Source organism: Cololabis saira, chromosome 24 (genome assembly GCF_033807715.1).
Source record: "Cololabis saira isolate AMF1-May2022 chromosome 24, fColSai1.1, whole genome shotgun sequence".
Taxonomy (NCBI): Eukaryota; Metazoa; Chordata; class Actinopteri; order Beloniformes; family Belonidae; genus Cololabis; species Cololabis saira.
In genome coordinates, this window is record NC_084610.1 from 4,600,339 (window position 1) to 4,844,687 (window position 244,349).

The 244,349-nt window shown below is 43.3% G+C and overlaps 2 protein-coding genes across 6 annotated transcripts; both read right to left on the reverse strand.

The window, feature by feature from the left end:
- Positions 1-19,572: 19,572 nt before the first annotated feature.
- LOC133425009 (ly6/PLAUR domain-containing protein 1-like) lies at positions 19,573-33,874 on the reverse strand. Its single transcript, XM_061715647.1, has 3 exons — positions 33,642-33,874; positions 29,390-29,524; positions 19,573-22,659 (listed from the first exon to the last, which is right to left on the reverse strand). Exons 1-3 carry the CDS (start codon positions 33,688-33,690, stop codon positions 22,436-22,438), a joined length of 408 nt encoding a protein of 135 aa, XP_061571631.1. The 5' UTR covers positions 33,691-33,874; the 3' UTR covers positions 19,573-22,435.
- Positions 33,875-38,576: 4,702 nt separating this feature from the next.
- On the reverse strand, positions 38,577-242,628 carry LOC133425368 (nck-associated protein 5-like). 5 transcript variants are annotated; one of them, XM_061716190.1, is made up of 20 exons: positions 242,489-242,628; positions 216,308-216,410; positions 157,552-157,625; positions 124,227-124,290; positions 109,633-109,766; positions 90,222-90,312; positions 85,393-85,566; positions 80,223-80,291; positions 77,447-77,485; positions 77,211-77,330; positions 71,466-71,570; positions 69,383-69,571; positions 64,968-68,482; positions 62,768-62,873; positions 61,633-61,720; positions 54,779-55,093; positions 53,183-53,304; positions 52,781-52,895; positions 51,770-51,927; positions 38,577-40,213 (listed from the first exon to the last, which is right to left on the reverse strand). In XM_061716190.1, the coding sequence occupies exons 1-20, from the start codon at positions 242,605-242,607 to the stop codon at positions 39,914-39,916; spliced, it is 6,000 nt and encodes a 1,999-aa protein (XP_061572174.1). In that variant the 5' UTR covers positions 242,608-242,628; the 3' UTR covers positions 38,577-39,913. The 5 variants fall into 5 exon arrangements, with proteins under 5 accessions (XP_061572174.1, XP_061572177.1, XP_061572175.1 ...); XM_061716193.1 differs by lacking the exons at positions 216,308-216,410; positions 242,489-242,628 and adding an exon at positions 208,309-208,436; XM_061716191.1 differs by lacking the exons at positions 216,308-216,410; positions 242,489-242,628 and adding an exon at positions 198,241-198,346.
- Between the last annotated feature and the right edge of the window lie 1,721 nt (positions 242,629-244,349).

A 244,349-nucleotide genomic window follows, 5' to 3' on the forward strand; every position in this document is an offset into this window, starting at 1 on the left:
TTTCTTTTGTCACCCATTCCTAAAGAACCATACTTGTCCAGTCTTCTTGTAAATGTCCTGCTAAGGCTTGGTGGGGTCATTCACTGCTGATGATCATTTCATTAATGCCAATAATAAGCAGCATCTAGCAGCAACTTAGTCTCTTAGATCCTATTAAAGGGGGCACTTAGTATTGCTCATATGATTTGTTAAGATGAGAAGAGGGGTTCATTGTTTCATTGAGGGGTTTCAATGCCAAAGGTGATTCAGTCTTATGTTTGTCTCACCGAGAGAAAACCAACTCAAGGACCTGAGACAGTTGGCCCTCATCACTCACAAAGGACTGTATCCGGCAGGAGGGTTACCCCTTATGAGCCTGGTCCTGCTCAACGTTTCTACCCTCCTAAAGGGGAGTTTTTCTTGCCACTGTTTATGTAATAATTGCTCGGGGGATTATGTTCTGGGTCTCTGGAAAGCGCCTAGAGACAACTTTTGTTGTATTAGACGCTATATAAATAAAATTGAATTGAAAAATTGAATATCCACTGCAACGGAGCTGGCAGTGAAGCCCCCGGCTCCCATGTTTCTTATAAAAACAGTCCCCATGTTAAGCTCCTTGGTGGAAAATCTCTGAAGCCACAAGACACATAGAGGAGGTGACTTTCATTATTTCGTCTCGGTGGAACAGAGCAACATCTGTGATTCAGACACAAGAATTTGTCTAATGGAAAGACAGTTTATGCTTTCAACAAGAGAAAACAAATCATTAAAGTGAAGAGAAGAAAGACAATAAATTCAATTTAATGCAGGAAAAGAACATTTGGTTGTTTGTGTCATTTATAGCAGGAAGGTCTGGAAGCTGCCTTGAACACGTCCTAGTCAGCTTGTCACCACAAGTTATTCTAGCCTGGCTCACCACATCCTCCCTGTGATGATGCTAATGTTACCTCACACTCAGTACTGAAGTTGAGGGGGGATGAGGGGGGATGGCATCCCCCCCTGAAATAAAAACGGTCAACATCACCCCCCCTGTAAAACTGACATCCCCCCTTTCCATCCCTTATGTCATTTCATCAGTGAATGTGGTTTTACTGCTATTTCAACATTTAGAGTCATCACCAGAAAAATAACACCAGAAAAATAACTTATTTGACAATTTTCACCTGTTTCAAGTAAAGTTTCACTTGAAATAAGTAGGAAAATCTGCCAGTGGGACAAGATTTATCTTCTTATTACAAGCAAAAAAATCTTGTTCCACTGGCAGATTTTTCTAATTATTTCAAGTGAAAATCTACTTGAAACAGATGAAAATTGTTGTTTTTTCCAGTGATGAGTCTTGTTTTAAATGTAATGAGATTTTTTTTACTAAAATGAGACATTTTAACTAGAAATAAGACAAATATTCTTAAGATTTTGAGTTTTTGCAGTGATCCATGTTACTTATCCTGTGAAGGACAGAGTCATATTGATAAGTTCAGAAAAGTGTTTTTTATTGTTGTGTTCTGATGTATTTGATGTAAGCCCAGTGGATATTTAAAGCTTACAGAAGGCTGCATTTAACTGCTGCTATGTCATTCCTGCAGTATTTCTGCAGGTGTTTTGGTCACTGCTATTATTTGTAATATATTATATTATTTGTAATCAGATTTTAGCTGCGTTTGCATGTTCTCCCCGTGCTTGTGTGGGTTCCCTCCGACTACTCCGACTTCCTCCCACAGTCCAAAAACATGCATAATAGGTTAATTGACGATTGTAAATTGCTCGTAGATGTTAGTGTGAGTATGTCTGATTATCTGTCTCTATTGGCGCTTTTATACTAGTACCTACTCAGCGCGACTCGACTCGTCTCGCCTCGTCACACCTCCACTCACCTTGTCCTCGTTTGTTTCTAGACACAGATGAGAAGTAGGAGGTTGGAGTGAAGCTGCTGTGACGTATTTGATTGTGTGATCTAAACGGAGAAGACACTAAAGATGTAGAACCTGGAGGAGATGATAGATGTGCTGCTGGGTCTGTGACTTGTTTTCGATATCAAGTTAAAAAATGAGAGAGAGAAGCTTCAAGCGGCAACGCTTTTTTTTATTTCTTTGTCTCGGCGCTGCTGAAAAGTCAGCTGGAGCCGTGAGCAGCTATGAAGTGACAGAGCTCCTGGTAGATCTGGTCCTTCCTTATCGCCCGTGTTGTGGAATTTATCAAACCAGTTCAGAAGTCCGCTTTGTGGTTTTTTTATGAGGTTTTATTGAGCCGGCGGTGAGCACCTCTACACAGGCCAGAGGTCTGGTAGAAATGCTGACCTCGAGTGACGTTGTAATCAGATTTTTATACAAGAAGTTTCAGGAATACACAAATCAGGACGAGAGACAAAAAGTAATTTACAGTCGGATGTGAATCGGGCCAAATGTCATTATCAGACATTTGGCATGGCTGACACAGACCTCCAAATCACCCCATGGGGTGCTCTCTTGATTCCTGTCTGTTTGAACCAACTTCCAGGTGTCGGGATCTGCCCGGGGGGTAGGAAGTTGAGTAGCAAGTTGGAGCTTCCTCAAAAGGTCTTGAGTCCAGTTCAAAGCCCTGCAGGAGGTAGGACTGGGGCGACCTCCCCCTGCAGGGGGCCAAGCTGTCAAAATTCTTCATCAATTCACAATTTTTTTTTTTTTTTTTTTTCTTTTTGTTGAATTACAGTGGAGTAGTGATACATATTTTGCAAGTGAACCTTAAACATGTGATCAGAAGTCAAATAACAACAAGCCAACAAAACAAATTCAAATATCAAGTAACCAACGTGTCCTAACTGTTCTTTAAAGCAATCAAAAAACTAGTTGCGACAGTTGTATGTAACGTTTTAGCAATATCTTTCAAGTGATGCGTTATTTCTTGGACTGTGGCATTGCGGGTATAAATGTACAACATTCAGTTTTAATGACAGCACAAGTTCCCCCTTGAGAAGCTAATAAATCCATCATCCCTAAAGCAGTCATTTCTTGTGAGAGCATAGGCATGTCTTTTGCAGTGGTGTTGGCTAATCTTCAACTGCATGGGATAAATATCTTATCTGTTCCAAAGCTGCCATGACTCCGTAATTTAGAACGAGGGCACCAAAAAATCTTGTCCATGGTGTTTGTGTGTGTGTGTACAATTCTCTTCTAACAATGTGAACGATTCTCATGGCTGGTACCGCATGGCCCAGACCACATATTCCAGACCAACCGTTTGGAAGATATTCACAAGCCTTCACGCCACAAATCCAGTAAACATCCTTTGGTAGAGGTATGGAACAGCGATTAACCATTGTAGCAAGGTAGCTATAATAGTGGATTTTGGCTGGTTTTAGGCTTAACAAGCGGTTCTTCAGAAGGAGAGCATGTGGAGTCACAGTTTGGCCTGTGCTGCTCCTTTGCTCCCCTGCTCCCCTGCTCCCCTGCTCCCCTGCTCCTCTGCAGAGGTCCCAGGTGCTGGAGCTCAGCTACTTCTGGGCAGGAAGAAGAAGGAATCGGCTGGTTTTCGCTGCATGGTCGAGGAGTTGTGTTCTTGCAGTGGGATGCGTGGAACCAGGTTAGACGCCCCTCACACTTGACGGCGGTGTTGGTGGTGAGCAGGACGTGTTGAGGTTTAGACCAGCGAGGTTTCAGGGCGTTTTTCCGTCAGAACTCCCTGACACAGACCCAGTTGCCGGGTTGGAGGTTATGGCACGGTTTGTGACTAGGAGGAGACTGGACAGCTTTTACTTGTCTGTGGATTGACTGGACAGCAAAAGTTTAGAGTACAACAGAATGATATCATGGATTCATCCATGGCATGGAAGTCCATCTTCTTCATATATACAGAACTGAATTGCTTGGTATGGTCATAGGTCTACCCATAATCCTTTCATGAAGCGTGAGTTTTGTGCTTCCTAATGGGTGTTAACAGGTGTCAACATTGTCCATTTAAGTCCAGTTTAAAATTCTCTGCACATACAAAAACATTTTCATACATGAACATTTTCATACAAGAATAATTTCATATCCCTCACATAATGTCTATTTGCAGAGCTTCAAAAAAAAGTCACGGTGGGGGGAAGTGTTGATAATGTTTGCAATATTTTTATAGGATGCAAATCTTGGAGCTTATCAGTCTTTCAACACTATCTGACACATTCCCCCTTTTTCTCATCTGTGATTGCTAACTGTGATCAGCTATGCGACATGCATGCTATTTACGCGTAAAAGGATGTGGGTTTCACAACGCGGCCGTCGTTGCTGACCCACAAATTATTTACATTTTTTACAACCATGGGAATGCTACAATCCGTTTTTTCTTCACCTCAGTAGTCTTCTTGTAGGAGAGCTACATCATTAGGAGAAACCAGGTCGTTAGCGGGTATAGAAGGGCAAAGTTTTACATAGACAGGTAAGCCAAATTTGGCAGTTTCTTTTGCTGCATGGTCAGCTGAAGCATTGCCTAGTGAAAACAGGGTTGGACTGGGTGTGGGCTTCACATTTAACAAAGCAATAGATGAAGGTAGTTGACAGGCTTGTAACAGTTCACCAATCAATTAACCACATTTATCTCCGAGGATGAGATAAATGCTCGGTTCGCCCACAATATATAAAATCTATAAAATACAATATACACAACCAAAAGCATATCTGGAATCTGTATAGATTGTAACAGTTTTACCTTTTGATCAGTATATAGTTTCATCTACTTAGGTGGAGCTGGAGGAGGAGGGCGCTTTCAACAATTAAGAATTATCACAAATTGTATAACCTGCGTATGGTATTCCATTTTTATAAGCAGAGCCGTCAGTGAGGAAAACAGGAAAAGTCAGGACGAGTGTTAAAGACAGAGGTGTCAAAAGTATTCTCATTCATTACTCAGGTAGAAGTATAGATATTAGAGTTCAAAAATACTCCTGTAGAAGTTGAAGTATCAACTCAAAATTTATTTATTTTTATTTTTCTCAAGTAAAAGTATAAAGTACTGGTTTCAAAAGTACTTAAAGTATAAAAGTAAAAGTAATATAAGCGGGGAAAAACCATTAAGGCTAAAAGCCATTGAAAATGAATGCATCTTAGTATAATGCAAATATATTAAAGAACCATATATGTGCATTATTGAGCATTAACATGTGTTTCAGAGACCAGACACGTACAAACCAAATGTGTTTATACTTCTCATCCAACCACAACCAAATCCACTCTATCCGGATGGCACAATTTAACTGGATAGTTTTTTTTTTTTTTTTTAAAAAGCCGAAATGAAATAGAGTAAGGCTGTTTTTAAAACGTAAGGAGTAAAAAGTAAAGATAATTGCGTGAAAATGTAAGGAGTAAAAGTAAAAACCGTCTGAAAAATAATTACTCCAGTGAAGCATACACAACCAAAAGTTCTACTTAAGTAAGGTAATGAGGTATTTGTACTTCGTTACTTGACACCTCTAGTTAGAGATTAGTTATACATGCATTGAGAGACGTTATAGTAGGCCACAGACAGATTTCCATGCACTTACATGATGAATTTTACCATAGGCAGGATAAGATTATGTAAATTGGGATGTTCTGATTTGGCTCACCCCAATGGGAGCCGATCATTGGCTGTTTCCTCTGCGCCTCCTCTCAGTGCTCAACCTGTGTAGGAAACACTTTTGAAAAAGACATTAGTATTTTCATACATTTCAGATTCTTGTTTTTGTTATCCAGGCCTACCCTTTGTGGAGGGCAATTAGCAAATATATATTTTGCATGTACCCTGGAGGGAATCCATCAATCTGATCTCGTGACAGACCACAATTCTCTTTTGCTGTCAAAATTGTTTTAGCATAAAGTTCCCTGGGATTATCAATTTTCCCTTTGAACTGTTAAGGCAATAAATACTGTGAAAAAAGGTCTGAGCTTGCTCTGGTGTGATTTTGGCAACAGCTGTGGGATTAAAAGGGAATTCTACAAGCATCAAGTACTTTGCGCATCAAGTACTTTACTTTTCAAATCATGTGGCAAAGTTAGTTTAACCGCTGTTTCCTCTAGCCATTTTGTTTATTAATTTAAAATCTCTTACCATTATTTGGCTCCAAATTTTGTAGGCAACAGATCTTGGATTTTTGTAAAATCCAGTCGTCATCAGAAGTGTCATCGTCATTTGATTCTTTAATCAGTTTCATCGGATAAAGGTTTTGATTTTATCATTTAACTGGTTCTCTAATTTCTTTTTCGTCTGCGTTGTGTTTTTAAATCCTTCTAGCCATCAGCTTTTTATTTTGATCAGTAAGCGAAGCTATTTGAGATTCTGCATTACGGCGTCTACCTTCATCCCTCCAAAAATCTGAGGGAGTTTGAAGTGCTTTTTAGTTATTTTAACAATATTTAATACTAACTGAGTAACAAACAAAACTAACAAATAAAACTATCGGTACCGTGATTACCATACATGTATTTAAAGAACTGAAAAACTTCACTTGACAGAGCATACAAATCATTCCTGTTGGTGCAAGAAGAGCAAGTCGATTCTTGCAGAAATGAAATATACCTCATTTTGGGAGAGCGTGTCATCCCGACTTATAAAATAAAACAGTTTCTCTACATACATTATGTCTATTTCTCACAAATATATCAGTGTTCCAACACTTACGGACCCCACGTCCTGCATATGCATAAGAATAGTCCCCCTGGACTATCTTTTTATTGGTACCAGACCAACCATGGCGCTCTTGGCCATTTCTCTCTTTAATGTTACCTGAGATATTAAACCTTTTTTAGAAGAGCGAGTCAGATTCTTAAGGCAGGAGAAGCAGAACATTCTCACAACACAATCAAATTCAAGTGTTATGAAATTGCCAGCGTTCCTAAAAACATCTCTACAATAACGTTCCCAATAACACAAAATAATAAAATAACCTTCACAACCACACAGCGGACTTACCTAAAATCTCAGGATGACGTCAACCATTCTCCGGCACTCCAATTCACAGACTTTCGACAACAACTCAGCAACAATAATTTGGGATTTTGTAAGTGGATCCCTTAACCTCTAAAATTTTAGATAGAGTCGCTGATTGCGCCGTTGTTCTGGAACAGGAGTTTCCATCGAAGGTCTATTGTCATCCGGGTCACGGCGCCAAATTGTTGTGGAATTTATCAAACCAGTTCAGAAGTCCGCTTTGTGGTTTTTTTTATGAGGTTTTATTGAGCCGGCGGTGAGCACCTCTACACAGGCCAGAGGTCTGGTAGAAATGCTGACCTCGAGTGACGTTGTAATCAGATTTTTATACAAGAAGTTTCAGGAATACACAAATCAGGACGAGAGACAAAAAGTAATTTACAGTCGGATGTGAATCGGGCCAAATGTCATTATCAGACATTTGGCATGGCTGACACAGACCTCCAAATCACCCCATGGGGTGCTCTCTTGATTCCTGTCTGTTTGAACCAACTTCCAGGTGTCGGGATCTGCCCGGGGGGTAGGAAGTTGAGTAGCAAGTTGGAGCTTCCTCAAAAGGTCTTGAGTCCAGTTCAAAGCCCTGCAGGAGGTAGGACTGGGGCGACCTCCCCCTGCAGGGGGCCAAGCTGTCAAAATTCTTCATCACCCGTCTAGATGCCTTTTTAATTCTCTCCTCAGCACCAGGTTTATGAACATCTGCACCTCAGAGGTGGATCACCAAACAGACTTTTGCGCTGCCATTGCTTGTTGAATAAAATGAGGAAGTCGTGAGTCGCTCTCGCACTGATATCCCGCTTCCTGATTCAAACGTCTGATGGCCCCCTGACCAATCGGTGGCCTGTAGTGTGATGATGTCAGATCCAGGGCCGACTCAGCACGCTCAGAACCTCGGAAGAATAGATACAGAAAAAGTATCTACTCGGCACGCCTACACCCGCCTCCACCCGTGGTGTAAAAGCGCAAAACGGGGGTGTAGCGAGTCGCGCTGAGTAGGTACTAGTGTAAAAGCGCCATATATGTGGCCCTGTGATGGACTGGTGACCTGTCCAAGTGAACCCCTGCGTCACCTATCATGAGCTGGGATAGGCTCCAGCAGACCCCGTGACCCTGCAAAGGATCAAGCGGGTATAGATAATGGATGGAGGGATGGATTTTAGCTGCTCTTACCTGTGGGGGAGGAAGGGACAAATGGTTGTGCCAAATAAATGAAAAAAAACGAACAAAACCAAACTACGGAAGCGTATTGCATTCACTTGAGAAAAAAAAAAATCTGCTCTGTTTTTCTGAATTACCGAGATAATTATCTCAGAATTCTGAGAAAAGTTTGAATGCAAAAAAAAATCTGCCCTGTTTTTCTAAATGAACAGATACCTCACAACTTGCAAGAAGCTGTCCTGTTCCTGTCCAGTTTAATCCAGTTTTATTTTGCTTTTGGTTTGAAACATTGGGAGATACTCTTGTCTTTAAGTTATATACATGGTATTGTTATTAGTTTGTCGACTTTGCGCCTCAGGCACGTCAGGACTTTGCGGTTGTTCAGACGGAAAGCCCATTCTGATCTGCTGGACATTATCTCGTTAATTCAGAACTACAGAGCAGATTTTTTTTAAATTAAAATTTGATCTTGTTAATTCAGAAAAACAGCAGATTTTTTTAAATTAAAATTTGATCTTGTTAATTCAGAAAAACAGAGCAGATTTTTTTAATTAAAATTTTACCTCATTAATTCAGAAAAACAGAGCAGATTTTTAAAATTAAAATTTTACCTCGTTAATTCAGAAAAACAGAGCAGTTTTTTTTTTTTCTCAAGTAAATGCAATACGCTTCCGTACCAAACTACCCACTAACTACTTATGGACAAATCAAATAACAAGTGAGCTGCGTTTAATGTTGCAGCTGTAACCCATCAAGGTCATCAGAGGACCTGCAGCACTTCCCAATTAGCTCCAACAATAAACACCTGAGGAAGAAGTGCACAGAGCTTTTGGAGAAACATATCTGTGATCTTAAATGATTTTCTCTGCATTCGTTTCAGAGGAGCGACCGGTTGTCCTGCACGTCTCTGTTTTGACCACCAGAGGGCGCCGTCGCCCTCATCTCTCACCAGGACCGAGACTCCAGAGCCGGCTCCTTGTGGCTCTCCTTTCTCTGCACGCTACAGCTATAAAATATAATTTCTGAGGTTAAACAATCACGACAACAATGAACCCCCCCCCTCCCCCAAGCATCAATTGATCTTTAGTACAGCCTGTTCTTGCTGTTAAAACCTGGTGCTTGTTAAAGCTCCACAACACTCCAGCTTCATTTATTTATTTTTGCTATTTCTGCTGCTGCAAAAACCTCACTCGTGTTTACTTCTCTTTATCCCCCCTCAGCAGAAGCGAGATTTATGTTTCAGCACTAAAGTGGATTGGACTTGGGGCCTGATCTCTGAAAGTGTATTCATGAAGTGATTGTGTTTGTAGCGAGCCATCGTGATAGTTGGGTTTTGATTCATGAGGGAACAACTAATGGAAATAAACGATATGATGCCCTGAAGTGGACCGGCTCTAACCAATCTGAATATGTCCCCTGTGTGTAGCTGGACTGGAGGTAATTGACTCTCTGGAGTTTATTTTGATGTTGCTGGCCCCTGTTAGTCTGGAAATCTGCACCTCAAGACCGTCCCCACCCTCTCACCCTCTCACCCACCCCCCCTCATTTCCTAGGCCCTTATCCTGCACAGTAAACAAAGCGGCTCCTCATCAGCTGAAGTATGACTGTTTGCGTGCACGTCATTAGAGCCAGAGGAGGGCCTTATTATTTTTAATAATCTCCTGTTTCTGCAGCTTCTTAACCCCGGGAGGGATGTGCTCGGCTCTCCCCCGCTGTGATCGGTAGTCCCGACTCCCCCGCACACTTAATGATGCTCAGTCGTAAAAGCACGCCCCCCACGCCGCCGGACCCTCTCCTTGCGACTCAAATGAAGTTTAATTACCTTTTAACGCTGTTATTTAATAGCAGGGTGTCCGTGACATGTCTCACACAACCTGATCTCACAAAAATCCGTGAAATGCCCACGACCTCTCACCACTATTTTCCGTGGTACCAACACGGAAACTGGTAAAATTACGTGTGGGCACCACGGATATTGTACCATGCAAAGTCAATGGGATCCGTGGTCGTGATATATGGATTATGACATTATTATTATTTATATATTATTCTTTGTTATAGTGGCTAAATTATGCGTTTTTGTCGCGCAAGGTACGGTTTTTTACTGTCAGTTTGTAAAAACATGTTTTTAACGCTGTTTTAGCAGTGTTTTAATGAGGTTTTAATCTGAGCACCACGGATATAGTACTATGCAAAGTCAATGGGGGCGTGGTCGTGATATATACACGAATTATGACATTATTATTATTTATATATTATTCTTTGTTATAGTGGCTAAATTATGCGTTTTTGGCGCGCAACGTACTGTTTTTTAATGTCAGTTTGTAAAAGCCCGTTTTTAACGCTGTTTTAGCAGTGTTTTAATGAGGTTTTAATCTGAGCACCACGGATATAGTACTATGCAAAGTCAATGGGGGCGTGGTCGTGATATATACACGAATTATGACATTATTATTATTTATATATTATTCTTTGTTATAGTGGCTAAATTATGCGTTTTTGTCGCGCAACGTACTGTTTTTTAATGTCAGTTTGTAAAAGCCCGTTTTTAACGCTGTTTTAGCAGTGTTTTAATGAGGTTTTAATCTGACCACCACGGATATAGTACTATGCAAAGTCAATGGGGGCGTGGTCGTGATATATACACGAATTATGACATTATTATTATTTATATATTATTCTTTGTTATAGTGGCTAAATTATGCGTTTTTGTCGCGCAACGTACTGTTTTTTAATGTCAGTTTGTAAAAGCCCGTTTTTAACGCTGTTTTAGCAGTGTTTTAATGAGGTTTTAATCTGAGCACCACGGATATAGTACTATGCAAAGTCAATGGGGGCGTGGTCGTGATATATACACGAATTATGACATTATTATTATTTATATATTATTCTTTGTTATAGTGGCTAAATTATGCGTTTTTGTCGCGCAACGTACTGTTTTTTAATGTCAGTTTGTAAAAGCCCCTTTTTAACGCTGTTTTAGCAGTGTTTTTATGAGGTTTTAATCTGACCACCACGGATATAGTACTATGCAAAGTCAATGGGGGCGTGGTCGTGATATATACACGAATTATGACATTATTATTATTTATATATTATTCTTTGTTATAGTGGCTAAATTATGCGTTTTTGTCGCGCAACGTACTGTTTTTTAATGTCAGTTTGTAAAAGCCCGTTTTTAACGCTGTTTTAGCAGTGTTTTTATGAGGTTTTAATCTGACCACCACGGATATAGTACTATGCAAAGTCAATGGGGGCGTGGTCGTGATATATACACGAATTATGACATTATTATTATTTATATATTATTCTTTGTTATAGTGGCTAAATTATGCGTTTTTGTCGCGCAACGTACTGTTTTTTAATGTCAGTTTGTAAAAGCCCGTTTTTAACGCTGTTTTAGCAGTGTTTTTATGAGGTTTTAATCTGACCAGCACGGATATAGTAGCCTACTATGCAAAGCAACCTGATCTCACAAAAGTCTGGGAAATGCCCACGACCTATTTCCGTGGTACCAACACGGAAAGTGGTATAATTCCGTGTGACCACCACGATATAGTACTATGCAAAGTCAATGGGATCCATGGTCGTGATATACACACGGATAATGCCCACGACCTATTTTCCGTGGTACCAACACGGAAAGTGCTATAATTCCGTGTGACCAACACGGATATAGTACTGTGCAAAGTCAATGGGATCCGTGGTCGTGATATATACACGTTTTTTGACATTATTATTATTTATATATTATTCTTTGTTAAAGTGGCTAAATTATGCGTTTTTGTTGCGCAAGGTACGGTTTTTTACTGTCAGTTTGTAAAAACATGTTTTTAACGCTGTTTTAGCAGTGTTTTAATGAGGTTTTAATCTGACCACCACGGATATAGTACTATGCAAAGTCAATGGGAGGCGTGGTCGTGATATATACACGTTTTATGACATTATTATTATTTATATATTATTCTTTGTTATAGTGGCTAAATTATGCGTTTTTGGCGCGCAAGGTACGGTTTTTACTGCCAGTTTGTAAAAACATGTTTTTAACGCTGTTTTAAGAAGAGACAGGCGATATTTAAAGTTTCTCCCATTTCGTCAACCACAGGGGATTCCCTGGGCGTCCCCTCTACGTCATAGAGTGACGAGGGGGGATCCTGATCACGTGACGGATCCCCCCGAATAATAATGATAATGCTAATGATAATAGTAATAATAATAATAATAATAATAATAATAATAATAATAATAATAATAATAATAAGAAGAAGAAGAAGAAGAAGAAGAAGAAGAAGAAGAAGAAGAAGAAGAAGAAGAAGAAGAAGAAGAAGAAGAAGAAGAAGAATGATAATAATAATAAGAATGATGATAATAATAATGATAATGATACTAATAATAATAATAACAATGATGATAATAATAATAATAATAATAATAATAATAATAATAATAATAATAATAATAATAATAATAATAATGCAGAAATTAATTAATTATTTATATTAATCATAATATTAATATTTAGTATAATAATAAATACACCTGTAGCACAAACCAGTGTTTATAGCAAACATTCAGAGACATTATCAGACAATGATTAATGACGCAACACAGTCTCACTCCGGAGGCATGTGCTTGTGCTCTTACAACGCCATATTAAAACAAATTATAAACCACATTAACACTTCATAAAAACAAAGATCGAGGGATGAGGTCTGAAAGATCTGTTTTGAAACGTGGCTTAATACGTTACGCCACTGAACGCAACCCTTCCTGTCGCCGAGATAGGCAGCAGGACAAAACGTTAAAATAGCACTAATAAATGCATATATTGATCTTGTCCATCACATACATCTACTCACGATATAAATATACATTTTATGGTCACACTTTGTCTGTTGAAAAATGAGCGGATATATTATTTCGGAACCCTAATGTCAACATCTGTTATGAGATTCTGTTATAGTGGGAGGCCCCGCCCCCTCCGGTGTTGTCATGGTAACGTTTTGCCCCGACTGTTAAACAGGAAGTGCTGTACAGCTGATGTCTCGAACGTTAACCGTTGAACGTTAATTAAAGCAGAGACGTTCAATAAACTGTATAGCGTATCTTTGATTAAAGTACTGCTGAAGTGATAGAAACGCTCCATGTCTCCTCTCCATTTATTGAACACAAACAACATCTTAACCCTAAACCGGAAGGAGGTTACCAGAACTTTTGAACTTTTTTTAAAAACATTTTTTAAGATGTGTTTGCATAACTTAAACACACAGAAATGTATTAGCACTATGATATATTATACATTTGATCATCCTTGATCATCCAGGATCATCCTGTCAGACTGGGGAAGCGGTTAAAGGGTCTCTAAATAGCCATGTTAAGTTAATGGGAAAATTTCAAAAGGTGAAACAATCAGTATTTAAAGGGGAAAATAAACTCAGAACTGGTCCAAATTGAATAGTATGACTGTGTATAATACTATCATCGATATCTTAAAGAAATCTGGCCACAAAATACTCGTTAAAAGATTTTGACTGATTGTTTCCAGCTCAGCCCCTTAAATAGGTCTCTGAATATACAAGTCAAACATCCATGATCTGTACCAACAAGAAAATCAAACTTTGTCGTAGGACAACAGTGAAGACATCGTTGGAAAGGTCTTAACCTCAGGAGCAACATATGTCAATATGAGATTTGTGGGCAATTCCTGCTCCCCAGGTGTGCCCTTTGAACCTTGTACCTGTGACACTTTTGAAGGCCTATAATTCAACAACAAAATATGCTAGAGACATGGGGTCAACAGTTTTGGAAAGCTCTGCACCTCTACTATCATGCCCGACAGTAGTCCAATAGGGGGCGCCACTGAATAGGGTCAAAACCTATAAAAAACATGATTTCACCCTCTTACCAATACAAAAGTCAAAATCAGACCGAACAGGCGTGCTTCCCACCCTTAAAAACATATAATAAGCTTGCAAAGTTCGTGATCACAGTTTTATATAAGCGCTAATTCATTGGAACTACAAAAGCTATGATGTAGCACAATGCTGTGTATTGTAACTTGGCGCAAATTGTAGTTCTGTAACCTCTTCCGGTTTAGGGTTAAGATGTTGACATTAGGGTTCCGAAATAATATATCCGCTCATTTTTCAACAGACAAAGTGTGACCATAAAATGTATATTTATATCGTGAGTAGATGTATGTGATGGAAAAGATCAATATATGCATTTATTAGTGCTATTTTAACGTTTTGTCCTGCTGCCTATCTCGGCGACAGGAAGGGTTGCGTTCAGTGGCGTAACGTATTAAACAACGTTTCAAGACCTCATCCCTCGATCTTTGTTTCTATGAAGTGTTAATGTGGTTTATAATTTGTTTTAATATGGCGTTGTAAGAGCACAAGCTGTTAAAAATAAGGGCAGTAGAATACAGCAGGTAAGTATTTAATTTAGGAGTGTCATCAAACCACACTTTTAAATTGAAGTACTGCTCTGATCGTCACATATAGACGGGATTACATTGGAAGTGTCATACAATTTGGTGTATTCTATTTGTGTCTGAAAATTTCTCGCTAGAAATGTCATCAAACCATCTTTTAAATTGAAGTATATGCATTTTTAAAAAAAAAAGAGGAATGGGGAAGCCGCTCGCGGTGATCACCTGCTCCGAGCGTCAAATCTAGCCGCAGACGGGATTACATTGCAGCCAATAGGAGCCTATTTGCGCCTCCGGAGTGAGACTGTGTTGCGTCATTAATCATTGTCTGATAATGTCTCTGAATGTTTGCTATAAACACTGGTTTGTGCTACAGGTGTATTTATTATTATACTAAATATTAATATTATGATTAATATAAATAATTAATTAATTTCGGCATTATTATTATTATTATTATTATTATTATTATCATCATTGTTATTATTATTATTAGTATCATTATCATTATTATTATCATCATTCTTATTATTATTATCATTCTTCTTCTTCTTCTTCTTCTTCTTCTTCTTCTTCTTATTATTATTATTATTATTATTATTATTATTATTATTATTATTATTATTATTATTATTATCATCATTGTTATTATTATTATTAGTATCATTATCATTATTATTATCATCATTCTTATTATTATTATCATTCTTCTTCTTCTTCTTCTTCTTCTTCTTCTTCTTCTTCTTCTTCTTCTTCTTCTTCTTCTTCTTCTTCTTCTTCTTCTTCTTCTTCTTCTTCTTCTTCTTCTTCTTCTTCTTCTTCTTCTTCTTCTTCTTCTTCTTATTATTATTATTATTATTATTATTATTATTAATATTACTATTATCATTAGCATTATCATTATTATTCGGGGGGATCCGTCACGTGATCAGGATCCCCCCTCGTCACTCTATGACGTAGAGGGGACGCCCAGGGAATCCCCTGTGGTTGACGAAATGGGAGAAACTTTAAATATCGCCTGTCTCTTCTTAAAACAGCGTTAAAAACATGTTTTTACAAACTGGCAGTAAAAACCGTACCTTGCGCGCCAAAAACGCATAATTTAGCCACTATAACAAAGAATAATATATAAATAATAATAATGTCATAAAACGTGTATATATCACGACCACGCCTCCCATTGACTTTGCATAGTACTATATCCGTGGTGGTCAGATTAAAACCTCATTAAAACACTGCTAAAACAGCGTTAAAAACATGTTTTTACAAACTGACAGTAAAAAACCGTACCTTGCGCAACAAAAACGCATAATTTAGCCACTTTAACAAAGAATAATATATAAATAATAATAATGTCAAAAAACGTGTATATATCACGACCACGGATCCCATTGACTTTGCACAGTACTATATCCGTGTTGGTCACACGGAATTATAGCACTTTCCGTGTTGGTACCACGGAAAATAGGTCGTGGGCATTATCCGTGTGTATATCACGACCATGGATCCCATTGACTTTGCATAGTACTATATCGTGGTGGTCACACGGAATTATACCACTTTCCGTGTTGGTACCACGGAAATAGGTCGTGGGCATTTCCCAGACTTTTGTGAGATCAGGTTGCTTTGCATAGTAGGCTACTATATCCGTGCTGGTCAGATTAAAACCTCATAAAAACACTGCTAAAACAGCGTTAAAAACGGGCTTTTACAAACTGACATTAAAAAACAGTACGTTGCGCGACAAAAACGCATAATTTAGCCACTATAACAAAGAATAATATATAAATAATAATAATGTCATAATTCGTGTATATATCACGACCACGCCCCCATTGACTTTGCATAGTACTATATCCGTGGTGGTCAGATTAAAACCTCATAAAAACACTGCTAAAACAGCGTTAAAAACGGGCTTTTACAAACTGACATTAAAAAACAGTACGTTGCGCGACAAAAACGCATAATTTAGCCACTATAACAAAGAATAATATATAAATAATAATAATGTCATAATTCGTGTATATATCACGACCACGCCCCCATTGACTTTGCATAGTACTATATCCGTGGTGGTCAGATTAAAACCTCATAAAAACACTGCTAAAACAGCGTTAAAAACGGGCTTTTACAAACTGACATTAAAAAACAGTACGTTGCGCGACAAAAACGCATAATTTAGCCACTATAACAAAGAATAATATATAAATAATAATAATGTCATAATTCGTGTATATATCACGACCACGCCCCCATTGACTTTGCATAGTACTATATCCGTGGTGGTCAGATTAAAACCTCATTAAAACACTGCTAAAACAGCGTTAAAAACGGGCTTTTACAAACTGACATTAAAAAACAGTACGTTGCGCGACAAAAACGCATAATTTAGCCACTATAACAAAGAATAATATATAAATAATAATAATGTCATAATTCGTGTATATATCACGACCACGCCCCCATTGACTTTGCATAGTACTATATCCGTGGTGCTCAGATTAAAACCTCATTAAAACACTGCTAAAACAGCGTTAAAAACGGGCTTTTACAAACTGACATTAAAAAACAGTACGTTGCGCGCCAAAAACGCATAATTTAGCCACTATAACAAAGAATAATATATAAATAATAATAATGTCATAATTCGTGTATATATCACGACCACGCCCCCATTGACTTTGCATAGTACTATATCCGTGGTGCTCAGATTAAAACCTCATTAAAACACTGCTAAAACAGCATTAAAAACATGTTTTTACAAACTGACAGTAAAAAACCGTACCTTGCGCGACAAAAACGCATAATTTAGCCACTATAACAAAGAATAATATATAAATAATAATAATGTCATAATCCGTGTATATATCACGACCACGGATCCCATTGACTTTGCATGGTACAATATCCGTGGTGCCCACACGTAATTTTACCAGTTTCCGTGTTGGTACCACGGAAAATAGTGGTGAGAGGTCGTGGGCATTTCACGGATTTTTGTGAGATCAGGTTGGTCTCACAAGCTGGATGATGGTGTCCAATGCGGAATGGTGGCGTCATGTCAGTAACTGCATTGTTGGGGATGCAATTACTTGGAGACACTTGTGATGTCTGGACTGTGGGAAGTATATGCAGATGAGGAGCAGGCGTGGGGCTGAGGGGCATTTAGCTGCTCCGCATGGGAGGAAATCACGAGCAGAGAGGGAAATCATTGTTTCCGTCGTCGCCCACCGGTATTTCTCCAGTCCAGGTCCAGGTGTTTCCCTGCTCCAACACGTGATGCGAATCAGTCGACCAGTAAAAGACCTGAGCAGACCTTGGTTGTCTGTCCACTGGGATTAGGCCTGTTGGAGCAGGGAAACATCTAAGACACAAAAGATCACTTTCAATGTCACTTATCTTCTCTGTGTTTGGAAAGGATCCACCTGGATGAGGCTTTTGTAAGGAATACATTTATTTTAGCCTTTTCAGGAGTTGCAGAGAACTGGGAGATAGATTGAAAAGGCCCATTTGTGTGTTATGGCCTGGCTCACACTCTTACACAGGCAAAGCCTGCATGGTATGGAGGTATCACCCATGTCTTTAGCTCTTAATCACCTGAAGTAGTTCCCTTATCTCAAGCAAACAGCGACGGAGAGGAGACAGCCAAGAGTGGTTACTGTAGTACAAGACCAATGCCACAATGTTTGGGGTGAAAGAGGACGAAGAGAGCTGAGTGATAGGGACCAATCAAGGCTGCAACGAAGGGACGGCTAAGTCTAAACCACGGTTCCTCCCCACCAATTCAGATAATTATCCTGTAATCATTAATCTCATATTTGCATTTTTGTCAGTAGAAAACTATGATGCATATTCTGTTGGTTGTCTGCTGAACAGAAAAGGTCTGTGTGTAAGTTTACTTTGAATCTCCAATAAGAAAAACTTCAATCGATATAAGTTGTTTGTCTTTATTTCTAACTAAGTTTCTTCTTTCTCATATCAACGAGCAGGTTTAAAATACCTAACACAGAGGTCGGCGACCCAAAATGTTGAAAGAGCCGTATTGGACTAAAAACACAAAAAACAAATATGTCTGGAGCCGCAAAAAATGAAGTCTTGTATAAGCCTTAGAATGAAGGCAACACATGCTGCATGTTTCTATATTAGTTATAACTGGGGGAAGATGTTTTTTTTTCATTTCGAACTTCGAGAAAAAAGTCGAAATTTCGAGAAAAAAGTCGAAATGTCGAGAAAAAAGTCGAAATGTCGAGATTAAGAAGGAAAGGAAAAAGGAAGAAAAAAAGAGAAAAAATGGGAAAAAAAAGAAAAAAAGAAAAAAAAGGAGAAAAAAAGAGGAAGAAAAGAAGAAAAAAAAGGAAAAAAAAAAGGTGAAACATTTTTTAAAAAGCTCCAGGGAGCCACTAGGGCGTGGGTTGCCGATCCCTGACCTAACACCTTCAATGTAGTCAGGTTCGGTTGACAGCCATGTGTAGGTCATGTGATGCTCATGGAAACAAAACCGTCAATGGGATATGGGTCCTCGTGTTTCACATGTGAAAAACACATGGACAAGCTGCCACAAAGTTTATCTGTGGTTCTTACTAACTTCTGAAGTCCTTTGCACCTGAGGTCTTAATAACATTCCAGTGACATGTTTTGGTGATAACACCACAGAGATACTTACAGGTCCATTTCCAACCACGTCTTCACAGCTCCGATCACATGGGCTGGATTTAGGGGGTGGAGTCACCAACTTACTACAAATGCAGTAAAATGGGTAGAAATAAAGATGAGACGGTCGGATAATTCTCTGATCTGGGTCTGTGATGTCACAAGTCCCTCAACCACTCGTGAAATGTGATCATTTTAGACGGAGGAGGTCCCAAATACAGGATTTTGTTTTTGATTTAGAAGTTAGTTAAACACCTAAATATTTGCTCAAATCTTGGAAAAGATACATTTTTAGTACCGTAGAAAAGTAGGAGAGAAAAGTAAAGACAAGAAGTTTCAAGTTTCCCGTGTGAGTTTCAAAGAGAATAGTTTTACAGGAAGGCCTTTTGGAATAACTAAAATCAGAGCTCAGATTTCTGCAACATTTATTTACATCACGTCAGCAGAATACAGCGTTACTCTTCACAGAGGACCATTCAGAGGAAATAAATAAAAAAAAGGAGAAAAACCACCTTGAACATTGCTCAGATCTCATGAATAAAATACTGTGAAACAATGTCACCGGTGGATTATTCTTCTGCCCTAAAACCAGTCATGTGCAGCTTTGAAATACAACGTGAGAATGTGAGCACTGTTTTTTTTGGTCCACAGCACAGTCACTATTAATATTTACCAACAATACTGTACAAGCTGAGAGATGAACCTAAAGCGAGCAGAAAAAGGGGGAATATAAATATGAAAGTTTGTAAGCACATCAGACTGCTCAGATTTCTTCTTGCAGCGATCTGGACTGACTTTTAATCTTGAGATCGTTCTTCATAGTGCACCAAGTTACATAAACGTTATCATTTAGTGCCCTTTAGTCCAAAAACAGTTCAATATCTCATTTCACAAAGTAATATGAACTCTCATTAATGTCACTAATAAGCTTTTTATTCTGGGACAATCATTTCAATTTTATGGATGAGGGTGAAAGAAAAAGATAAATCTATTGGGTCTTTCAAAACCATTTCAGCATCCTTCATATCCCCTGCAGTTAAATGACAATCGATTCAGTGTGGCAGTGGATAATATGCGTAAAAGTGACAGAATGATGTGCAGCAAGCTGCCTCAAAAACCTCAAAATTCAGTTTTATAGCCCGGGTTAGAACATCCAGAAACTTTTAACGTTTAAAATACAACGTGATCCATGCAACGACGGCAGGAAGCGCTGTAAGAACCCACGGCGCTTTCATGTCATGAATGACTTAAAAGAACACAAGCGAAAGCGTCAAGAATGTTCACAAACACCCCACTTGACAAAAAGCAAAGGATATTAAGCGAAAAGTCAGCTGCTCCTGCGAGAAAAACATTTGTTGATTCAGCTTTGCTTACATCAGTAGTTTCCTTGAACGTCCGTCCTTCAAGGATCCTGATACAAAGATACGTGATATTAATGCTTCTTACAGCCAAACATGAGACCGACACCCTGATACGACTGTGAGGTTCGGACCTGTTTGTCTTCATCGTTGGTCGTGCAAGTCCTACAAAAGATATGCAACGTGTCTGTGATTCGCAATACTCACATGAATGCTAGCAGCGGCAGCGCGCCTCCGACGTTTATAGTGATAAATATGCACGCAGAAACAGCTGGCATGCATATTAATCACCACAAACGGCTGACATATGTTACGAGAGGCCTAAAAATGTCAAATTTGAAGTCAGAACAACGTTAATCTCTCATGAAAACATCTTAACACTATATTCTATTACACATCAATTAGGTTATAACTTTTTCTTTTAATATTTTCTCCTCTGCTGTTACTTGTTCTAGTGGATGTGAAATGCATTGTGGGATATTTTGCCATTTAAAGTCTTCACGGGTCTAAACTGGAGGTATCGGCCATAAACGTCTGGGGATTTCAACCACACTTGACTTTAGATTTCACTGGTACTTCGGCTGTGACGGACGACGTTTCACAAGCGCACTTATCTAGCTACGCTAGCTCTGTTAGCCACAAGCTGGTGGGCTCCGACTCTCGGTCCGATCAGGGCACTGGTGTCGGAGAAGCCAAGGACCAGAAGTAGAGAGAAACAAGATCCTGGCCTGTTCCGGCTACACCAGGGGCCGGCTAGCTCTGGCTAGCGGACAGCAGGAGAGCAGGAGAGCCTTCACGCCCGGACTCTTCCATGCCAACGCAGACCTGTCGCAGGGGCCTGTTAGCAGCATTAACACAACCAGCCATAACAGCCTTTATATGAAAGTGATGATACATTTTTGGTCTCACGTCAAGCTTGCGGGATATGCTAAGCGCTAAGTAGCTAAAGTGACGACAGCTAACAGCTACCGCCCCTAATTATCCATCTATTTGATTTCTGCTCTAAAGTTGGACATTTTAACATGGAGGTCAGTGAGCCGGTGTTGGAGCCGCCCCCTGGTGGTCGTCCCAGGCACTTCTGCAAAGGTTACGACACGGTGCGGGTGTAATGTTTTTAACTGAAACGAGAGTTTTCTGCCAATTCCTGTCAGGTTCTGTGAGCTTTAGTGCGCCAAGCTAGTTTCCAGCTCGCTTCATTTTGTGTCAGCTGCTTTTGTAAAGCTAATTTAGCTTCCTGGTCGTTTCTGATTGCGGCTTTTCCGAGTTTGTGTTCAGTGCTTTTGCCCACTTTGACCACAGCATGGCAGAAAAAAGAATATCAGGGCTCATTACAGCTTTCAGGTGTTACTATGTTGGGTTTCATCTGTAGTCTTTGTTTGTTCAGTAGACTGGGTGATTATACCGGTAAACAGATCCACATGCAGCAGTATCTTTGGGCGGGGCTTTGGTAACGGGTATTTTTAACGATGCTGGACCAAAATCTGAACTGTAGGGGGCCCCCAGAGCAAAAAAAGGAACAAAACAAAACAAAACAAAACAGCAACGCTCCTCCGTGGTGCTGCTTTACACATCTGAAGTCCATCAACTTTGTTTTTCTAAATAATATACTTCCCCCATCTCTTCAGGTTTTCACCATATTCAGCCACGGCGCCATTCGTTATATGGCTGCCTTGCCTGAGGCCTGAAATCAGTACACTCCAATCAGATTTACTCATTTGCACATATTTGTTTTGCACAGGTCCTAAATCATGTTGAATGGGTGTTAAAATGCTATAAAGCTTAAAATCTAAGGTTTCATTGAGATGTATGATTTCTCTCGGATCAAAAGCTTGTGAATAACATACTAGTTTGCCTGTTGGAGTAGATTAGAGGACAGTCCCATCAAATACAGGAGACTAACTGAGAATGTGAGCATAACTGTACAGCTGTGAAGTGGCGGGAGCGTCTACGCCAGCGGGAGGAGCAGCAGGGCCAGCGGGAGGAGGAGCCGAGGCCGGCTCGGCGCTGCCGCCGACGGGAAGGGCCGCTTCCTCTTGGGGCCGTTGCAGAGCGGCGTGTTGCAGCAGGTGATGCACACCGAGTTCAGCCTGCCGGTGCAGAACTGCTGGTAGCCGGAGGAGGCGATGAGGCACGCCCCGGAGGACGCGCAGGACTTCCGATAATGGATCCCTGCAGGACAGGCAGAAATAACAGAGCAGCCTGATTTCAAAGACACAGAAAGCTGGATTATTGGAGCGCTTACTCAGCGCTGAGATGGACATTTGCAAAACATAACCTCAGCCCCATCAGTTTCTCTGCTGTAATTAGATTTCTAAGATTGAACATGTTGCCTTTAAGAGTCCTTTGTTTTGCCCCGCTGCAGCATTTTATTGCGCTGTTTGAGTTATGGAACATTGATTTTCAGTCTGCTCTTATTAACTGATATTTGTCAGTGTGTTTCTTTATGTAATTTGTATAAAAAGCGGGGATTTCTTATTGCACCCCAGAGCTGCTCTCTTAAGTAATGTTTCTCCATATTGGTTCTATTTGTTATGTGTTTCTACGGTATGTTTTATCTTATATGTGCTGTCCTTATTGCATTTTTTATCTTGTGTTTTCTTTTTTCTGTAAATTAAATTTCCTTTTAGTGAGCAAAAGGAAAAGTTTTGATTAGATCAAATTCACATAAATTCAATCCCTGGCAGCAGAAGCTTCCTTTATCTCGTAGCATGCATAGCCGAGGATTTGTCCTGCTGCCCAGCCTTTGTGCGGTCGTGGTGAGAGCACACATTTATAAAGAAAAGCATTGGAACTCTTTCGTGCACAAGCATGAAATTACCATCTGTAGCGTGGCTGCTCTGCTTGGCTGTTTCTCTCAAGGACGCCACGGAGAGCTGCCGTTCCAGCACCGAACCTCTAAATATCCAATCACAAGGGTGCTTGTCAAACACCGAGCCACCTGCTTTCCCATCTCCTTCAGAACATCAAGGTAACGTTGTCACCCTGCCACGCGCTACACTCCAAGCGGCTGGAGGAGGCTTGACTGTCATCGTTTTAAATGTACATGGGCTTCAGATGAGGCGTAATAAGGTTCTTGACGGGGTTGGGAGTGTGCACAAGTGTCGGTTTATGACCCGCTTTGTCTCGTGTGAAGGGACCAGACACTCTTGAAATGGCATTACATGGTGGGAGATTATTAGTTATCAAAGACCCATCAAGGAGCTCTTCTTCAGGTCCAAATCTGTCTCAGTTCCATTTGAAGGAACATTTTATTGTCATGATTCTCCTGGAAGCGTTGGATTCCTGATACTGCGTATCTCTTTACCTCATTACGTCCCACATCAACAGCGATGAAGGTGCAGCGGTACAGGGAATCAAGACAACTCCAGGTAGTAATGAGAGAGGAAAAGAGCAGGAAAAACAAATGTCACATCCCACCAGGAGTGTTTCAGAGCTGGAGAACTTCAGAGCGCTGCTTGGGTTTGAACACATTATGTTGCCCCGAACATTGTTTCCGGATCACGTGATCATCACATGGTAAAAACAGACTTTACCAGGAACAGGAACTAATCCAGCCAAGCAACCTTCCAGGTCGGCCAGGAATCCTCCAAGATTTACCAACTGCATCGTCCGCTCCCAGTCAAATCCCTTCACCTGGACCTCGGCCAGGACGGAGCCCCAACAGTCTGGGGAGTGGGGACACCCCCAACTAGCTAAGCGTCAGCTAGTCCAGTGTCCCGGTGGAGATCGGTACTCGTTGTTAATGTTGTTTCAGCAGCAGTATCAGAGATGAGGACGGCTCTATAGATTTGATCAAAATCAGTGTACAGCTATAGAGGGTAGCATCACAGCAAGTGATAACTGCCAGTCATTGGCTGAGCCGACTGTCAATCAATCATATTAGAACGGTAACGACAACCCGTGGCTCTTAAGCGCCGCCCTGGTGGCTCCTGGAGCTTTTTCAAAAATGTTTTACCTTTTTTTTTCCTTTTTTTCTTTCTTCTTTTTTCCCTTCCTTTTTCCTTTCCTTTTTAATCTCGACATTTCAACTTTTTTCTCAAAATTTTGACTTTTTTTTTTTTCGAAATTTCGACTTTTTTCTCGATATTTCGTCTTTTTTCTCGAGATTTTGGCTTTTTTCTCAACATTTCGACTTTTTTCTTGAGATTGTACTTCAACATTAATCTCGACATTTTGACTTTTTTCTCGACATTTCTACTTTTTTTTTCGAAGTGCATAATGAAAAAAAAAATCTTCCCTCAGTTATAACTAATATAGAAACATGCAGCATGTGTTGCCTTCATTCTAAGGCTTCCAAGACTTTTCATTTTCTGCGGCTCCAGACATATTTGTTTTTTTGGTCCAATATGGCTCTTTCAACATTTTGGGTTGCCGACCCCTGTATTAGAAATACATTCAATGCTTTATATAAACTCTCCTAGCGTGGTATAAAAAAATCCATCTCCCTCAAAGTTGTCATGGGTGTGAAATCAAAGGATTGAGACTAAAACGATTCTTTGAACCAGCGTCTAAAAGTGTTTATTTCTGCTCTAAAGTTGGACATTTAAACACGGTCAGCGGGGGTTGACTGGGTTTCGGAGCCTCTATCCAGAAGCTTGATGGTCGTTCCCTCTAGCGGGAACACCTTCATGGGCGAGGACGGCCAAACAAATGTCACTTTTATGTCACTATATACTCCAGCTGGTGACGTTAGAAGAACAAAGACTCTCCTCCACCTCCAGCTACATTAGTAAAAGGAAAAAGAAACAAAAAAGGTGGCCTTGAACAGATCATGGCACTTTGAAATTTGAATTTATAGGCGATGGTGTCTGGGGGGTAGTACTCGTAAAGGGATAAAAAACACTTTATAGCATATCTACACCACCAACCTTTTATCTGGCTGAGCAAGTTTTGGAGCTATTGTGACTCGTCTGCATCACAATGTAAATTTCCATGCAGCCCTATCTTCCTCCTGCAGCCTGTGAGCAGTATTCATGGGTGAAGTGATAGAGACATGCAGCAGGTCCTGGCATCAATAACAGGCTGCAGCAGCTAGAACTTTGGTGCTGGACTGATAATGAACCGGCAGTCATTTAAAGTGGATATTTCTCACTTTTCTCCCCAATATTCTGAAAACGTCACACAATAATCTCTCTGTTATTTACTGAAAATTGCCTCCGTTATCAGCTGTTCACCATGTGGGAGTGTCGTAACAAAGACTCCAGAAATAATGATTCTTAATGATTAAAACAGTTTTAAAACATCGGTCATAGATGCTAAAATGGTTTTTGTGGACTAACACGTTGAGAAAATACTTCAAGACCGTGATAGGAAGTCATTAAGGGCTTTTGTTTGGTTGAACACAACCTAATCCAACAAAACGCTGTCAAGTAATGCTGGGATCATGCTGACATGACTTAGTTAGATAACAAGCCAGTTAACCAAATGTGCTTATAAAAACCACAAAAAGAAACTTTTGTTTTGCTTTACATGTTTAATTTTGTTTTGTTTTGTTGGTTTAGTCCAGGGGTCGGCAACCCAAAATGTTGAAAGAGCCATATTGGACCAAAAACACAAAACTAATATGTCTGGAGCCACAAAAAATGAAAAGTCTTGTATAAGCCTTAGAATGAAGAAGCACATGCTGCATGTTTCTATATTAGTTAGAACTGGGGGAAGATTTTTTTTTCATTATGCACTTCGAAAAAAGAGTTAATGTTGAGAAAAAAGTTGAAATTTCAAGATTAATGTTGAAGTACAATCTTGAGAAAAAAGTTAAAATTTCGTGAAAAAAGTCGAAATGTCGAGAAAAAAATCGAAATGTCACGATTAAAAAGGAAAGAAAAAAGGAAGAAAAAAAGGAAAAAAGAAGAAAAAAAGGAAAAATAGAAAAAAGAAGAAGAAAAAAAGGAAATAAAAGGTCAAAAATTTTTGAAAAAGCTCCAGGAGCCACTAGGGCGGCGCTAAAGAGCCGCATGCAGCTCTAGGGCCGCGGGTTGCTGATACCTGTGCTAGCACTTTTAAAAGAGTTTCGGGGTCACTGAACGAGACATCTACGAGTGAATATGCATGAATTTGAAGGAAGATATTTGAGCTGAAACAATCCCAGGTCTTGTTCGTTGTTAAGTGTAAACTTTCAGTATGGACCACAATGATGAGAAAGGAAACAGATTTAAGTTTCAAAGGAATATGTGTTTACAGAAATACCACATTTAATGTGGCCTTGGCGGCAGCAGAACTGCGTCCAAACACATTCCTATTTAAACCTTCTGACAAAAAACGAATTCTCCTTCTGTGATTCTGTCTGCAGGAGACGTAGCACTAAGTTAGGGAACTTTTGTCATCTTTGTCTGATCACTGTTTCCCTGTTAAAAGTTTATACGAGACGTCGTCAACAGATGATGATAAAACTGCCTTCAATCACTGCAGGAGGAGGACCGGCTTGAATATTTAGGACAAAATAGAGTGTGACATCAGGGGACGAAGACTCCTAATCAAACAGTTTATCATAAACCTTTTATACACACTCATAATGACTTTAGTCCGTCTCTAGGGACTCTAACTACTGTTCACGTTTGTGTCTTGAAACAGCAATTTATTCTGAATTAGCTCCAAACTGTTTTGATTTATGTTGTTTAGGTCCCTAACATCCGTTCCCATTCCTCACCATCCAGTAATAGACGTTGGGTTGGTTTAACTCCAGAACGTTTCTTCCTTTAGCGATAAACCCAAGTGCTGACACAGCACCTGTGCATTCGGGTGCTTTTTATGTGGATATTTTCTGCGTTTTATGGCTAAACCTGCATGTTTGTCAGCGCGTGTGCAGCGTTTGTTAGCCAGCAGCATCAAAGAGCATCTCCACTTCCACAGAGAGGCTCGTTTGTCAAAGACGGGCTCTGACAAACGAGCGGGATGAGGCTGTCCAGAGATAATGCTGGCTGGAAGGGGGTTTGTTCATTTATTTGTTTTAATGCAGCCTTATTTATACAGGTTTATGAAAAAAAACCCGGCTGGATATGTCTGTGAGGTCTGGATTTTTGTTGCACATCAATAGACGGGTCCAGGTCTTTGAAGTCAAGCAAAGAAAGAGCAGAAAGGGATAACAATGCCTACCGCGACGCACATCACAGGAGGCTGCTCGGCCCGTTCGGGGGATCAGTCGCTGCAACGGGAGGATTAAAAAGCCATTTGAAGAAAAAGGAAGCGATAGCTGGAGTCGTTAAGGAATGTTTTTGTTGTGGTTTTCTTTAAAAAGTCAAAGGTGTGAACGTCACCGCCAATTAAACGGGCTTTTAAGAAGACGCTGGCGTGCGGGTCGGGGTCGGGGCCCGAGCACAAGCCACCGCTCGTCTCCGGTGGGATGTCAAATAAATAAATAAAGTGGATTAAATTAAAACTGTGAGGTTGTGCACCCTCCGGGAGCTTGCTCGTGTTTCCAGGTGGCTCCTTTTCTTCTGAAGATAAAACAGGAACTTTAATTGAAAAGCCAGTGCTGCTTCGCCACACACACGTTTGCTTTTCTCAGCTCTAATTATCCTCATGGAGCAGTAACACCTGAGAGTCCACACCGCCACCAACCACACACACTCGCACCTCTGACACTTTACAACGTCATCTATTGCTGCTAAAAACCTGATGACTTCTCAAGGAATCTACAGTCCTTTACCTTCATGGATTAACCCTTGTGCTGTCTTTGGGTCAAGGAAGGAGGAAGGGAGGAAGGAAGGAAGGAAGGAAGGAAGGAAGGAAGGAAGGAAGGAAGGAAGGAAGGAAGGAAGAAAGGAAAGAAGGAAGGAAAGAAAGAAGGAAGAATGAAAAGAAGGAAAGAAAGAAGTAAGGAAGGAAGGAAGTAAGGAAGGAAGGAAGGAAGGAAGGAAGGAAGGAAGGAAGGAAAGAAGGAAGAATGAAAAGAAGGAAAAAGAAGTAAGGAAGGAAGGAAGGAAGGAAGGAAGGAAGGAAGGAAGGAAGGAAGGAAGAAAGAAAGGAAGGAAGGAAGGAAGGAAGGGAGAAAGGAAGGAAGGAAAGAAGGAAAGAAGGAAGAATAAAAAGAAGGAAGGAAGGAAGGGAGAAAAGGAAGGAAGAAAGGAAGGAAAGAAAGAAGGAAGAATGAAAAGAAGGAAGGAAGGAAGGAAGGAAGGAAGGAAGGAAGGAAGGAAGGAAGGAAGGAAGGAAAGAGGAAGGGAATAAGGAAGGAGAGAGCAGGAGGAAAGAAGGAAGGAAGGAAGGAAGGAAGGAAGGAAGGAAGGAAGGAAGAATGAAAAGAAGGAAAGAAGGAAGGAAGGAAGGACGGAAGGAAGGAAGGAAGGAAGGAAGGAAAGAGGAAGGGAATAAGGAAGGAGAGAGCAGGAGGAAAGAAGGAAGGAAGGAAGGAAGGAAGGAAGGAAGGAAGGAAGGGAGAAAGGAAGGAAGGAAAGAAGGAAGAATGAAAAGAAGGAAAAAGAAGTAAGGAAGGAAGGAAGGAAGGAAGGAAGGAAGGAAGTAAGAAAGAAAGAAAGGAAGGAAGGGAGAAAGGAAGGAAGGAAAGAAGGAAGAATAAAAAGAAGGAAGGAAGGAAGGGAGAAAAGGAAGGAAGAAAGGAAGGAAAGAAAGAAGGAAGAATGAAAAGAAGGAAGGAAGGAAGGAAGGAAGGAAGAATGAAAAGAAGGAAAGAAGGAAGGAAGGAAGGACGGAAGGAAGGAAGGAAGGAAGGAAGGAAGGAAGGAAGGAAGGAAAGAGGAAGGGAATAAGGAAGGAGAGAGCAGGAGGAAAGAAGGAAGGAAGGAAGGAAGGGAGAAAACAATGAAAGAAGGGAAGGAAGGGAGAAAAGAGGAAGGGAGAAGGAAGGAGAGAGCAGGAGGAAGGAAGGATAGGAGAATGAGGTGATTTTGACCCGAACACAGTACCAGGGTTAAAGCGTCCCCAGCAGCCTCCCCTCCCTTACCGTCAGGTTTGACCAGCACCTCCTTCTGGCACATGTCCTGCACGTTGACCGTGCAGTTGACGATGAACTCCGGCGTCGAGCAGTCATTGTGCTTCATCTCCTCACACTGGTAGCACTGGATCTGAAGGGCGTTTCCTGTCCCAGACGAGGAGAAAAGGAAAGATATTCAGGCTTAACGCTCGTCCCCATCCCTGCCCAGATCAGCAATTCAGTGAAAGGTCCAATATGTTGGAGTGTTTTGGAAAGTAGGATTACAGTTTGATAGATCTTCCATTGATGTTTCTTTAATTTCATTATATTTCATTTAACACGGAATGCTCCAGCTTGAAAGGAAATGGTTATCCAACATCATGAATGAGGCATCAGTATTAATTGGAGCCTTGAAGCATCTTTTCAAACTATTTCAACAGAATCTTTTTGTAAAGTTGGTTAAAATGCCCACAAATGTCTGACAGTAATACCTGAGACAAACTAATAACCCAATCCCCTGTGTGTCTTTCCCCAAAGGACCAGGGTTGGTCCCGTAAATGACTCTGTAACAGCCATTTGCTCATCAAACCGTCACTGCCTGGCTGTGCTTAGAGTTCAGTATGACGCGTGCAAATACGAGCCTTTCCAATGTTCCAATGTTTCCAATATCATTTTATTGTTCAACCAGGTATTGCCACTTGTCACCTTTGTAAACATAAAATAAACGAACATAAATATCCACCTGCTATTTCTTGTTGTCCCATTCGCCCGAACACACGGTCAAAAAACCTTTTGCCTCCACACAGCCACCTGTGTGTGATTACACCTTGATTAAATAGGCCGTGCTAATTGATGGTATGACTGCTCCCCCTAGTGGACGGAAGGCTACCAAAAACACAAGATAAACACATTTGGTACAATAACACAAATGGCTCTTACAGACTCCTTTAAGGGTCGGGCCTGCTCCGATGTGAATATGGAACGGTGGGACCCGGGTGGGATTGGTTGATTACGTTATGTGAGTGCAACCTACCAAGGGGAGTTCACCCCCCAACAAAACAGGAAACAGCTGATCAGAGTAACAACAGCAAGACGTGAAAGTGCAACTGCAAAGTGAGAAACTGGTGAAACAAAGTCCGCGAGCTCTTCAGCCTCAGAGCTGAGAACGCCATGACAGAATATTACAGGAACCAAGATGGTCCATCCTTGCAGCAACCACGACTGAAATGGTGGAGGTGGAGCAGGTAACCCGCTGGTAACTGCTGGTAATCTGCTCCACCTCCTGCAGCCAGCGCTGCGTCTGCCAGGTCTTCTGATGTCGGTGAGGCCGACCGGACCAGTCCAACAAAAACCCCCTCTGAAAATCCTTCTGCATGCCCGTAAGTTAGGTCATGTTACGCTGCGGCAGCCGACAACGAATTCTCCTCCCTCCCCCCAACTCAGCTTCAGCCAGCATCACCCCCTGCATTTACGCCGCCCAGTACGCGGTAAACACTAACTCTTTACGCAGGCAAAGACTTGTGGTCTCACTTTCAGAGAAAACATCCAATAGGAGTCAAAAAGCTGCCGCTCCAAAAGTTGCCATGGTTACTAACCAGTATATCACAGCTTCCTCTACAAGGACGGGATTCAGCACCAGAGCTGAAGCACAGCAGAGAGGGAGGGGCCTGTTTCTTCTCAAGGTGACAACATTTTTTGATTAAAAAAACAACAAAAAAGACAAAGCTTTGCAGCCTCTTCGATTGTTTTTTAATGTTCTGCTAAATTGAAGTAAGCCAGACCTCCAGGATCCAGTCAGGACGTCCATGTGGGTTTAAAGGAAACTACTTGGGTCCAGAGTTGGCTTGGACTTGAAATGGGTAAAATAACATCAGTCCTACACGGTTTCAGCATTTTGGCCCTAAATGTGCAGCACATGTGGGCTAAATATAAGGGGCCTATTTGGGATACAAGTGGGCTGAATCTGCATAAGATAAGAAATTGTGTTGGTCCCATATCGGGGTCATGGGCTTAATACAGAGCCATGGTGATTCCCACAAAACACCACAAATCCCACCAAGAAGCTGTGGAGGAACCGGCTTCAGACCCATAACACTCACTTTTAACCCATATGGAAATTCTGACTTGGTGGATTTTATTAGCTTGGTTATGCTCCGTTTATGCATTTATTAACATATAATATCATTTGTATCAAAAAGTAAGAAAAAAAAACAAGCCAATCATAAAAAAATAAATAAATTGGTCAACATCAATGTTTAATAAAGCATCTTTTTCACTAATTTAGTTTGTTGCCTGCTGAAACGTGACTCATAAATAGTATTAAAAAATAACAAAATATTTTATTCAGTGTTTGAATTAATTTTCAGAAGATCTGAGTATCAATGACTCCCGACTGAAGTCTGTTTTCTTCTCACTGCCTTGGACACGGTTCTTTCCTCTGCAGATCATTCAGTAAATCACAAAGGTCCTCATATTTCCTATAGTCGCATGTTTCATAAGTCAGATTTCTTTCTTAGCTCTCTTTTGAAGAAAAAAAGAGAAGAAGAAAGTATATTTTCTTCTTTGTGGACTAGAGTCAAAGGTTTTTCTCTGAGGGCACAGAGGCGTCGTCAATAAGCATTCACACTCCAGCACATTTCTCATCTTCCCCGTTGTGACTTCTGCAAGTAAAAAGACGGGGTCAGGGTCTTCCCACTTTACCAAGCACATCATCTCCAGTTTTTCTGCAGTTTTTATTGTCAATCTCATGGCTTTTAGCATACCGGTTATAAACTCATGCATGCTGTTGAGAATAAGGCGCGTGAAAGCACTGAGAAGCTCTTTTAAATTCACTGTTAACCCGTGGATTTTATAGGTGATAAAACTCCATTTACAATCCGAACAGGCGGCTGACTGAATGACCCCCGAGCCGCTCGTCCCCAGAGGTGCTTAGAGAGAAGAGAAAATAAAACTCTTGTCACATAGATAACTCTCAGAGCTCCGAGTGGCTTTTTGCACATTTCTTTCAACGCTGCCTGGAGACATCATTGTGATGTCCAATATGTATGGGCTTACAGAAAGGGCAAGATATCAGCTCAAAGCCAAAGGAAACCTACAATGCAATGGCTCATGGGAGCCATTATACTGCAGAAGTGGTTAAGTGGCATTGAAATGAGATGGTTTCATTACAACAGCAGCAGAGACACTCAAGTCCTGCAGAGACACCTGCCTTTTCTTCTCCCCTCTCAAGCTGACAGACATCACCCGTGTCCTAATTAAAACTGCAACAATCATCGATCTGAAGTACAAGACAGCACTATCAAGCAAAGCGAATAAAATAGGTCTGCATGGATCACACACACACATCCGCCCTAATTAATCTCAGCCAAACGAGCGCCTTTAAAAACCTCCATCCATCACCTGGGGAGGATTTCAGGAGAGCCAAAAAAAAACAAAAAACAGTAAAAACCTCTCCTGGCTGGAGCTCAGCTCATCAGTCCTCGGAAATGTCCCTACATTTATTTTATAGGCTAGAAAGAAAACCTGTTCTGCATCAGGTGCACAATCACCTGAAGCTCTCGTCCTCCGTTTGATGTTGCAGGGACGCTCTCTACTTCTATTTAGAAATGCATCAACAATCGTCAGTGCAACCTTTAGGGGAATCTTTTTCCTCCATCTATCCATCATCTCCTTCTCTGGGGTTACGGGGATCTGCTGGAGCCTGTCCCAGATCTCTCAACAGTTGAGTTGTCTAGGCTAAGCTGTGAAAAAGTAAAAATCAATTTAATCGTTGAAGGGATCCTACTTTAAATAAAAGAAAAGGGAAAAAAGGGTCCAAAAAGGAGGGATTGGTGCCCAATTTTTCCATCAATTGCACAGGCAAGAAGAAAAATGTTCATTTAAGGAAAAGGAGAATTAACAGGGACGCTAAAATACCTTTTCTCCCATTTTTATGCTCTTTTATGACATGAATCAGGGTTTTTATCCCCGTCCGCCCTTAATGAGCTGACAGAGCAGCACACCGCACACCCAGCACCAGACGCAACATCACGGCTCATCCCTGCTCTTTCCCCCTGGCAGGATATGTGTTGTGATATATTTGATTTGCGCAGAAAGAGTTACCAAAGCAGAAAAATGTTTTATTTCCCGCGGAAATAAAGTTTTATTCAGTCATGGAACAGTGCGCCGTGATAAAGTGTTCCCATCGTGTCATTCACAGCCGCTATAAACGTCTGAATTGCTCCTTTATTAATGTAATCCTCAACACGTCCCTGTTGCGCACATAAAGCCCGGCTGCACCTACCTGCGTCCAGAAACACTCCCAATAAAGTCGCAAAGACGAGCAGACGCATCCTCTCCCAAATGACGCTCGGAGGAGAAACATCAGACCCGGCACGAGAAATAAATAAATACAATTAAATAGAATCAAAACTAATAGGAAAAAGGGGAACTTGTTGAGAAGACGGGGATCGGGAGGAGAGCGGAGCGGCTCGGAGGAAACCAGGACGCGGATCCGCGCATCTCCCGCTGCTGCTGGAGACGGGGCTGCGCGCAAAGTGCGCGCGTCGCCGCGGCTGGAGACGGAGACCTGAGAACCACGTGACCGGAGCCGCGGCCGGAGAACCACGTGACCGGAGCGGATCAACCAAACCAGACCATTCCGCTTTATGCCTTTCATGACTAGTACAGAAGAGTATCAGGGCCAGGCAGCGAAAGAAAAAATAATATTGGAGAGGAGGAAGATTTTTTTTTCATTATGCACTTCGAGAAAAAAGTCGAAATGTTGAGAAAAAAGTCAAAATTTCGTGAATAAAGTTGAAATGTTGAGAATAAAGGCGACATTTCGACTTTTTTCTCGAAATTGTATTTCAACATTAATCTCGATATTTCGACTTTTTTCTCGACATTTTTCTCGAAACTGTATTTCAACATTAATCTCGACATTTCTACTTTTTTCTCGAAACTGTATTTCAACATTAATCTCGATATTTCGACTTTTTTCTCGAAGTGCACAATAAAAAAAAATCTTCCCCTCTCAAATATTTTTTCTCCTGCATGGCTCTAATACTCTTCCGTATGACTAGTGACTGTTTTCATAAGCACGTCTGTGATTAAAAAAAACCAAGGTAGGTATTGAAAGAAAGAAAGAAAGAAAAAAAGAAAGAAAGAAAGAAAGAAAGAAAGAAAGAAAGAAAGAAAGAAAGAAAGAAAGAAAGAAAGAAAGAAAGAAAGAAAGAAAGAAAGAAAGAAAGAAAGAAAGAAATTACAACACTTAAACACATTATTGCTACATTATTGATGCACTTTAGGAGGAAAACACTAAATTTAAGAGTAAAGTTAAAACAAAATAAAAACCTTGGCTCACTAACATACATTTTTCTAGGGCTGAGATAAATATATGATAGATGGCAGTTTATCGTCTTATCTATGACAACTCAAGAATAAAGACACTCGAGATATGATTATTGAAAAGATAAAACTGAAGTTGAGTTAGCTAAATAAATTGAATTATAGGCTACACATTTTGGCGAGACGAGCTATATTGTACATAAAAGCGTTACATCTTATCTCTTACACTATTATAGGTAACATATGTTGCTAGAGTTGACATGAATGTTATAGTTATTACACTTTAAGAAAAGGGCAATAAAATAAAGCACAAAGAAAAGGGCAATAAATCTCATCTCATCACCTGTTTCTGCTCCAGCCCACCTGTTAGCCCCGCCCCCTCATCAGGCCCCGCCCCCTCATCAGCCTCCCCCCCACACCTGTGACAGGGGGGTTTTACCTGCCAGTGTTTATGTTACGTTTATGTAATAATTGCTCAGGGGTTTATGTTCTGGCTCTCTGGAAACCTAGAGATGTTAAATACTGCAGTTAATAATAAAGATTATCGACTGATATTCCCTCCCGTAACACAAATGTCTTCTTTTTTTTTTTACGTGGCAATGCATCATCTTTTATGATTCATTTGCAACCAGGCTAGGCTATAAAAAAATGAAAATAATAAAATTCTGGTTTCATAAATTTTTAAATTGGCAGAAGTACAATAGTTTTTGAGTTTATTAAGACAAAACTGAACATTTTCTGGATTTACACAGACTTTCCCACAAATCTGTTAGAATACACCAATTAATTCTGACTTAATATATATTAATTTGCAAAATAAACAAAAAACAATAGTCATGTGACAGAGATAATTAACTGTCACAGAGAAGTACCTGTATGGCAAGCCATTGGGAACGTAAAATATCAGCAATACTCAGCTTGTTTTCCTTTTAATCAGACACATGGCCTAACTGAACTTAACACAAAAAGTTTGGTAGATAATTTCTTTATTTGAAAGATGCATCTTGGCAGTAATCTTATACTGTTGGAAAGCCTGTTTATTTCCCTTTTAAAGGGTAACCCATTTGTAAGAAACCTGCATTAGTGGGATGAGCAGCAGAGCTGAGGATGTGGGTTGCATCCATAAAAGAATAGCCAAATCTTTTCTGTCAATGCCAAACAGCTGATTTTGCTGCTACTGACTCTTGTTTGAAGCTTCTGGTTTTGCAGATTTGCAGTCAAGGCTTCCAGGACGATGTGGCCGACGGCTCTCGGCCCAGACGTCATGTCTGCCATGACTGCCCTTCACCGTCAGCAGTACTCGAGTTGTAAAAAAAAAATCAGGTGGCATGGTGGATTTTATCATATGGGGACAGATAATTTGTGCTGATTACAAATAATATAATATATTACAAATAATAGCAGTGACCAAAACACCTGCAGAAATACTGCAGGAATGACATAGCAGCAGTTAAATGCAGCCTTCTGTAAGCTTTAAATATCCACTGGGCTTACATCAAATACATCAAAACACAACAATAAAAAACACTTTTCTGAACTTATCAATATGTCCTTCACAGGATAAGTAAAATGGATCACTGCAAAAACTCAAAATCTTAACAAGTATATTTGTCTTATTTCTAGTTAAAATGTCTCATTTTAGTAAAAAAAATCTCATTACACTTAAAACAAGACTCATCTCTGGAAAAAATAACAATTTTCACCTGTTTCAAGTAGTTTTTCACTTAAAATAAGTAGAAAAATCTGCCAGTGGAACAAGATTATTTTTGCTTATAATAGGAAGATAAATCTTGTCCCACTGGCAGATTTTCTACTTATTTCAAGTGAAAATTTACTTGAAACAGGTGAAAATTGTCAAATAAGTTATTTTTCTGGTGATGACTCTAAATGTTGAAATAGCAGTAAAACCACATTCATTGATGAAATGACATAAGGGATGGAAAGGGGGGATGGCAGTTTTATTTTTATTTCAGGAGGGATGCCATCCCCCCTCAACTCCAGTACTGACCGCCAGGCCTGTTCACACCGGTGTCGGCAGCACGTGCACTGAAACCTCAACTATCATGTGTTCGGTTCTTCCACATGATAATGAATCCACTATTTGTTAAATGCATAAATTGTTAAATTGCCACTATGTGTTGTTTCTTCAAACTTCAATCATCAAATCCACCAAACACGAGTCAAAGTTGTTTGGCATTGGCAGAGATTTGGCAATGTTTTTATGGATGCAACCCACACTCTCAGCTCTGCTGCTGATCCCACTAATGGATGCTCCTAACAAGTGTGCTACCTTTTAAAAGGGAAACAAACAGGCTTTCCAACGGTGTGAGATTTACTGCCAAGAAGCATTGTGATAAGTAGTAATGTACCAAACACAAATGCTGGTACTTTTTGTGCCAGGTTTGTTTACTTACATGTGCATAATCACTGGCTATAATTACCGTCTAGATCAGGAGGTGGAACTGTATTTTGTATTCATGACCCTCAGGGCAGCTTTCAGGGTCATGAAATGTTATTCCTAACTAGTTAAGGCTCTTGAGGTTGAACGTGTGTTTTTTCTTTTTATAAATGAACCTAGAAAAGCTCGTTTATGCTGTTGATGCTTTGTCACTGGATCCGAGAAGAAAAGCACGCAGTCTTCAGCTCAGCTTGAAATAGGAAATAATTTCTCATATTTATTTTGGAAATAGTTACACAAAATATAGCATTAAAGTAGTGTAACAGACAAAATTGCACAGTAATATTAATAATAATAATAATAATAATAATAATTAATAATAATAATAATAACCAAATAACACTGCTGGTAACCATTTCTCTTTACAAAGTAACCAGGAACATTTAAGGAAAAAGGTGAAGCATGTCAATCACACTACAGTCCGACAGTACAAAACGTGGGTATAAATACTGGACGTCTAGAAAAATACACAAGTCCTCTTTTAATACAATATTAACAGTTTCATAGAAAACTTGAAACACACAGTCGGCTCTGTTGATTAGCACCAGCTGGTCAAAATCCAGAGAGAAATTTGGCATAAATCCATGTAAAGTTCAAATATGTGTTCAAAATAAAATGATAAATCGTTTTTAGCATCAGCTCTTATTGATCAAAATAAAGATTTTCTTTAGAAACAGAAACCCCTTAAAGAAATCCACAAGAAAAGATCCATGCGATGTCCAAGAACAGTAGACTTACAACCTTGGTTGAATGATTGGCAAACAATTTACATCTTTATTCTTTTTTTTCTTTCTTATTTGCATATATCAATCACCAATGCCCATTCTGATATTAACTTATAGCCATTTTTATATACAACGTAATATACAGCGAGGAGAAGAAGACTGAGGTTGGGAGAGGTCAGGCTTGCCGCGATGCTACATGACACTGAAAGCGCTACTGTTGGGATTCGGAGACTTTTAACAGGAGATCAATAAAAGCGAAAGACAACAGAGGGCTATTTGAATGTGTCAAACGCTGCCGACAGCTAGGCTTAATTCTTACAATCTTAATGAGTCCAGTACGTTCCCTGAGCTACCAACAATGAGAAGGGGTGTCTTCAAGCCAAACTGTTGGTTGTTTGTTGTACCTGCATGTCATTTGGACACATAAAAAAAAAAAAAAAGTTTAAAAAGTTAGATTTTTTCTCCATACCAAGTAGGCAAATCCATCCCCAGGAAAACAACCGGATATGGATCTGCCTGACGTCACGGCAAACCAAGAAGCATTTACAAATAAATACACGGTAATCATGTTGCTGGACCCCCCCCCCCCCAAATATTATCGATTTCAGACTCGTCAGCTTGATAAAACTGAGAAATCTGGCTTTTTTCTCTTTTTAAAGAGCTGGCAGATGCGAAGGGGATTATTTTAAGCCGAGCCAAGTCGTTGTCCAAACCCTAACGAACTAGATCTTATTCCTAAACCTAACCATGCACATAAGGAAACCTGTCATGTGACTGAACGTTGGCCGTCCCGCTGCTCCCCTAACGTTTCTTTTAGGTCCAAATAGTCGCACAAATAAAACAGGTGTGCCAAAAAACTAATTTCACAACGGTTCAGGAGAGAAGCAGAGAAACCAGGTATTACTACTATGGGTATCACACGTAGCAGCGATAAATTATCCAACCATTTGGGCTTAAATGGAAGTTTTTTGCGAATGGGAACGCCGTCTACTGCACGGGTCCGCCCTGCGACGCCTCTGAACAATCATTCACTTTACACTCCTCACAAACTTTATACAGTATTCGTTACAGTGCAATGATAAGTACCCCAGCATGGGGCGATGATAACCAAACATGTCAAAGAAAAGAATCAAAAACAACAAGAAAAGAGAAGGTGTGTATTGCTGTTAAGTTGAACCGCACCCAGAGTCCAGCTACTAAAGTCCTGGTTGGGGCTGAGGTTTTATCCTTGCATCTCCAGTTTCACTAAGTGCTTCGTGTTGTACGTAGAGAGTTAAAGGTTGTAGGATTAAAAAGTGTTCAAAGTAATTTCTTTTTCCGGAGTTGCTCCAGCAGACGAGTTCAGACGAGGAGGCTGCAGTGGGGATTTCTTTTCCCTATCTCTGTTTGTTTTTACCTCAGACACCACGGTTAGCCCGGCCAAGCAGCGGATTATTTTCTTTTCAATACAACAGAAATGTCTCTGGTTCCTCTGGAGCTGATATTGATTTCCGAGTGGGCCGCACTTACGGGCAGTAACAACCTCCGAGGTGTTATTACTTCTGCAGCCATCCAGGTCGCGTTGAGTTGTGGCTCCTGTAAGAGTCGTGGAATACAGCCGGTACGTTCTGTACCGATGCAAATGGTCGAGAACGGAGTGATACCAGATCCATTTCATAAGAGGGACTGTTTTTTCTGGTCGTTTCCAAGACCAACATATTATTTTCTTTGTTTTTCTTATTCTTATTTGCTGCTCGACTTTAATGGGCATTAATTTTTGGCACCCAAAGGGACTTCATTAGGTTTAAGCACCAGATTTGCTCGTTTAGGATTAGGCGGCTTGGTGTTTACTGCAGTCATGTTTAGAGGATACCTCCTGATGAAATTTCCAAGATATTAAATTTATCTAAGGTTTGTTATGGTCGGAGAAATGCGAATCTTCCCAAAAATTCCCCTTGTGGGTCAACTGAACCCTTCGACATCCAACCCAAAAAAAATGAGAACAGCCAGGAACTCAAGAAGTCCGAAGCGTCAGAAAAACGTGAGGTTGAGCCTCATGTTTTGTCAGACGTCGTTGGAGCCCTGACTGGTGCAGGAGGAGAAACTGTCGTAGAGTGAGTCGCTGAGGGAGCCGGCGGGGTCGGCCCCGGGCCTGCTAACGAACCCGGAGGAGGACGAGGGCTCTTCCAGCTTGCAGCAGTTGTCCTCGCTCCTCCCTCGGTCGGACTCGCGGCCTCGGTGCCCACTCAAGCTCTTGTCCGGACACAGGCTGCCCTGATTCAGCTGGTTCAGGGACTCCAGAGACATGTCCAGGGAGGCCGGCTGGCCGGGACTGACGGGAATCTTCTCCAGGGGAATCTCCGTCTGCAGAGGAAAGAAAGAAGCTCAGATCAACACGTGTTCATTTATCATCATCAACAATGACTCTGCAGCATTATGACCTACGCCCAGTACTAACAAAATGTAGTAAAGTAGTAAAATAATCAGGGGGGATGGTGGATTTGATCATATGGGGACAGATAATTTGTGCTGATTACAAATAATATAATATATTACAAATAATAGCAGTGACCAAAACACCTGCAGAAATACTGCAGGAATGACATAGCAGCAGTTAAATGCAGCCTTCTGTAAGCTTTAAATATCCACTGGGCTTACATCAAATACATCAAAACACAACAATAAAAAACACTTTTCTGAACTTATCAATATGACTCTGTCCTTCACAGGATAAGTAACATGGATCACTGCAAAAACTCAAAATCTTAACAAGAATATTTGTCTTATTTCTAGTTAAAATGTCTCATTTCAGTAAAACAAATCTCATTACACTTAAAACAAGACTCATCACTGGAAAAAACAACAATTTTCACCTGTTTCAAGTAAATTTTCACTTGAAATAAGTAGAAAAATCTGCCAGTGGAACAAGATTTCTTTGCTTGTAATAAGAAGATAAATCTTGTTCCACTGGCAGATTTTCCTACTTATTTCAAGCGAAAATTTACTTGAAACAGGTGAAAATTGTCAAATAAGTTATTTTTCTGGTGTTATTTTTCTGGTGATGACTCTAAATGTTGAAATAGCAGTAAAACCACATTCATTGATGAAATGACATAAGGGATGGAAAGGGGGGATGGCAGTTTTACAGGGGGGATGATTTGGACCGTTTTTATTTCAGGGGGGGACGCCGTCCCCCCTCATCCCCCCTCATCCACCCTCAACTCCAGTACTGCCTACGCCAAATATTAACTTCCCTGTAAACAGACGCCCATCACTGGAGAGTAGCGTCTGCTGCTCACAAAGCAAGCGGAGATCAAACTCTCATCGTGGGCTTGTCTTCCAAAGCAATAAGCCGCACGGCCCTTTGCAGCATGACAGTAATCTATATTGAGGTTTTGATCAAAGACCAAATGTATATCTTGGGTGTTGGCTGGCACGCATCTCTGAGCATCTGGGCTCCCCGAGTCTCCCCACCACCGTAACTGGTGTGTAACGTCTTATTTACTTGATCAACCTTGCCCGGCGTGTAGATCAGCACACGCGGATGTGGCGCTCTGGGGAAATGTCATGCTTGAAGGAAACCTGCTGTCCACACCGCTTCAATTAGCGGGAGCAGTTTCATCTTGAGGGCGTTATCGATTAGTGCGACTGTGTGTGCTCGGAGTCGTGAGTGTCCACAAAGCGTTATTGTGGCTCTTATCGCCATACGGCCATCAAATCTGAGCATCGTGGGCTCTCAAGGGCACGCTGCCTCAGGCAGCGCAGCGGTGATTCCACTGGCAACAAACGTGGACAAACTCCAGCCAACCGCCGTCCGTTTCTAAACAGAGGTAAACAAAACACACCTAGAAATACTACTTATTTTATGATGTGCCACTTGTGCATGTCTCAAACGGAACATTAACAAGCTTGTTGCTGCGGCATTGGGCATGACTTCTCCTGAGAGACCGTAGCAATATTTTTGATAGTAAGTGCTTGTTTTTGTTTGCAAAGCGAGCCTGTGAGAGATCACAGCGGAGGAAAGGATATTTGTGCAGAGGTGAGGGCAGCGTGGATGAGCTGCGGGGGATAGAACCCTCCAGGGAAGCCCCAGCCCGGACCGGGCAGCATTCAGCTGCAGCAGGTGCACGGGTCACGTTGTTTCAACCTCCCTCGTGTGGTTAATAGATGTTGTCGGCGCCGTTTCATCGTAAGCCGGCCATCTTCGGATGTGATCGCAAGGTTCTGCACACTGAGCTCAGGACGGACGTTTTTCAGATCCAGATTTCAGCTAGCTCAGTCCACGCATTCTTCACGTTTGTTTTACTTCACTCCCGCCGTAATAAAAGAGAAATATCTTTGCCAGCGAGGGAAATGGTTAAAGCAGTCCTTATTTAATTAACTCCAGAGGGGGGGATGACTGATTTGATTATATTTCTGTAAACTGAGGATTTTATTCAGATTTAACTGCTTGGATATCTTGCCAGCTGTGTGACGTTACTTCCTTGTACCAGGGAAATGCCTTCGCCTTTGAACAAAGACGCCAGAGGAAAGTGTCGCCACTGAATATCGATTGTCATATCATCATCATAAAAAACACAAGGAAAACCAGAACATCTCTAGCTATGAAGCCACATAAAGGTAAATAATCTAGGTTCAGATTTAATCTGTCGTTTTGGCTGAGGCATCTGAAACGGGGACCGGCAAAAGTCAAAAATGGTATGGCTGTCACTCAAACGAATAAAACACACTAACAAAGCATAACATGGTAGCTTTATGTAATTTTACTCAACAAGCTACATGACATTTTAAGGAAAAACTGATCAAAATGGACTCGTTTTTTGAGACAGTCCCCAGTGGTCGGTGATTGAACGGTTTCATTTTCTGTTTCTGCATCCGGAGCAGCTCTGAAAAGTGGATGTTTCCTCCTTGATCCCAACAAAGTTAAACCTCAGGTACGTGGAGGTTAAAGGATGGATGAAGAATGTTGATCTAAACCTGACGAAGCATCACCAGATGCTTCCTGACAAGTCGTGTTCAAGCAGCTTGAGGTTTTTCCATCTAACTGGTGCGTTTGTGGCCACAGCGAGCAGAAACAACGGGGTGTGTTGTAACAGCTAGTTTCCCCCCACCGGCCTCATAAACGCACTCGTCTGCCCGTCCCGGTGAAAACTGTTCTGTGATTAGGGGCTGGGATGGAACCAGCGGGAGGCTGAAGCCAGGGGCGGTCCAGACTTATTGGTACCGCACAATCAGAGCAGGATAGCCAGAGGATATCCAGCGGAGAAAAACACACGTTGTGCCCTTTACTTAATATGGCATCCAGCATGCCACCAAAGTACACACAATTGTACTTTATTGCAGCTTCTTTTGGGGAAAATCTGTCTTCTTAACCCTTGTACTGTGTTTGGGTCTTCTAATTCTCCTGTTCCTTCTTTCATCCTGCTCTCTCCTTCCTTCTTTTTTCCCTTCCTTCCCTCTTTCATCCCTTCCTTATTTTCTCCATTCCTTCCTTCTTTCCTTTCTCCCCTCGTACATTCTTTCCTTCTTTTCTCCCTTCCTTCCTTCTTTCATCCCTTCCTTCCTTCTTTTCTCCCTTCCTTCCTTCTTTTCTCTCTTCCTTCCTTCTTTTCTCCCTTCCTTCCTTCTTTCCTTTCTCCCCTCGTACATTCTTTCCTTCTTTTCTCCCTTCCTTCCTTCTTTCATCCCTTCCTTCCTTCTTTTCTCCCTTCCTTCCTTCTTTTCTCCCTTCCTTCCTTCTTTCCTTTCTCCCCTCATACATTCTTTCCTTCTTTCCTCCCTTCCTTCCTTCTTTCCTCCCTTCCTTCCTTCTTTTCTCTCTTCCTTCCTTCCTTCTTTCCTCCCTTCCTTCCTTCTTTTCTCTCTTCCTTCCTTCTTTTCTCTCTTCCTTCCTTCTTTTCTCCCTTCCTTCCTTCTTTTCTCTCTTCCTTCCTTCTTTTCTCTCTTCCTTCCTTCTTTTCTCCCTTCCTTCCTTCTTTTCTCCCTTCCTTCCTTCTTTCCTTTCTCCCCTCATACATTCTTTCCTTCTTTCCTCCCTTCCTTCCTTCTTTTCTCTCTTCCTTCCTTCTTTCCTCCCTTCTTTTCTCTCTTCCTTCCTTCCTTCTTTTCTCCCTTCCTTCCTTCTTTTCTCTCTTCCTTCCTTCTTTTCTCCCTTCCTTCCTTCTTTTCTCTCTTCCTTCCTTCTTTTCTCCCTTCCTTCCTTCTTTTCTCCCTTCCTTCCTTCTTTTCTCTCTTCCTTCCTTCTTTTCTCTCTTCCTTCCTTCCTTCCTTTCTCTCTTCCTTCCTTCTTTTCTCCCTTCCTTCCTTCTTTTCTCCCTTCCTTCCTTCTTTTCTCCCTTCCTTCCTTCTTTTCTCTCTTCCTTCCTTCTTTTCTCCCTTCCTTCCTTCTTTTCTCTCTTCCTTCCTTCTTTTCTCCCTTCCTTCCTTCTTTTCTCCCTTCCTTCCTTCTTTTCTCCCTTCCTTCCTTCTTTTCTCCCTTCCTTCCTTCTTTTCTCTCTTCCTTCCTTCTTTTCTCTCTTCCTTCCTTCTTTTCTCCCTTCCTTCCTTCTTTTCTCTCTTCCTTCCTTCTTTTCTCCCTTCCTTCCTTCTTTTCTCTCTTCCTTCCTTCTTTTCTCCCTTCCTTCCTTCTTTGCTCTCTTCCTTCCTTCCCTTCCTTCCTTCCTTCCTTCCTTCCTTCCTTCCTTCCTTCCTTCCTTCCTTCCTTCCTTCCTTTCTTCCTTCCTTCCTTCTTTCTTCCCTTCCTCCTTCCTTGACCCGAAGACAGCACAAGGGTTAAACGAGGGAACCAGTGAAACTGGTGTCAGTGGGAAAAAGAGCAAAAGTTGTTGAGTTTTTCCCTCTCTCACTCAAGTTCCCCAAGACTTATTTCAGTCTCTGAATTATAAATAAAAGCAGACTTGATTTAGCGGGGACAGTCACGGCAGATCCGACTCGCATCACAGGTTGTCACAGGTGTGGAGGACGAGCCCAAGCGTCGGCACAGGTGTTGCATGCCGATTAGCTTTCCTGGGTCTCCTTCAACACCCACACGCTGCCGTTTGCAGCCGCTTCTACTTTGGTGTCGTATCAAAATAGCCGGAAAGTGTTTTTGGGAAAGAACAGAGCATGACGAAATGTGCTGGTGTCTTTTTTAGAGGAGCGGTGTGACGGCGAGGAACCGTTTCAAGGTCCTGACTTTGTCAGCCGGCGGGAGGAAACGGGGACGCGATCAGGGTTTGATTTCAGAGGAGCACGATTCATCAGCAGGTCGACGCTTTTGATCTCTGCGGCACCTGTGGGTGCAGCCAGGGCGGCTGGAAACGCGTTAGCTCATGCTGCGGGCATGAGTCTCAGTGAGAAGCCCCCCCCCATCTCCAAAACACGGGAGGCCAAATCCGCAATTGGTTGTGCATCAAATGTCAGTAATGGGATCTCTAAACTTGAACCCAGCACACTTGTTCTTGTCAGACACTGAGTGAGAAGTGTTTTTTTGTAACAGACAGACATGTCTGCCCCCCCCCCCCCCCCCCCCTGCTGGGAGGTGTTTTCCTTCTTTACCTTGATGTTTCTGCACAGATGAAGGGCTTTAAACTTGTAACAGTTAAGGTTTCTTAAGAAATCAAACAGCCTTTTTTCTCCCATTCCCTGTTGATATTTTACTCTGCAGACTCACTCAATCAGCAGTAACGTCTCTGCTCTTCATCTAACGAGATGCTGGAAGCAAAATATGACCTAGCAAGACTTCTGAGAAGGATTATGAGATTCATTAGCTTTTGAATCATTTTGTAAAACCTTTGCAGCTCCAACACATTTCAAAGATCTTCATTTGGACTGGAGTTGGAGGAGGGGTCCATGAACCACCAACAAATCCTAACATTGTGGTCGTGGAACATACGGAGCCATCATAGATGCAAATGTAGCGTTCATGTAGTCACCTGACCTCATTCTTGAGCATCTGCACCCCTAATGAGACCACATGACCTTGATAAATTGTCCTAAATTCCAACCTTTATGCTCCGTCTGCACAGTGAAACGGTGTTCTTGCTTGGGGGTTCCCCGTCATGTGGGAGGGGAAAATGGGGCAGGAGATCAACGGTCAGATCGGTGCAGTGTCCGCAGCGATGTGGACTCACCGGTGGTTATCTGTGCGCTACGGTGGCCGACAAGGGCCAAACGCACTGCAACGGCCTAATGCGTCTCAGTTAAGGAGAACGGCTTCAAGTACAGAAACGATTCAAATTCACAAACTCAAAACGAGGTACAAAAAGAGGAACGTGGTGCAAATGAAAAAACGTGCTGCAAAAAACAAAGACAAATGCAGCATCATCAAACACTCTGCAAATAGAGAAACCATGCAAAGCACAAAACGATATAAAACAAGAAACCATCTTCAAAAGAAAAACCGCTTCATAACCGGTCACTACAACTGGAAGTGCTCCAAACCTGCAGGGGGCGCTGCTGACTGAACCACAGTGTTTACATCCATGGTTTAAACATACAGCGGGAACGGTAATGTGATATAATGTGGTTTATATCACTGTACAACGCTGTACATTACGAGACGTTTCTTTAATATATTTTAACGTTACAGTCAGCTGTTCGGTCACGTTTTTTCATTTGCACCACGTTTCTCTTTTTGTACCTCGTTTTGAGTTTGTGAATTTGAATCGTTTCTGTACTTGAAGCCGTTTTCCTTAACTGAGACGCATTAGGCCGTTGCAGTGTGTTTGGCCCTGGTCGGCCACCGTAGTGCGCAGTGACCAAAATAACAAGATTGTGGATCCAAGTGGCTGAAATGAGATTCCTTTAAAGCGTTGCTGGACATGGAGATGAGATGAGTTGAGAGGTTGCACTATTAGGGATGGACCAGGAGCAGACTTTGTTTAGGAATCATTTCCAGTTAGGGCAGAGGTCCTGGAGAGATTACATGACCTGGGAATCCCTTGGTATCCTCAGGAAGGGCTGAGTCTCTTCTCTTAAACTGTTGCCATGACACAAACTCTGATAAGGAGAAGCCTGTGGACACACGGATGGTTAACTGCTTTCCTCCACGGTTTTAATAATGTCTCGGACCATAATTTGACCCTCCTAAAACAGAGTTGCTTCTTTTCCAGGGTGACAGGGTTAATGACATGAGCAGCTCCTCGTTGGATCATTTACGGTTTGAAAGAAAACTCCCCAGCTCTCCGGGAGCAGACAGAGCGTTGGTGGACGGACGACGTCTCCTGTATCTACAGAAGCTGCGTTTCGTCAACGCGTGGGCGTGTCTAATGAGTGTTTCGCTTCGGCCGCCATCACATTTGGAGGAAGAAGTGAAAAACTAATTTTCCATCGCTGCTGAAGGAGTTTCCTGCCTGAAACCTCCACCGCTAGAAACAACATTCACTCGTGGTCGACGGGTCCTGAATTGCATTGCAATGAAGACAGAAGTGAAGGAGGTTTATTGTCTCATTGTGTGTGTTCTCTGCATTTCATCACAGAGGTGATGGCGGGCCAACGCGAGGAAGAGCGATGGCTGCTTCGCTTTCCATTTTGGAGTCCCGGACAGTGATGGAAAGGCAGCAGATATCCCCGCTGCTGCTATTTGTTTGTGCACAAATCTAGTTATTGTTATCTAGTTGCCATATTTCAAACTGAATCACACTCCACGTCAAATGAAAAGTTCCCTTTCGCTTCAGCACACAATCATCGCTCAGCGTTACAAGCTGTTCACATCTCAAGACGATGCTGCGCATCCCAATTCAGGGTGTAAAGGCCACATAAACGTCAGGAAAGTCCCTCAACACCTTTCCCAAGGTTCAAGTTTTATTTCCCTGCGTCAATATCTCTTTGGGACGAGTTAGTTTGAGGAGGAAATTAAGACAAATGGAAGGACAAATGTGTTTTGAGCAAAAGGAGCGAGACGTGGGCGGAGGAGGCAGACGGAGAGAGTCGTACAGGTGGAACAAAAATAGAGAGAAGTGAGACGAGGGAAGGCACGTGGGAGACAGAGACACCGGGAGGAAGGAGAAGGGGGCGGGGGCCGCCGTTAGCAGGGCTGTCAGGTGCTGTCAGGATGATGAATGGGAGGCCAGCGCGGGCTGTGAGGGCTCTGATGGGAGCCGCTGAGCTTTACATCACTCTCCTGAGCGTTTGTGAAAGGTTATTAAAGGCGCTTAAATCACCGCGCCGTGACACGGGCCGGCGAGCAGCCACCAAACTTCCCCAAAACTAAAGCCAATGACGGCGTCTCCGGAGTCAAAAGCCGCGGAGCCGCAACAAAGGGACGGCGGCGGCGCAGGTACGGGCGTGTGCAGCCGGGGATGAGGGGGTGATGACACTCGGATAGATTGTCTTTTTCACAAGAATAATGTAGGGTAAATGGGTTCAGCAGCAGTCATCCATCATGACGGCCGGTTCCCAGCTCTGGAAGAAGGTTATTGTCACAATAACACCGGCGTTAACCCAGCAGGGGTGCTAACACAAACCCAGCACGTCCAGACTTTTATCTTTAGGGTGGAAAACTTTTTACAATAATTTGAATAAAAAAATTCTCATCATGTAACGTGAGAAGTAGGGATGGGAATCGAGAACCGGTTCCCAGTGTTTCAATTCCTTGGAATCGTTTGCCTTTTTCGCAAACGATTCCCTTATCGATTCCAGTGGGCCCGAATGACGTCACCAAGCACGTTGCACAACGTGCAGGAAAACACGGGGACAAAGCGGCATAAACGCTCGAAAGTTTGGTTACATTTTACCAAAAAGGATGACAACAGGGCGACGTAAGCTCTGCGTCGATTTAACGCAGAACCATAATTCATGCTTTAGAAGAGCTGTCGGACACGGTCACCGCTAGATTCTCCTTTCATCAAGGCAGGGAAGAGAATCAGGCCAGAATAGATGAATGTCACCAAGCAGTGAAGTTTGTGGTGTTGAACATGTTACTGGACATTCTTGTGTAATTGCCACAAAATAATTTGTTGTATTTAGTTCATTTCTACAGAAGAATATTTATTTTATATTATTTTATATTAAATACATATTTTATATTACAAATAATTTTGTGGGGACCCCTTGGCACACTGAGGAGCCTGAGGCTGGGGGCGTCTTAAGACCTCATTATATTTTTTTGTTCAAAGATATAAAACAAAGTTGATACTAAAATTGTTTGTTCTCCTTTTTTCCAAATGAGAATCGATAAAGAATCGAATCGTTAAGCAGAATCGAAAATGGAATCGGAATCGGAAAAATCTTATCAATTCCCATCCCTAGTGAGAAGTTGAGGCGGGGGCGGGTTGAAGTGCCGACGCTCCACCAGCTGATTTGTATCTGCAGAAGTTTTTTTCCGTGCATTTTCCATCCAGCGCGTCCAATTAAAAGACGGGCGGGTCGAGGACGAGACAAACGCAGCAGCTTGTTGTATTGTGTCTCTTACATCTCGGCTAATGAAGTTGTGCTTGCTGCTTGGTCGCACAGCGTGGCGGTTAACTTCCCGTTCGACGCTCTGCCTTTCTGCTGGGATCAAAAGAAAAATCCCTCTCTCAGGCCCTTACAGCTGAAGTGGCTTCTCTCTGAACTTCTGCTTTGTTAAATGGAGACTCAGCCCCGTGAAATAATACTTGAATGAAATTCAGTTCCTGCTTCAGATGGCAGAGCCGTCACACCGACCCTGCAGCTCCTGCAGCCGGCTGTCACTCGTACAGTCAATAACGCAGACTATTTATTCATGAAATCACCACACACGCTATTATTTATTGTTAAAATGTTTGGCACAAGCTGAGGAGGCTCAGAGGAACCGGGAGCATTTTAATAAAGATGATTATAATGATCTGGTTTTATGATGTGGCACCTTGAAATACCCAAAGTTGACACTCAAAGTCTCGGTGAACCGGGGCGCTTTGAGATATTTTAGGATAAAATAAGGATATGTTAACAAAAAAATCATTGAGATAATACATTTAATTGGGACAAAAGGTAAAAATACACAATCAAAAAACGTCTGAGATTAAAGTAATTTACAAAAAACTAAATTATGATAAATACAGGACTGTCTCAGAAAATTTGAATATTGTGATAAAGTTCTTTATTTTCTGTAATGCAATTAAAAAAACAAAAATGTCATACATTCTGGATTCATTACAAATCAACTGAAATATTGCAAGCCTTTTATTATTTTAATATTGCTGATTATGGCTTACAGTTTAAGATTAAGATTCCCAGAATATTCTAATGTTTTGAGATAGGATATTTGAGTTTTCTTAAGTTGTAAGCCATGATCAGCAATATTAAAATAATAAAAGGCTTGCAATATTTCAGTTGATTTGTAATGAATCCAGAATGTATGACATTTTTGTTTTGTAATTGCATTACAGAAAATCACAATATTCTAATTTTCTGAGACAGTCCTGTAGAAGAATATGATCAAATAAAATGTGAGACTTTGTTTTTATATATATTTATCTTATTATAAAAAGGACCTCAAACTCTCAAAAAGACAAAAATAAAATATTTGTGGGACAAAATATACATTTAATAAGAAAAGATTGTGAGTGTTAAGCGCACCGGGTCCCCCTACAGGCGTGGAGGTTCCACTGCTCTACGAAGCTGAGACTGATGGGTGATTTATGCCTTAAACAGGACGGGCCCGCCCGGCAGGATTGTATTTTCTTCTGTACTTCTTTGTCATTTCCAAGCTGATAGAGACAAAGATTGCTGTAATGTCGGTATGCTACTTAACTGAACATTCATCATCTATTTCATTTTCTCCATTGTTGCAGCTGAAGCTCATGAAGGCGATAAATAACAGAACTCTCGCCTCTTTCAGCCGATGGTGAAGATGGGAGACTGGACCACACTTCCTGAAAGTGATGAAATATTCCTCCAGATGAAACGCACGGGGGCGGGTCCGGTCAGAGAGGTGATGCAGATCACTTCGGTTTGCAAGAATCGACCGATCAGACGATTATGATGATACTCCCACTGCCCTTTCATGCTCCATCACACACGGAGTTCTGAATAAGTGATCCACAGACACGCGACCAATAGTTCAGGCTGATGGTGTGACATCATAAAGAGGACAGCAGAGGTCAACGCCAGACTACAATTCAGATGTTTTCCCGCTGTCCCTCATACAGCATCGATTTTTAAAGTAGTGTGGAGTCAGTGCTTTTTCTTCCTGAATATGGATTTTTGCGTCAGGGTTGTTGTCGGGGCGGCAGCGGTGCGAGCGAGCCGAGCGCGGCCGTCCCTAAGAGCCGGCCCGTGCCGGCTGGAGGCCATTTCACGCTCGCTGATCCTCATTTGTCATTCAGCTGCGTTAAATACTGGTAGGCAAATACCCTCCGCTGACGCGAGGGGCCGAGGCGATCGAAAGCAATTAGGTGGCTTTTCTTTCTGCGAAAATCTGCAAACAATTCCAGGAGCAGCAAGGAGAAGCCGAGGCGTGCAGACAAAGTCGGCGGCGGGGAAGACGGCCTGAGAGGATCGGCTCACGCCTCAAGAACACTTTCAGAGGCAGAGCTGACTTTGAAAGCGGACGGGCCTCGCTCTGATCGGTCGACTTGCAGACACAAAGGAATGGTGAAAACTCAATTTCTCCATGGCTCTGGTGCAAAGATAAAGCTGCACAACACCCACACCTGGAATGTTACTGATTTCAAGCCCCTCCGCTGGGCTCCAGTCAATGAGAACATCGATTTATCCCAAAACAATCAACTCACGACTCTTCAGGTTCCCGCCACAAACGGGATGCAACAGATCAGTGGCATCAGTCAAAGGATTCCCACTGGGCTCACGTGTAAAAGGTTTATAGAGCGTAAAATAAAAAGAAAGCTGCTTCACGGGTGTCATAAGAGGAAATAACAACCAGTAAAGTGTTTGATAGGAATCAACAGTGAACCTGTAAAGCAGCCTTTAATGAGGCGAAGCAATGAGCTGAGGATAATGAGGCGTTTGAGTACTCACGCTGAGCCTGTCTCCCGCCCTGCCGTCCAGGGACGCCTCTTTGTGCAGCAGGTTGTACTGGGAAATCCTCCGGAAATCCACGTCCTGCTGGTAGAAGTCCATGATGGACAAGGACTTCTCCACGCTTCTTCTCGTCAGGGTGTCATCATTCTGCTCCGCTGTGGGCGGAGGAGGCATCTTTAGCCAAAGACAACACAAAAATTAAAGCTGCAAGCAGCGATGAACGGGCCCTCACACCCTTGTGAAAGTTCAGGCTGCAGTGGAAGCTTGTATGACTTGCATGTAGATTTTTCAGACCTGGACATTTAGCGGATGAAACCACCCATGACTCTCTATATAGAACCATTCAAAAGTTATGGCAGAAAGTAGGAACTATCAAATATGGACCAATCAGATGAAGGGGGGGCGCGCTTTTTGGCGTCTATCATCGCCGTGGTAACGCTTTTGACTGAGAAAAGCTAACCCTAACCCTAATGCGCATCGTCGCAGGATCGAGACGCACACTTTGATGTATAACACACCTGGGTGCACGTTACGGTTCGGGCTCTAAAGCGGCTGAAGAAATGGCATAAATTGCGCCAAAATTACGCAATTAATTCAAAATGGCCGACGTCCTGTTTGGTTTCGGTCATGGAGCCAAGAGACTTTTCTTTAAGTTGCGACATGATACAGGTGTGTACCGATTTTCGTGCATGTACGTCAAACCGTATTGTGGGGCTTGAGGCACAAAGTTTTCTAGGGGGCGCTGTTGAGCCATTAGGCCACGCCCATTAATGCAAACCATTAAATTTCAAATTTTTCGCCAGGCCTGGCTTGCGTGCAAAATTTGGTGACTTTTGGTGCACGTTTAGGGGGAAAAAAGGCCCTCATTTCGTCAGAAGAAGAAAAATAAGGATAAGGAGGAAAAGGAAAAGGAAAATTCCTACAGATACAATAGGGCCTTCGCACTGTAAATGCTCGGGCCCTAATAAAGGTATTTCCTAAGTGAGTGGGAGACAGAAATCGTCCTACCGGAGTCGGTTCTCTTGGTTCTCCGTGGCGAGGCCGAAGTGCTGCCGGTTCCGTCGGGTTCGGTCTCGGTGTCGCTGCTGCTGCCCGGGTACGTGCAGACACGCAAGGCCCTTTCCTGTTGACGGACGAGGAGTCAAGTCATATAAATGATCCAAAAAATACTATTTAGCAACTGTTAAAGACAGAATTAAGGCCGATTTTCATTTGAATATAAAATAGAAAACTGATTTTTGGTGCAATATTTCATATTTCAGGCTTTAAAGGGTTAAGAGACATTGGAAATGGAAGCAAACTGCACAATTGGCACAAATCTCAAGTTCCTTCAACTGTCTGAGACCTACTGAAGTCCATTTTGGGTCATTTCACACAGATCTTTGAGTGACGTCACGCGGAGAGACTTACACTAGTTGTATCCAGCTCCGTGGACTTCAGCTTCCTCTCTGCCTCTCTGTCTCTGTCCTCGGTGGAACCTGACGTGCTGCTGCGCTGGGCACCAAAGCTCAACCTCTTTGTCCTGATTGCATCTGCGAAATGAGTCGGGAGGTGGACAGCAGTTAGAGGACGGCCATCAGACAGCTTCATCTACGATAAAAGAAGGTTCAAACAGATGATGGAGGTGCACGGGATGCTCTCGGGCCTCTCCAAATCAACCCCTGCCTCTGCTGTGGCGGGGAAATAGATGGAGCCTAATGTCCTGCAGGCACAGATCCGAGTGTGATTGCTCATCCTGCTGTGTTATTCTGGCTTTAATCAGCCATCTGATTGCCTGCTACCCAGCACCGCTCTCCTGCGCATCAGCGCCAGGTCGAGGCGCAGGGTGCTTTTATGATCTACAGCCGTGCCGACATGCTTATCTAATTCCATTTGTCGGTTTTCCTCGGGGCAGGCGGGCGTACACGCTCCTGCGCTCTCAGTTGAGTATCAAGTGTCAGTGTTGATGCATTAGTGTCTGAATTAGCTGAGCAAACAGGGTTCTTTGTTTAATCAGGGTTTAATAAACCAAACGACTTCCTCCTGTCTGTCCGTCGGTAGGCCCTGAGCACTCCGGAGGGAAATGTGTCAACATAAAGTTCAGCAAACATTCAATACTTCACTTTGCTCCTGAAAGGTAGACAAACCGTCCGAGGCTCAAGGCTTAACTGGAACCATCCAACAGACTTTTTCATTCATTTTCCCCATCTGCAGAGGTGGGTAGTAACGAGTTACATTTACTCCGTTATATTTACTTGAGTAAGTTTTGGGAAATGTTGTACTTTTAGGAGTAGTTTTGAATCCCTATACTTTTTACTTTTACTTGAGTAGATTTGTGAAGAAGAAACTGTTTCTCTTACTCCGCTACATTAGGCTACGTTGAGCTGTTACTTTTCTTTTATCCCTTTTATCCACGTACGCGTCAATCTCATGACATCACTGGGTGATTATTTGGGAAAAATGTTTTTTTTTTGCATGTTTTGTCACATTTACACAGACTCAAACACACACAGAGTTTATAAGAGTTCATGGGCTTGTTCTAGTTCTGCCTGGTTAAAAAAGAAAAGTACAAAGGCTTGAAATGTTGTGCTACTTGTGCTTAATTTATTTTTTTATTCTGCTATTTTATTTATTTTATTATTTATTAAAGCACTTGAATTTACTTTAAGCTTATTTTAATTTAAGCTATTTTTTATTTTTTATTAATTTTAATTAATTTTATTATTTTATTGATTTAATTTGCCTGAAGATGATTATTTTGTACTTTTGTCTGTTTGAATGGTTGTGTTAAAAAAATAAATCAGACGTTACTCAACAGTTACAACAGTTACAAGTACTTTTTTACTTTTACTCAAGTAATTATTTGGATGACTACTTTTTACTTCTTCTTGAGTCATATTATTCTGAAGTAACAGTACTTTTACTTGAGTACAATTTTTGGCTCCTCTACCCAGCTCTGCCCCTCTGCCCTTGAATGGTAATTAAAGCAAACACAACAGATCTTAGTTCTGGCGAGTGCAGACTAACCTGAGGAAGCCCGTTGGGGCAGGCGGCTCTGGGAGTCCTGGGGGCTTCTGCCAGAGGTCACGGCGGGGTCGGACCGGGAGTGGCCCAGGCCGGCGGCGGGGGCGTGCAGGCGGGGTTTGGGGAGGGAAGGCACTTTCACAGTGGGCTGCGAGGGGTCGGGGCGTGGACAGGGAGCCCCCTCGGAGCAGCCGGCGGTCACCGCACCGGGGCTGGATTCAGATTTGGGGATGTGGCGACCGCTGGCCCGCGAGACGGAGTCGGGGAGGGGGAAGGTGCCGATGCCGCTGTCCAGGGTTCTCATCTGACAGCTGGAACCTAGGCCGCGGGGGGGAAGGGGAGAGGAGTGTGACACGTGGAAGGCAACAACCAAGGAAAAAGAGAGGAGGGCTCGGATTCACATGCAACGGAAAGGGTTGTGAGTGAATAGGGAGTCTGCAGGTTCAGTCGGAGAAGAGAGAAAATGAAGCATCAGTGAACAACTGATGGAAACCCTAAAGTCCTGCAAAGGTTAAATTCTGCTCTTTTGAACCTTTTAATAAGGAAAATAAATTATGAACACAGTGCTATGATTTATTTAACAAAAATACAATGAAAAAAAAATGTGGGCAATACCAAGTACCCCGTTATTGCTTCCATAGGACTTAAGAGGGTAAGTTGTTCATCTAACTGACTAACTGATCAGCAGGTGTGGAGACCTTCATAAAAGCAGACATTTCTGCAATTTGCTGGTCAGGAACATTCAGTTATGTGCAGTACTCGAGTTGAGGGGGATGGCATCCCTCCTGAAATAAAAACGGTCCAAATCACCCCCCCTGTAAAACTGCCATCCCCCCTTTCCATCCCTTATGTGATTTCATCAATTAATGTGGTTTTACTGCTATTTCAACATTTAGAGTCATAACCAGAAAAATAACACCAGAAAAATAACTTATTGGACAATTTTCACCTGTTTCAGGTAAATTTTCACTAGAAATAAGTAGAAAAAAAGATTTATCTTCTCATTACAAGCAAAAAAATCTTGTTCCTCTGGCAGATTTTTCTACTTATTTCAAGTGAAAATCTACTTGAAACAGGTGAAAATTGTTGTTTTTTCCAGTGATGAGTCTTGTTTTAAGTGTAATGAGATTTCTTTTACTAAAATGAGACATTTTAACTAGAAATAAGACAAATATTCTTGTTAAGATTTTGAGTTTTTGCAGTGATCCATGTTACTTATCCTGTGAAGGACAGAGTCATATTGATAAGTTCAGAAAAGTGTTTTTTATTGTTGTGTTTTGATGTATTTGATGTAAGCCCAGTGGATATTTAAAGCTTACAGAAGGCTGCATTTAACTGCTGCTATGTCATTCCTGCAGTATTTCTGCAGGTGTTTTGGTCAGTGCTATTATTTGTAATATATTATATTATTTGTAATCAGCACAAATTATCTTTTCCCATATGATAAAATCCACCACCCCCCCTGATTTTTTTTAACTACTTTACTACTCGAGTACTGGTTATGTGAAAACCGCAAAAGGGAAAGACATAAGCAGCAGTCTGAGAAAATGTTTGCAGGGCTGCAAAAAGAAAGCCTCCATCTAAAAAAAACCCCCAACAAAGCATGATTTTGGGTCATTTGTGCAGCCCTGCAGTCAAGTCGTGTTGACTTCTCTGAGACCTGGCTGAAGCTGTGTCAAAATGAGATTATTTCATTGATTCATCAAAGTCAGATGTTGTGGTGGGACCTTAAGAGCAAGTAAATATCCAACCTCGATGAGTTGAAGCAACGTCAGAACAACAGCGATGTGAGAAACTGGGAGTTATTGCCGCTGAAGGCGGGACTACAATGCACTGAATCATGGGGATACTTAGTATTGCCCACATGACTTATTTTTTTTGTTTGTGGGGGGGCTTCAGTTTTAGCAGAGTTAAAAAAAGGAAACACCTGCGACAACACGTGTGCAGCATGTGCAGCCAGCAGCTCTGAGCTGAACACACATCGGAGCTGCTGTTGGACGGCATGCTGGGTCGCATTTGAGCGATGACAGCGAACAGATGGACAGTGTTTAGAAAGCGCAGAACCTTGACTCAGGATTCAGCAAACAGACGGCACTTGAAACTGTGAACACTAATGAGCAACAGTTGAAGCATTTGCATTTCTTGCTGCTGGTTTTAAAACGACAAATCATCATCATAATTACCTTTTAAATGTACCTTTTAAAAGTTACCTTTTAACAGTTTAGGTTGGAGGTCACGGATCCTCAGTTTCTGAAAAGCTTTAGGTCTGTTTTTTGGTTTATTTATTTTTACTGTGAGGTGGGCTGATATTGATGGATTGTGCTCCAGAGCCTGGTCAAGAGCAACACTGAGCATTGCAGTTAAACTCAAACAGACTCAGGAAGGGAAAAGTCAATATTCTGACAGTCAGCAGTCATGTGTACATCCAGGACCTGTGAAGAATGAGATGTACACGTGGTGTCCATCCCACAGACGTCCTGTGACTTGTACACGTATGTGCTGCGAGGTGAGGACAGCACCGCACACCGAGTCCTCATCTAAGCGCATGTTTGCAGATAAATAAACCAAACATGAATCTGTGTGTGTGTTTGTAAGGAACAGAAAGGTGGAGGGAGCCATAGATTGCACAGCTGTGTAATTGAATGCCAAGCCTGGCAGTTCAAAATGTCCTTTATTTCCAAACTATAACAAGGTCCACAGTAATTCCACCCAGAGGCAACGGCACTGGATGCAACCTAGTTTTTCACCAGTTCCCCTATCACTTCTCCGCACGACCTCCGAGGCTCGGGGGCGGGACGTGGCCTAAAAAAACGGCTCTACGCAGTGAAGACGGACAGGAACCAGTCGTCAGAAACTAACCTTTGAGATGTGAACGCAACAGGAGGCTACAACCAGTACTGGAGTTGAGGGGGGGTTGCTTCCCCCCCTGAAATAAAAACAGTCCAAATCATCCCCCCTTTCCATCCCTTATGTAATTTCATCAATGAATGTGGTTTTACTGCTATTTCAACATTTAGAGTCATCACCAGAAAAATAACACCAGAAAAATAACTTATTTGACAATTTTCACCTGTTTTAAGTACATTTTCACTTGAAATAAGTAGAAAAATCTGCCAGTGGGACAAGATTTATCTTCTCATTACAAGCAAAAAAATCTTGTTCCACTGGCAGATTTTTCTACTTATTTCAAGTGAAAATCTACTTGAAACAGGTGAAAATTGTTGTTTTTTCCAGTGATGAGTCTTGTTTTAAGTGTAATGAGATTTTTTTTTATTAAAATGAGACATTTTAACTAGAAATAAGACAAATATTCTTGTTAAGATTTTGAGTTTTTGCTGTGATCCATTTTACTTATCCTGTGAAGGACAGAATCATATTGATAAGTTCAGAAAAGTGTTTTTTATTGTTGTGTTTTGATGTATTTGATGTAAGCCCAGTGGATATTTAAAGCTTACAGAAGGCTGCATTTAACTGCTGCTATGTCATTCCTGCAGTATTTCTGCAGGTGTTTTGGTCACTGCTATTATATGTAATATATTATATTATTTGTAATCAGCACAAATTATCTGTCCCCGTATGATAAAATCCACCATCCCCCCTGATTTTTGTTACAACTCGAGTACTGGCTACAAAAGATGTGTACGATGGAGACCAGTATCTTATAGTCCTAACGTGAAGAAGTCAAGTCAGATCAGAATACGACCAATCAGAGAAGAGAAGCGTGTGATGTAGGCAGAGCGACAACCAGACCAATATCAACAAGTAGAGCAGGAAGGCACTACATCCAGCTTATTGGTCTGAAGCTAACCAGAAAGAGAAGAAAATTGCAGTTCCTCAAAGGTCCACTAGGGACTGGCTCAAAAAAGCGAGACTCCCGTGCTGAAGCCAATCTGTGAAGAGGAAGAGGAACACTCAACTGAGTTTCCAGCTCCGATTTCTCAGTAGAGCTCTGAAAAGCCCCGAGGATCTTTAAAATCCAAATGTGCCCCCCACTGATTCACCATCAAACACCATTTTAGAGCCATTTTCTTTGCTCTTGGTCATTCGAATGATGCCTCAGGGAAACCTGACCAGTGAAGAGCAACTTAAAAGCCCACTTTCATAACTCCCAGCCTGGATTCTCCTCTGGCGACTTGCCTCCGCTTGCATCATGGGCCGTCTGGGTGTAAACTCCATGATTGATGTGTTTACCTGGCATTAAAACCCATGAGCGCCGCTCTTTGGAGGCACGCAGCGTTGGCGCGGAGCTGGGGAGGCACAGCTGCAACTTTTATGAAATATTTAACTCAAACCGGCTGGAGGTGCTTAGCTGGCAGTATTTAGAGAAGCCAGAATAGAGAAACAGCGGGATTATTCATGGTGCCGTGGCTCCGACCCGTCAAAACTGGAGTTTGGAAATTATTTGATTACTCTCTTTAAAGCTGTAAGATTTGGACTTTCAAATATCTAAAATCAACTAAAGGAATGTAAGTATACTTATTAAAAAAGAAAGTCTTGAAGAGCGGGCCGTAGGCTTTTACTTTGGAAAAGTTCTGCAGGAGGAAATGGGTCTGGTACGCCACCCGGTCACAACCATTTCAGTCAGGAAAGAAGGTATGAAACCAGTCACAATGGCCTGGATGTGGGCGACTAACAGCTAAGACAGCTGCTATCGCACGTTTAATTTCTGACTATTCAACAGTGTCCAGAGTAGGAATGGGCGATATTTTACCGTTCACGATATACCGTCAAAAAAATGGAAAAAGGACAAATTCCCGTTGATGAGGTTGTTGTGTAACAAACATGGCAGATCTGAGAGCGAGATAGATTTATAGTTAAAAAGATGGAGTTGAATTGGTATTTTTTTTATCGTCATTCTTATCGTTATCGGGATAAATGCCAGAAATGATCGTGATACATTTTTTAGTCCATACTGCCCATCTCTAGTCCAGAGGCAGTTTCTTCTGTGCCAACAAGCCTCGTAACACCACTTTATAGCACCAAAAATAAAGACGAGAGAGTTACAATATCAGTTTTTGGAGCAGTCAGCGATCACTCGTCGGACGTCGATCACTAAGTGTGAACAACTCAAATATGCAACGAGTCGTCAAGCTGTCTCCGATTGCAGACGGATGTTAGGATGCCAAATATCTGGATCTTTCAGGGAAATCCTTGTTCGTGTAAGAACCAATAAAGGAGCGAGGAATGCTCTCCTGTCGCTGTCATGGCAACCCCGCGGAGCGAGGAAGAGATGCTGCAAACGCACCATACCATAATTCATGTAAAGGACGACTTTTTTATTACGAGCTACTTTTTGACGCGTTCCTGCTCTCTGTGCTACAATTTGTTCAAAGTCTGAATGTACCTCTTTGGATAAAATTATATAAAAACTAAATGATGGATGCATAATTTGGGGCGTTGAATGACAGCTACGACGTGTTGCAGAGCAGAATCTCAGAGCTGGTCGGTGATTTTTGACTGATGTCTGGTTACATTAAGATGAGTTTTTATTATGTAAAAGTTTATGGCAGTTTAAACGAAACAGAAATAGTTTTAGCTGATTTTAAAGGAAACAAATGAAACAATTCTGGGACTGTTGCGTTAAAAGTACTAAGAGGTTAATATAGAAATGATCCGTGCCATGGAGTTGAAATAAACCAGCAACAAACACTGAAACGGTTACAAAATGGGTGACAAGCGTGAAACAATCAGCCACTCTTCTACGATCTAAGATTATCGGACCGCAACAATAACAACCATCATCCAATCTCATCATTTCTGATGCGATGATTTCTCCACCGATGCTGCCGTTCAGGCGTTGTAAAACACAACCTTGGCGCGCATCGATCACCTCAGCCGACCGTCAGTTTACACGCCGCGTCCGTTTCCCGACAGTCGTGTTAAGTCGGGCGGAAGGAGAATGAGCCGTCAATCACGTCAGGAAATCACCACTGAGGAGCGTTGAGGCGCCGGAGCGCTCGCCGCCGTCGTGGAGGTTAGTGACAGCTTTGGTTGGTTTGTGTGTGAGAGAAAAGTGAAATAGATGTGTGGATCAGAAAAGGGAAGACAATCGACAACTAAGGCCCCTCTAACTTTGATCTGATTTGATTTTACTGAGGAAAACTTAATTAAACTGCTCAAGTAAATCAAGTCCCTGACGATATTCAAAAAAAGCTGTAATGTTTTGTAAAATGTTAGAAAACTAGAAAAGTGAGAAAAGTGGAATGAAAAATATCATCTCATTTTGACTTTGAAGACAGTGATGTGTCTCAAAAAAGTTGGAATGTGTGAAACAAGTGAAACTAAACAACAAATAAGGTTAATAAGCAAGTCAGTAACACGATGAGACCAGCAGAGACATGCATGTCTAAATCATGACTTTTCTGGGTAATTTTCCTCAGAATAAAATGTGAAGACTGTAAGAATCTGAAGGAATCTCTGTATGTTTGGGAATCGACCAAAAATCTAAATTATCTGGCCGTGATTTTTGGGTCCTCTGCATTAAAAACAAGCTTTTGTAAAGTAAATCACGACATCGACTAACTAACGTCTGGAAATCTGAAAAAAGAGTTGGCTGAAACCTCCTCAAATGCAGGTTGACCAGTTACCAACCATATTTGGTTACTTCAGAATACACGTTTACCACTTAACATAGTTTAATAATCTCCAATAACCCTCAGTTTTAGTTTTACTCACAGGTATATACCTGTTTCAGAGTAACGTGTCAGGGAAGGCTTTGCACCTTTCAGCAAGACAATGATGTGCCACATACTGAAAACATGACAGAATCACGGGCTCACGTGGCTGCAGGCCAGACCTGTCAGCAAACATCCGGTTTGGCCGTTTTTGCTAAAAGATGGAGACATGAACAATCTTACCTATCATGTGGTCTTGACAGGCCGGGTCTGCGATGTTTCCCTCCTCGCTTTTGGCTTTCAGGCTCATCTTCTCAGTCAGCTTGAGGGTCTAGAAATGTAAACAAATTGTGTCTGTAAGCAACAAAAACTCAAACATCAGGTAACAGTCCAGAATAAATCAGGCAGAACACAACATGCAGCAGAGGAAAGTGTAACAACCCAACCCAACCGTACATTTATCAGTGTGAACTACTGGATTATATAACAAATCTATACCAAAAGCCTTCCCTAAGTGAAAGCTGAGAACAGAAGAAAGAAAATCGGTACGATTCTTACATTTTATGGCTTCTGACATGGATATTAAAGCTGCTGCCTTTTTGAAATGTTTTTTAGGGTTTTGCTGAAAAGGAAAAGCAGTGAGGCACCTGTACTTTCATGGCCTGCTGTAATTAGGAGGTGGGGTGTGGGGGGGGTTGTTGGTCATGAAGTGTGGGCTCTTTTGTTGCATTTCTGGGAGGAGAAGATGGACTGAAAGCTCAGACGATGGTATTAAATGGCCCTTTTTGTCAAATCGAGTGCCTGTGATAAGAAGCTCCTCCGTGTTATCAAAATCCCACATCTTCTGGATTAAATTTCCCACATTATGCGGTGAGACTCCCACTCTTCAGCTCGCACTTACTTCCTTTTATTACTCCTGTCTGGCTTTTCTTTTTTTAAGAAAAGCACTCTGCCTCTCCATCATTTCCCCGTGTTGATGACTGACAGATAAATAAAGACTGAGGTCATAATTTCAGCATTTTGCTTACGAAGGGCAATCAAAGCGCTGAGAGAAGCGCCTATTTTGAGTTTGTATTACACGCATAGAGCGATGGACGTCTCTGGGTGCAGTCTGAACAACATAAGCTTGGGTTGCTAATATAAAAAGAAGAAGAAGAAGAAGCAGGCGATGAATTGTACAGCTGGCTGAGTCAGAACACAATGTGGATCAATAGCGAGCCTTGCGGGGATTTGAGGCTGAAGAGGCGGCGGGGTTGTGGATGAATGTGTGAACGAGGACTTTCTGGAGAAGTGTGAAAACCGGTGGGATTTTGCATGAAAGCCCCTTGACAATCGCGATCGAGCAACCGTAATGAAGTCAGAGGAGCTGCTCACTTACGGCGGCGTCCGGGCAGATCTGCACGTCCCCCTTCGTCTCGCCGTGCTTCTTGGGCGAGGAGATGGTGGGCGGCGACGCGGCCACAGAGCTGCCCTTCACAGCGGCCCTGGGAGGAAATCCACAAGTGTTATGAAAACATGACAGAGTCTACATGGTTCAGTTTTTCCTTTAAACACACGGATTTGGAGAAAAACAATCTTGCAGCTTCACCAATCTCTGCCGCCTGTAAATGTATTCAGTTTAGCTGCAGTCAAGTATATTTTTGGCAGAGTAGAGGCTTTTAAACCGCTCCATAGAGCATGCTGGGACACCTGGGCTTTAGTCTGCCTCCCTAACTGAGTCTAGAGCAGGGGTCGGCAACCCAAAATGTTGAAAGAACTATATTGGACCAAAAACACAAAAAACAAATATGTCTGGAGCTGCAAAAAGTGAAAAGTCTTGTATAAGCCTTAGAATGAAGACAACACATGCTGCATGTATCTATATTAGTTAGAACTGGGGTAGGGCTGGACGATATGGACCAAAAGTCTCGTTATTTTCTAGCTGAATGGCGATACTTGATATATATATCGATATTTTTTCTGTGCCATAATTGGGGTTTCCCCCAAAGCATTATAGCATAGCATCTCTGTTAGCATCCCTGTTAGCTTCATTTTTTTCTGAGTCAAACCCTTAAAAAAACAGTCAGTTTTAATACAATGCCTCGTGCCTAATGTCACACAGGTACATTTATTAACAGAGGTCTGCACAATATCAACATGTATAAAACAAATGAAATAAAAATAAACTGCCTGCATATATAGAATAAAAATGCTTCTTAAATAAAATAAAACAAATATCCCTTTCCTGCATAACAATTAAATTAAAATACACTGTGCAATTAATACAATGTAGACAGTAACAGGCAGACTTTTCCACTGAGGTTGACAGTTGTGCAAATAACAAAACATTTGTGCAAATCTCAAATAAAACATTCAAGTCAATTTGTCACAAAATAAGCTATATCAAAATCATAAAAAAAAAAAATTATTATTATTATTTTTTTTTTTAATCGATATAAACGATATTGTCTCGTACCATATCGCGTTTGAAAATATATCGATATATATTAAAATCTCGATATATCGCCCAGCCCTAAACTGGCGATTTTTTTTCTCATTCTGCACTTCGAGAAAAAAGTCTAAATGTTGAGAAAAAAGTTGAAATGTCAAGATTAAAAAGGAAAAAAAAGGAAGAAAAAAGAAGATAAAAAAAAAAAAAGAAAAAAGAAAAAGAGAAGAAAAAAAGAGCAGCGGGTTGCCCAACCCCTGTTCTAGACCAATCGGATAATCTGAAAATGTGACGTAGGCAGAGCAGCAACCAGACTAGCATCAACAAAACACATCCACAGCATGGTACAGTGGAGTAGCGACTGGCTGTCGGGGGCTCTGCCGTTAAAGACTAGCTGATCAGAACAGGGGAGTCCTCACACACTCATGATGACCCATCATGATCGGTTTGGTACATTTGCTACCAGTGGAGATGCCTGGAATCGGAGGGCCAGGCTACTATTTGCAGGGACTCACACTTTTATGGACCCCATCGCTAAGTGCCCACATGTGGACAGAAGTGGTATCGTTACATCGAGGAGCTTTAATCACCTCTTCAAATCAGTTGCACTGGTGTATAAAGGAAAAATTATAAAAGTCTAAAATTCTCCAAGTATGTCTCAGTGCCAAATAAAGAAGGCTTTGACTCAATCTTTCACTTCACAAACGCACAAGAAAGCTTTTATCTGTCCACAATGAAACGCCATCAAATGTTTAACAGCCCCACTTGAAGTGGTCCTCCCCTCCGAGGGAGAAGAATCTGTCATCTGGGATTCCAAGTGGAAAATCGATGAAGTGCGAAGTATGACATGTGGAGCTCTTCTTGGCTCCAATACACTTTACCTTGAATGTGCTGACTGCCGGTCCGAGAGCTGTTTATGCTCCCAAGAGCAGAGTCACAACTCAAACTGACAGCTGCTGTTCGTGCCATTTATCAGCGTCTCCGCGAGAGGAACGTGGCGATAGCTCATCTTTAATTTAATAGATTTGTTTTAAAGTGTCAATTCTCTTGACAGAAAGTCGGCTGGGAGAAGCAGCGGGAAGCAATCAGCGTACACCTGATCAAATAAACGTAATTCAGCCTTAAGATTTCCTGACAAGGATTTACTCACCTGCCAAGAAGCTCTTTCACGAACTGATCCTTCCCGATTAACGCCGTCGTGCACTGGATCTGACTGGCGATCTGACCCATCTGGTTGTTGCAGTGGTCCATGATGGAGCTCAGCTTGTTGTTCATCTCAGACAGGTTCTGCACCTCCTGACTCTCCTTCTTCTTCTCTTTTTTCTTGTCAGACTTCACCTGTTTGCCTCCGAGCACCGAGCCGATCTTCATCTCCTTCTTCTCCTCCTTCCCCTTGGGGGAATCCGCCTTCTTGCCGCTCAGAGCGGGAAGTTTGCTCTTCCGGAGGCCGAACCAGTTGGCCAGCGAGGGGCCTGTCTTCTGCTTGGCCTCGCTGGCCGCCACTTTCTCCTGCTCTTGACACTTCTGCAAGTTTTCTTCTATTCCCATCATGACTTTTTCTTCAATAGTGCGCACGCTCAGGCTGGTTTTCTTCTCCTCTGCGTCGGGGAGTTTATTCGGGGAGTCCACCGGGGTTTTGAGCGGCTCGTTGGGGGTGGTGTCTACACCGTCCGCCTCTCTGGTGGAGCTTCCCGAGTTAGCAGCGCCAGAGGAAGGAGGCTGGAACGGTGGATGGGAGCCGCCTTTTGTGGGCTTTCGGATGGGAACGCTGCACACCTCTTTCTGAGAAGGGGAGGTTGCTCCTTCCCCTTTCCCTCCGGCCTGCGACCCCTCTCCTTTGGGGGGGGATTGGGAGGTTTTCTCAGGGATATACGACGCCGTCATGCCTCCGTAGTGGCTGAGCCGGGTCCGGGGGGAGTGGACGGGGCTCTCGGCCGGCTTAACCCCGGGCGTGTCTGAAGAACTCTGTCGAGACAAAGAGTTCCCTCTTTCGCACGAGTTGGTGATGATCTGAGTCCTGATTCTACCCGGCCCTTCGAGCGCGTTGGCGCTCGGTTTCTCGGCGTAGTTGGAGCTGAAGCTCTGGCTCCGAGCTTTGGCCCCGTTCATCCCCAGAGCCGGTTTGAGGTGACTTTTGTTGGTGACAGATATGGACCTACCAAAGAGCTGACTGCTTCTTTTCCCCTTGTCACAGGCAGCCCCGTCCTCTGGCAACGCGGGGGCGTGTAATTCCTCTTCCTGCAGCCCACACTGGACTTCACCTTTCCCTTCTGTAATAGACGTCTTGGGTGGTGGATCGATACTGTACGCCGGCTGCAGGCTGTCACACTGAGTGGAAGCATTTGAAGTCACGGTCTCCTTGGAGACGGAGTTGATGTGATCTTTTTCCTGTTTGCCCGGTACGGTGGGGGTACTTTTATGGCTGGGGGGGGATTTGAGAAAAGCTTTGAACCCCATTGGGATGCGAGTCTTTGAGGCTTTTTCCACTGGGTTAGGCGACATGACGGCGGAGCTGGGAGGGCTGACGGCAGCCTTGCCGCTCTGCAGCTCAGCCTGGCACTGAGAGGACTCCTGAAGAGCTGCGGGTAAACTAATCGAACCTTTCTGCACTGAGTGATGGCCGTTTTCACTTGTGGGTCCTTTCTTATTTGCAAATGAGTTCTGTATGGAGGACCCCCGGAGGGCGCTGTACGGAGGAGGGACATTCTTTGAGCTTTTAGGTGCATTTTCAGGTTCTCGGGGACACCCTGAGTTTGAAGAAGGGAGGTAGTCTTTCATTTGCTTGGAAGTGCTTTTAGTAGGTGTCTGAATCATGGCAGAGGACTTTTGAAGGTGCTGACCGGCTTTGTCCACCAGTTTCTGAGGTGCAAGTGCAGTCCCGTAGCCTGCGTCCAAGTCTAAACAGTCTTTATCCTTGATGGGTAATGTCATTTGCATATTTGGTGCTACTGAGGTGTGGTAACTCGGGGGAGGGCCCCTCACAGTGGTCGGGGTGGACGGCTGGGCCACCCCTGTTTTATGTGCTTGAGGTGACCCTTCGTAATTTGGTCTGATCAGTAAGGAGGTGGTGCGGCCTGGAGGAGGGGGAGGAGAAGGAGACCTGAGTTTACTTTTGCTGGTTTCACAGTGTTTGTCTCTGGTTGGCTGCTCATTGCTGTCGCCGTACTCCAGGTGCCTCCTGACGGGGCGAGGGGACCCGGGCGTTGGGCCCTTCCCTTCGGCCCTGTTGGGAAGCTTGGAGTTTGCAGCCTTGGGGCTCTGCAAGCACGCCCCCTGCGCCTTGATGAACCGGGACATTTTAACGGTGGGGGAACAGGGGGATTTGTCCAGCAGGGGGACTCCTGAGTTTCCAGCGTTGCTCGGTTCAGTGGTGGAGCCCTTAGACAGCCTCAGTGGAGACGCTGAAGGTTTGTTACGACCGGGGATCTTTGAACTACTGGACTTGGGGCCGTTAGCATCATTCATGGGAGGGACGGAATGGCCTTTATTAGCTCGGCTACTTGGCGGTTTGATGAGTTTCCTCTGTGGAGTCAACTGCATGGACAGTCTCTCTGCACTTCCCTCCCTGCTGCGGCTCGCTACGCTGGGCCTCGGCTGATACTCCGAAGGCTTTTCCGGGGACTCCAGGACGCTGTAGTTCCTCGCAACTGCAGATTTCTGCCGTGTCGGCCTCTCTCGGGGCACCACTTGGCTGTAATTATCAGCTGCTTTGCTACCAGAAACTGCAGCCGTACCTGCTACAAGTCTCTCAGCACGAAGTTCAACGGGCTCTTTTGCTCCATCAAAAATAGCCACCACGCTCTCCTCGGACTGGGTGCACTGGGTTCCTTTGGGCTCCTTGACGAGGCTGAAGGGCCGGTGCCTCCCGTCTGCAGACTGGGTGCGTCCGTGGTCTCTCTGCAAGTACTGCTGCTTGAGGAGCTTGGCGGCGTCCCTTGACAGCCTCTTAAAGTCCCTCTCTGCTTGCTCTGCTGACTGGCTGGAGGACATTTGCAGATCGCTGGATTCAGAGTTGAGTTCTTGTGGATTTTCCACATCAGAGAGGTGATTAGGACCCTGAGGGTCCGGGGGCTTGAAGTGTTGCGTGGATGGCTTCCTAAAAGCTGATTTCCGCCCTCTATCAGGGAGAAAACTGTCAATGAAACTCATAAGCCTCTCTGGACGCTCTTTTGAGTCGTAGCCAGGACAGGGTTTTGCAGCGATAGGGTCAGCTCCACCGTCCTGATTCCCCTCCCAGCTACACAAACTGTCCGAGATGCTGTGAGAGAGCCTCTTGCAGTTTAACCAGCTGTCCTTGGTGGGGATGTTATCTCTAGATTTATATTGGGCCAACTCATCGTCAGCGTCGTCGGATTCATACGAGAACTTCCGTCCGCGAGCAGCCGAAGCTCTGCCAACGACAGTAGGCTTGGACACGCCTTTGCTGCTACTCTTGATGCCCAGCGAGTAGATCCCCTCGTTGGAGTTCATGCAGTCTTTGTAGCCGGACTTGGAGGCCTTGGATGAGCAGGAAGAGCTCCGGTGTTTCCTCCTCTGGAGCTTTCTCAGACCCTCCAGGATGTGGCTCTCCTTGCGCCTGGTGGGCGGCTGCTCCTCAGGGGGGGCGCAGATGTTACTCGGGGCCGACGAACCCAAACTCAGCCTCTTCTCCCGTGTCAGAGATGACTACAGGGGAAAAGAACAGAGAATCAAATCATAGTACACAAAGTAGGCCTGCGTTGAAAAAATCGATTTCCCAATTCTAAATCTCATATTAATTCCTAAAAATCGATTCACATGTCTAAAGATCGATTTCTTTTTTTAATTTTATTTATTTATGTATTTTTTTTTCATCGTTACATTACAACTTTTGCTTATTTTTTTGTTTATCCCCAAAAAAGGAATATTTTGTTGGACACGAGAATAACTGGTGCCATGTTTTTACCTTTAAATATGTTTAAAGGTATGAAAACATTAAAGTGTTAGGTTATAATTGCATAAATCGTCTATATTTCATTACTTTATATACTGTCTTGGGGTTACATTTGCAAAAAATGCTAAAAACCAAATGCTCAAAAATTAAAAAGCAAAATAGACCAAAAATTGGAACAAATAAAAACGGAATGTGGGAAAAAATAAAACTGATTTCATCCGTCTCTGTTTGCTACCCTGGATCTGTTTGGTAATTCTGACCTACATGATGTTTCTGAAAGCAGTTCTATCAGCATTCTGGGAGCTGATTGGTCTTTACAGCATCATTAGCTGCCAATACTTGCTTTTGAATCTCAATATAATACTAGTAGTAATATTTTGCAGAACTACAGTCATATAATTCATGCAACAGCTGAAAAAACATTTTTAATAACACTAACCCAAATCAATATCGGAATCGAATCAAATCTTGATAATCGATTCTGAATCTTAAGAATCGGAATCGAATCGATTCTTGACATTTGAATCGATCCCCGGCCCTAACACAAAGCACAAATTTATTTTTGAAACATCTTCAAAAGGGAGTTAGATCTCTCAAAAAGGGAGTTTCTGATGAGCTGCCGCTTGTGTGCTCTCAGTGGTAAAAGCACTTACCATTTTCCCGCAGGAGCGCCCATCATTCCAGGTGTAGGAGCCGCTGGAGAACTCGCTGCATGCACTGGACAGGGACAGCTCGCTGCTGCTGCAGCTGCTGCGTGGGTAGACGGGAGCAGGGACCGTCAGACTCAGCTGGCTCAAACACTTGGCCGCGAGGAGACCCGGCTTTCCATTCAGCTGAATCTCCTACGGGGAAGACCAAAAAATTTGTAGTACCGAGGAAGAACATGCATACATCATTGTAGAGAATTCAATCATTTTGATGAAGTGGAAAACCACGTACACTGCAAAAACTGAAAATCTTAACAAGAATATTTGTCTTATTTCTAGTTAAAATTTTTAGTCAAAAAATCTCATTACACTTAAAACAAGAGTCATTACCAGAAAAATAACTTATTTGACAATTTTCACCTGTTTCAAGTAGATTTTCACTTGAAATAAGTAGAAAAAACTGCCAGGGGGACAAGATTTATCTTCTCATTACAAGCAATATTGTTGCACTGGCAGATTTTTCTACTTATTTCAAGTGAAAATCTACTTGAAACAGGTGAAAATTGTTGTTTTTTCCAGCGATGACTCTTGTTTTAAGTGTAATGAGATTTTTTGACTAAAAATGAGACACTTTAACTAGAAATAAGACAAATATTCTTATTAAGATTTTGAGTTTTTGCAGTGTAACTGTATCATAAATGTAATCAATGTCACTTATTTAACGTAAATGTAGTCAAAAGAGCATAGCATGGCGTACAGGGGAGATTACATTTGCCTGCCCAGGTCCTATGGGCTTCTAAACGACTCCACCCAGCCCTCCACCACCGAGCTTGGCTGTGAGTATGAAGTGTTTCTGCTGAAATGCTGTGGTTCTGGCCGCGGCCACTGAGGCCGAACAATGTCACCCTGGTCTCATCTCTCCATGGGACATTGCTGCAGAAGTCGTGTGGTTTGTTCAGATCTCTGTGAACCCAACTCATGCTTTCGTGTTCTTTTCAGGACAATAGAGGTTTTCTCCTCCCAAACCTCTCCAACCTCCTTCTCATTGTACTGTCACCAAGTGTGACATTTAACCAGCTCAGTGAGGCCAGTGTGTTCTGGCTCGGACCTCGTGGGCTTTTTTCGTATTTCCACAAGCATCGCATGGTCCCACGTTAAGGCAAATTTTCTGGGATGTTCACGTTTAGGAAGTCTGGATAGTGTCTTGAATGTTTTTCGCCTCCCTAAGATCACTGCTGATGTCGTTCCCTCTTGGCATTGAGTTAACACAGGTAAAACCGCCATACTTAGTATTACCCATATCAGGTTTTCTTTTTGTCTCCACTGATGGCACAGTTGAATAAGTTGTGTGTTATTCATCTCAGTTGTATCTCAGTACAATGAGTTCTTGTTCTGCAAGCGGCCGGGTAGCGTAGCTTATCTAACTCCCATCTATTCATTGTGTGATGAAATATACTTAAATACTTGCTCTGGTGAAGTCAGAGCAGTTTGCAAACTTAGAGGTGTCAAATGTTCATGTGCAATTACTGCAGCGCCACTAATCTTTAATTAAAAAGTCATTGCAGAGATGGAACGATAGGAAATGGGATCATGCGAGTGTCACTTGTGTGTATCACTTAACACGACCCTCTTAAGGATATCAACACATTTGGATGACTCATAACTCACCCCCCCCCGGCTATTATTATTTAATTTAGTCGTCTTCTCTTGTGATAGCACACATTACAGTTTATCAGGTGACATTCTCAGAGGGGTAAAAGAGAGGAGCAAACTCATTTTCAGGCCTGTATGCATAATACATAAGATAACTAATGTACCGCAGTGTCCTGTGGAGTCATTTTTACTGACGTCGAGTCTCAATCGATGGGTTTCTGGTAATATGACAAGGATTTATTCCTTTTACTGCCAAGTGATACCACCAGCTCTTCTTGCTGAGCGCACAGGAGGGGTCACGTCTTCCCACCGTCAGGTCTGTATTTTAATATCTCGCAATGATTTCTTGAAGGGGGGGGTTACAGTTTGCAGCGACACGGATCAAACAGAAATGTAGAATATACAGAGCCTTGTGCGCGTTTGTGATGATGCTTACATTGGAGGGAGAGTCTGTATTCCTGGAAAGGAGGAAAGCCTTGCTTCTCTCTGGCTCCAGGAGCAAATCTGCCGCAGACAGATCCATGATCCGCGAGTGGAGTTTCTGAAAGTCAGAGAAAGAAGGACACGCAACGGTGAAGCCGGAGCGACGAGGTCTGAGATGCAAGGAGGCTTGCGCCCAGATTTAACTCTTTTATGAGTGAAACTTCTGAATGACAGCTCTTAAATGTGAGAAAGAAATGAAGCATAATAATTCTTGCAAATCCCATGCAGGACCCCCCCCCCCTCCAAATCGGATTCCTGCCACTGGTTCCACACTGAGCCTCGAGTCATTAATGCCATCGGCCAAATGAAAGAATAAAAAGGGAGAGTGAATAGGAAGTAATTACATGGGGGAGTCGGGGATTCCTTTGATTCTTTTCTATTTCTTTTTTATCCGTGTGCCGGTCTCGTCTGTTAGTTAACCGCCGTTCTTCAGAAATACATTTCCACGTATTAATCTGGGAACTTAATTACACCGGGTTCCCCGAGCTCAAATTAACCTAAACTGGAAATATAGACGGACATCCAACATCCAACGCTGGATCCTGCGCTGCATTTCCTGCCGAGGGTAAAACTAATGCTCGCTCAGGGAGCACGGCTGCACTTTTCTGCACCGTTACATTTCTAATTTGGATTTTTGTTCTCTTTGTTTTTCCCTAAAAGCGATTTCTCACGATGGACAGACAGATACCAAACATTTAAAGTCACCTTCCGCCGGCTCTAGCATTTCTTCAGTCCTATTTAAAAAAAATTTTAATTTCTATCCATGAAACTCTTTGCTGCTTATCCTTTTGGGGATGAAAAACCCAACAAAATAAAGCACTTAATGAAAGAAAAAAAAACACAAAAAAATTCCTCGTTGGTCTCTGAAAAACAAACAAGCAGCATAACTTTGCCCATGGTCAAACACAACCGTCCCACGTGGTTCCTTTATTTTTTTTCCCTTTAACATTCAGCGAAGCGCCCAAAAGAAAAGCTTCTTTTCGTATTAGTTCAACCTTGCAAATAAGCTTTTCAAAAAGGAGGAAGAAAAGTATTTATTATCAGAAAAATGGATCGATGCTCCCGTTCAAACAGACACGAGAAAGCGGAGACGGAAATCTTTCCTGTTTTTAGGATTTGTGCAAAAATTCTTCATAAACGTGAGGAGAAACGGTAAGTTTGGGATTCTTTCTGGTTTTGAAGCAACAACTCAGTAATCTTTGCAGCAGCCGTGGATGGGAGCGGCTGACGTGTCGCAGGAGTCTCTGATCTTATCGTCAGGTGCTGGATTTCACTTCCTCAGCATCCTCATCACGGATTCAGTCGATAGTGTCACAGGGTCACGATGCAAGAAAGTCGAAGGAAACGGTAGATGACAGGGCCGGATCTTCAGGGTTCAAGGCCGAGATCAAAGTCAAACATGTTAATGTTGGCGCTTCTGTGAATGCTGCCAGGACTGCAATATATCATGCAAATATTGGCCTTTTAATGTCCGGGATAATTTCATTAGTCTGGGGGCCAACGGGGGACCTTCTAAGACCGAGGGACGGGGAAGAGCCTCGCCGTTTTAGTCTTTGTTGCTTCTGTTTTATTGTTGAAGTTTTGACAGCAGTTATATTTCAAGAAAATGAATAATCGGCCCAGAATAGCAGCAAAAGGCAGCTTGCAAACAAATCTGTCAGTATCGACACCAGCTGTCCAAAAGCACACAAGACAAGTGAGAACACACACACATCTGCTCTTGGTTATTGTAGAAGATTCTTTTAAAGCTGAAAACACACACAAAAAAAGGCTGGACTTAAAGTGTTTGTCATCTAGGAAAGCTCCAAGCTGCAGCGACAGCTCGTGACGAGTCAGGGCCCGGCCGATACGTGCGATGCTGCTGGGATATTTCTCGCAATAGTGAGCCAAAGTGTCCCTGATATTTATTGAGGATTAAAAAGAAAAAACTTTTTTCTTTAACTTGCTCTAGAGGCCAAAGTTTTTGCTTAACAGGCTCAGATTTTAAACCAAAATGGATGTAAATCTGTCCAATCGCTTACAATGTAACTATAATGTAATTACATTGTAATAAGGCAAACAGACTTGTGGGGTTTTGTTTGCTATGAGTCTCCAAATGAGAGAAAGTTTCTCAGTGGCCTGGACAGTTCACATCAAAATCAGAGCAGAATCTTCAAACATCCACAATTTCTTTTCTACGTTTTACCCATGTGTTGACCATTTTTGCGTGAAAAAAGCAGAAGCTACACTGATCTCTGCAGCGATGTCTCCTGAGTCACACAGTCACAGCTGCGCGGTTTCTCTGCCGTGTGATCTGTTTTCCACATGAAACCGATGTTTATCTGAGTGGAGGAAGCTGAAAATGAAAAGGAAGAGAGGTTTTCTTTTACCTTCTCTCGGGCCCGGGATTTTCACCTGACAGGCTCCAATTTTGAAATCGTCAATTATCCAAACAGCAAAATTTGTCTTCTCTCTCACGGGGGCAAAATACTTTTTTTTTCTTTGGCTAGAAAAACCTTCAAATGACAGAAAATTTCCGACCTCTAATAGAAACCAATTCAAAAATAAGCACTATTTCCAGAGTACTCTTCTGTGTGTTTACAGTTTTGACTCCCCCAAACACAATTATGGCTGCCGTCTGCAGCGAAGCCTCGGGGCGTTCACGCAGCCACCACATTTCATCTGGAGATATGCTTCCTCTTCAACTACCGCCTGTTTGGGACAAAGTTTCGGTGCATTTTCAGTCCGAGTGAGGGGGTATGTCGCTCTTTATCTCACCATGGAAACCATCAGCTGTCAGTCAGAGCGCCTTAATTGAACCTGGTTACCATGGAAACCTCTGAATGCCAGTCAGCATTCAGCAGCTAATCAGCAGCTTTATTAGAGCCGTCTCTCTTTGCCAAATAAAGTTTATATTTATTTAAAAGTTCACGTTATCTTAACGGCAGGCTTCCATGAAGTGATAGTTTGGCATTTTTAAGAAACCAAATCAGCCGAGGGCTGAAGCTTTGGTGCACATGTGGTGTGATTACTATCAAAAAGCATTGTGGTTTCTTATCAGGGAGAAACTGGAGACGCCCACAGGGGAAGGAAGGATCATTTAATTACTGATAAGGAAAAGTTCCAGCGCTGGATGGGAAACAAAACACTTAAGTGGGTGATTAAGACTCTCTGCTCAAAGCTCCGGGGGAGTAAAGAAATGAAAACTCGTCGTCACTGTCATTAGACGTTCTGCTCTAATGGTTTGGTGAGTTGTGTTCAAAAGCCTTGAAATACCTACTAAATAATGTATTCGCTGATTCTCCTTCTCCCTCCATGTGCACATTTTAAAAGAACAGACAAATATGTTTAATCAACTTTTCCAGGCTCAGCGTTGTCGAGGTGCGAGAGCAGCTTTGACAGATTTAGTTTGGTTGCAGAATAGACAGTTGTGTGTTTTGATATCAACTTCTCCGGGCTTGCTGTTAAGCTAAGTGCTAATCTAAGCTACCTGTCTGCTGATTGGAGGTTTCCACTGAGCGGAAAATAACAGAGGCACTTTTTCTTTTATTCAGCTATTCAAGAAAAAATAAAAAAAAATAAATCAAGTTATGGTAACACAAGGACAAACAGACCTTCTGTAGGATGCCCATGTCCTTTGTGATGAGAGTAAATATAGCCGTTCTGAACAGCTCTCCCACACATGACAGGAAAACTGATAATAGATGAACCGAGCATCCGGAGCCGCGCCAAGACTTCATGATTAATTCTTAGACTGAATCACCCATTTAGCCATGAAAAAGATGCTTTGTATAAATAACGTTTTTAATTTTCTAATCGTTTCCCACAAGAACGCTCATTGCTCACGCCCTCATCTGAACACGATTTTACCTCTTCCTGACCTTTATTGCGTGCACATATTACTAACAACATAAAAATAAATCTCCAGTTTCCACTAGTTTCTTTTCAGTTGAGTCATATTGAAAAGAAAAGGGGGTGGGGGGCAGTCTCTGCTAAATGCCAACTGGATACAACTTTATCAGGTTCCTGAGGGCCTTAATTCACATCTTCAGCGAGACCGAACCTCCTGGTCCCACAGTGGTATCATCAATATCCCTCTCCAAGCCTTTTATATTGCAGGCTCCCTTAACTATGTTCCTCCCTGTCCATTAATGTCACTGCAGGAAGCCAGGAACGGGCACGTAGCTCTGCAACACAACCACAGCCATATTAGTTCTCTCTACTTTCTTTTCTTAACTCCTTTTATTCCATTTCTGCCTTTCTCCAAACTGCCCTCAGCTCGTCACCTTTACCTCTCTGTCTTCTCGGCGCTCTCTCGCTTCCCAGTTATCTCATCTCTCTCCATTTCCACCCTCGCAGCGCTCCTCTCTTATCTACCCTTCGTCCTTCATCCTCGTCGCCGTCCTTTTGTCTGCGAGGACTGACAGCTCCTTTCGCCTCTCTTTTCCTTTGACAGCTTGCCATTTTCATACTGGCGATGAAGAGGCAAGTGGCAATTTGCACAATTATGTGAAATTGTACTTTCTAAACTGACTTTAGTGGCCCTCGATATCAGACTCAGGTTAGACGGGTGAAGCTCGAGGAGGCAGGACTGTCTGACGGCTTCGCCTTAAAGAAGCAGCGGAAATGCACTCATACACTTTTCAGTAAATTGGTGTTTTCTAAGAGACAAAAAAAATGACCTGAAGCAATTTTCAGCTGCAGAGTTAAGGTTTAGTGGAGACTATGAGCACAATGGAGTTAGCTGCGTGTCGGGAGCATTTTAGAAAGTTTTATCTGTTGTGTTTTTGAAGAGGCACTTGCTTTTTTTCTGAGGTAAAGTGAACATTTTGTTGAATGCTAATCTCAATGTGCCAAGCAGTCATTGCAGTGTGAAATGACTTAAGGGCATTAAATTAGGAAGACAAAAACTGCATGCGTGCAAATGAATAAATGAATTAATCAATAAAAAGGACCTTCCTCTATCCTTGATGCAAACATTAAAATCCCAACAAAAATAGCCTCTGAGAAGGGAAAAGAATTGAAAAAAAAGAGGATAAAAAAAGAACTTTGTGAGGCTTCTGTCATTTGTTCTGACCCAAGGGCAGTTCAATAAAAAACTAAAATTGTATGAAAATATCTAGAACTCTGGTGCTGGTTTTGTACAATAGTGGGTGACTCAGTTTGACTGAGTTTGATGACTGGATGTCCATGAGACTTATGCCGAAGTAAAATTCATATATATATTCATCTCAGGTTTCCAGCTAATGAAAGCTGATACTTTATTCTGCATCACATAAGATAGCTTTAATGTATAGTTTCTGACTGTTTGCACATCGGAAAAAATACAGAAAAATAGAGCCAATACTGTATCTTAATGCATTCAAATGACACAGGTTCCCATATGGTTTTAGTATTTTGGGCCACAAATGAGGCCCATGAGGGATTTAAGTTGATAAAATAGGGGGCAATTGTGTGCATCCCAGATAGTTTTAGTAAGATATGTCTCACATTCGCAAATTAACAGGTATGGACCGGCACTGAACCTAACCAGAACTATTTTTGTCCATATAGAAATGCTGGCTGGAAACTCCACCCTTTCAATCGTATCACTCCATTTAAGAAAAAAAAAAAAAAAAAAAGACCAATATACTCAACTTGAGACTTAAAACTGAGATAAAAAAAATAGTCTAAGATACAGACATCAAAGTTCATAAGCGTTGAAAGCAGAGCGGCTTACCTGGAGAAGCATGTCCGACGCGGGCTTGATCCTTTGTTGGAACACGATACTCAGCGCCCGATTCTGCTGCTCCAGGTCAAAAACCCTCGTTCGCAGCTTCAGACATTCCTCCCTCAGATCCTGGTACGGAAGGAACACAGAATCAGCCCGTTTCACTCACATCTAAATACTCTGGTATCATCTGCATAAAGTGAGATCGAGAGCAAACTGCTTTCCGTGGTGACAAAGAAACAAACCTTCTGCGTGAGAAGAGCCTGCACAACTTGATTGGCAACCTTGGTGAGACAAAAAGAAAAAAGAAAGCATTAGTAAAAGTAACTTTTGTTGATTAAAACCATGCCTTTTACAGCCAGATACAGGCCTCTATAGTTTTGCTTCTATTTTGCACCCAACATTAATTTTTATCAGTGGGCAACATCCAGGAAAGCTTTGAGGCAAAACGTTGGTTTCCTTATTATTGGTTTTATATTAATTGGAGTTTAATCTGGAGTTTATATTTTTTGTACATTTAAAGCTTGTAACATTGTTCAGAAAAGTTCAACACAAATATGGTTTATTATTATTTGTTTATATTTGGATTAACTGGGTTTAAGCGGCATCATATGACCCTGTGTGGTAGGACAACAAGAAGCTTCAGAAACAACCTACGAGGTTGTTATACAATCTGTGGTTTTTGTGATCTTAAAACAAACACTGTGACACAAGACAGAGTTTTCCTCCTGGTGACCGGTGTGTACACCCCTTACAGACTAGTGCAGCTTATATTTTCTCCAACTCTCACTTTCTAATGGCTGCATTGACAGCACCGGGTTGATGTAGGAGCAGGGGTGCGCCCCGCTTAAGTGCTGTTGTGCTTGAATCTCTGTGTCGTAGCAGCCCACGCTCCAGACCACAAGTCCGATGGAGAAACGACTCCGATTACTGCGCATTGATTGCTCATTAATAGAGTGTGAAGTCGCATCGGCTCTTTAGAGTGAACCCGCTCTGAGTTATTGAATGACGAGAGATGAGGGTAAACACGGTGAAATGAACTCTGTTTCTCGTTACAGATCCGTCTCCTGTATAATCGCCAGGTGATCAAATATATTTGAGGGAAATGGCTTTGAATTGGACGGCAGACACTGTATGACTTGGAAGCAAGCGGGTCAAAGATAAATAAGCTCGGCCGCACTCAAATTTAGACAGGCCGCTGGTCTAACACAAAAGAAATCACAAATCGTCATCCCTGGTGAGGGAGCCGGCTCTCCACCGTTGATCTGTGCAGGGGTTAGAGTGGCACTCGCATCATGAACGCAGGGTCATTACGAAAGCTTCCACAAAAGGACAAAAGCTGCAACATAACAACCGAGTCGAGTTGAGCTGTCTTAGCGAGGCCGGAGAAGCAGAAAGGAGACAGGGGCCGAGTGTACCGAGAACACAATCCTAGGAGGACCAAACTCTGCATCGCATCAAGTTCACTTTCCACCCCCTCCTTTTCCATCCCCTGCCGGAAATGTGCGCAGTTTGCCGAGCTACTTGGTGCCAGGATGGAGTGGGCATCGCGTCCCTGCTGGACGTACTTCCCCGTGGCAGCGCTCCCCTGCTCGGCGTCATTGAGAGAGCGGCTGCTGCAGAGAGCCGGCCCGCTGCTCCCTAAGCAGCACTTCTCCAGCTCCCACAAACAACCGCAGGGCTGCAACGTACCAGTTATGTAAGCTATTGCTTCAGCAACACCAGCTCGGGTTTACAGCTGCTCAACAACAACTCACTTTCATAAAAACAATAGTGAGCATGAATAATAACAACAGCAACCTGTTTTGGACATTTAGTTAAACAGAGAAGTTAATTTTCTTTTTCTGAGTTGCTTTTCAACAAAAGGCTCCTTGGTATTAAAAACTATCCTAAAGCACAAAATAACAAAACAAAAAATAAGAATCTGGAAAAAAGTCCTGCTTGCAATCTTAATGATATCTAAAATTTAACTAAAAACATTATGCAATCATTTTCAAAGCATATTAAATCCATATGAAACTAAAAATGTCACAACCAAAATTCCTTATGTCTTATAAATCTGTGTCAGAGCTTATTTAAAATTCCAGTGTAGCACAAAAAAAGACATATTTACAGTATATCAGTTTTCATGACCTTGATAAAGGCTGTTTATATGCGAAGATATAACATGTTGCTCTCTTCACCTTTTTACTCCGAGATGGTGTATTTCCACTTTTTTTCAAGGGACATTTGTGAGATATTTGTTTGGTTGCAGTTTCTAATTTGTGCCACTAGATGTCACTGCTCTTTACACTTCAGCCGAAAAACATCTGCATGATCTGATGGATTACAAAACATTTTAGGAGCGGAAAAAAAGGGGGGGAAAAAAAAAAACCAACTCTTTGATGACTCAATGAGCATATCTATTCATTTCCATTTTTTTTTCTTTTTTCATTAGAGGAAAAAACAAAAGAACCATTGATGGCAATAATCCTGATCATTAAGGTCATCAGATAAGCATGGCATCGCCATATCTGGACCTGATCAAATATAGGTGCAGGTACAGGTTAATCACTGTGGTGCACCCATCACCGTAGAACGGGTTCAATCTGGACCTCAACCTTTACCCACTCCTGTAGAGCCCAATATTTATGGTATTGAGCACAGAAATATTGCCTTTTAACTTCTTCTTTTTGATAAATTGTTCTCCTAGAGATGCACATCCCAAAACCTTGGATTCCCGCAGCATTTTACATTTGAAGGATGCTCTTATTGTCACTATTAATCATTGCTGTCAGTTCTATTAAGTAAATTGACTTTCTTTGAGGAGATTCCTCCTGATTATTGTGATCTTACCCTCAAATTATTCTTTAGAAACCCGTGGAGGCAGTCAGGAAGGTTTTTCCAGTCCTCTAAATCTAAATCTTCATCTTCACAGTACAAATCATTCCTGATGCCCTGCCACATCAGATTCAATAAACATTTGTTCACCTTTCATCTCCAGCCTTGAGCTGCATACGAGACGGCATCAGGAGCACTCACCTCATCCAGACAACGTTCGTACTGCTCCCTCTGGTTCTCGTTCTCAGAGGCCAAGACGGAGTTTTGATCCTGCAAAGACGAACACGTTTTAGTTGGATGCTACTGTATCTGTTTGATGCAGCAACAGCCATGGAGATCTGGGGAGGCAATGAAGCGGCAGTGAGGAGGAGATTTCCTTCACAAAGGTCAGATGTCAGTTTTGAACTGGGGCGGCAAATAAAAAAAAAAAAAGTGTAACTGGGAAAAAGGTCACGGGGTTGGAAGTTATGATGCTGAACTTTTGCGCGGCAGGAGTGTGGACCTAATAAGAATATCTCCTCCACTCGCCAGGCGAAGAGAGGGCGCTCTATTGATCTCTGGGAGTTTCCAATTTGCCAGAGACGGGCAGCGTATTAGGAGCTGTCAGGCTCCCCGCTCCTCGCGCCCTCTGCCCTTTTGAAGAAACTACTAAGCCCCCTGATGAAAATATGGGAAACATAATTACGGCCCACAACATTCCAGTGATGCCACCTCGGACAAAACGCCGACTAATTAAAGCCTCAAAGCCGGAGACGGGGTAACGGGTGCGAATGAAATGACGGTTTTAATAGAGCTTGTGTGTCTGTGTTAACGCAGGTTCTATTTTAATAGAGTAGGAGAGAAATTCCTCAGCGTCTTACTCATCATTGTCGTCATTCTGTATATAAAAAAAAAAGAAACCGAAATAGTCGATTCTTATGCAACTGGGAGGTTAAAAACATGACTTTGTAATGTATGTTTATTTATTCAGCACTGCGCCTACACAGCATCAATATAATGTGCTAACAGCGTTTAATCCGGCACAAAAGCTTCAAATAAAGAGAATTGTATCCCTAACTGGTAAAAATTCGACAACAATCCTTGCTAAGTAGATTAAACTCAGAGGAAAATCCCATCAAGACCAGCTTTCTGCATATCGTACAAGTCTTGTGAAACTGGCAGACCAACTGCAAAGTTATGCGCTCTAAGAAAGCAGCATGGCCTGTTGTTAGCACTGTGTTTATCGCCTGTAGTTCTCAAACGCGTCCTAAAAACACATACTAAAACCCCGTCAAACACTAGAAGGGTATTTTCCCATGTTTAACTTGATCCAGTTAGGTTTTAAAAACTGTTTAAGTCATTTCTTAGACAAAAGGACACATGTATCTCACAGCTAAGTTTGCTAATATATATTTCTTAATTTGGGCCTAAGCAGTCAGAAAATCCATGAAAAACTGATAAAAAGGAAATAATTTAATGCGGGCTGTACTGACTTCAAAGAAAAGTTGCAGTTTCTCGACTGACCACTAGGCTCAGCTCCAGAAGTCTCCAACGACCTCTGTGATGGAGCATGTAGCCTTGGCCTGAAGAGTTTGCAGACTAATACTTGGCTCCTAAAAGATCAGGGCTGACGTTACAATGATTTGTCTACCAGAATCGTAAAAATTAATTATCATCATCATCATTATGCTTGCCTTTGTTCATTTGTCATTTCTGCATCGAGACGCTTTATGTATGTGACCCATCTGACCCTTTAGTATGCAAATGCTTCATTAAATCTACTGGAATTTGACTCATCTCAAGTCTTATATCTTGGTAACTCAGTTTCAGTCCGGATATTTTTCTAGTCGGAAAGAACATATTACAGTATTTAATACGTTTTTCCACCATGTCTATGTAAAAATGTCCCAATTCGCAGCAGAAATTAACATATTTAAAGCCTGTTGCAAAACATTATTTTGATCTCTATAGCTTGGATCGTTTCAGGAACCTTCCAGGTGGAAATCTCAAAATCCCCACAATTTGGTGAAGACAGTTAAAACTGATTACAAAAGACAAGAGTCTCATCCAATGTTTTGTTTGTCGTGGTTCCAGAAATGTTCTGTTTGAATTTTTGTTGCGTCTTGTAAAATGTTTCTGTGTTTGCTGTCCACTGTTCCTGTTTTTACTGAAATCTCATCTTCTCTCCTCATGCTACTTGAAATTCAGTTTGTTTCCAATTTTTCTATCGTTTCACTTCGCTTCTAATTGCTACACAAATTAAAATACTGTCACTGAAAAGCCATTAATGTAATGAGATGAGGTTTTTTTCTTAGCCGATGCCTCTTGAGTCATTTGTTGCAGTTTACAGAAACAGTTTTAATACATTAAGGTAATTTTCTAGAAATATGTCCCTACAATGACTTTAATGTCACATTTAGTGAATGAAAATTAAAAAAACTCAATCTTTACAAACTCCATTTTTATCCTGTGACTTGCAGACGTATCACGGTTGCGGCGCAGCTAATGCAGTTTGCAGCTCATCTGTCTGCTGTCGGTAATTACAGTTTAGACATATGCAAGGAAAAAAAGTGATTTCATAATTCTCCTACGGATGATTTATTTATTTTTCTTATTTTAATTTAGAGATGATTTGGTTCCTGTGCTAAAGATTTATCACACAGTGTGAGTGTAAATGATCCAGTGCAGACTCATGGGTAATTTGAGCATTCATTTCCTGATCACGTCAAGCCTGAGCTGACCGACATCCATTTCTCCCTAAAATCCCAACAACCTCATTTAGGTCCCGGTTCTGGACGGAGACGTGCGCCTGCCGAGCTAATAACCAGCATCATTTGAGCTCCAGCAGCGAGAGCTGGGCAGCGCTTTTTACTTAGTGTCAGCGGCGTTTATGCACAATGCGGCCAAGTGATGTATTGCTCGTGTTTTGTTCTTCCAGCTTTGGCTGGCGGCACATCCATCACCTGCAGCGCCGCAGGGAATGAAAATGACAGTTAGGTTTCGATAAAGCCATTCAAGATGTAATGGTTAAGGAGTGTGCTGCACAGATGTACCACGAGGATTAGTCGAGCCGAGTTCCTGCCAAGGTTGCCGATAACTTAGGGGAGAGGAGCAACAGGCAATTATCTGCCTCTCAGCTGTAATTAAAGTCCTTTGTTGTCAGGAATTCTTTAGTCACACACAGTTTTTTAGACGACCTTTGTATTCATTTCAAGCTGGTGATGATGGGTGAGGGTTTGAACTCTTTTCATTGCGACACCAATGGCCTCAATGACTACGTTTACATGCAGTCAAAATTCGGGTTTTTGCTAATATTCCGGTTACTGAAACATTCGGAATATTCCGTTCACATGCGTGAGCAAACAGGGTTATCCCTGTATACATGGTAATTAATCATTTGGGATATCTGGATCAAACCAGCGACGTGCGGAGAATGTCCTGACGCAATTCCCGTCATTTCCGCTTCTTCTTCCTGTATCCAAATTCAAAACAAATGCTGCTTCACGCAACTTTTCGCTCACCTTCTTGTAAATCTTCTATCCCGGTACTTTCTACCATCTACAAATGCAGAAATGTTCATATCCTTCATACATTTATGAAATGATTAGTCTCCTCCTGGTCTTGTGTTTCTCCGTGTTTATAAGAACTTCCTGGACTCAAAAGACCAGGATTCCTTGTGAACAGAGCATGTGCAGAAAACAGATTCATGTTCCGTTTGATGGGGATATTCCGTTTGGTGTTTACATGACCCAATATTCGGGTTAGAAAAGGAGTAACCCAGGGCTCATATTCGGGTTTTTAAAAACCAGAGCAAATTCGGGTTATTCAAAGGGGTTATTGGTGTTTACATGGCCGTGCAAAACCGGGTTATTGCTAATATTCAGGTTTTAAAAGGGTTATTGATGCATGTAAACGCAGTCAATCACTTTGTCTGCCTCGTACTTTGTTCTACCCAACTTCAACCACCCCCCCCAGGATACTTTAACTCCTCCCCTTAAAGCAGAAAGTCGTCCCCAACCCACAGAGAAGTGACCGAAGCGATGAGATCCTGAGTACAAGTGGCCAGAATAAGATTCCCCTGAACGGTGGCGAGCCCAGCCCTCCAGGACGGGATAACGAGAGCTTCGTCACCCGGTATATAATACGCGTGACAGTAAAGCAGAACGAGGAGACGTTTTTCATCCACTAACTTAAGCTCTGGTGTCGGTTCTTAAAATACAAACAAGAAAAGCAGAGTGTAATGATGCACTAACGCTGCCCATAAACATTCACAAACCCGTACGATCATAATAAAACCACAACTCTTCACGGAACGCAACACAAAGCAAAGGACAACATTACCCATAATGCAATGCAGCTGAAATCGGAAGAAATTCCCCCAAATAATTTTTTTTTTCCAGGCCTCAACTATTGACAGGACTATCTCCAGCTCACATCCGATGATTTTTTAAATTTGTTTTACCTGTTTTTGCAAATTTCTTGTTAAGATGAGCGGTTTTTAATGGATAATTATCTTCATTATCATATTCAAATATATGTATTTAAGGGAGGAGACAAGGCGGAGTGTTGTGCTCCTGCATGTGCGCTCAAATCCACGCTGACTGTGATGTTCAAAGAAACCTGCGTGGATTTGGGCGTACGCACAGTTTTGAACATTTGAATTTTCGCGTACGCAAGAATTCCACGCACGGATTAAGGTTGAAATCCAAGCACTCTTTGTACATGAGGCCTCTGGACTCCCTTGAGAGATTGTATCTCCTGCTTGATTTGGAAGAGCTCAGAGAAACAGAGGAAGGTCTTCGGTTCAGACTCTTGCCCCAACAACATGGTCCTTGATCGATGAATAAAAAAATCTGAAAACCCCAAATTTCTGTTTGTTGTCTGAATATGTTTGGACGCAGGATTAAAACGTCGAGCACCTACAGGATTGTTGGTATGATACGTCCAACTTATCGTCCAACACATCAACTCCAAGAGCCCCCGTGGAGCCACTAAAAGTGATAAATCAGTACGACTGGAGGCTTAACGTAATGAAGCCCTCGTCCTTTAATGCCGAGGACATCTTAGACGTTGTTGGCTTTACAAAAACAGTCAGTTTGGATCCCACTGCCGCGTCAGGGCTCCAGGCTGCGTGCAGCTCGAATCCCCGAGCGCAGAGATAAACAAACCGAAGCGAGAGTACTGTACATCCAGCAGCCCCAGCGGAGAGTCCCACCGGATTGCTCCCTAAACGGAGAGGAGGATTTGATGAGCTGTCATGGCTTCCAGACACATCGGAACACGAAGGGTGACGACTGGCAGACTGGCCACAGAGGATCGCCAGGACGAAGGCAGCAGACGGACGGGCAACTTCTCAGACAGAGGGGGAAACAGAAGGTGGAGAGGTATCTACCTCCAGGGCCTTGAGGCGCTCCAGGAGGAGCTTGGTTTTGTCTTTGTCCTCCTCCGCGAGGCTGGCATCGAGCTCGGGGTCCGGCGTCGCGTCCGGCTGTCCTCCGGCGGCCGGCGGGGAGCCGTTCTCTACCGGGCCGTCCTGCAGCTTCTGCACTTCCTCAGACAGCTTATCCTGGCGCGAACAAAACAAGACAAGGTTACCAATAAAAACTTGGGAGGAGTTCGGAGAGTGAGAATCAGAGCAGATGGGAGGAAGTGGATACGACAAATGTTTGAGGGCAGGGGAAGGAGCTGTGAACGGCGGGAATGAGAGGGAAGGAGAAGCCGGGACGGAAAGGGAGGAGGACGAGATGGGCAGATGGGACGGCAGCTTCCACAACAGAGCCGCAAAACATCCCCTAATCCCTAATCATGTCTCGCTTGTTTTCTGAAAAGTGGCAGTGACCTTCAGGGCTCTTTTGTCTGCATTCTGGGGGTCTATGTATCAATCTGTGTCTCTGGGCCTGATTCTGCTTTTTCTACTTCTTGCATCTGTGATCATTAATTAGTGGCAGCAATTAGCAGCTAATTAGGCACTGAAAGACTGGCGAGTAAGAAAGCAGTGAGTTTGCAGTCACAGTAAGAGATTATTCACGCTTTTCAGGGAATCTCTGGAGCCCTCTGTGGATTCAACAAAATAATTTATCAGGAAAAACTAAATATCAGAAGCCCTGGAGCCTCTTCAAACGCATGATTACAGGCAGTGTTGAGGCCGCGGCGTCTGTGATGGGTATACAAGGTGTTGTGCTTTGCTTCTGTTTGAACAAATTAAGCAGACTCGATGAATTTTTAGTGCTTGTTGAATAAGATCGGCACAACTCGTTATAAAGAGGCAGTTTCAGTAAAAGTGTCAGACTTGGTCGGAGTATTTCAGATTGCACTTTGGCCCGAACTCTTTGTTTCATACAAACATATTTTAAAAAAAATAGCCAAGGGGCTTCCTCCCTTTTAATTCTACTTTCATTCCATTCTCTTACTTTGCATTTTAATTGTTTTTGGATTGTTTTTCTCTTTTTCATTTTTTAAATAAAAGCATTCTGCCTTAAAGGGACTCTGTTTAATTGATGCGTTGCAGCAGGTCAAAGACTGCTGCAGACTTGGTTGAATAATGGGTCTTAAAACTGGCAAAGAAAGTTTTTCTGTTTGTTCATTTTTAAATTTTGATGCACTACGTGAAGCCCCCTGAGTTGCTTATGAGCGTGAAATGAGCCTTCAGGTTTGGAGCTACTGGACTGAGAATCAGAACAACTCATTTGAAGCTCAGCTGCAAACCTTAAAGTAGAAGTACCACACAGCAGTGATGCGGAGTTCCTTCAGAGGGATTCACACCTGATGTAGCCGCTTTAATATGAGCTCCTGCTCGCTCCCTTTCATTTCATCTGTTAGGAACATCGTTATCACTCTCAGGTGCAAACCTTAGCAACCAAAGGGACGAAAGAGGCTCCATCTGAGCCGTTAGGACGGCTGGTCAGGCGGAGGCGACAGCACTAGAAGTCTCTACGTTACAAAGAATCAGTCTGGTTCCTCTGGATTCAAGTTTAAAGCCACGTTTACACATAGCCGGGTATTTACAAAAACATATATTTCCCCCTCTACGTTTTGAAAAATACCATCATTTACACGAACCCGCTAAATACTCTGTTAAGGTGCTATGAGCAGCCAAACCTACAGGGGGCAGTGTAACGAGAAGATAAAGTCATGCTAGCCAATCAGAATCTTGGAAAAAAACATCAACAAATGACACGAGTAACTTCCAGTTACTTCCAAGATGAATGAGAGTCTTTCGTTTGGAGTGACAGAGAAGTGGAGTTACTTTTAAAGTGTGACTTTACAAGAAAATATTGACGGTGGCCAAACAAATTGTAAACACAGGTCGCACACATGACGCTGCACTGCAAAAACTCAAAATCTTACCAGGAATATTTGTCTTATTTCTAGTTAAAATGTCAAATTTTTAGTCAAAAAATCTCATTACACTTAAAACAAGAGTCATCACCAGATAAATAACTTGTTATTTGACAATTTTCACTTGTTTCAAGTAAATTTTCACTTTTTTCCAGTGATGAGTGATGAGATGTTTTAGTGTAATGAGATTTTTTTGACTAAAAATGAAACATTTTAACTAGAAATAAGACAAATATTCTTGTTAAGATTTTGAGTTTTTGCAGTGTGGTGACGTTTCTGTGGCATAATGTGACGTTCTGAAGCCTAAATGACCGTTTCCCTCCATTTACAAGCAAACGTGAAGACAGAGTTTTTGCAAATCTCCACTTTGGCCGGAGTTTTCAGAAATTATGGTTTTTGGAGACTTTGAGCTTTGTTTTCGTGTAAACGAACGGCCAAAACGCATGAAAACACCCCCATTTTTGCTACGTGTAAACAGGGCCTAAGTGTCAGGAGGAAGCATCACCTGACGCAGAAGAACCTGCCCCTGGAAATGGCTCTCAACAGAAGGGGAACCAGACCCATTTACAGAGAGAGAAGTAAACGGATATGCATGGCCAGGCTACTGTCAAGGGGACGTAGAGTGCCGGCAGAAATCAGGTGCTCCAGTTCTGATATAGTTCCACTTGTCTTGTTATTTTACACAAGCTTTTGTGACATCCACAATATTTTCAGGTCTCTTTAAAATACACACACACACACACACACAAAAAAAAAAAAAGATTTTCCAGATTGAAAACATCCGCAAAGCACTGAATACTGGCTTCTTCTTACAAAGTCATTTTATTCTTTGTGTGGTTTATTATATGTACAGGACTGTCTCAGAAAATTAGAATATTGTGATTTTCTGTAAGGCAATTATAAAAACAAAAATGTCATACAATCTGGATTCATCACAAATCAACTGAAATATTGCAAGCCTTTTATTATTTTAATATTGCTGATCATGGTTTACAGCTTAAGAAAACTCAAATATCTTATCTCAAAAAATTAGAATATTCTGGGAATCTTAATCTTAAACTGTAAGCCATAATCAGTAATATTAAAATAATACAAGGCTTGCAATATTTCAGTTGATTTGTAATGAATCCAGAATGTATGACATTTTTGTTTTTTTTTATTGCATTACAAAAAAATAAAGAACTTTATCACAATATTCTAATTTTCTGAGACAGTCCTGTACATCTAAGGCAGGTTCCCACTCATGGGGTTCCTTATCAGATTTATGGGACTTTAGACATGAGGAATCCCCATTAAGATTATCCCCAAAAACAATTTTTTCAGGCTTGAGACAAGTTGAAAACTTGGATTTGGTGTTTCAGTGCTGTCCCCAAAACCTCCTGGTTTGAGGATGGCAACGACTGGGTACTGATTGGATTTGCTATCAGCGGTCTTGAAGATGCCGCCAAGTGGTATGCAATGGGGGTTTGCCAAGTCAGTGGATGCTGCCGGATTCACCGCTGGAACTGAACGGTGGGAATGTCAGGCCGACTACACCTCCAGTCTAACTGGCTTTACATCAGGCCCCTGCTAAAGGACATCTGCATAATATCAACCGACAGAGCTTTTTCTACGGCTAACGCAAACAATAATTGGCCGGCTGATGAATCAACATCAGAACGACGAGGACAGCAACCGAACCGTACAGAAGTTTAGACACTCAAATGATTTAGACTAAATTAAGCACACAGATGTTTTAGCTGCCTTCTCAAACATTTTTTACTGTAGCTATTGTTGATGTATAAAGTGAGACTTTTAAATGTCACACAGTGTCATACGTCACTGTATGTGCCTTATATTCCTCATCCTAAACTAGGATTTGACAGATGTGTCAAACCTGAAGAAATCCTTGCTTAATGTGCTAGAGAAACGTGGAGACGGCAGCTGTGACGGATGTTGCAGCTCAGCCTTTATGCATCCAAATACAGCTCAGAAAGAGCTGCTCCTCCCTCCTAATAAGAATCCTTCACAGCACTTAGTGTTCCGCGAGATCCATTCACGTCCAAACGTATATTAGTTTTTCAATCTTGCTCGATTCCATCAGACAATTGCGTCTAGGGCAATACTTTATGGTCACGGCTTTATTATTTTCTTTTGTTTGCAGGTTCGCTGGGAAAGTCTGGTTTGCTCGAGGAGCCTGCGCGCCAGGCAGCGTTAAAGGGCTCGGTAATAATGTCCTCAGAGAGGGAGTGCAGTGGGAGAAGGGAGGGAACCTTGTCCCTCATGCTGCCCTTTCAAGTTATTGAGTTTGTCTGCTGAATACACAGAATACAGCTGCAGCAGCAGAACATCGCTGCGTAGACGTGGTTTGGTTATACAGCAGAGGGGAAGAGGATAATAACCATCCTCAGTCGGATTGCTAGAGTGAAGGTTTATCTGATGTGTTACTGAATAGATCAATCTTGTGCAGCAAAATAGCACAATTTTAATACCGTTTCCTTGTCCTCCATTCAGAGGAATTCACAATGTACATGATATATAATCCTAGAGCGTTGTACTCGTATTTATTTGCAGACATTGGAATATTTGATTCGCTGTTTCTTTCCTGTGTTTGCTGTGAAGTTGAAGCTGCAATTTAAAGCTCCATATTTTGAAGCCCGGAGGTGTTTCTGAGCATATACAGGGCATTAGTGATTCTTTTCTGCTTCCCTGCTCAATCCCAGCAGCTATTTCACTCATGTGACTCGGTCAGCAGCGAACGCGTTCACCTTGGCTCAGTCGAGCTTCAATTCAGCGCCCGTTGCAAGTCTGAGCTGAAAAATGTGAGATGTAAACAGAGATGCCTCCAGCTACAAGGAGGATAAACAACTTTTTAGGCTCTGGGATGACTGGCAGATGATTCACCTTGTAGGCCTTCATGATGTCCACTGTGTCCACAGCGGTTTGCTCCAGGACGCCCTGGTTCTGCAGCAGCGACCGCACCGTCTCTTCCATCCTGCACACAGAACACACGTAGCATCATTTCAGAGCACTCAAGGTCCAGGTGGTAGGAATGGGTGATATTTTACCGTTCACGATAAACCGTCAAAAAAATTCCCCACGGTAAGAATTTGTCATCTTGCGGTAAAAACGATAAATTCCTGTTGATGACGTTTTTGTGTAAAGCTGAGTTATGTTTCTACGTTAAATCGATGCACAACGTACGTGAAGGAAGGAAGGAAGGAAGGAAGGAAGGAAGGAAGGAAGGAAGGAAGCAGGAAGGAAGGAAGGAAGAAGGAAGGAAGGAAGGAGGAAATGAGCCTGAAAGAAAGAAAGAAAGAAAGAAATGAGCATGAAAGAAAGAAAGAAAGAAAGAAAGAAAGAAAGAAAGAAAGAAAGAAAGAAAGAAAGAAAGAAAGAAAAAAGGATAAATTCCCATTGATGACGTTTTTGTGTAACAAACATGGCAGATCTGAGAGCGAGATAGATTTATAGTTAAAAAGATGGAGTTGAATTGGTATTTTTTTTTATCGTCATTCTTATCGTTATCAGGATAAATGCCAGAAACTATCGTGATACATTTTTTAGTCCATCCCTACCAGGTGGTCGACGTTTTGCACCTTTCAGAGAAACATTTACACCTGTAGCCACTGGGTATTATGCAAATTACAGCCTCAGATGAACAACATAGTAAAACGTGTCTCGTTTGAAATCTCTAATGCAGAGAACCTGACAAAGCTGACAGAGAACCTCGGGTTATTTTCTGTTTAAATGACTGAAACCAAGTGATGCAGGAGCTGCAGGCAGCTTCAAAGAGTTGAGCGAAACCCAAAGGTCTCGCTGAAATCATCTGAAATGGGATCTGTATTCAAACACTCCAACATGTTTGCGGTCTGAAATGGATCATTGCATCCCTCAGTTGTGATTCCTTTTTTCTCCCCATTATTTTCTGTAAGCTTGCCCACACAAACACACGAGAAGGCGGCTGAATCAGTGGCAGAGACCCAAGATGGATGAGTTTTATTTTCTGGACTGAATCCCACCTTCTGCTCTGTTCGCCACTTTCTGACTCACTGTATGGTATTTTGTAGGTGTGAGCCCACTCCATACCTGTCAGCTGATGGCTTAAATTAAGGAAAATCACGGCCGAGCGAGTAACCTTGAGCTTCGTGGCCTGGTCTGCTCGAAACAATCAGCTGCAAATGATGCTAAGTGCATGCAAAGAGGCGTCAAAGATTGCATGGTGGGATGCAAAAAGGCAGAAAGAAGCGCCTAAACACTGTCAGGCAGGAAAGTCTCCAGTGGCAGGACGCTCTCCTCCAATTCTTAATCATTTTGTGGTTCATTTCATAGTGAATTCAACAAAAAAGGACTCACAGGACAAAGTTGGATTAAAAAAAAAGTGTAAATGCTAATTTTTGGAGTAGGATTCACCATGTCACACAGTGTCTGCATCAGCGAGTATTATCCCCACCTTGTCCCTCTGGTCCAGAGCTCATGACTCACAGACTTATGGATGTGACAGAATGCCTTGTATTGCTTGTCAAGCCCATGAAAAAGTCCATAAATCATGCAAAAATCTTTACTAACTCATTTACACTCATTTTCGGTTTGAATGTGTATTTTATTCTGCAGAAAAACACATCTAATGTTGAAGAACAACATTTGCTGACTGATTGGGCAACTTTCTTAATGGAAGAAAAACTTGATTTATGGATTTAATTATGGGACTTAAGATTTTTTCCTCATCTTTCTCAATAACTAAAGAGTAAATTTAAAGAAGTTAGGGTTAGTACAATTTATGGTCAAGCTGTTTTGGGTTTGCATGATTTTCTGTTCATGCTCACTGAATCAATCTACGAATGTCGCTGAAAGTGACACGAATTTGAAAAACGATTTGTAGACATACAAAAAAATATTAATTAGAAAATTATTGAAGACAAATAGAATAGTATTTTTGATTTCAATATATTATAAACCTCTGGAATCAAAATATATATACAATTTTCTGTGTATTATTTCATATTCCAGGCATCAAGGTCAAATTGTCTAATAACAACCAGTAGTTGCCAGATAAAACAAAAAATAACTTTAACTTTGTATTGTACTGCAACATTTGTTCAATTCTAGATGAAAAACTCCCCTGCAGATATTTGGGATGCTTTGAACAAATTTAAACCAAATACAGGAAAAGAAATGGAAAAAAAATGGAAAAGAGATGCAACAACGTGATAACATTCTGCTCTCAGCTGTAAGTTTCTGTGCTGCTGGAATCGCACGTCTGACCCATTAGGAGCCGGTTAGTGTAGTTTATCTTGATCTGGACAAGGACACCCAGAACTGCCTACGAGCGACAGGAAATTTAACTTACCAAAACACAACACGCCATCCCTTTATTTAAAGATTATTACTGAATTCAAAGACGGGCATTTTTGTTATTTTAAGCAGCAGTTTAGCTGCGAACGATGTTAATATTGTCTGTGGAGCTGAAAGTCCTGCAGGCAGTTGAACGTTTGGTAAGAGCTTTGTTATGGACCCTGCATGTGCGGTGGTGGGTGAAAAAGAGGACGGGGAAGGGCAGGACGCTGCTGCGTGGACGCCATCTGTCCCGGCTGAGCCATAAAGCCGGCGGTAATCAGGCCGGTAGCTGCTGACTGAACAGTCAAAGAGGCAAGCAGCGCTGGGAGCTGATTGGTCCTGCTCTAAACGCCGGCCCTAACCAGGACAACCTTACAGAGCAAAGAGGACGTGAACGTATGCAGCGTTAAGTACAGAGAGCCTGTCCCGGGTCAGGTACTCCTGATAGGACAAGATAACCACGGCTCGGTCACCATCAACCACAGGAGTCACAGGAACTTCATATTTTGATGATCCATTTTACTGAAATTAAGCTAGAAATTCCCAGCAGGAGTAATGTGAGACAGATGCATGATACATGCAAAGACTGAGGCTTTTAAAATTAAACTTGAATGAAGAGAGTGTCAGAAGAGTCAAAACTAGACTTCCACATGAATGAAAATGTGAACACCCAATAAGCCGGAGAAGCAATTCTTGTAAAATGAAGTGACGGAACATTTACGGCTGGAAACGACTAAACCTGCAACAAACTTCATCCTTACTGCAAAAGGAAGAGGACGGGGGTGAACGGGACACCTCGCTGCTGTTTTGGGGGGCCGCGGTGTTCCTGTGCGCCTCATTTTTTAGAATGCTCCAGATGTGATCCATCAAGCTGGGCAGAGTCTGCTCTTTCTGAAGGCAGGAACGGGGTTTCTAGAGCAGCCTTTCTCAACCGGGGTGTCGCGGCACCTTGTGGTGTCGTCTGACTGCAACACAGAGCCTACGCCGGAGGGTACGGCTCGTTGTGCGGATCGCCACCGTGCGAAAAGAAACTTAGGCCTACTCTGGTGCAGTTATCGTGTTCAAGTTATTGATATAAAATGAAGGGACATATGCATTTACAGTCAGAGCGATTCAGTGCGTTTTTAATTATATTTTACTCTGGGGTGCCGTGAGATTTTATTCACTTTTGAAAGGTGTCATGACTGAAAAAAGGTTGAGAAAGGCTGTTCTAGAGGGTTCTCCGTTCAGATACTGCTCTGCGATGAGTTCCCTCGTTCTGCCCGGGTCTACACCCGTTTTCTCTGGTTTCCTCCCACTGTTGGAAAACCTGCTTTTTGTGCCTTAAATGTATATAAATCCAGACAAATTGGAAAGGGTACAAAACTGAGATGCGTTTTGAGAAACGTGTCAAACTTAAGATAATAATTACTTCATTTTTAGTTCAGTATGACAATTATATGTTTAAGCTAAGTAATTGGCTCAGTCTGAAGTTTGGCTTAGCCAGCCCTGTATTTTCCTTTCCCTTCCTCCTTCATGACTTGTCCTTTAACAGTGAGCAGAATACAAAAATCACGATCAATTCAGAAACCCATCGCTCCAAGGAACGAGAGCTTCAACTATCTAACACAAACATCGATAAAACACAAACGGAGTAACTGGAAATGTAAGGGAGGCAAAGCGGCGCAGAAGTCCAAACATATTTGTTTCATCTCCAGAAACATTTTTCTTCCTCATGCTCGCTCAAGATGTGCACAGAACTGAGGATCTGATTGATTTATTTTGGTCAACTGGCACATTATTAGAAATTTTGAATTTGAACTCAGCTGAAAATAATCAGATTATAAATGAATTAAAACAAAATGGACTTAGTTAGAATAAAACTGGATTATGCTGATCTTGTTTGCCTTCTATGTAAAGTAGCTTGAGGTGTCTTTAGTTGATTTAGTCCCATACGAATGAAATGGAAGTTAACTGAATCAAATTCAGCCAAATAAAAATGAACTGAATAGAAATGAACTGATTTAAAGTAAACTAAATTAAGCCAATCATTGACCTCTACTGTGTTGAACTGATTGAAACTGAATTGAAATTAAATGGACTGGACAGATTATTAGAAGTAAATCAAAACAAGTTAAAACTGAACTGAAATTAATTGGACTGAAGCGAACCAACTTGAACCAGACTTCATTAAATTGATTTGATCATTTTTATCTAGATAAATTACAGTAGTCAACAGTTTTTTATTAATTAAAAAGGGCCAACGTGCTTAATTAAAAGAAGAAAATTCGTTTTTTTATTGCACATAAACTTTAAATATGCAAATAGTAGTAATAAAGTACCTATGAAGTGACTTTTGTTTACATGTTGAGCCGTATCGATGAGTGATGGTGCTAAACGATGCATGTAAAAACACATCTAATATGATTTAAAGGGGATTAACTGCTATTGTGAAGCACAACAAGCTATTAATTTATCGCATTTCATACCAGCATGCGTTTCAAAAGCACAGCACTGAACAGGCTCCCAACTGAATACCCAATAAAATAAAGAGTGTAATTTGTCATTACTGAAATTTCAGCCACCTCACACTTATTTACATGTACGACGGTGTACTAAATGCTTATGATGGATAGAATATAATTCTCAGATGACAGAGCATTACTTAACATGAAGAAAAGTCCGTCTTGCTCAGCGTGATAGTGATTAATCTCGAAGTGCTTGCCAGCGACCTATTGAATGCATCACTCAGGGAAGGAGAGAGCACAGAAAGGACGAATGAGTGGGTGCCTTTGAGAAAAAAAGAAAAAGAGGGGGGCTTGTGGAGGCGTAAGCCAATTCTGACTCCTTTGACCCCTGAGCCACACGAGCTGAATTTCAAACGTTCGTCAGCAGTCCAGGAAACGCAATTAAGGCTCCAATCAATTTTCGGCCATGAGGTCTGATGATCTTCGGGAAAACACACCCCCTCTTTCTTTTTTTTTCCTTCTTCCTCACAGACACACAAAAACACATGGATGGAGGCGTTGGGAGCGCTCGTGTGACGGCCGTCCACGAAGGTGAACAGAGCGATGCATCACCGAAACGCGCCGGGGCAGCGAGAGTTTAAGTGTCATCTGTTAGCTCTGCCTGCCACCTCCTTCTTTCCCCCTCAGCTGATGACATCCAGACTTCAAACACAACTACTTCTTTTCTTCAAGACAAATTCCCTCAAAGACCTGCGACTTGATCAGAGAACTCCAAAACTTCTCTGACAAGCTGACAAAGTGACACAAAACTTACCCCATCTTGAGTTTTTGCCCACTTTTAACTCCACCATTTTTCCTGAAAAGAGCCCGAAACACCGCACAGACGTCCCTGAGCTCCATATGCAGAGACCTGCGACGGCACAGCCGGCACGCTCAAGTGACCTAGACGCGACTGCTGAAATGTGGGTCTGTGGGCTAAAATAGGCCACGCGGTCATCATATAAGCCTGAGTGCGTTTTCACTCGATGGGCAGACAGCGTGGTCGAGTTCACGAGTCCGCCTGACGGCAGATCTCCCCGTTCTCATTTCCTACTTGCTGCCTCCACCAGCGGGTCATTCCCTGCCACCGGGCGAAGACGGTGACCTGGCAAGCAAAGACCTTCCCATATGTCCCATGCTAAGCCCTCTCTGAAGGAGTAGTAGTAGTAGTAGTAGAATCTTTATTTCGGCTTGTACACACTTTTTTACAAAACAATATGAAAAGGTAAAAAAAAAAAACATTTCTTTTGCCGAAAAGGTGTAGCTGAAGCCGGAGCTTGTAGTGCCTACACTTTTTATCTTATGATCAGCTTAAATATGAGACATTAGCATTACTCCGTGGAAACAAACAATACATAAAGAAGACAAAAATAAGTAAGACAAAATATAAAATTGACGTTTCCCATTCTAGAATGTTTTTGATAATATACTTTATAGTTATAGTGTTTTATATTTATTTACAATATTTTCTTTAAACATTTCCTTAAACTTGAAGATAGAACTACACATTTTTAGGTTGTTATCACAACTATTCCAAATTTCTCTAGCCTTAATTGATGTCCATCTCTTTTTAATATTAGTTCTTGCTGTCGTCGTCTCAAACATGAGTTTCCCCTTCAGGTCATAATGGGTTTGTTTTATTTGGAACAGGTCCTGAATGCAGTTTGGTAGCAGTTTCTGCTGGTCTTTAAAGGCAAATAAAACAGTTTTCTGCTCTGCTATATCATGGAATTGTAAAGTATTATATTTAATAAAAAGATTATTTGTTGGTTTATAATAGTCAGATCTATTAATTATCCTTAACGCTTTTTTCTGTAACAGGAAAATAGGGTTTGTATTTGTTTTATAGGTGTTACCCCATACCTCCACACAATAAGTCATGTATGTATGGAACTATGAGTGAGTTATACATCAAAAACTGTGCTCTTTGACAGAAAAAATAATTTGTTTTATTTAATATTGCTAGGGTTTTAGACATTTTTGATTTTACACTATCTATATGTGATTTCCAGCTAAGTTTATCATCAATTATCAATTATCATTATCATCAATTATGAAGGAGAAGGGTCCCTGCTGGGAGGCAAGCAGGCCGGAAGTCTTGGATCAGACGGGAATCGGGGATGGGCGATCGTGGACGAGGCTCAACTAAGGACAGGAATCCCCATGTTTTGTCAGCCTGTGTGTGTATGTGCACGGAGCTGTGTGGGTCTTCACTGGTGATTAAGAGGCTTTGACTCTGCTAAAATCGGCACTTTCCATGTGAGGGAAGCCGAGGAGGAGGCTGCACGCCGGGGTACTCGCTCCGTGATCACAGATCTCTGCAGGACATCACAGATGTCCCCTATCCAAATGTGTCACTTGTGAAAATCCCACAGATTGTAGATGCTTGTTCAGTTTTAGTCAGGAATGTTTTCACGTCCCGCAGCTCAGACCAATTTGGGTGCCGACTAGGGATGGGGGGTATGGACTAAAAAAATGTATCACGATAATTTTTGGCATTTATCCCGATAACGATAAAAATGACGATAAAAAAAAAAACAATTCAACTCCACCTTTGTAACTATAAATCTATCACCACATTCAGTCTTTGGAGCCCCCAAAACACTGCTCTAAAAGAATACTAAATGCTACTAAACTACACCAACTAAATGAAATTAATAAAAAACAATTAAATTAGTACACCTGTACTGCAAAACTGAATGAAACAAGTTTGAAATGTAAGAACAGATTCAACATTTATTCAAACTGTATGGCTTAAACAGTGGGATAACAGTGCAAACAGCAAAAGTACCATTGCCCTTCAAGTTTTCTTAGCTTATAAAATCAAGTAGAAAAAAGATACAACCTGATAAATAAAGAAACAGGACAAATACATAAAAGCCATCCTTTGCACTCACTTTTTTTGTAGACGCATATAATAGATGATGTTTGATCCTCGTCACTCTTTTTAAATCCAAACCAGTTCCAGATAACGGAGCTGGAGCCTCGTTTAACAACGAGCTCCTCGCTCTCAGATCCGCCTTCCGGCATGTTTGTTACACAAAAACGTCATCAACGGGAATTTATCGTTTTTACCGTGAGATGATAAATTCTTACCATGGGGAATTATTTTGACGGTATATCGTGAACGGTAAAATATCGCCCATTCCTAGTGCCGACATTCACTGGCAGCGGCATATGAGCTGAATTTTTATTGATAAATTTTGAATTTATCCCACCAAACCTTCAGAATCCAGAACACGTGGAGGATGCTTCAACATGCCAAACACTTCGTCATCTCTTTACCTTCCTCTGGTAACACTTTCACTTTGCCACTGCTGTCAGAGGCTCAGGTTGACCGAAACCCCCTAATCAGATTTGACTGGTGGACAATTGCAATATCCCAAAGCTGGCCAAGTGATATGGAGAACAATCGCCCTGGTTGTGAGACGGAATCGAGGCCATTGAGGGCCCCTCGCGTGACCACTTCATCTACAGCCTCAATCGCCTTATCTAACCTCAACAAGCTGCTGCAAAACTGTCTGTTTTAGCCCAGAAATATTCCATTCTTCTCAAACTCCCTTCCAGCAAATCACTTATGCACGCCCACCGGGTGATTGCCTAGCTTAACCCAACGCTAAGCCACTCTTATCCTCTTAGAGCTGTTTTGCAGAAAACATGCAAGGAGACCCTTTCTTAGACGTGACCTAAATGAATGAGCGGAACAAACCGTGAGAGCGAACCGGCGGCTTTCGCCGAGAGGTTTGGTCCATTTTACAGCTGTAAAAAGTCATGCACATCCGTCATGCATGTTGCAACGGAGTAGCATTACAAAGGTCCAAGCCCTCGTGACTGCTGACTCTCGCCCGTGACCTTTAACCTTGACAACAAGACACACATGCAAGAGCTCTAGAGGCAACGGCCTGTAGGATGCTTCCACAGTCATATTTCATCCCAAAATTGTTCACCAGCTGTTGTGACAGAGTGCTTTTTGTTCCCCAGTATGCTTCTTGAATCTTAGAGGGTTTTATAGAATCACAATTAAATCAACTATTTTGTTTTAAATGCCTTTGAAATATTGGAAATTCATTAAAACTACATCAAATACAGCTAGATTCTTCCTAGAATCACCACCAACTGGTTTTATCAGAAGCGCCAGGCTCTCTGAGTGCAATTAAGGTCTAGTTTTTCGAATGTAAATTAAAAAGCGACATATGGAGGCAACCAGATTTAGATCCTTTACTCATCCCTCCAGCGGTTTCTCTGCATTTGGAAGGATTTAGAGTGCAAATTCACGTCTGGTGTCCCACATGTTCACCTCTGGCCAAAGGAAGCCAGCGAGGAAGCCTTTGGTCCTCGAGAGCATCTCCCCGGAGCCTCTGGATGCATCTTGTCAATGAGTTTGGGCCATGTGTGTTCCACATGTGGGACAGAGACAGAGATACAGGCACCCCAGTGAGAAACCTCCGTCCCGACGACAGCAGGAGCCTCACGGTCTATAAGCTGGGTCAGTTGGGAACCTCTGACCCGGTCAAGATGGGGAACCAGATTGTGGGATTGGTGAAACCTAACCGAGACAAGTAGAGCTGAAACGAGCTGGTGCTGGAAAGATATTAGCTTCAATGTAAGAACATCTCCCTGGACAATATGGTCCTCTTCCTGAGATGTTACAAGTCTATTTTCTCCCTTTCGGGTACAGATTCCAGTATCTGGGCTTTTGCCGACAGTGAACATGTCTGATAGCAGTCTTAATAGTAAATTTAATTTAAAGAAAATATATCTTTTTAATTGACCTTGATCATTATCACCAGAGAATCGTTCATTCTTTTCTGGGATGGCAGGTCTCTAACAACACTGTGGCTCCAAATGTTCAGTTCGGCAGCAGAAACTGAGATTTTCAATGTCCAACAGTGGCTGATCATCCAAGACCATGAATTCTACAGGTTTGCCCATTATTGCAGTGGTGTGTTGACGACTGGGAATCACTGCCATTCATAAAAAGCCAACTCCAGAGTTTGCGAGTGCACTTTTTCCATCTTCGCCTCATGCCCATTCCCCTGATGGATCCCTAAATCTTGGTATCAGAGTATTTCTATAGTAGGACTGGAACTCAAGACCCAAATATGATGGAGACGATGAAACCAACAAGAGCAAAAACATTCAATATCCAAGTGCCAGACAGCAAAAGTTGGACAAACCAAGCTAGGATACCAGATGCATTCTGATGGGATATTTTAGAGGCCAAATGATGGTAGTTTAAGCCATAATAGATTTTTCAAAGTGACTAATCCAACCTCACACACCTGCTTGAACACTAACACCAAATGAAAGTTAAAAACATGTAAAAACATGTCAGAGCTGTTTCCTGGACTTCTTTTATGCATATTCAAACAAAGCTAGAGTATACATAATACTTCCTCCCTCACACTGTACTGTATGTATTACCAGGGAATTTGGTTAAAATGATCTGAGAACTGCCAGGAATGTACTCAGGAGCATTATTGACCCTGTCAACAATGGAATAAGGGCCTCCCTGAGATTTAAAAGGGCAGAAAAAAACAGCCCCCATTTGGGATTGTACTCCTGCTCTGGTGAATGGGTGTGAATGGGTACAAATGGGCACAAATGGGCACAAATGGGGCCAAAACACCATAAACGAACCCAGGCAATTTATGTGAGGCCAAGACGAAACCAGCAAACAAACCCATCTGGGGCCCGGCACACAAATGTCAGCTAGATACCTGACAAATGGTCGTCGCTATTCATTTTTGTGTGTGATAAAACTGATTAAAGGTGAAGCAGAACATACAGATCCTCCGTAATTAGCTTATATAACAGCAGCTGGTGCGTATATGTGTCACTGTCAGCAGCTGTCAGACATCCAAATCTATACAGCAAGTATTGGGTCAGTTACAGGCTGTTTAGCTTTAGGCTACAAATCTGCGAGCACCAGCTCCACGAGCCAGATAAAACAAGCAAGCTGCCCTGATGCGAGGATGGATGCCCTACTTTTGCACAAGCTTGTAATCTGACCTCTTTCGACTGCCTACAAGCATCATAACTGGTGCATTTAATCCAAGGCGGATGCTGGCGGGACGGCTGTATGCATGCATTTGCGATTGTCTGACACAATTCGTAGCAAGAAAGGGGTTGGACACACAAAGTCAGAGTAGGTGCTCGGCGAATGAGAGCAGTGTTGGACTGGAGGGTGGAAACCACAGCTCTTTTAAGGGCTGGTAATTTAGTGCAAGTGATAGAGGAGAATAACCCAAATTAAGTTTAATCATACATAATTCCCAGGTTGGATTTGGAAGTTAAAAAGCAGGACTGAAATGAGCCAATAAATCCCTTAAAAATGAGGTGCTCTCAAAATAGTCCAGACACCTATTATCTATTTAACAGCCCTCGCCTCCATAAGGAAGTAACTTCAAAAGAGTAACCCCCCCCTCCATCCTCTTAATGACCCCAGATGTGTCGTCTCGAACAGGGGCTTGATTCATCCGGGCAAATCTTGCAGCCGCAAAGGCATGCAGAGGGGGGCATTCTGTATGCGCCAAATGAAAACACTTGGGTCAGGCATGGCTGGATGCTCCACTGATTAGACCAGAGGGCATTGATCTGAAAACGGCTTCCTCTCGCAGGGCGTTCGCCTGCGCTGGTCCAGCTGTGCAGTCCGATGGAATGGTAATGAGAGTAGCACATGAATGCGTACAGTACACAGCTCTGAAACTTTACTCTGCGGACCATGGAGGGATCAGCCTGAGCGTGACCGTCCAAACAACATGTCCAGACTTGAAAAGCAATTCCTGCCTGTTTACATCATCGGTGCCTGACTTCCATACGTGCACACGTCGGTTCTCACATAATGAGTAATGCACAGAAAGCATAGCGGATCTATAAATCCCTTGATGGCCCGACATCGTCTGCTGCCGTTAGTCCTGGTGCAAGTCTCCCGTATCCTGTCATGAAAAGCGCCCTTTCAAAACGGGAATGATTCAAAGAGAGGAGCAACACGTCTGCTGCTGACACCTCTGGTTTTGACGATGGGCACACGGCTGAAGAGTTATTTATTCCCAATTAACTTGAGAAAACTGTTTTACCTCGGATGGCTTGCCACACAAAAAAAAGAGCATTGGTATCCATCAGAAATTCCTCCACGAGCATCTATATACCAATCTCTCCGTAAGGGTTTTGCCCGTTTGAATTTTTGAAGGTGAACTATATCAACAACAAGTGCAGGAAAGACTGTAATAGGGTCTTTAAATGGGTATGCATAAAAAGAAGAACAACATAGAGTGGAAATGACAACAAAGACTTAAAGAAGTTGGCCCTTTGGATTAATAAAGTGAAGCTGCAGCTCTGCTCATTACCTTAAAACTGCCTCTCTCATCTTTAAGCCAGACACGGGGCCCCCGCTGGCCTCCACGTGCTCGTCTGCTCACCGCTGGTCATCCTCAATGCGGACAAGGCCTCCAAGTGTCCTTGCAGGAAAGGCATCCAAAAAGCCCCTAATGGTTTCTATTTTTGTGGTCACAGTTCATTTGCTGCCCTCACTTGCTGAGGTTTGCCGCCGGGTCCCCATCTTCCCTCTCCAGCGGTCTCTGCTGTCCCGGCTCTTAAATCTCAGAGTTGTGGGACGTCCAGGGTGGGCCGAGGAGGCTGCTGAGGCGCCCACTAATCCGCTGCAGTTTAACGACAGCAGGCCCTGCAAGTGGTGGGGAAGCCTTGGGGGGTTGACCAAAGTCAGGAGGGGCTGGACATGTGACCCGCAACAGTAACTGCTTGGGGGGAGGGTGTTTGTGTGCCAGCACTACTGGATGCAATGTGAACACTTTTGTTTGAAACTAAGTCCCCGTTTGGTTATGGTACGACAACTTTCAGATGAAAAGTTCAGAGTTCCCGTCTTAAGTGTTAGAAACGCACATAAAAACGGTTTTGTGTGACTTCCGCTGTTTCGTCACGTCTCTCCATCTCACAAGGAGCTTAGAAAGAACCCTTGTTGCTAAAGTATAAATTAGACTTTAATTCGTTGAACAGATTTGAAACATAAACCCCACTAATTTGACATCTTTTTGCCGCAGCGTTTGCCGAGCTTTTACTGCTGAAACGGGCCGGGCCTGAATTCCCTCCCATCCCTCCAACGGTCATGATTCAAAGCCAAACTCCAATTAATTAGCAATACGCAAATCAATTGCTGCCTGGGGTCAAACAGATCCGGGGTCTATTTAAAAGATTGGACGTCCACTTAACATGATTTGCGGGTGTTATCTGGAAAGACACATTGATGAACTAAGGTTTCTATTCCCCTAATGCATGACAAATAACACGGTTAAATCAATGAGGAGATAAGAACGAGGGTCTCCCAGAGTACACCGGACGGAGACTCCAGCGCCCGCTGGACGACGTGCATGTAAAGCAGTGCATGCGCATGTCTGTGGCCGGTGTACGCTAAAGCTGATAACTGAAACAGCAGGAGGCACGAGTGGGGCAAAGGTTCATGGGAAGACAGTTGTCGGTAAGCATCCCAGGACCTGAGCTATCTTTTTCACCTCCCTTTTCAGTTTACTGGCTTGTAAAATTGCTAATTAAAGTGACCACACTGATGTCCCATCTGCCAGGAGGGCCGGACGCCGCAGATTACTGGCTACTATGTAAGCATGTTAATCCAGTGAGGGGCCAGGTAGCAGTGAACGATACGCACTAGTTCATTCTGATAAGCCCTCAGCATCGCTTAAACAAAGATTAAGGATGTTGACAGAAGCAGAGGCTGAAATCCTGTTAGGCTGCCGGTGTGGAGGAGGAAGCGGATCCTGCGTCTCCACAACCAATAGAGAGGGAGCCGCTCATGTTTCCTTTGGAAACGAAAAAACACCAATCGTGCTTTAATGTGCATTAAGTTTACAAAAATCAAACGTAACCATGACGGTCCGTGTACTTCGCGGCCATCCGTTTTTGGACAAACAGCGAGTGGAAAACTCTTTTCTCTATTTCCTATTCGTTTCCAATGGGGGGGGGGTATGTTAGAGTTCAGTTTATGTTATTGATTGGACGCTGCTTTTTTTTGGACGTTGCAGCTGAACGGACTGTCACAACATCACTGCAGTTTCATGACGGAGTGAAGACAGATTACAGATTAAACTCATGTTTCACTCCCAGGTTTCATATTTGATTTATTTTCTGTTTCAACATTAAAAAAATCTAAAACTGTTAATTTTCAATCTGATGAACAAAAGAACCAGAAACAACTTTCTTCATTTATTACTGCGCATGTGCAGTCCCCCCATTTGTCCAATCCTTGTTTTCAGTATCCTTGGAAACGAATAGGAAATAGAGAAAAGAGTTTTCCACTCGCTGTTTTAATTCCCAATTTCGATTTTCAAACACATCAATGAAATCGGATAACGGATAACGGATGATGGATAACAACCCGTTTTCCGTCTTTTATTATCAAAACAAAAGATGGGAAACGGATTATTTTGGATTATTTCTCTATTTTTATTTTGTCATTTCAAGACAAAAAACGGATGGCCGCGAAGTACACGGACCCATGACACCCAAACACCAGAGGTTCTCGCCTAATACTCGACAGGGGTCACATGTGTCCCAAACTTCACAAACTGGGTTGTGATGTTGCTGTGAGTGCCAAGCGTGGCCCAAAGGTCAAGAGATAATGAAAAGTTTGGCCATGTCTGACAGCTACGGGGCTGAGTTTATGCACTCACGCTCAGCTTGAGATAATCCTGTCACTCAAAGTCAATTGTAGGCTAGCGTTTGCTGCAGAGAGGGGCAGAGAAGGGCCAAGTCACGGTGTGCAAGAACCGCTGAGAACCTTCTCTCTGATGAGAAAATGAAATTTCTATCTATATCACTGAACTTCATTCTCGCTTTAGTAGCTGTCGGACGCTCAATGAGACCCATTCATCTGGGCCACCCCTTCCATGCCCAACAGATTCATCAGTCTCCCGGAGACCTGCGGAGAACCCAATCAGGGATAAGCTTTGTACACCCCCCTCCAAATGGAATTGCTGCACTTTTTCTTGCCCTGGCTTCAACACATCGACTCTGCGTCATCTCTAGAGTCCCTCTCCTGGGAAGGAGTGCACTGTACGCACTGACATCATTGCATTTCCTTGTCATCACTTTGGAAAGTCAGACAGTAGGACCACCGACTAAACCCAACAGCAAGATGTAGACAGGTGCAGCCAACTACCTTGGATATTAAAAAAAAAAACTGGTTCAGACAGTTTTACGCAGGATTCTGCAATGATTTATGCACCTACGTCAGAAAGGCTGGACAAACTGGAAACAGCTCATAACTGATGATATCGTTAGCTGCATCTCGTATGGCCTTCCCCTGACAAGAAAAAAACTAGAAAATGAGCTGAAAATATCATCACTCCTGTCAAAAACTGCAACAGGACTCCTCAGAAAAGCATGAAACGTTCAGCTGCATCCAGCGGCCCCCCGCCCCGAACCGTAAACTAAATGTGCTGCGGGTAGCACCATTCAGAGGCATCGATGGAAACTTTTAAATACGTGATAAATCTTTGTAACGGCTCTTAAATATTTCATTCCTTCCCCCCCTGATGGGGACTCTGCCCTCATCTTTACTATAACACTGGGACCATTAAAACGTATGGGATTTTCTCCACCAACTTAATGAGAAGATAAGCAGTCAATGTGAAATCCTGCATAAGTAAAGCACTGAATGCCTATCGCCTAATTATGGCATCAACCCGGCTCCAACTCTTGATTTGCTGTCACACTTGAGCAGCTGTGCAGTGAAGGACAAGCTCATGAAGCAGAGGTTACCAAAGTTATGAGAGGAGCACCGTTACAGCACTCGCTGGCTTATAAGTTCTCTTTTCCGAAGCACAAGTAATGAATCGGCTGATCTCTGTTGATGACGAGGTCACGTTTTCAAGAGGGAAATCATTAAAGTCGTCTGAGGAAGTGGCAAGGACAATAAAATAAGGAAAGAGAGGAAGCCGGGATGAGATTTTGAAGGTTGAAGCTGGCTTTTCTTGATTCTTGCATACACCTGATTGGAAAAGCTTACATCTTTACACAACTATATAAAGAAAAAGAAAATAATTTACCTCAAGTATATGAATCTGTTGTGATGTCTCAGAAAAAGATGCTTCTTTTGATTTTCTTTTTATATTTATGAAAAGTTATCACTCCATCAATGACGTAAAGCTGTTGCAGCTCAGATTCAACCAGACACACCATGACGCCACCACCACCATGCTTCACTGATAGGAGATTCAGATGCTGGAACGAAGAGTGTTCCTTCGTGTAAACTTAATGCCGTTGATGAAAAATGTCATTTTAATTTTAATGCCAAGTGTTAATTAAGACCAAACTTTAATATAACTATACCATTTACAGCATATATGTGTCTAATTTCTTTAACTTGCTTCTGTTTATGTTCCTTTAGGACTGAAAGGTCATATTTGAGTAAAAACAACAGATCTAAAAGATTTGCAAAAGTCCTGAGATTTTGCTTTAGATTTTGTTAAAAAAAATATTTATATTTAATATTTATGTGTTGAAGTTCATAACCTGGAATTCAGATTTTTCCTCTCTGAAAACGTCTATTTTGGCCTCATTGCTCATCATGATGATCAGATTTTGTCATAATCTGTAGAGCATACTTTTTCTTTAAGTGGGTTTTCATTATTTCCTTTGAAGTCATATGTGTTCAGAAATATAGAAAACAAATATCAAAAAGGACACTAGCTGTCCAACACTGCTGCATCGTGTCTGATTGTTACTAAAACAGTATAAATCAAAAGCACAAAAGAGTCGCAGGTTCTGGAAATTACAGAAAACGTTTAGGCCTCTGCTTTGTAAAACATCCAACAGACTTAAATTACAAGGCTTTAACACAACTCAAAAGATCGTCCTTGATGGTGCAGATGCTCGAGCGGCTTTTAAAAGCTAAGTGACTCGTAGGGGTGGAAATAAAACAAAACCATTACTGAGTGATCAGGCATGTTTCTCTGCTGATTACAATTCCTTGCAGATGGTTTGTGGAAGACTTTGATGGTTTCCACTTTAGTGGCAGAAAAAAAAGGGGGGAAGGTTACCATGTAAAAGCTTCATCTACACACAGAACTGCTGGCCCATGTGTTGATCTGGGACTGGGTTGCAGGGCATGAGCTTGAGGAGAGCTCTATAATCTCAGTAAGTCGTTGGTCTGCAAAAAAGGTCCCCTTCCAATGGGACAAGACCCAAAAAAACCTAAACTAACTCCCCAAATAATCAAATACTGAGTCCTTTTGATGTGGAGAAGCAATGAGTTGAGTTCCCCAGTAATCCAGGAGTTTTTATGTGCTATTAGAACCTGCTGAGGTGAGTCGCAGGACAAAATGCAATTCAAAATACATAATGATGAATAATGAATACCGTAGATGACCAAATAGTCGCCCGCGCGCAAATACGCGCCTGTGCTCTAATAGCCGCCGGGGGTCCGAGCCCATTTGGCATAATAAACGCCGGTTCAATTAAACGCCCGGGCGACTACCGGTAATAACCTGGTAATAACACTGTATTTGCATTGTATTGTGTACAGTATCGTTCATACTGCTCTGATCAGCTCCGTGTGTCGCCGTTACACAGACAAACGTGCGTCCTGCCCACCCGATCAAAGGTTATGGGGATTCTTTATTATTTATAATTTTATTTTTTTATATATTAAAATCCCAAAATATCTGTACCGTTTCTGATGGTGTGTGACCTGCGAATCATTTTTAGACACAACAAAGAACGCGTACGTTGTGTCTCGGCGGAGGAACCCGGCGTCCCAGCAAAGTGAGAAGAGAAAAAAGAGTTCAGCAGACAGCGCACACACTGAAGGCCGATTTATGGTTCCGCGTTACACCAACGCAGAGCCTACGGCATATGGTACGCCGTAAGGCTGATTTATGGTTCCACGTTACACCAACGCAGAGCCTACGGCGTAGGGTACGCGGCGACACGCACCGTACGTGGAAATGCGGTCTTTTTTTTGCTATTAAAACATGATTTGTAATGTGAATTTGCAACACTTAAACTACAAATAATAGTTTTTGACGTGACATCAGAGATTGTGCATGCTCTCTGTGAAAGGATGAGTCCAATCGGGTCGCAGCTGCTTCAACTGTGATTCCTTCACGAGGAGCGACCAGGATTTCAAACACGCTTGATTTTCTTGCAACCTCACGATTCGTGATCGGGAGCTCGTCGTGAGGTGTTGTGTTGTGTACAGTGTGTACAATTTTAGTTCCAGTGGTACTATGGTGATCTCATATGTTCTTTGTAAGTAATGGTCTGGTGCTGCTCATTGCAAAAATAAATTGTAGCCTGGTGCAAATACCCGCCTGGTTCTTATAAACGCCTGGGGTCCAAGTGGATTTAGCATATTAAACGCCCGGGCTACTAAATGGTCATCTACGGTAACCACAAGGCCAGTCTGTTCTTTATGTTCTTTGAATGTAATTAGTACATCCATATGATGTGGGAATGTCCAGGTGTTAACTCCTTTTGGCGGCAAGTTGTAGATAAGTTATCTGCGATAGTTGACCTTCATATACCTTGTCTTCCTAATATTATACTGTTAAACGATGACTCTTCTATCACTCTAGATAGAATTGAGAAGAAAATATTATTTCGTGGACTAACAGCAGCTAAGAAAATTCTAGTCATGAGATGGAAAACTCCAAATGTTTTGAATATATGTCACTGGTTTCCATTATTTTTGGATGTACTGTCTTTGGAACTATCAATTGTGCGATTACGCGGCGCAGCAAAAGAAACTGTAGATGCCTTATCTAAGGCGGTGCAGGAAGCACGTTCTCTTTTATAAAAATGAGTTAGATGTAATTGTAATGTGTATTTTTTTTTTCTATTTTTTGTTGATGCTTGTTTTGTTTTTTCATATAAGGATTGTCTTTCATGTAGTATTTAAGTTAAGTCTGATAAAGCTTGAATGTATTTTGTCAAGACAAGAAAGGAGGAGGGTGGGTGAGGGCGGGGAGATCAGTGCAGTCATATCGGGGTGGATTCAGTGCACATTATACTTGCTGAGCATCCTCTTTTGATAAATTTTATACTGTTACAAGTATATGTTTGAAATGTTGATGCTCTTCTTGAATATTTTTTGAAATATTTTTTTTCTTTCATTGTTATCCTACCTCGCATGGGCTAAAATTATTTTGAAAATCAATAAAAAGTTGGTCATAAAAAAAAAAAAAAAAAAAAAAAACAACGATGGAGTCCTGAAGGAACCTCGCTCAGATTAGGGATAACAAGTGCACCCTTAAAGTGATCCTAGGGGAAGTTTGGTGAGCATTTGGTGTCTGGTCTTTGCTCACGACAAAACCTGAGGAAGATACATGGGGCCGGCCTCCTGTGGACCCATTACCTGGGTCATTTTCAACAACCCTGATCATCAAGACATCTCACAACACACAATGTAACAAGTTAACGAGGGCCTTCCATACGGTCAGATCCAGCGCAGGTGTTTGTACCTGGAGAACTGCTGCTGCAGCGAAACCATCTGCGCTCGTCCCAGCTCGGACTCCTCGGTCACCTCCCGGAGACGCTTCTCGCTCTCCAGTCGCAGGCGTCGCTCTTCCTCTAGCTCGTGGATCAACTTTTCTCGCTGCGGGGACACAGAAACACGAGTAGGAATGGTTACGTCTCAGCAGCATGCAGCCGGACAGCTAAAAAACGATTATCCTTGAGTCCCCCTGCCATATTTATGGCCGTGAACATGTCGTGTTCTGTGGACCAGGCGTGATCCCTGACCCTCCTCTGAGACAGGTAAGTGAAAACAGGATGTTTCAGCGCCGTGATGGCCAAAACATCTGTGATAAAAGGCTCGGCGGACATCTTTTTACACACTGTGCGTGTAAAGACATACAATAAAGACATTTTCGCTGGCAAATTGGGTTTGCTTGTGGTAGTTTGTGCAAGTTCCACCTCATTCTGCCTCTGCGACAAAGCACCCACTAAATGTCAAACAGCATCTCTTCAAAGTTTAGCTGCTTGGCTTCTTTTCTATTAATCATCCTCTGCATGTTTCATTTAACTTTGTCACGCTGTTGCTCGGTAACTTTGCAATGATCTTATTTATGAGTAAATATGACCTTGTGTGATCCAGCCATTGATTTGCTTTTAATCACAGAGCGAGACCAGAACAGAAAGAGGCAGTTGGTTCAATTCTTTTCCAACTAAATTGCTAAACTGAAGCTCAATAACTTACAGAACCACCATAGATGTACATTAATAGCCATGTGAGGCTTTTACACTGCATTTTTAATGAACTGAGGCTCCGTTTGGTGCGAGTTAACCTTGCAACACCTCTGAAGAACAAAGTTTTATTTGATCTTTTTCTCCCCTTCAGAGAAAAATCACAAAATGAAAGTATTTTTTTACTCTTTAATTGTATTCCAGTTTTTCTAACCGCTTTGGCTACTGACTCAAAAAAAAACCAAGTGTAAATGATCCTCATCTGAGATCCAAAATTTAGCACAACAGGCCTGTTTATTTATTTTGACAAAGTTGCAGAAAGGCTCCTACCAGCGAGGTTGTAAGTTTCAGCTGACTAAGCAAATAATAGACGATTATTGTTTTAGCCTCGCAGTTATTCCATCAAGCCCGGGATCTCCGCTGCTGACTGTTTATGACAAAGCGCTTTGCTTTGCCATGCAGAAAATTGGAGGGATCAACAATCAAACTGTCAAACTTTTCCAGGAATATTAGCTGAAAATACAAGACTGTATAATAGTATTTGAAGCAAAAAAAATATGCTTCTTTTGCAAACTCGTGTGAAGTCTTGTGAAGTCTCTACCCCTGATCCATCATTGAAAAGTCAGGACTTTTACTGTCCTTTAAGACCTGAGATGTTTTCTGAAAACAAAAAAAATAATAATAATTTGTTGGAGTGGATCTGTGGAATGGGTTGGGTGATGGGTTGAAGCAATGTACAAATATAAATCAATTTAAAAAACGGTACTAAAAGGAAGTTCTGGGAACTTATTTGATTGAGGAGGAGTTATGGTAAGGAAAGATTGTGTTTGTTAGCTGGTTAGGTGCAAAGGCACAACCAATTGGAAAATCTGTAGCCTAATAGGTAAATTAGCAGCTATTTATTATAAGAAATCAGATAAGATAAGAAATCCTTTAATAGTCCCACAAAGGGGAAATTTGCAGATTACAGCAGTAAAGGGGATATTGCAAAAAACAGAGGCATCAATAGAAATAGTACTAATAGTTATGTTTAATTTATAATAGAGGTAACAAAGGGGCAGGGTTAAATAAGTTTTACTTCTAGCTGCTCCTTTTCGGACATTGTTTTTTTTTCTCTGTTTGTATTACGTTTTTGTTGCTTTTTTTCTGTATGTTTTGAATTTGTTTAAAAATTTTATATTTTTTTCCTTATGTGTTCGAAATAAACCATTCAATCAACCAATCAACCAATCATCCAACCAATCAATCAATCAATCAATCAATCAATCAATCAGCAGCAGTGCTCAGGATTTAGTGACACCTAGTGGCTGAATTTAAGATTACAACTAAATCTCTCCCTAGATCCCTAGACCGGATCAGGATCTGTATTGGACTGTTTTCAGACCTTGTATTAGCATTGGCTACAAGGGATGAGACTTTTCTTGAATGCATTTTAATACCAGGTCTGAATGGAGTCTCAACGCCCGAGTATCAAAATCTCTTGGAACCACAAATCAATGCCACAGGAATCCTTTAATGCCATTCTTTTAACAGGCAAACCTGGCAATACAGTGTCTATCCTTCAAAAAAACCCCAACCATTCATTGGAAACCTTGTTAGTTACTTTTGACTACAAGCCGAACAACAAACGGAAATAAAAAACAATTCAAAAGAAATAAGTGAAAGGTCGTCCGCCACATCTCCAACCTCTTTACAAGTAGGGGTTAAGTCAGGCCGGGCCTCTCCTGGGCTCCGTCATCTTTGCATATCTTCAAGGATATATGCTCCAACACCATTCCCATGGTTTAAAGTTTTCCACGACTGCCTGCATCCACCCATAACTCTTGACTTGGCCCCTCCTTCCTGAGTCTACCGGCAGCTGTGTGCAGCTCCCTCAAGTCCTCGGGGCTCTCAGCGAGAGTGGAGAAACAACAAATCAAACCTTATTTCCCTATTGATTCACACTGGTTATGTTTTAAAAGCACACAAGTACCAGTCGACAACGCTGCTCTCCTCAGACAATCCCTTAATGGCTTCCCTGGGCAGATCGACAGCCTCAGTCACTTGTCATTCAGTCCTATTAGAGACGGACAGCCGGGTGGAAACAGCAGGAAAGAAAAGAACGGCGGTATAAGAGCACGCGTGGTGCTGATATTCATCCGAAACAATGTTGAGACTTTACAAGACTGTAAAGTAAGCTGCAATGTCAGGACATTGGTGGTTTGAGCACAGTCTCAGTTTATACCACAGATGGACGGACTTGAGATGTCACGCTCAACCATCCCCATTCATTAGAACAGAGTCACTCTTGTACCACGGCAGATCTACGCGCCATCATGAGGGCAGAAACGGTATCGCTGCTTAACGTCTGTCTGTAAAGCTGAACGGCTAGAGTGTTGTGGCCCTAAACAAAGTGACAGGGCTGTTCTACAGGACTGTCTCAGAAAATTAGAATATTGTGATTTTCTGTAATGCAATTACAAAAACAAAAATGTCATACATTCTGGATTCATTACAAATCAACTGAAATATTGCAAGCCTTTTATTATTTTAATATTGCTGATCATTGCTTACAGCTTAAGAAAACTCAAATATCCTATCTCAAAAAATTAGAATATTCTGGGAATCTTAATCTTAAACTGTAAGCCATAATCAGCAATATTAAAATAATAAAAGGCTTGCAATATTTCAGTTGATTTGTAATGAATCCAGAATGTAAGACATTTTTGTTTTTTTAATTGCATTACAGAAAATAAAGAACTTTATCACAATATTCTAATTTTCTGAGACAGTCCTGTACATTGGACGTTTTCGACCAGGTAATCAGTTCAAACATCCTAAGATTAACTCTTCAACACAGGAAATAAATAAATAAATAAATAAAATGTGACCCTTTTAAACAAATGAAATGATCTTCCATCCTCTTAGAATATTGGTTTAACTGGGATGATTTCTACCAAGGGCAGAGATACCCAGACACCCAACAATGTCTGCTCCCGAATATGTTTTCTTTGGCCTTGAGGTACGACATTGACTCAAGGCGAGCGCGCAAGCTCATAAAAGTTCTGGATATCCCCCAATAGGTCTCCCAAAACATTACACACATTAATCATGACCGTAACTCTCCAAATGAAGTCAAAGGAGCGAGAGACCAGCGACCTCATCGGCGTTACTGGTCTCGCGGAGGCGGTAGAGCTTCAGAGTCGATTCCCTCACTCACAAATGCACCTCTCCATCCCGATCCTCACTCTTGTGGAGTGTGAGACCACCAAGTCGCTTTTCACAGACAAGCACGATGAGGACATCTAGTGGTGGAGCCAGAATACAGGAGGTATAGATGGAAACATCCCCCACAACACGAGGCTTCTTTATCCATAGAGGTGCACCATAAAACCAACTTGCATAAAAAGACAACTGGAAAGTGTTGTAACTTGGATATTAACTTGACTGCAAGCACTAAACGGCCATTATTCATTATACTGCGACTTCTGCCACAAAGGCAGACGATAACAGGCAGTGGGGCAGAATATTAAACCCATGTCACCGTTAAAAGCAGCTCTGCTTCTCGCTGTGGCTATAAAAAGTCATGGTTAGTATGTGGGGCTCCTCTCTGCACACGAAGGGGCTCCTCTTGTTGGGGTGGGGGGTAATGGATGCCGTAAATCCAGTCAAACTGGGGCATAAAGAAGTACCTCCCCCAGACAGAAGCACAAAACGACGACTCTTTGGCTTTTTTTTCTTCGAGGGTGCAAAAGAAAAAAGAAAAAGAAACAAAGCAGCAAACGTTTTCTAGTCCCCGAGAAGAATAGGGTTTTAATGGAAGATAAAAAAATTGAAAAGTCAGTAATTTTGATTGCAGCCAGGGTTCTTTTATTTGCTCCAACACATGACGTGCAGGGTTTTGTTCTGCAAGTTGGCCTGGATTTATTTCACAAAAATTGCAGTAGCCTCAATCTTGATTTTTGCAGGCCACAAACGCCCCGGGCATAAACTGCCGACCCCCGTGTGTCTGCTCACACACTCTTGCCAGCAGCCTCAATAACAGCACGGGATTTATAGTCTACGCTGTAGTAAAAGCTCTCTATTGCTTTTGTTTCAATATATAATTTGAGCAATTTTACGAGGCCAGAAGCCGTTAAATCAAACATCACCATATCTTCATGTGGCCAGTTTTTCTTGGTTGAAATGTTTATTGTTTGCAGCACCGTTTTCTTGCAGCTAATTGAAAGCACATTCTGTAACGAGCTGCACTGCAGTTACACCCCCTTTAGAAATGCCATGGGAAGATATCTCAGAGTCAACAGTGGGATGGGATGAGTTGAAAACACGCTCGGTGACGCTCTGTGAGAACATTTATTTTAGTTAATCCAACCATTCAGGAAGATAATCCTCTTTCTTGACTGACTGCTGAGGTGTAATGCCGATGTCGGCCTCTAGAGGGCAACATGCTGCTGGAATAAACCCAGAGTGGAGGCAGGACTGAGCCAGCTCCATCAAACAATACTCTGGTAAGGAAAGAAAAAAAAGCAAATGGAAAAAGGCGAGAGTAATCTATAAAATGGCCCAGGCAGGGTTTTACAGCGACTTGCTGAATCGTATATCTGAAGAAACCCGAATTGGCTGTTTCAGGATTAAAGTTGACCTCTGTCACTGTCAAGGCTTTCTTTATTTCCTGGCCAACACAAAAGGTTTCCATCTTGGTAAAAATGAATTTATCGCCACCAACACGTGAGGCTTCCTTGAGGATTAAAAAAAGCAATGAGATGGTGTTGATTTCAAAACCAAACATGTCATAAAATAGATGAAAGGCCATAGGACTGAACTGTCTGTGGTGCTGTTTTAGATCTACAATCATATTAGTTGTACCGGAGTCCAGAATGAGGCTCGTCTTCGTAATTGGACAACATTAGATGGTAATGGTATTCATCCAGGCTGAATTACTAGAAGACTGGAAGCCCCCTGGTGCCCTCCAAGATCCACCAAGGACTCTAAATTAATTAGAGCCCTCTGCCTCTTCTTGTTGTTCCTGCGGTGCCGTCTGCTATAAAAGGCTGCCTCTATCAGGTTAAGTGCATGTGTACAGTGTGTAGAGCCATAAGTCTGTCTCCCAAGTCTCGCTCGGCTCCTGCAGGACGGCCTTCTGTAACTGTACGTGTGTGTGTGTGTTTGTGTCCATGCAGGGTTTGGGGTACAGTTTGCAGGACTTAATAGTCTCTTTATTACGCAGAAATCCCCCCACCCCGCCTCGGTTGGAGCTTTTTGGCTAATCAAAGGGCCGGGAGCGGATCTGGGGCTCGCTGCTAAAGCAAACATCAGGGACACAATGCAGCACGCAGGTTCTTCATTCATAAATAAAACATGCCACAAGGCTGCTTCTGTGTGTGTGTGTGTGTGTGCGTTTTATAGTAAGACTCGGTTCAGATGAAAGTGTAACATGAGGAGGATTTGGCCTCCGAGCCGGAGCACTGTGTGACACGCCAGGTCACACTCACTAAAGACAAATTAAAGGCGATCATTAAGATGAAAGTGCGCCAGCCCAAATGGAAGAAAAAAAAAAAACCCTTACATCAAAACAGAGGACAAAAATAATTAAGAAGACAAAGTCAGTACCATACCAACCCAATAGAACTCATCTGATCAGATGAGTTCTGTTGGGGTTGTATTTGTCTTCAGCAAATACAACCTCATAAGCCTCCTAACGAGACCTTACAGGACATAAAATAAATAATAATGTGGGAAATCCTAAGTACCCCCATGACTCAATAACTACAAGACGGTAGTAACTACTGAAAACAAAATCTCCGGTTACAGTTACCATGGCAACTTAAGCACTAGGGGAGTTTTTACCTGCCATTGTTTATGTAATAATTGCTCAGGGGTCATGTTCTGGGTCTCTGGAAAGCGTCTAGAAACAACATCTGTTGTATTAAACGCTATACAAATAAAATTGAATTGAATTGAATTAAGCACATGCGTTGTTTTAAAGATTTGGTCATGTGTCAAAACTCTTCACTGAAGTCCAACTGTAAAACGCATTATCAGATGCTTTGCCACAATTGTGCACAAACAAGCCATGGATTCATATCGTGGTTAAAACTTTGTTGATTAAAAGTTTTTTTTGGCGATTAATGTCTGTAAATTAGTTTTTTTTAGTCTAAATTGCAGGTTCACAGGTAATAATCACATGGAAATGAAGCATAAGAGTGAAGAGACCCGACAAGAGTAAATCATCTCCATGGTTACCCGTGGACTCTCCCAGACTATCCCAGACGTGGACGCAGTCGTCCAAAATGCCAAAAGCCAAGACGCGATTAAAAGCTGAAAGTCAACGACATACTGTAGGCTTATGACCCCCCCCACCAAAAAAAACCTGTACATTTGTACGGAAAATTGCAATCGACTCTTTTTTGGCGTCTTGCACCTTCGATCACTTCCACACTTGAGCAGGCCGGATGTGGCCCCTTGAGCAGCGCAAAGAAACTTTCAATCCCGTTTCGAAATCACTAACTTTTTATTTATATTCGCACGGAATACTTACATATTTACTGATTTTGTTCTGCAAAAACATTTCTGTACTTTCTGAAAAGATGAGGTTTTGTAGTTGCTTGGGATCAATAATTAAGTCTTTAATTTGCTTTGTAAAGAAAAACTCATTGGACTCTGATGGTTTAATAAGCAATAAATGAAAACATTGATTTGCTGTAGAGAAAAAGACTCTCTAAACAGTTTTAGTCAGTAAAAGTCAGAGTGCTGTGTCCCGCAGGGCTCCATCAATTCAATTATCATGGAGAGCCACTGCATTAGAGAGCTCCACTTCTCCATCAGACCGCCGCCGGCACTATAGCAAATAATACACACACCCCAGGAATATGCTAAATCATGAGTGGCCCATTTATCAATGCCAAGGGAGCTCCCCCCACCCCACCCACGCACGCCGACTCTCCCACACAAATAGGCAGCGGTGACTACGTGAAAGAGCCGGTGTGGAGATGCGATTTGGGCCCGGCTGTCAGCGTCCGTCAAGCCTCTCCTGGAGAGAGGAGGAGGGGGACGGGGGGACGGGTCAGACCATCTCGGCCCTCGCCCCTGTCCGGGGCTGATAAGGCAAATGTGGAGAGATGGCACCTGAGTCCCTGACGGGTCCCCGGACCTCCACGCTGTCACGTATCCTGAACACAGCTGTCACCGAGACTCCATGGAGGTCCCTCAGCGAGGGAGGTCCATGAGCTCTCCCAGGCCCTTCTCTTTGTCTTTTAACGCTCACAACCCCTCCAAATGATATTTTATCAGCTGAAAGCACACCTTAGAGCAGGAGATATCAGCCTTTTAATCGCAGTTCACAGTAATAAATCACTGTCAAAGCATCACACTCTGGTGTCGGTACGAGCTCATTAAACCAACATCAGCCAGGACGCCCGTCCGTCCGGCTTCCTGTCCGTCCACCTTTGGCTACACAGGAACAACACCAGCTCCTTCTGAGTTTCCCCCCCAAATATCAATTAAATACATGCCCCAACCAGTTCTTCTTCTACGGAAGAGTATTAGGGCCAGGCAAGAGAAAAAAAATTTGAGAGTGGAAGATTTTTTTTTATTGTGCACTTCGAGAAAAAATATGAAATGTCGAGAAAAAAGTCGAAATTTCGCCTTTTTTCTCAACATTTCGACTTTTTTTCTCTCGACATTTCGACTTTATTCACGAAATTTCGACTTTTTTCTCAACATTTCGACTTTTTTTTCAACATTTCGACTTTATTCACGAAATTTTGAATTTTTTCTCAACATTTCGACTTTTTTCTCGACATTTTGACTTTTTTCTTAAAATTTCGACTTTTTTCTCGACATTTCGACTTTGCATAATGAAAAAAAAATCTTCCTCCTCTAAAATACTATTTTTTTTTTCTCCTGCCTGGCCCTAATACTGTTCCGTATTCTTCACACTTTACTTTGCCAAACGAAACCTTTTGAATAACGTATTCCCCTCCTCGCCTATGGTGGCACTGCATCAACAATTACTGAAGAAAACGAGAAACAACCAAGAAGAAAACTCACTTATTTATTGGTTAATTTGGCTCCACTTACTTTGCAAACGTCATTGTTTTTGTGAGTATTTAGCAGGAATTGTGATGTGCTTTAAACTCGCCCTCAATCCACGTCTGACCGCGAGATATTTCTCCCCGGTATCCCCCTTGCACAGATGTTTGTTAAGGTTGTGTTTACCCATAATGCCCACTTCCTGCGTTTGGTTCACTTGTAGCTGTACCTACGTTTGTAGAGTTCGATTGCATTCACACCTGCCCAAACGAACCAGACTTCAGGAGCTGGCGAGCTGTTGAACAGGAAAGGCAAAGCTGTGTGATTGAAAAGGTTTTCTACTGCGTGTTTCTGGGCTTTTTGATCAAAGGTTGTCTCAGACATCTCATTAAAACCTAAGAATGTCGTCTCAGGTATTACATGTGTCATTCAACTTCATTTTCAACATGAAGTCCTCCTGAAAATCTGTTTTTTTTAAATGACTAACTAGCACAATTATCCATTTTGAGGCGAAAACAATCCCCTCAGTGTTTCGCATGTATGTTTTCTTCGACCGTGAAGGAATTAAACGCTGCAATCAGCCCAAGCGTCCAGGAAAATAGCTGTGCGGGACCTGCTGTGTGTGCGCGGCTCATCAAGCTCAGCTATCACACAGCATCCACAAAACCCAAAGAAAAATAAAGCCCGTTTTTCCTCAAAGCCAGACCGTTTATTTTCACATGTTGTTTAGACAGCCGTTTCCAGCGCTCGTAATCTGAAATTCCCTTTAAAAAAAAGGAGGGGGGGAGCACGCACCCCCCCCTCAGCGGAGCAGGCGGCGCTGCCTTTACGAGCCGGCACGCAGCCTCAGGAAACCCTGCATCCTGGCGCTGATGAACTCAAGATTGAGCTTCGGAGTGGCATCAAAAGGACGAGTGGGAGGCCGAGTGCGGCCCCGCCGCGAGCCACGCCCTCGGGTCAGGGTGCGAGGAATTCCAGAGCCAACCTACAGCGGCGACGGGCCAGGCTTGACCATCCACGTTTACAGGGAAATCCACTGTTGTTCAAGGCTGGTAACAACGCCTCTCCTGTGGCCGCTTTGGGCTGAAATATTTAGAGCCTAATTACTGATTGCCTCGCAAATTATTTAAAAGATTTCATGCAATTCCCCCAAATGATCCATAACAGCTCTACTTCAGCACTGCCAGTAGCCATCGCGTTAAACACCGGGAGACCCAATTAAAGCGAACGCTCCTCAGTAAACCGTGCCGGTAATACATTTTCATTTACACTGACGGATGCAGAACAGCGCAAGCGAGACTCGAGCTTTACCATTGCACAATCGTAAAAATGCCTGGCGCATTCTTTTCCTGCACAATGCTCTGGTCCCAGTGCCCCGGTGGGGCGACTCAGCAGAAACGCCTCGCACAGGAAGGCCATGGGTGGCTCTCCGCGCCTCTGATCAAGTTACACAGAAGATGGATGTAGAGAGTTCAAGGAAGGGAGCGGAGAGGTGTCGGATACGCCGCTCCAGCAGTCTGGTGGGTTTTAATCTGCCTCTCTACGTTAGTCCCTTGGCAGGCGAAGACAGGGGTTTGGGGGAAGGAGTGGGCATGGAAGCCGGCGTTTTGGTTTGCGGGGGTCTTAGCTGGGCACTTTCCACCGGCAGCACTTTGACAATTATCTCCTTGATGCAGCAGTCTCGTTTTCATTTCTGCTGAAGAGCCATTCCTGAGCTGCGAAGCCTGCAAGGAATGCCAGGGAGAGCGAGTCCAAGGGGAGTCCAACGGGGATAATCCCAATTCAAATGGAGCTTAGTGATACCCCCCCCCCTCCCTTTTCTTCCTCCATGGCCGCCTTACCCTCCTCCTGTCTGGCACAGATAACTCATCCCTCTCCAGACTCTGTGCATGCGCAGAAAGCCATTCCCATTCTCACCAAAGGCATAATTAGCATGTCATCCACTCATGCGACTGAGCTCGGGCCCTTCAGTGGAGCCTCGCAGCGTGGAGAAGGAGTTTATTTTCCTTTGACTGCCTTGAGGTCGGACGGTGCGAGGTTACTGTCACAGGAGGAGGCGTTGAGGTGCACAGGTGGCACCTTGAGCTGCGGACACTCCGACACAATTGAATTATGAGTACGTTTGTAGATTTGTAGAAAACAGGTGGCCCGACTGGAAACCTGTCAAAGGTGACCCATAACCCCGGAAAAGATTGAAGCATGTTCATAATATAATGGATGGATATGCATGACAGGATCAAGGGGACTCTGGTTCAGAGCTACAAATAACTTTGCTCTTACTTTTGATGTCTAATGCTCTTTACCAAGCTCTTCTAGGTGTTACATTACACATGCAGGTCAGTTAATGCCACTGAGTTGAGGTCATTGGAAGGCTAGCTGCTTATATGCATTAAGTTTAACTTTTTATACACATATTTTTAAGTTTTAACCTGCAAGATACTTTAAAAAACACCGGTTTTGTGCAATACAACGATATGGGATGTCTCCCTGACGTCCACTGAAGCAGCGAACGTGCGACTAAACCATCTACACCCATGTGTATGACTTTTTAATTGCTTTTTCCTGTGGTTTAAAAGAATTTTTAGCGACGTTCCTCTCGAGATGCCGATCCTGATTCATGACGTTACTCTAAACGGGCCGTTTCCTTCAGGTAAACGAGCTGAGTGAAAGTACAGGGAGGTTTTCCTGGAGTGGAAATGAAGTCGTGCTCTTGCAGTGCAGGACTTGGGATATTTGTTTAAAAAGATGCAAGAGAATGGTGATTATGTGTTGGGAAGTGCAGAACCCAAGTGCAGGAGATCAGAGTTAACACCAGGTGCCAAGCATTGTTATCCTCCCAGAAACCTTCCCTAACGGTATCACATCCCAACATTTAAACAAATGTGCAGGAGCTTTCTCACTGCAAATCAGGATGCTACATATTTGATTCATGTGAACACAAGTAACCAATGCACTAGCTGCACCATACTGACTGAGGAGCAGTTAGCTATTCATTGAATCCAGGAGCAGGGTCGTGTTTAAAATCATATTTTCTTGTATTAATTTATCATTTTGTGATTAAAGAGCCACATTAACTTTGAGTGGCGTGACCTCAGGCGCTGCTTTGTCGCGGCGGGAGCGTTGTTGTATCAAAAGTTGGGGAGATTTCAACTTTCACTTGATTAGAAGCGTCAGCCAATGGCTACGCAGGTAATGCCAGCCAATTAAATCACGGGGCAGTTGCAAAGTCAGTTGCAGTTTATTTGTGCAGCGAAAAGGAGGAGAGATGATTGGTGGAAGCACCACCCATAGAGCGTTAAAAAGCTGTGTAAGCGTCCCGCCATCATTTGAGGTGACAAACTCTTTGTTTGGAGTTGAACATTTTTCGTACACTGCAGATCGTACGGAGGCTACTGTGATGTCACAGATCCGGATCCAAGAAAAAATTATAGTTTCCTTGTCAAACTTGACCGATTTTACATCAGTCTTCATTCGCTGCCAATTGACAACAATTTCACAAAAGGCGCATTGCGTAGAAGGAGGTGGAGTTAAGATGCTGACTCCACCCCTTAAAAACTGCTGCTATAAACACAGCTGTATTCTTTGCTATTTCCACCAAAACATTTCACAGACTTCTCATTACGACTTTAGAAAATAGCGTCTACTTTAAAAAAAAAATAAAAAATGTTCCCCTTAGAAGAAAAATCCCTAGTCATAATTCTAGGAGAAGACAACAATTAGCAATCCATTAAACTGATTTCCTCAGCTCCTTCTTCTTTTTTTATGTTGATTAGCAGTTTAAATCAGTCAACTCCGACTTTTTATGGCACCGTGGTAATCTGCTAACTTTAGCAACAGAGAGGCTGATAACGTTGACAGTTGTTTGTGTGAAAGAGCTAAACTTAGCGACCTCGCTCCACTTGACCACTTTCCCGTTGGCGGCTCGCTGTCGTTTTTATGACACGTGATGTACGGCCGCAGCCTTGACCTACAATGCTCATTGTATTGTCAGCCGTACATCACGTATTTTCTTCTTTTCATGTGGCAGCCGACATACCAGCGGAGCGGGTGACTTATCTGCCGGGTCAGTTGAGTTCATGTTTTTTTTTCTCCTCCTCTTGTTTAGTCCAAATTAACTGAATTACAACTGTTAAAGTAACCTTAGAGTTCAAGCCTATTGTTTGATATCTGGCAGCGATCGCTTGGACTGGGAAAGCGTTCCATGCATCCACTTTGTTGCTCGACCTGCATGACTGGGGCAAGAGGACGCGCTCAGAGGTTAAAAAGGACTGTGACTTCCTCGCCGTGGAAACAATGGCCACGTCTGTCTGCGCTCATCTGCTTTTACGCCGAATTAGTGGAGACTGGATTCACATTTTAAGCGTCCACTGGAAAGGAGCCCTTTAAACCCTTTAAACGCCTCTGAACAGATATGGAGTTACAGCCAACTCCGATCTTAATGACGGCGAGGATCTGTTGACTTTTGGTGAGCGATACCCTGGATCCCAGCCCAGATCTCACATCGACCTCGTGGTTTGACCTCCTCAGCGGAGCGGAGAGGCGTGATGAGAAAAAAAACAAGCCTTTTCACCTCCCAGGATCAATAGAGAATCCCACAAAGCAGCGTGAAGGTCTGGGGAGAGGATGGGCCCTGGTGTGCTGTTGCTGTAGGCCGGCTGCCATACGGGGGATCAGAGGCGTTACCGGGGCGAAGCCAAACAGCTGCGACTGCGGTTGCAGCTCCGATCAGCTGAGCTCTGCCTCGCCGCACGGTTCAGCTCTGCACCGTCTGACCCGCCCGACTCGCACGCATGAGAGGAGGAAGATAAGCACCCGCCTCCACCTCTCGCCCTCCGCTGTCTGCTTTCAGCACTCGTCTTAAACGAGAGGACGGCAAATCAGCACTTTTCTTCTAAGATCAGACCCATGCAGAATTAGAAAGCGAGCGGATTTAACTCCAGCTGCTGCGTTATACAAGCAGCCTTCCTCACGGAAAACGTTACGTTTATTCAGTTTATCAGTAGTATTCATTCTAAACCGATGAGTATAGAGATGGGACTTTTCCAATTAAATATCGTTAACAGAGGCTGATACTGACTCGTTGGATATCAGAACTAAGACGTCAGCAGCTCTTTGATTTCACACATTTGACAACTTTTGCATTGCACTGCAAAATCTTACCAGGAATATTTGTCTTATTTCTAGTTAAAATTTCTTTTTTAAGTCAAAAAATCTCATTACACTTAAAACAAGAGTCATTACCAGAAAAATAACTTGTTATTTGACAATTTTCACCTGTTTCAAGTAAATTTTCACTTGAAATAAGTAGAAAAATCTGCCAGTGGGACAAGATTTATCTTGCAAAAAAATCAAGCAAAAAAATCTTGTTCCACTGGCAGATTTTTCTACTTATTTTAAGGGAAAATCTACTTGAAACAGGTGAAAATTGTTGTTTTTTACAGTGATGAGTCTTGTTTTAAGTGTAATGAGATTTTTTTTTACTAAAAATGAGACATTTTAACTAGAAATAAGACAAATGTTAAGATGTTGAGTTTTTGCAGTGTGTTTCATTGATCTCTCTTGTCCTGACAACACACACGTACGGCATTAAAGGTTACACATCTCACACCAGCAGGAACGGCTCTGCTTGGCTCACCAGCCCGCTATGTTCAAGGGAGAGGAGCAGCTGAAAGATGTTTGTTGCTGTAAATGTTTTGCAGTTGGGTTTATTTTCAGTCTTTTATCAGATGCTGTGGTCGACTGCAGCCTCGTGTATCCTTGCATGTAAACACCAACATTAAGAGCAATAAATAACAGTAATAATGTCAAGAAAAAAAGACCTGGATTATGTTTATGCACAGAAAGATGTGAGAGACATTACCATTGTTCCTTCGCTCTTGCTCCGTGCGACTTCCCTCTGCAGGCGAGCCACAGCCAGCTTTTCCCTAAACAAACATCGGAGAGAGAGGGAAGAGCAGTGACTCAGGGTGTCATCATTGTTTAGTCCTCAGAAACAAAGAGGCCCTGACGACTTTCTGCACAGCAAATCAATACGAAGTCAGAATCGTCCACAATAACTTCAGCCAGTCAGAATTTCCACAAACACACACACACATACGAGTCAGATTGTTTTACAGCTCTTCATATCTGATGTTTAAGGTCAGTATCAGTTCTGCATGTGAGAAACAGACAATTCTTACTTCCATTTTTCAACTTCTCCTGCCAAACAGCAGAAACAACACAAGCCTGCCAGCACACACACACATACAGACACAGACACACACACACACACACAGGCGATGAAGTCGTCTGCTAACTGTGTAAAACAGAGCTTGCAGTTCTGTCCAGACAGAAATAGCTCAGAGGAAACAAAAAGCAGGGCATCCTCGCACCAGACTTTACACCCCCACCCATAACACCCCCCCCTTTCATCTGCGCACATACACTCACACGAACCAGGCCAAACAAAGAAGCCGACTGTGCACGTCCGATCTGCTTCCCACGTGAGGGCATTCCAGACTTTAATGGGATGAATCTTGGCACACTAGCACGGATCATGAAGAGCCTCATCCCCGAGCCCTCCAGAGACGAAAAGCTTGTCACCCTCTCAGTTTTTTCATCCACTTTTTCTGGGGGAAACGGCAACAATGAGTCGAGGATCAAAACACCTCTTCGTGCGGCGCAACATGAATACAGATGACAACAAAAGTTGATCTGTTTTAGGCCAAATATTGTAAATATACCGTAGTTTGTCAATGCATTACTGAAGTTCCCTGACACATGACCTGCATTTTTAGCCGTTGTACCTGTTATTTATATACGAGTATGCAAGATATGATGCTTTTCTGGATTAATAAAAGTATAGATGGGTGTCATTAATACTGGGGTAAAAAGAGATTCAACCGAGATGAAAAAATGAATCACGAGTAACGTTCAGGTGAACCGTTCACTTATTTAACCTCCAATTGTCACGATCAGGGGATGTTTTATTTATATATCAAATAAAACTACTAAAATTAAATAGGCAGAAATAGTAAAAAAAGAAAGAAAAAAAAAGGTAAATCATCAATTTTCAGGAGGCCCTTGATTGAATCACGTGGGAGGCTCAATTTTGTCAGGAAAAATAAGCAAATAAGAGCTTAAAACTTAATATATACTTAATATATTATATAATACTTAAATACTTCACATAATCACCTCTTTTTTCCAGAGCGATTTAAAACATTTCATCTCAAAATCTCCAGTAAAATGATGTAGAAAAAAAAGGGGAATACTGTATGCAGATAAGAGTAGTTTTCTTGAAACATCAGTTACTTTCTGTTGTTCAAGGTCAAATGTTTGGATAATAATAGTTTTTGGGGTCCAGCAGATGTAAGAGGCTCAATCAGCTTGATACAACATTTTTAGCTGAGTCATGACGCTGACAAGCACTGGACTTGTCTGTGCAAGAATCTCGCGTACACCTAATGAGTCCTAATAAAGCAGCTGATCCAGCAGACAACCACGTAATCGCAGTCACCTGCACATTTTTCACATTTCTGCAGAGCAGACGCCCAAGCCCCTCGCAGAAATCCCCAACCCCCAAAATAGCTCCTGACTAACGCCTTCTTGACAAGAAGACACCATTGTTTCTTACCTGTCTGGAAACCCCCACCCCCCCCCAAGTGGTTAGAAAGACAGACGGATGAGTCGACCGTCTGGACTGAAAACAGAACGCGCTACAGACGGACACGACCTCTCCTGCTGCTCCTGCTGGTGTCGCCGTTGGGGATGACGGAGGCCGTTTTTGTCGACTCGCCCCTTCTGAGGCAAACAGGCCGAATAAAGCAAAGACTAGCAGGGCACAAAGATTGTGAAACAGAGTTTGGCCGGTTACGAATCAACGGGGAAGTGGCGCAAAAGTGCCACAGCAGCAGAGATGTCAAGTAACGAAGTACAAATACTTCGTTAAGTAGAAATTTTGGTTATTACTTCACTGGAGTAATTATTTTTTATTTTGACGACTTTTTACTTTTACTCCTTACATTTTCACGCAATTATCTGTACTTTTTACTCCTTACATTTTAAAAACAGCCTCGTTACTCTATTTCATTTCGGCCTTTAATAAAAACTATCCAGTTAAATTGCTCCGTCCCGATAGAGCGAATTTGGTTGTGGTTGTTTCAGATGTTCTTGTCCAGTTTTGTTCTTACATCCGTTCCCTCAGATTCCTGCAACTAAACTTGGATGTACATTCCAATAAAGGTTAGGATAAATGATAACATGCCTCTGAAGTTTGACTTTTTGCACCATTACAATACTTATAGGCAACTAGTCATCATATCTGCTGCTCTCTGAAACACATGTTAATGCTCAATAGTACACATATATGGTTCTTTAATATATTTGCATTATACTAAGATACATTCATTTTCAATGGCTTTTGTCCTTAATGGCTTTTTTCCCCCTTACATTACTTTTACTTTTATACTTTAAGTAGTTTTGAAACCAGTACTTTTATACTTTTACTTGAGTAAAAAACTTGAGTTGATACTTCAACTTCTACAGGAGTATTTTTAAACTCTAGTATCTATACTTCTACCTGAGTAATGAATGTGAATACTGAAGACACCTCTGCACAGCAGTGAGGCGTGGGGCAGCGTGGGGCGGCGCGGGCCTCCATACCCAAGGTAAGGTGCATGGATCCGCGTGGACGTGTTTCAATACACCTGAAAGTGACTCACACTCATGTGCGTCTCTTCCGATTACCACATACTGTACGCACCATTACACCATCCCGGGAACGAAGGGGGAACGACAACAAAAGAAAAGCTCTGGAACTTCTCACAGCAGATCTTGTTTTGCTAAACGGGGCTGCGCCTGGCATTCCTCCAGTCTGTGTTATGGCTGAGCATCGGCCCTGCAAGGGGTTAAGTTTCAGAGCACTTATGAACAGGCATGTTCCAGGAGCAACGGAGCATGAGCCAACTGCGCCCCGGGAAAAAAAAAGAAAAAAAAAATATTGCTCGCCAGATATAGAGCAATTTGACATTCTGTGTTAAACATAATTACAGTAATTGGCACCAGCAGTAGTCAAAACATTATTTTGGAGCAAAAGCGCTCGCTGGTGGCATCCAATTGTTTGCTGGAATGATCCTTGAGATCGTAAGCTTCAATCTGCTGTCCTTCATTTACTGTACGTAATGACATATTTCACTCTAGATTTGTCACGCATAACTTCGATCTGGGTTCGAAGCAAATCCCCCCCCCCCACAATTGCAGCTGTGCAAACTGGCCGCGAAATAGTCAGACGGAGCAACTCGAAGATTGTTATGTCAAGAAGTTTATCTTGAGCCATCGCTATTGTAAAATGCCGTAGTTTGGCCTGTTAGAACAAATTAGCGTGGCGGGATGATGTTTTCATTTCCCTCTAAAACATAAACGGCCCCGTAGATCCCGTCCAGGAAGGGTTTTAGGGCTCAGAGTCTCGAAACGCCTCATTTTGAAGGATAATTCCAGTTGATTATAACTTGTGTTGGTGCAGACGTTGAGTCAAATGCTTAGAACAACACTGGGCAAGAAACATTAGCAGCCATGTTTTCCAACTATACCGAAACCATGATTGCTCTACTAAAACAGTCCCTCTAGAAATAAGCCTAATAATCCATAGATTTGGTCAAAATTGACTTATTGTGGTCAAAAATATATTTTCCAAAAGGGTGAGAAAAAGTTTCTTGGCTAGAATCCATTAAACTAGCAAAATAGTCCAATAAATCTTTATATTTTCTTAAAATGAGGCTTTTATTAAAAGTTGGAACTGAGTTTTTGCGGTGCAGGAGGTACCAAAAGTCCCCTTTCTTGCAATTTGATTTCTATTTGATTTGATTTTGTCAGAAGCCTTGGTAAACGAGCATGTGCCCTGCACGTCTCTCACACTTCATGCCCTTCACATCCCAGCATGTGATGAAAGCTCAAGCTGACGGGTGCCCGTGTATGAATTCCTCCCTCTCGGATTTTCTACTTCTCTGAGCAGCATTATTAGAAAGCATGGCTGAATAACTCCGAGCTGCCAGTCGGGAGCACCTCGGACCTCCAGCCGTTCCCAGTGACCTGGAATCACCTGAAAGCAGTGGAAGCCTTACTGGACGAGGGAATCCCGCCAGGCTTTACTGGAGGCGGGGGACAAGCCCCATTACCAGCGCGATAGACACTTGTGTGTGCTCAGCCGGCTCTGCAGAAACAGGCACGTGCACGAGAATCTGCTGCGTGTAAAAAGCAGGTCGAGGAGGTTCTTATCTTCAGACCCTGGAACGGTTTGGTAAAGTTAGAAGAAGCCAGATAAGAAAAGGTTTTTACATCTCTCTCATGTGAACTCTTTGCTGTGAAAAAAGTTCCTACATGGAAAAAGGTTTTGTCTCTCTTTTTTTTGGAAAATGGGATCATAGTTTCTCGACAGACACCATAGTTTGTTTCAAACTCTGTTTCAGTGCTTTCAAAACCTATGCATTGTTCGTAACCTGACTAACTCCTGGGTCCCACCGGCCGTGGTGCACCAGCGACCGAGTGGTTCCACCAGAACCGCCGCACACTCTCTAGAACCATCCCAGAAGCCGCCGTCCGCCCAACCTGATCCCATCTCCCACAGGGAGCAGAAGCAGCAGGAACCACGTCCTCAGCCGCCCCCAAAGGTCCCGGCTACAGGGTTTTAGAAGCGCAACCGCTTGAAAATGGGTTGGACTGTTGAGGTAACGAGTTTAAATATAAGTTATGGGCATGATATCCCAACCCCAACCCGATGATTTGAAGGGGAACTTTCTTATGAAGTGACATCATCTTCTCTACACCTCCAAAAATAACATTCCTTGTTCCTCGTGCGACTCCAGCACCATGATAAAAGAGAAGATCCAAGCCGGATCGACCCGGCCTCCTCTGCACATCCTACCTCCTCAGACACTGTGCCTCCTGCCGCTCCTCACGGCGAGGCAACGCGCCGGCTGTTTGCTTCACGGCATGCAAAGACACGATCTGACAGGGCAGAGGGAGGATCAATCACGGCGGGAGCGTTCGCCAACTTGATCTGACATGTCTGGCTCGTGTGCTTTGAACCGCTTTGTGGGAGGCAGACGTTTAGCTGCATCTTCCTGTCCGTGCACCATACAGGTGCTTTCATCCATTGTACCTGCTCTGCTGTTTAACACATAATAAAAAGAGGGAAGAAAGGGCTGTCTCTGGTGTTTTAATTTTCCTATTATCAAGTGTTTAAATCTTCCTTCGGTTAAGAGACGCTGACAGATACTGATTCTCCCTGCGAGGGTTAGTCACACAGGCATGAATACACACATGTAGAGGTATAAAAGATGCATAAACCACAGGTCCAGCATTGTCGGCGAGTCCTGCATGTAGCTAAACATTGCAATCGTTGGGAGCCACAACTGTACAGGGCGGCCGGAAGGGATGCATAAATGTTTGGATGAGAGCAGAGCTGCCATGCATTTATGCATTAGTGTCTGCACTCCTGCTGGGTTAAGAGCTCTGACACGCACGCAATCCCCCCACCCACACCGCCGATCATGTTCAGAGGCTGCTGCACGTTTTGGGTGACCGGTCTGGACCGGTCATCCCCGTCCTTTATCATCCTGCAGTCATGTTATGTAACCCTCTGCTCAGGTCCAAAAAGTTCACCCCAGCCCTCTCTGTGGGACAATGAGCTCAGCGGGGCGTTTGATATGTTATAACATCCATCCCAGCCCGACAGGAAAACAGAGCTGAGCAGACTTACAACGACCAGAATGAGGCAAACAGGAGTCTGTCACCCTGTGGCAACAAGAACATAAACCTTGGACAACTTTATTTCATGTTCTGAACGTTTAATCCTCCCAGAGCTCGTTTAATCCAGTTGAACACCAACTTGGCAACTATATCCGCTTTAGCTCTCGGAGCGAAGACTCATCTGGTTCGGCCGTCTGAGGGGTGGGGCTCGCACATCTGTGACCGATCAATTGGTCAAGGCGCATCAGGAAGATCCAATTAATCATCGCGACATCCCAACGGGGTTGGAGGTAGATGCTGGTCCAGGCTCCCACAGACTGGAGCACGAGCTGGAAACATTGCAGTTCCTTGAATGACCACTAGGAGTTGCCTCCAAAAGTGAGGCAATCCCACTTTTGAGCACGGTACAAATCGTGGTTTTGGTCTCCATTTCTGGATTTTACATCCATAAATGTGAAGGGGGCAGAATTTATATACACTTCATCAGGTGACATTATAAAAATGATTATTAGGGGCATGTGATTGCTGCATTTCAATATATGCTGTCACCAGCTAGATCAGGGGTCGGCAACCCATAATGTTGAAAGAGCCATATTGTACCAAAAACACAAAAAACAAATATGTCTGGAGCCGCAAAAAATGAAAAGTCTTGTATAAGCCTTAGAATGAAGACAACACATGCTGCATGTTTCTATATTAGTTATAACTGGGGTTAGATTTTTTTTTTCATTATGCACTTTGAGAAAAAAGTCGAAATGTCGAGAGAAAAGTTGAAATGTCGAGAAAAAAGTCAAAATGTCGAGATTAATGTTGAAGTACAACCTCGAGAAAAAAGTCAAAATGTTGAGAAAAAAGGCAAAATGTTGAGGAAAAAAGGCGAATTGTCGAGAAAAAAGTCAAAATGTCTAAATTAAAAAGGAAAGGAAAAAGGAAGAAAAAAAGAAGAAAAAGGTCAAACATTTTTGAAAAAGCTCCAGGGAGCCACTACGGTGGCTCTAGAGCCGCGGGTTGCCGACCCCCGAGCTAGATGTTGCCACTTTGGTACTTTGAAATTGTCGTATTCAGTGAATTTGACGTCAGAGCTGTGATTAAAGAACCAAGACAGTATTTTTAAACATCAAATTGCTAATTGTGCTGTTGGTTTTAAGAAGAGACCACCCGGTCTGGGTTGGTGGTAATTGAACGTCCCTTCAGTCAAGTGAGCATCCCCCTGCCGGACCGGTCCCTGGTTCGGCTGCTCTACCCCGGTAAAGCTGGAGGGCAGCAGCAGCTCTGACGGAGCTCAGCTGGACTTCCAGTCGTCTTTGTTTCGGTTCTGGTGATCCCAGTTTCAGAGGGTTTGTCCGTTTCTCGTTATAAAGTCTATGGAGGCATAATGGGAACCCAAAAAAACAGCACGGCCAAGCAGTCGGCGAGGCATAGGGAGCTTTACCTCACCACACCAGAGCATCAATTATTGACGGGTGAAATGAGATGAGGTTCTGTTGTGAACACAAAGAACAACATCTCAGGCTGCCACGCGGCTTTAGTCAAGCAACCCTCGTAATCAGCATAGTTTTATTTCTTTGTTCTTTGTCTGACCGCAGAAAATGTTTTTTTCTCACCACATATCTAATCGCACTTACATGCACATCATTTATGTGAAAATGACAAAAGGGCGTTTTTTCCCCCCCTTGATTTGGACACCGGTGCACAACTTCAGTCCTTTTCCCTCTTGATTTAAGGAATCACGTTGACATGGGTGCAGTTATACAAGCTGAGGTGATCCCAATCAGCAAGATTTATCCAAAGTAAACAACACGTTGAGCGCTTTGAGCTGTTTATGCTTTCCCTCGTTGATAACATCTAGATCTCGGTTCTTCTCAGGAATCTCCGCGTTGGAAAGCTGCTGCAAGATTAAAGCACCGCAGGGCTTTGTTGTGGTGTCTCTTACAGTTGGTAGTGACAGTGTGAGAATAACTTATCTTGCAAAGGACGGGGTTAAAATGCATCGTTTAGTCAGTCAGAATCAGGTGAAATGCACGCACTGCTGCTTCAATCTTCTGAAGCAGCAAAAAAATCCAACATGAGGAATCCTCTGAGACTCCTCCTGAGCTTGGAGGAATGTGCTCGCCCAGCGTGGATTACTCCTGCCTGACTGTCTCTCTCCCTAAATGTTTTCTTATTCTCTGAACAGGGTCTGACCTCAATTGTTTCCACGCCACAGACGCATTCCTGTCCGGACGACGTGAAGCGCCGCGGACGAGCAGATGTGCATTAAAAATTGCCGCAGCACCCGCCCTGTCGGGACGGTTTACTCACCGGCGCGGCTCACGGTTAACGGGAATGGAGCCAGACTTGATCGCTCCCGAGCACATGGATGAACACACATGTACAAACACACTGGCCAAGACATGCACACACACACACAACTTTGAATCTTTTATGTTCAAATCATAAAAGAGAGATGAGTTGGAGCTGAAACGCTGCAGCGTCCCTGGTGCAGAGGACAGAGATGATGACGGAGCCCAGGAAAGGAGAGGTAAAATCACTCAAAGAAGTTTGGAAACTGCCACGAGCACTGTCGTTCCAACAGGTCGCAATCTCGTGTTTGTGCAAGTTTTTCCACTGTTATCTTGACAATGACACATAATTGCGTTTCAGTGAAGCACCCTTCACGCCGGACTACAATTACCTCATGATTTAAGAGTTCACCTGCGTTTCAAGGAGGTGCAATAGCAATAAAGAGGAAGAAAAAAAGCCAAACCATCAGCATACCTTTGCAAAGAGCACATTTGCAGAAGTATGCAGAAACGCAGCTGTACGCTCGGAGCAAATGGTTTAGAAGACGCCGAGCCATGTCCGAAGGTGAAAATGCTTGAATCCGTGCCAAGACGCCACGCTTAAGGGGTGCAAGAAGATTACAATGTACAAGTGGGGAATGTCTCTCCTCAGTACCTTTCATGGTGTTAAACGTGGCATAAAATTGGAAAATGAATACATTTGCACTTGAAAGATAAAAGGGAGTTGGTTTTTTCGAACACAAGTTGGCTTTTCAAAATAAAAAAAGCCTTTTATATGAACAATTAGTCTGGGATGGTGGTTGTTGGTTTTGGAGTAAAAACTTGTGAAGACATCATGATTGACATGAATATTGGCTCTTGGACGCTCCCGTAGAAGTCATCGCGTTGACATTTGAACCGTACTGAAAGCAAAGACAAATGTTTACAATCCACGTCTTCAGTTCTTTTCCAATTCTTGCAATCTAATTGGAAAAAAAGAAACTCTTTCAAGCTTTTATGAGTATTTAAGCGAGCCATCGGTGCACTGATCATAAGAGAATTAAGCTAACGAGTCCCTGAACCGCCTGTGGGAAACCTTTTATTGTCGTTAAATTCCTTGTGAGAAGCCCGTGAGGTTTTACAGCCGGTGGTAACCTCTTCGTCTGCCTCATGTTTCAGATTTGTCACCGTGTGTCACGAGACTCGTCCGTTCAGTCTGGCTGGAATCACATTTCTAACCACCTCCAAATGTAGTTTGGAGCCAATTTGCGAAAACCAGACTCGGTTTCTAAAACTCTTTGAAGTCTGAACCTGCACCACTCAATAAGAGTCACTGAAATTGATCTTAGAAACTCTCAATTTTGGCTCCTGCAAGCATCTCCACTCACAACCGCTGGTGGAAGTGAAGTCATCTCAATCCAGCACATTTAATCTATGTATTCATTGTCACCGAAGCACATGCGTGTTATGTTTAAGTCACATGTTGCAGCCATTGTCCTGGACCTCACACCACAGCTGGCCTGCGCTGCAATAATCGGGCAGGTTACTACAGCACCGCGATGCTGGAAGGTTCTGCTGACTCTTGCAGACTGTGCACGGCTGAGGTATTTTTCAATGGCTGTCAACACTTTCAGAGAAGCGGGCAAACAGTGGCCCTTTACAGCGACGGACAAATGCCTGCTCCACTTACAATGCAGACTAAACAGAAGCACTTGAAGGCTCGGCAGTTTCCACCTCTGCCCCCCCAAACCGCCCCCCCGGTGCATGTTTTGGTGTTTTTGTTTTCTCTCTGACTGCAGCTCCCTCGACTCTGACCAGAAATGTTGAAAAAACGTGTGCAAATTTGAAAATAAATATCAATTTTGACCCAGTCTTTGTTCTATCTTCTTTCTGGCATTCAAGGAGTTAAATGTTAGTGGTTGTAATTCACTCTGAGTAAAGACTGCCCCCAAAAGGCTCAATGGCCCTAAACACAACAGCCGAGGTGTTTGGAGAAGAGTTTTACAGCTTTAAAGGCCAGCTCCTCCGGAGGACCTCGATCCGTTTCCCTTCCAGCTGCGCCAACACCTCCGCTCGCTGGATGCGGTCCCCCCAGCGATTATCCCACAATTTACGGCCAAGATAGCGGGGAGGTGAGGGTTGCCGACGTTCCCCGCCCCGCGCAATCTCAAAATACGACACTGACCCCTTTTTGCAATCTCATAAACGGCTCACTCTCGCTGCGGTTAGAGAAAAAAATATATACTTGAGAGCGAGAGAGAGAGCTAAAAAAATAAATAAATGAAAGTCTTTGATCCTAAAACTTCCATGCAAGTGTGAAAGTGTGTCAACTGGAAGTCTGTGTGCTGTAAACAAGGGCAACACCATATTATCTTGTAAACTCTTGGCATGGGAGACTATGACCTAAAAAAAAAAAAAAAACACAAATCCAATTTCAGGATTGTTTTTCTCCCCCCCATAAGCCAAAACCCCAAGAGACATGCCAACAAAAGCTTTTAGAAAAAGGGTAAACAAAAGTTTATGACTGTAAACTGAGATCCCCAAAACTTCCCGGTTGACAGACAGGATTTTGAACCCGCGTTCGGCAGGAATGCCGGTTCTACATCCCTGCGAGTCCTTGCACCTTGCCGAACCCACATGGAGCGAGTTCACCCGCTCAGAAACCGCAAAAATGCTCCAGCTCTAATGACATCATTTAACAGTCAGAGAGTGTGTCTGGGCAGCGCTTCGTCTCCAGGCAAAACAGTCGCTGCATGCAATAAGCCATTGATAGCGAGCAAATAAAAGCCTTTAATCGGATATAAATTGTCCCGGACCATTAAACTTCTTTTTTTCTGAATGACATCACTCTAAACTCAGCTAAGGGGACACATGGAGACAAGTCACCTGATACTTCTTTATTATTGTAGCTTGTTAACATTCAGGGAAACACAGCGGGGGAAACTTTATCTAGATTTCAGTGTCTCCCGAGAGCATTTAATATCAGAATGATGTGTCATTTATTTGCATAAACAGGCCCAGACAGCGCCGCGGAGCTTGGGCTGCATTGGGATGTTCCCACGTGCAGTTTGTCAGACACGATAAACGCAGGCCAGGCTAAGGGGAGGAATGCATTCAAAGCAGCGTTAATTGAGCTGGATGGCCTCTAGTCACAGGAGCAAAATGCCTGAACGAGACTCAGGCTGGCCAGATCCCGAGATGTGCCTCACACGTACACATCATTAAACTGGCTTACGGCTCCGGAGTGCCGATGAAGACTGCAGAGACAGTGGGAATTATGTGGGAAAGTTGTCTGGAAGGAGCTCCCCTCCTCCCTCCTACAAAATAAAAGTCCTCTGGCTGTCAATGAAGGGGAAATGCTCCCATGCTGAGGCCCACTGGGCCAGCCATTGAACAAGGGAGCATTCCTCAGTAATTCTGTTTGACCTGAACTCAAGATGCTGGCTGAGGGTCACCGAAGACAGAGCGCCACATACGGGCAGGGACGAAAGGGGCGGAGGAGAAGAAGGAATATCGGATGTGAAGGAGCGAGGGGCAAAGTGATGGACAAGAGTTAGAGGGGTGGAAGAAAACACAATAGCACGCCTTAATTTGGCTCCTTCTTTCAGGCTGGAGCTTTGGTTGCAAAGCCCAGCACAATGAAGCCCTCACTTTTCCTCTTCACTGACCAACTTTCCATTTGGTTCACAAAACTTCAACCTGCTGTCGTTCTGGTCTGGTTCGGTTGATGCTCCAAAATTATCTGACCGTCCTCGTAAGAGCTCTTGTGCATCGCTGTTTGCCACCAAGGAATCAAGAAAAATGAGACGATGAACGCAGGGTCGTCAAACAAGAGCAAGGCAGCGATGGTAAAATAATAATGTGGACAAAGGGTTGCACTGCAGAGCGGCCGGGATGGAGAGAATCAGTTTTAATTCTATAAACTCAAATCCCTCCACTTGGCAATCCTCTTACTCGGTAATCCCCAGGTAGGTTTCCGAGGGCAGCGGGCTTAAACTACCCGCTGCTCCGACACATCTGCCCCGGCGGCCGGATGATACAGCTGCCCTGCTGCTCGGCACAGTTCCCATCAACCCAGTTCCAAACACAAATCAAGCCATAAAATATTAACATGCACGTCTAAAGAGTAGAAGATCTAGAGATTTCTAACTGGAAGCCTCACAGATGTTCTGACCACGTGGTAGTGATGTAATCATGTGTTCATGGTAACTGCCAATAGCCATGTTTATATGTCTTGTAAAAGAGCAAGTAGATCACCCAAATGATTAGTTTTGTGAGGTCAAATATTTGAACAATTTCTTTGACATGCCTTATTGAACTGTGCATATAAAGCCAGTTACCACAGATGAGCATCATCATAGCCTGATCGTAGACCTTTGACTTCTAGAGACCATGGTCTCCAGAAGTCAGGCTAACTATGGTGGAGTTATCGTGACTTCTAGAGACCATGGTTAGGTACATTTTTAGAGATCATGTTTAACTTGACCTCAACAACTATAGCTAACCTGGCTTTTAGAGACCGTAGTTAGCTGGAGTTATTTGAAACCCCTGTTTCCTTGACCCTCTATAAACCATGGTTATCTAACTAGAAAGACTGTTTAGCCTGACTTACTCTAACCATGCTTCGGGCCGACCTCTTTAGACCAAACTTAGCTGAATGTTTTGAAATCTTGTGGAAATCTTGACCTCTAGAAACACCTGGATCGCTGATCACAGTTTGCTCGACTGTGAGAATGTTTTGTCGTCACACTCTGACTTGTTTTAGGACTCGAATCCTCTTGGTTAGGTTTAGGATCATGATTTGATCTAACATACTAGGTTTACAGTACACATACCATGTATAAAGTCTTCAAAAGTGGCAGAGCATGGCAAAGCTGAGAGAAATATGCACGTCCACGGCGGAAAACTGAGGAAACGATAGTAAACCTGGTTTTTAGAAACATAAACAACGTTCGTCACTGGCAGCCGGGACTAAAAGAAGCAGCACTCTTGTTAGAGTCTAGTAACTAGATTTGTAACCTTTCACCCAGCTCACTTGCCATTTTCAGTTATAAAGTATCTACTATAGGACTGTTACTATCTTTTCCTCGTAATGGAAAAGCACCAGTTCCCAGGGCAAAATAGATAAATAAATAAACGTTGATTCAAACTCAAAAAGGGCAGAGAATGGCATTTCTCTCTGGCTTTTTGACAACACCAGCGAGACAGTCACGATACCTCCCATACTCTCCCATGCTCTCATTTCTACACTCCCTTGCAGTTCTGTTTTTAGAGATAACAAAGTCAGCCAAAAATATCAAGCCTGTGTCCAGAATAGTGCACTCGGCATCCTCACTGTGTTAGCTGTGAGCATCCTATTTTCTCTCCGCTCACTGTAAATACAGCTGAGCGTGAGGGAAAACCTGCCAACGGCAGTGACTTTGACGTGTGGACGCCACCGCTCCAGAGGAGATGCTGACCATAACCCGACGGCCACATTGCAACCGTCCATACTGCCCATCGTTCAGCAGGACCTGCACCCAGTTCAGCACCAGTCATGTCAGCGAGGGATTAGTGGGACGGATAGAAAATCCTAATCTGGGAGTAACGGGGAAAGAAAATGAGCAGGGGGAAGCAAAGCTACGCTTTCCTGCAGATAAAAATCCACTGCAGCAATCAACTGTTTTACCTCAAAGATCTGCTCCCTGTCTTTATCAATCACCAGTAGTTTACCCCCCTTGCCCCATTCTGTTGCCACTAGCAACAGGACACGCGATCCCCCTTGGCAAAGGGATAATCTAGATCATCCCCTGTACATGTGTGCGACACTACTCTATAAAACATGTCACTTCCTGCTGAAGGACAATCGTTGAATCTTCATAATAATAATAATGAGGTTCACAGTATCAGTCAACTTGACGGTGGTAAAAGAAAGAAAGAAAGCAGTTTGGTCATGATGACAACCTGCCTCTTACCCTGATGGAGATGCAGCATCCTGGTTCATTCAGAGGACACGCATGGTAATCCACCAGCACTCTCCTCCTGCTCTGCAGCTGCTACCCACCGATCCCGCTGGTGATAAAGTTTACATCCACAATGCAGCAGAGCCGGCTCGACGATGCTCCCCGCTCGCTCCCCCGGCTGCCTCACCTCTCTCTCGTCCCCTCAAGCGCTCAAACACTCTGCTCTCTCCTTCTCCCCGTAGCCTCTGTCCTCTCTGCCTTTCCTGATCTGGCAACACGCATAGACTCTTCCCTCCTGCTACACGCAGGCTCCCTCTGAGCTTTCTCTCACTATAACAAGCTCCTGTTTGCTGCGGCGTACGCCGTACCCACCACCCGCCCACCCTGCTTATCCTGGCTTTATCTTTCCTCTGAGTGTTTCTCTCCTCAGCCTGTCTTTGCTCCCATCTCTTTCTCTCCCACTCTGCCTGAGAGCGACTCTGACTGCGTCCCTCCTCCCCGGGCTCTCAGGACGTTTAACATGTGTTCAGGGGGGGACGGCTGCTGCTCTGCTGCTCCTATGAAGGTGGCTTTTTCCTCAGGGGAGGAGAAGAGAGGTTGGGGTGGGGGTTTGCACAGAGGAGGAGGAGTTTTTCTAATTTTTTTTTTGGGGGGGGGTTGGTTGACAGCAGTGTCAGGGGGGAGTAACTCCAACAAGGGGACGTGAAGAGGCAAGCAGCAGTCGGCTTGCGAGGTTCCACTAACTGGTCTCTTTCAAAGGGAGAGGAAAGGAGCAAGAAAGGGTGACAGAAAGGACAAACAGGAATAAATGAGGAGATCTGGACGACTGAGAGACAAAAGAAAGACTATGTCCACATCAAAAGGACTCCACTAGGTCAAACAAAAAAGTTGCGCAGTTTCTGCTTGAATTGGTCAACTGCATTCAGTAAAAACTGACACAAGTCAGTTAACCACTTTTAACAAGCCCATAGTTCATAGCTGGGACCTGTGAAGAACGTAAGTACTTCTGTTCTGGTTGGAGGACACGCCTACTGATGTTGTGGTGATGACGTTCCTAAACGTGACACGTCATACACGTGCTGAACATGATAATAAACTTCATGACTGAAATGATTCAAACACGTAAATCAGACCAGCTGTGCAATGTTTACTTCCCACCACAAGGTGGCACATGTGAGTGTTTAACGGTCGATGACGACAAATCTCAAAAATTAGTGGACGTAGGATAGCTATTCAATGATAGTGAGCTGCAACTGAGTGAAAGACATTTTATATTTAACTAATGCAACACCTTTGCTACATTCGCACCAACTGTCATATTGTCTAATTCTGATCAGTTATGATTTGCTAAACATGTGATTTGATGGTTCCTATTCGTAACTGCAAGTGATTGAACAAGACAGCTCTGAAAAGACTTGACTTGTGAAGAAAAGGCCTATGAATTCTGGTACATTTGTTCCCAGTCATGTTGTATGATCAGGAATATGACACGTAGCTACAACCGGGTGCTGAATTGTTACTATTCCACTGAGGATTAAATGCAATGAAACTCTGTATCTTGATTTGGATTTCCGGCTACTGCCGACATTTACAGAGTGTATACGCAGGTGGAAACTAAAACGTTCAGCCGTTGTGTCTCCATTACAGTGTCGGGCCCAGTAGGATCCAGTGACTTGGGGAATAAACGCTACGTAGCACTTGCTGGTGGTGATGCACGACTTCAACATCAAATCACAAGGCCAGAAAAGTATCTCCTGCTTAGACACAATCAGCACACAGTCAACTCCACCTCTGTCATCAGCGTTGTCAGGGGTTGCACTAAAGTACTTACCAGAAACTTGTTTGCTAGGGCTAGGCCTGGTTTTGGAGTCGTTGAGGCTGCATGCCTTATTTAGATAAAAATCCGCCATTAGGATTATAATACTATAATTTACCATCTCGTGTCTCGAGTAAGCAGCTTTACAATGAATAAAGCAATTTAACAATTTAACTAATAAAAAAGCCCAAAACAAAACATACTATATAGTAAGATGTCTGACAAACAAATAAATTGCTGCTGTTAGCGAGCTTGCTAAAATAACACATTTGTATTCCTCTTCCTATTGGCTGAAGTTTGGCTGCTGTTCCTCTCTAAAAAAACAGCTGTTTAAGTTTGCGTATGACCAAAGTTCTCATTTTAAATGTGGTTCTTCGTGCTTTGTGAGGCTGCTTTTATCTCCTGGAAGTGCATCAAATTTATTTTCATACGCTAAAATTTTAGTAGATATTTCAGATTCTGATGTTTTAGTAGCAGAAATGTACGGAATCTTAAGACTTTTTTTTAGTAAAATGAGCAGAAAAATGTTTCGGGGATGAAATTTATAGAATGATAAATCTAATTATCAAATATAAGAATATTAAAGTTTTTAATCGTATAAGGTTTAATTTGGGGGCTTAAAAGAGATTAATTTTTAATGTTACTTTATTTAGAGAATACTGGGTTGAATGTCACGTATCAGATTTATTTATGTGCTGAATCTGAAATTTACTCTGAAATTTAAGTGAATTAAATATAATGAGAAGAATGTTCAAACATTTGAAATACTCGTGCCTTCAAAAACTTTAATTAACTTCATTTCCAGATTGTAAAGATTTTATTGTTTTCCATGTGCAACATCTTAGACGGTAGACGGTGACGTTCGTCTAACTTTCCACGGCATTGACTCGCGGTGTGTAGAGTCAGCATGTAAAGTAAAACCTCCCGACACATCGAGAGCTCTGAATTTATGAATGACAACTGGTGACATAAAAACATCAGTCTGGGTATAGAATGACCCATTTTGTTTTACTGTTCTGGGATCAGGGAAAACGACACATTAAAGGTTTTGTGCTTTTTTACAACGCTGAGGTTTGGGGTTGCGTTCTGGACTGGGATAAAACGTTGTTCAACAGGGACATGTTCTGGGCCTTAAATGATCCCATGCCAAGCTGAAACAAGTTTTCCTGGCCGGTTCTTTGGGTACTGAAAAGTCAAGAACAAATTTTATACTAGACACGAGCTTTGAAAGCAGTTGTAGAGCTCCCTCGCTCAAAGAGAGCTTTACGACAGGGCGTACATCGCTGACAGATAATCCCAAACGCTGCAAAGCTGTCAAAGGTAGCTTTTCCAGTTCCACTGGCAGACAGGTATGGGGGTGAGGGGGTTTCAGGCGCTGTTAAACGATCTGACAAGCACCTCGTTTGAAGCGGCACGCTGGATAAAGTAGACGGGGAAAGCCAAGCTTTTGGGGGAAAAAAAAAAGAAGAACAGCGCAACACAAAGAGAAAAAGTACTGACAAGGGACAGACGGGGACAACCGAGGCAGGGATGGAGATCAGGAGAGCCACGGACAGACAAGAAAACAGGCTGCAAAAAGAAAGAAGTGCTTGGGTCTGCTCGGGCTGAGTAGCTCCAGCCCATCTGCTGCAATCACAATCAGTCTCAGCTGAATGGCTCTGACAAACTGCAGCCTGGAGCCGGCAGCCTCGACGAGCAGGACGCCTACAAGAGCCCAGGGACACGAGGAGGGGGAGCTGAAGAGGCCGGGAACCAAAGGAAAAGGAGGGGGGGCCACCTTCTATTGTCTGCACCCCAATAGGACCAGCGCAAGAGGGGGCGGGCATGGGACGGGTGAAAGGGGGAATTAAAAGGGTCTCGGTGACAGGAGCTCTCGGTTAAAGAGGGGGGGAGAAAAGACGGTGCTGACTTAGAACCCGGGCCAGTGACTGCCACTTTGGCCCACATTTCCCCATTACGACACACAAGCCATGTGAGAAACTATGTAGAAGGGACGCCAAAGGTGGGAAAGTTCCCGATGAGGGAAGGTAAACGCGCAGAGATCTGCAGAGATCTGCAGAGATTGCACCATTCGGAGAAATTCGAGCGTCGCTTTACCAATCGTCATAAAAAACTGACACGTCCTGTCAAGTTCCTGGTGTCGGATGTCTCATAAAGCCGGCGGCCTCATTCCCATTTGTCATCATAAAACTCAGAAAGATTCATGATTCCTTATTATTGCATGTGACCAAAATGTCATGCAGAGAGAGGCTAATTGTGTTTTATCATAAACGCAGCTGTCTCGTGGAGGAAATCTGAATATGAAACGAACGTGATTTGATTTTAAGAGCAGGTGGTCACCAATTACACACCATTGTCCCGTTTGGATAAATGAGACAAATGGAGGACTGAGTCAACGCTAACACTTACAAATGCAGGGTAATCAAGAGATATTGAGGGCAGCGGTCCATCCTAATTTGATCAAAGAGCGAGCGGCGACTAGTTGAGCGATCGCGCCGCGACAGGACCAGTTTGGCTTCACGATCTGAGAAACAACAAGTTTCTCTGATCGCGTCGTTTTTCCACGCATGTTCCCCAGCGCCCAATGAAGTGTGTGTGGGGTTGCAGAAGTCCTGTGTGCTGAGTGATCTGCTGAGCTCATTAAGGCGCTGCTTATTGCTCTGCCAGGGGTGTCAGTGACAGATTCCACTGTTTGGAAACACACAGCCGCCCACACAGCCATCCTGGCTCCACCACTGTGACACCGACGCACACGCACACACACACACACACACACTAACACACACACACCATAGCATTCCACAGGGAGGAGGGGGGTCCAGGGAAGGAGACAGGACGGTGCTGGGATAGAGGCTGGAGGGCCGGTGGGTGGATATGGATTTGTAACGGGGTACCCGGCGTGGAGAGCTGCCTCCGTCACAGGGATACCTGCGGTTGGGGTCCTAGAAGTGTTCGGATGCTCCGCTGGAGATGCTCGCTTGAAAAAGTTGCATATCGACGCAACGGAAATACGTGATCTTGGAATAGAGATCATGTCTCTTCCAGGGGGTTTTCAAGTCTAGTCGAGAACAAGAGGGCAACATCTGGTTTGATAATCTGACGTCTTCAATAGTCGCAAATTTGCAGTTCATCAACTGGCCACTAGTGGCTCCAGTGCAACTTGGCCGTCCAAGACCTGACAGAGCATCTTATTTGAAGGAGAATATGCTTTGTTGTGCTGTTAATTGCTCTAACAGACTGCTGAAACCTACTCTGGGTTCAGGGTTCGGGGATGAAGCTTCGTTAATCAGCCAGTTGTTGGTTTTGCATCCAGTTAAAGGTCACTAGCCCGGGCTGACTGGAGACTAATGATGGGTCGTCGGCTGCCCCCTCCTCCAGCAATCAAGCAAGCAATCACTTTTTCCTGGTGGAAACTTTTGATACATTTTGGAATCAGTTCCCGCAGGAATATGAGACATGAAGAAAGATTCAGATGATTCGGATTAAGACTCTTAAAGGGGACCTATTATGAAAAACAAGTTTTTTCTTGCTTTAACATATATAAAGTGGTCTCCCCTCAGCCTGCCAACTCAGAGAAGGAGGAAAGCAACCAAATTCTGCGGTGTCTGTACAGCCGCCCGGATGAGCCGTCCAGTGTGATGTGGATCTACGAGCCGTTCAGATTCTGCTCGTTTCGTTACGTAACGAAAATGCGATTTACATAGGTTGGCCTCCGATGCGTGAAACCACGGCCACAACTAACTCCGCCGGCCGGAGCTTCCGCCATTTTTCCGTAGCGGTGTATCGCGTCATTCAGGCAGCCAATCAGCACAGAGCCTCATTATCATAGCCCCGCCCACTCACAATCCCGCATAGATAATGAGGTTAGAGAATGGGAAGATAAAGACATGGCACAGGGGCTGAATTTCTTTTTTTTTTCTTAATATTTTTATCACGGTTTTTTCCCCCATTTTATCACCCAGTGCTCCGGCATTGCCATCCTCTACCAACCCCGGGAGTTCCTGCACTGAGCTCAGGTCTCCTCCTTAACCTGTGGAGTGAGCAGCATCTTTTCACCAGACAGGGTGGGGTTTCTCTGGCCGGACGTAGCGCGTGGAAGGATCACGTTATTCCGGCCAGATCCTCCCCCCTATGTTTTTGTGAGGGTATCTCACATTAACTACCCAAGGGAACATGGGGAGAACATGCAAACTCCACACAGAAAGGCCCTTTCACCAACCCCACCCAGGGTGTGGGCGCTGAAGTCATGGGGGAACTAACACGCACTTCAGTGCCCACAACGTCCCCGGCGGGAGTCGAACCCAGGACCTTCTTGCTGTGAGACGGCTGCACTACCAGCTGCGCCACCGTGCCCCTGGGGCTGAATTTCTAATTTATTTAGCAAAAAGCTTGTTTTTAAGACATTCTAGGCCTGTTCAAAATATGTATTAGATGCCATAATAGGTCCCCTTTAAAAACACAGTTGGAAACAATACTTTTGTATTCTCCGTCTGTGGTATTTTGCTCAGGTTGTACCACAAAAATTTCATTTAAGTCTTAAAAAAAACAAACAATGTTGACTTTGAAGACTAACGACGTCTCCCATCATGCTCAGGGTCAACAGGTGGTGACGTCAGCAGTAACGCAGACCTTGAAGTCTGTTGTTGCAAAGACAGAAACGAGGCAAAAGGCAAGAGTCTGTTCCTTGGTCCGTCCACATTCCCACCCACCCGTGGTCACCAACTGTTCGTAGGGACCGAAACGAGATCCCTGATACAAGCGGCTGAAATCAGTTTCCTCTGTAGGTGGCTAGACTTTCCTTTAAAGATAAGCTGAAGAGGTTCAGTCGTCCGAGACCGACTGAGCCAGTCGAGGTGGTTTGGACATCTGATTAGGAATCCCTCAGGACTGGGGCTTTGTGCCTGTTGGCTCGTTTGGGAACACTTTGGGCTTCTCCTGGGGAAGCTGGAGCAGGTAGTCTGGGAGAGGGAGGCCTGGGCCTCTTTGCTTACCCTGCATTCACACTGAAAGCGTCACGGGCGTCATAGGCAGTCAGCTGCCATTCATTTTCTATGAAAACACGCGTCGAGAGGCAGCGGAGGCCTTAGGAGCAGCCGGAGCAGCGCGTCAATTTGAAGTTGAAAAATCTGAACTTTATGCAAATGAGCAGCGGCGACGCCGAGGCAGCGTCCAATCACAGACCGGGATTCCTGAAGTGAGAACCTTAAATGCGGATTGTACTTTCATGTACACACAAACGTACATTCATTCAAATGCGTACATGAGCAGAGCTGTGCACTAACAAACTTATATTATCAGGAATTAATATATTTCATCCAGCAAACTGACATTTTTGTTGATTTGACTGCCGTTTTTACCTGAACTGCTCATGTGAAACACGTAACTGATGGTTGAGGAGCTGGATGGTCCGAACAATTTTATTTGCTACATTGATCCAACGCAAAATAATTAAAAACCGTGCTTATTAATCGCAAAACACAGTTTAAACATCATGACCAAATCCGCTCCGACCCGGTGTGTCAGTGATCAGCGCAGACAGACTGCAGCTTCACCTGAATTATGGTTCCGCGTTAAATCGACGGCGTACTGTGTGCGTCGCCCCGTACCATACGGCGTAGGCTCTGCGTTGGTGTGACGCGGAACCATAAATCGGGAGCAAGTACTCGCTGGCGGTTGATGTTGATCCGCGGACCAAACTTGTTAAGGAGCATCAAACTCACTCTTATCTACGCGGAAATAACGCTAAAATATAAAGAAGGCGTCCCAATGTGTGATCCATGGTGAAATAGGAAACTGAAGATATGCACGCTGCACGCTATATGTGTAGGCTGTTCCCACTGTTCCCTCCAGTTCTGCAGCGCAGCTTTAGCCCCGCCCCCTGCAGGCGTCGACAGTACATGTACACCAAACAGCGAGATGCAGGCGTCAGGAGATTTTTGACGCTTTCAGTGTGAACGCAGGGTTAGGGTGCAGTTCGTCTACGGAGTCAGACAATACAAAGTTAATGGAGATTTTTCCAGGGAAGGTCTTGTTTACCGGTAGTTCAGCAAGAAAAGGCACATTCTTCTCATATTACAACAGCATGACTCTGCAGTCCAGATGCCAAGCTGACCCGTCTGCAGTCCAGGCCCGTCACCCGGTAACAACAATACTCAGGTGGACATTTTAATGAAAGCGTTTTGCTGGTTAAGATAAAAACTACGAGGAAGGCTGTTCTGTAGTAAAGTGACTGAATTTTGGCAGCAGCATCCGAATGGCCGTTTAAATCAAGGAGAGTGCACATATCAGGTGCTTTAACATGAACATGAAGCTGTCAGACTGGTTACAGTTTACATTTAATCATGGCTCCATCTTCAAGCCTGAACATGATAATTGCAGCTCGTTCCAGAGCGTTAAATTATAGCTGCATTACCAAGCAGGCGTGTTGTAACTGCTCCGTGGGAAGCTAAATTTAGCCACCTCACGCAGTTGGATAGTTTAATATTTTGCAGTTTGACAGGATTGTTGCGTGTGCTGATCTGAAATGGATGAAGTGAAGCTCGGCTGCACACGTTACACATCCAGATGAAACACAGGTCCCGTCGGACGTCAGTGCTCTGAACCCGCCAGCCGAGGGCTCCGGTCATCAGCTAGACTTTCCTACCATGACATTAATCTCCCACAGCTTGATCACAGTTGAGTGACCAGAGGCTGCCGGGGAGGCCAGCACGCGTCACTAGAGCTCATTACCACACCAGTCAATCCCTCCGTCGAGGTGTGTGTTCCTGGTCAGACATTCATCACACAGAAGGTCCTGAAGACCCTCAGCATACGTCTGAGATGAAGGTAGTGGTGTAACATCAACTGGAGACTAGGATTGGGCGATATTTTACCGTTCACGATAAACCGTCAAAAAAATTCCCCACGGTAAGAATTTGTCATCTCGCGGTAAAAACGATAAATTCCCGTTGATGACGTTTTTGTGTAAAGCCGGATTTATAATTCTACGTTAAATCCACGCACAATGTACGTGAAGGAAGGAAGGAAGGAAGGAAGGAAGGAAGGAAGGAAGGAAGGAAGGAAGGAAATGAGCCAGAAAGAAAGAAAGAAAGAAAGAAAGAAAGAAAGAAAGAAAGAAAGAAAGAAAGAAAGAAAGAAATGAGCCAGAAAGAAAGAAAGATATGGGCCTGAAAGAAAGAAAGAAAGGAGCCTGAAAGAAAGAAAGAAAGAAAGAAAGAAAGAAAGAAAGAAAGAAAGAAAGAAAGAAAGAAAGAAAGAAAGAAAGAAATGAGCCATAAAGAAAGAAAGATATGAGCAAGAAAGAAAGAAAGAAAGAAAGAAAGAAAGAAATGAGCCAAAAAGAAAGAAAGATATGGGCCTGAAAGAAAGAAAGAAAGAAAGAAAGGAGCCTGAAAGAAAGAAAGAAAGAAATGAGCCATAAAGAAAGAAAGAAAGAAAGATATGAGCAAGAAAGAAAGAAAGAAAGAAAGATATGAGCAAGAAAGAAAGAAAGAAAGAAAGAAAGAAAGAAAGAAAGATATGAGCAAGAAAGAAAGAAAGAAAGATATGAGCAAGAAAGAAAGAAAGAAAGAAAGAAAGAAAGAAATGAGCCAAAAAGAAAGAAAGAAAGGAGCCTGAAAGAAAGAAAGAAAGAAAGAAAGAAAGAAAGAAAGAAAGAAATGAGCCATAAAGAAAGAAAGAAAGATATGAGCAAGAAAGAAAGAAAGAAAGAAAGAAAGAAAGAAAGAAATGAGCCATAAAGAAAGAAAGAAAGAAAGATATGAGCAAGAAAGAAAGAAAGAAAGAAAGAAAGAAAGAAAGAAAGAAAGAAAGAAAGAAAGAAAGAAAGAAAGAAAGAAAGAAAGAAAGAAAGAAAGAAAGAAAGAAAGAAAGAAAGAAAGAAAGAAAGAAAGGTTTTTGTGTAACAAACAAGGCGGATCTGAGAGCGAGGAGTCATTACAGTTTTGCAGTACAGGTGTACTAATTTAATTGGTTTTTATTAATTCAATTTAAATGGTGTAGTTTAGTAGCATTTAGTATCTTTTAGAGCAGTGATTTGGGGGCTCCAAAGACTGAATGTGGTGATAGATTTATAGTTACAAAGGTGGAGTTGAATTGGTATTTTTTTTATCGTCATTTTTATCGTTAAAATATTCTGGATAAATGCCAGAAATTATCGTGATACATTTTTTAGTCCATACCGCCCATCGCTACTGGAGACACAGAAGTACGGGGGGTTTCAATCCATCCATATTTGGGTTAAAAAGGGGGATGGGATGCTTTCTGCATCAAGACATGTAAAGGAAATGCCAGACTGTGGAGAGGCAGCGTGTTTGTTTACCCAACAAGTCTGCTTAGGAAAACTGCAAACATCCAGACTGATCACACGATGGCTGCTCGGGCTTCTCCAGAGACCGCCGGTTAGCGAGCGCCTGAATGTGTGTCATTCCACTTCTTTGTGGGAAGATGGAGTGTGCCATGCAGTGAGAACGATAATGCACTTCGGTCATGTTTCATTAGGCGGCGTGATGGGGGGGGGGTTGCAGGATGCTGGTGGCCCGGCGAGACTCGGCCTTCCTCTGAGTGGATCTCAGGAAACGCTCGGAGTCATCAGTGATGGAATGAGACGGATTAAAGGCGACAGAGATAATCTTTAATTAAACCGAAGGAAATCTTAGAAACTTAATTCTTGGAGCGATTAGGGTTAACAAAGAGGGAGGGGGGGCGACTGCGGTGGAATCTTAAACGAGTATTTGATCAAAACTATTTGCAATGGCCTCGAAGAAAAACCCTCGAGCTGTGTATTTGATTAAACTCTTAAAAAGAAAATCACACTTCATGAAATATCAGACACATCCATGGAGATCTAGATGCGCAAAAGATGCCATCAGTTTGGAAAAAAAATGGTTTTAAAGATGAATATATGATGCTACAAATCATTTTTTAACCTTTAACCCTTGTACTGTCTTTGGGTCAAATTGACCTAATTCTCCTTCCTTCTTCCCTTCCTCTTTTCTCCCTTCCTTCCTTCTTTTCTCCCTTCCTTTCTCCCATCCTCCCTTCCTTCCTTTCTCCCATCCTCCCTTCCTTATTTTCTCCCTTCCTTCCATCCTTATTTTCTCCCTTCCTTCCTTCTTTTCTCCCTTCCTTCCTTCCTTCCTTCCTCCTGCTCTCTCCTTCCCTCTTCCCTTCCTCTTTTCTCCCTTCCTTCCTTCTTTCCTTGTTTTCTCCCTTCCTTCTCCCTTCTTTCCTTCCTTCCCTCCTTTCTCCCATCCTCCCTTCCTTATTTTCTCCCTTCCTTCCATCCTTCTTTTCTCCCTTCCTTCCTTCTTTTCTCCATTCCTTCCTTCCTTTTTTCCTCCTGCTCTCTCCTTCCTTCTTCCCTTCCTCTTTTCTCCCTTCCTTCTCCTTCCTTCTTTCTTTCTTTCTTTCCATTTTTCTTTCCTTCCTCCCTCCCTTCTTTTCTCCCATCCTCCCTTCCTTATTTTCTCCCTTCCTTCTATCCTTCTTTTCTCCCTTCCTCCCTTATTTCTCCCTTCTTCTCTTCCTCCTTCCTTGACCCGAAGACAGCACAAGGGTTAAGAACTCATTATGTCAGAGCATCGACGGTAGAACTTGAAAAGCAGGGATTTTTAGAAAAACGAACTTCAGGAAGTAAAGTGGCAACAAGACTGTTGTTTTTGGAAGTGTTGCACCTTGTGTTTGTGTTTCTGAGGCTACGTTGCATCCGTTGAAATGCCAGATTGCTGTATTTTACAACTCAGGGCTACCGTGCGCTGCAGTCTCACTGGCCCCTCACTTTTACAACTGCTGTGCTGCGGCATTTCGCTCCTTCCCGTCTCCCTGCAGAGCCGAGGAGATGTTTTCCGATGAGCCCTGATCAGAGCAGTGGCCGGGGGGGCGGGGGTGAATAGCTTGGATGCAGCCACTGTGACATCCGCCAGCCGAAACCACAAAGCGTCTATCAACAACGAAAACCACACAGGGTGGATCGGGCTCCTTATCAAACACCGAGGATGTTTTTGAAGCACATCCATTAGTCAGAACACTTTCATGAGCACAAGAGACTCCAAACAAATTTACCCAAAGCTGATCTTGATAATAAAAACTGTTTATTGTGCAGTGGAGAAGAACTGAACTGAACTTTATTCACCTGAATGTTGTGATGAGCCTAAACAATCGCAGAGTGTGTGACGTCTGAGAAAAAGCATAATTTTTTAAACCAGAGTATAATTAAAGACTTTTTTTTTTACTCTACAATACATCAAATGAGCGTCGGAGAACTCACTCTCCAAAAAGCAACAGCTGTAATTAGGCATAAAGCAAGACCCCAGTGAAACAGAAACAGCTCTTAAACACAGCTAATTGCATCCAGGAATGCAGACAATAGCCCATTCAGTCCCAAAGCCAACAATACGTGTCACGAGTCGAATAAAAAACAACACGAGCATGCTGTGAAACCACTGAAGCCAAAAACACGTTTATTGCAGCAGTGCATCTATAAAGCTCGCTTCATAAGCACCCTTGTATGTATCAGAAAGGGAAGCACGCTCGCGCTCATACAGAAGGATCCGTGCATTGCATGGACTTGTTGCGTGAAATCTTTGTTGGGGAGATATCCATTGTCAGCAGGTTTCCGTTTATTGGGTCATCAAAGGTTGCTATGCATCATAATAGATCAATACAACAACAAAAAACTGATCACTGATCAATGCATTATGGGATTTGGAGCAGGAAGTCACTTCAGGCATGCAAAGACCCTGTTTAGATCTGGTATTAACATTGATACACCCTTAAGTATAGTTGTAAACACACCTACGCATTTGAGGTTGCGTCATCACTCAAGCCACATTAGTCTCCACTTTGATTTTGAGGGGGGGGCACCAATGGATACACTGGAAACTGCCTCTGGTTGCCTTTTGATAGACATATTACCAATCAGAGAAGTGAAGTGCGATGATGCCCTGCAGGGATTGGTTCAGGTTCATTGGTGAGGATGGCTGTTAATGCTCCAATAGGGTACCAGATCATTTACATCAAGTGAAAGGAAGGATTGGAAGGATAAGTTCTTTGGAAATCATTGACTGCGTTTACATGCAGTCAATAACCCTTTTAAAACCCGAATATTAGCAATAACCCGGTTTTGCACGGCCATGTAAACACCAATAACCCCTTTGAATAACCCGAATTTGTTCATATTCAGGTTTTTAAAAAACCCGAATATGAGCCCTGGGTTACTCCTTTTAAAACCTGAATATTGGGTCATGTAAACGCCAAACGGAATATCCCCATCAAACGGAACAGGAATTTGTTTTCTGCACATGCTCTGTTCACAAGGAATCCTGGTCTTTTGAGCCCAGGAAGTTCTTATAAACACGGAGAAACGCAAGACCAGGAGGAGACTAATCACTTCATAAATGTAATGAAGGATATGAACATTTCTGCATTTGTAGATGCTAGAAAGTACCGGGATAGCGAGATTTAAAAGAAGGTGAGCGAAAAGTTGCGCGAAGCAGCATTTGTTTTGAATTTGGATACAGGAAGAAGAAGCGGAAATGACGGGAATTGCTTCATGATGTTCTCTGCGTGTTGTTGGTTTGATGGAGATATCCCAAATGATTAATTACCATGTAAACGGAATATTCTGAATGTTTCAGTAACCGGATTATTAGCAATAACCCGAATTTTGAATGCATGTAAATGTACTCATTGTTCTTTATTTTCAGGTTGGCGAGTTCTAGTGCGTTGTCTACATGGATTCGGTCGCCAAGGTGGATTGTTATGTTTCACATATTTGATTCATCTTATATTTTACATTAGATCCCTTTCAAAACAACATAATAAGAGCCAACCAAGCATGTAAAGATGCACGTTAATGCCAGGTGTCAGCAGATGCCCTTAGAGCTGTCAACTTTAGATTGGATTAATTAGGAGATGCTAAGAGCAGATATCCAAATGGATGATAGACTTTCACAGTATACCATGAGATCTGCATAGACCACCTAATCCGAGTCTGTTTTCTTTGAAAATATAAAAAATGACTTGACATTGACACCATATCCTACATTTCCTTAGAAACAGTAATGTCGTTAACCTACAGGGGTTGAAATTTCAGTTAAAGGATGGAGGTGCTTGATGGAGATTATAAATAATACCGTCTAACGTGCAAGCGTGATTTGACTGAGTCCATCCTTGATAATATGACAGGTGTATATTTCATCTAATACCTCAACTAAATAAAGTCTTTAAAGAAGAAGAGAGAGTAAGATGAGGGGTTAAGGTAAGTGATGTGTGTCTGGGAGGAAGCCTGTGCGGGAATGTTACAGTTGGCTACGAAGACGACCTTGAGGGAGCATCAGTAAAAGGCTTCATTAAACCGTTCGATTAACCTCTTCCTCTCATAAGCTCCATAAAACCGATGCGTGCACTTCAACTGCGTCCGCGTTTTGCGCATGAATCACAGCTGTAGAGCTTGACATTTACAGGACTGAGGGGGGATGTTGCAGGAAAGAGGGTCCCCGGCCAGACACTTGGTGAATCATGGCCAAGATCAACCGGAGAGTGTTGACTGGAGTGTCACAGGGCACCCGCGGTGTCAACTCCTTCACTAATTGCTTTAGGGTGTTCATCATCGAGTTTGCAGTTAACTCCTCGCTGTCAAGTGCGCTAACAGTCAACAAAATGCATTGCTGCGTCTCCATACTAACAATCACACACGCAATTGCTAATTAGAGGCAGCGTCCATGAGAGGGAAACACTTTGGAGACAACTACCTCCTAATTTAGCCTCATGGTTTGTACCCACAAGCTTTGATCAGACTTTTTATTTGAAAAAGCTCAAAACATTCCTCCAGTCTCTCAAGGTTCCAGTGGCTTTATTTGCCCACTAACTGCTCCTAAAAGATATGTTGGAGTCTGGATTCCGGGGCCGTAAAGTGACCTCAAATAGATGGATTAGCCTCAGTCATTCACTTCAGAGGGCACACAAATACACTTTGAGAGCGTATTAGATCTCTTTGGAGCTTAGCCTGATCAAATTATTGCATTAGACCGGTCAACTTATCCAATTAAAGTTGTAAAATGCATGGCTCTCGCCCAAGCGAGACGGCGGATCCTTAGGGGCGTTGGAGGGTTTGCAGGAGGCTGAACCCTGTCCACCTCTTCATCGACAGACCAGGCCTCACCACATACTATTGCGGAGGATTACAGCCTTTCATCCGGCTCAGACTGCCGGCAGCACACAGGCGTCTTTGACGCCAGATATGTCTTGTAGCAACAGCAACGTACAGATTTGTTAAACCGTTTCCAGTTTCAATGTATTTAACAGAATAAGCCAACACGTCTAGCCGGTCTTTGATGCCTTCATCAAAAACCTCCGTCCAAGGGACCCAGTCTTGATAAGACAAGGACAAATGCCCAGAAATATTTAGCTGTTGCGGAACAAAATGGGAATGTTTCCAATTCTACCCACAGGCAAACTCGGTTACACAAAGCAAGTCCTATTATCTGTAATCCCTCAGTCTTCAAAGCCACTACGAACATGACAAATAGATTATTGATCAGCAGATGTCATCGCTAATGTCCTTTTGGTTTGCAGCTGCAGCCCCCTGCTCAAACCTGCCCTAAACCCTGTGGATGTCCAGCTGAGCTGCCCCCCCCCCTCTTCTCACGAAACCTCTCTCTTTCTCTCCGAGAAGACTTTTGCTTGTCCTCTAAGGTGTGGAAGGGGTCAGAGATGAACGCCATCTGCTCCCGCAGGCAGAAAATGGCAGGTGAGGCCAGTGCTACGGTAAAAATCAAGGTCAAGAGGAGATTCGCAGAGCAACAAAGCTTGTGCAGCGATGAAGCGAGTGAGTGAAAAAGCGGAGATAAATCTGCATTGTTTTAATCCACGGGGGGAAGATTGCAAAGTCACAGAGCTTTGACACAGCAGCTTGCTAGAAAGAGGTCATGCAAGCGCATCCCCTCCCATCATGCTTTTCAGCGCTGCAGAGCATCCATATGCCCCTTTTAAACATGTCCATCACTCAGCAGAAGTCTCTCATGAACTTTATCATCTCCAACGCGTCCAGCACACACTGACGCGCCCGAGCCCCGGCAGCATTTCAAGGCCGACGCTTCATCAGATCCCTTTGAAAAGACGTTTCATCGCGATTAATGGGAGAGCAAACAAAAGACGGATAACTGGAAACCCCGGTTCGGTGTCCGACTGTACGTTGTGTCTGATGTTGCCAAATTTGGACTTGCTCCATGTGATGTTGACACGGCTGCAGAGCTTTTGTTTCCGCCTGTCAAGGACGTGGTCACATTCAATGGAACGAGCAGGAAAAGCCCGGCCAGGATCCCACTGGGGTTTTGTGCTCTGTCAAGCAACGGAGCTGTGACTGAGCGCAGGAGGCTGCGTGCTCGTGGGGGGTGGGGGCCTTTTGGATGGAGAAGATACAGCAGATGTTTTTGATGCACAAGCACAAACAAGCCAGACATTATCCTTAATGAGAAACATGTAATTAAAAATGAAGGCCTTTTCACGAGTAAGCACTCGCCACCTGTAGGCGACAAAGGTTGGTTTTGTGTTCATCAGCGATGCCAATCTGGCAGGAAATATTTGACTAATTGCATCAAGAGTGTGCTAAAGTCCTAACTCCTGCATTTTAGCGTTGCTTTTAGCAGTTTAAAAGGAAAGTATCCGCGTCTGGAGCCGCAACAAGTCATAATTGTCCAATCTGTGTTCTTGAACAGTGTGAAACTGCCCAATAATGTGGCACAATGAGAGACATGAATGCAGTAGGTCAGTAGGTCATAAAGAAAGGATGCAGGGAACTGGAGGAATGCGAGGGCTTCTCTTTCACCTCTTGACGGATTGATGGGCCCCATACTCGGAGGGGTGGAGGGAGACATCTACAGCGCCGTGAGATGCTGCCTAATAAGGGGAAAGAGGTGTTTTTGTTGTGTTTTTTTTTCTTGAGGTCTACGTTTTAGCTGAACAAAAGCCTTTGTGAAGTCATTCATCACTGTCGCCGCTCTGAATCAAACAACTCTGGGAAGAAATGGGAACAAATCCTGCTTGGTGGTATGTTGTTTCTGAAAACTCGGCTTCAAAGACGGAGAATTTTCAAAGCAACATGCACTGGTTTGTTTACAGCCTTGAGATGATTGCATCTCAGCTCAGAGAGCTTCTTGCAGTTTTATCTGTCAATACACAGTGGAAGACAATAGGATCTTTGTAGATAGCACTTCCCTTTAGACAAACCAAACTTCTGTCTAGCTCCCAGTGTGTCACAGACCGGCTCTCTGGTGGCCACCCTGGCGTCAGACTGCACCACATTGAAGGAATGGATGCTATTTTTCTGACCCTGATCTAATGATTTTGGTACTTAAATTAATACATATATCCTGGTTCTGGCATTATACTTAAGAGAGGCTTCTAAAACTGAATAAATAATCAAAAATGAACGTTACGTCTCCAAAATCGACTTATTTCCCCTCCTCATTTTTTTTGGAGTTATGGACAGTGGTCGCAGCTGATGTAATATATTGTTGGAGTGAAAAAAAACGCAATATTAGGTGATCTGAGAATTAAAATGCTCGGGGAAACTTCTCAACACAAAACACTGGGACTCCAATACAGAAGTTGAATTTCAAAAGGCCAAAACAAAAAAACGGCTAAAAATGTGCAATATTAAAAAGATATAAAAACCACACGTCCCCTCTTGAGACTCCATTTAGTACCTCATTTCAGCTATCTAAATAAACACTCCTGGTTTTGACATCAGTCCTGAGTGATACAATCACAAGTGTGCAGCCTTGTAGGTCGGATAAGCGATTTTTCGATGATGTTACATCTTGATATTTCATAAATACAGACAAGACACAGAACATAATTCATAAATCGGACATGACAGTGGTTGTAGATTTTCTGATAAAACCCATGCTTGCTTTTAGGAAACTTTACTGCAGTAAGCGTTTTTTTGTCCCGGGAGGATAATATGTTGAACATTTCTCAGGAAAGTCTGGTTGGTTCAGTAGGAATGAAAATCTGTTCATGTTTAGTCTCAGCAGGAGGATTTCCATCACTTTTATGAAAAATAAAAGTGACAATCGTGAAAATGTGACGAGGTACCGTTGCGTTCCACCGAGCTGTGTTTTGCGAAAGAGTGTAATTCTTGTGAAATGTTGTCCTGCGAGGCTTCTTTCTATGAGATTTCTCTGCGAAAGAAAGAAGATGATCTCGACTTTGAAGAACGTGGACGAAAACAACCCAGTTTTGGACAGAATATTGCAACTATCGTTACTGCTGTGTCAGCGGATGGTTATTAAAATGGTCACATGACCGACCAAATCACATCCATCCAGACTTGCAAATGCAAAAAGAAAAGAAAAGTGTTTCCATTACACTTTTGTGCTCAACTGGACCATCGACATGTCTAGAAAAAAGAAACCTAAACCATTACAAGTTTTTCTTGGCAATATTCAGGTTTCCACAATTCTAGTGGTGATGGAAACTCAGTCTGTGACATTCGCAACTGTACAACAGACCATTTGATGCCTGATGTTGGGAGATTTACGACTGCGTGTTAAGAGTCTGAATGGGAGGGGGTGTTTGAGGGGTTTATGAAAGATCAGTACAAACAGGAGTACTGGATGCTGTTTGAAGGCAGCTTTAAATACATACCCTATAACACCTAAAAGCTCAAGCTTTAACCTTGTCCTACATCCAAGATAATGTAAGCAACACACAAAGAACAACCACTCCAATCAAGTTCGTCGGTCATGCAACCGTAGGTTAGTTCCTGCGGAGACATTCGCTAACTCTAAGTGGCTATTAGGTCTGGCTGTCACAGAAGGTGTCTTATAAAGAGGGGAGGGAATGACTTGAGGGTCATTCCTTTACACATCACTTCCTTTATTAAGGTCCGGGCCAAGTAAAAGGGATGGTCAGTGGTCATTCATTCCCCTCGCCACCCACCCTGAGACCCCTGCCCCCTTCTGTCCCACCCCCAACCCCTCTCTGCTCACTCGGGGGGAAAATTACTTTGAGCTCCATTGAGATGGAGAAAGGTTTTTACAAAAGAGGGTGAAGTTTAAAAAATTGTCTCTTTCTTCTATGGGAGCGGTGCATCACTGGCAGGGCCAGGATGATAGGTGCACGGAGGGGACAAGGTCATTAGATTGGCATCTCCATAAGCTCTTCATTCCCATTGTCAGGGCAAATCTGCTCCAAAAGACTTCCATGAGAAATGTCCCCGGTCAACCCCACACTGGGTCCAGACTCTATCTATTGTCTGCAACTTTCAGTGTGCTTCCAACACAAGAAGCATTTCTCAAAAACGGCATTCAAAGCTTGTTCTGCTCTCAGACCCAGATAACATTGTTCTGCTGCCTCCAGTTGGGAATGGATTGCAGACAGCTGCTGATATCCCCGAGTCATAAAACATCTGCCTAACAGTCTTGAGAACCTTACCTTCTGACATTTCGGCGCTCCTCCTCGAGCTGTTTGAGAAGCTCATCGATGCATTTGTTGGCGTCCATGTACTCCTGTCAAAAAGAGAAGAAGGTTTATGAGAAACTGCTCTCCGGATTTGGACTTAAATCTTTGTTGTAAACATTGTAAATTGATCCAAATCCTTGCTCGAGGTGCTGCAAATCACAGACGGCGCAACAAAGGCGCGCACACACACACACACACACACACACACACACACACACACACACACACACACACACACACACACACACGGAAGCTCTTCTCAATAGGTGTGATTAATCAGTTTAGTCTCTCTTTCTCTGTTAGCGTAACTCCAGAAGCACTTCTGGGTAACGTCTTATGGCTGGCCACAAAAACGAGCCCAGCTGTGTAATGTCAGCTGGGAATAGCCCACACTCGCAAAACGTCCGCTACCGAGTTACAGAAATGAGCTAAGGCTGAGAGCAGAATGGAAAAAACAGATGTGAGGATTTCTCGACTTAATGATTTGCCTCTTAGTGGTCCGGCTACATGAAGCAGACGGGGGTTGTTAGGGGGAGAAGTAGGCCACCACATTTTAAACATTTGTGTTTTCAAACACTTTGCCGGTTGTGACTTGACGCTGTCAGATCAGGGCGGTCCAGGTTTAAGACTAATTAATTAGACGTTTGCTTGACAGCTCATAAAGAATCTCCTGGGTAAATGGTTATCTCGGTGGAACAGATGCCTCGCATTGATTTCTGCTCATGTGCTCGTGGAGTGTAATTGAATGATGGGGATTCCCGGGGAAGAATGAGACCTAGCACAAGTATCCGTGACCCATTCCGTATTGTGTCATCTATTCTGGGCATGTAATGCACATTAAAACGTTCAATCTTTTTACATTTACTGCAACAGCAGCTCTGTCGTTTTGGATGATGTTTCTTTGCCGCGAGGTTGCCTAGGCAGTGAAGCAAATGTGTTCATTCGCATCAGAATCAAAGAAAATTAAACTGCATCTGCAATTCTTTAACTTTGCGGAGAGCCCCTGTTGTCATACAAAATAAGCCCCAGAGTTGATGTTTGTGGAAATGGGAACATATGATATCATAACAAGACACTTTTCTGGCGAACCAGTCGGTGGAACGTAACCCCACACTTGAAAGAGCAAACTAAAACAGCATCCCTCTAAAATCAGCTCCTCGTTCAGGCAGTCGCCATCCCACGTTGAGTTGACAAACCGAGCCAACCATCATAGTTCACATCATGGATTTTTCTTCAAGATTCAGTTACCAACACAGGATCCCCTCTGGATAGAAGATGAAGCTTCTTCAAGAACCGTCTAACCTTTGAAAGCTCCCATGACACCACTTCAGTGCTCTGACCATTCATACCCATTCACTTCACACTTTTATCTTTTGAGAAATGGGTCCCCTCCCATTTATAACCATTTTCATTGGTACAGCATGTACCGAACCAATTGCAACAGCTTTATAGGATGAGTCAGGCACGAACGTTCAAGGGACAACCAAGATTAAAACAACCAGGACGACAGTAGAACACCTTGGATCAACACAGCAGAAGTTCACAGGGGTTCTTACATCATTTCAGATTTCTTTTATTGATGCGAGTCCAGTCGTCACTCCGTCTACGTCACATTATTCATTTCTCTGGTGGCTTGTATGACCATCCAGTGGCATTCAAAGGAAGTTTTTCTTTTCTTCCTTTTGGAAATCAAAGTCAAATCCAGAAGTAGACTCATTTTGACGTCAAAAAGGACAAAAAAAAATGGGATAGCTGGTCAGACTAGCTGCTAACTGGACTGAAATTTGTAACAACTATAAACTACATCTCAGGATCATTTCCAACTGACCAGCTGAATATTTCACGATACACTCGCCGGCTACTAGGAAATAAACTGCTTCCAACTACATTTTTTTGAAGCGTTGCTTCATTGCATTTAGCCTTTGTAGCAGTTTGATTCAATTTTCAGTCATTCTGTTGCAGATTCACTTGAACGCATGGAATCATAGACCTGGGGCGGTGTCAGATGTCAGACAGCTGGGCTCACAGGCCATAATACTTGGGTAAATAGAGGAGTTCATGGCCAGCTATGGGTGCTTTCCCACGAGGCGATCCGTACCATGCCCAAGACGATTTCTGAACATGAAACCTTGTTGTAAGGCAACTCCACTAACCTCCACACCATCTCAGGATCTCATCGTAGCAGAAGAAAAATATTTGGAAAAGAGCTTCATGATTTAGCAGGGCTTCAAGAATGCAGCAAATGTTTTTATATGAACAAAAAAAAAAATTCACAACATGAAGTGGGGGACACTATGGTGTGGAATGGCTCACTTAATAATTTACTTGAAGCACAGTTTGGACTGGTTCTGACCTCCCCATGACCCGTTTCTGAGGCCTGACTAGACTTAAAGTACTTCTGTTATCACTGCATGGGCTTTTTTTAACCTGTGGCCTTGACAGCAAACTCTCAACAGGCCAGATGTTCAGGCGCGCGGGCTTGCTGCTCTAAATACAGTAAGTGCAGTTGTTGCATCTCCTCCCACGGTGCTGAACTCCCACCGTGGCTTCTGAAGTGCTTACAACACATCTGAGACTGCCACTCAAATGCAGCAGCGTGCCAAGTGCCAGGAGAGGAGGGCAAAGGTCCAGGCTTACCGGAGAATCAAGGGCAGGTCCGTTGACCACCGGGACAATTAATCTAACTTGCACCGGATCGATGCTTCAGAGCGTGGTGCAGAATTTTCCAATTTCTGTCAACATTTCTTCAAATGACATTAACGCTTATTCTATCCATCATCTCTCCCATCACTAATATCATTAATTCTGACTTGATCAGCATGACAAATCACCCGTGTCTGCAGTTAACAGCGCTGCCCCAAAGCCATCTGTTGGACTCCGTGTGCCAAAATGCCACTCATGGAAAAGCTGAAAGGCTTTTATCCGAGTTTCCAAAGATAACGTCGGCGTTGGGCGCAGCAGCAGTTAACAGTCAAATCAAATCACTGCAGCCACGTCTCTTCAGATTCATCCTTATTGTGGGCAGGTCGATGGAGACAAGCTGGGGGGTTAAGTGTTCAGGGGACGCGAGGCTGCTTCTACCAACGCGTCGCCGGGGTTCCTCAAATCGTCTCATGCACGAGTCAGTACGAGTGTTGCTGGGAGGCCAGCTGCCATTAGTTATCAGTGCTAATAAGTTACATCAGCATGGTGAACGACGGCAGTGGCTGAAGGGTTGGGAAGAAAGAAAAAAAACACTAGATGACTCAGATGACGATGATGCAGGTAAAATGATATAAACCCACAAAAGGAATTCATAATTAGAGGCGTTGGTTTTTTGAGTCACAGCTGCATTTCAGTCGGTGGTGTCAACTAGCTGTCATTATTGTGACCATGTAGCTGTTATTTTTGGAAAACCAACAGAGGATAATAATTCTTTTTTTTTTTTGTCACCTTGTCTTTATTGGATTTTCAGGTTATTACAACTGCACATTTTTACCAGATTACAAAGATTATCTGTATATTCACCGTGCAACAAACAAACAAAAAAGAATAAAAAAGTAGAAAAACATGAACATAAACTTGTGGGTTAGCACATTAATAATCTATCCAAAAAAAGAAAAGAAAAAAAGAGGTCCGCATCCTTATGCTTTCTGCTGTCCACTTTTGCCATCTCTTCTCAAATAGCCCTTCCCTCAAACCAGGATATGGGTCAGTCTTTCCATCGTCCATATTTCTTCAATAATATCCAGCCACTGTTTTAGAGTATTCAGGTTTATACAAGCTTCTAGTACCGGTAATGGGTTTCCTAGCAGCTGTAAGGAGCGTCTTAACCAACCAGCGATCCTCTGCCTGCACCACCGTTGTAATGTGACACAAGTATAAGACAGTACATGTTAATGGAATCTCATACCCAAGTACTTTTGTCAAAACTAAATGTACATCTTTCCAGGAAGATTTCACTTTTTCGCAATTCCAAAAAATATGTGCATGATGTGCATTTAAAGTACCACATTGTCTCCAGCAAGGATAAGATGTTGATGATTTTTTACTTTGGATCTTAGGCGTTATAAAATACCGAATTACATTTTTCCAATTAAACACTCTCCATTGGTGTGAGCTTGTGGAAGTATGTTGGAATATACACATGTCATACCATTCTTCTGGTGAAATTTCCACAAGGATAATAATTCTTATTTTAAAAACATAAGACTGGTTATCATGTTGACAGTCCACCAGGACCAGCTACCTGGCCTTCAGGTCACTGACCACAAGACTTGGCAGCAGCTGGAAAGGCCGGCTCCTCGAGCTACGACACCCTCCAGGTTGAACCTGCACCCTTTCCAAACCTTTGCCTGGACCTCTGCTAGGCCCGAGTTCTGGGCAGAAGTTCAGGGAACCCGTGGCTGCAGTCAGTCAGTCAGCAGAGTGTTAGCTAGTCAAAAAGTCCTGGTGGCCCTCACTGCAAAAACTCAAAATCTTACCAGGAATATTTGTCTTATTTCTAGTTAAAATGTCTCATTTTTAGTCAAAAATATCATTATACATAAACAAGAGTCATCCTCAGAAAAATAACTTGTTATTTGACAATTTTCACCTGTTTCAAGTTAATTTTCATTTGAAATAAGTAGAAAAATCTGCCAGTGACACAAGATTTATCTTCTCATTACAAGCAAAAAAATCTTGTTCCACTGGCAGATTTTTCTACTTATTTTAAGTGAAAATCTACTTGAAACAGGTGAAAATTGTTGTTTTTTCCAGTGATGAGTCTTGTTTTAAGTGTAATGAGATTTTTTTTGACTAAAAATGAGACATTTTAACTAGAAATAAGACAAATATTCTTGTTAAGATTGAGTTTTTGCAGTGCTCCCTTGGAGCTCTAGCCAGCCTTGTTTCAGCTGCCGAGCATTTTGGTTGATTTCTATCAAAATTCCTATTTTTCTTGCTAATTTTCCGAACATCAGCAACTTCTCCCTTTAAAAGAAGTGACTTTCAACCAGCCACAACAAATGTCTGCGTAAAAGTCAGTCCCCGAAAGGCCCTTAGCAAGGCGATCCCTGCACAAAAAGCAACCCTAAAACGTGAAGGTCCCACGTCAGGGGAAATATTTACAGGCTACATCAAAGGGAAGCTGCCTGAGCCTGTGTTGTCATCGCGCAGAGCCGCCCCCCCTCCACTGAAATAATCTTTAGCACACATGATGGAATGCTGAGAATGCCGCTGCGTGCTTGTCATCACGCGGAATGGAAAAGCATTTAAAGGAAAGATTTAAGGCATGAGTCATGTACGTAATGCCGCGTGTTATATCTTCAGCCGGGCGTTATTTCTGACGGTTTTACGGCGCGAGTGAGAGCTGCGCGGATCCCACGAGGCCCAGGTACAAACATCCAGAGCGGAGAGAACTGAAGGCGCTGACCTGAGACCTTATCTTGGGCGTATTTCTCCGCATCAGTGCAGTTATGACGGCAGCGCAGCCCAACATTTCTTTACAAAGGAGCTAAAGGCCAAAAGCTCAGGGGGTAATCACGTCCCATGTATACTAAGCCATAAGAGGCTTTTAAAAAAAATCCATATGAGCTTCACTTGACAGCAAGAAAACGTGAACAGCAGTGTGTGAATGGAACCGAGTTTTTCTTGAGCTTTTGATTATTGTTTTGAGTAATTTTACAATTGAAGTGAGAAACTCCCAAAATGTATTTTCGTGTAATTAGTGTTTAAAGTTAATAAGGAGAAGCTGGTTTAGAAGATGTTTCAATTTTCAGGCTTAAGAAATCTTTGAAGCGTCTTTTTAAGTTAAATTTTCATTGTGCACCAAGTATAATTCCAACGAAAGGAGGGCCTTTTTGTCCCCCTAAACGTGCCCCAAAAGTCACCAAATTTTGCACGCAAGCCAGGCCTGGCAAAAATGTTATATTTAATGGTTTGCATTAATGGGCGTGGCCTAATGGCTCAACAGCGCCCCCCGGAAAACTTTGTGCCTCAAGCCCCACAATACGGTTTGACATACATGCACGAAAATCGCTACACACCTGCATCATGTCGCAACTTAAAGAAAAGTCTCTTGGCGCCATGGCCGAAACCGAACAGGAAGTCGGCCATTTTGAATTAATCGTGTAATTTTGGCGCAATTTATGCCATTTCTTCGGGCGTTAATACGGCCCAAACCGTAACGTGCACCCAGGTGTGTTATACATCAAAATGTGCGTCTCCATCCTGCGACAATGCTCATTACTTTTCTCAGTCAAAAGCGTTACCGTGGCGACGATAGACGCCAAAAAGCGTGCCCCCCCTTCATCTGATTGGTCGATATGTGATAGTTCCTACTTTCTGCCATAACTTTTGGATGGTTTGGCATAAAGACTCGTGGGTGGTGTCAACGGACTCGGTTTTGAGTCTTTGAACATAATTGGTGCAAATTAGCCCCGCCCCTTCTTCTGATTGGTCGATATTTGATAGTCTCTATTTTCTGGCATAACTTTTGAATGGTTTGACATAAAGAGTCATGGGTGGTGTCATCGGACTTAGTTTTGAGTCCTTGACCTTAATTGGTGAAAATTGCATGTGCAAGGGCCCGTTCATCGCTGCTTGCAGCTTTAATTATAGCTGTTATTCTTATTTTTCCGGCCTCTTCAGTTCCTGGAGGACCAGAAATACTTTAAGTTATACCTGAAATTGTAAATAGTATTTTAAAAGGGTTTCCGTGTATTAAGATGGTATCCCCAAGATGGCAAAACAAAATAAAAATTGTAAAAACAACAGAAAATGCAATAGTTCACAAAGTTAAAAAAATAATAGAACTGTAGGTAACTGTAACTGTCAGTTGGATACAAGACAATTTCCCACAACTAACATCCAGGTATTTCTTATAAACTTGAAATTGTGTAATTCTTTGGATAATGCATAAATTTGTTTTAAAAACATCTTACTACATTTCCCAAAACCCAAGGGAGACAAAAAACAAACTTGATGCAACCAATTGTCTGTAGTAATGCTCCAAGAGGCTGCTGTAAGTCTGTTTTTGATTATTTTTGTTCATTTGAGCTGAACTGTATTGGTAATTGTAGTTTTGTGGATGAAGGTTGGAAGTTTGTGGCTCAGCGAGTCCCCCTGTAGGCCTGGAGGTTACATTACTGATGACGTCTTCTCCAATTTGTCCAATTTTATTGTTGTTCCTGTATTTTGTGGTTCTTCACATTTTTCAATAAGCAGTTTAATCTTTTGAAAAGCAGCCTTTTTTATTTTAACTGTATTCAGTTTAATTTCCTTTTTATTCATACTAATGTCTTGTCTTTTAACATCTCTGGACTTCCGTATAAATACATTTAACTGTACAGTATTTCATTGAACTTTAGCTCTAAAGTGTCTATGTTTTTGTTTTATTTTCTGTTTTCTTATCTAATAAAATTCTTTTGTGTCCTCTGATTATTTCTCAGTCTTTTGCTGTGTGTAGTTCTGCAGGTTTTGGTTTCTATTTTTTCAACACGTCTGGGCTTGTGTACGTGGAACTCAGCTGCGGATGAATTTCTGGCCGTTTCTCTGCGTTTCATTAAACGCTTCCTCTGGACACGTTCCGGTTTACCGCTTTGACGTGCTGGTGGTCCAAGCACTAGTGTTATCCCACCTTGATTACTGCTCACCAATTTGGTCGGGTGCAGCCAAAAAAGACCTCTCTAAGCTTCAAATTGCTCAGAATAAAAGCTGCAAGGCTCGCATTGTGCTGTCCATCAGGTGTGAGACAGAGTACTGAAAGTCTCTCTACTGCCAGTCTCTCGTGGCTCAGAGTCCAGGAGAGGTTGGCTTGTAACTTAATGGTTTTTTTCAGAAACATCTTCTGCAGCAAACAACCAAACCATCTGTATTCACAACTACATTCTGTAAGAGATCAGCATAGCTACTAGATGTTCTTTAGTGAAACCAAAACCCAGAACAGATTCAGTCCGGAGGTCTAGAATATATCGGGCTCTTTCCGTGTGGAACAAGTTGCCAATTATGATTATTGAAGCACCGACTAAGGCAAGTTTTAAAAAACTGTTTACAAAACACTTTAATTTGAATCCAAATATTATCTAAATCTGAAGGAATTAGATGGGATATAGTTTAATGTATTGTGATGTTTAGTTTTAGTGTACTTTAGTTTGTTTTAATTTGAAGCCTATACCGTTTGTTTTTATGTTTTGTTTTTATTTCTTGCATTGTTTTTGTATGTTTGCTTTACTTATTGTTTTTATGTTTTGTCAGACATGTTATCTATTGTGTCTTATGTGATGTTTTGTTGATGTGTTGTTTTGTTGATTTATTGTGTCTTATGTGATGTTTTGTTGTGTGTGGACCCCAGGAAGAGTAGTTTGTGGACGTTTCTACCGCCGAGCTGTTTACTCGTATGCGTGCGTTTGATAAGGAGGCGCTGGGCAGCTGCTGCCTGGTTCCATTTTATTTTACTTATGATTAGGAATTCAATCACATACCAGACAAGCATCTCTTCACATATAGGCCATTTTCCAGTTTGCTGGAAATATTTATAAGAAACTTATAAGCCGGATAAAGCTGCGACCTCACGGATGCAGGGGTCAGCATGCATCCCCTTACGTCGCGATGAGCTCCCTCCGACACCTTGATGTGCCGTCAGATCAGAGGCTCATCCTACCGTTGCTGATAAGACACCTTGCAGCTTCCTCTGGGAATAAGACCCTGCTGAAGACGAGGTCAGGACCTCGATCCGCTCTAGCCCTCCGCCCAGACCTGCCTCGCCAGCCTATCTCCGCTTCACACCAGTCTTTCTGCAGACTGATGACATGCCAGCGAAGCCTCTGGGAGTGTAACTGGAAACCTGGAGCCCCCACGCGAGGCTCTGTAAGTCAAAGGTGATGCCAATATGCCTGAAGATTTTTTTTCCTGGGCTTCATTTTATGCCACACTCGGGAGTGAAGTCGGACGGCGACTTCTCAAGGTGTGGGAGGGAAATATACCCGCCGAATGGAGCCCTGGTCTCCGTCCAAGGACGTGGCGAAGATATAAACATTACAAATTTAATCAGCATCGATAAAAACCCATCTGCTGACATAATTCCTGACTGTGATCTTATTGCAGTGGACTAATCGGCATGACTAATTGTCTCTGTTTGCAGATGTCTAGAAACCATATCAGGCCCTCGCATATCACTCAGCCTTGGTTAAATTCATTAGTCTTATCAGCTTGTTCTGAGGCTCCGCGCTGGAGATCACGTGACCCGGCCTCTTGATATCAGCTCAGCCATCGGCTCTCATATCCTCAGACCCGATAAGGCCAACCGTAGCCACAGTGTTTATCAGCCCAGAGGCCAGCTACTTGGGTTAATGCGTGTAATTCTTCATGTTGAGGGAAATCTGGTTACTGTCAGCTGGACTTGGCGTCCATGACGTGCTCCTAGACGTCTTTATCCGGGTCTAGGACCGGCTCCTGCACACGAGGGGTTGATAAATTCAGAGAAAAATTGTTTATTCTTCAGGAGCTCACCTTCATCTTCATCTCCCCGAGAATTACAACCAAATCAGACAACTCAACACCTCATACATTATGTTCAAATGTCAACACACGAAGCAGCGGTAAATTCGTCTGCGGTTGTGGAAAAACAGGCTCAATCCTGCCGACTGAGCCAATTTAGGTCAGGGTGAGACTTGGCTGGTTTACTACTCTTGATGTAAACAGGAAATCAAATAATTCCCACATCTGTCTCACAATAAAAGTCCACCTGCTGGAGACTATTTCAGTACTGGAATGCCTGACGGCACTGTTAATAGTCCAAGAAGATTAAACCGTACTGTTTGTTTGGAAAAGGGCTGAAGAGAAAGCTTCTTCTGTCTTATAAAGAAAATTGAAGCCCAACTGAGGTTTGAAACATATTAATCTGAGCCGAGGGGCAACATCTGGTTTTCCTCTTCAGAGTGTGTAAGTGCAGTTCAATAAACGACCACTAGGGTTTCTGCTGGCTCCAAAGAGCAAGTCAGTCACTGTAAGCCCGTATGTTAAAACTCCTGACTTTACAGAAGTAGTAAACATATTTACATCCCACGAGCTTGTTGCCTGCTAGCTCTTGCAGCAGCCGGAACAACCAGCTCCTCCAGCTGATCCACCTAAAGACTAAAGCCTAAAGCCTAAAGCTTCCAGATCGAAGAACCAGAGCACTAGCCGAGGTTCGACTGGACGTCCTGGTAGGGGTGGGCGATATGACCTAAAATTAATATCACGGTATTTTTCATCTTTTGAACGGTGACGGTATAATATCACGGTATTTTTTGGTACGTTTTGGGAGGAGTAGCCTGTCCTGTCCCTTTATGTGAATGAGGTTAATATTTTTATAATATAATAAGTAAATGGTTGTATCCTTATCAAAAAGAGACATGGGAGAGTATTATGCATTCTCAACATATTTATTTGGCAAAAAACCTAAAGATCTTATATATATATATATATATATATATATATATATATATATATATATATATATATATATATATATATATATATATAATTATATTTATTTTTATTATATTATATTTTATTATATTATATTTTAAATATTTTGTAAACCTGTCTTAAAATGTAATACTGGACCTCGGTTGGGCTGGTTGGACAGCGGGTGGTGGAAAATTTCCCTTAATTTTATTCTCTTATTCTCTAATTTTCTTCTAAAGCCCGCGGTACAGGTGTGTTTTTTCGAGAGAAGAACATGGTTATGGGTATTTTTTTGTCACTCTTTCTTTCTTTTGGGCAAAAAGATTCTTTTAAACCGACATTCATTAATTTTTTCTCCATCTTGAAGTTGGTGATTGGTATTCCAGCAGGTTGAAACAGCGCTCTGCGCTCCGCTGCCGTCAAAGACCCGCCCAGCTCCACTTCTGATTGGCTGGTGTTAGTTTGGTTGAGCGCCAGAGCTGCTTTCCTCTCATTCCATTGGTAGACGAACTCGGTTGACTCAACCTTTTTTTTTCTCTCAAACCTTTTTTTTTTTTTTTTTTTTTTTTTTTTAAAGCACTCAAACTCGCACGCCGAGAAAAAAAACTCCGTACGCCGGAGATCCGGCACGGTGCCGGAATACTTTAAGCCCTGCATTTCTTACTACTCTTGTCGTAAGGTGTAGTAGCATAAACGATGCCTGCAGTGAAAGCTGTGTAGTCTTGGGACCGCTGCTCCGCTGGTTCTGCAGCAGCACCAGCGGAGCAGCGGTCCCAGCGGGTCCAGCTGCTGGTCCCACTTGCGCTCGTTTTGGCCCGGGTTGCCTCTTCATATTCACGGGCGTGCGTGTTTTTTAAGTGATGAAACAGGTTGCTTGTGTTTCCACCTCTTGCTGTCACAACACGGCAGCAAACCTTGCATATCACCGACGTTTTTAATTCCTTATTTAGGCTTATTATTTTATAATTGATTTATTACGGTATTGACGGTATTGCAAAATCCATGTCGTGGCGCAGTTTCACACCGGTGATGACTATGACACCGGTGTACCGCCCACCCCTACGTCCTGGCAAAGTGCGGAGGAGCCCCCGGCCACGGCCAGTGAGCATCAGCTACAATCTTACTGGAGCTCGGTCAGAGCTCCAGCAGACCCCGGGATTGTTGGATACAAGTGATAGTAATGACCAAGCCCAGGTAAAACAGGTAGCTTGAAGTCTCTGAGCTTACCTGGGCTTGTTCTTATCGGTTTCCAGGATCGGGAAGAAAAACTAGACAGTATTTCAGCAGAAACGCTTCATCCAAACTGTGAAGCACGGTGGTGGAGGGGTGAGTTTTAGCCACAGGACTAGTCAAGCACGAACCCCCAGAAAATTCTAGAGGCAATTTCGTTAGTCAGACAGCTAAGGCTTTGCTAAAGCTGGCTTACGTCAAAAGATAGCGATCTGACTATCTTTGACCTTGAGAAAGCTGAGCCGAAGACAGTGACCAAAAATCTCTGTGAACCGAAGCAGTAAAGTGAAAATAACAATCCTCCACAATTATGAGACTGATAAAGTCACACAGGATCTACAAGTTATCAAATCAGTGGGGGTATTTAGGATTTCCCACAGGAATTTTTTTATTTTTTTTTATTAAATGGTGTAATTTTTGTCAAAAAAATAACGGCATGGTGGGGAAAAAAAATAAAAAAAGAACAGTGGGAACCGCTCTGCTGCTTTCAAACCCACACATGCTGAATTTTCTTTGCAAAGCTTCAATTTCAAAACTAAATAAGAGAAGAAAGTTCTTATGACTTTCCAGTAATGAACCAAGTCAATGCACGATGCTGAAATATGAGCAACACACTGCATGATTGTACCCAAACCCGTCAAAGACTGTAAAGAGGAGGGTCTCCCACAGTACGCTCATTGAGTTAAGGACATTGGTGTAACAAATGCCTCCAGTGAGCAGGATGTTCTTCATCTGCCTACCTGCTCCGAATGGAGGAGTGTCCGGGACTATGGATTACATCAAGTACAAAAGGGAGCCTGTTCATCATCCAGGGTGAGTTTCAGCAGTTTGGGTTATCTGATGTTCCTCCTGTAGCCGCACCCACGGCCCGGCCCGGCCCAAACATCAACACCTTGCCACGGTCGGGATCCAAATCCCCAGCAGATTATCTTTCCAAACATTAAGATAGGTCCAACGCTCAAATAGCCCCCCGTCTGTTGGGGCTGCTCCTCCGGGTTTGACAGAGCGGGCCATTCATACCTGTCTGAAACAGTGGAAAACCTGTTCACGGGGAAAATCTCGCCAGGGAGAGATGAAACAGTAGCCGAGGAATGAAATACATCAGATCTGACATTGCTATTCGATCACTTCCACAGAGGGTACCTGTGTGGAAGTGTCGGGGGGGAATCACACGTGAATCTCTGCATTGAGACAAGTTATGTTCTCCATCGCCCAAAAGAGGGAAATCTGAGTGGCAGGTTTACTTTTCAAAACAACAACCCTCAAAGCTACAGAATAAACAAAAAAAGGGGGTGGACGTCATTGGGGTTGTGGATTGGCATCTAGTAGTCCCTGGTTGGTTTGTGGTGGAGTGAAAAACAAAGAGAAAATTCACTTTTAAAAGATGGATAACGCACATATCATAGTATTTTTCCCCCATTTAAATCTCCCTTTTTCAGTGTTCGTTCTTAATGAGCAAAAACTGGGAGGAGTCGGCGAGGAATGCTGCCTTTTAGAAACAAAAACAAACTCCCCACGCCGGTTCCAGACAGGATGGGAATCTGGAAAACCGGGATTCCACACCAGGAGGGTGGAGGTCTGTTGTGCGACAGCGCCCGCATTTCACAGGCCTGGGGGTGGCTGGGTTTACGATCGTCTGGGGGCCAGTACTCAGCCAGGTGTACTCGTAGCGGGAGGGAGAGTGGCGATGACAGAAATGAAAAGGAAACCTGGAAATGACAGCCCGCGGGCGCCCGGGGGAAACGGGGAGGACAGACGCAGACGGCTGCCGAGCGGCAGGACGGATCACAGAGACAGGCAGCAGAGCAAAGATGATGTGCTGAAGAATAGAAAGTAGCCAAGAGAAAAAGTTGTAATTCTATTTAAAATACAGCAGAAAACTGAATGAACTGCTTTATAAATAATTCAAACGTATCAAATGTTGAACATTTTACCATTTACTCTTTAAACTTTGGCAACGTGTCATTTCGTGGTATGCCTCGTACAATGATAATAAAAGTCTGAATGATAGATTGGTACATGAGGGCCATCCCAGATAGGGAAGGCCATGCTTTTTTCAGCAACGCGAACCACATTCGCAGCACGTCTCTCTAGTAAAAGTCCAGTTGCTCAACTGATCCGGCTGTGAGACTGAGGTCCCAAACTGTCAGGCAATGTCAAGAAATAGCTGGGGAAAATACCAGAAGACATGAATTAATTTAAATTGGAAAAAGTTGTTTTTTACACCCTAAAATCAAAACAGAATGGGGAAGAAAAAACAAACAGAGGGTTGTTTGTTCCGTTTCTGTGATAAAATGTTGGCAAAAACACACAAGCACGAGCTCGCTCTGCTGAAGGTGGTGAGTATGAGGGTAAAAACGACATCATGTGCTAGAAAAGCGATCCTTTTTTCAAAGGATGTGCTCCATGGAGAACCTTCTCACAGTCTTAAATTTAAGAGCACACTTTCCCACTTTTTAAAAACATTTAGAAGAGAAAATGGACCTTTCTTTAGTAGAAAGAAGCAGTGGTACCACGCGCAGTCAGACATTTCCACTGGTACAAAACACACCGAACCAATTGCAGGGGAGCAGGGGGGAGTTTTATGTGATAACTCATACAGGAACTTCTACAGGAAAACCACAATTAAAAAACCACTAAGATGGTTGTGAACTTTCAGATTTTCATACCAACAAGCAGACTTCCACTAAGTTTCTTGTGTTACTCGTTTGGTTTTAAAAAACAAAAAGTGGGCTTCCGGTTGGTGAGCAGATGGAGTAGACGCGTTTCGCGAGTGCTCCCGTGAGTGCCAAACTTTTTAAACCACCAAGCCCTCAAACTTTCAAAATTTTTACTTTAAAAAGGATTCCCTGTTGCTGTTTTTCTTTTTTTTTTGTCTCGAACGAGCCCACTTACCTCCGAGATGGCTTCGAGGAGCGGCAAGTCGGGCAAGAAGGACGACGCTGGCGCTGTCTTAACCCTGGCGGCCATTACCACGTTGCTGGAGGAACACCGCGCTGCCCTGGCCGCCGAGTTCAAAAATACTTTCAGTCAGCTCGACTCCAAACTCGACCAAACGCGGCTCGCGGTCGAGGACCATGGCCAACGGGTTTCGTCCCTTGAACTCGCCACAGAAGACCTCAGCCAGCGAGTTACGGACCTTGAAGGCATCTGCTCGACTCTACGGGATGATAATGCTCGGCTGAAGGCCAAGGTGGTGGATTTGGAAAGCCGGAGCAGAAGGCAGAACATCCGTATCCTGGGCTTACCGGAGTCGACCGAGAGCGGTTCTCCGGCGGCTTTCTTCTCCAAGCTGCTGTGTGAGGTGTTCGGGAACGATACGCTGCCGTCACCGCCAGAGATAGACAGAGCGCACCGCTCCCTCGCCGCCAAGCCGGCCCCGGGACAGAGACCGCGTCCGGTCATCATCCGCCTTCACCGGTACCAGACGAAGGATATCCTCATCAGGGAGGCGCGCCGGAGGGGAAAGTTGGAATATCGCGGCCAGCCCATCCGGGTCCTGGAGGATTACAGCCCCGAAGTTGCCAGCCAACGAGCGGAATACAGCGGAGTCATGTCGGAGCTCTACCAGCTGGGTCTGAGGCCGGCTCTGCTCTTCCCCGCCCGGCTCCGGCTCACGCTGTCCGGGGGGGCCAGGAAGTGGATCGGCTCCGTGGATGAGGCGCGCAAATTCATCACGAGTCGCAGCAAAGCTTCAAACCCGCCGTAACGGGACTGTTGGAGGCTGCCACGGCTCCGCCTGCAGCCCGGTGCGGCTCACTGACGCTCACGGACTGACTTTTTTTTCTCTCTCTCTTTTTTTTACGTGAGTCACATTATTCCTGAGGGGAGGGTGAGTAACCCTGCGACAACCAGTATTTTCTCTGTTGTTAGTTGGACTGCCCCTTTGCAAATATTATTAATTTGCAGTTATTTTTGGCTATTTGAGGGAAGGGGAAAAATAAGTGGTGAAGAGGGAGAGAAAAAAAAAAAAAAAAAAAAAAAAAAAAAAAAAAGCTTTTCCGATTTACCTATAAGTTTTGTAATAATTGTAAGCTGTTAACCTTACTTTTACGCTGCTTAAGTCGGACGTTTTATATTTTATATTTTTGTAAAAATATTTCTGGGCTCATATCGGGACTTCCAGGTCAAGATTTGAGAGGGTATTCCTTTTTTTTTATTTACATCTACACGTTTTAAGGTGCTAATAGGTATACACCCATGATACGGGAGCAAAAGCTATTAGTGTGTAGGATAGGAAGATGTGTTATTGCACTATGTTTGTTTTGAAGAGCTTGCTGCTTTTTTTTTATTTTTCTATAGCAGCTGTCTTAGTTGGGGAGGGTGGGTCGGGGGGATATGTCACTGCCAGAAACTTTGCATTAACTCTTTTCAACTCATTACTTAATGTGGGTCACATTCAACCTCCTTTCCGTTCTCTTTTTTTCTGCCTAGGTCATTGTGCACACCTAATTTTTCTTCTTAGATATTATGAGTAGATACTTGAAGTTGGTGAGCTGGAATGTTAAGGGTCTGAATCACCCTGTTAAAAGGAAGAGGATCTTCTCACATCTAAAACACCTTAAAACAGAAATAGCCTTTCTACAAGAAACTCATATTCGCAGTTCTGATAATAGCCGCCTGTTCCCGAGGTGGTCAGGGCAGAGATTTCACTCCTCCTTTCAAGCTAAAGCCCGAGGAGTTTCAGTTCTGATCAGTCAGGATGTTTCATTTGAGCAGCACAATGTGATTTCTGACAAGTTTGGTCGCTACGTGATCGTTTCTGGGAAATTATTCAATACATTGGTCGTACTTGTGAACGTTTATGCCCCTAATTCAGATGATGCAGTCTTTTTTGAACGACTGTTTTCACTGCTCCCTGACCTTAATACATATTCTCTCATACTGGGTGGTGATTTTAATTGCTGGCTCGACCCAGTCCTAGACCGATCCTCTACCAACCCCGGCACAGCAAGTAAGTCAGCCCGTCTTATTCAGGCGTTCCTTTCTGACTACGGTGTTTGTGATGTGTGGCGTTCTTTACATCCATGTGACAGAGAATACTCCTTTTTCTCACAAGTGCACCACACATACTCGAGGATTGATTATTTTTTTATTGATAATCAACTGATTCCCCTGGTCCATTCCTGTGCTTATCAGAGCATTGTCATTTCCGACCACGCTCCTGTGGTTCTAACCATGTCCCTTCCTGACCTACCTCAGAGAGACAGACAGTGGCGATTCAATTCAACTCTGCTGTCGGACACAAATTTTGTTAAATCAATGGAAACGGAAATAGCCTTTTTCCTATCCACGAATATGACTCCAGGAATGTCTAGTCTAACTGTCTGGGATTCCCTCAAGGCTTATCTCCGGGGACAGATTATATCCTACACTGCTAGGGTGAGGCAAAAATCTTATAGGGAGCGATCAGACCTTGCCCGCCAAATTAAAGAGGTCGATGAAGAATATTCTCGGACTAAATCCCCAGATCTTTACAAAAAGCGGCTAGAACTTAAAACTAAATTTGACCTGCTTACCACTCACCCAATTGAACAGTCACTTCTGAAAAGTAAAACCAGGTTTTATGTTTATGGAGACAAATCTGACAAATTATTAGCCAACCAACTTAAAGGCTCTAAGGCTAAACAAAATATTTCTAAGATTCGATTACCAAATGGCCATGTAACTACAGACCACTTACTCATAAATGAAGCATTCAGGGACTTTTATACCCAGCTATACACCTCGGAATCTCAGACTGATCGAGATGAGATTGCAGACTTTTTAAATAGTCTTAGTATTCCCAGTCTTTCACCAGATCTAAGGAAGACATTAGAAGAACCGATATCCCTGATGGAAATTACTCGAGCCATTTCTTCACTGCAGTCGGGTAAATGTCCTGGCCCTGATGGCTTCCCGGCGGAATTTCTAAAGAAATTTTCTAATTTGCTTTCCCCATTGATATCTTCAGTTCTTTCAGAATCCTTCAGCCACGGTTCCCTCCCTCCTTCTTTTTCGGAGGCCTGCATCACCCTCATAGCTAAAAAAGGGAAGGATCCTACTGAATGCGCCTCCTACAGGCCCATCTCCCTCTTAAACACAGATGCTAAAATCCTAGCTAAAGTCCTAGCCCATAGGCTGGAGAATGTCCTCCCCACAATTATATCTGAAGACCAAACTGGCTTCATTAAAGGTAGGCAGTCTTACTTCAACACAAGGCGACTGTTCAATATTATCTACTCTGCCTCTGAGGCTATCCCTGAATGCGTTGTCTCTCTGGATGCGGAGAAAGCATTTGATCGCGTCCAATGGGATTATCTCTTTGCTGTGCTGGACAGGTTTGGTTTTGGTCCGAACTTTGCTCTGTGGATTAAACTTCTCTATTTACACCCAACAGCCTCAATTCGTACTAACTCTCAACGGTCAAAACCATTTAATCTGCATCGTGGAACCCGTCAGGGGTGCCCCCTTAGTCCCATGCTTTTTGACATGGCTATCGAACCGCTTGCCACAGCGCTCCGATCTTGTGAGGATGTGTCCGGTATCTGGAGAGGTGGCAGGGAACATAAGGTCTCGCTTTATGCCGATGACCTCTTGCTTTTCATCTCTCACCCTCTGGCCTCATTACCCCCTGCGCTGTCACTTCTCAGCCAGTTTGGGAAACTCTCAGGCTATAAACTGAATCTCAGCAAAAGTGAGCTTTTCCCTACCAATCTCGAATCGCATGCTTTAGACCTTTCCAATTTTCCCTTTAAAATCGCAAATGACAAATTCTCCTATTTAGGCATATCGGTGACAAGGAAACACAAAGACCTGCTCCAAGAGAATCTTATCTCATTGTTAAATGAGACCAAACAAACCCTTACACAATGGTCACCCCTGTCAATGTCTCTTGTGGGTCGCATCAATTCAGTCAAAATGACCATTTTACCTAAATTTTTGTACCTTTTCCAGACCTTACCACTCTTTATTCCTGGTTCTTTTTTTCAGTCCCTTGACTCAGTTATATCTTCATACCTATGGCGAGGTAAACGGCCACGTTTGAACAAAACTCACCTTCAAAAAATTAAGTCTGCAGGTGGTCTGGCCCTCCCAAACTTTCGTTATTACTATTGGGCTGCTAACCTGCGCTGCCTTGCATTCTGGTCCTTCCACTGCGACGGCGCTGACCGCCCTGACTGGGTGGCGATGGAGTTACATCCAACTGATGACCTGTCAATTCCTGCCCTACTCGGCTCCTCACTTCCACTTCCTTCACTTAAATCAATCAAAAACCCAGTGGTTAAACATTCTCTTAGAATTTGGGCCCAATTTAGGAAGTTTTTTGGTTTTCACAGCTTCTCTCTTCTTAGCCCCATTGCATCAAATCACTCTTTCAAACCATCCCTTGAGGACCCCACCTTCCAGGAATGGCACAGGAGGGGTATGATTCGTTTTAAAGATATGTTCATAGACGGCACCGTGGCATCTTTTGAGCAGTTAAGTAGTAAATTCAGCCTTCCAAAATCACATTTCTTTAGGTATCTTCAGGCTAGACATTTTGTTCTTTCCCAGACACCCAGCCCTGGTGCATCGATAGGCTTGACCACAGTTGACAAAGTTCTTGCCACAGACCCATTCAAAAAGGGGCTCATTTCGTCTTTCTATGGCATGTTGCTGGATCTTAAGAGTGCCCCTACAGATAAACTCAAAGCAGCATGGGAGCAGGACTTAGGGCTTCCCTTATCAGAGGATACCTGGGAGTCCATACTCAAACTGGTTAATACAACCTCCCTGTGCGCACGTCACTGCTTAATTCAGTTTAAAGTGGTACACAGGGCTCATATTTCCAAAGCAAAGCTATCCTCCATGTACCCAGATATTAGTCCATACTGTGTAAGATGTAAAGTAGCCGAAGCCTCTCTCATCCACATGTACTGGTCCTGCCCATGTCTAAATAAGTACTGGATGGAAGTATTTCATACTCTCTCTCTGGTGCTTAAAATCAGATTAGAACCAAACCCACTGACTGCCCTGTTTGGGGTCATGGAGGGAGGAAGGAAGTTAACCACTGCACAGGGGCACACTTTGTCTTTTGCCTCCCTTTTGGCTCGTCGGGCAATTCTGTTCAGGTGGAAGGATCCCTTCCCTCCTACTCGTGCACAATGGCTGGAAGACATCATGTCCTGCTTAAAACTGGAGAAAATTAGATACTCGCTTCAGAAATCAAATAAGTTCCAGAAAGTGTGGGGACCTTTTCTAGAAGCATTCCAGACCCTGTGAACTATACTTCATATTTCTTTTGTATTCCTAGTGCAGGCTTTTGATGATAGAGTGACCTCATATTGTGATTAGTAATCTGGCAGTGACAGGGGAGGGATTAGTTTGGTCTGTAGTTTGTTTTTGTTACTATTTTATATTTTTTCATACTGTTTAATTGTTTTTTATATTTTGTACACTGGTGTATGCTATGATTAACATGCCCATGCCTACTCAAAATATTTGTAATCGACATGCAGCATTTCACCTTTTTTTACTCTGTGAAAATTCCAATAAAAAGATCTTGAATTAAAAAAAAAAAAAAAAAAAAAGTGAATAATCATCTCAGGTGTATGGTGTTTCCGGTTCAACAAAAAGGTTTTCTGACATTTAGCAGAATAAGGTTCCAACAATTGTCAACAATCAATGCAATGAAGTAGGAAGAAGATATAGAGTATGGTACATCAGGTATCCCCCGATCAGCTGTTTAAGATCACTAAAAACAGGCCTGGGAATCCCTGAATTCTCATCGAATAAAAAAAAAAAAAAAAAAAAAAACCTCAACATACAAGTTTCGTAATTACATTTTTGGCCATTAAAACTGTCTTTCAGGTCAATTTTGCACAAAAATAGGTTTTCCAATCTTTGCTCAACACAAGCAAAAATACACTACAAAAACAGTCCTGCTGGAAATAAGTGTAATATTCCTTTATCTAGCCAAAACTGTCTTATTTAATGCAAAAGAATCTCTGCCAGTGAGGTAATACAAATTTTCTTGACTACAATTCTTAAAAAACTAGCAAAATAGTCTAAAATGTTCTGTTTTTCTCCTTTCTTAGCAAAACGTTTTGCACTGTATTTATCCAGTTAAAGTTAAGCTACGTTCACGCTTGATGACAGAAATTAAAGCAACTGTGGCGAACATCACAATCTGTTTCGATGGAGTCGTGATTTATAGCAGACATTATTCAACCGCAAATCACAGGAAAGTGAACAAAGAAAAAAACCTGACAAATATAAAGGAAGAAATCTTTTGGATAGGTGAAAATCGGAGCAGAAGGCTGATGCTAACCAGATGATGATTGGGAAGCTTCAAGTGTGTATTTATATGAATTTTAAAAGCCAAGTAGGATACCCTAAGTGAGCCAAACTGTCGATGGAGCTTCTGATAGAGCAAACGAGGGTTTTGTGACCAGTAGAAACTGTTTCTTCGTGGGAAATTGGACACATTACGGATCGAGCAGAACTCCTGAGGGTCTATGAGCTGCAGGATCTTTCCCTGCTACTCTTTGTCTCCCATTTAAGATCTAGAGGACTTAACAGGCTCTGCTGAAGTTTGGCTGACAGGAACAGGTAACATCTCGGGTAACAAATCAAACTCCTAAAATCACCTTTGAAAAAAAGTCTCCAAGAAAAAAAAAAAAGACTCCTGGCTTGCAAACGTGCGTTTGTGCTGAAGTATTTCTTGCCAGGACACTTTGTCAAATCCACCTGACGGTTCACGTGCATCAGCTGCAGGACTCTCTGTTTAATCCAGAGCTGATTTACCGACGGGGGCCTGTCTGCACGCTGATTCTGCCAGACCCAGGTGCCGGGCAGATGTGGAGTCAAGCGTGGAAGAAGAGCGTTGCATTCCCGCTCTAGAGAAAGCGTTGATGACAGCTTCTTATTTTCTTACCCGTAACGATAATGTGACAAGCGGAAGCCGTTTCCCGCCCTTCCTGTCGTCCACCAACCCACCTGTGCCACTCACGCTTCCCTGATCCACATTTCCAATCTAACCTGACAACAACAGAGTCAAGATACAGTCTGGGGAGCAGCGCGGGAGCGGGGGAATAATGACATATCTGAAAAGAGATGGGTTATGGTGACTTTTGCCCTCTGCTGCAGGACCCAGAGTAATGAATATTCTTGTGGCCATGAATTATTTCTCAAGTGTGATCACCGTGTTTTTGCAGAGTGCATCTTTCCAGAGCGGCTGTGGGGGGGGGCAGCGGCCTCTGGCTTAGGGAGGCAGGCTTGTGGCCAGGAGGTTGCCTGTTTGATTCTGTGGGCTAACCAGAACGAAATTGCGTGGGGTGGGAGTGAATGAGTAATGCGCACATTTCCCTACACAGTGACCCAACGGTGGGGGAGAATAGCAGACAACAACACGGGAGACCTGGCGTGGGTGGTGTAAATCTAGGAAAACCCCAGCCCCGAGGAATTCCTGCACGTCAGACTGACCGTGGTGAACTAGGATGCTTAAATAATTCATGTTCCAGCATTTGCATGGCTTTTGTTGGAGACCAGCTTCCCGAGATACTCGGCTAGATTGTCATCTGAAGCCGACTGAATGACACCCCAACAGAAAATGGAAATAAGGGAACGGTTGACAAACAGTTGGAAACTTGGAAGTGAAACAGAGAGAAGAGTGATTGAACCCTCCATGGACCGCGGCGAACGCACCGGGAATTTTGAGCTCCAAACTAAGCTCCGATAAACCAAACATTTAAGGCATAGTTGCCTTCAACAATTACAAGCCCAGAATATCAGCCGTAGAAGCCAGAATCAGATCTGGAGTGTGAAAGTCATCAACTGGAGGAGCTGCAGCAACACAGATCAAACACCAGGACCTGTCTGGGACGGCTCGAAGCTGGAAAGTGTTAAAACACAATTCTCCTCAGACTTTATGAAAAACCATGGAAGAATCTGACCAGCCACGCTAATCCGAACCTGATGCATGGTCAGTTGAAGTACCGAAATAAAGTCTTGCACCGTAAAATCGACAAAACCCAGGATACTTTGTGGGGAAATTGCACAGAAATACAGCAACATTGGTTTTATTTGACGGATCTGTTTCCAAGATTCCTGCATCATGACATTGAGATACAAGAGCAATGTTTTCATGTTCGGGACAAGTCAAATGTGACCAGATGAGCTTTTATATATCGAGCACAAAAGGAGTTCCTTATCTACAGGGCTAGATGACGAAGCGAGGAGTTTGTCCCCTTTCACCTTTTCTCTTATGAATGAACACGTAAAGCTCAGAGCAGATTTCTCTGTGTTGTTCCCAAGAGATAAAAAAACAAAAAAGAATTTGCCACATCAAGGTGCATCTTACAAACACTGTGTGACAGTTTCTCTGTCAACAATTGCACAAAGTGCAGCATTATTGTCTTGTTTAAGGTTATATGGATGTCTGACATTTTTAAAACGTATACGCAATTAACCCTTCGTGTACCAGCCGGTCCTCAGGCTTCAGCCCTCACGTGACATCGGCCCCTCTGGTAATCAAGGGCTTTTAAACAAACCAGTAACCGTCCAATTCTGACCAAAGAACTAAGGCACATATTACTGAAATGATCCATGTAGACTTCATCAAAAGACTACGTTTGAAGAGAAATGGACTCAGAACTAGAGATGGGCGGTATGGACTAAAAAATGTTTCACCATCATTTCTGGCATTTATCCCGATAACGATAAAAATGATGATAAAAAAAATACCAATTCAACTCCATCTTCTTAACTATAAATCTATCTCGCTCTCAGATCCGCCATGTTTGTTACACAAAAACATCATCAATGGGAATTTATCCTTCCTTCCTTCCTTCCTTCCTTCCTTCCTTCCTTCCTTCCTTCCTTCCTTCCTTCCTTCCTTCCTTCCTTCCTTCCTTCCTTCCTTCCTTCCTTCCTTCCTTCCTTCCTTCCTTCCTTCCTTCCTTCCTTCCTTCCTTCCTTCCTTCCTTCCTTCCTTCCTCCCATCCTCCCTACTTTATTTTCTCCCTTCCTTCCTTTCTCCCATCCTCCCTACTTTATTTTCTCCCTTCCTTCTTTCCTTCCTTCCTTCCTCCCTCCATCTTCCTTCCTTCCTCCATCTTCCTTCCTTCATCCATCTTCCTTCCTTCCTCCCTCCCTCCATCTTCCTTCCTCCCTCCATCTTCCTTCCTTCCTCCATCTTCCTTCCTTCCTTCTCTCCCATTCTCCCTTCCTTATTTTCTCCCTCCCTCCCTTCCTTCCTTCCTTCCTTCCTTCCTTCCTTCCTTCCTTCCTTCCTTCCTTCCTTCCTTCCTCCCTCCCATCCTCCCTACTTTATTTTCTCCCTTCCTTCCTTTCTCCCATCCTCCCTACTTTATTTTCTCCCTTCCTTCTTTCCTTCCTTCCTTCCTCCCTCCATCTTCCTTCCTTCCTCCATCTTCCTTCCTTCATCCATCTTCCTTCCTTCCTCCCTCCCTCCATCTTCCTTCCTCCCTCCATCTTCCTTCCTTCCTCCATCTTCCTTCCTTCCTTCTCTCCCATTCTCCCTTCCTTATTTTCTCCCTCCCTTCCTCCCTTCCTCCCTTCCTTCCTTCCTTCCTTCCTTACTTCACGTACGGTGTGGGTGGATTTAACACAGAACCATAAATCAGTTTTACACAAAAACGTCATCAACGGGAATTTATCGTTTTTACCGCGAGATGACAAAATTCTTACCGTGGGGAATTTTTTTGACAGTATATCGTGAACGGTAAAATATCGCCCATTCCTACTCAGAACATGTAGATGTTGGTATCGCCCGGTCGCAGCCTCTCTTTAACGGATATTGAACGTAGTGTCGGAGAGATGATAATCAATCCGTCTTCAAAACTTTAAACTAAATCCAGCCTCTCTAAATAAGCAGTCTGATGCTTCATACCAGGATATTCTTTTGTTCTGGGTAAATGTTTCCAACAGCTATGAAACTAATCTAATCTGCATCTTCACTACCTCGATGGCTAAGAACGTTTGGCCCACAGCTTGGTCCAAGTCTGCAGTTTTCTTTGGCTCCAATTTGACTCAAGGGCAACGGCATACAAGTATCCAAACGTGGCCCAACTCGTCATTGTCTCCAGGCGTTTTGGGCCACGCTTTGCCCTCAATACGCTGGCTGTATCCCGAGTCCACATTGGCTCATTAAGTTGCCACATCTGACTCACACGACATTCAGCATCTGCAGAAACCCAAGTTTGACCCGGTATGAGAACTCTGGGACGTGTTTGGGCCTGTAAGTGCTAAGGTAACCAAAACTAAGCCCAACTGTCGCTGCCGTGTGTGAACAGACAGTCATATTTGGGGTGGTGTTAGCGTGGCACCCCGTTACACCTTTTGGGATCGCTTTAACAGAGCAGCTTCACCTCTACTCGGCCTCTGTTATGACTTAAAGAAAGTCATTTATTACTGGGTTAAAAACAACAACAAATGCAACAGGTCAAATACTGAAACTGAGAAACAATTTCTCTCTTTTTAAAATGAGATTCAGGACTTTAAAAAAAGAAAATATCCCAGTGAAATGGTTCAGTCACTGCCCCAGAGCGGGAGCTGTCGTCCCCCGTAAATGGAGCATCTGATGTGGTCAACACAACTTCTGACCTACAAGGGAACAAAGCAGAAAGCTCTCGCGTGTCCCATATAATGCCGTGGCAAACAATTCATGCTGAAGGTAATGCTTTCAGGGGTGGAGGGCATCGGATGGGGGGGGCGTCATTGTAACCCGTCCCAATGAAGCGGCAAGCTCGCTTCAATCAGCCCGCCGGTGGGCTCCGATGGAGAACCGGCTTCTAGAGGGTTCGGAGAATGCAGGAGCGTTTGCTAAAGGGGGTGGGGGTGCCCCAGATTATAGAGGGTTAGCCGAGTAAACAAATAATAATGATGGAACAGTGTTGTTATTGTAAGAGCAAATAGCTGGCCGAAGCAACGGAAATTCGGGTCCTTGGTTGAAGGGATTTTCCCACAGTGGCGGAACTGTCACATTCCAAGTTCGAGCCCCGAGATCGTCTCAGGATATGAAATCCAGAAAGTGACATCGTAACACAAACAGATAATGTTTGAATTCCTGTTTGGAAAAGTCAAGTTATGGTAGCTGGGAGAGTTTCATTTGTTTATCAGATGGACCTCTGACACGTTCTCGCGGAGCGCCTCTGAACTTCTTCACACCGAGGAGTCCCACGTTCAAACCCACTGATGTCACTGCGTCTGAGAGGCTTAATGAGAAACAGCACCCATGTCAGATCCTTCCCCGGCTCCCATCTGGATGAAATAAAGCAAGTATGGCTGCTAAAAATAAGACTCCACTTGAGATGATAACAAGGATTTAGTGCCATTAACTGTGTAAATATAGAGTGTGGTTGGCCTCAAATACATATTGAAATTCCTTCCAACCTGGATGAGCTCCGACTGTAAACCCCCCCTAGAAGAATGCTCCCATAATACCTTTCAAAAGTCCGCGATGGGCGATTTAAATATTTTATGCCGCTGAGTTATTGGGCTCTCTGTTCTCTTTCAGATCACTTGACAGAGTGTGGTGAGCCGCTGCTCTGAGAGGTCTTTGTTCACATTAACCCATGAAATGGAGGCAGTAGCGCGTAGATGATCTCTTCAAGCCAAAATCCCTGCGCCGACATGGAAATTAAAATCGGAGAACAAAAAAACACTTTCTGTGAGCTTTGTGAACTGTCTGCTATACGCGACTGGTTTGCAGAAATAATTTGTACGGACTGCTCACATGCAGAGGACAAAACTGTCAAAACCAGGCAGTCACATACAGTGTAGAGCAGAATCTCCCTTTTTTAAATGCTCCCAGTCTGTCTCCAGAGACCAAGTGGGGAAAGCCCAGTCAGTCATCTTTCCCCTCTTCTTAACAGGAATTCAGATTTACATCCTTTGACCCAGGCGTCATGTTTTCTGCAATCTGAAAGGGTTGGAGACATTTAGATAGCGATTGTGAACAGATGCTTGCAAAAGCTTACACAACGAAATCCGATTTTTCCAAATGTGGTTGAAAGCACGGACGAGGTGCTTTCAAATGGGATTCCAACTAGATTTTGATCAAGTTGGACTTCAAATAGTCTTATGTGTCATATGCAACATGAACGACTACGTCTACCAGAGGGACGGCTTCAGAAAGAGAAAACGGTTCGTCTGTATTGGTTTGACCCACAGCTTTGTTGTGGGGGACGTGACGATGACAACTGCAGAGCAGCCTCCTCCTCCAGCGCTTTCTTGTCACTTGTAGCAAATTTGCTACAACCATGTGGGCTTGAGGACATCAGCAAGGACGCAGACTAGATCTGACTATTCTCAATATATAAAGAAATCAGTCAGGAAGTTCAGATGATCAGAGGATCATGGGGATGGAGAAGAAAAGAAAATGCCTTTCCAAAAACATCAAGGAACAGAGTCCAAATGAAAAGGAAGTTAAAGGCAAATGAGCCACTTGAGTCACCTGGGGCCGGATTCACAAAACATTCTTAAGAAAAAAAATCTTCTTAAGTGTCATTTTTTTCTTAATTTCAGTCTTAAGAAGAAAAAAGAGAAGAAGTCATATTCTCCAAAAAAGTTCTTAAGTATTTTTTCAACTTTCTTCTTAAGTTTCTTCTTAAGAAAAAACTTAAGAATAAATGGTATTCTTGAAATAAAAGTTCTCAAATTTGTTCTTGACTTTTTTCTTAACTTTAAGACAACCTTGACTTGTCTTAAAATTTCTTCTGTGAAAAGATAAGCCTCTAATATCACCTCAGCGGCTACTGAATCCTTCATTTAGTATGCAGTATACAGTACATACTGATGCAGTATGTAGCATGTAGTACTTAGTAGGCCATTTCGGATACAGCCATATTTTAAGGAGTTCTTAAGTAGGAAAAATAAGAAATTCGTAAGAAATGACAGTTCTTAAGACGGTTCTTAAGAAAATATTGAGGAATTGCACTTAAGAACTTTCTTATGAACTTCTTAATTTTAGATTTTAAGACATTTCTTAAGATGGTTCTTAAGAACATATTGGTGAATCCGGCCCCAGGTTTTCAACTGTAGACTTCAGAGTTTCAAAAGAGTTCTGAATCGATCTGGGGCAATATCCACTGGGTGAACCCTGTTGCCTCGGTTACGACCTTGAGGAGCCACTACCTGCTGAGGCCAACCTGATGCCTTCCTCCTGTTGCAGCGGAAACACCACTGATGGCCGGTCACATCTCTTTAGACTGACAATATTCTACCTTCGTGGGATCAGCGTGAATAAAAGAAAACAAAAAAAAACAGAGGGAATCCCCAGTGCACCTTTATACCGTCATCTCTGTGAGAAGTGGCAGTGGAAAACTCTGCAGAGGAAGAAGCTGGAGAGAAGTCATGAACTTCATCCTGTTAAACCAGCTAATGCGAAAAAAGCAGTGCATGTGGTTGATAAGGGAGTTTTTGTTGCTTTAGCTCTGTGGTACTGTACTTAGATGAAAGCTGTAGAAAGATACCACTGGAGAGATTGTGCCAACCTTTATCTCTGTTAATATAACTGTTCAGCAGCCAGTTGCTCAGCACAAAGCAGAGAAAAAGATTGAAAAAAGAAATCATTAAATAATCACAGTCTTTCACCAGAGGAAGCTGACATTTTCTGAACGGCTGTGTCGCGTTTCAGATGCTGAAGGCGGATCGCATTGTCTGCACAATGAGGCCTGAAAGGCTCCAACAAGGTCTGCCTGAAAGCTTTCAGCATCACCTCATTTCAGCGCTTTAGCACATAAGAGGCCCATTTCACTGTGAAACGTATCATGAGAGCGTTCAAATGACTTCTGGTGTATACGGACCGTGGTGCAAATCATGCAAACAGAGGGGGATGAAGTGGGAGAAAAGCTTTATGATGCATTAATTCATATGGTTCCACTCGAGTCCCGCAGCCCCCCCTCCCTTATGCTGCAGGTCAGATGTAAAATAACAGAGGAAGGGCAAAGGAGATGGAAAATCCAACCAGGAAATGCCTCTAAAATCAAAAATGCTTTGCAATATTAAACAGAACGTACATACAGGCGGCTTTGTTGGTCTGTTATCGCAGTGGAGCCATTTCCTGCAAATTGATGATAATCCTAAATTAAATGAAGGTAATGAAATAATCATAGGAACCTTGTTTGTGCGGCATAATTTCCTGTGTGGAAATCTTTTGGCTCCTCCAGCTGTTATACCAGATGGATTTTTTTTTTTTTGTGCAGTTCGATAGCCCTGTGGCTGTCGCTGCTTTACACAAAAGCCCCCCGGTGACCCCAGTGACCACACACAAAGGCAGTCGTTGACCGCTGACACCACAGACAGTCAGGCCCGAGGACCATCTCTCACTCGTTCACCTGAGGCTCCGTCCGCCTCATAAAACCCTAATCACTGATCTAATGTCTGGCCGAGGCGAGAGGATCCTGGAGGAAGAAAAAATAAATAATCATTGAGCGGCGCAAGCTCATCACCATAAAGTTGAGTTATGGACTTCTGAAGCGCACAAGATCATAACAGCTCGTTTGAGAAGTGATCAATGTGAATGGATGCAGCCAACAAAGGCTGCTATATGCAGATGATATTGATCTCTCTCAAGATCTCTGGTTTGAAAAGCTCGTATTTTAGCAACTCCAATCATCTCAAGAATTAATAACTGACATGGAAAAACTGGGATAACACAAGAAATACAATACAGATTAACAATATTTATATTTTTGTATGGGTTAATGGGCCCAGAGATGTTTTCCCTTCTAAACAGACTTTTGTTTTTGTCACAGTGATTAATAGCGATAAGAAGCCACACACAAAGCTATTTATCTGCTGTGACACCCCCACTTTTCAGCTGGGCTGGAGTGTGAGAAAATGTGGAAGACTTTGAATGTTTTGACAATGACTTAGTGCAGGTGTTACAACAACTGATCGTTATCTTTTATTTTGGCCTTTGCCCAAGGACTTGCAGATGAAAATTGGCTTTCGCTTTAACCACTACAATGTACGCATTGTGCACGGTCCCTGGTGCACGAGCAAAGAAAGAAAGACAGGTTGCTGCAAGACATGTTTGCAGCTCGTTACACTGCAGAGGGTCAAATGTGCCTCTATGTCTATGATTTTTCTTTTAGCTACCTGTAGGCACTTCTACACATGATAGAAAAGAGCATTTATATCTGCAATATTTGCTCTTTGCTACATCTAAGCCATATTGTATTTCATTTTCTTGCCTTTTTACATTTCTGTGTGTATTTCTGTTTCATTATGAGCAACACAAACCCGTTCACTTTGCAGTCGAGCAGCAAGCTTATGTGATGAATTACACAGGAGCCAATGTTCAAAACAAGCAGGACAAGTCCATCCAAACAGGCAGTTTCTCAGCATCCATGGACCCTGCTCCCCGTAATCAGTCAAACCCAGAGGAACCGGAGCAAGGGCCAATGAGTGGAGGTGGAATCAGTAATCAAATCTTTTCTGTGAACACTAAACTGCTCAGCGATCCTGTTTATAGGCATGGTGGTTGAACAGCTGGACCCAAACATCACATATCCAGACAGTCGTTTCTTGGGTTGCCGTCTGGTTTTCATTTGGCTATCAGGTATTGTTCCATTTCTGTTCTCAGTGACTACGTTTCCATGCAGTCAAAATTCGGGTTATTGCTAATATTCCGGTTACTGAAACATTCGGGATATTCCTTTTACATGGAAATTAATCATTTGGGATATCTGGATCAAACCAGCGACGCACGGAGAACGTCATGACACAATTACCGTCATTTCTGCTTCTTCTTCCTGTATCCAAATTCAAAACAAATGCTGCTTTGCGCAACTTTTCTCTCACCTTCTTGTAAATCTTCTATCCCGGTACTTTCTACCGTCTACAAATGCAGAAATGTTCATATCCTTCATTACATTTATGAAGTGATTAGTCTCCTCCTGGTCTTGTGTTTCTCCGTGTTTATAAGAACTTCCTGGACTCAAAAGACCAGGATTCCTTGTGAACAGAGCATGAGCAGAAAACAAATTCCTGTTCCGTTTGATGGGGATATTCTGTTTGGCGTTTACATGACCCAATATTCAGGTTTTAAAAGGAGTAACCCAGGGGTCACAGTCGGGTTTTTAAAAACCCGAATATGAGCAAATTCGGGTTATTCAAAGGGGTTATTGGTGTTTACATGGCCGTGCAAATTTGGGTTATTGCCAATATTCGGGTTTTAAAAGGGTTATTTACTGCATGGAGACGCAGTAACTGTTAAAAAAATACATGAATATATACTGCACACAAGTATGGTATTAAAATGGTTCTCTCTCTGAAAGGAACTTAGGGAACTTCTAACTGGTTTGAGGGTCTTCCCGAGGCCCCTGACCCAGCCTGGACCTCTTGTCCCCCATTCATTGGCAGCGGTTGACTTGTGAGGCGAGCCTGGCTACAGTCATCCCTCCTTTTAGCCGAGGTCTTAGTTACTACACGTATTAGACCTGCTGAAACTCCCACTACCATCTAAACCTGCATGCAACACCTCCCGGCAGCCTGGCCAGAGCCTGCTCTCTTGGAACATAATGGGGGCTCTGGGGTAAAGACTCCGTCACCACTCCCGCCCCAAACTGCTATAACACGTCCATCTCAGGTGTTTTCAGCTTCACTCGTCCAACTATCACTCAGGACCGGCCTGCGCAGACAAGAGAAAGAAACCACTGGAAATGCAACTCGTCTGTCTGCAGCATCTTCGCTCTTCCATCAGACAATCCACATGAAGTCGAGTTCTCCTACACTCACAGCAGGAGCAGAAATACGCGTGGTGTATTAAACATAAACATTAAAAAAGATCCCAGAGGAAACCGCTCCGCTTAACAACCTTGAATGTGGGCTGAGTCATCTGATCTGTTAATCCCAAGTGCAACGCTTCCGCCAACTCCCCAAACACTTGGTAGGAGATTTCAATTAATATTCAGAGCGTCTGTCAGGCAGGAGATGGAGGCGGTTGGAGTGTTATAAATTCATTATTATAACACTTACATGTAACATATCTGCTATCATATATAATACAGTTGATTTGATGGCAGCAAAGCCACAATTTCTTTAAAAATAAATGCATTTATACCAATTGAACTCCACAGAAGGCTGCAGCGCGTACGTCTCGTCTCTTGACTGAACCCTCAGTGAGCTGTTCTGTTAAACTATACACTTTAAGTATTTGAAATGTATTAAATTGAACCTTTCTGGAGAAAAACACATCTGCAGGCTGTGATTGAAGGAATGAGGGATCCAGCCTGTTGAGCCTGTTGGTCAATCTCTCAAATACCGGACTATTTCTAAGGGCCAACATGTTAATAAATACTGTTGTATATAAACATAATAAAATGATCTGATGTTTGTGGTTCTTACCATGAGGCTAACACAACCTCAGATGAACAATACCTACATTTCTATTCACCATGACATAATTTATTTAACACAAATGAAGCCAAAAAAAAGAAAGAAAACAAAAAGGTGGGAAGTACTAAGTAGCCCCATGATTCAATAGCTTTTAGATCAGCCTTCAGCAGAGATATCCTAAACTAGTTTGCTGTTTGATTAGTCTCTTGCAGAGTTTTGGAGGAATTTTGGTGAGGTTTTAGGCTATTACCTTACACTTTTACAGCCCCGCCACACATTTGAATTGGGATAAGTTCAGGACTTTGACTTGGCCAGTCCAAGGAACTGATTTTTTTTGTTCCTCTGGATTCAACTTCATTTTCTAGTTTTTGAAAAAAAAAAAAAAATAAATAAATAAATAAATAAATAAAAAATAAATAAATAAAATAAATAAATAAATAAATAAATTAAAAAAGAAAAAAAAGATAAAAAAAAAAAAAAAAAACTGGTCTCCACTGGATAGGCATTAACTAATCAGGGAACCGACATACAGTACAGACCAAAAGTTTGGACACACCTTCTCATTCAAACTAATGGGGAAGTGTGTCCAAACTTTTGGTCTGTACTGTATGTGGCATAAACTTGGATGCTCCTGTAAGACTCATCACATAAAGCCCGCCCCCTGCCCTATTCTGATTGGTTTGGTATACTCTTTACCGGGTGAAATAGCTGTCATTGTGAGAGACTTGTACACAAAAACAAAAAGAGCAGCAGCTTTTGCATGACTACTGTACCTTTCAGTCCTAACAGCAGCCGACTCAGCAACCAGCACGAAGGTCGGGCCGTAGCGGGGTGTGAGGAGAGCCAGCAGGCAAACGTGGAGAGCTGCACCGCACTACGCTGACTTTCCAGAGAGCGGATTCGGGGCTAGCGTCAACCACAAACTGCTTCTGACAGGCCAAATTATCCACAGCGAAGGAAACCAGCTCCCCTTGCAAACAACACCTTTCTGTACTGCACCAGTTTGAGGCTTTCGCAGGTACCGGTTCCCTCTCTGTTTCTGCCATAACACTCGACTCCCATTGTAGTATATTGTGCAGAAACAGTTCAGCGAGCGCCTTATGCAATGGAAATAACGGCTGGCTGCTTTCTGTAAAATATGTCACGCTGAATTAAAACCATTTCCTCGTGACGGGCACCATGAACCAGGACTGAGGCTAAACATGAACTCACTCCGCGAGGTAACCGGAGCCCATCATGACACACAAACTGCAGGCTGCCACAGGTTTTCCCCTCAGGGCTCGCGCCATGTGAGACATCACAGTTGAGCAGGTGATCTTTTGTTCGGGAGGAAGAGCGTGATGAAACATAAGCGCATGAACACGCTTCTCATTGTGGGAGCCGAGACGTCCAGGGTCTCGCTGTGCACTTCAATGCAGCCGAGTGTCTGCACTGAAAAGCTGCCGTCAATAGAGAAAAGCACCGGCGAGCAGAGGACGCTCGGTCAGGGTTCACTGCCGGCTGGAGCACCTGGAGTCCACACACACACACACACACACACACACACACACACACACACACACACACACACACACACACACACACACACACACACACACACACACACACACACACACACACACACACACACACACACACACACACACACACACACACACACACACACACACACACACACACACACACACACCAGTACAACAAAAAACACGCCAAGGCTCATATTCGCTCTCACATGAGCAAGCATTGATAGTACGAGTGCACATGAGCGCCCATGTGCTCCAGAAGCGTGCACACACCCACATGACGGCCTCAAATGCAACAACTCACAACCTGCATTTAAACTTTCAATGCACGAGCAGCTTCTTTCTCCTCAAAACAAACAAGCAAACAAAAAAAAAAAGCCAACGCCTCAGCCCCGTCAGCAACGGTGCACGTTCACAGTAGCAGGAGTTGCAACATGACCTCAATATTTTTGGAAAGGAGTGTGTGTGTGTGTGTGTGTGTGTGTGTGTGCGTTGGGAGGCTGGCTGTTGTAGGAGGATAATCTATGCAAAGCTCTGAAGCTGAATTCGGGGTGTTGAAAGCCAATAAGGCCGTATCAAAATGAGGGCAGAGTTAATTAATCATCTCTGCTTCCTTTCCGCGGCCCTCCCATGGCTGTCCCGGGGGCTTCTGCAAGTGTGTGTTTGTTTCTGTGTGTGTGTGTGTGTGTGTGTGTGTGTGTGTGTGTAGCAGTGAGAGAAAACCAGGCGAGGAAGCAGGAGGGTGGTGCAGGTTGCAGCTGGCGGGTATTAGCATATTGTAATATGAGCCAGCACACCGCCGAGCTCCTGTAAGTCCGCTGCAAACCTCCGAGGAACAAAAAGGAAACGACTGACACGCGCTTTATCCACTGACCAGCGGATAATGAAAATAGACAATTAAAAGATAATACAAACTAAATTAGCCTAATTTAAATTGCCTCACTAGTTATTGTGAGTCATTAAAGGCAATATATAGGCTATTATATTTCAATTCTAACAGTTTGGTTTAATTTTACTCAGCTCAAAATATTTTCCACCTCATTTTTTTCCGCAGAGATAAATTATTCCTCCGCTGTGGCAGGAATATGTGATTACACAGCAGGGTCTAAATGTTCGGAGGACGAGTTGGAGCGTTAATTACACTTTTGTCAAGGACAGACGGCCTTTATCTGGTTTAAAATACTATAATTGTGGAAAGTACTGAAAAATTGCAGCGTAATGTCAGTGGGTTCCAGTTAAAGTGTTTTCATCACATTTCTAAACATTTTATATGTAATCACCTAAAGTTGGAGGGACTTTTCCTAAATAGCTGTAATTCATCCTTGATTTTTGTCTTTGTAAATCTACACTTTAATCACATCCTTTTCCTTTTTTATCCATTGTGGCGGTCTGTAAATGTCCAACACATTTGAATTGGGGAATTTTTTATATTTTTAATCACCTTCACAGTTGTAATGCTCCTTTAAAATCTGATTAACGGTTTATGGTATGATGTAGGCACGTCAGAAACACCCACATATTCAAATATTGCCATGCCGCTGCTACGCGAGCCCCCCCAATAAGTTTCAAAAAGGTAATAACCAAAAGGAAACAGAAGAGTGACAGCGGAAGAGGCCAAATGAGAGGAAATCTTGCCGCATTTAAAAGCCATTGACAGTAACCTCCACACCCATAGGCGGAGCCAGTGAGCTTGTTTTTTTTGTAATGAAATAAAAAACACAGGAATGTATATTTTAGAAATATATTCACCCTTGTTGAGTTTTTTTTTTTTTAATTAGGTTGTTACTGCAGGGCCAGTTCACAGCAAAAGTCATCAAGGTCCTTCTACTTCCTTTAAAAGTTAGTTTAATTCCAGCCTAGTCGGTATGAATACAACTTAAGTGAGTCCAGTTATGGTCTAATTCCATCCATGCAGGTTAGCTATATAAAAGTATAACAACTTTGAGTACCCGGACGGTGAACTCATGACGCCATCAGCGGTCGGCGTTTCTTTAGTCTACTGTAAAATGAAGATGGTGGTCTGTTTTGGGCGGTGAAGGCAGGAGCAACTATATAGTTCTCATGAATAAAAAGGGAGTTTAGACGCCTGAAAAGGAGATCTCGGCTCATTTTGATTGGGGTTTCTGATCAACTAAATGTCATCCTCGTTCCCAGTAAGAGCACCACAATTTCCAACAGGAACAGCACTCATCTGCACGCAAGAACACCTGCAGAAACAAGGAAAAGTATCAAACCTTGGCAGGTGGGAACCCCTGACTCTGCTGACCTTCAGTCACCCGGACTGTTGCCATATCCTTCATTTCAGCTGCTACTTCTCCCCTTTCCCACTTCGTGAGACAGGAAATCAATGCATGCTCTTTGTTTTGCACCAACAAGAAATTATGCGATCAATCAAACGGTGACATTGAAACCCACTGCAATTAAGCTTTACAAAAATCTTTTGTTTTTCCACAAAGATTCTTTGTGTTCAAAGCTTCGTTTTAATATTTCACAGCTGCAAGTCACTCGATGCAACGTGGCGCCAAAGAAAAACAGTGAAGCCGCTTTCTTCACTCGCGCTCCATTGTCAGCAGTTTTTTCACAGAAGTGTCGCATTAATAGTCTTTTGATGTCACAAATGTCCTCGTTAGCAGACATTGCGGAGTCGTCATATTTTACGCTATTGTTGGCATGATGGACTATCTGGTGGTTAAAGTGTCTGACTTTGTAAAGAGGAGCAACATATGAAACTACACATGCAAGAAAATGGTTGTGAACCTGTTTAGAAATACACAGCTGCATTCATTTGAGGGCAAATTTCAACAGACACAGGAAAACACGATCCTCAGAAGTTTTTTGCTGCTTATGAGACTTCCACTTTGATGATAATGAACTTAACCATTTTCCCAAGAAAACTGCTGCAGTTCCTCAGTAATTCTGCAGCGTCTTGATTCATCAGCCCTCAAGATCTTTTAGTATTTTCTTTAGCTTCATGGTACAGCTTTGGAATTTCTTCTGACTTGAGTTAGTCGAGCAGCACCTGAACACGATGCTCCCTCTTCCGTGCTTCAAAGTTAGGATGAGGCTTTAACACCATTTGCATCTTAGATTTAGTTAACTGAAGAAGTTTCAGCAGGTGCTTCACTGTTTCTCTGTTTTTCAAACCTCTTTTCCGACACTTTTGCAGGATATTCACTTCATCAAACAGTAGCAAGAGTCCTGAATCTCCCTAATATGTAGCCGATTGTGGACAAACGACAATTGTGACAAATTAACTCCCAGGTTAGAGACTTAAATGGAAGAAATGACTTTGCATCAGTCTGGTGCTGTCCAAGTTTTCCATTTCCTGCTGAATTTTAGTCTGTTCTGGATGTTTTTCTTGGAAATACGGTGGCTTCTTTTGCATCCCTTTCATGACATCAGGCCATTATCGAAATATATTGCCCTGACTGTGCACACAAATGCATGGACACGTACCACCTGCCAGTACTGAGCTCTGCCCTGGATGCCTGCTGACATCCTGACCTGCCCAGCTGGCCTTCGGCAGGACGGCCCCCCTTATGATCCAGGTCCTGGTCCAGGTTTTTCTTGCTATTTGGCTTAAGGTTTTTCTCCCACTAGGGAAGTTTTAACCTGCCATTGTTTGTGTTACGTTTATGTAATAATTGCTCAGGGGTCATGTTCTGGTCTCTGGAAAGCCCCTAAAGACAACTTCTGTGGTAATTAGAAGCTATATAAATAAAATTGAATAAAAAAAAAACGTAGCTTCTTTACCAATTGCTGGAGTCTCTTGCATGTCCTCAGGCTTTCTTCACTGCAGTTGAATCATTCTCTTTGAAGTGCTTGATAATGCATTCAGTGGTTGTTTTATTTTTTTCTAAAAAAGGTGAAATATTTTTAGCAGCTATTCTTTTGTATCCGACCTATTTTGATGTCAGGCAGTGGTGGTTTTACTCAGCTCCTTGGTGTTAACCATCTCTTACATCAGAAGACAATGTCTTGACTTCTTTGGAAACAATAGAAAGTTAGTTTTAACGGCCTCGACCACTGACGTTTGTCTCCATGACAAGGAACAACCGTATAATGTCAGTTTTAGGAACTTCTATGGCACCAAGAAAAGTCCCTCCCTTGGGATAGGATCTTCTGCATGATTGAAAGATTTTCTGGGTGGGACGAGGTTTAGAATAGGTTTGTTTTAGGCACAAGACGGTGTGTAGCCTTCTAAAATTCTGGCTTCACGTTCAAATCTTTTCATTTATCACCACCATCGCTGTGGATGCAAACACAGCAACAGGCAAACATGGCACCCATCTTTACTGCTTTCAGGTTGATCTCATCATTCTAGTTTATGTTGCGTCAGAACCGTTAAAAGTGATTACGCTGCAAATGAAACCGTCAAAAAATGATGACAATAGAAAGACCAGTGGATGTATTAGTAAGGGTCTGGGGTGAAGCCTAGAAGGCGGACCTCCTTCTTGGTGTTTTCAGCCATCGTCTCTCCATTCGTGATGGACTCAGTAGGATCCACTGACTTACTAAACTCACCCTCCATATCACTTGGTGGCAGTAGTGCACAGAGGTGTATAATCCAGGTGGCATAAAGTAAAAATCCAGTCCAGCAGTTGTTCCAACCAATCACTAAACCAGCTCCTCTGCAAGTAAATGGTAGGTCCTTAGTGAAAACACTTGTTCTAAATGTACAGGCTGATCCAGAAACACAGCAGGGTTTTTACTTTATCTGGATTAAACACCTCTGAAAAAAACAACCAATTCCCATGTTGCAAACAGCAGAAATTGCTGTAGCATTGTCTTCACATGCTTATTCAGAGGGTTGGAACAACTGCTGGACAGGATTTTTACTTTATGGTACCTGGATTATACACCTCTGGTAGTGCACCACTTTCACCATTTCTCAACCACCAATAAAATAAGATTTAAAAAACTAAAAGGAACAATTTTGAGTGATGAAATGAACATGGAAGGAGCTGAGGAAGTTGCTGCATTTATGTATACTGTTGCATACACCAATGGTGATTGAGAACAGACGACTTGTGCAGCAGGTTTTCAGGTCCATCCTCAGGTATCTAACCCATATTAGGTTGGACCATTCCTAGTATGAGGAAATGCACCTTGAGAAAATTACCTCAGACCCCCGAAAATGGAAACCCATCGATGGAGCCCATGGCAGAGAGGACTGAGGGGAAGGTTAGCAGGTTTACTACGTCTTCCCCTGGACTCTTGACAATGGAAACGCCCACAATGGTAGAGTTGTCATGAGATTGCAGAAATGATGTTAGTTGTTCACAATGTTGGCCAAAATACAACTAGAACTGGGTTTTTGTGATCCATTTTCATGCCACGGAAGTTCTACAAATAGGTGTGAAACACCAACACGAGGAAGTTGGATCACACTAAGAAACATTCGACCACGACTGTCAGAAAAATAAAATGAAGGTTTTTTTAAACATAACAGACCACATGTCTTCGCCGTGATTTGATATGAGCGTCGCTCCAGGCTTGTAAATCAAAAACACGTATGTTGCATCAGGTCTAAACGGGTTAAGAAAGCTTTTAGTTGAACAGCACAGACTCAGGCAGCAGAAAAAGAGTGCTGGTGGACCTTTAAGGTGGTTTGCTTTCCAAACAGAGCACTGATGTCACAGAACTTGTGGCTTCGGCGTACGCGGTGATTTAATTCAATTGGCAGTAAAAGCGATGTTAACAGGAGAGAGACTCCCTTGTGGGCCTGACGGGGCTTTATTTTCAAAGCTTTGAGTGCAGTTGCATTTGCAGACCTGCAACGCAGTTGCGGGGACGGTACCACAATGCAAACATTCATGCCACAACGCATTTCAGCCGAAAAGAAAGACAGAAGGACTTTTAGGATGGAAAAAAGTGTGTTTTTGCATGTTATGTGTGTGAGGTTTGGGGGTTTAAATGGAGCACAGGGAGAGATCTGGGCATAAAGAGAAGTGAGATGGTGAAAAAGGATGGAAAAATGCAATCATGCATCCCAGGCCTCTAGCTCCTCCTCCTCCACGAGCCATTAGTCACTATCCTGCTCCTGTTAATGTAATTAGATAAAGGATATATGGAGTCACGCAGCTCAGCGGAGACATTTGTCTGCATAATTGCGTCCATGCGGTGGCAGAAGCTAAGATCCCCTGGATTTCCACAGAACACCTCTCGCTTACTCGAGAGAAGTACGAGAAATAGTGAAAGAAGGACCGAGACAGACATGAAGATGAAAAACAGAGCAAAGCTGAAAAAAATCCCTCAAGTCGTCCATTTGCCTCTTTTTTCTTAAGGCTCCTGCAGCATTTCCAGAAAAATCACATTTTCTTGCCAGTACAATAAGTCAAAGCACTTAGGACCCCAAACGACTCGGCTGTGACAAATCAAACCAAAGAGGGGGATCGAAGCGCCGTCACATCTGAGAGCCAGCCGAAGACATCAGCGTGTTATTTTTAGCTCTTGCCAGTTTTTTCTGAACAAGTTTCTTACCCCCAATGCACAGACACGCCGCACAGGATGGCAAGAGTGTAATAAACTGTCATGTGTTTCGATTCATCGCAACCACATGGGGTAAACGCATACAGATGGCAGACAGGCTCCCCTGATTCAGACCTTCTGGAGATGGATCGGAAAGGTGAAACAAGCGCGAATCTCCCGTCTAATTAATGACAGTCACAGCTTGTCGGTGAGTGACCTACATATGAAACATGGCATGCCCGTACACTCGAGCCGCAGAGCCGCATCGGGGCAAAACCCGAGACTCCAGTCCAGTTTACAAGTTGTGGCTGATTAAGTCGACTTGTCTCAGCTCAGCTTTAAGAGAGAAACCCAAAAGAAACTCAAGACACCACTGTCAACAAATGATATTCCATGCAAACATGCAAACTTCACTCCCTGGTGGTTTACAACTTTCCTTTCACACACCCCCGCCCCCAACCCTCCCATCTCCGCCCCCTAACCCAAAGCAATTCCTGCCTCCTGTCTGGGCCGCAAGCAGCATCAGTGGTTGTGGATTTGGACGCTCTGGAGGGCGGCATACTAGCCTGATTACCACCCAGTCAGACCTACTTCCAGCTTCCAGACAGGCTGCCTCCTGCCCCAGATACCTCCTCGGTGGATGGGTAGATGGATGATGGAAGTGCAGGGGGGGGAGCAACACATACGAACCAAAACTCACCGCCAACAGCTCTAGCAGTGGGACGTGTCGGATCCTCCCGCAGATCGCCACGACACCGTGGTCCGCGAACTGGCTCATCCTGCGTTTGCCTCTTCCCCTCCGTCTGCTCGCCCTCCTCTTCTTCCGCTTCGCTCCCCTCTTCTGCCCCAGCTGCCTCGCAGAGCCTCAGCTGCTGCCTGCCACTGTGCGCTCCCAGTGTGTATGTGTGGCTGTGCGTGTGTGCCGGAGTTATGATGCAGCGGTCGGTCGTGCAGCGTTGCCAGCGAAATGCCTCGGCTGAATTCTCGTCCCTCGACCGGAAGGCCACATCAGCTCTTGTCAATATTTAACCAGCGAGTCAAGCTGGATTAAAATCACCTGAGCGATGCCGGCAGTGGTTTGCTGCCCGAGAGCGTGTGCGTGGGTGTTTGCATTTACACATGTTTGTGTGCAAAGAGAAGGGCTGGTAGTCGTGGATGCGTGTTGAGACATAAAACATGAACGTCAGCAGGCGAGGCTGATTAAGTCTCCAGGTTGGCTGTTTATCCTATTTCTGCTCTTTTAGTGCAGAAACTGCTATTGCAGTTGAGATACAAAGAAATCCAGATTATATCTCCCCGAGTCTCTTTGGGGGCCACTACTTGAGCTAAACATCAGACAAGGTGTACTACTTGAAAGATCTGGCAGCATAAGCCGAGATCTTGATCCAGCTTTGCACTGGTCTGTAAAGTTTTCACTGAGAAGACACGCAGGTTGTAGCTACACCGGTTCAACAAAGGCCACGATTCAAACTGATGTCTTGATTTTCTCTCTTTTATTCTCCTTCTCCTTCATTGGCAAAATCATAGAACACTGTGAAAACTACAAAAAAAAGCAGAGAGTCCATTGTTACCAAACACTGGCCCAACGTCAACAAATAAATCCATGAAGTGTCCATTTTCTGCTCAAAGCATTTTGTACATAACCATAAAATAAAATACATTTGAAATCAAACACAATTGCCGTTTGCGCCTCTTGAACGCAGTGTAAAATAAAATATCCTAAACTCGCTTGTTAGTCAATTTAAACACTTCATGCACTTGGATATATTTGTGTTTTTATAACATGTAAAATGTTATAAAATGAACTCTAAACAATGAACTCTGTCTCACAGACAGTTACACAGGTTGAAAGCCAGCTGTCATCTTTGTAAAAAACATCTCATTTAATCCGACGTGGTTTACACGAACAAGCAGGTACGGACTGATTGAGAACTGTCCTCGGAAAGCATTTGGAAAAAGGTAGCTCCTAAAAATCCTTTCAGGTATTTCTCGTCATTGACTGCTAAAGTGAACTCCCTCTGAAGGAGGTTGAGAAAAGGAGCGCAATTGCCGTCCTCTCCCTGCCTTCATTGAATAAATACTCTCCATTTCTGCCATAATGGAGGCTGCAGAAACATTTGTTCTGGACATGTGCAGGAGCTGCCATTAGCAATCATTTGCTCACCTAATCCCCCTCCATATGTCGGACAGAAAGATGTATTCTCAAGAGAGATCATCATCTCGCACAGAGATGTCAGTTTTCCGAATAAAACATGGCATTCTGGGGAACTCAAAGATCAAAAGATGGAGAGCAAATACTTCAAAGCAGCTGCTGAAAGTACCTGAGACCATTTAAGAGATACTAACTTGACTTTGAGCCTAACGAGAAACCCTTACAAACCCTCGTATGGAACAGAAATGCAAACGGTGTAAAATTTCCATCTGCCGAGGAGCGTCTTGCCGTATGATGAGAAGTTCCCTGGCAGCTCCCAGATTAATTTTTGATTGTTTTCTCGACTGCTGCTTCCAAGAGGACTCGGCGCCAACCACCTCCGCCAACCAGCTTCTTGACTGACACCCCAAGAATTAACTCTGGATCTCAGATTGCAGGCTTTGTTGCTGTCACGGTCGTCAGCCCAAAAACACACAATGGATAATGACAGTTTCCTCATTCAGAAAGGAAAACGTGGAAGCTGTTGTGGAAACGTTGCCGTGTTTCTCCCATCTTCCCATCCTAAACTATCCACCAATTATGGGTTATTTTCGCATGATGATTCCATATCCAGGGTAACCTACAATCACGAGGTGGACAGAATAGCACGGCTCTCTCAAGGCAAAGCCAGCAGAAACATTTGGGTTTAGGTGAGGCACGAATGACACCTCACTGTCACTGGCTCCTCCACAATTTAGCCTGAACTTGGTCACGAAACGGCTTCAGATCAGGAAGCCACAGGTACAAATCTTGAACAACCCTGGCAGCCATTTTTAGTTCAGCGTTGGCCAACTGTTGGCAAGCTTTCACCACAACACAGCCCAAACTTGGCCAACAATGGCCCACTTCTTCCAGTTACATCACAGATGCATTTGGATCTAATCTGGTCCATTTTTGTCACTAATGGCTCAGTTAAAACCCTCGCAACAGCTGTATGGCCAGACCCGTCCCAAAGTGAACGAACGGGGCCAGACTTGGGATTTGGCATGTGAAGTATGAGTGAGATGCGGCACAGATTTCATCTGTCACTTCTGACCTGGGATATGACAAGTGCCCTGAGAATGAAAGAAAGGATTGGGTCACGCTTGGTGGATAATTGGACAAGTTGAGATGGCTGCAGTCACCTTGAGTGAGTACAGGAAATAAAAGACAAATGTTTGGGACAATTCGGTAATCTTGGATGGGACTTAAACAAGTATGGACGGCACACTAACGATTGATGATGATTGAATATTTGGTGAAGATCGTAAAGGATTCAGTTTAGGATACTTTTATGTTGTCCCCTTTGACTTGACCTAAAATCTCTACAACACAAAATTCAAGTGCCTGTTTTTTATGAATCACCAGAGAGAAAAAAGCTTTTCAGCAAAACCTTGACTATAAACACTTTGCACCTCCTGACCTACATAAGCTGCTTGTTCCCACAGGGACTTAAGCTCGTGGCTTGCGGCGATGGCAGTGACTGATGGGAGCTGAGTGGCAGGAGGTGTTCCTGCTCAAAACGCAGAGATTACAAACTCATCATTCATCAAGCTTCTGGGCGAGTCTCGCCGAGGAATTTATGAGATCATACATGACGACTTCAAACCCGCTCAGCTGAGTGCAGAAAGCTGAGGTGATGCAGGTGTAAGATCACCACCCTGCCCGGTGCATTCCTGCAGCTGACTAACTGTTTACTGTCACAGCTTCTGTTGGAAGACTGTTCCCCAAGTAGAAAAGAACTGAAACTTAAATGTGCAAGGAAATGTTTTTTTGCTGTTACTTAAAAGAAGATGACTTAATAGACGAAATGCAGACCAAGGCAGCTAAATCTGTGGAGAAGATGTAACTCAATAAAAGCGAGAAACCATGTCTATATAATTTAGACTGAGATTTGAATAATGCGTTCTTTGGCATTTTTAGGGATCCTTCATTTGTCAGTGGGACGCACCGTGACATTAATGCCCAGATAATGGTTTTGAACTGGAATGGCCACAAGATTGAGTATGGAAAGTAATGACGGGCCGTTTGGGTAATTCATCTTTAGTAAATGAGACTCTACATTTGTCAAAGCTTCAGCGAGACTAATGGAAAAATAACATAAATATTATAGACTTGGGCAATTATTGTGGTTTGGAATGGCTGAGAGGTAGGGATTACTAAATAATTTATAACATTTGTTGAGGCAGAAACGATTCACGAAATTACAAGGTTTGGGAATTCCAAAGCAGTGCCATCAAGTAGGAATGAACATAAGCCCTTTTGGATTTGAACTCCATCCTATTTAAAAAGTAAATAAAAAGAATTGCATGTGCCAAAAAGCCCTTTTTCTTCAGACACCTGTCAGGGACTCCGCTGACGGGAACAACCAGCACAGCTCCAGCTTAAAAATGTATGAAAAATTGCCTTGGAAGGTAAATCAACGGGTCCATGATCGAGGGAGTCGCATGCACACCGGAGCTTTGTAGAAACATGTGCACACACCTATTCCCGTGGCCCACATGTGTCCCCTCGGCATGCATCGACACAAACAAGCACAGCCTTGAGCTCTCACATGGCCCGTGCATCAAGTTTTAAAGTGGTTTCTGTTTGTGTTTGCTCAGCGGTTGAAGTTAATGTGGAAGCATGTTAATATTTCTGTGGATTACGCAGGAAGTGATTCTGGAGTCATTAAAAAGGGTCCTCGCAGACCACCAACCCACAAAGAGCGCTATACATGGAGGCAGTTAACTCATTCTAGCGTCTCAAACGTATAGAACCAAAAATAAACAGAGAAACCGAACAACGCCAACGTTTGTAGTTGTGTAGCTGGGAACATGAGGCAGCCGTGATTTCAGTGGCGGTGGGCGTTTCTCACGCGTTTGGGTTGTTTTCTGCTGCCACCTTAGTCACAACTTTTAAAAAACTAGTCAAATTTCTTCCCTCTGGGTACAAAGTACGCTGGATCCTCTAAAACAGTCTGGCGTATAACTTCAACTATGCTGTGTATTTGAAATTTGATCAATGGGAGTCACGCTTCCCCCGTGACACAACACACCAGAGGTCGTGAGGTCACCCCTTTCAAACGTCCACCAACTGCAATGCTGTTGATGCTTCCAGCGTGTGCACGTGAGTGACAAGTTTAAACGGATGTTGTCAAAGAAAATAGATCCATGTTGGAAAACGACAGGACTTGAGTTTAAAACTGACGACCATGATGCTGGAGAGGGTTTTCCTTCCCCCGCTATCAAAAAGTGCGCCAGTAAAGTTAATCTCAAAAACACTCAGATGACACCATGACTTACAGTAGTAGTTTGCACAGTCAATTCAGCTTCATTTATAGGGTGCCAAACTACAACACATGTCATCGATGTTAATCAAGGACACGATTTTTCTCATTCCAAATTAGTACAATACGGAATAAAAAGTATTTCAAAATACTGCCTGGCTAAAGAAACTAACAGATGGCACTAAGAATTATTTTGGCTCTGATTTTGGTTGCATTTCACTCTCATGCTGGGAAATGTTATGGATCTTTAGGAAGTGGTTCAACTTTAAATATTTGGCATGCTTATGTCGTTTATTGTTTGCGCCTAACAGTCGAAGGCTGACAAGCGTCCACCTCCAACCACTTACCGAGCTTGGTGCCTGAGTAAATCAAAGTACGAGAGTTTTGTTTCGTTTTCTTTTTTTCTAAACTCAGGCGTGATATCAAAAATAATGCAGCATTTTCATATCAGCTTTTGTGTTTCATATTGCTGTTTTTTGATGAACATTAACAGAAATGGGTTTGTTTATCGTTTTGTTGCAACGGGGCCTCCACACCAAGTCAATGTAGTATTTTGCTCTAAACAATTGGATTCAGACTTCCTCCAATCAGTCATGGCACCCTGAATGAACCCGACGAACACTAACATGTGTGTTGCTGTTTTAAAAAAGCAGCGTCTTTATCCTCAAATCCGTCGTTTACGGTCCCGGTTTTCGAAACCCCCGGCATGAAAGAGGCCTCTCAGATCCCAGCTGAGGGCTTGGCTCTGCGCCTGATGAGGAGGATGTGATCACAGGGCGGCTTCTGTGCAGGAGAATAGACAGGACGTGCTCGCCACTCCACACTTCTGCCTCCGACACCCACACCCCGACCGCCACGGGGGCGGCGGAGGGAGTCGGCTGCCCCCGCTGAAAAGGTGAGGAGGTGGGCTTCCCCTCACTGACAGATGCCGCTCCTCCACAGCTCCTCCACAGCCTCGGGGCGTTAATCCGCACGTCCAATCCTCTTAGCTGCCCGCTGCCAGTTTTGCCTTGTTTGAACTTAAACCTGCCGCTCCAGTGTGGGATGCAAAGATGGCAGCTCATCTGCATTATGCTAAACAAACGTGGCTGGAGTTCCCATGCCAGGTGGGCGGGGTTAACACCCTGGCTTAGTCTTGACAAAGAAAAATCTGAAAGATTACGTTTTCTTTTTTTAACGTTTCCATCGTCACAGAAACCCCTGAGAACATTCTGGAACAAAAACAAACCTAACTTGAAAGACATTTAATAGTTTGCTTCACCAACAACCTCCAATCTGCTGAAACCTTGAAGCACAAAACACAAGAATGGATGTACTGTATATTAAAAGCACTACAAAAGGATGTTTTTCAGTTTTTAGCTCGAAGGTTCCTCCATAGCCATGAAAGGCATGACGATGCTTCTACAACACTGACTGCGTTTCCATGCATCAATAACCCTTTTAAAACCGGAATATTAGCAATAACCGAGTTTTGCACGGCCATGTAAACACCAATATCCCTTTTGAACAACCCGAATTTGCTCATATTCATGTTTTTAAAAACCCAAATATGACCCCTGGGTTACTCCTTTTCTAACCTGAATATTCGGCCACGTAAACGCCAAACGGAATATCCCCATCAAACGGAACATGAATTTGTTTTCTGCACATGCTCTGTTCACAAGGAATCCTGGTCTTTTGAGTCCAGGAAGTTCTTATAAACACGGAGAAACACAAGACCAGGAGGAAACTAATCACTTCATAAATGTAATGAAGGATATGAACATTTCTGCATTTGTAGACGGTAGAAAGTACCGGGAAAGCGAGATTTAAAAGAAGGTGAGCGAAAGGTTGCGCAAAGCAGCATTTGTTTTGAATTTGGATACAGGAAGAAGAAGTGGAAATGACGGTAATTGCGTCATGATGTTCTCCACGCGTCGCTGGTTTGATCCGGATATCCCAAATGATTAATCACCATGTAAACGGAATATTCCGAATGTTCAGTAACTGGAATATTAGAACCAATATTGGAAACCAATATTTTGTGCAGCCTAAACAAAATAAAAGTAGTTAAAGCGACACTACGTAACTTTTCCACCTTAATATCATATTTCCAGAGTCATTGTGATGGTACATCAACTTCCAACAGGTTTAATGAACCTCTGTCATGGTCTGAGGGGTCTGTATCACCTTCACTGGCACTATGTAACTTTGAGGAGCATGGTAGGAACCCTGCCACACTAAAAAACTACAAATCTTTACGGCTTTAACTGCTTTACGGCATACGTCACTTCCCCCTCCTTCCCGATTCGCAGTCGAGACAAATGGGCGGGGCGTGGAGCGCAGCTCCGCAGAAGCTGTTGCTGCGTCGTGGCTGCAGCAGCTCCACACAACAGACGTGGGGAAAAGATCCTAATGGTTTAACTTTTCACCGCTTTCCTGCTCGGAGGCAGAACCACGGAGGCCGAGTACCTGATATAACAGAGTAAAAGAGTGAAAGAGTCGTCGGCCCGCTTGGATCGCAGCTGTAACGACCAAACACCTTCCACACAGTACCACAAACACTCACACAGACCGGGTCGGATCAAAACACGGGTTTTATTCCCCACTTCGCCAGCTAAACGCAGTTGCTGGCCAACTCTCTGCGGTGCAATTAAACCCAATCTTCAGATAAAACTAGTTTGTTGAGGAAAAAATATTAACTCTTATTTGTAGCTGCAGAGGAAAAAAATAATCTCACATGGAAAACAAAAATATTGCTCACGCCTCGGAGCCTCTTCAGCCTAATATAGCAGTCAAAAAAAAAAGAAAAGAGAAGTAAGAGGGATACAAAACATGTACTGTATGTTGTACTATTATACTAATTTATTGAAACACATGGCGAGTCAAACATTTACCAAAGCAGCCGCAAAACACTCCTAAACAAGGTAGCCGGAGACGGTGGTTCTGCAGAACTGCGGCAGTAAATCCTTTCTAAAGAGTGCAGCTCCGACGAGGAGCTCCATTCTTTAGTAGGGATTTCATATGGATCCAAACCGTTAATAATCATTATTTTCTCCATATACCGCTCCCTGGCTTCCTTGTTTAAGGTATCCCGGTAAATTCCAGTTCCTTTCCAGCAGCTTAACATCTTTTTTTTGCGTTCCGTCTGTTCACTTGGTGAAACAGAAAAGTCCGTCCCGCCCTCATTCGCTATCAAAACAAATGCACGCGACGGGACAGGATCTCATGGGAAACGTAACGTTTTTTCTGGTAAAGCACTACCGCTTTTGTCCAAAAGATGCCGCCAAACTCAGAAAAGCTGTTACGTTAAGTTAAGTTAAGTTACGTTGTGCTGGATGCAGGATGCAAGAAAACATCTTGGGGTCATATTGTGTGCGTAAAGACATGAATTAGCAGTTTTCCACGTCAGTTAATCATTTTCCTGCTTGGATTCGTTTTCCTGCTCACCACTTTAAGTGATGTTTAAAGGAGGACTATTGATGTATTTATAGATTAGTCACAAGAGGAAACTTGTAGCTTCTTCAGGACGTGTGTGAACATCTGATCCAATCACACTTTTCCGTGTGGTGCAAAGCCCTAAATAAATAATCAAGGCCTTGTTTTGTCTTATCAGTCTGCCTCTAATCTATTCGAACGACAACAAATATCCTCCTCGGCTGTGCGACTCTCTCAACTTGACAAAAACTCCCCTTGAGCCTGGAGTGAATCTAAAAGACACAAAGAACAAGTGTTTGATCCTGTGGTGAGATAACACTCGCTGATAGAGACGAGACTTCAGACCTCTCAGAAAGGGGCTCTGTGCTCCTGGCCGGAGCGCTTTAAAGGGAAACCACAGGCTGGAGTTTGGTCCAAAACGATAATGTTTAGAGACCGAGGCATGTGAGTCCGACCGCACGCGGCCTCGGTATCAACTTTGATCTCCGCCGTTATTGGAAGAAGAGGGTCCATAATTGGCCCCTGGACTCCAAGGACACAAAGGACGGCCTCATTGGGACGGGGGAAAATGGACATCCATTTATAAAAGCTGGCAGCGGGCCCTGAACAAGACAGAACAGAAAACTTGCATCTCGCTTGGAACGGACCCAGGAACGTCTGCTTTTATGTTCCCCCTGACTGATGGAGTGTCTTTGATAGAGCGATAAACCTTTAGCTACCGAGGATAACAGTGTACGTGTGAGCCATGTATGTTTGGCAGGCGAGCGTGCACACATCGCGTCATCGCTCGGAAATTTGTGCACACATTCATATGTGAGATGCAGAGAGATGAAGGTTCGGATGCCAAGCTGGGATCAAGCAGATCAGCTGTGGAGCTCGTTATCAGACCAAAACTTCTGCTTTGATCGCCTGAAACAAATCTGAAAAAAAAAAATGCTCATGAAGGCTATTGAAACCCCAACGTGCTTAAAAAATATTATTTAAAAAATGTTTTTAATTGTTTTTTTTAATTAACAAAATTCAAGGATCCCAGAAAAGAAAAAAAAAGCTTTCCACAAAAGACAAAAATGCAAAATGATGACTTTTAAAAGTCTTTGAAGGGGGTAAAGGGTCGCTGTGAGGACGCTGTAATGTTTTTCAGGATTTTTTGTTTTTTCCCAGACACAAAAAAACTAAATAAAACATTTGACAAAACAACTTTGTTAAGTTCTCTTATATAAAATATCTCTTTCCTCCCTGCATTGTCTGAGAAGTTTTTACTCTTTTCTTAAATCAGGTTTGCCATACAAACACCTGCTTGCGCAAACTCACTTAAACTTTAATTTAATGTAATGTAATAAATAAATAAATGACTGTGGATCTACAAAACATTTACCTGCTCAATCAAAAACAAAAGCTAAGCATTAACCGTAGCGATGTTAATACTTGAAAGTTGGATAAAAAAGTCTCATTTCATAACTGCCTCAATTCTCTTTATGATTATTTTTCTAAATTGTTTTGTCTGAAGTGTTGTGTTTAATTGGGATATTTTTTTTAAATATACATTTCTCTGCATTTTTAGAGACATGATTGCATTTTGCGCTTCCGGATTGCGGTACAAACTCCTGGTGAACATAAAATGACTTGCCAAACTTTACCGTAATAAATAAATAAATGACAAGTCCAGACTTTGGTCTCTGGATTGCAAAAATGAAAGAAGCACTTAACATCGCAACACACGATGCAGGGAACCATAAAATTTTGTTTAACTGCTCCAATAAAAACACAAGCTCAGCATTAACAGTAACAACTTTCCTACTTGGAGGTCGGAAAGACAGACTAGAGGCTCAGTGATGATTAAACATATTTACAAGCGAGGGGAATGTGAGGGAAGCCGGTGGAGTGGAGGGGAAACCGAGGTTGTAATAGCTCACCGTGACGCTCATGAGAGAGGAGAAGTTCCCATGAGGCCAGAGGAGAAAAATGCCAGTTCCTCACCCTCTCAAAGACAACACGTCTGAGTCTGCCGGGTTCCCACACCCCGCGGGCCCGCGGCTCCCCACGCAGCCAGGCAGGTATGTGTGGTATGTCACCTGCACTGCGAGGGGGCTGCCGGAGCGCCGGCCGGAGGCTCCAACACGCCCGCTGAGAAACTTCATCAAGCCGTCAAGATGAAGTGTGAGTGAGAGACTAAATCTCTTTACGTAACTGGCTGCCACCCAACCATCCAATCAGCCTCAGACACAATCTTCACACCGGTTACTCAAGAGCCACGCTGGCACACGCAGCGAGCAGCCGAGGACGGCTCTTCCCCGGAGCTCGGCGTCCTGTAATGGCGTGAGAACGAGGCCCGGATTGGGGGCGGCGGCATTGTCGTTGGGCTTGCCCTGTATAATTACACTCAATTAGTTTGAGCTGCTCAGTAATGATATCAAACCTCTCCGTTTGACTGCCTGGCGACGTGGGAGCTGCTCAGATCCGACTTAGCGTTTCCTCCCATCCTCGCCTCCATTCTGGCGAGTAGCAGCCCGCCGTAATGGGATGAAGATGGATGAAATCACAAACTCGACAACCAACCTTCACACTAGGAGCACAACTGTATTCGTTTGCACTCAAATTCAGTCTAAACCAAAACTAATTTGTCTGTTTTGGGACACTTTTATTGCACCGCACTCGCCGGTGGGGAAACGAGCTCGACGCGATAGCGTGGCAACGAATCAGCACGTAAAAAGATTTTTTATACGAGGCGGCGGCTTGACAAAAGCCAGGGGGATTTAACTGAACCCAAATACTTTAGAGATAAACAGGAAAGCACTACCACATGCTGTTTGTTCAATACAACTCACAACTATGCAGCAGAGAGCGTTTAATCAGTAATGTGGAGCACTTGATTATTAACTCTCCCCCGCAGAGTGTTTTCAATTTGGCCTTTTGTTATCAATTATCTCCGAGCATGATTGCACTCGTGAACACATTACAGCAGGGAAAAGGGTGTGGAGGAGAAAACGGGGACATGCTCTTACCGATTTAGGCTTCCTCGGGTTGATGAGTGTTACTTCACGGTTTGAGGAAATGCATTAGAGGCCACATTTCAGACAGGAGCATGTGAGGTCGCTTTGTTTGATGGTCATCAAACAGGAAGTCGGCATTTGGATTAAAAGAGCATGTAATGTCTGCATTCATGGTGATAAAGTATGGCCTGGGTGTACACGACAAGGACAGTTGTCTCAGTAATTCAAGCACGCATTGAGCTGATTAGAGACTCCTTCACACGTGCCGGATGTGCAGCGTTAAGCATCGCATGTGTGGTCTGTTTTGTGGGAAACTTTCTAAAAAAACACCAACAAAAATGACACGGTGGGCAGAACTCCCAGCATCTTTAAGATTGCTTTATAGTTGGTCGAGCTCTGAAGGGCCGTGGAAATTCCAGAATCCCTTCTGTTTGACATGTTCTTGGTCAACTTTGTGTTATGTGAAGAAACTTGATGCAAGAGCAGTATCCTGCATCGTAAATCTGGTTCATAAAAATTGCAATGACGTTCAACATCTCCCCGGAAATTAATTTAATCTTTGTGTTAAATAAATCCCTTTCATCAACGCCTGCCAGTTACACGAAAGAGATCTTCACTCAAGTGCGCTTGCAGAGTACTGTGCATATATTTCCTGCTCTAGTCACTAAATGGCTCAACAAGACATCTCCAAACGGTTACATCCGGCTCTCCAGACAGGCACCACCCGTGAGATGAGGAAAATGTTTTTAAAACATGGGCTGGCTCCAAAAATCAGTTAATCTCCATTGACGCTGATGTTAAAAAAGGTCCAGCTTTGAAGCCGTTTGTTTCCTTAGCAAGATTTTACATCCACGACAACCACACCGAGGTGGGTTTTTCATGAAAAATCCCAATACAGCTACAATGTTATGCATATTAGGGTGTGGTCTTTTGAGTGACAGTCCTGGGTGTCACATGGCCTGCTTTTAGCACCTTTGGTGAACTGTGGCAGGAGAAGCTTGTGATGGATGACTGGAGGACGGAGGAAGAAGACTGACCACAACACAATATGCATGACAGCGTCTACAGCAGCTTCTTCAGGCTTCATTTGGTACTTTACTTCACATGTACAACCATCCATCAGTACCTGAACCCATCGATGGTGGATCATACCTCCATTCTTATTTTATGACCGTTATTTCATTATCAAATCATCAATAATCACCTTCAGAAGAAGTTCAGTCTTGTGACGTGGCATTCACAATGTCTGTTTTACTTAATATACATGTATTCACGCGTGTTTGCATGTTTAATACCGGCAAGTGCCACCCCGCCGATGCATTCAACGATAAGTAGGAACTCGTAATTAAAAGTGTCAGACTGACGAAAAGAAAACTGCAGTGATGAGTCCGATTCCCCAGGTGGGATTTAAAGTGTCTGATGAAGCAAAGTAAACGCAGCATGATGTAAGGATGAGTGGCGATGGAGGATTGGTGATGTAACAGAACTCTGCATAGCTACACAGCTGAATCAACTACACATTTTAAGAGCCAGAAAGCACCAATTAAAGTGTCAAGAGTCCCATTTTCTTCATTAAAAGCAGTGATTTTCCGAGACCGCCTCATCTCTGTTGCTCTGCTGCGGCAGTCGCATCTGTGCAGGACGGACTCCTGCCGCCGCGGCCGCGCTGACCTACTTAAAGCCTGCCTGGCAGCGTGCACCATCAGCTCATGGACCGTTCACGGCCGTTGGGCCGGCCGTGCACGTCCCGGCATGACGAAGAGGCTCATTTGCAGCCGGGCATCAAACGATAAAAATAAACGGAGGCGGAGAATCGACCCAGCAACACGGCCGTTATGTAATCCAAAGATGATGCCCCAGTTACTCGGCGGCGCTGATGTATCTGATGCTCATCTCAGAGCTGCGTAACGCGGCCCAGATTAGATGGTCCAATTTCCTGTCCAAAGGGAGGAGAGCTGCAGTAAAATTCACATGACGCCGACTAAAACGTCCCCACACACAAATGCACACTTTGATTTAAAAAAAAAAAAACGATGATGACTTGTTTGAATTAAGAGGCAGAAAATTCCCGACACCCAGTCGGTACAAACAGACTGCGTTTACATACAGTCAGTAACCCTTTTAAAACCTGAATATTGGCAATAACTCTAATTTGCACGGCCATGTAAAGACCAATAACCCCTTTGAATAACCCGAATTTGCTCATATTTGGGTTTTAAAAAACCTGAATATGAGCCCTGGGTTACTCCTTTTAAAACCTGAATATTGGGTCATGCAAACACCAAACGGAATATCCCCATCAAACGGAAAATGAATTTGTTTTCTGCTCATGTTCTGTTCACAAGGAATCCTGGTCTTTTGAGTCCAGGAAGTTCTTATAAACATGGAGAAACACAAGACCAGGAGGAGACAAATCACTTCATAAATGTAATGAAGGATATGAACATTTCTGCATTTGTAGACGGTAGAAAGTACCGGGATAGAAGATTTACAAGAAGGTGAGAAAAAAGTTGCGCGAAGCAGCATTTGTTTTGAATTTGGATCCAGGAAGAAGAAGCAGAAATGACGGGAATTGCGTCATGACGTTCTCCGTGTGTCGCTGGTTTGATCCAGATATCCCAAATGATTAATTACCATGTAAACGGAATATTCCGAATGTTTCAGTAACCGGAATATTAGCAATAACCCGAATTTTGACTGCATGTAAACGTAGTCACTGAGGACGTTCAGCCGCTGCAATCCATCCAAAAACGGGTGCAGACATTGATAACCTGGAGACACACACAGCCTTTTTTGCCTCCAGCTCTGAGCTGCAGTCCAAACCTGTGCAGGGCGCCCCCAGTGGAAAACATCCCAGAAACACATGGAACGCCCGCAATTTTCTGGCATCTCCATCCGTGGAGGAAATGACATTCTTGTGACAAAGTGCGCTCGTGCCCCCGGACCTCTCCGGAGGGTCGGACAACTGGCTCGCAGGTGACGCCGGAGGGGAAAAAAAAAAAAAGGCGAATGCCTGTCGTGTGACGAGTGTCAAGAGGCCGCCGCTCGTGTTTTCTCAGATGCCTGAAAAAATAAATGTGTCCGAGACTCATATCCTCCCAGGAAAAGGAGTGTTTGCAGAACTTTAGAGGTTTATCTGTGCCAGGGTCGGCCGGGCCGCGAGGGCCGGAGATATCGCGTCCCTGCGAGCGCTGGCAGATTAAACTCAGTGGCCTCAAAATGACTTGATGTCAAGCAGGTTGGGGGCAGCGGGAGTAACTTCTGCATCCTAAAAGAATTATATTCAAGTCTGGATTTGTCGCACCGACGGAAGCATCTTCACAGAGCCACCAGATCCGAGCTGGACCGTCACCAAAAGGCTCCGGGCCCCTTCGTGCCCCACGATCAAGTCAACCAAGAACCTTCTGTCGCTCCAACAGAATCGCGACAGACGGAGGACGGCCGGCGACGGAGAGAAGCAGGTTAAGAATGCAGGAAATGGCACGCGAGATGAGAAATGCATGCATGAGTAGTGGAGTGGACAAATGAGAGCGTGCTGAATCATAAACCCACAACGCAAACATGACCCAGTTTGGTCCCGACAGTAAATCCGGTCGCTGCGTGTTCAATTAAAGCAATTACAGCTGCATTATCAAAGCGTGACCGCTTTGAAGTGGTGGAGACGCTGAGAAAGGCTGCGTGTCGGCCAAGAGAAGATAATAAATATAAAAAGATGAATAAATCAGTAATCAGGATGTGTTTCGTTTATTGTTCACAGACTGAAGTCTGTCTTCCAGACTCACTCATGTCTCCGTTTTAGCAGGAAATGAGAGACAGATTCAAAAGTTTTATGGAGCAAATTAGTCATAATAAAACTCAGCGTCAGTCGTCTCACATAGATCCATTAATATTTATTAGGATGAAGATTGAAATGCATTTTTGGAGGATTTATGATATAATCTGGTCAGTTTTCTTTCCAAAATAATGAGTGAAATGTAAATTAAGACGAAAAAGGAAACTATTCATGTCACCAAAAGCCTTGTGTTTAATTAAAAAGAACTAAAAAGGCATCACAAGAACAGTATGCCCACCCCGCCCACTGAATTTGAGGTCAACAGTTCAAAAGGCTGGTACAGTGCAACAAAAAGGGGATGCACTGCATAAACAGCCCTGCTAGAAATACCGCTAATAATCCATAGACTGAACCAAAATGCCAGTGGGGTAAGGAAATCTTATTGATTAGACACATTTTTTTTTTGGAACAAAGCTTTTGATTTACAAATAAACGCTTTTGCAGTGTAGTGGTAAACCCGCTGGAGATGGGAAGCTGATCCCTTAAAAAAACACCTTCTCAAAGCAGAACATTTTTGATCTGTGCACCCCGTTTCAGTCTGCATACACTGACGTTGCAGTGAATGGTGGACAGAATCAGAATCCTTTAGAAACGTCCCAATCCTACACCTTCACGCTCTTCATTCTTCCCTGATTTACCGACTCTCCATCATGACCATGACCAACGACGAGGCTGAACCTACATCAACAAAGATGAAAAAGTCAAGCTGCAACCTTGTCCTTGATACTTATAAGTAATTTCACATTCAATAACACTGCAACTGCCTACAAAAGGCGTCAGATGAGTCATAAGCACAAAGTGCAACTAAAGGTCATTTCTAGGAATGCAAAAACTCAAAATCTTAACAAGAATATTTGTCTTATTTCTAGTTAAAATGTCTCATTTTTAGTCAAAAAATCTCATTACACTTAAAACAAGACTCATTAACAAAAAAAGAACTTGTTATTTCATTTGAAATAAGTAGAAAAAAAATCTGCCAATGGAACAAGATTTATCTTCTCATTACAAGCAAAGAAATCTTGTTCCATTGGCAGATTTTTCTATTTATTTTAAGTGAAAATTTACTTGAAACAGGTGAAAATTGTCAAATAACAAGTTATTGTTTCTGGTAATGACTCTTGTTTTAAGTGTAATGAGAGTTTTTGACTAAAAATGAGACATTTTAACTAGAAATAAGACAAATATTCTTGTTAAGATTTTGAGTTTTTGCAGTGGAAGAACCTGCTCAGCGCTTGGTCACCACGGTCACCCGGGGTCAGTTGAACCGGAGGGAAATGGATTTAACCAAATTTGACTGAACTGAACCCGAAATGAACTGACGTGTCATGTGGATCTTGACTAGTCTGTTGTGGTGATAGGAGAGTTGATCCAAAAGAGGACGCTCTCCGTTTACCGGTCATGTCACGTCCCCACTCTCACCTGTGGTCACCAACTGTGGGTAACGACCGAAATAAAGAGGATTGTGGACACAGGAGCTTGAAATGAGTTCCCTCCAACAGGTGGCTGGACTAGAGTAGAGTCAGCGCCCCCCACGTTGAGAGGAGCCAGCTGAGATGCTGCTGGACAACTCCTCAGGGAGGGAGGAGGTCCCGGGGAAGACCCAGGATCCCCTGGAGAGATTTTCCCTCTCCACCAGCCAGGGAACGCCTCAGTATCACCCTGGAGGAGCTGGAGCTCTAGGCCTCATGGCTCAGATTCCCTCATTAACTGGACAGATTTGGCAATTACAGACATGTGCCCATCAGCAACCAGGTGAAAGAAGAAAGAGCAGCAGAACTAGACAACCTAGAAGAACCACCAGAACGACACGATTGCTACATTGGAAACCCTGGACCATGAAATGATCCAATTATTCTGGTCAAACGAACCAAAGACGTCAATGAGCAAGCTCTTGAAAGCCATCAATCCATGATCGATAGCATCTTCATGCCTTCATCCTCCTCTTCTCTGAATGCAAATGCACGAGAAGTCATTACCTTACGGCGTCCCGATTTTCCAGGGAAGTTTTTCACGTTTCCTAAACTGGAATCAGAGGTCATGTTTTGGCACTTTGGTGTATTTATAGGTATCGACTGGCTGGATTAAAGAAGACGGTCCAACTCCAGACACGGATAAGGAGTTCACATGGTCAGCCAAGGGTTTAACTTTAAGTCACTTCAAAGCCATTAAGTCCAGTCAAGCCAAAGCCGACGCCGGCCGGCTTCATTGAAGCCTGGTAGTAAACAACAAACGCAACAAACAGAAAATGAGCAACAGATATTAGCTCAAGGCCTCACAGCGTTTCAAGATGTGTCCCCGTGTTTAAAGAAAAAAGAAAATCCTTTCACTTCATCAGTTCCTTTATCAAAAAGCTATTTTAAGGTCCTTGATTTAGCGTTTCCTGTCCAGCTCTTTGGAGGCGGGGGGTTAAGCCTCCTCAGACACAACACATCAGTCAGTAAAAGGCTGCACTTGACATTCCAGAGAGGCACTCACGAGAGCTTCACCTTCACTTCACCCTCGGCCACAACAAGATTTCACTCCGCCATCAAGATAAGGCTGTCAATCCACCGCCGGTGCTATTTACAGTTTCATTTCAGCGTTGCAGCACCACCACCCGGGCCAGTCTTGGGCATTTTTAGAGCCCTGTAAGAGGCTTTACATTATCTTTTCTAAACACTCATTACAAGGGGATCTTTCTTGGGAAAGGCTTTGCCCGAACTCAGGAAATGAATCATTTTTCATTCCCAGCAGATAAGACAAACAAAAAACAGAAGAACCTAGAACAAAAATAAATAAAGGAAAAAGCTCAGCATTGGTAGGGCATCATCAACGAGTGTGTGGGAAGCGCGGCCCGGGCGAACCACAGCCATGACAACATGGTCCCAGAAAGAAAAAGACACATCACAAAGACTCATTTGAAAGCGGCGATGACAGCCAGTGGGAAGGGCCGCTTTGAATGTTGCTTCAGTTCAGAGAAGTAAATAAAGCATGTTTCATGCAACTTCTATGATCTCTCGCTTTTCACGCTCTCTGCTTTGGAGCTTGAGCTGAAAAGAAATGGTTTACACAGTGTGTGTGGAGCACACACTGTGATGGGAAAGGACTTACCGGGACGCAGCTTTCAAGAGACAGCCTCTTCAACTGCTCTCTCCTCTCCAGGTGTCTGCTCATGGCTCCTCTGCCCCGCAGCGATCCGCACACCTGGGAAACCCTGCAGGGAGGGGCAGAGGAAAGTCAACACCAACGTCCGGCCGGTGAGCTGGTTCAGCTTTTACACGGGCTCAGAGTCCAGCTCGTCTCCGACAAAGTCACGCAACGGTTCCTCCTGTACGTCCTTTACCTGCAGGTTGCCGTTCGGAGCTCTGCTCAGAGCAGACAGGACTCCGGCTGCTCTGTGCCGGCGGCCCCCGAGCATCCCGCCCTCTCACCCAACCCCAAACCCCTTTTGTTTTTCCAGGCCTCTCCAAACAGAGCTGGGAACCGGCCCGACCTGGCCCGGCCCAGGCCGAGGCCGCAGCAGAACAACAACACTTCACTTCACGCATACTACCCCTATTACAAAGAAGCTGGGTTTTAGGTTGGCTGCGGTTGCGTACAAAAGTAAGCACAGCACTTCCTCCTCAGTGAGGACGGGGGGTCAGGGGTCAACCGTTGGACGCCACGGGGTCAGCAACCCTGTCAGCGTGGTTTAACTTGCGTTTCTGCATGAGTAGATACTGAATGTGGAGCTAGATTCCCAATTTTTAAAAAGGGGCAGATAATCAGAAATATACGCCATGGAAAAATGTACTTTTTGTTTGAGAATTAGAGGAAGGGATTTTGCTCAAAAGTGGCAAAAATGGCCTACATTTAAGGTCAAATCCCAGCCATGCCCTTAAAGAAGGGAAAGAAAAGAATGGCAAAATATTACATCTCCCCCAGGTAGTTATGTTATGACTGTTACTATCATTTTTTATTTCTATTATTATTATTATTATTAGGGCCCGAGCACCTTCAGTGCGAAGGCCCTATTGTATCTGTAGGAATTTTTATTAGGGCCCGAGCACTTGCAGTGCGAAGGCCCTATTGTAATTGCAGGAATTATTAGGGCCCGAGCACCTTCAGTGCGAAGGCCCTATTGTATCTGTAGGAATTATTAGGGCCCGAGCACCTTCAGTGCGAAGGCCCTATTGTATTTGCAGGAATTTTTATTATTATTAGGGCCCGAGCACTTGCAGTGCGAAGGCCCTATTGTATTTGCAGGAATTTTTATTATTATTAGGGCCCGAGCACTTGCAGTGCGAAGGCCCTATTGTAATTGCAGGAATTATTCTTCTTCTTCTTATTGTTCTGACAAAAGGAAGGCCTTTTTGCCCCCCTAAACGTGCCCAAAAAGTCACCAAATTTTGCATGCAAGTCAGGCCTGGCGAAAAATTTGATATTTAAGGGTTTGCATTAATGGGCGTGGTAAAATGGCTCAACAGCGCCCCCTTGAAAACTTTGTGCCTCAAGCCCCACAATGCGGTTTGTCGTACATGCACGAAAATCGGTACACACCTGTATCATGGGACAACTTAAAGAAAAGTCTCTGGGCGTCATGTCGAGAAACCAAACAGGAAGTCGGCCATTTTGAATTAATCGTGTCACTTTGGCGCAATTTATGCCATTCCTTCGGCAGTTAATACGGCCCAAACCATAACGTGCCCCCAAGTGTGTTATACATCAAAATGTGCGTCTTCATCCTGCGACAACACGCATTACTTTTCTCTTTCAAAAGCGTTACCGTGGCGACGCTAGACGCCAAAAAGCGTGCCCACCCTTCATCTGGTTGGTTCAGACCGAAAAAACTTTGCGCCTCAAGCCCCAGAATACGGTGTGACGTACATGAACGAAAATCGGTACACTCCTGTATCATGTCTTAACTAAAAGAAAAGTCTCTTGGCGCCATGGCCGAAACCGTACAGGAAGTCGGCCATTTTGAACATTCTGAATTAATCACGTAATTTTGGAGCAATATATGCCATTCCTTCGAGAATTAATACGGCCCGAACCGTATCGTGAACCCAGATGTGTTATACATCAAAATGTGCGTCTCCATCCTGCGACTACACGCATTACTTTTCTCTTTCAAAAGTGTTACCGTGGCGACGCTAGACGCCAAAAAGCACGCCCCCCCTTCATCTGATTGGTCCATATTTGATAGTTCCCCAAAAGGCACCAAAATTGGCACGCAAGCCAGGCCTGGCGATAAATTTGATATTTCATGGTTTGCATTAATGGGCGTGGGAAAATGGCTCAACAGCGCCCCCCGGAAAACTTTGTGCCTCAAGCCCTACAATACGGTTTGACGTACATGCACGAAAATCGCTACACACCTGTATCATGGCACAACTTAAAGAAAAGTCTCTTGGAGCCATGGCCGAAACCGAACAGGAAGTCGGCCATTTTGAAATCTGATTGGTCCATATTTGATAGTTCTCCAAAAGTCACCAAATTTGGCATGCAAGACAGACTTGGCGATAAATTAGATATTTCATGGTTTGCATTAATGGGCGTGGCCTAACGGCTCAACAGCGCCCCCTAGAATACTTTTCTCTGCCATAACTTTTGAATGGTTTGACATAGGAAGTTGTGGGTGGTGTCATGGGACTCTGTATGGAGTCTTTGAGCTTCGTTGGCCTTAATTAGCCCCGCCCCTTCTTCTGATTGGTTGTCCCGATTTTCTGCTATAACTTTTGAATGGTTTGACATAGAGAGTCGTGGGTGGTGTCATCAGATTCTGTATGGAGTCCTTGAGCTTCGTTGGCCTTAATTAGCCCCGCCCCTTCTTCTGATTGGTTGTCCCTTTTTTCTGCTATAACTTTTGAATGGTTTGACATAGGAAGTCGTGGGTGGTGTCATTTCTGATATGCTTATGGGGGGCGGTGGCCGTGAGTGCGAGGGCCCGTTCATCGCTGCTTGCAGCTTTAATTATTATTATTATTTTTCTTCTGACAAAGTGATGGCCCTTTTGCCCCCCTTAACATGCCCAAAAAGTCACCAAATTTTGCACCCAAGTCAGGCCTGGCGAAAAATTTGATATTTAATTGTTTGCATTAATGGGCGTGGTAAAATGGCTCAACAGCGCCCCCTTGAAAACTTTGTGCCTCAAGCCCCACGATACGGTTTGACGTACATGCACGAAAATCGGTACACACCTGTATCATGGGACAACTTAAACAAAAGTCTCTTGGCGACATGGCCGAAACCGAACAGGAAGTCGGCCATTTTGAATTAATCGTGTCATTTTGGCGAAATTTATGCCATTCCTTCGAAAGTTAATTCAGCCCGAACCGTAACGTGCCCCCAGGTGTGTTATACATCAAAATGTGCGTCTCCCTCCTGCGACCACACGCATTACTTTTCTCTTTCAAAAGCGTTACCGTGGCGACGCTAGACGCCAAAAAGCGCGCCCACCCCTCATCTCGTTGCTTCAGACAGAAAAAACTTTGAGCCTCAAGCCCCATAATACGGTTTGACGTACCTGAACGAAAATCGGTACACTCCTGTATCATGTCGCAACTAAAAGAAAAGTCTCTTGGCGCCATGGCCGAAACCGAACAGGAAGTCGGCCATTTTGAACATTCTGAATTAATTGCATAATTTTGGAGCAATATATGCCATTCCTTCGAGAATTAATTCAGCCCGAACCGTATTGTGAACCCAGATGTGTTATACATCAAAATGTGCGTCTCCATCCTGCGACTACACGCATTACTTTTCTCTTTGAAAAGTGTTACCGTGGCGACGCTAGACGCCAACAAGCGCACCCCCCCTTCATCTGATTGGTCCATATTTGATAGTTCCCCAAAAGGCACCAAATTTGGCATGCAAGCCAGGCCTGGCGATAAATTTGATATTTCATGGTTTGCATTAATGGGCGTGGCAAAATGGCTCAACAGCGCCCCCCGGAAAACTTTGTGCCTCAAGCCCCACAATACGGTTTGACGTACATGCACGAAAATCGCTACACACCTGTATCATGGCACAACTTAAAGAAAAGTCTCTTGGAGCCATGGCCGAAACCGAACAGGATGTCGGCCATTTTGAATAAATTGTGTCATTTTGGCGAAATTTATGCCATTCCTTCGGCAGTTAATTCAGCCCGAACCGTAACGTGCACCCAGGTGTGTTATACATCAAAATGTGCGTCTACATCCTGCGACACCACGCATTACTTTTCTCTTTCAAAAGTGTTACCGTGGCGACGCTAGACGCCAAAAGGCGCGCCCCCCCTTCATGTGATTGGTCCATATTTGATAGTTCTCCAAAAGTCACCAAATTTTGCATGCAAGCCAGACTTGGTGATAACTTTGATATTTCATGGTTTGCATTAATGGGCGTGGCCTAACGGCTCAACAGCGCCCCCTAGAATACTTTTATCTGCCATAACTTTTGAATGGTTTGACATAGGAAGTCGTGGTTGGTGTCATGGGACTCTGTAATGAGTTCTTAAGCTTCGTTGGGCTTAATTAGCCCCGCCCCTTCTTCTGATTGGTTGTCCCGATTTTCTGCTATAACTTTGGAATGGTTTGACATAGGAAGTCGTAGGTGGTGTCAAGGGACTCTGCAATGAGTCCTTGAGCTTCTTTGGCCTGAATTAGCCCCGCCCCTTCTTCTGATTGGTTGTCCCTTTTTTATAATAAAATCGCCACGAGCCGCCAGTCGCTCTCGCGCTGACTCCCGCTTCCTGATTCAAACGTCTGCCGGCCCCGCCCCCCGACCAATCGGTGGCGAGTAGGGTGATGACGGCCCCGCCCCCCGACCAATCGGTGGCGAGTAGGGTGATGACGGCCCCGCCCCCCGACCAATCGGTGGCGAGTAGGGTGATGACGGCCCCGCCCCCCGACCAATCAGTGGCGAGTAGGGTGATGACGGCCCCGCCCCCCGACCAATCGGTGGCGAGTAGGGTGATGACGGCCCCGCCCCCCGACCAATCAGCTCCCTGTAATGTGGTGACGTCAGAAATATTCCCCGCTCAGCCCGGTTACAACCTTGGCAGAATGGTTACAGAAAAAGTAATAATTAAAATAGTAGGGTTTTACTAATATTTATAACTTACAAATATTTAAAAAAATTAGAAAAAACAGCTCCAGAATTACATTACTAAATATCGATATGTTGGTCTCTCATAAGTCAGTAGGTCAAATAGAAATGACAAGCTGAGTCTTAGCTCAGCCAGAGTGTTCCCGTCTTTGGAGTCAGAGATCAGAGTTCGATTCCCGCAGTATCCACACTTTTTTGTCAGCAATTTTTTTTTTTCTACATCAATATGTGCGTCCCTGTCCTGCAACGACGCACATTACTTTTCTCATTTAAAAGCGTTACCGCGGCAACGCTAGACACCAAAAAGTGCGCCCACCCTTCATCTGATTGGTTCAGAGGGAAAAAACTTTGAGCCTCAAGCCCCATAATACGGTTTGACGTACATGAACGAAAATCGGTACACACCTGTATCATGTCGCAACTTAAAGAAAAGTCTCTTGGCGCCATGGCCGAAATTGAACAGGAAGTCGGCCATTTTGAATTAATTGTGTAATTTTGGCGCAATTAATGCCATTCCTTCGGCAATTAATACGGCCCGAACCGTAACGTGCATCCAGGTGACTTATACCTTAAAATGTGCGTCTCCATCTTGCGACTACGCGCATTACTTTTCTCTTTCAAAAGTGTTACCGTGGCGATGCTAGACGCCAAAAAGCGTGCCCCCTTAATCTGATTGGTCCATATTTGATAGTTCTCCAAAAGTCACCAAATTTTGCACGCAAGCCAGGCCTGGTGATAAATTTGATATTTCATGGTTTGCATTAATGGGCGTGGCAAAATGGCTCAACAGCACCCCCCGGAAAACTTTTCTCTGCCATAACTTTTGAATGGTTTGACATAAAGAGTCATGGGTGGTGTCATGGGACTCGGTATTGAGTCCTTGACCATAATTGGTGAAAATTAGCCCCGCCCCTTCTTTTGATTGGTTGTCCCTATTTCCTGCTATAACTTTTGAATGGTTTGACATGGAGAGTCGTGGGTGGTGTCATCAGACTCTGTATGGAGTCCTTGACCTTCATTGGCCTGAATTAGCCCCGCCCCTTCTTCTGATTGGTTGTCCCTTTTTTCTGCTATAACTTTTCAATGGTTTGACATAGGAAGTCGTGGGTGGTGTCATTTCTGATACTTATGGGGGGCGGTGGCCGTGAGTGCGAGGGCCCGTTCATCGCTGCTTGCAGCTTTAATTATTATTATTATTTTCCTGACAAAGTGAAGGCCTTTTTGCCCCCCTTAACATGCCCAAAAAGTCACCAAATTTTGCACCCTAGTCAGGCCTGGCGAAAAATTTGATATTTAAAGGTTTGCATTAATGGGCGTGGCAAAATGGCTCAACAGCGCCCCCTTGAAAACTTTGTGCCTCAAGCCCCGCGATACGGTTTGACATACATGCACGAAAATCGGTACACACCTGTATCATGGGACAACTTAAACAAAAGTCTCTTGGGGTCATGCCCGAAACCGAACAGGATGTCGGCCATTTTGAATTAGTCGTGTCATTTTGGCGAAATTTATGCCATTCCTTCAAAAGTTAATTCAGCCCGAACCATAACGTTCCCCCAAGTGTGTTATACATCAAAATGTGCGTCTCCATCCTCCGACCCCACGCATTACTTTTCTCTTTCGAAAGCGTTACCGTGGCGACGCTAGACGCCAAAAAGCGTGCCCACCCTTCATCTGATTGGTTCAGACAGAAAAAACTTTGCGCCTCAAGCCCCATAATACGCTTTGACGTACATGAACGAAAATCGGTACACACCTGTATCATGTCGCAACTAAAAGAAAAGTCTCTTGGCGCCATGGCCGAAACCGAACAGGAAGTCAGCGATTTTGAACATTCTGCATTAATCGTGTAATTTTGGAGCAATATATGCCATTCCTTCGAGAATTAATTCAGCCCGAACCGTATCGTGAACCCAGATGTGTTATACATCAAAATGTGCGTCTCCATCCTGCGACTACACGCATTACTTTTCTCTTTCGAAAGTGTTACCGTGGCGACGCTAGACGCCAACAAGCGCACCCCCCCTTCATCTGATTGGTCCATATTTGATAGTTCCCCAAAAGGCACCAAATTTGGCATGCAAGCCAGGCCTGGTGATAAAATTGATATTTCATGGTTGGTATTAATGGGCGTGGCAAAATGGCTCAACAGCGCCCCCCGGAAAACTTTGTGCCTCAAGCCCCACAATACGGTTTGACGTACATGCACGAAAATCGCTACACACCTGTATCATGGCACAACTTAAAGAAAAGTCTCTTGGAGCCATGGCCAAAACCGAACAGGATGTCGGCCATTTTGAATAAATTGTGTCATTTTGGCGAAATTTATGCCATTCCTTCGAGAGTTAATTCAGCCCGAACCGTATCGTGCACCCAGGTGTGTTATACATCAAAATGTGCGTCTACATCCTGCAACACCACGCATTACTTTTCTCTTTCAAAAGTGTTACCGTGGCGACGCTAGACGCCAAAAGGCGCGCCCCCCCTTCATGTGATTGGTCCATATTTGATAGTTCTCCAAAAGTCACCAAATTTTGCATGCAAGCCAGGCCTGGTGATAAATTTTATATTTCATGGTTTGCATTAATGGGCGTGGCCTAACGGCTCAACAGCGCCACCTTGAATACTTTTCTCTGCCATAACTTTTGAATGGTTTGACATAGAGAGTCGTGGGTGGTGTCATCAGATTCTGTATGGAGTCCTTGACCTTCATTGGCCTGAATTAGCCCCGCCCCTTCTTCTGATTGGTTGTCCCTTTTTTCTGCTATAAACTTTGAATGGTTTGACATAGGAAGTCGTAGGTGGTGTCAAGGGACTCTGCAATGAGTCCTTGAGCTTCTTTGGCCTGAATTAGCCCCGCCCCTTCTTCTGATTGGTTGTCCCTTTTTTATAATAAAATCGCCACGAGCCGCCAGTCGCTCTCGCGCTGACTCCCGCTTCCTGATTCAAACGTCTGCCGGCCCCGCCCCCCGACCAATCGGTGGCGAGTAGGGTGATGACGGCCCCGCCTCCCGACCAATCAGTGGCGCGGAGGGTGATGACGGCCCCGCCCCCCGACCAATCGGTGGCGAGTAGGGTGATGACGGCCCCGCCCCCCGACCAATCAGTGGCGAGTAGGGTGATGACGGCCCCGCCCCCCGACCAATCAGCTCCCTGTAATGTGGTGACGTCAGAAATATTCCCAGCTCAGCCCGGTTACAACCTTGGCAGAATGGTTACAGAAAAAGTAATAATTAAAATAGTTGGGTTTTACTAATATTTATAACTTACAAATATTTTAAAAAATTAGAAAAAACAGCTCCAGACTTACATTACTAAATATCGATATGTTGGTCTCTCCTAAGTCAGTAGGTCAAATAGAAATGAGAAGCTGAGTCTTAGCTCAGCCAGAGCGTTCCCGTCTTTGGAGTCAGAGATCAGAGTTTGATTCCCGCAGTATCCAGACTTTTTTGTCAGGAATTTTTTTTTTTCTACATCAATATGTGCGTCCCTGTCCTGCAACGACGCACATTACTTTTCTCATTTAAAAGCGTTACCGCGGCAACGCTAGACACCAAAAAGTGCGCCCACCCTTCATCTGATTGGTTCAGAGGGAAAAAACTTTGAGCCTCAAGCCCCATAATACGGTTTGACGTACATGAACGAAAATCGGTACACACCTGTATCATGTCGCAACTTAAAGAAAAGTCTCTTGGCGCCATGGCCGAAATTGAACAGGAAGTCGGCCATTTTGAATTAATTGTGTAATTTTGGCGCAATTAATGCCATTCCTTCGGCAATTAATACGGCCCGAACCGTAACGTGCATCCAGGTGACTTATACCTCAAAATGTGCGTCTCCATCTTGCGACTACGCGCATTACTTTTCTCTTTCAAAAGTGTTACCGTGGCGATGCTAGACGCCAAAAAGCGTGCCCCCTTAATCTGATTGGTCCATATTTGATAGTTCTCCAAAAGTCACCAAATTTTGCATGCAAGCCAGGCCTGGTGATAAATTTGATATTTCATGGTTTGCATTAATGGGCGTGGCAAAATGGCTCAACAGCACCCCCCGGAAAACTTTTCTCTGCCATAACTTTTGAATGGTTTGACATAAAGAGTCATGGGTGGTGTCATGGGACTCGGTATTGAGTCCTTGATCATAATTGGTGAAAATTAGCCCCGCCCCTTCTTTTGATTGGTTGTCCCTATTTCCTGCTATAACTTTTGAATGGTTTGACATGGAGAGTCGTGGGTGGTGTCATCAGACTCTGTATGGAGTCCTTGACCTTCATTGGCCTGAATTAGCCCCGCCCCTTCTTCTGATTGGTTGTCCCTTTTTTCTGCTATAACTTTTCAATGGTTTGACATAGGAAGTCGTGGGTGGTGTCATTTCTGATACTTATGGGGGGCGGTGGCCGTGAGTGCGAGGGCCCGTTCATCGCTGCTTGCAGCTTTAATTATTAGGGCCCGAGCACCTTCAGTGCGAAGGCCCTATTGTATTTGCAGGAATTTTTATTATTATTATTATTTTCCTGACAAAGTGAAGGCCTTTTTGCCCCCCTTAACATGCCCAAAAAGTCACCAAATTTTGCACCCTAGTCAGGCCTGGCGAAAAATTTGATATTTAAAGGTTTGCATTAATGGGCGTGGCAAAATGGCTCAACAGCGCCCCCCGGAAAACTTTGTGCCTCAAGCCCCACGATACGGTTTGACGTACATGCACGAAAATCAGTACACACCTGTATCATGGGACAACTTAAACAAAAGTCTCTTGGGGTCATGCCCGAAACCGAACAGGATGTCGGCCATTTTGAATTAGTTGTGTCATTTTGGCGAAATTTATGCCATTCCTTCGAAAGTTAATTCAGCCCGAACCGTAACGTGCCCCCAAGTGTGTTATACATCAAAATGTGCGTCTCCATCCTGCGACAACACGCATTACTTTTCTCTTTCAAAAGCGTTACCGTGGCGGCGCTAGACGCCAAAAAGCGCGCCCACCCTTCATCTGATTGTTTCGACAGAAAAAACTTTGTGCCTCAAGCCCCATAATACGGTTTGACGTACATGAACGAAAATCGGTACACACCTGTATCATGTCGCAACTAAAAGAAAAGTCTCTTGGCGCCATGGCCGAAACCGAACAGGAAGTCGGCCATTTTGAACATTCTGAATTAATTGCGTAATTTTGGAGCAATATATGCCATTCCTTCGAGAGTTAATTCAGCCCGAACCGTATCGTGAACCCAGATGTGTTATACATCAAAATGTGCGTCTCCATCCTGCGACTACACGCATTACTTTTCTCTTTCGAAAGTGTTACCGTGGCGACGCTAGACGCCAACAAGCGCACCCCCCCTTCATCTGATTGGTCCATATTTGATAGTTCTCCAAAAGTCACCAAATTTCACATGCAAGCCAGACTTGGCGATAAATTTGATATTTCATGGTTTCCATTAATGGGCGTGGCCTAACGGCTCAACAGCGCCCCCTAGAATACTTTTATCTGCCATAACTTTTGAATGGTTTGACATAGGAAGTCGTGGGTGGTGTCATGGGATTCTGTAATGAGTCCTCAAGCTTCGTTGGCCTTAATTAGCCCCGCCCCTTCTTCTGATTGGTTGTCCCGATTTTCTGCTATAACTTTTGAATGGTTTGACATAAAGAGTCGTGGGTGGTGTCATGGGACTCGGTATTGAGTCCTTGACCATAATTGGCCTGAATTAGCCCCGCCCCTTCTTCTGATTGGTTGTCCCGATTTTCTGCCATAACTTTTGAATGGTTTGACATAGAGAGTCGTGGGTGGTGTCATCAGAGTCTGTAATGAGTCCTTGACCTTCATTTGCCTGAATTAGCCCCGCCCCTTCTTCTGATTGGTTGTTCCTTTTTTCTGCTATAACTTTTGAATGGTTTGACATAGAGAGTCGTGGGTGGTGTCATTTCTGATATGCTTATGGGGGGCGGTGGACGTGAGTGCGAGGGCCCGTTCATCGCTGCTTGCAGCTTTAATTATTATTATTATTTTCCTGACAAAGTGAAGGCCTTTTTGCCCCCCTTAACATGCCCAAAAAGTCACCAAATTTTGCACCCTAGTCAGGCCTGGCGAAAAATTTGATATTTAAAGGTTTGCATTAATGGGCGTGGCAAAATGGCTCAACAGCGCCCCCTTGAAAACTTTGTGCCTCAAGCCCCACGATACGGTTTGACGTACATGCACGAAAATCGGTACACACCTGTATCATGGGACAACTTAAAGAAAAGTCTCTTGGCGTCATGTCGAGAAACCGAACAGGAAGTCGGCCATTTTGAATGAATCGTGTCATTTTGGCGAAATTTATGCCTTCCTTCGGCAGTTAATTCAGCCCGAACCGTAACGTGCACCCAGGTGTGTTATACATCAAAATGTGCGTCTCCATCCTGCGACAACGCGCATTACTTTTCTCTTTGAAAAGCGTTACCGTGGCGACGCTAGACGCCAAAAAGCGTGCCCACCCTTCATCTGATTGGTTCAGACAGAAAAAACTTTGCGCCTCAAGCCCCATAATACGCTTTGACGTACATGAACGAAAATCGGTACACACCTGTATCATGTCGCAACTAAAAGAAAAGTCTCTTGGCGCCATGGCCGAAACCGAACAGGAAGTCGGCCATTTTGAACATTCTGAATTAATTGCGTAATTTTGGAGCAATATATGCCATTCCTTCGAGAGTTAATTCAGCCCGAACCGTATCGTGAACCCAGATGTGTTATACATCAAAATGTGCGTCTCCATCCTGCGACTACACGCATTACTTTTCTCTTTCAAGAGTGTTACCGTGGCGACGCTAGACGCCAACAAGCGCACCCCCCCCTTCATCTGATTGGTCCATATTTGATAGTTCCCCAAAAGGCACCAAATTTGGCATGCAAGCCAGGCCTGGCGATAAATTTGATATTTCATTGTTTGCATTAATGGGCGTGGCAAAATGGCTCAACAGCGCCCCCCGGAAAACTTTGTGGCTCAAGCCCCACAATACGGTTTGACGTACATGCACGAAAATCGCTACACACCTGTATCATGGCACAACTTAAAGAAAAGTCTCTTGGGGTCATGCCCGAAACCGAACAGGATGTCGGCCATTTTGAATTAATCGTGTCATTTTGGCGAAATTTATGCCATTCCTTCGGCAGTTAATTCAGCCCGAACCGTAACGTGTCCCCAAGTGTGTTATACATCAAAATGTGCGTCTCCATCCTGCGACTACGCGCATTACTTTTCTCTTTCAAAAGTGTTACCGTGGCGACGCTAGACGCCAAAAGGCGCGCCCCCCCTTCATGTGATTGGTCCATATTTTATAGTTCTACAAAAGTCACCAAATTTTGCATGCAAGCCAGACTTGGCGATACATTTGATATTTCATGGTTTGCATGAATGGGCGTGGCCTAACGGCTCAACAGCGCCCCCTAGAATACTTTTCTCTGCCATAACTTTTGAATGGTTTGACATAGAGAGTTGTGGGTGGTGTCATGGGACGCTGTAATGAGTCCTTAAGCTTCGTTGGCCTTAATTAGCCCCGCCCCTTCTTCTGATTGGTTGTCCCTTTTTTCTGCTATAACTTTTGAATGGTTTGACATAGGAAGTCATGGGTGGTATCATGGGACTCTGTAATGAGTTCTTAAGCTTCGTTGGCCTTAATTAGCCCCGCCCCTTCTTCTGATTGGTTGTCCCGATTTTCTGCTCTAACTTTGGAATGGTTTGACATAGAGAGTCCTGGGTGGTGTCATAAGATTCTGTATGGAGTCCTTGACCTTCATTGGCCTGAATTAGCCCCGCCCCTTTTTGTCATTGGTTGTCCCTTTTTTCTGCTATAACATTTTAATTGTTTGACATAGGAAGTCGTGGGTGGTGTCATGGGACTCTGTAATGAGTCCTCAAGCTTCGTTGGCCTTAATTAGCCCCGCCCCTTCTTCTGATTGGTTGTCCCTTTTTTCTGCTATAACTTTTGAATGGTTTGACATAGGAAGTCGTGGGTGGTGTAATGGGACTCTGTAATGAGTCCTTAAGCTTCGTTAGCCTTAATTAGCCCCGCCCCTTCTTCTGATTGGTTGTCCCGATTTTCTGCTATAACTTTGGAATGGTTTGACATAGAGTCGTGGGTGGTGTCATCAGATTCTTTATGGAGCCCTTGACCGTCATTGGCTTAAATTAGCCCCGCCCCTTCTTCTGATTGGCTGTCCCTTTTTTCTGCTATAACTTTTGAATGGTTTGACATAGGAAGTCGTGGGTGGTGTCATGGGACTCTGTAATTAGTCCTTAAGCTTCGTTGGCCTTAATTAGCCCCGCCCCTTCTTCTGATTGGTTGTCCCGATTTTTTGCTATAACTTTGGAATGGTTTGACATAGAGAGTCGTGGGTGGTGTCATCAGATTCTGTATGGAGTCCTTGACCTTCATTGGCTTGAATTAGTCCCGCCCCTTCTTCTGATTGGTTGTCCCTTTTTTCTGCTATAACTTTTCAATGGTTTGACATAGGAAGTCGTGGGTGGTATCATTTCTGATACTTATGGGGGGCGGTGGCCGTGAGTGCGAGGGCCCGTTCATTGCTGCTTGCAGCTTTAATTATTATTATTTTCTCTTTCCTTTCTGTGTAACTTGAAAAAGACAAAATAAGAAGTATAAAAAAAAAATGTTTAAAAAAGGGGTAGATAATCCAGTTCCCACAACTGATCAAAAACCGTTTTAAAACCCCTTTTTCTGGATCATTTTTAAAGAAAGATATATATTCCACTTACATAGGTTGACAGTTTTCATTGACTGACATCCTCGGGTCAAAATGTCAGATGCAGCACAGTAGCCCCCGTTTCCACATGTTTTAACAGCTCTGTTTATAGCAGACGCTTCTTAGGGGGCGGGGCCACTAGGCCTGGCCACGCCCCTTTTCCTAGAGGCTAATCTGCATGTAAACTTCCTAGCTAGATTTGAGTCGGGCAGAGGAAACCTTTTGGAAGTGTCTGGATAACTCTGATTCCGGACTGTAGCAGTGTTTCCATCACAGTTTTGCTGTAAAACCTATGCGATTTTCTTTTTTAAAATCGCAATAAAACTTAACTGTGAAATCACATTTCCTTTAACATGCTTGTTGCGTGTCCTCTTCCAAGAAAGCCTTTCGAGTGTAACAGTACATTGAATGTCCAGAACCTCTTTCATTTGAGCAGGATAATTTTTCAAAGACTTTTCAAAGACGAGGACGTCATGACGATCACGACTGAGGGATTTCTTGGAGGTTGAACACAATTTTACAGAGTACCGTAACGTCTGATAAGTTACACTCCAGGAGACCATTTCCTACAGAAAAAGTGACTCTTTGGTCACTTTTATGTACAATAGTCCCTTACCATATCGACCATAAAGCTTTTCTGCAGTATATGCAGTACTCGAGTTGTAAAAAAAAAAAAAAAAATCAGGGGGGATGGTGGATTTTATCATATGGGGACAGATAATTTGTGCTGATTACAAATAATATAATATATTACAAATAATAGCACTGACCAAAACACTTGCAGAAATACGGCAGTTAAATGCAGCCTTCTGTAAGCTTTAAATATCCACTGGGCTTACATCAAATACATCAAAACACAACAATAAAAAACAGTTTTTTGAACTTATCAATATGACTCTGTCCTTCACAGGATAAGTAAAGTACTAAAAATCTTAACAAGAATATTTGTCTTATTTCTAGTTAAAATGTCTCATTTTAGTAAAGAAATCCCATTACACTTAAAACAAGACTCATCACTGGAAAAAACAACAATTTTAACCTGTTTCAAGTAGATTTTCACTTGAAATAAGTAGAAAAATGTGCCAGTGGAACAAGATTTTTTTGCTTGTAATAAGAAGATAAATCTTGTTCCACTGGCAGATTTTCCTACTTATTTCAAGTGAAAATTTACTTGAAACAGGTGAAAATTGTCAAATAAGTTATTTTCCTGGTGTTATTTTTCTGGTGATGACTCTAAATGTTGAAATAGCAGTAAAACCACATTCATTGATGAAATGACATAAGGGATGGAAAGGGGGGATGGCAGTTTTACAGGGAGGATGATTTTGACTGTTTTTATTTCTGGGGGGATGCCATCCCCCCTCATCCCCCTCAACTCCAGTACTGAGTATATGGGAGTTTCTGATGTGCAATGTCAGTGATGATGTAAACGTTTTGTTCCCATCTTGGTATTATGCTCCAATCCCACTCCATGCCATCCTGGATATGTTTTGTTGATACGAGGCTGCATGTACTACTGCCTAATGGCATCCAGAGGCAGTTTCTTCTGCATCGCTTGGTTCTGCAACCTCAGAAAAATCAATGTGGAGCCCAGAGGAACCAGATAATTATGAAGATGGCTGGCCAGGCAAAGAAGAAAAATGATCCCTCCTAGAAATATGCAAACCTAGCAAACCTCCTAGTGGAGATGGTACTGGTCCGGCTGAAAGTGGGGTCAGTTATTTGTTTTGGAAGCCGACTGCAGCAGCCACACATGCCCAGCACCCCCCGCCCCTGCTGTGGGCGGTATCCGTTACACCCCGTCTGAGACTCCAGCAGCGTGAATGCACTTGTCAAACATCTCCACGCATCAACTTGACACGTTTCATCCACCGCCAGCCTGCGAAGTCCGTAAAACCTAAACTGGCACGAGTCCTCCCTCCCCCACCTGACACGTCCTCCCCTCTGCCCCGTTTCTGGGTAGCTCCGAGCAAACTATTGCGCAAGGAAGTTGCCTAATCAGTGAACAGGATGTGGGACGCAGCGTCTTTGATGGCACAGAAACATCAGATGCGAGCCCGTCTCGCTAGCTCGCTCTGGCTTTTGGATCGACTAATTGAGCGAGCGCAGCAGCTGATGAGACGCTGGCCTATGTTTAGATTGGATTTCATTTTGGGCCCTTTCCGCTGGAGATTAGGAGAGGAAGCAGAGCCCACAGATCCACTTGGATTCAGAGATAAGCGGAGCAGTGGGGGAGGCTATGGGAAACCGAAAGTAAATGATTAAAAATGGATTAAACCATTGACCCTAATTGCACAGATCCAGCACAGAGAAGCTAGGACGCCTTTTTCCTTTGGGGAGCCAAGTTCCACGAGCCGGGTTCATCGATGGGAAGTGATGAAGATTAAGTAAACACCTTGAAGGCCAGATGTCAGGGCCTTTGAGATAAAGCTAGATGATGATAAAACATAAGACTTCTTCCTCTGACATTTAAAACCAAATGATACTTTGTCTTTTTGCTGCCAGAAGCCTGTTTACAGGTCAAGGCTCGTCATGTCATAGCACCTTCCTTTAACTGAGGAAAACCCATCATATCGGTGCACGACTCAGCAAAAAGAAAGCTAGATTAATTCATGCATTTCAATGTTTTTTAACCTCTCGGCCAGACTGAAAATCCCGTTTATCAGCAACGGCTCGAATAAAGATAACAATATCAAAAGGATTGCTCTCATGACTGAGGCATCAACTGTGCGACGATAAGCTGTCGGCGCCTCCGTGTCATGATTGTGGCTTACGACACGATTAAAGGTCGCACAAGAAAGCAGCGCTGGGGATTTAATTCCTACGTCACGGCGGCTTCTTGCAGGATCAGCTGATTGATAGTTTAGGCCGTAATAAAGCTTTAATCGGGCCAAACATTGCGGATAAATCATCTGGTTTTCAATTGACCTTTGATTTATAACGACGGCTCCATCTTCACATCCCAAACGTTACTGTTCAACTTCATATTAATAATTAAGTCACTGTTAATTTACTTTTAAAGAGTGTTTGACTTTACTTTATGGTGCAAAAGGTATCAATCATCTCCAGTTAGGACAGAGGACACTAAGAGCTACAAAACACTTTCTAAAAGCTGAAACTGATCATTCAACAACAAAAACCACTTTGCTGTCTAACAATACCATTTCTGACCGTCTTTCACTAACAACCATTAATAGATACATGCCGATATGGTGCAAAACACTGGAAGCCCTGAGAGATAAACTTCTTAAAAATGTTTTAGGCATAATGCCTTCTTGTTTACTCGTTAATAAAATCATTTAATCATGCAATGACGAACCAGCATTCCTATTGTAATACCCTTTAACAACCCCAGACAGTTCAAGGCATGACATAGAGATAATGGTTAAATTGTCCAGCTTCTTCCTCCTCTTCATCATCATCAACACATCTTGCTGCAACACTGACTTCTTTAAATCCCGCTGCCATCAAACACGACTGGTGAAAGTGGGTGTCGTGCTGAATCCCTGCGGCGCTTTGGCCAAAGCGTGTCACAGACATTTCATTAACGCCTCAGGAAATTGTTTCAACTTCTGAAAACAGGGTAGATTAGTCTCCTTTAAAAAAAAAAAAAAAATGTGCCGACTGCAGAACTGTGGCTACTGAAGGTGTGCTGTGTGTTTGAAGAAAAAAAAACACTGGCCAGTTTTGCTCAGGAGACAAACTTGTTGACTGTTCACAGATCATGTTTCTGGGTTTTAGAGGAAATGAAACACTTAGGTGACTGCTACCCGTGACGAATGGCGTTTTAAACATGCAGAGACGCACTCGGCTGACAGAAACTGGTTACAATAATGGCCCCAGGATCAAAGTGAATTCATGTAAAGATGTGACCTTTTGCTGCATTTAGCTGCAATTATATCAAAGCTTTTAAGAAAGAAGAAAATGGTTTGAATGGCCATCTCAGGGTCGGCCTGCGACGGAGACCCATTCATGGCCGTCCTCCCTCCCTCCCTTCTTCCCTCCAGATTCCATGTGATTTACACAAAAAGCAATTACCGATATGTTAAAGCGCTCTAGCGTTGACCAAAGTGACACGCGTCGACGCCTATGGGCCGCGCGGCCTCCAGCCCAGCCATCCGACCAGCCATCGAGAAAGCCAGCGGGGTGGAAAGGATATAATCAAAGAGGCCAGGAGGACGCTGACATCTGGGAGCCTTTGTGTTGTCGGCCTAATTAGATGCCAGGGTGTACGGCAGGAGGCGAGGCAGGATGGTGTGTGGAACGGGGGTGTTTGAGGTGGGAAGGGATGAAGAAGAAGAAGAAGTAGAAGAAGGGGGGGGGGCTCTCTTTTTTTAACATCTGCTCCAGGAACAAGGGAGGACCCAGCTGAGGTCACGGAGCCCCAGACAGCTCCCAACTATAACGGGGATAATGTGAGGGGGGATAACAGCTTAATGATAACACTTAAAGCCATTGAGATCACTGTTCTGAAAACAGACTGCAAGCCTCACAGGATAAATGGTGATAATAAGCCCAGATTGTCCATGAATATGGATCGCCATGGCTCAGGTTTGATACTGTTCCTTTGTAGAGCAGGGATGATTCAAGCAGCTGTGCATTAATTGCAATCACTGACCATTTACAGGCACTTTCTTTTCTAAAGCTGCAGGCAGCATAATTCGTCTAAAAAAAGAAAAATAAAGTGTTGCTCCGCCCTTTGGCTTTTAACTTCTTGTTCTGCGACAATACTGCCCTTTGTACCCAGTACAGTCGGGCATTCTCACGCGCATGAAAGTCGGCACAAGCAAGAAATTCTTATCGTTGCTCCAAATAAAGATATCCAGGGGGTGCCTTGAACTTTAGTCCTCCTCGCACGCAACAAAACATTCGATTGAGCCATGGCCACAGTGGGAACGGCAGGGAAAGAATCCCCTCTGATCTCTACCTTTTGAATGACCCTCATTGTGGGTCGGTTTAGTCACGAGTTGTACATTAAACTACATTAGGAATAACGCCGCAAATGCATTTAAAGCAAATACTTCAACGGGCACGTGGCTGAAAAGGAGGCAGGAGGGGACGCTGAGGACTTTCAGTCACCGCTCAGTCTATTGAAAACGCAGAGCTCTTGGAAACAAAAGCCTCTTAGCTAAATAGTGTTTCTGTGATCAATACCGCCCCCCCCTAAAAAAAAGGAGAGCATGCCAGGAAGTGCCTGGGCCTGAAAATGGATGGCAGGGGAGATTGGACATTGATTGGTGCATCCCCTTTGCCCCAGGATCCAATTCATTTTGTCTCCATGCCATGCGCCGGGGCTTCAGTGAAAGAGGCTGAAACAAGGTCAGCGCCGGGCACCCGCCCCCCCGCCGGTACAGGACACCGTCCTCTTTATTTTTCTACTGAATGATTCATCCAAAAGTGCCATGTCCTGGGAGAACGAATGAATGGACGAATGAATGACTGGGAAGATTATACGTTTGAGTCTCGCTTTTAATTTGCCTGCGACACGGAGGGAAGTGGGAGGGGGGGCTGCCAGTGCTTTCCATTCACCGCGGAGAAAATTGAAGCATGCAAGTATGTGATGTGGGGTTTTAGTGTGAGGGTCCATCTGCATCCCTGCGGCACAGATGGTCTACGCGGATCTGATGTTTTGAGTCCCCCTGCTGGCCAGCTTGTCCCGGCTCCACTGGCGCCACCAGCTGCAGCCTGGCACCGGCCGCAGACAATGAGCCGTGTTTTACCCATCTATGAAGTGTAAAGTCAAGCTTATACATCCCAGCGTGTCTTCATAGTCGCCGCCATCACGTACGAGCGCTTGAACCGTCATTACAAACCAACTGTGGTCACTTAAGAGTGTGAAAATGTGAGGTTTGTCACGGCTGCCGGGTCAATTTAACAAGTTCACGAACTGGGGGATCAGCGTATGCAGATTAGTCATATCCATCAGTGACAGACGCAGCATGCGCACATCTTTATCGATGCTGAAATCATGCACTTCTGTGTCATGTGCAGCCCTTTAAAGAACATGGAAATATGAACTTGTGCTTTTGATTAAGGAAAAAGGCTTTATGTCCATTATCTTATCAAGTTGGCCTTTGAAATAAGACATTATGTCTCGAGAAGCTGACTTGATTGAATAAAAACAGGCAATAAAATTAGTCAAATCAACTTTTCAGATTCGGCATCCAAATAGCTTAACGTTAAAATGTGTTTCTGAAAGCAGCACAAGTGTTTATTTTCTTTATTTCAAAGCTTTAAAAGAAGTGTTGTCTTCTAAAGCAGTCAAACCCTCTTTCAACAACCTCCTATCACTTAATGGCACTAGGTCACACGTCAGTGACAGTTAAATGAGCTCACAGCGCTACAGTGGCCTGATAAAAGTGACGACTTCAGAAAACAAAAGGATCTGAGACCAGATGAGAGAAAAACTTAATGGTGTCGCCTCCAGACCTGTAGGAGGACCTGCTGAGCTGAAAACAGCAGATGTTCCTTTGTGCCCATTTTAAATTAAAAAACAAACATTAACTTTTTCCTAAACTTACATAAAAGGAACAGCATTGCGTCAAACTCAAACCACTGGCATCAAAATGAAAATAAGAGACCAACACCAGCAACAACTGCTTCCTGAAACTACTTCCTCTTCTCATTCCTGTTTGCATCAGCCGGCGTTCCCCAAGCCGGGTCCTCAGGGCCGGCTGGCCCGCACGTTGTAGATGTCTGTTAATGACAGTCATCTGTTTCAGGGAAACATCTAAAACATGCAGGACAGTCGCCCCGAGGACCAGGGTTGGGAAACACTGTTTTAACGGATATGAAAAAAAAAGCAACCTGTACGTGTGGGTTCATAAACTCAAACATAAAAACATAAAGCTTGTAGTCTGGTCAGGCAACCACTGGCGTGCCATCCTGCTGCGTACTGAACGTTTCTTGTTTTTATAACTGTGCAGGCGGTGCGTGTAATACCAGACATGTCCACTTGGCAGAATGCAAAGTCCAGCTCAAATATAAATGGGACACAACACGGTCAAATTGTTAGGAAGGTTTATTTTTTCCTCTTCTGTACTGAAGAAACAAAAAAAGAATAAAAAGGTAGTAAAAACAACCTTTGACTTCATTCAGAAATAGATCATTTTATCCATCTGAGGAAAAATTTACCTGTGGATATAGAATTTGGCTATCGAGTAAAAGAATTAAACTGGGTTTTTGTTAATCTCTGCAAGACTTGTACATTTTGCAAAGAAAGAAAAGATATTTCTCAGCGTTTAAAGCGTTAAAAAGGCCTACGATAAAAAAAAGGCGTACGATACGGACCCACGTTCAGCGGCTATTCATTCGCCACAAACGTGTAGTTTGACTTACAAAAGCATTTTCCTTTACATTCACCGCGTATTGACCTGAATGAATGACACGCTCTACTTTTGTGTACTCCAAACAACTGGTACTGTGACATACATACGCACAGAGCCTCACATTTATATTCTCATAGTAACATTTATGTCACGAGGAGTTTAATAGAGTCTTGTATACTGTCAGGGAACATGGAGTTACAATAAAACAAGACTTTGTTGCCATGAAGACTCCATTTGTCCGTTTGCACGCTCACAAGGAAGTAGCCTGCTTTCAGCATTAAATACCGTCACAGAGCTTTAACACAACTGCTGCAGTGAAAGCAGGTTTGTGGAGTCGTCTTACGCAGTGTTGGCAATACTTTCAGCATTGTGCACAGGCAGAAAAAAGGAAGCTTTGTTTGTGCAACTCTACATCTAAAGACGCTGATGTTTGCTCATGAATTTATTTTTCAATGTCACTGATTATGAAAGAAAACAAACTGCCTTTACATTACTGAATGTCCTTTGTAACACAATGAGAATACCAGAGCTGATAAGACAATAAATCACTTCTCTTTCATACCAAATCCAAACGGGGTTACGTGCACACATTCTAACTTGTGAATTCAGTCCAACCACTTAAGATGAAAAAGGAATAATTGCTGTTCCTCAACTGACCCCTAGGGGCTCGCTTCAGAAGCAAGTTTATCTCAGTGGACTAAAAAAACAGCCCCTCAAGAAATAAGTCAATATTCCATAAAGCGCTAACACCTGCAAATTGCTTCAAAATATGTCAATATCCAATTGTACTGAACTAAGAAAACCAAGTGACCGGCGGTGGAGACTGGTGTCTTATTAAACCAATACAGAACAAACGAAGCTACTCAAACAGTTCCTCTAGAAATAAGCTACATCAATACACTGCAAAAATTCAAAATCTTACCAGGAATATTTGTCTTATTTCTAGTTAAAATGTCTAATTTTTAGTCAAAAAATCTCATTACACTTAAAACAAGAGTCATTACCAAAAAAATAACTTGTTATTTGACAATTTTCACCTGTTTCAAGTAAATGTTCACTAAGTAGAAAAATCTGCCATTGGGAGAAGATTTATCTTCTCTTTACAAGCAAAAAATCTTGTTCCATTGGCAGATTTTTCTACTTATTTTAAGTGAAAATCTACTTGAAACAGGTGAAAATTGTTGTTTTTCTCCAGTGATGAGTCTTGTTTTAAGTGTAAGGAAATTTTTTTGACTAAAAATGAGACATTTTAACTAGAAATCAGACAACTATTCTTGTTAAGATTTTGCATTGTACTACATCAACCTAGTCAAAATTGTCTTATGTTAAGCAATATCTCTTTGCTAGTGGGGGTAAGTAACATCGTCTTGGAGAATAATTCCTAAAACTAGCAAGACAGTCTTAATTTTCTTAAAGCAAAGCTTTTTCTCCACTTTCTTGCAGCATTCACATATTAATCTGTAAGCAAGACCTGGAACTGCCTTTTTCCTTTTAAATTAAAATCATCTTACATCCTCACTCATCACTAAGTGTGACGTTTGCTTTCCACATGGCTATTTCATTTACTTTTTAGAAAATCTACACGAGCTAGCGGGGCTGTGGATATTTGAGTTAGCCGACTTGTTCTAGAGAGCTCGTCTAACATGAATGGTCCTGCGTCCACAAAGAGACAAAGAAAAACTAATTATCGGACTTTGTGATAAGCAATCAAACCAAAAAAGAAAACATCAGTCAAGAAAATGGGGGGGGGGGGACTGCTGACACAAAAATGTCTGACACTTTCTGTGATGAAGCTTCAGCCTGAACTCATCTGAGCAGCTCTGAATATTGTTTAGTCAGCAGGGAATTTAACGCGGGTTTAAAAACGAGGGACAGGTTGGAGGTCTGGTGGAAAGAATCGAGAAAAAAAAACAAAGACTACAATGTCGTCATCCTGTTCATGAGGGGAGCCCCTGCAATTCCCTGAGCTTATCCCAGCAGATGCTTTAATATACATCCTGGAAAAAAAGAAAAATAGATAATGAACTGAACTTCCTGTAGTGGGACCTGCAAACGCAGCCCGGCTTGCTGCAGCCGGCAGCGTGACTCTCCGCTGAACTCTCTGCAGGTACAAAACAGACAGAAAGATGTATGCAGAAAGCCCAAGGGTGATGCAGCGGGCCAAGAGAGGGCGGAGGAATTTTCCAGCCGTTATCAAAATACACAACTGTGCCCCCCCCCAACCCAATCCCACCCCGCCCCCCTCTCTCAGCCCAGTACGTGGGTATCATGCGATGGGCAGCTCACACATGCATTTCATCAGCCGGCTGCTGACAGCTTGAGAAACAACAGCGCATGTGAATGTTTTCCGTTGTGTTGCACACGTCACTTGAGAAAGCAGGAAAAGCAACCACAAGCGCAGCGTTTTCAGCACTCGCAACCAAAGCCACGGACGAAGGACACCCTTCATCGGTCAGTGATAAGGAAACGGTTGTGATAGGGACGCCGCCGCCGGGATAAGTGACTTCTTGTTTTGATGTCGGCATCCTTCTGTGATGCTTAGGATCCGATTTGAAAAGCAAAAGTTGAAAGTTGAAGATTTTGTGCACAAACGTATACACTTTGTAGATAAGAAGTTTAAAAAAACTTCAGATAATGAGCACGCATATTTCACCTTGTGAGGGTTTTCACGCAGCAGTTTAATCTACATTTAATTAAAAAAGCCATAAAAGTGTATTTTTAAAACTAGATGATTTTAAAACCGAGTGGTCGTCCACAACAAGGACGTTTGGTTTAATCTGAAGCCCGTCGTACAAGAGCAGAAACATCTTTGTACCACATCAGGTAAAAGCAACAAATACATCAATTAAAGCTGCAAGCAGCGATGAACGGGCCCTCGCACCCTTGTGCACATTCAGTCGTTCTGCAGTTGAAGCTTGTATGACTTGCATGTAGATTCTTCAGGACTGGACATTTAGCGGATGACACCACCCACGACTCTCTATATCAAACCATTCAAAAGTTATGGCAGAAAGTAGGAACTATCACATATGGACCAATCAGATGAAGGGAGGGGCGCGCTTTTTGGCGTCTAGCGTCGCCACGGTAATGCTTTTGACTGAGAAAAGTAATGCGCGTCGTCCCAGGATGGAGACGCACATTTTGATGTATAACACACCTGGGTGCACGTTACGGTTCGGGCCGTATTAACTGCCGAAGGAATGGCATAAATTTCGCCAAAATTACACTATTAATTGAAAATGGACGACTTCCTGTTCGGTTTCGGCCATGGCGCCAAGAGACTTTTCTTGAAGTTGCGACATGATACAGGTGTGTACCGATTTTCGTGCATGTATGTCAAACCGTATTGTGGGGCTTGAGGCACAAAGTTTTCAAGGGGGTGCATTAAATATCAAATTTATCTCCAGGCCTGGCTTGCGTGCAAGATTTGGTGACTTTTGGGGCACGTTTAGGGGGGCAAAAAGGCCCTCCTTTCGTCAGAAAAAAAAAAAAGAAGAAAGAAAAAATTCCTACAGATACAATAGGGCCTTCGCACCTAATAATCAGGGGTGTGTTTTGTGTTTGAGTGACACCTGGCTAACAGGTAGGGGTTACCATTTGGCTGCTTAGCAAATAGCACAGCATTGATGTCCAAGCTGTTAATAAAATAATGTTTTCTTGTTGATTTTACTAAACAGACCTGGGAGGGTCCGAGGACAAAGCTTAGCTAAGATCATGCAGTATGTGCTAACCGAGCGTTGGTTAAACACAGCTCTTAATCTTAAACTAATCTTAATTCTCTGACGTGGATGGGCTAAAGGAGTCAGGAGTCACAGCGGATCATGTCAGGACCCCCAAATCCAAGTCTGCAAGGACAAAACAGACAGTCTGCTTGTAACGTAGGCGTGTGCCTGACAGCAACAGGTCCGACCCCAACACGCGGCCAGCAGTGCTCTGCTACTCCTCATCATTTCAGCAAAACTAAATGGGAGATGTTTGTTCAGATTTCATGAAAATGAATGGGAAATAATTCACCAGCATCATTGGCTAGCGTAAGCTAAGTCAGCACATAGACTAACTATGGATGAACCATTAGGTCACATCTTCTAAAAGAGCCATTTTACTTAGTATGGCGCACAGCCGTGTTGCCAGGGAGACAAACGGCAACAGTCACCGTATGTCAAAGTTAGCCCTGAATAAAAACTCCTTCAGCTGAAATATCTGCACATTTACGGGGAAAATCAGTCACGTTGAGCCGATGCTGGGTTGGTACAGGCTGCTGATTGCGACGCTAAGCACGATGGCACGATATCACATGATGTGATAACGGCCAGTCATTGGCAATCAAATGAATGTATTGCTTTATACGTTTATATAGTTCTCCTGACGTGCTACAAAACATGTTCACCTCTTCAGAGTTGTCAGGGATGTGGAAAAATACATTTAAACTAAAGATTTTTATAAAAATAAATATGTAAATATGTTTATTTCTGCTGTAAAGTTGGACATTTTTAACATGGGTGTCAATGGAGATCAACCAACTTTTGCAGCCAGCCTCTAGTGGTCAGCTGAAGAACTGCAACAGATCTTATATCAGCATGACCTTCAACCCGGAAGTTGGATGGTTGGCGCTGGAGTCAGCCGGGCCAATCCAGTAGGCTCATTTTGCCAATTTGCAACAAGTGCATGGTGTCAAAATTCTCAGCGCTCCCAGCTGTGTCAGCGCCTCCCCAGCCTGGTATCGGTTTATGATTTGAGGTTGTACTAACCTTGAATCATATGACTTTTGTAATAAATATCAGACGTTTGACATTTACAGTCCTTGCCTCCAACTAAATAGACCAAAAGTCAGTAGAAGGTGAGCAGACCGGCCACTATTGCCCGCTGGACGTTTCACACCACTCACAAACGTGGCGGTAAATCGAACCCAACACAACCTGAACCAAATGGAAATCACACCAGTGGGTTTTATTTTGAATTAAATAAAAAAAAATGTAAAAAGACAGAGAAAATCCTTTAAACTGAAGAGTGCAACTTGAGTTCTACGTGACATGCTGCAGGTCTTTAATATTTGCTCTATCATTAAAAAAAAAAAAAGGTTTTTTCCTCTAATTTTCTGAGTCTGAATGAAAGAAAACTTCCCATAACGTCATATGACAAACAAGCAGTGATCCAGACTTACTCAACCCCGGCCGGATCCTCTCCACTCAACTGGTCTGCAGCTCCCAGCCTGTCAGAGGTCTCCTGGTCAGGAAGACAACGTGCTGATGTGGACTCTCCTTTGAAGGTAGCTAAAAACATGCTGTCGTAAATTCCCCTGAAGGTCTTGCAGGGGGGAGGGAAGCCACACAAACACACACAAACTCACATCCAGTGTCTGCGCTGCCAGTGCTGCAAGTCCACAGCAACACCCAGTAAAACTTGTAAATAGAAGGGAGGGAGTTGGTGGGGGTGTAGGAGGGGAGGCAGGGAGGCGTGGTGGGGCGGGAGGAGAAGCTCCACGTTACATCACCGGCAGCTGTTGACAGGCCTGTGTTTATTAACTTGCTGCCAGCGCCTGAGGAGTCACACCACATGGCTGCTGCTCTCACGACCCTTTAAACGACAACGGCGCTCACTGGCGTCGCTGACGGACCTGCAGCCACGATGTGTGTGCAAGAAAAATAATAAAAATACTGCTTTGTGTGGAGCTTTACTATCACTACTTCTTGTGCTACCTGTCATCTGTTGATACTGGCGCTGAGACTTGCTGACTATGTTAGAAAAACTGTTATCCTGACTCAGATAACAGTGACTGTAATTGTATTACTGCACAGAGAGCTGCTGCATTCCTCAAGTGTCTTGGCTTGGCAGCGTCCCCGGCCTCTCAGCTCAGCCTGCATTTCTCTCCCCTTTCCTTTCTTGCCTTCTCATTTAAATGGAGGCAAATGACTTGCGGCTCCGCTGCCAAATAGACTCCTCTACGCCGGCTGGGGGCTGCTAACTCTTCGCAGGACTCTTTTAGGTACTTGCATTCCTTGCCGCCACACATCCAAGGTTGAGAAGAACAACCCAATCAGCCGGGTCGACCTAATCCTTTATGCATCGTTTAGTCAATTTGTCATGTTTGCATTTAATTTTTTTGCTAAATGCATTAGCTCAAAGCCTGCTGCCTGGGTGGAAAGCCCTTCAGCTGCAGGATCAGGCGCCCACTATTTGTCATCCATAACCGCCACGAACAAATGACCACTTCAGCCCATCTTGTGTTCGCAAATGCAATCATTTCTTCCGTAATTCCATGCTGCTGGTGCATTCCTGCCCTGTAAAGTCACTGCATTGCAACATTGTTCGCCCACAGGAGGAGGAATCAGACCTTGCAGGCTGACGACGCCGCAAAAAAAACTACTTTTGAAGCCGCTGGAGCAGCCAACGGGTTCACAATCACGGGTCCGCTTTTCATCACGAGCAGGCAATTAAACGTAAATGTCAGGAGCTAATTGGATAAATAGCAGCTTTGTATTAAGATGATTGGAATCAAATGTGAGGTGGGGTAATAGTACGATGAGATTGGTCAACCTCTGTTAATAGAAATCTTTGATTGAAGGCTTATGATATTTACTTTTAATCCAATAGTGATGAGGACATGTCTGAAATCAAAGAAACATGACCTTTCATTTGCACAGTTAGACTTGTCAAATTTGGAGATACTGGAAATGTCTTCACTCCTGGGGTTTGGTGCATTTAATGTGTGCTGTTCTTATCAAATAACACTGCTTCAAACACCCCCTTCCCTGCCCCCTCCTTTCACTCCATCCCATTTGCTCTCATGTTGCAGTTAAAGAAAGGTTTTGTCCCAAGTTCATACCTTTATTCTTTTTGGGATCACAGGAAACCAGTCACGGCAGGTTTTAGGTCCTAAAACTGGTTAGTCCAGTGGTACATTTGCACATCTCTTCTTGGTTTGAATGCACATTGATGCAAAAAAAGGAAAGTTATGCTAACAATTTACCTCAGAAGAGAGAATGACGCTGCACCCGAGATCGCCACGTCCCAAATGTCGATTA

Excerpts from the sequence above, each read along its gene's own strand:
- LOC133425009 (XM_061715647.1), bottom strand. The coding sequence starts at position 33,690 with ATGCGTCTGCTCGTCTTTGCGACTTTATTGGGAGTGTTTCTGGACGCA. Across the intron at positions 29,525-33,641 it reads GGGAGTGTTTCTGGACGCAG|GAAACGCCCTTCAGATCCAG; the intron begins GTAGGTGCAGCC and ends CGTCTGGGACAG. Across the intron at positions 22,660-29,389 it reads GGTGCTGGTCAAACCTGACG|GGATCCATTATCGGAAGTCC; the intron begins GTAAGGGAGGGG and ends CCTGTCCTGCAG.
- LOC133425368 (XM_061716190.1), bottom strand. The coding sequence starts at position 242,607 with ATGTTTTTAGCTACCTTCAAAGGAGAGTCCACATCAGCACGTTGTCTT. Across the intron at positions 55,094-61,632 it reads CTGTCAAGACCACATGATAG|GTTCCAGCTGTCAGATGAGA; the intron begins GTAAGATTGTTC and ends CCCGCGGCCTAG. Across the intron at positions 40,214-51,769 it reads GGGCGGGAGACAGGCTCAGC|ACGGAGATTCCCCTGGAGAA; the intron begins GTGAGTACTCAA and ends TTTCCTCTGCAG.